General features: G+C 43.1%; 8 protein-coding genes and 1 long non-coding RNA gene across 24 annotated transcripts; 3 read left to right on the top strand and 6 right to left on the bottom strand.

Moving 5' to 3' along the window:
* Positions 1 to 10058: 10058 nt before the first annotated feature.
* LOC132082420 (steroid 21-hydroxylase-like) lies at positions 10059 to 16831 on the bottom strand. Its single transcript, XM_059486681.1, has 10 exons — positions 16633 to 16831; positions 16177 to 16266; positions 15501 to 15652; positions 14934 to 15029; positions 14554 to 14661; positions 13811 to 13897; positions 13267 to 13452; positions 12420 to 12580; positions 11311 to 11414; positions 10059 to 10717 (listed from the first exon to the last, which is right to left on the bottom strand). Exons 1-10 carry the CDS (start codon positions 16829 to 16831, stop codon positions 10470 to 10472), a joined length of 1431 nt encoding a protein of 476 aa, XP_059342664.1. The 3' UTR covers positions 10059 to 10469.
* A 43416-nt stretch (positions 16832 to 60247) lies between these two features.
* GARNL3 (GTPase activating Rap/RanGAP domain like 3) lies at positions 60248 to 93381 on the top strand. The gene is made up of 29 exons (XM_059486256.1): positions 60248 to 60430; positions 62602 to 62671; positions 63986 to 64060; positions 65349 to 65448; positions 65905 to 66023; positions 66648 to 66712; positions 67293 to 67356; positions 67628 to 67654; positions 68047 to 68122; positions 68719 to 68817; positions 69374 to 69477; positions 70632 to 70740; positions 72061 to 72106; positions 74510 to 74616; positions 75434 to 75555; positions 76233 to 76337; positions 77069 to 77143; positions 78057 to 78168; positions 78910 to 79008; positions 79920 to 80036; positions 80718 to 80890; positions 81200 to 81358; positions 83186 to 83252; positions 83887 to 83994; positions 84382 to 84500; positions 84725 to 84860; positions 85858 to 86067; positions 86373 to 86484; positions 87253 to 93381. Exons 1-29 carry the CDS (start codon positions 60375 to 60377, stop codon positions 87407 to 87409), a joined length of 2988 nt encoding a protein of 995 aa, XP_059342239.1. The 5' UTR covers positions 60248 to 60374; the 3' UTR covers positions 87410 to 93381.
* Positions 93382 to 94022: 641 nt separating this feature from the next.
* Positions 94023 to 94818, bottom strand: LOC132082226 (uncharacterized). Its single transcript, XR_009419778.1, has 2 exons — positions 94587 to 94818; positions 94023 to 94347 (listed from the first exon to the last, which is right to left on the bottom strand). It is a non-coding gene; the product is annotated as an uncharacterized LOC132082226 (long non-coding RNA).
* Positions 94819 to 94843: 25 nt separating this feature from the next.
* On the top strand, positions 94844 to 102911 carry FBXW2 (F-box and WD repeat domain containing 2). 6 transcript variants are annotated; one of them, XM_059486399.1, is made up of 7 exons: positions 94844 to 95106; positions 96685 to 97102; positions 98321 to 98515; positions 99310 to 99443; positions 100047 to 100133; positions 100755 to 100924; positions 102379 to 102911. In XM_059486399.1, the coding sequence occupies exons 2-7, from the start codon at positions 97000 to 97002 to the stop codon at positions 102665 to 102667; spliced, it is 978 nt and encodes a 325-aa protein (XP_059342382.1). In that variant the 5' UTR covers positions 94844 to 95106; positions 96685 to 96999; the 3' UTR covers positions 102668 to 102911. The 6 variants fall into 6 exon arrangements, with proteins under 6 accessions (XP_059342382.1, XP_059342378.1, XP_059342380.1 ...); XM_059486395.1 differs by having other exon boundaries at positions 94844 to 95178; positions 96593 to 97102; XM_059486397.1 differs by having other exon boundaries at positions 94862 to 95106; positions 96593 to 97102; positions 100755 to 100854.
* A 1751-nt stretch (positions 102912 to 104662) lies between these two features.
* Positions 104663 to 112358, bottom strand: LOC132082225 (uncharacterized). 4 transcript variants are annotated; one of them, XM_059486401.1, is made up of 3 exons: positions 112182 to 112358; positions 109784 to 109838; positions 104663 to 107176 (listed from the first exon to the last, which is right to left on the bottom strand). In XM_059486401.1, the coding sequence occupies exon 3, from the start codon at positions 107114 to 107116 to the stop codon at positions 105809 to 105811; it is 1308 nt and encodes a 435-aa protein (XP_059342384.1). In that variant the 5' UTR covers positions 107117 to 107176; positions 109784 to 109838; positions 112182 to 112358; the 3' UTR covers positions 104663 to 105808. The 4 variants fall into 4 exon arrangements, with proteins under 4 accessions (XP_059342384.1, XP_059342383.1, XP_059342385.1 ...); XM_059486400.1 differs by lacking the exon at positions 112182 to 112358 and adding an exon at positions 111863 to 111944; XM_059486402.1 differs by lacking the exon at positions 112182 to 112358 and having other exon boundaries at positions 109784 to 109993.
* Positions 112359 to 115525: 3167 nt separating this feature from the next.
* On the bottom strand, positions 115526 to 189388 carry RALGPS1 (Ral GEF with PH domain and SH3 binding motif 1). 2 transcript variants are annotated; one of them, XM_059486263.1, is made up of 22 exons: positions 189292 to 189388; positions 186890 to 187006; positions 184075 to 184262; positions 182183 to 182298; positions 181698 to 181805; positions 181273 to 181323; positions 178323 to 178406; positions 177743 to 177832; positions 176050 to 176142; positions 174041 to 174167; positions 144911 to 145048; positions 143200 to 143293; positions 135305 to 135372; positions 123764 to 123890; positions 123052 to 123203; positions 121824 to 121875; positions 121491 to 121571; positions 120478 to 120583; positions 119337 to 119429; positions 119057 to 119162; positions 117600 to 117691; positions 115526 to 117217 (listed from the first exon to the last, which is right to left on the bottom strand). In XM_059486263.1, the coding sequence occupies exons 4-22, from the start codon at positions 182237 to 182239 to the stop codon at positions 117188 to 117190; spliced, it is 1749 nt and encodes a 582-aa protein (XP_059342246.1). In that variant the 5' UTR covers positions 182240 to 182298; positions 184075 to 184262; positions 186890 to 187006; positions 189292 to 189388; the 3' UTR covers positions 115526 to 117187. The 2 variants fall into 2 exon arrangements, with proteins under 2 accessions (XP_059342246.1, XP_059342247.1); XM_059486264.1 differs by lacking the exons at positions 115526 to 117217; positions 117600 to 117691; positions 119057 to 119162; ... (4 more) ...; positions 123052 to 123203; positions 123764 to 123890 and adding an exon at positions 127129 to 127933.
* ANGPTL2 (angiopoietin like 2) lies at positions 154685 to 170331 on the top strand. 2 transcript variants are annotated; one of them, XM_059486266.1, is made up of 5 exons: positions 154685 to 154983; positions 163613 to 164448; positions 167539 to 167732; positions 167975 to 168245; positions 168766 to 170331. In XM_059486266.1, the coding sequence occupies exons 2-5, from the start codon at positions 163641 to 163643 to the stop codon at positions 168963 to 168965; spliced, it is 1473 nt and encodes a 490-aa protein (XP_059342249.1). In that variant the 5' UTR covers positions 154685 to 154983; positions 163613 to 163640; the 3' UTR covers positions 168966 to 170331. The 2 variants fall into 2 exon arrangements, with proteins under 2 accessions (XP_059342249.1, XP_059342248.1); XM_059486265.1 differs by having other exon boundaries at positions 154686 to 154983; positions 163592 to 164448.
* A 6619-nt stretch (positions 189389 to 196007) lies between the features above and the next one.
* Positions 196008 to 207313, bottom strand: ZBTB34 (zinc finger and BTB domain containing 34). 3 transcript variants are annotated; one of them, XM_059486220.1, is made up of 3 exons: positions 207228 to 207313; positions 199795 to 199908; positions 196008 to 199155 (listed from the first exon to the last, which is right to left on the bottom strand). In XM_059486220.1, the coding sequence occupies exons 2-3, from the start codon at positions 199833 to 199835 to the stop codon at positions 197634 to 197636; spliced, it is 1563 nt and encodes a 520-aa protein (XP_059342203.1). In that variant the 5' UTR covers positions 199836 to 199908; positions 207228 to 207313; the 3' UTR covers positions 196008 to 197633. The 3 variants fall into 3 exon arrangements, with proteins under 3 accessions (XP_059342203.1, XP_059342204.1, XP_059342206.1); XM_059486221.1 differs by lacking the exon at positions 207228 to 207313 and adding an exon at positions 200204 to 201303; XM_059486223.1 differs by lacking the exon at positions 199795 to 199908 and having other exon boundaries at positions 207228 to 207308.
* Positions 207314 to 207592: 279 nt separating this feature from the next.
* Positions 207593 to 218081, bottom strand: ZBTB43 (zinc finger and BTB domain containing 43). Of its 4 annotated transcripts, XR_009419772.1 has the most exons (4): positions 217607 to 217678; positions 214523 to 215752; positions 208510 to 208624; positions 207593 to 208022 (listed from the first exon to the last, which is right to left on the bottom strand). XR_009419772.1 is itself a non-coding variant. In XM_059486199.1 (2 exons), exon 2 carries the CDS (start codon positions 215727 to 215729, stop codon positions 214335 to 214337), a length of 1395 nt encoding a protein of 464 aa, XP_059342182.1. In that variant the 5' UTR covers positions 215730 to 215752; positions 217987 to 218081; the 3' UTR covers positions 212181 to 214334. The 4 variants fall into 4 exon arrangements, 3 of the variants coding, with proteins under 3 accessions (XP_059342182.1, XP_059342183.1, XP_059342181.1); XM_059486199.1 differs by lacking the exons at positions 207593 to 208022; positions 208510 to 208624; positions 217607 to 217678 and adding an exon at positions 217987 to 218081 and having other exon boundaries at positions 212181 to 215752; XM_059486200.1 differs by lacking the exons at positions 207593 to 208022; positions 208510 to 208624 and having other exon boundaries at positions 212181 to 215752; positions 217635 to 217824.
* Between the last annotated feature and the right edge of the window lie 70277 nt (positions 218082 to 288358).

The following is a 288358-nucleotide window of genomic DNA, read 5'->3' as shown; positions in this document are numbered from 1 at the left end:
GTCGCGCTTTACGGCCGGTCTTACGACAGTCGCGCTTTACGGCCGGTTTTACGACAGTCGCGCTTTACGGCACCTTTTACGACAGTCGCGCTTTACGGCACCTTTTACGACAGTCGCGCTTTACGGCACCTTTTACGACAGTCGCGCTTTACGGCACCTTTTACGACAGTCGCGCTTTACGGCCGGTTTTACGACAGTCGCGCTTTACGGCACCTTTTACGACAGTCGCGCTTTACGGCACCTTTTACGACAGTCGCGCTTTACGGCACCTTTTACGACAGTCGCGCTTTACGGCCGGTTTTACGACAGTCGCGCTTTACGGCCGGTTTTACGACAGTCGCGCTTTACGGCACATTTTACGACAGTCGCGCTTTACGGCACCTTTTACGACAGTCGCGCTTTACGGCCGGTTTTACGACAGTCGCGCTTTACGGCCGGTTTTACGACAGTCGCGCTTTACGGCACCTTTTACGACAGTCGCGCTTTACGGCACCTTTTACGACAGTCGCGCTTTACGGCACCTTTTACGACAGTCGCGCTTTACGGCACCTTTTACGACAGTCGCGCTTTACGGCCGGTTTTACGACAGTCGCGCTTTACGGCACCTTTTACGACAGTCGCGCTTTACGGCACCTTTTACGACAGTCGCGCTTTACGGCCGGTTTTACGACAGTCGCGCTTTACGGCCGGTTTTACGACAGTCGCGCTTTACGGCACCTTTTACGACAGTCGCGCTTTACGGCACCTTTTACGACAGTCGCGCTTTACGGCCGGTTTTACGACAGTCGCGCTTTACGGCACCTTTTACGACAGTCGCGCTTTACGGCCGGTTTTACGACAGTCGCGCTTTACGGCCGGTTTTACGACAGTCGCGCTTTACGGCACCTTTTACGACAGTCGCGCTTTACGGCCGGTTTTACGACAGTCGCGCTTTACGGCACCTTTTACGACAGTCGCGCTTTACGGCACCTTTTACGACAGTCGCGCTTTACGGCCGGTCTTACGACAGTCGCGCTTTACGGCACCTTTTACGACAGTCGCGCTTTACGGCACCTTTTACGACAGTCGCGCTTTACGGCACCTTTTACGACAGTCGCGCTTTACGGCACCTTTTACGACAGTCGCGCTTTACGGCACCTTTTACGACAGTCGCGCTTTACGGCACCTTTTACGACAGTCGCGCTTTACGGCCGGTTTTACGACAGTCGCGCTTTACGGCACCTTTTACGACAGTCGCGCTTTACGGCACCTTTTACGACAGTCGCGCTTTACGGCCGGTTTTACGACAGTCGCGCTTTACGGCACCTTTTACGACAGTCGCGCTTTACGGCCGGTTTTACGACAGTCGCGCTTTACGGCACCTTTTACGACAGTCGCGCTTTACGGCCGGTTTTACGACAGTCGAGCTTTACGGCACCTTTTACGACAGTCGCGCTTTACGGCCGGTTTTACGACAGTCGCGCTTTACGGCACCTTTTACGACAGTCGCGCTTTACGGCACCTTTTACGACAGTCGCGCTTTACGGCCGGTCTTACGACAGTCGCGCTTTACGGCACCTTTTACGACAGTCGCGCTTTACGGCACCTTTTACGACAGTCGCGCTTTACGGCCGGTTTTACGACAGTCGCGCTTTACGGCACCTTTTACGACAGTCGCGCTTTACGGCCGGTTTTACGACAGTCGCGCTTTACGGCACCTTTTACGACAGTCGCGCTTTACGGCCGGTTTTACGACAGTCGAGCTTTACGGCACCTTTTACGACAGTCGCGCTTTACGGCCGGTTTTACGACAGTCGCGCTTTACGGCACCTTTTACGACAGTCGCGCTTTACGGCACCTTTTACGACAGTCGCGCTTTACGGCCGGTTTTACGACAGTCGCGCTTTACGGCCGGTTTTACGACAGTCGCGCTTTACGGCCGGTTTTACGACAGTCGCGCTTTACGGCACCTTTTACGACAGTCGCGCTTTACGGCACCTTTTACGACAGTCGCGCTTTACGGCACCTTTTACGACAGTCGCGCTTTACGGCCGGTTTTACGACAGTCGCGCTTTACGGCACCTTTTACGACAGTCGCGCTTTACGGCACCTTTTACGACAGTCGCGCTTTACGGCCGGTTTTACGACAGTCGCGCTTTACGGCCGGTTTTACGACAGTCGCGCTTTACGGCACCTTTTACGACAGTCGCGCTTTACGGCACCTTTTACGACAGTCGCGCTTTACGGCCGGTTTTACGACAGTCGCGCTTTACGGCACCTTTTACGACAGTCGCGCTTTACGGCCGGTTTTACGACAGTCGCGCTTTACGGCCGGTTTTACGACAGTCGCGCTTTACGGCACCTTTTACGACAGTCGCGCTTTACGGCCGGTTTTACGACAGTCGCGCTTTACGGCACCTTTTACGACAGTCGCGCTTTACGGCACCTTTTACGACAGTCGCGCTTTACGGCCGGTCTTACGACAGTCGCGCTTTACGGCACCTTTTACGACAGTCGCGCTTTACGGCACCTTTTACGACAGTCGCGCTTTACGGCACCTTTTACGACAGTCGCGCTTTACGGCACCTTTTACGACAGTCGCGCTTTACGGCACCTTTTACGACAGTCGCGCTTTACGGCACCTTTTACGACAGTCGCGCTTTACGGCACCTTTTACGACAGTCGCGCTTTACTGCACCTTTTACGACAGTCGCGCTTTACGGCCGGTTTTACGACAGTCGCGCTTTACGGCACCTTTTACGACAGTCGCGCTTTACGGCACCTTTTACGACAGTCGCGCTTTACGGCCGGTTTTACGACAGTCGCGCTTTACGGCACCTTTTACGACAGTCGCGCTTTACGGCCGGTTTTACGACAGTCGCGCTTTACGGCACCTTTTACGACAGTCGCGCTTTACGGCACCTTTTACGACAGTCGCGCTTTACGGCCGGTTTTACGACAGTCGCGCTTTACGGCCGGTTTTACGACAGTCGCGCTTTACGGCACCTTTTACGACAGTCGCGCTTTACGGCCGGTTTTACGACAGTCGCGCTTTACGGCACCTTTTACGACAGTCGCGCTTTACGGCCGGTTTTACGACAGTCGCGCTTTACGGCACCTTTTACGACAGTCGCGCTTTACGGCCGGTTTTACGACAGTCGCGCTTTACGGCACCTTTTACGACAGTCGCGCTTTACGGCAACCTTTTACGACAGTCGCGCTTTACGGCACCTTTTACGACAGTCGCGCTTTACGGCCGGTTTTACGACAGTCGCGCTTTACGGCCGGTTTTACGACAGTCGCGCTTTACGGCACCTTTTACGACAGTCGCGCTTTACGGCCGGTTTTACGACAGTCGCGCTTTACGGCACCTTTTACGACAGTCGCGCTTTACGGCCGGTTTTACGACAGTCGCGCTTTACGGCACCTTTTACGACAGTCGCGCTTTACGGCCGGTTTTACGACAGTCGCGCTTTACGGCACCTTTTACGACAGTCGCGCTTTACGGCCGGTTTTACGACAGTCGCGCTTTACGGCCGGTTTTACGACAGTCGCGCTTTACGGCCGGTTTTACGACAGTCGCGCTTTACGGCACCTTTTACGACAGTCGCGCTTTACGGCACCTTTTACGACAGTCGCGCTTTACGGCCGGTTTTACGACAGTCGCGCTTTACGGCACCTTTTACGACAGTCGCGCTTTACGGCACCTTTTACGACAGTCGCGCTTTACGGCCGGTTTTACGACAGTCGCGCTTTACGGCACCTTTTACGACAGTCGCGCTTTACGGCGCCTTTTACGACAGTCGCGCTTTACGGCCGGTTTTACGACAGTCATGCTTTACGGCACCTTTTACGACAGTCGCGCTTTACGGCCGGTTTTACGACAGTCGCGCTTTACGGCACCTTTTACGACAGTCGCGCTTTACGGCGCCTTTTACGACAGTCGCGCTTTACGGCACCTTTTACGACAGTCGCGCTTTACGGCCGGTTTTACGACTGTCGCGCTTTACGGCCGGTTTTACGACAGTCGCGCTTTACGGCACCTTTTACGACAGTCGCGCTTTACGGCACCTTTTACGACAGTCGCGCTTTACGGCACCTTTTACGACAGTCGCGCTTTACGGCCGGTTTTACGACAGTCGCGCTTTACGGCACCTTTTACGACAGTCGCGCTTTACGGCACCTTTTACGACAGTCGCGCTTTACGGCACCTTTTACGACAGTCGCGCTTTACGACTGTCTTTACGACAGTCGCACTTTACGGCACCTTTTACGACAGTCGCGCTTTACGGCCGGTTTTACGTCAGTTTTTTCTTGCCCATCTTGGCGTTTTTTCTTGCCAGTCTTGGGGTGTTTGTTCCAGATTTCTTCTTGCCCATCTTGGGGTTTTTTTTTGTGTTTTTTTCTGGGTTTTTTCTTGCCCATCTTGCGGATTTTTTCTGAGGTTTTTTCTGGAGTATTCTTGCCTATCCTTAGGTTTTTTTCCGGGTTTTTTTTTTTTTTTTCCTTGGTTTTTTAAGGGTTTTTTCTGGTCCATCTTGGTTTTTTTTCCTGGGAGTTTTCTCACCCATCTTGGGGTTTTTTCCTTGGTTTTCTGTGGGTGTTTTCTGGGTTTTTTCTTGCCCTTCTTGGGGGTTTTTCTGTGATTTTTCTGGGTTTTTTGTGGATCTTCTCCTTGCCCATCTTGTGTTTTTTTTTGGGGGGGTTTTTTTCCTTGCCCATCTTGGGATTTTTTTCCCTTTTTTTTCCGTTTTTTTTTTCTGGTTTTTCCTGGGTTTTTTCTGGTCCATGTAGCATTGTTTTTCTGGGATTCTTCTTGCCCATCCTGGGGTTTTTTTCTTGGTTTTCTGTGGGTGTTTTCTGCATTTTTTTCTTGCCCATCTTGGGGGTTTTTTTCTCGGTATTCTCACCCATATTGGGTTTTTTTTATTGGTTTTTTGGTTCTTTTCTAGCCTATCTTGTGGTATTTTTCTGGGTTTTTACTTGGCCGGGACCAAAAAAAAAAATCAGCCAGGGTGGAAGGCAGCTGGGGATTTTTTATTCTAAATTTAACAAGGAGTTGCAAAACCTGGAAAGCAAAAGTCACACACACAAGGTTAAATCCAGTCAGCATGCGCTCACACACACAGAGACGAGCAGACAGACACAGCCACGTGCTCTCACACATACTCCTTCCACTTACATGCTCACTGTGGCCCTTACCTGAGATGCTGAAGAAGGTGCTTTGACACATCTTCTGGCTGCCGCTCCTTGAGGTAAATGGCAGATCCTGGGGAAAACAGCAGCCACGAGGACCTGTGAGTCAACAGGAAGGGTCAACAGGTGGCTGACAGCTAGGACTTGTCCCCACTCTGGACTGATAAATTTTCTACCCAAAATCCCACGAAAGACAGATGAACAGTAAAGTTGTTATAACTGTTCTACCTAACTGTGACTACGTGCCAGGGCAGGGCAGCTGCGATCATAAGTGGTACAGTGTAAGTACACACAATATAAGCTGATGCATACAGTGCAAGTCCACATAGAGTGTAAGTACACACAATATAAGGCGACATGCTTACATACATGCCAATTTTTAAATCTGTCCCAGGGATTCCCAACCTGCTACTCTCCCATCTCCAGGCTGTGGCCCCCGACTTATCTTTTGGATGATAGGTGATGGGAATCCATGTTGCACCTGCAATGAGTCTGCCTCGGAGGGCCCCATGATCACCTGTTAGCCTCTGGTCAGCTACAATAAAGAAAACCAAAACCAAAGTGTGAGTTCAGAGTTATGTGGGCCTAATCCCACCAAGGCAGCTACTTGCCCACTCCTGAGTGTGCCTGGCTCCTTCAGGCTCCAGCTTCATCCTGATTCCAAGGCTGTGGCCTTCATTAGGGGTGGCACCTGGGTTAGAGAAAGGCAAAGTTAAATGGCATTCCTGTGAGTGCAGTGGATCACCTTGTGTGCTTTAAGACATGTGAAAACCTCTGCTAGGCTTCTGAGAAGTCTCTTGGCGGGGGAGGGAGGGGGGGGGGGGGAATGTGTCCTCAAATCAACAGCCTTTCTCACCCTGCTGCCTTCAAATCTCCCCCCACCCACAATAACTCCTACCTGGATACCTGCTCACCCTCCCTCTCCTAGTCACAACCCTTAACTCGCCTGAAGCCTCAATCTCAAACATCATCTTTGACACTAGGCAGATCCCTCTTGTGACAACATGATGAATCTGCTGAACAAAGTGTTATACTTGACAGAACTGGGAGCCTCTGGAAGATCTACTCCTCCTAAAAAATAATAAAAAACAAAACAAGAACAACACCAGAACTTGCAAATGCACTTTACCACCCCTAAACACAAAACCCGAAATTGTTAACTTAAATACTCCCTGTATTCCATGCTGTTTTCTTCAGTCTCTTCCAAGCCTCTATTGCTTTAGATGCCCAGAAACACCTGCTGAAAACAAGCTGAGATAAGCTGAAAGAGCCTCCTCAATGAAATGAGAGGAGAGTTCTTACCCCAGCACATCCCAGAGAGGGAATGAAGCTCCTCAGCCAAGGCTGGGGTTAATATACCCCTGATTGTGCTCGCCTCTCGTTCCCATGGCACCCAGGAAAAGGGAGGGGGCGAATCCCACCAAGCCCTCAGAGCAGCTGCAGCTGTTTGGCTTCTCTGGCTCAGATTCAAGGGCAGTAAAGGGCTTGTTATAGAAGAAAACTCTACAGAAAAATAACAGCGCTTTCTTTTTTGCAACAACTACTTGGAGCAGAAGAACAGAAAACTGGTAAAACATAAAACTTTGTGTTAAGGTTACACATCTAGCTAAATTGGGTAATTTGCTGTTAACTTATGTAATTATTCCTTGGTGATTACTAAGTAGTACATCAGTAGTACATGCTGCCTAGCCTGCTCGGGTGCTGCCCCTTGGCAAGAGGGTTCTTCCCTTGGCATTTTCTCAAAGTGATGCTCTACGCCCAGGTTGGCCTAGCAGCTCCCTAGTCCCTGCTGGATGCTTCAACCATAGCTCCCAGAGGGATGCTTGGGATACCCCCATTAGCCCCTGTGGACTAGCAGCTCCCTGTGCAGGTGTGCCTGGGTAACCCTCTGAAAGCAGCTGGTCGCGTGGGGGGCTGCTAGACCTTGGAGTGGGGGAGGAGGTGAAAAAAGGTCATGTGGGGTGTTCCCTTCCCTACACAGCTCTTCGTCTGCCCCTTAAACTATGGGGTGCCAGACTTGCCTTTCCTTCTACCCCAAAACTGTCGCCTTCAGATGCAAGGCGAGGTGACCTGGTTCTGAGGAAACGGCACGGCGACCCACTGCCCAGGGTCACTCGGGCCAAGAACACACGCAGACACCAGTGTGGTGGACGGTTCAAGACCTTTATTGTCCCGCCTCATCGGGTTTTATACTGGGAAAGTTTTTTCCCTACGTCAGGGGGTCTTACTTTACTGTAATTGGTTAGTAAGGAGCAGAAAGTTACTAATGTTAGGGGGGACAACATTCTTGGGTGATCCTTTATCACTAGGAGTTAGGGGGAGAGGAGCTCTGCTGCTTTCCGTAACATCGCGAGATTTTCCGACCTCCCGACCCTATCCACTACATCTCCCCCCCCTTTTTTACAAATGAACGAAGTAGTCATACTCATAGGTACTGAGATGAGGCATGAGGTTGTCTCTGGTCACAGCATTTGCTGTCGGCCTATGAACAGGATGTTGGCCCGTTCTAGGCGGGTCTGAACGAATGAGACTAGTTTGTTCAGCAGGCATGGTCCGAAGGTGATAGCTAAAAGTAGCATTGCCAATGGACCAATTAGGGTAGAAATTAGGGTGGTCAGCCATGGCGATCGATTGAACCAGGACTCGAACCAACCCTGTTGGGCTTCCCTGTATCTCTGTCTCTGAGCCAGTCTGTTTCGGAGCTCTGCCATGGAGTCTCTCACGACTCCCATGTGGTCTGCATAGAAACAACACTCCTCTTTCAAGGCGGCACACAGGCCCCCTTGCTGCATGAACAGGAGGTCCAGACCTCGCCTGTTTTGTAGGACCACTTCTGAGAGTGAGGAGACCGAGTTCTCTAGATAGGAGATGGATTTCTCGATCCTCTGCAGGTCCTCGTCAATCGTTGCCTGCAGCTGGGACAGTCCTTGGTGCTGGGTCACCAAGGCTGAGACTCCCGTGGCCGTTCCTGCTGTTCCTAGGCCCAGCAGCATTGCGATAGTTATAACTGTTACTATTTCTCTTTTGTGGAGCTGGTTGGGTTCTTCAAAAAGGTGATACACTTCTTCATCTGCGTGGTACAGGACCCTAGGAACAATCAGAACTTGGACACAAAAGTCGTTAGAGTCATCGAATTTGGCAAGGAACACACAGGGACTCACTCCGGACAAAACTCATTAAAATTCTAAAAAATCTACCCCAAAAAATACCTTAAAATTCCCTCAAAAGCCCTAAAGATACCCTAACTCATAAAAAGTCCTAAAATTACCCTCAATAGTCCTAAAAAAAAATCCCTAAAAATCCTTCATCTCCTGTCAAATGAGACATGAGGTTAGGAATTAACTTGGGTTAGAAATCAACTTCAGATTTAAGTGGAATATGCTGTTTTGAATTGTTTAAGTTGTTTAGTCTGTTAAATTTGCTGTGTTCAAAAAAGCCTGTAGCTCTCAAAATTGTCTCAAACAAGGTGAAAGGAATGTGAGCTTCCAAGCTAGAGGAAGGTAAGAGGGGCCCCTTGGACCTTGAAATAAGAAGCAAGCCAAAACTGAGGCTGCAGGACACAACTGACAAACAGCGAGCTCTCTGCTCAAGGACTGACATTAACTAATTGTAATGCGATGAATATGCATGAACCTATTGCAAAACTTAATGCATATGCAATAGGCTGGGGGAAAAAGGGGAGTTTGGACTCTCTGATTGCGCGCATGTTCTTTAAGGAGTTATCCTGCATGCGTCCGACGCTGAATAAAGATACATACCCACTTCACGACTTTTACTAGTTGTGGAGTTTTTTCCGCAAATCATGCGGACCCTGTGGGAAACCTGAGTTATGTCACCGGGGCGGGGGGAGCGCAGGGGCTGTGGGGATGATGGAGCGGGAGCTGCGGGCGGCACCCGTGGGGCGGGGGGCCCCGGGACCGGTGCGGCACCCTGCAGACTCTTCCCTTGAGGGTCCAATGTTTATTTTGAACATTTACCCTGCAGCTGGATAGCTCAGGTAACAACCCCTCCGTTGCCTTGTACTGCCTTATCTGGCCTACCTCTCCATTTCCTTCCATTATCTTGGCTTCCACTGCCTCCCCTTGCCTTGCCTGGACCCCTTGTCTGCCCCTCCCTTTCCTCGTGTTGCCTTTACCAACCCTCCCTTCTGTCGTCTTGCCTTCTCCTCTGTTGTTTTGCCTTGTTTAACCCTCCCTTGCATAGCGTTTCGTACCCTTCCTTTTTTTGCCTTACCTAACCCACGCTTGCCTTGCCTTGTATTGGTGCCCTCTTGAATTGCCTCTTCCTCCTTTGCCTTTCCTCACCGACCAACCTTTCCGTTCCCTTGCCTTGCCTACCCCTCCTTTGCCGTTGCCCCCATTTCGACACATGACTCGAGGGGTGCGGACGGTCTCGTTCCCTCCCTGCCCCTCCTCGCTGTTCTCTCCCTCGGGTTTTTGCGTCGGGGGAGTGCTCCTGAGTGCCCCCGCTATGTTCGGAGCGGGCACTCCACCCTGCAGCGCCCGCTCCTCCAGGCCCTCGCTCTGGGGACGGCGCTCTACTCCCCTCCCGCCCCCAACAGCTCTAAGCCAATCGGTTGCCAGGCACACCAGGCCTCGGCCAATCAGAGCACTTCATGCTTTGAGTCGCCTGTTGCCAGTCAGATCAGCAGAACGCAGCGCCCCGCACAAACCCGCCGTATCTCGCAGGGCTGCGAGCCCAACCCGGACCGCAGCCTCTCCGGGGAGGGCTTTGCGGAGCGGGGAAGTGCAAATCAGCCAGACCGCTATCTTCTGATGCTGTCCGAGGGCTGTGGCGGGTGCCGAGAGTGGCCGGTCAGGGTGGGCGCAAGGCTGGGCTTCAGGCGTTCCGGACGTTTAGGGGGTCCCAGGAAGAGCCGGGACTTGTGGGTTCAAAAGCACAAATTTTATTAGGAGGAGATAAATGGGGCCCTCCCACACTGCATTGACTCAGGCATCCGGGAGAGACCCAGCTATCTGGTTTTGAATGGGGGCACGCAGGGGTCAGGTGTCAGGTGAGTTGGGATGGAGTCACGCAGGGTTCAAGCAGAGTCAGATGGGGTTAGGTAGGGTCACAGCTGGGGTCATAGCCGGTGTCAAGGTGAGGCATAGGGTTGGCAGGGGTGAGGCCGATGTCAGGTGGGGTCAGTCAGGGGGTCACGGTCAGCCAGGTTCAGGCAGTGTCACACAGGCTCAGGTGAAGTCAGGTGTATTCAAGAAGGGTCAAAAAAACCTCAGGTGAGTCACAGTGTGTTCAGAAAAGTAATAAAGTGGTCAAGTGGAGTCAGGCCAGGGTCAGGGTAAGCCCGGGGGCTGGCAGGGCACCATACGCAGGCGAAAGGAGGGGCAGCGCAGCACCGTGCCCGGTGAGCCCCTCAGCCCCGGCAGTCCCTCCGGGCCCGGCTCCAGACGGAATTCCCGCAGGATCAGCCCCAGGAACACGAAGAGCTCGGCCCGCGCCAGCCCCTCCCCCGGGCACGATCGCGCCCCGCAGCCGAACGGCAGCAGCGACCGCGAGGGGGCGCCCGGCGCCAGGAACCGCTCTGGGGGGCGGCGGCTCAGCTCCGAGGGGTGCGGGGGGACCCGCAGGATCGGGGGGTTCCGGGGGGGGACCCACAGGCTTGGGGGGAGCGGGCGCCATGGGGGGACCCAGGACTTAGGGGCGGACCTCCACAAGTTTGGAGGGTGCCTGGGGGTTCCCCAGGTTGGACTTCGGGGTTCAGAAGGGAAACATGGGGGTTTGGGGTGACCCAGGGGCTCAGAGGGAGTCTAAGATTCGGGGGAGACCCCAGGATGACAGAGGGGATTCACATGTTTGGGGAGGGTTCAGACACCTGAGGGGGGTCTCAGGGGTTTCGGCAGGGGGGTAGAGGGGAGGAACAGGTTTTGAGGGGGGTACACAGATATATGGGAGAACTAATGGGGATGGTGGGGGGTAACCACAGGTTTGGGGGAGGGGGTGTGGGGTTGGGGTGGTTCAGGCATCGGGGGGGGGGGGGGGGACACTCATGACACAAAGGTGTTCCCAGGATACCCAGGAATCAGGGAAAACACCATGGCTGGGGGAACCCAGTTTGATGTTTGAGGAAACCCAGGAGTTCAGGGGGGCACTCAGAGTGCAGGCATACCCACATACCGGGCAGGAAGACCTCAGGGTGCTGCCAGATGTCAGGGTCCTGTTGGGCTGCCAGCAGGTTGGGGATCAGGACAGTGCCGGCTGCCACGGGGAGCCCCCCAAGACTGGAAGGGGACAAGGTGCATGGAGACAGACTGCGGTCTGCTGGGGGCTACTGAAAGTTACATGGGCCATACTGAGACCTACTGAGGCTCTCTGGGGGCTCACTGGGTATGACTGGATGTCTGTTTGGGTCTACAGGGTCTATACTGAGATCTGGTAGGTGCTGCTGGGAGTTACTGGGTGTCTGTTGGAGTCTACTGGGGCTCTCTGGGGTCTCCTGGGATCTATTAGGTGCCTACTGGAATTTACTGATGCTATACTGGAATCTACTGGAGCCATACTGACACCTACTAGAATTTATTTGGGGTCTACTGGCACACTGGGTGGGATCTGCTAGCGCCATACTGGGATCTGGTGGAGTCCTACTGGAGCTCTCTGGTATCTACTGGCTATCTGTCGAGGTCTACTGGGGCCATACTGGGGTCTACTGGGCTCACTGGGAACTGCTGGACCCATCGTGAGCTTTTCTGGGGGCTACTGGATGTCTACTGGGGTTTCGTGGGGCTACCTTGGACTTACTGGGATATATTGGGAACTCCTGCTGGGATCTTCTGGGCTCTGCTGGGGCCTACTGAGGCTATTCTGGAATCTTCTAGGATCTACTGAGTGTCTGTTAGGGTCTACTGGGGTCATACCAGAACCTGCTGGGGCAAGTGGAATGTACTGGGGTTATACTGGGGCCTACTGGGACCTAATGAGTCTTACTGGGATTTATTGGGCCCTGTTGAAGCCTACTGGGTCCTACAAGGACTTACCAGACTGTACTGGTCTATTGGAGTCTACTGTGGGCCTACCTCTACTGGGCCCTACTGGTAAATATTCTGCATATTCGGGTCTTACCCGGGCCATGCTGGGACCTGATGGGTCTTAGTGGGACTTGCTGGGGTCTAATGGGCTCTGCTGGGTTCTCCCGGACCCTACTGATGATACCAGGCGGACCCTTCCTGTTCTGTGGTGGTTGCCCCTCACCCAGGCTGGCCGGTGGCGGCTCCTCCCTGCCCTGGTACCTGGTGTGGCGCAGGGCGCAGTGGGGCAGCGCCAGGGGCGCAGGGGGTCGCAGCCGCAGGGTCTCGCTGACGGTGGCCTGAAGAAGGGGCAGGCGCCCCATGTCCCCTGGCCCGGGTGGTCCCTGTGCCCCCTGCAGCTCCGCCCGCAGCCGCACCTGCAGCTGCACAGGTGTGCCATGTCTGCCATGGGGCACCAGGGGAGGGGGTGCATCCCAGGGGGCACACAGTGGCAATGGGATGACAGGGCGACTCCCCAGAACCCCAGACCCCCCCAAACTCACCAACCTGCCCCTGGGACCCCAAACCATCCTCAAGCCTGGCCCTCTCCCTTGGCAACCCCCTTGAACTCCCAGATCCTCCCCAGACCTGTCCTGAGACCCAACCCCCACCCCAGACTTGCTCCTCCCTCCTCCTTGGGGACACCCCTGAGCCCCCAGATCTCTCTCTTAGGACCCTCTATCCCTGGACCCTGAGCCACCTCTCCATGGAAACCCCAAACCAAGGAGCCACATAGAGACACAGACACAGCTCTGAAATGTCTGACAGATCCATGGGGCACCTCAGGGTGGTGCAAGGGCACAGTGTCAGCCATGGGGAGGAGGACGTGGGGGACATGTAGGACACAGGTGGGGATATGGGACCCCCAAGTACCCACATGGAGCCCTGGCACTGTACAGGGGACAGGGGGTGCTCCACATCATCTGGGGGCAGAGCAGCAGGAAACCCACGGAGAAGGGAACATGAGGGACATATGGAACACAGGATGTAGGGGGGGACACAGGACCCCTGGGGACACAGAGGACCCCCCCAGGGCTGCATGGAAGACATGGAGGGACATGTGTTTCACCTCGGGGCGGTGCAGCAGGAAGGCCACAGCCCAGCCCAGCGCCGCCGCAGTGGTCTCGGTTCCCCCAATGAACAGGTCCACCAGCGCCATGTGCAGCCGGGGGGGGCTCAGGGGGCCCTCCCGTGCCCCAGGATTACGCCCCAGCAGTGCCCCCAGAACTGAGTCCGGGGGAGGGGAGGGGCACGCCTGGCAAAGGGGTGACACGTGTTGGGGGTTTCTCCTGATCCCCAGCTGCCCCCAAACACGGGAGTCTCTTCCAAACCCCCAAGTCCACCTAAACCCCTGGCCCTCCCCAAGGCCTTACAAGCCTCCCAGACCCCCGGCTCCTCCCATCCCCTTGGGTCCCCCCAAACCTCTGTTTCCCCAAAAATATGTGGGTGCCCCCAAGCCCCTGGGTAGCCCCCAAACTCCTGGTTTCCACCCAGAACCTGAGTCCTTCCAGACCCCCATGTAGTTTCCAAAGCCCTGGGTTTCCCCTGAGGCTCTGTTCCAACTGCACCGCTCCTGACCTCGGGCTGCCTCCCAGCTCCCCGGGCCTCCCCACCTGATGCCGCTGGATCTGGGTCTCCACAAACATGTCACGGTGCTGGACAAGCTGCAGCAGCTTCCGCAGTCCCGGGTTGGGCAGGGCCTGCACACAGGGACTCCATGGGGACCCCCACCGCCAAGAAACCTTTGACCTCAGAGAGACACCCGCTCCCCCAGAGATGCTGCCTGAGTCTCCTGAGCCCCAGAGATACCCTATGGCCGCTCCCCTGGGCCATACAGACCCCTCCAATGTCCTACAGGCATCCTCAGCACCACAGAGACACTTTACCCCACCTCAGCCCTATACAGCCCCCACAACTGCCCCTCCCAGGCCCAGAGATCCCCAACACCATATAGACCCTGTAACACTCACCCTAGCCCCACACAAACACTATAACCCCTGCCCAGCCCCATTAGAGTTATAGGGTCCCTTCCCAGTACCACAGACACCACCCAAGCTCTCTATGGACCCTATAAGCTCTCTGTCAGCCCTCCATACCCTTCTCCAGTCCCACACAGATGCTATAACCTCACTCCCAACCCCATATAATCCCACCAGCCCCATATCTCTCCCATGGGCCATATAATCCCCCTGAGACTCACAGCCCTTCCCAGGCCCCCAAGGGCCCATAGTCCCCCTGTAGATCTCCACAATTCCCTTATTGCCCCCATAGGGCTCTATAGCTCTGGGCTCCATAGACCCTCATGCAGCAAAAAGGCCACAGCCCCACAGCCACCCCCAGGAGCTGCCAGGCTCACCCGCAGCAGGGGCAGCAGGTCCAGCACCCGAACACTGCTGTGCCCCCAGACCTGCAGCAGCTCCCCCAGGCAGCGTGAGAAGGCCCGGAGCTCCCCTGGAGGGGGCACCTGGAGGAGAACACACCTGTGTACTGCCCAGTACTCAATTGTCTCTGGATCCCCCAGAACACCCCGAACATCATTTCAGACATTCGGGTCCCCTCAAATTCCTATGTGCCCCCAAACCCCTGCCACCCACACACAAATTGGTCAGTCCCCCCAAACAGCTGGATGTTCCCTCCACAGACTCCTGGGTCCCCCCCAAACCCTGGGCCCCCATAAAAACTGGGGTCCTCCTCCAAACCCCTGTCTCCATCCTGGGCCCCCTGCCAGATCCTCACCAGCTCCCCAAAGAGGAGGCGTGCGATGGTGCTGCAGGTGTGGAAGGTGAACACCTCAAAGGGGTCCAGGGGGGCCTCCCCATACGAACGCAGCTCCTGGGGGAAAGAGAAGGTTAGAGAGAGCCCCAGAGCAAATAAAGGGGGACTCCAAGGCTGGTTTAGGGGGTCGCACAAGAGAAGTGCAGAGCTCTGAGGGAGTTATGGGGACTCACAGGGATAATGCCCTTTTGGGGTGCAGAGGGTGAGGTTTGGGTGGGTAAGTTTTGGGGGACAGTGATGCGGGTGCAGGGTTTGGGGATCAGGTTTGGGATGCAGAGATTGGGGGATGAGTGCAGGGGGTAGGGTTTGGGGGGCAGTTTCCAGATGCAGGGGACATGGTTAAGGTGCATGGGTGGGGTTTGGGTGAAGGGAGTGAGGCTCAAGGTATCAGTTTTGGGGTGCATTGGCCAGGGTTTTGCTGGTCAATATTGTGTGGGGATCTGTTTTGCAATGCTGGGAGGATCAGTTTTGGGGGTGTCGGGGTTGCAGAAGGATCATTTTGGGCAGGAGTCGGTTTCAGGGTCTCACCTCACACAACTCCTGGCCCTGCAGCCAAAGGAGGGGCCCGAGACACCCCCCAGCCCGTGCCAGTGCCCCCCGAACTGCTCCCCGCTGCCGCCGCCAGCCAGGGCAGGGGTCTCCCAGTGCCAGGTCCCGGCCCCCCCGTGACACCAGCGACCCTGGGGTTGGGCAGGAGCAGTAAGGGACCCCCAGAAACCCCCCAGCCCCTATAGGGACCCACCTCCAATACACCAGGGGTGTGCTACAGGGCCCCACTACCTCATAAAGCCTCCTTCAACCCCATAGCCGCTTCCTCCATGGGACCCTCCTAATGCCACCCTGGAGGCTGAAGGGTGTGTCTGGTGGGGCAGAGACCTCTAGAAACTGCCCTAGCCCCTACAGACAACCCACCCCTCCAGAACTGCCCCCCCCCCCCCAGTACCCATGTCCCCAACTCCATTGGGACCCCCTCCCAATCCCGTAACAACCCCTTCAATCTCATAGGAACGCCCTCAAAACCCATAAGGACTTGCCATCCCACAGGGCCCCCCCAAACCCTTAGAGACCCTCCCCGAGCCCCACAGAGAACCCCAGAAACCACACAGTGACTCCCTTCAAATCCCCCGAAGGGCTTCACTACACACAGGATACTCCCCAAACCCCACAGGAACCCCTCCAACCGCCCCCCACCCCGCCGCCATACCCAGATAGCTGTGGGGGCGCCCCAGCCAGTCCCCCCAGTGCCGGACCAGCGCCTCGCGGATGGTCGCCACCGAGCTCGGCACCAGCACCTCTGCAGGGAAGAGGAGGGGCTGGGGGTACTCCAAAACTGGGGGAGATCCCAAACCAAGTGGGGAGTCCTGGCGTGGGATTTTGGGGAGAGCATCGGGGGATTAGGGCCCCAAGAAAGGTTTGGGGGGGTTTGAGGAGAGGTCCCCAGCGCAGGGGGAAAGGGCAGAGTTGGGGGCTCGGAGAGTCCCTGGGGAGCAGGGAGGGGAGTTTGGGGGGCTGTGGGGTCCCGGGCGGTTGGGTTGGTGTCGGGTTCGGGGGTCCCGGGCGGCTGGGGTGGGGTCGGGTTCGGGGGTCCCGGGCAGCTCGGTCAGGGTCGGGTTCGGGGGTTCCGGGCAAGTTCGGCTGGGGTCGGGGATCCCGCACTCACCGCGGCCCGCCGCGCGCAGGCGCAGCACGGGCCCGTGCCGCCGCGTCAGGCGGCTCAGGTGCAGCGCCCCCTGTGGGTGCAGCAGGTGCAGCACGCCCCAGCGCGGGCCGCGCCCATCGCCACGCCGCGACAGTCGCGACAGCAGCGACAGCGACAGCAGCAGCGACAGCAGGCCCAGCAGCAGCGCCGCAGCCGCCATGGCCCGCGGGGTGGGGGGGCGGACCGGAGAGCCCTTATATTGGGGAACCCCACAACCACGCCCCATGCAGCCCCACCCCCTAAGTCCTGCCCCTCTCAGGTGGCGCACACGCACCCTACTACGACAACCCGCCACCGCCAGCATAAAAGTGGACCCTGGGCCCAGCCCCATAAAGAGCGCCCCTTAAAACCCCACCCCTCGAGGCTCGGGCCTCACACGGGAGGCTTAAAGCCCCGTCTCACGTCAAGCCCTGCCCCGCACCGGCCGCTCTGCCTTTGTAAAGGGGAGCCCTACGCCCCTGCCCTGGAGGCAGCCCCCCATCCTCTATAAAACAGACCCGAAGTCCCTGCCCCGGGATCCCTGACTCCTGATGCATTGATTCCTCCATAAAGCAAACCTCTAATCCCTAACCCCTCAAAATGACCCCACCACTATAAAAGTGCCCCCTCAAGCCCTGCCCCTCCAAACACCACCTTATTAAGGGGACATTTTAAGCTTCACCCTCCTCCTCACCTCCTCAAATATCCCCTATCCCAATTCCCACAGCCCTCGTGGAGGTGCTCCCACCCCCCCCCCTTAAGTCCCTGCACCCAGAGCCTCCTTCACAGGTCCCTGCCCCCAATTTCCCTCACTCTAGCAGCAGCATTTGAGGATCAGAGACATTTATTGGGGTCCAGCAGAAGTGAGGGAGGTCTCCAATAGAGTGTGAGTCCTAGGGATGTCCCCTTGGGGGATGATGTCCCTCCAGTTCCCGGGTCCTGGAATGATTACAGGTGGGGACTCACAATAATCTGAGAAGTGCTGAAGTCAGGAAGGGGACCCCCACCCGGGGATGTGTTGCCCGGGGAGTTTGTGGGGTGCTATGGTGGGGGCCCTCAGGAGGGGTATTGAGAAGGGAGTTCCAGGTGGGGGATGTCTCAATGTGGGGATCTCTCAGGGACCCCCCAATAGGATTAGGGATGTGAAAGTGTCAGGAGGGGGGCTCCTGTGGGTGGGTGCCAGGGATTGGGCCATGGTGTAGGGATCCCGGGGGTGCCCCCCATCAGACGCTCCCCCTCTGGGGCCCTTGCAGGTGTTGGGCCAGCTGCAGGTCCTTGGGGAGCAAGAGGATGCAGTGGGCAGTGAGAACAGTTATGAATCCTCCATCACCTGCACTGAAGCCCCTCAGCATCCCCTGACCCCTTGGCAGCATCTCCCAGGGGCAGAAACCCCCTAAACACACTCTCAGGGCACAGGGTCCTTTCAAATCCAGCCACTGGCAGCTCAAACACCCTGTACCCCTCAAAGTGGGTAGTGGGCCCCAGTATCAAGTGACCCTCTCCCCATACCCTGACAGACCTCCCCCTGGTGGAAGGGGCCCCCACATAGCACTTCCCACAGCCCTCCATCCATGGAGGCCACAGACCCCCCACCACTACAAACCTGTCAGCCCCATGGGCTCTCCCTGAGCCCCAACAATGTCCCCTTAGCACCCACAGATATCCTCCTAGACCTCCCTAAGCCCCCAGAGCCACCCCCAGGATCTGCCACAGCCCCTCTGGACACCCCCACCCCCTGAGTACCCATAGCTCCCTTCCAACTGCCCACAGAACCCTCCCAGCCCCCCCCCCCCACCCCAAACCCCCACAGGAGGGTTCCCCTTGGACCATCTTTGGTCCCCCTGCAGCACCAGCTGACACAGGGGGACACGGGGAATGTTGGGGGACATAGGAGGACATGGGGGACGTGGTGACACGAGGGGGATATGGGGGACATGGGGACATCGGGGTCATGGAAGGCACAGGAGTCGGAATGATGTGGGTGGGTGTAGGGGACATGGAGGGGGGCTGTGGGAGACATCAGGACATGGGAAGACAGGATGGGGACATCCTGATCTGGGGCCATATCACCCTGGGGAGACCTTGGGGACACCCCAGGAAGGGGGACAAGGGGGTGACATCCTGGGGAGATCCTGAGCGTGGGGACTTGGAGGGCACCCCCCTGGCGACATCCACTGTGGGGAAAGGGGACACAAAGCCTAGGGGCATGGAGACAGTGCTCTAGGGACCCCCAAATGGGACAGGGCGCCAGTGCCACCACAGGGGAAGGGGCACAGGGGACATGCATCCCCTGGGGGATGGGTGGACGCAAGGACATCAGGAGGCACACAAGGACACTGCAGGAGGACAAGGCCATGTGCTGGGGGGAAGGCAAGGACATGGTGGGGCTGGAACAGTGTGGAGGGGGGGCTTTGTGTAGGGGTGGTCCCAGGGGCCTCCAGGGAGTCTTTAGGGGGGCCCAGGGTGGATTTGGGTGGTCCCAGGGGATTCTCAGCAGATGTTTGCACATCGCAGGGTGGATTTGGGGGATCCAGAAGGTGGTGAGGGACCCCAGGGGAGATCCTGGGGTGGATTTGGGGGCATCTAATGGGGGTTGGAGGGTCCTGGGAGGGGGTGAGGTCCCCAGGCACTCTGGGGTGTATGAGGGTGGGTTTAGGGGGTCTGGAGGGGGTTTGAGGGTTCCAGAGAGTGTTTGTGGGGATTCTGAAGGTGGAATTTGGTGTTCCAGGGTAGACTGGTGGAAGGGCAGTCTGGAGGGTCCCAGTTGGTGTTTGGGGGATTCCTGGGAGGGAGGGAGAGGTTTTCAGGTTACATTTGGGGGCTGCCAGAGGGTCCCAGGGAGTAGAGAGTGTCTGGGGGGGGGGGGGGGGGAGGGGGTGTCTCGTGGTGAATTTGAGGGATCAGGATGTTCTTGAGTGGATTTGGAGTGTCCCAGGGGTTGTTTGTGAGGATCCCAGGGTTGATTTGTGGGGTGCAGGGTGGATTTTGGGTGTCTAGGGCAGGGTGGATTTTGGGTGTCCCATTCTGCGATTAGTCCTCAGATCCACAGTGAGTATCCCTTGTAGCAGTGACTCTTTCTGCAGCACTGCAGCCCCCACCCCGGCCCCAGTGATTTCAGCTCCAGTCCCACAAGCTTTATTTTACTGCCAGCTCTCTTCTTCCAGCTCCAGCTCTGTGTTTTTCCAGCTTCAAATGCCAGCATCTGGCTCTTGGCTCCAGCTTGGAAACAATTCAGCTCCCGCACGAGCCTCCGAAAGCCCACCCCACCATCCATATGCTAGCGCTGCAGTGATTTTAGCCCCCACCGAGCAGTCCCCAGGCACTTTGCCACCCCCCGCGTAAGTTCTCCTGGATGCCCACAGCCCCGTTCACAGGTCTAGTGCCTTTGCCATTTTCATTCACGTTGCCAGCCCCGCAGTCCACTTCCCAGCCCCACAGTGCGCCCCAAGAGGTGCCATCACAGGCGCAGGCAATATTCTGCCATCGACGGGGTTTCAGGCGCAAGCTTGCAGCCCCCTTTCGCCACCCCGCACATCCCGTTCTACTATTAGTGGCAATACCCAGCCCCTGCCTCCATGTCACAGGCCTACAGTGATCTCGGCGCAGGAACACTACAGTGTCAGGTACCAGCCCTAAGGTTACTGTGATGTGTTAAGCCACAATTCCAGTCGCACAATGACAAGACCAGGCCCAGTGACCTCAGCTCCTTTAGCTCTTTCCCCACAAGCTTTATTTTACTGCCAGCTCTCTTCTTCCAGCTCCAGCTCTGTGTTTTTCCAGCTTCAAATGCCAGCATCTGGCTCTTGGCTCCAGCTTGGAAACAATTCAGCTCCCGCATGAGCCTCCGAAAGCCCACCCCACCATCCATATGCTAGCGCTGCAGTGATTTTAGCCCCCACCGAGCAGTCCCCAGGCACTTTGCCACCCCCCGCGTAAGTTCTCCTGGATGCCCACAGCCCCGTTCACAGGTCTAGTGCCTTTGCCATTTTCATTCACGTTGCCAGCCCCGCAGTCCACTTCCCAGCCCCACAGTGCGCCCCAAGAGGTGCCATCACAGGCGCAGGCAATATTCTGCCATCGACGGGGTTTCAGGCGCAAGCTTGCAGCCCCCTTTCGCCACCCCGCACATCCCGTTCTACTATTAGTGGCAATACCCAGCCCCTGCATCCATGTCACAGGCCTACAGTGATCTCGGCGCAGGAACACTACAGTGTCAGGTACCAGCCCTAAGGTTACTGTGATGTGTTAAGCCACAATTCCAGTCGCACAATGACAAGACCAGGCCCAGTGACCTCAGCTCCTTTAGCTCTTTCCCCACAAGCTTTATTTTACTGCCAGCTCTCTTCTTCCAGCTCCAGCTCTGTGTTTTTCCAGCTTCAAATGCCAGCATCTGGCTCTTGGCTCCAGCTTGGAAACAATTCAGCTCCCGCACGAGCCTCCGAAAGCCCACCCCACCATCCATATGCTAGCGCTGCAGTGATTTTAGCCCCCACCGAGCAGTCCCCAGGCACTTTGCCACCCCCCGCATAAGTTCTCCTGGATGCCCACAGCCCCGTTCACAGGTCTAGTGCCTTTGCCATTTTCATTCACGTTGCCAGCCCCGCAGTCCACTTCCCAGCCCCACAGTACGCCCCAAGAGGTGCCATCACAGGCGCAGGCAATATTCTGCCATCGACGGGGTTTCAGGCGCAAGCTTGCAGCCCCCTTTCGCCACCCCGCACATCCCATTCTACTATTAGTGGCAATACCCAGCCCCTGCCTCCATGTCACAGGCCTACAGTGATCTCGGCGCAGGAACACTACAGTGTCAGGTACCAGCCCTAAGGTTACTGTGATGTGTTAAGCCGCAATTCCAGTCGCACAATGACAAGACCAGGCCCAGTGACCTCAGCTCCTTTAGCTCTTTCCCCACAAGCTTTATTTTACTGCCAGCTCTCTTCTTCCAGCTGTGTCCCATTCTGTGATTAGTCCTCAGATCCACAGTGAGTATCCCTTGTAGCAGTGACTCTTTCTGCAGCACTGCAGCCCCCACCCCGGCCCCAGTGATTTCAGCTCCAGTCCCACAAGCTTTATTTTACTGCCAGCTCTCTTCTTCCAGCTCCAGCTCTGTGTTTTTCCAGCTTCAAATGCCAGCATCTGGCTCTTGGCTCCAGCTTGGAAACAATTCAGCTCCCGCACGAGCCTCCGAAAGCCCACCCCACCATCCATATGCTAGCGCTGCAGTGATTTTAGCCCCCACCGAGCAGTCCCCAGGCACTTTGCCACCCCCCGCATAAGTTCTCCTGGATGCCCACAGCCCCGTTCACAGGTCTAGTGCCTTTGCCATTTTCATTCACGTTGCCAGCCCCGCAGTCCACTTCCCAGCCCCACAGTACGCCCCAAGAGGTGCCATCACAGGCGCAGGCAATATTCTGCCATCGACGGGGTTTCAGGCGCAAGCTTGCAGCCCCCTTTCGCCACCCCGCACATCCCATTCTACTATTAGTGGCAATACCCAGCCCCTGCCTCCATGTCACAGGCCTACAGTGATCTCGGCGCAGGAACACTACAGTGTCAGGTACCAGCCCTAAGGTTACTGTGATGTGTTAAGCCACAATTCCAGTCGCACAATGACAAGACCAGGCCCAGTGACCTCAGCTCCTTTAGCTCTTTCCCCACAAGCTTTATTTTACTGCCAGCTCTCTTCTTCCAGCTCCAGCTCTGTGTTTTTCCAGCTTCAAATGCCAGCATCTGGCTCTTGGCTCCAGCTTGGAAACAATTCAGCTCCCGCACGAGCCTCCGAAAGCCCACCCCACCATCCATATGCTAGCGCTGCAGTGATTTTAGCCCCCACCGAGCAGTCCCCAGGCACTTTGCCACCCCCCGCATAAGTTCTCCTGGATGCCCACAGCCCCGTTCACAGGTCTAGTGCCTTTGCCATTTTCATTCACGTTGCCAGCCCCGCAGTCCACTTCCCAGCCCCACAGTACGCCCCAAGAGGTGCCATCACAGGCGCAGGCAATATTCTGCCATCGACGGGGTTTCAGGCGCAAGCTTGCAGCCCCCTTTCGCCACCCCGCACATCCCATTCTACTATTAGTGGCAATACCCAGCCCCTGCCTCCATGTCACAGGCCTACAGTGATCTCGGCGCAGGAACACTACAGTGTCAGGTACCAGCCCTAAGGTTACTGTGATGTGTTAAGCCGCAATTCCAGTCGCACAATGACAAGACCAGGCCCAGTGACCTCAGCTCCTTTAGCTCTTTCCCCACAAGCTTTATTTTACTGCCAGCTCTCTTCTTCCAGCTGTGTCCCATTCTGTGATTAGTCCTCAGATCCACAGTGAGTATCCCTTGTAGCAGTGACTCTTTCTGCAGCACTGCAGCCCCCACCCCGGCCCCAGTGATTTCAGCTCCAGTCCCACAAGCTTTATTTTACTGCCAGCTCTCTTCTTCCAGCTCCAGCTCTGTGTTTTTCCAGCTTCAAATGCCAGCATCTGGCTCTTGGCTCCAGCTTGGAAACAATTCAGCTCCCGCACGAGCCTCCGAAAGCCCACCCCACCATCCATATGCTAGCGCTGCAGTGATTTTAGCCCCCACCGAGCAGTCCCCAGGCACTTTGCCACCCCCCGCGTAAGTTCTCCTGGATGCCCACAGCCCCGTTCACAGGTCTAGTGCCTTTGCCATTTTCATTCACGTTGCCAGCCCCGCAGTCCACTTCCCAGCCCCACAGTGCGCCCCAAGAGGTGCCATCACAGGCGCAGGCAATATTCTGCCATCGACGGGGTTTCAGGCGCAAGCTTGCAGCCCCCTTTCGCCACCCCGCACATCCCGTTCTACTATTAGTGGCAATACCCAGCCCCTGCATCCATGTCACAGGCCTACAGTGATCTCGGCGCAGGAACACTACAGTGTCAGGTACCAGCCCTAAGGTTACTGTGATGTGTTAAGCCGCAATTCCAGTCGCACAATGACAAGACCAGGCCCAGTGACCTCAGCTCCTTTAGCTCTTTCCCCACAAGCTTTATTTTACTGCCAGCTCTCTTCTTCCAGCTGTGTCCCATTCTGTGATTAGTCCTCAGATCCACAGTGAGTATCCCTTGTAGCAGTGACTCTTTCTGCAGCACTGCAGCCCCCACCCCGGCCCCAGTGATTTCAGCTCCAGTCCCACAAGCTTTATTTTACTGCCAGCTCTCTTCTTCCAGCTCCAGCTCTGTGTTTTTCCAGCTTCAAATGCCAGCATCTGGCTCTTGGCTCCAGCTTGGAAACAATTCAGCTCCCGCATGAGCCTCCGAAAGCCCACCCCACCATCCATATGCTAGCGCTGCAGTGATTTTAGCCCCCACCGAGCAGTCCCCAGGCACTTTGCCACCCCCCGCGTAAGTTCTCCTGGATGCCCACAGCCCCGTTCACAGGTCTAGTGCCTTTGCCATTTTCATTCACGTTGCCAGCCCCGCAGTCCACTTCCCAGCCCCACAGTGCGCCCCAAGAGGTGCCATCACAGGCGCAGGCAATATTCTGCCATCGACGGGGTTTCAGGCGCAAGCTTGCAGCCCCCTTTCGCCACCCCGCACATCCCGTTCTACTATTAGTGGCAATACCCAGCCCCTGCATCCATGTCACAGGCCTACAGTGATCTCGGCGCAGGAACACTACAGTGTCAGGTACCAGCCCTAAGGTTACTGTGATGTGTTAAGCCACAATTCCAGTCGCACAATGACAAGACCAGGCCCAGTGACCTCAGCTCCTTTAGCTCTTTCCCCACAAGCTTTATTTTACTGCCAGCTCTCTTCTTCCAGCTCCAGCTCTGTGTTTTTCCAGCTTCAAATGCCAGCATCTGGCTCTTGGCTCCAGCTTGGAAACAATTCAGCTCCCGCACGAGCCTCCGAAAGCCCACCCCACCATCCATATGCTAGCGCTGCAGTGATTTTAGCCCCCACCGAGCAGTCCCCAGGCACTTTGCCACCCCCCGCATAAGTTCTCCTGGATGCCCACAGCCCCGTTCACAGGTCTAGTGCCTTTGCCATTTTCATTCACGTTGCCAGCCCCGCAGTCCACTTCCCAGCCCCACAGTACGCCCCAAGAGGTGCCATCACAGGCGCAGGCAATATTCTGCCATCGACGGGGTTTCAGGCGCAAGCTTGCAGCCCCCTTTCGCCACCCCGCACATCCCATTCTACTATTAGTGGCAATACCCAGCCCCTGCCTCCATGTCACAGGCCTACAGTGATCTCGGCGCAGGAACACTACAGTGTCAGGTACCAGCCCTAAGGTTACTGTGATGTGTTAAGCCGCAATTCCAGTCGCACAATGACAAGACCAGGCCCAGTGACCTCAGCTCCTTTAGCTCTTTCCCCACAAGCTTTATTTTACTGCCAGCTCTCTTCTTCCAGCTGTGTCCCATTCTGTGATTAGTCCTCAGATCCACAGTGAGTATCCCTTGTAGCAGTGACTCTTTCTGCAGCACTGCAGCCCCCACCCCGGCCCCAGTGATTTCAGCTCCAGTCCCACAAGCTTTATTTTACTGCCAGCTCTCTTCTTCCAGCTCCAGCTCTGTGTTTTTCCAGCTTCAAATGCCAGCATCTGGCTCTTGGCTCCAGCTTGGAAACAATTCAGCTCCCGCACGAGCCTCCGAAAGCCCACCCCACCATCCATATGCTAGCGCTGCAGTGATTTTAGCCCCCACCGAGCAGTCCCCAGGCACTTTGCCACCCCCCGCATAAGTTCTCCTGGATGCCCACAGCCCCGTTCACAGGTCTAGTGCCTTTGCCATTTTCATTCACGTTGCCAGCCCCGCAGTCCACTTCCCAGCCCCACAGTACGCCCCAAGAGGTGCCATCACAGGCGCAGGCAATATTCTGCCATCGACGGGGTTTCAGGCGCAAGCTTGCAGCCCCCTTTCGCCACCCCGCACATCCCATTCTACTATTAGTGGCAATACCCAGCCCCTGCCTCCATGTCACAGGCCTACAGTGATCTCGGCGCAGGAACACTACAGTGTCAGGTACCAGCCCTAAGGTTACTGTGATGTGTTAAGCCACAATTCCAGTCGCACAATGACAAGACCAGGCCCAGTGACCTCAGCTCCTTTAGCTCTTTCCCCACAAGCTTTATTTTACTGCCAGCTCTCTTCTTCCAGCTCCAGCTCTGTGTTTTTCCAGCTTCAAATGCCAGCATCTGGCTCTTGGCTCCAGCTTGGAAACAATTCAGCTCCCGCACGAGCCTCCGAAAGCCCACCCCACCATCCATATGCTAGCGCTGCAGTGATTTTAGCCCCCACCGAGCAGTCCCCAGGCACTTTGCCACCCCCCGCATAAGTTCTCCTGGATGCCCACAGCCCCGTTCACAGGTCTAGTGCCTTTGCCATTTTCATTCACGTTGCCAGCCCCGCAGTCCACTTCCCAGCCCCACAGTACGCCCCAAGAGGTGCCATCACAGGCGCAGGCAATATTCTGCCATCGACGGGGTTTCAGGCGCAAGCTTGCAGCCCCCTTTCGCCACCCCGCACATCCCATTCTACTATTAGTGGCAATACCCAGCCCCTGCCTCCATGTCACAGGCCTACAGTGATCTCGGCGCAGGAACACTACAGTGTCAGGTACCAGCCCTAAGGTTACTGTGATGTGTTAAGCCGCAATTCCAGTCGCACAATGACAAGACCAGGCCCAGTGACCTCAGCTCCTTTAGCTCTTTCCCCACAAGCTTTATTTTACTGCCAGCTCTCTTCTTCCAGCTGTGTCCCATTCTGTGATTAGTCCTCAGATCCACAGTGAGTATCCCTTGTAGCAGTGACTCTTTCTGCAGCACTGCAGCCCCCACCCCGGCCCCAGTGATTTCAGCTCCAGTCCCACAAGCTTTATTTTACTGCCAGCTCTCTTCTTCCAGCTCCAGCTCTGTGTTTTTCCAGCTTCAAATGCCAGCATCTGGCTCTTGGCTCCAGCTTGGAAACAATTCAGCTCCCGCACGAGCCTCCGAAAGCCCACCCCACCATCCATATGCTAGCGCTGCAGTGATTTTAGCCCCCACCGAGCAGTCCCCAGGCACTTTGCCACCCCCCGCGTAAGTTCTCCTGGATGCCCACAGCCCCGTTCACAGGTCTAGTGCCTTTGCCATTTTCATTCACGTTGCCAGCCCCGCAGTCCACTTCCCAGCCCCACAGTGCGCCCCAAGAGGTGCCATCACAGGCGCAGGCAATATTCTGCCATCGACGGGGTTTCAGGCGCAAGCTTGCAGCCCCCTTTCGCCACCCCGCACATCCCGTTCTACTATTAGTGGCAATACCCAGCCCCTGCATCCATGTCACAGGCCTACAGTGATCTCGGCGCAGGAACACTACAGTGTCAGGTACCAGCCCTAAGGTTACTGTGATGTGTTAAGCCGCAATTCCAGTCGCACAATGACAAGACCAGGCCCAGTGACCTCAGCTCCTTTAGCTCTTTCCCCACAAGCTTTATTTTACTGCCAGCTCTCTTCTTCCAGCTGTGTCCCATTCTGTGATTAGTCCTCAGATCCACAGTGAGTATCCCTTGTAGCAGTGACTCTTTCTGCAGCACTGCAGCCCCCACCCCGGCCCCAGTGATTTCAGCTCCAGTCCCACAAGCTTTATTTTACTGCCAGCTCTCTTCTTCCAGCTCCAGCTCTGTGTTTTTCCAGCTTCAAATGCCAGCATCTGGCTCTTGGCTCCAGCTTGGAAACAATTCAGCTCCCGCATGAGCCTCCGAAAGCCCACCCCACCATCCATATGCTAGCGCTGCAGTGATTTTAGCCCCCACCGAGCAGTCCCCAGGCACTTTGCCACCCCCCGCGTAAGTTCTCCTGGATGCCCACAGCCCCGTTCACAGGTCTAGTGCCTTTGCCATTTTCATTCACGTTGCCAGCCCCGCAGTCCACTTCCCAGCCCCACAGTGCGCCCCAAGAGGTGCCATCACAGGCGCAGGCAATATTCTGCCATCGACGGGGTTTCAGGCGCAAGCTTGCAGCCCCCTTTCGCCACCCCGCACATCCCGTTCTACTATTAGTGGCAATACCCAGCCCCTGCATCCATGTCACAGGCCTACAGTGATCTCGGCGCAGGAACACTACAGTGTCAGGTACCAGCCCTAAGGTTACTGTGATGTGTTAAGCCGCAATTCCAGTCGCACAATGACAAGACCAGGCCCAGTGACCTCAGCTCCTTTAGCTCTTTCCCCACAAGCTTTATTTTACTGCCAGCTCTCTTCTTCCAGCTGTGTCCCATTCTGTGATTAGTCCTCAGATCCACAGTGAGTATCCCTTGTAGCAGTGACTCTTTCTGCAGCACTGCAGCCCCCACCCCGGCCCCAGTGATTTCAGCTCCAGTCCCACAAGCTTTATTTTACTGCCAGCTCTCTTCTTCCAGCTCCAGCTCTGTGTTTTTCCAGCTTCAAATGCCAGCATCTGGCTCTTGGCTCCAGCTTGGAAACAATTCAGCTCCCGCATGAGCCTCCGAAAGCCCACCCCACCATCCATATGCTAGCGCTGCAGTGATTTTAGCCCCCACCGAGCAGTCCCCAGGCACTTTGCCACCCCCCGCGTAAGTTCTCCTGGATGCCCACAGCCCCGTTCACAGGTCTAGTGCCTTTGCCATTTTCATTCACGTTGCCAGCCCCGCAGTCCACTTCCCAGCCCCACAGTGCGCCCCAAGAGGTGCCATCACAGGCGCAGGCAATATTCTGCCATCGACGGGGTTTCAGGCGCAAGCTTGCAGCCCCCTTTCGCCACCCCGCACATCCCATTCTACTATTAGTGGCAATACCCAGCCCCTGCATCCATGTCACAGGCCTACAGTGATCTCGGCGCAGGAACACTACAGTGTCAGGTACCAGCCCTAAGGTTACTGTGATGTGTTAAGCCACAATTCCAGTCGCACAATGACAAGACCAGGCCCAGTGACCTCAGCTCCTTTAGCTCTTTCCCCACAAGCTTTATTTTACTGCCAGCTCTCTTCTTCCAGCTGTGTCCCATTCTGCGATTAGTCCTCAGATCCACAGTGAGTATCCCTTGTAGCAGTGACTCTTTCTGCAGCACTGCAGCCCCCACCCCGGCCCCAGTGATTTCAGCTCCAGTCCCACAAGCTTTATTTTACTGCCAGCTCTCTTCTTCCAGCTCCAGCTCTGTGTTTTTCCAGCTTCAAATGCCAGCATCTGGCTCTTGGCTCCAGCTTGGAAACAATTCAGCTCCCGCACGAGCCTCCGAAAGCCCACCCCACCATCCATATGCTAGCGCTGCAGTGATTTTAGCCCCCACCGAGCAGTCCCCAGGCACTTTGCCACCCCCCGCATAAGTTCTCCTGGATGCCCACAGCCCCGTTCACAGGTCTAGTGCCTTTGCCATTTTCATTCACGTTGCCAGCCCCGCAGTCCACTTCCCAGCCCCACAGTACGCCCCAAGAGGTGCCATCACAGGCGCAGGCAATATTCTGCCATCGACGGGGTTTCAGGCGCAAGCTTGCAGCCCCCTTTCGCCACCCCGCACATCCCGTTCTACTATTAGTGGCAATACCCAGCCCCTGCCTCCATGTCACAGGCCTACAGTGATCTCGGCGCAGGAACACTACAGTGTCAGGTACCAGCCCTAAGGTTACTGTGATGTGTTAAGCCGCAATTCCAGTCGCACAATGACAAGACCAGGCCCAGTGACCTCAGCTCCTTTAGCTCTTTCCCCACAAGCTTTATTTTACTGCCAGCTCTCTTCTTCCAGCTCCAGCTCTGTGTTTTTCCAGCTTCAAATGCCAGCATCTGGCTCTTGGCTCCAGCTTGGAAACAATTCAGCTCCCGCACGAGCCTCCGAAAGCCCACCCCACCATCCATATGCTAGCGCTGCAGTGATTTTAGCCCCCACCGAGCAGTCCCCAGGCACTTTGCCACCCCCCGCATAAGTTCTCCTGGATGCCCACAGCCCCGTTCACAGGTCTAGTGCCTTTGCCATTTTCATTCACGTTGCCAGCCCCGCAGTCCACTTCCCAGCCCCACAGTACGCCCCAAGAGGTGCCATCACAGGCGCAGGCAATATTCTGCCATCGACGGGGTTTCAGGCGCAAGCTTGCAGCCCCCTTTCGCCACCCCGCACATCCCATTCTACTATTAGTGGCAATACCCAGCCCCTGCCTCCATGTCACAGGCCTACAGTGATCTCGGCGCAGGAACACTACAGTGTCAGGTACCAGCCCTAAGGTTACTGTGATGTGTTAAGCCGCAATTCCAGTCGCACAATGACAAGACCAGGCCCAGTGACCTCAGCTCCTTTAGCTCTTTCCCCACAAGCTTTATTTTACTGCCAGCTCTCTTCTTCCAGCTGTGTCCCATTCTGTGATTAGTCCTCAGATCCACAGTGAGTATCCCTTGTAGCAGTGACTCTTTCTGCAGCACTGCAGCCCCCACCCCGGCCCCAGTGATTTCAGCTCCAGTCCCACAAGCTTTATTTTACTGCCAGCTCTCTTCTTCCAGCTCCAGCTCTGTGTTTTTCCAGCTTCAAATGCCAGCATCTGGCTCTTGGCTCCAGCTTGGAAACAATTCAGCTCCCGCACGAGCCTCCGAAAGCCCACCCCACCATCCATATGCTAGCGCTGCAGTGATTTTAGCCCCCACCGAGCAGTCCCCAGGCACTTTGCCACCCCCCGCGTAAGTTCTCCTGGATGCCCACAGCCCCGTTCACAGGTCTAGTGCCTTTGCCATTTTCATTCACGTTGCCAGCCCCGCAGTCCACTTCCCAGCCCCACAGTGCGCCCCAAGAGGTGCCATCACAGGCGCAGGCAATATTCTGCCATCGACGGGGTTTCAGGCGCAAGCTTGCAGCCCCCTTTCGCCACCCCGCACATCCCGTTCTACTATTAGTGGCAATACCCAGCCCCTGCATCCATGTCACAGGCCTACAGTGATCTCGGCGCAGGAACACTACAGTGTCAGGTACCAGCCCTAAGGTTACTGTGATGTGTTAAGCCGCAATTCCAGTCGCACAATGACAAGACCAGGCCCAGTGACCTCAGCTCCTTTAGCTCTTTCCCCACAAGCTTTATTTTACTGCCAGCTCTCTTCTTCCAGCTGTGTCCCATTCTGTGATTAGTCCTCAGATCCACAGTGAGTATCCCTTGTAGCAGTGACTCTTTCTGCAGCACTGCAGCCCCCACCCCGGCCCCAGTGATTTCAGCTCCAGTCCCACAAGCTTTATTTTACTGCCAGCTCTCTTCTTCCAGCTCCAGCTCTGTGTTTTTCCAGCTTCAAATGCCAGCATCTGGCTCTTGGCTCCAGCTTGGAAACAATTCAGCTCCCGCATGAGCCTCCGAAAGCCCACCCCACCATCCATATGCTAGCGCTGCAGTGATTTTAGCCCCCACCGAGCAGTCCCCAGGCACTTTGCCACCCCCCGCGTAAGTTCTCCTGGATGCCCACAGCCCCGTTCACAGGTCTAGTGCCTTTGCCATTTTCATTCACGTTGCCAGCCCCGCAGTCCACTTCCCAGCCCCACAGTGCGCCCCAAGAGGTGCCATCACAGGCGCAGGCAATATTCTGCCATCGACGGGGTTTCAGGCGCAAGCTTGCAGCCCCCTTTCGCCACCCCGCACATCCCGTTCTACTATTAGTGGCAATACCCAGCCCCTGCATCCATGTCACAGGCCTACAGTGATCTCGGCGCAGGAACACTACAGTGTCAGGTACCAGCCCTAAGGTTACTGTGATGTGTTAAGCCGCAATTCCAGTCGCACAATGACAAGACCAGGCCCAGTGACCTCAGCTCCTTTAGCTCTTTCCCCACAAGCTTTATTTTACTGCCAGCTCTCTTCTTCCAGCTGTGTCCCATTCTGTGATTAGTCCTCAGATCCACAGTGAGTATCCCTTGTAGCAGTGACTCTTTCTGCAGCACTGCAGCCCCCACCCCGGCCCCAGTGATTTCAGCTCCAGTCCCACAAGCTTTATTTTACTGCCAGCTCTCTTCTTCCAGCTCCAGCTCTGTGTTTTTCCAGCTTCAAATGCCAGCATCTGGCTCTTGGCTCCAGCTTGGAAACAATTCAGCTCCCGCATGAGCCTCCGAAAGCCCACCCCACCATCCATATGCTAGCGCTGCAGTGATTTTAGCCCCCACCGAGCAGTCCCCAGGCACTTTGCCACCCCCCGCGTAAGTTCTCCTGGATGCCCACAGCCCCGTTCACAGGTCTAGTGCCTTTGCCATTTTCATTCACGTTGCCAGCCCCGCAGTCCACTTCCCAGCCCCACAGTGCGCCCCAAGAGGTGCCATCACAGGCGCAGGCAATATTCTGCCATCGACGGGGTTTCAGGCGCAAGCTTGCAGCCCCCTTTCGCCACCCCGCACATCCCATTCTACTATTAGTGGCAATACCCAGCCCCTGCATCCATGTCACAGGCCTACAGTGATCTCGGCGCAGGAACACTACAGTGTCAGGTACCAGCCCTAAGGTTACTGTGATGTGTTAAGCCACAATTCCAGTCGCACAATGACAAGACCAGGCCCAGTGACCTCAGCTCCTTTAGCTCTTTCCCCACAAGCTTTATTTTACTGCCAGCTCTCTTCTTCCAGCTCCAGCTCTGTGTTTTTCCAGCTTCAAATGCCAGCATCTGGCTCTTGGCTCCAGCTTGGAAACAATTCAGCTCCCGCACGAGCCTCCGAAAGCCCACCCCACCATCCATATGCTAGCGCTGCAGTGATTTTAGCCCCCACCGAGCAGTCCCCAGGCACTTTGCCACCCCCCGCATAAGTTCTCCTGGATGCCCACAGCCCCGTTCACAGGTCTAGTGCCTTTGCCATTTTCATTCACGTTGCCAGCCCCGCAGTCCACTTCCCAGCCCCACAGTACGCCCCAAGAGGTGCCATCACAGGCGCAGGCAATATTCTGCCATCGACGGGGTTTCAGGCGCAAGCTTGCAGCCCCCTTTCGCCACCCCGCACATCCCATTCTACTATTAGTGGCAATACCCAGCCCCTGCCTCCATGTCACAGGCCTACAGTGATCTCGGCGCAGGAACACTACAGTGTCAGGTACCAGCCCTAAGGTTACTGTGATGTGTTAAGCCGCAATTCCAGTCGCACAATGACAAGACCAGGCCCAGTGACCTCAGCTCCTTTAGCTCTTTCCCCACAAGCTTTATTTTACTGCCAGCTCTCTTCTTCCAGCTGTGTCCCATTCTGTGATTAGTCCTCAGATCCACAGTGAGTATCCCTTGTAGCAGTGACTCTTTCTGCAGCACTGCAGCCCCCACCCCGGCCCCAGTGATTTCAGCTCCAGTCCCACAAGCTTTATTTTACTGCCAGCTCTCTTCTTCCAGCTCCAGCTCTGTGTTTTTCCAGCTTCAAATGCCAGCATCTGGCTCTTGGCTCCAGCTTGGAAACAATTCAGCTCCCGCACGAGCCTCCGAAAGCCCACCCCACCATCCATATGCTAGCGCTGCAGTGATTTTAGCCCCCACCGAGCAGTCCCCAGGCACTTTGCCACCCCCCGCGTAAGTTCTCCTGGATGCCCACAGCCCCGTTCACAGGTCTAGTGCCTTTGCCATTTTCATTCACGTTGCCAGCCCCGCAGTCCACTTCCCAGCCCCACAGTGCGCCCCAAGAGGTGCCATCACAGGCGCAGGCAATATTCTGCCATCGACGGGGTTTCAGGCGCAAGCTTGCAGCCCCCTTTCGCCACCCCGCACATCCCGTTCTACTATTAGTGGCAATACCCAGCCCCTGCATCCATGTCACAGGCCTACAGTGATCTCGGCGCAGGAACACTACAGTGTCAGGTACCAGCCCTAAGGTTACTGTGATGTGTTAAGCCGCAATTCCAGTCGCACAATGACAAGACCAGGCCCAGTGACCTCAGCTCCTTTAGCTCTTTCCCCACAAGCTTTATTTTACTGCCAGCTCTCTTCTTCCAGCTGTGTCCCATTCTGTGATTAGTCCTCAGATCCACAGTGAGTATCCCTTGTAGCAGTGACTCTTTCTGCAGCACTGCAGCCCCCACCCCGGCCCCAGTGATTTCAGCTCCAGTCCCACAAGCTTTATTTTACTGCCAGCTCTCTTCTTCCAGCTCCAGCTCTGTGTTTTTCCAGCTTCAAATGCCAGCATCTGGCTCTTGGCTCCAGCTTGGAAACAATTCAGCTCCCGCATGAGCCTCCGAAAGCCCACCCCACCATCCATATGCTAGCGCTGCAGTGATTTTAGCCCCCACCGAGCAGTCCCCAGGCACTTTGCCACCCCCCGCGTAAGTTCTCCTGGATGCCCACAGCCCCGTTCACAGGTCTAGTGCCTTTGCCATTTTCATTCACGTTGCCAGCCCCGCAGTCCACTTCCCAGCCCCACAGTGCGCCCCAAGAGGTGCCATCACAGGCGCAGGCAATATTCTGCCATCGACGGGGTTTCAGGCGCAAGCTTGCAGCCCCCTTTCGCCACCCCGCACATCCCGTTCTACTATTAGTGGCAATACCCAGCCCCTGCATCCATGTCACAGGCCTACAGTGATCTCGGCGCAGGAACACTACAGTGTCAGGTACCAGCCCTAAGGTTACTGTGATGTGTTAAGCCACAATTCCAGTCGCACAATGACAAGACCAGGCCCAGTGACCTCAGCTCCTTTAGCTCTTTCCCCACAAGCTTTATTTTACTGCCAGCTCTCTTCTTCCAGCTCCAGCTCTGTGTTTTTCCAGCTTCAAATGCCAGCATCTGGCTCTTGGCTCCAGCTTGGAAACAATTCAGCTCCCGCACGAGCCTCCGAAAGCCCACCCCACCATCCATATGCTAGCGCTGCAGTGATTTTAGCCCCCACCGAGCAGTCCCCAGGCACTTTGCCACCCCCCGCATAAGTTCTCCTGGATGCCCACAGCCCCGTTCACAGGTCTAGTGCCTTTGCCATTTTCATTCACGTTGCCAGCCCCGCAGTCCACTTCCCAGCCCCACAGTACGCCCCAAGAGGTGCCATCACAGGCGCAGGCAATATTCTGCCATCGACGGGGTTTCAGGCGCAAGCTTGCAGCCCCCTTTCGCCACCCCGCACATCCCATTCTACTATTAGTGGCAATACCCAGCCCCTGCCTCCATGTCACAGGCCTACAGTGATCTCGGCGCAGGAACACTACAGTGTCAGGTACCAGCCCTAAGGTTACTGTGATGTGTTAAGCCGCAATTCCAGTCGCACAATGACAAGACCAGGCCCAGTGACCTCAGCTCCTTTAGCTCTTTCCCCACAAGCTTTATTTTACTGCCAGCTCTCTTCTTCCAGCTGTGTCCCATTCTGTGATTAGTCCTCAGATCCACAGTGAGTATCCCTTGTAGCAGTGACTCTTTCTGCAGCACTGCAGCCCCCACCCCGGCCCCAGTGATTTCAGCTCCAGTCCCACAAGCTTTATTTTACTGCCAGCTCTCTTCTTCCAGCTCCAGCTCTGTGTTTTTCCAGCTTCAAATGCCAGCATCTGGCTCTTGGCTCCAGCTTGGAAACAATTCAGCTCCCGCACGAGCCTCCGAAAGCCCACCCCACCATCCATATGCTAGCGCTGCAGTGATTTTAGCCCCCACCGAGCAGTCCCCAGGCACTTTGCCACCCCCCGCATAAGTTCTCCTGGATGCCCACAGCCCCGTTCACAGGTCTAGTGCCTTTGCCATTTTCATTCACGTTGCCAGCCCCGCAGTCCACTTCCCAGCCCCACAGTACGCCCCAAGAGGTGCCATCACAGGCGCAGGCAATATTCTGCCATCGACGGGGTTTCAGGCGCAAGCTTGCAGCCCCCTTTCGCCACCCCGCACATCCCATTCTACTATTAGTGGCAATACCCAGCCCCTGCCTCCATGTCACAGGCCTACAGTGATCTCGGCGCAGGAACACTACAGTGTCAGGTACCAGCCCTAAGGTTACTGTGATGTGTTAAGCCACAATTCCAGTCGCACAATGACAAGACCAGGCCCAGTGACCTCAGCTCCTTTAGCTCTTTCCCCACAAGCTTTATTTTACTGCCAGCTCTCTTCTTCCAGCTCCAGCTCTGTGTTTTTCCAGCTTCAAATGCCAGCATCTGGCTCTTGGCTCCAGCTTGGAAACAATTCAGCTCCCGCACGAGCCTCCGAAAGCCCACCCCACCATCCATATGCTAGCGCTGCAGTGATTTTAGCCCCCACCGAGCAGTCCCCAGGCACTTTGCCACCCCCCGCATAAGTTCTCCTGGATGCCCACAGCCCCGTTCACAGGTCTAGTGCCTTTGCCATTTTCATTCACGTTGCCAGCCCCGCAGTCCACTTCCCAGCCCCACAGTACGCCCCAAGAGGTGCCATCACAGGCGCAGGCAATATTCTGCCATCGACGGGGTTTCAGGCGCAAGCTTGCAGCCCCCTTTCGCCACCCCGCACATCCCATTCTACTATTAGTGGCAATACCCAGCCCCTGCCTCCATGTCACAGGCCTACAGTGATCTCGGCGCAGGAACACTACAGTGTCAGGTACCAGCCCTAAGGTTACTGTGATGTGTTAAGCCGCAATTCCAGTCGCACAATGACAAGACCAGGCCCAGTGACCTCAGCTCCTTTAGCTCTTTCCCCACAAGCTTTATTTTACTGCCAGCTCTCTTCTTCCAGCTGTGTCCCATTCTGTGATTAGTCCTCAGATCCACAGTGAGTATCCCTTGTAGCAGTGACTCTTTCTGCAGCACTGCAGCCCCCACCCCGGCCCCAGTGATTTCAGCTCCAGTCCCACAAGCTTTATTTTACTGCCAGCTCTCTTCTTCCAGCTCCAGCTCTGTGTTTTTCCAGCTTCAAATGCCAGCATCTGGCTCTTGGCTCCAGCTTGGAAACAATTCAGCTCCCGCACGAGCCTCCGAAAGCCCACCCCACCATCCATATGCTAGCGCTGCAGTGATTTTAGCCCCCACCGAGCAGTCCCCAGGCACTTTGCCACCCCCCGCGTAAGTTCTCCTGGATGCCCACAGCCCCGTTCACAGGTCTAGTGCCTTTGCCATTTTCATTCACGTTGCCAGCCCCGCAGTCCACTTCCCAGCCCCACAGTGCGCCCCAAGAGGTGCCATCACAGGCGCAGGCAATATTCTGCCATCGACGGGGTTTCAGGCGCAAGCTTGCAGCCCCCTTTCGCCACCCCGCACATCCCGTTCTACTATTAGTGGCAATACCCAGCCCCTGCATCCATGTCACAGGCCTACAGTGATCTCGGCGCAGGAACACTACAGTGTCAGGTACCAGCCCTAAGGTTACTGTGATGTGTTAAGCCGCAATTCCAGTCGCACAATGACAAGACCAGGCCCAGTGACCTCAGCTCCTTTAGCTCTTTCCCCACAAGCTTTATTTTACTGCCAGCTCTCTTCTTCCAGCTGTGTCCCATTCTGTGATTAGTCCTCAGATCCACAGTGAGTATCCCTTGTAGCAGTGACTCTTTCTGCAGCACTGCAGCCCCCACCCCGGCCCCAGTGATTTCAGCTCCAGTCCCACAAGCTTTATTTTACTGCCAGCTCTCTTCTTCCAGCTCCAGCTCTGTGTTTTTCCAGCTTCAAATGCCAGCATCTGGCTCTTGGCTCCAGCTTGGAAACAATTCAGCTCCCGCATGAGCCTCCGAAAGCCCACCCCACCATCCATATGCTAGCGCTGCAGTGATTTTAGCCCCCACCGAGCAGTCCCCAGGCACTTTGCCACCCCCCGCGTAAGTTCTCCTGGATGCCCACAGCCCCGTTCACAGGTCTAGTGCCTTTGCCATTTTCATTCACGTTGCCAGCCCCGCAGTCCACTTCCCAGCCCCACAGTGCGCCCCAAGAGGTGCCATCACAGGCGCAGGCAATATTCTGCCATCGACGGGGTTTCAGGCGCAAGCTTGCAGCCCCCTTTCGCCACCCCGCACATCCCGTTCTACTATTAGTGGCAATACCCAGCCCCTGCATCCATGTCACAGGCCTACAGTGATCTCGGCGCAGGAACACTACAGTGTCAGGTACCAGCCCTAAGGTTACTGTGATGTGTTAAGCCGCAATTCCAGTCGCACAATGACAAGACCAGGCCCAGTGACCTCAGCTCCTTTAGCTCTTTCCCCACAAGCTTTATTTTACTGCCAGCTCTCTTCTTCCAGCTGTGTCCCATTCTGTGATTAGTCCTCAGATCCACAGTGAGTATCCCTTGTAGCAGTGACTCTTTCTGCAGCACTGCAGCCCCCACCCCGGCCCCAGTGATTTCAGCTCCAGTCCCACAAGCTTTATTTTACTGCCAGCTCTCTTCTTCCAGCTCCAGCTCTGTGTTTTTCCAGCTTCAAATGCCAGCATCTGGCTCTTGGCTCCAGCTTGGAAACAATTCAGCTCCCGCATGAGCCTCCGAAAGCCCACCCCACCATCCATATGCTAGCGCTGCAGTGATTTTAGCCCCCACCGAGCAGTCCCCAGGCACTTTGCCACCCCCCGCGTAAGTTCTCCTGGATGCCCACAGCCCCGTTCACAGGTCTAGTGCCTTTGCCATTTTCATTCACGTTGCCAGCCCCGCAGTCCACTTCCCAGCCCCACAGTGCGCCCCAAGAGGTGCCATCACAGGCGCAGGCAATATTCTGCCATCGACGGGGTTTCAGGCGCAAGCTTGCAGCCCCCTTTCGCCACCCCGCACATCCCATTCTACTATTAGTGGCAATACCCAGCCCCTGCATCCATGTCACAGGCCTACAGTGATCTCGGCGCAGGAACACTACAGTGTCAGGTACCAGCCCTAAGGTTACTGTGATGTGTTAAGCCACAATTCCAGTCGCACAATGACAAGACCAGGCCCAGTGACCTCAGCTCCTTTAGCTCTTTCCCCACAAGCTTTATTTTACTGCCAGCTCTCTTCTTCCAGCTGTGTCCCATTCTGCGATTAGTCCTCAGATCCACAGTGAGTATCCCTTGTAGCAGTGACTCTTTCTGCAGCACTGCAGCCCCCACCCCGGCCCCAGTGATTTCAGCTCCAGTCCCACAAGCTTTATTTTACTGCCAGCTCTCTTCTTCCAGCTCCAGCTCTGTGTTTTTCCAGCTTCAAATGCCAGCATCTGGCTCTTGGCTCCAGCTTGGAAACAATTCAGCTCCCGCACGAGCCTCCGAAAGCCCACCCCACCATCCATATGCTAGCGCTGCAGTGATTTTAGCCCCCACCGAGCAGTCCCCAGGCACTTTGCCACCCCCCGCATAAGTTCTCCTGGATGCCCACAGCCCCGTTCACAGGTCTAGTGCCTTTGCCATTTTCATTCACGTTGCCAGCCCCGCAGTCCACTTCCCAGCCCCACAGTACGCCCCAAGAGGTGCCATCACAGGCGCAGGCAATATTCTGCCATCGACGGGGTTTCAGGCGCAAGCTTGCAGCCCCCTTTCGCCACCCCGCACATCCCGTTCTACTATTAGTGGCAATACCCAGCCCCTGCCTCCATGTCACAGGCCTACAGTGATCTCGGCGCAGGAACACTACAGTGTCAGGTACCAGCCCTAAGGTTACTGTGATGTGTTAAGCCGCAATTCCAGTCGCACAATGACAAGACCAGGCCCAGTGACCTCAGCTCCTTTAGCTCTTTCCCCACAAGCTTTATTTTACTGCCAGCTCTCTTCTTCCAGCTCCAGCTCTGTGTTTTTCCAGCTTCAAATGCCAGCATCTGGCTCTTGGCTCCAGCTTGGAAACAATTCAGCTCCCGCACGAGCCTCCGAAAGCCCACCCCACCATCCATATGCTAGCGCTGCAGTGATTTTAGCCCCCACCGAGCAGTCCCCAGGCACTTTGCCACCCCCCGCATAAGTTCTCCTGGATGCCCACAGCCCCGTTCACAGGTCTAGTGCCTTTGCCATTTTCATTCACGTTGCCAGCCCCGCAGTCCACTTCCCAGCCCCACAGTACGCCCCAAGAGGTGCCATCACAGGCGCAGGCAATATTCTGCCATCGACGGGGTTTCAGGCGCAAGCTTGCAGCCCCCTTTCGCCACCCCGCACATCCCGTTCTACTATTAGTGGCAATACCCAGCCCCTGCATCCATGTCACAGGCCTACAGTGATCTCGGCGCAGGAACACTACAGTGTCAGGTACCAGCCCTAAGGTTACTGTGATGTGTTAAGCCACAATTCCAGTCGCACAATGACAAGACCAGGCCCAGTGACCTCAGCTCCTTTAGCTCTTTCCCCACAAGCTTTATTTTACTGCCAGCTCTCTTCTTCCAGCTGTGTCCCATTCTGTGATTAGTCCTCAGATCCACAGTGAGTATCCCTTGTAGCAGTGACTCTTTCTGCAGCACTGCAGCCCCCACCCCGGCCCCAGTGATTTCAGCTCCAGTCCCACAAGCTTTATTTTACTGCCAGCTCTCTTCTTCCAGCTCCAGCTCTGTGTTTTTCCAGCTTCAAATGCCAGCATCTGGCTCTTGGCTCCAGCTTGGAAACAATTCAGCTCCCGCACGAGCCTCCGAAAGCCCACCCCACCATCCATATGCTAGCGCTGCAGTGATTTTAGCCCCCACCGAGCAGTCCCCAGGCACTTTGCCACCCCCCGCGTAAGTTCTCCTGGATGCCCACAGCCCCGTTCACAGGTCTAGTGCCTTTGCCATTTTCATTCACGTTGCCAGCCCCGCAGTCCACTTCCCAGCCCCACAGTGCGCCCCAAGAGGTGCCATCACAGGCGCAGGCAATATTCTGCCATCGACGGGGTTTCAGGCGCAAGCTTGCAGCCCCCTTTCGCCACCCCGCACATCCCGTTCTACTATTAGTGGCAATACCCAGCCCCTGCATCCATGTCACAGGCCTACAGTGATCTCGGCGCAGGAACACTACAGTGTCAGGTACCAGCCCTAAGGTTACTGTGATGTGTTAAGCCGCAATTCCAGTCGCACAATGACAAGACCAGGCCCAGTGACCTCAGCTCCTTTAGCTCTTTCCCCACAAGCTTTATTTTACTGCCAGCTCTCTTCTTCCAGCTGTGTCCCATTCTGTGATTAGTCCTCAGATCCACAGTGAGTATCCCTTGTAGCAGTGACTCTTTCTGCAGCACTGCAGCCCCCACCCCGGCCCCAGTGATTTCAGCTCCAGTCCCACAAGCTTTATTTTACTGCCAGCTCTCTTCTTCCAGCTCCAGCTCTGTGTTTTTCCAGCTTCAAATGCCAGCATCTGGCTCTTGGCTCCAGCTTGGAAACAATTCAGCTCCCGCATGAGCCTCCGAAAGCCCACCCCACCATCCATATGCTAGCGCTGCAGTGATTTTAGCCCCCACCGAGCAGTCCCCAGGCACTTTGCCACCCCCCGCGTAAGTTCTCCTGGATGCCCACAGCCCCGTTCACAGGTCTAGTGCCTTTGCCATTTTCATTCACGTTGCCAGCCCCGCAGTCCACTTCCCAGCCCCACAGTGCGCCCCAAGAGGTGCCATCACAGGCGCAGGCAATATTCTGCCATCGACGGGGTTTCAGGCGCAAGCTTGCAGCCCCCTTTCGCCACCCCGCACATCCCGTTCTACTATTAGTGGCAATACCCAGCCCCTGCATCCATGTCACAGGCCTACAGTGATCTCGGCGCAGGAACACTACAGTGTCAGGTACCAGCCCTAAGGTTACTGTGATGTGTTAAGCCGCAATTCCAGTCGCACAATGACAAGACCAGGCCCAGTGACCTCAGCTCCTTTAGCTCTTTCCCCACAAGCTTTATTTTACTGCCAGCTCTCTTCTTCCAGCTGTGTCCCATTCTGTGATTAGTCCTCAGATCCACAGTGAGTATCCCTTGTAGCAGTGACTCTTTCTGCAGCACTGCAGCCCCCACCCCGGCCCCAGTGATTTCAGCTCCAGTCCCACAAGCTTTATTTTACTGCCAGCTCTCTTCTTCCAGCTCCAGCTCTGTGTTTTTCCAGCTTCAAATGCCAGCATCTGGCTCTTGGCTCCAGCTTGGAAACAATTCAGCTCCCGCATGAGCCTCCGAAAGCCCACCCCACCATCCATATGCTAGCGCTGCAGTGATTTTAGCCCCCACCGAGCAGTCCCCAGGCACTTTGCCACCCCCCGCGTAAGTTCTCCTGGATGCCCACAGCCCCGTTCACAGGTCTAGTGCCTTTGCCATTTTCATTCACGTTGCCAGCCCCGCAGTCCACTTCCCAGCCCCACAGTGCGCCCCAAGAGGTGCCATCACAGGCGCAGGCAATATTCTGCCATCGACGGGGTTTCAGGCGCAAGCTTGCAGCCCCCTTTCGCCAACCCCGCACATCCCATTCTACTATTAGTGGCAATACCCAGCCCCTGCATCCATGTCACAGGCCTACAGTGATCTCGGCGCAGGAACACTACAGTGTCAGGTACCAGCCCTAAGGTTACTGTGATGTGTTAAGCCACAATTCCAGTCGCACAATGACAAGACCAGGCCCAGTGACCTCAGCTCCTTTAGCTCTTTCCCCACAAGCTTTATTTTACTGCCAGCTCTCTTCTTCCAGCTGTGTCCCATTCTGCGATTAGTCCTCAGATCCACAGTGAGTATCCCTTGTAGCAGTGACTCTTTCTGCAGCACTGCAGCCCCCACCCCGGCCCCAGTGATTTCAGCTCCAGTCCCACAAGCTTTATTTTACTGCCAGCTCTCTTCTTCCAGCTCCAGCTCTGTGTTTTTCCAGCTTCAAATGCCAGCATCTGGCTCTTGGCTCCAGCTTGGAAACAATTCAGCTCCCGCACGAGCCTCCGAAAGCCCACCCCACCATCCATATGCTAGCGCTGCAGTGATTTTAGCCCCCACCGAGCAGTCCCCAGGCACTTTGCCACCCCCCGCGTAAGTTCTCCTGGATGCCCACAGCCCCGTTCACAGGTCTAGTGCCTTTGCCATTTTCATTCACGTTGCCAGCCCCGCAGTCCACTTCCCAGCCCCACAGTGCGCCCCAAGAGGTGCCATCACAGGCGCAGGCAATATTCTGCCATCGACGGGGTTTCAGGCGCAAGCTTGCAGCCCCCTTTCGCCACCCCGCACATCCCGTTCTACTATTAGTGGCAATACCCAGCCCCTGCATCCATGTCACAGGCCTACAGTGATCTCGGCGCAGGAACACTACAGTGTCAGGTACCAGCCCTAAGGTTACTGTGATGTGTTAAGCCACAATTCCAGTCGCACAATGACAAGACCAGGCCCAGTGACCTCAGCTCCTTTAGCTCTTTCCCCACAAGCTTTATTTTACTGCCAGCTCTCTTCTTCCAGCTGTGTCCCATTCTGCGATTAGTCCTCAGATCCACAGTGAGTATCCCTTGTAGCAGTGACTCTTTCTGCAGCACTGCAGCCCCCACCCCGGCCCCAGTGATTTCAGCTCCAGTCCCACAAGCTTTATTTTACTGCCAGCTCTCTTCTTCCAGCTCCAGCTCTGTGTTTTTCCAGCTTCAAATGCCAGCATCTGGCTCTTGGCTCCAGCTTGGAAACAATTCAGCTCCCGCATGAGCCTCCGAAAGCCCACCCCACCATCCATATGCTAGCGCTGCAGTGATTTTAGCCCCCACCGAGCAGTCCCCAGGCACTTTGCCACCCCCCGCGTAAGTTCTCCTGGATGCCCACAGCCCCGTTCACAGGTCTAGTGCCTTTGCCATTTTCATTCACGTTGCCAGCCCCGCAGTCCACTTCCCAGCCCCACAGTGCGCCCCAAGAGGTGCCATCACAGGCGCAGGCAATATTCTGCCATCGACGGGGTTTCAGGCGCAAGCTTGCAGCCCCCTTTCGCCACCCCGCACATCCCGTTCTACTATTAGTGGCAATACCCAGCCCCTGCATCCATGTCACAGGCCTACAGTGATCTCGGCGCAGGAACACTACAGTGTCAGGTACCAGCCCTAAGGTTACTGTGATGTGTTAAGCCACAATTCCAGTCGCACAATGACAAGACCAGGCCCAGTGACCTCAGCTCCTTTAGCTCTTTCCCCACAAGCTTTATTTTACTGCCAGCTCTCTTCTTCCAGCTCCAGCTCTGTGTTTTTCCAGCTTCAAATGCCAGCATCTGGCTCTTGGCTCCAGCTTGGAAACAATTCAGCTCCCGCACGAGCCTCCGAAAGCCCACCCCACCATCCATATGCTAGCGCTGCAGTGATTTTAGCCCCCACCGAGCAGTCCCCAGGCACTTTGCCACCCCCCGCATAAGTTCTCCTGGATGCCCACAGCCCCGTTCACAGGTCTAGTGCCTTTGCCATTTTCATTCACGTTGCCAGCCCCGCAGTCCACTTCCCAGCCCCACAGTACGCCCCAAGAGGTGCCATCACAGGCGCAGGCAATATTCTGCCATCGACGGGGTTTCAGGCGCAAGCTTGCAGCCCCCTTTCGCCACCCCGCACATCCCATTCTACTATTAGTGGCAATACCCAGCCCCTGCCTCCATGTCACAGGCCTACAGTGATCTCGGCGCAGGAACACTACAGTGTCAGGTACCAGCCCTAAGGTTACTGTGATGTGTTAAGCCGCAATTCCAGTCGCACAATGACAAGACCAGGCCCAGTGACCTCAGCTCCTTTAGCTCTTTCCCCACAAGCTTTATTTTACTGCCAGCTCTCTTCTTCCAGCTGTGTCCCATTCTGTGATTAGTCCTCAGATCCACAGTGAGTATCCCTTGTAGCAGTGACTCTTTCTGCAGCACTGCAGCCCCCACCCCGGCCCCAGTGATTTCAGCTCCAGTCCCACAAGCTTTATTTTACTGCCAGCTCTCTTCTTCCAGCTCCAGCTCTGTGTTTTTCCAGCTTCAAATGCCAGCATCTGGCTCTTGGCTCCAGCTTGGAAACAATTCAGCTCCCGCACGAGCCTCCGAAAGCCCACCCCACCATCCATATGCTAGCGCTGCAGTGATTTTAGCCCCCACCGAGCAGTCCCCAGGCACTTTGCCACCCCCCGCGTAAGTTCTCCTGGATGCCCACAGCCCCGTTCACAGGTCTAGTGCCTTTGCCATTTTCATTCACGTTGCCAGCCCCGCAGTCCACTTCCCAGCCCCACAGTGCGCCCCAAGAGGTGCCATCACAGGCGCAGGCAATATTCTGCCATCGACGGGGTTTCAGGCGCAAGCTTGCAGCCCCCTTTCACCACCCCGCACATCCCGTTCTACTATTAGTGGCAATACCCAGCCCCTGCATCCATGTCACAGGCCTACAGTGATCTCGGCGCAGGAACACTACAGTGTCAGGTACCAGCCCTAAGGTTACTGTGATGTGTTAAGCCGCAATTCCAGTCGCACAATGACAAGACCAGGCCCAGTGACCTCAGCTCCTTTAGCTCTTTCCCCACAAGCTTTATTTTACTGCCAGCTCTCTTCTTCCAGCTGTGTCCCATTCTGTGATTAGCCCTCAGATCCACAGTGAGTATCCCTTGTAGCAGTGACTCTTTCTGCAGCACTGCAGCCCCCACCCCGGCCCCAGTGATTTCAGCTCCAGTCCCACAAGCTTTATTTTACTGCCAGCTCTCTTCTTCCAGCTCCAGCTCTGTGTTTTTCCAGCTTCAAATGCCAGCATCTGGCTCTTGGCTCCAGCTTGGAAACAATTCAGCTCCCGCATGAGCCTCCGAAAGCCCACCCCACCATCCATATGCTAGCGCTGCAGTGATTTTAGCCCCCACCGAGCAGTCCCCAGGCACTTTGCCACCCCCCGCGTAAGTTCTCCTGGATGCCCACAGCCCCGTTCACAGGTCTAGTGCCTTTGCCATTTTCATTCACGTTGCCAGCCCCGCAGTCCACTTCCCAGCCCCACAGTGCGCCCCAAGAGGTGCCATCACAGGCGCAGGCAATATTCTGCCATCGACGGGGTTTCAGGCGCAAGCTTGCAGCCCCCTTTCGCCACCCCGCACATCCCGTTCTACTATTAGTGGCAATACCCAGCCCCTGCATCCATGTCACAGGCCTACAGTGATCTCGGCGCAGGAACACTACAGTGTCAGGTACCAGCCCTAAGGTTACTGTGATGTGTTAAGCCGCAATTCCAGTCGCACAATGACAAGACCAGGCCCAGTGACCTCAGCTCCTTTAGCTCTTTCCCCACAAGCTTTATTTTACTGCCAGCTCTCTTCTTCCAGCTGTGTCCCATTCTGTGATTAGTCCTCAGATCCACAGTGAGTATCCCTTGTAGCAGTGACTCTTTCTGCAGCACTGCAGCCCCCACCCCGGCCCCAGTGATTTCAGCTCCAGTCCCACAAGCTTTATTTTACTGCCAGCTCTCTTCTTCCAGCTCCAGCTCTGTGTTTTTCCAGCTTCAAATGCCAGCATCTGGCTCTTGGCTCCAGCTTGGAAACAATTCAGCTCCCGCATGAGCCTCCGAAAGCCCACCCCACCATCCATATGCTAGCGCTGCAGTGATTTTAGCCCCCACCGAGCAGTCCCCAGGCACTTTGCCACCCCCCGCATAAGTTCTCCTGGATGCCCACAGCCCCGTTCACAGGTCTAGTGCCTTTGCCATTTTCATTCACGTTGCCAGCCCCGCAGTCCACTTCCCAGCCCCACAGTACGCCCCAAGAGGTGCCATCACAGGCGCAGGCAATATTCTGCCATCGACGGGGTTTCAGGCGCAAGCTTGCAGCCCCCTTTCGCCACCCCGCACATCCCGTTCTACTATTAGTGGCAATACCCAGCCCCTGCCTCCATGTCACAGGCCTACAGTGATCTCGGCGCAGGAACACTACAGTGTCAGGTACCAGCCCTAAGGTTACTGTGATGTGTTAAGCCGCAATTCCAGTCGCACAATGACAAGACCAGGCCCAGTGACCTCAGCTCCTTTAGCTCTTTCCCCACAAGCTTTATTTTACTGCCAGCTCTCTTCTTCCAGCTCCAGCTCTGTGTTTTTCCAGCTTCAAATGCCAGCATCTGGCTCTTGGCTCCAGCTTGGAAACAATTCAGCTCCCGCACGAGCCTCCGAAAGCCCACCCCACCATCCATATGCTAGCGCTGCAGTGATTTTAGCCCCCACCGAGCAGTCCCCAGGCACTTTGCCACCCCCCGCATAAGTTCTCCTGGATGCCCACAGCCCCGTTCACAGGTCTAGTGCCTTTGCCATTTTCATTCACGTTGCCAGCCCCGCAGTCCACTTCCCAGCCCCACAGTACGCCCCAAGAGGTGCCATCACAGGCGCAGGCAATATTCTGCCATCGACGGGGTTTCAGGCGCAAGCTTGCAGCCCCCTTTCGCCACCCCGCACATCCCGTTCTACTATTAGTGGCAATACCCAGCCCCTGCATCCATGTCACAGGCCTACAGTGATCTCGGCGCAGGAACACTACAGTGTCAGGTACCAGCCCTAAGGTTACTGTGATGTGTTAAGCCACAATTCCAGTCGCACAATGACAAGACCAGGCCCAGTGACCTCAGCTCCTTTAGCTCTTTCCCCACAAGCTTTATTTTACTGCCAGCTCTCTTCTTCCAGCTGTGTCCCATTCTGTGATTAGTCCTCAGATCCACAGTGAGTATCCCTTGTAGCAGTGACTCTTTCTGCAGCACTGCAGCCCCCACCCCGGCCCCAGTGATTTCAGCTCCAGTCCCACAAGCTTTATTTTACTGCCAGCTCTCTTCTTCCAGCTCCAGCTCTGTGTTTTTCCAGCTTCAAATGCCAGCATCTGGCTCTTGGCTCCAGCTTGGAAACAATTCAGCTCCCGCACGAGCCTCCGAAAGCCCACCCCACCATCCATATGCTAGCGCTGCAGTGATTTTAGCCCCCACCGAGCAGTCCCCAGGCACTTTGCCACCCCCCGCGTAAGTTCTCCTGGATGCCCACAGCCCCGTTCACAGGTCTAGTGCCTTTGCCATTTTCATTCACGTTGCCAGCCCCGCAGTCCACTTCCCAGCCCCACAGTGCGCCCCAAGAGGTGCCATCACAGGCGCAGGCAATATTCTGCCATCGACGGGGTTTCAGGCGCAAGCTTGCAGCCCCCTTTCGCCACCCCGCACATCCCGTTCTACTATTAGTGGCAATACCCAGCCCCTGCATCCATGTCACAGGCCTACAGTGATCTCGGCGCAGGAACACTACAGTGTCAGGTACCAGCCCTAAGGTTACTGTGATGTGTTAAGCCGCAATTCCAGTCGCACAATGACAAGACCAGGCCCAGTGACCTCAGCTCCTTTAGCTCTTTCCCCACAAGCTTTATTTTACTGCCAGCTCTCTTCTTCCAGCTGTGTCCCATTCTGTGATTAGTCCTCAGATCCACAGTGAGTATCCCTTGTAGCAGTGACTCTTTCTGCAGCACTGCAGCCCCCACCCCGGCCCCAGTGATTTCAGCTCCAGTCCCACAAGCTTTATTTTACTGCCAGCTCTCTTCTTCCAGCTCCAGCTCTGTGTTTTTCCAGCTTCAAATGCCAGCATCTGGCTCTTGGCTCCAGCTTGGAAACAATTCAGCTCCCGCATGAGCCTCCGAAAGCCCACCCCACCATCCATATGCTAGCGCTGCAGTGATTTTAGCCCCCACCGAGCAGTCCCCAGGCACTTTGCCACCCCCCGCGTAAGTTCTCCTGGATGCCCACAGCCCCGTTCACAGGTCTAGTGCCTTTGCCATTTTCATTCACGTTGCCAGCCCCGCAGTCCACTTCCCAGCCCCACAGTGCGCCCCAAGAGGTGCCATCACAGGCGCAGGCAATATTCTGCCATCGACGGGGTTTCAGGCGCAAGCTTGCAGCCCCCTTTCGCCACCCCGCACATCCCGTTCTACTATTAGTGGCAATACCCAGCCCCTGCATCCATGTCACAGGCCTACAGTGATCTCGGCGCAGGAACACTACAGTGTCAGGTACCAGCCCTAAGGTTACTGTGATGTGTTAAGCCGCAATTCCAGTCGCACAATGACAAGACCAGGCCCAGTGACCTCAGCTCCTTTAGCTCTTTCCCCACAAGCTTTATTTTACTGCCAGCTCTCTTCTTCCAGCTGTGTCCCATTCTGTGATTAGTCCTCAGATCCACAGTGAGTATCCCTTGTAGCAGTGACTCTTTCTGCAGCACTGCAGCCCCCACCCCGGCCCCAGTGATTTCAGCTCCAGTCCCACAAGCTTTATTTTACTGCCAGCTCTCTTCTTCCAGCTCCAGCTCTGTGTTTTTCCAGCTTCAAATGCCAGCATCTGGCTCTTGGCTCCAGCTTGGAAACAATTCAGCTCCCGCATGAGCCTCCGAAAGCCCACCCCACCATCCATATGCTAGCGCTGCAGTGATTTTAGCCCCCACCGAGCAGTCCCCAGGCACTTTGCCACCCCCCGCGTAAGTTCTCCTGGATGCCCACAGCCCCGTTCACAGGTCTAGTGCCTTTGCCATTTTCATTCACGTTGCCAGCCCCGCAGTCCACTTCCCAGCCCCACAGTGCGCCCCAAGAGGTGCCATCACAGGCGCAGGCAATATTCTGCCATCGACGGGGTTTCAGGCGCAAGCTTGCAGCCCCCTTTCGCCAACCCCGCACATCCCATTCTACTATTAGTGGCAATACCCAGCCCCTGCATCCATGTCACAGGCCTACAGTGATCTCGGCGCAGGAACACTACAGTGTCAGGTACCAGCCCTAAGGTTACTGTGATGTGTTAAGCCACAATTCCAGTCGCACAATGACAAGACCAGGCCCAGTGACCTCAGCTCCTTTAGCTCTTTCCCCACAAGCTTTATTTTACTGCCAGCTCTCTTCTTCCAGCTGTGTCCCATTCTGCGATTAGTCCTCAGATCCACAGTGAGTATCCCTTGTAGCAGTGACTCTTTCTGCAGCACTGCAGCCCCCACCCCGGCCCCAGTGATTTCAGCTCCAGTCCCACAAGCTTTATTTTACTGCCAGCTCTCTTCTTCCAGCTCCAGCTCTGTGTTTTTCCAGCTTCAAATGCCAGCATCTGGCTCTTGGCTCCAGCTTGGAAACAATTCAGCTCCCGCACGAGCCTCCGAAAGCCCACCCCACCATCCATATGCTAGCGCTGCAGTGATTTTAGCCCCCACCGAGCAGTCCCCAGGCACTTTGCCACCCCCCGCGTAAGTTCTCCTGGATGCCCACAGCCCCGTTCACAGGTCTAGTGCCTTTGCCATTTTCATTCACGTTGCCAGCCCCGCAGTCCACTTCCCAGCCCCACAGTGCGCCCCAAGAGGTGCCATCACAGGCGCAGGCAATATTCTGCCATCGACGGGGTTTCAGGCGCAAGCTTGCAGCCCCCTTTCGCCACCCCGCACATCCCGTTCTACTATTAGTGGCAATACCCAGCCCCTGCATCCATGTCACAGGCCTACAGTGATCTCGGCGCAGGAACACTACAGTGTCAGGTACCAGCCCTAAGGTTACTGTGATGTGTTAAGCCACAATTCCAGTCGCACAATGACAAGACCAGGCCCAGTGACCTCAGCTCCTTTAGCTCTTTCCCCACAAGCTTTATTTTACTGCCAGCTCTCTTCTTCCAGCTGTGTCCCATTCTGCGATTAGTCCTCAGATCCACAGTGAGTATCCCTTGTAGCAGTGACTCTTTCTGCAGCACTGCAGCCCCCACCCCGGCCCCAGTGATTTCAGCTCCAGTCCCACAAGCTTTATTTTACTGCCAGCTCTCTTCTTCCAGCTCCAGCTCTGTGTTTTTCCAGCTTCAAATGCCAGCATCTGGCTCTTGGCTCCAGCTTGGAAACAATTCAGCTCCCGCATGAGCCTCCGAAAGCCCACCCCACCATCCATATGCTAGCGCTGCAGTGATTTTAGCCCCCACCGAGCAGTCCCCAGGCACTTTGCCACCCCCCGCGTAAGTTCTCCTGGATGCCCACAGCCCCGTTCACAGGTCTAGTGCCTTTGCCATTTTCATTCACGTTGCCAGCCCCGCAGTCCACTTCCCAGCCCCACAGTGCGCCCCAAGAGGTGCCATCACAGGCGCAGGCAATATTCTGCCATCGACGGGGTTTCAGGCGCAAGCTTGCAGCCCCCTTTCGCCACCCCGCACATCCCGTTCTACTATTAGTGGCAATACCCAGCCCCTGCATCCATGTCACAGGCCTACAGTGATCTCGGCGCAGGAACACTACAGTGTCAGGTACCAGCCCTAAGGTTACTGTGATGTGTTAAGCCACAATTCCAGTCGCACAATGACAAGACCAGGCCCAGTGACCTCAGCTCCTTTAGCTCTTTCCCCACAAGCTTTATTTTACTGCCAGCTCTCTTCTTCCAGCTCCAGCTCTGTGTTTTTCCAGCTTCAAATGCCAGCATCTGGCTCTTGGCTCCAGCTTGGAAACAATTCAGCTCCCGCACGAGCCTCCGAAAGCCCACCCCACCATCCATATGCTAGCGCTGCAGTGATTTTAGCCCCCACCGAGCAGTCCCCAGGCACTTTGCCACCCCCCGCATAAGTTCTCCTGGATGCCCACAGCCCCGTTCACAGGTCTAGTGCCTTTGCCATTTTCATTCACGTTGCCAGCCCCGCAGTCCACTTCCCAGCCCCACAGTACGCCCCAAGAGGTGCCATCACAGGCGCAGGCAATATTCTGCCATCGACGGGGTTTCAGGCGCAAGCTTGCAGCCCCCTTTCGCCACCCCGCACATCCCATTCTACTATTAGTGGCAATACCCAGCCCCTGCCTCCATGTCACAGGCCTACAGTGATCTCGGCGCAGGAACACTACAGTGTCAGGTACCAGCCCTAAGGTTACTGTGATGTGTTAAGCCGCAATTCCAGTCGCACAATGACAAGACCAGGCCCAGTGACCTCAGCTCCTTTAGCTCTTTCCCCACAAGCTTTATTTTACTGCCAGCTCTCTTCTTCCAGCTGTGTCCCATTCTGTGATTAGTCCTCAGATCCACAGTGAGTATCCCTTGTAGCAGTGACTCTTTCTGCAGCACTGCAGCCCCCACCCCGGCCCCAGTGATTTCAGCTCCAGTCCCACAAGCTTTATTTTACTGCCAGCTCTCTTCTTCCAGCTCCAGCTCTGTGTTTTTCCAGCTTCAAATGCCAGCATCTGGCTCTTGGCTCCAGCTTGGAAACAATTCAGCTCCCGCACGAGCCTCCGAAAGCCCACCCCACCATCCATATGCTAGCGCTGCAGTGATTTTAGCCCCCACCGAGCAGTCCCCAGGCACTTTGCCACCCCCCGCGTAAGTTCTCCTGGATGCCCACAGCCCCGTTCACAGGTCTAGTGCCTTTGCCATTTTCATTCACGTTGCCAGCCCCGCAGTCCACTTCCCAGCCCCACAGTGCGCCCCAAGAGGTGCCATCACAGGCGCAGGCAATATTCTGCCATCGACGGGGTTTCAGGCGCAAGCTTGCAGCCCCCTTTCACCACCCCGCACATCCCGTTCTACTATTAGTGGCAATACCCAGCCCCTGCATCCATGTCACAGGCCTACAGTGATCTCGGCGCAGGAACACTACAGTGTCAGGTACCAGCCCTAAGGTTACTGTGATGTGTTAAGCCGCAATTCCAGTCGCACAATGACAAGACCAGGCCCAGTGACCTCAGCTCCTTTAGCTCTTTCCCCACAAGCTTTATTTTACTGCCAGCTCTCTTCTTCCAGCTGTGTCCCATTCTGTGATTAGCCCTCAGATCCACAGTGAGTATCCCTTGTAGCAGTGACTCTTTCTGCAGCACTGCAGCCCCCACCCCGGCCCCAGTGATTTCAGCTCCAGTCCCACAAGCTTTATTTTACTGCCAGCTCTCTTCTTCCAGCTCCAGCTCTGTGTTTTTCCAGCTTCAAATGCCAGCATCTGGCTCTTGGCTCCAGCTTGGAAACAATTCAGCTCCCGCATGAGCCTCCGAAAGCCCACCCCACCATCCATATGCTAGCGCTGCAGTGATTTTAGCCCCCACCGAGCAGTCCCCAGGCACTTTGCCACCCCCCGCGTAAGTTCTCCTGGATGCCCACAGCCCCGTTCACAGGTCTAGTGCCTTTGCCATTTTCATTCACGTTGCCAGCCCCGCAGTCCACTTCCCAGCCCCACAGTGCGCCCCAAGAGGTGCCATCACAGGCGCAGGCAATATTCTGCCATCGACGGGGTTTCAGGCGCAAGCTTGCAGCCCCCTTTCGCCACCCCGCACATCCCGTTCTACTATTAGTGGCAATACCCAGCCCCTGCATCCATGTCACAGGCCTACAGTGATCTCGGCGCAGGAACACTACAGTGTCAGGTACCAGCCCTAAGGTTACTGTGATGTGTTAAGCCGCAATTCCAGTCGCACAATGACAAGACCAGGCCCAGTGACCTCAGCTCCTTTAGCTCTTTCCCCACAAGCTTTATTTTACTGCCAGCTCTCTTCTTCCAGCTGTGTCCCATTCTGTGATTAGTCCTCAGATCCACAGTGAGTATCCCTTGTAGCAGTGACTCTTTCTGCAGCACTGCAGCCCCCACCCCGGCCCCAGTGATTTCAGCTCCAGTCCCACAAGCTTTATTTTACTGCCAGCTCTCTTCTTCCAGCTCCAGCTCTGTGTTTTTCCAGCTTCAAATGCCAGCATCTGGCTCTTGGCTCCAGCTTGGAAACAATTCAGCTCCCGCATGAGCCTCCGAAAGCCCACCCCACCATCCATATGCTAGCGCTGCAGTGATTTTAGCCCCCACCGAGCAGTCCCCAGGCACTTTGCCACCCCCCGCGTAAGTTCTCCTGGATGCCCACAGCCCCGTTCACAGGTCTAGTGCCTTTGCCATTTTCATTCACGTTGCCAGCCCCGCAGTCCACTTCCCAGCCCCACAGTGCGCCCCAAGAGGTGCCATCACAGGCGCAGGCAATATTCTGCCATCGACGGGGTTTCAGGCGCAAGCTTGCAGCCCCCTTTCGCCACCCCGCACATCCCATTCTACTATTAGTGGCAATACCCAGCCCCTGCATCCATGTCACAGGCCTACAGTGATCTCGGCGCAGGAACACTACAGTGTCAGGTACCAGCCCTAAGGTTACTGTGATGTGTTAAGCCACAATTCCAGTCGCACAATGACAAGACCAGGCCCAGTGACCTCAGCTCCTTTAGCTCTTTCCCCACAAGCTTTATTTTACTGCCAGCTCTCTTCTTCCAGCTGTGTCCCATTCTGCGATTAGTCCTCAGATCCACAGTGAGTATCCCTTGTAGCAGTGACTCTTTCTGCAGCACTGCAGCCCCCACCCCGGCCCCAGTGATTTCAGCTCCAGTCCCACAAGCTTTATTTTACTGCCAGCTCTCTTCTTCCAGCTCCAGCTCTGTGTTTTTCCAGCTTCAAATGCCAGCATCTGGCTCTTGGCTCCAGCTTGGAAACAATTCAGCTCCCGCACGAGCCTCCGAAAGCCCACCCCACCATCCATATGCTAGCGCTGCAGTGATTTTAGCCCCCACCGAGCAGTCCCCAGGCACTTTGCCACCCCCCGCGTAAGTTCTCCTGGATGCCCACAGCCCCGTTCACAGGTCTAGTGCCTTTGCCATTTTCATTCACGTTGCCAGCCCCGCAGTCCACTTCCCAGCCCCACAGTGCGCCCCAAGAGGTGCCATCACAGGCGCAGGCAATATTCTGCCATCGACGGGGTTTCAGGCGCAAGCTTGCAGCCCCCTTTCGCCACCCCGCACATCCCGTTCTACTATTAGTGGCAATACCCAGCCCCTGCATCCATGTCACAGGCCTACAGTGATCTCGGCGCAGGAACACTACAGTGTCAGGTACCAGCCCTAAGGTTACTGTGATGTGTTAAGCCACAATTCCAGTCGCACAATGACAAGACCAGGCCCAGTGACCTCAGCTCCTTTAGCTCTTTCCCCACAAGCTTTATTTTACTGCCAGCTCTCTTCTTCCAGCTGTGTCCCATTCTGCGATTAGTCCTCAGATCCACAGTGAGTATCCCTTGTAGCAGTGACTCTTTCTGCAGCACTGCAGCCCCCACCCCGGCCCCAGTGATTTCAGCTCCAGTCCCACAAGCTTTATTTTACTGCCAGCTCTCTTCTTCCAGCTCCAGCTCTGTGTTTTTCCAGCTTCAAATGCCAGCATCTGGCTCTTGGCTCCAGCTTGGAAACAATTCAGCTCCCGCATGAGCCTCCGAAAGCCCACCCCACCATCCATATGCTAGCGCTGCAGTGATTTTAGCCCCCACCGAGCAGTCCCCAGGCACTTTGCCACCCCCCGCGTAAGTTCTCCTGGATGCCCACAGCCCCGTTCACAGGTCTAGTGCCTTTGCCATTTTCATTCACGTTGCCAGCCCCGCAGTCCACTTCCCAGCCCCACAGTGCGCCCCAAGAGGTGCCATCACAGGCGCAGGCAATATTCTGCCATCGACGGGGTTTCAGGCGCAAGCTTGCAGCCCCCTTTCGCCACCCCGCACATCCCGTTCTACTATTAGTGGCAATACCCAGCCCCTGCATCCATGTCACAGGCCTACAGTGATCTCGGCGCAGGAACACTACAGTGTCAGGTACCAGCCCTAAGGTTACTGTGATGTGTTAAGCCACAATTCCAGTCGCACAATGACAAGACCAGGCCCAGTGACCTCAGCTCCTTTAGCTCTTTCCCCACAAGCTTTATTTTACTGCCAGCTCTCTTCTTCCAGCTGTGTCCCATTCTGTGATTAGTCCTCAGATCCACAGTGAGTATCCCTTGTAGCAGTGACTCTTTCTGCAGCACTGCAGTCCCCACCCCGGCCCCAGTGATTTCAGCTCCAGTCCCACAAGCTTTATTTAACTGCCAGCTCTTCTTTTGCACTTTCTGCTCTAAATCTTCACAGTAGTGCCACACAATACTACTTGTGCTTCTCAGGACAGGATGTTTCTTTTAGCTGTAGTTCTTGAGCTCTGATCACAGCCCTTACAGCAATTTCAATTCCAACCATGCAGTTCACCTCCCCGCTCCACAATCCCTATCCCAGCCCCACGGGGGTTTTACACCAAACCCTACCATATTTCTGTCTCCTCCACGTCTGCTGCCTCAGCTCCAGCTCCTCAGCTTCCTACTGGCTGCAGCTAAAAGCTGCTCATGCTTCTCACTGCACCTTGGGGCTGTTGATAAGGCCACAAATCAGTTACTGCCATCATTACAATTTCAGTATCTCTAGAAGCTGTCCCATCCACCCACCCAGCCCTAAGTGGCAACCCTAAGTGGCATCCCAACTCTGGGGACACTGGAGGCCTGAAGCTCAACATCCACCCTCCTCCTCACCCTGGCTCTCAGTCCAGCACCTGCACAAAGGCCCCCTCACCTCCCCTCAGGCAGCTCCAGGGGCTGGGAATAGCCACTGGACTCCTGCCCCCCCATCCCAAAAGGCACTCTTGGGCTGGTTCTTGGGCCCTAGAACCCTCTGAGCCCCCACACCCTGAGCCCCTCATTGGTACCACAGGGCAGGGGCTGGGATCCCCCAGGCATAACCTGCAGGCCCTGTGCTGCATCTCCATGCCTTCCTCCCATGGCATTTATCTAGCCTCAGCATTTCCACCACTCCACATTGTTTTGGGCCTGGCTCATGCCAAAATCATTATTCCTCACCCTGGGGTTTTATATCCCCACTGCTCTCACAACTGGTGTTTCAGCCCCAGTCCCACAACCCTTACCAAATTAACATGAGATATCTAGTAAAGAAAACAAACCAAAAAGATGTATTAAAACAGGCAATAATAAAATAACACAAGTAAGAAAAAAATCATTACAAGTAAAAACAAAATAAAGTAATAAAAATACAAAAAGCAAGCTTTATTCCTCGTATTCTGAACATTTCTTTAAATCCAGAAACCGCGAAACGGCTACTTCCCAGCCCCCAGTGACAGCAGGCAGTGCCCCCCCCCCCCCCCCCCCACCGCGCCACTCCAGGCCCCACACCAGCCGCCGGCTACCCGAGCCACGCAGGGCGCGGCAGAAAGAACTGGACACGGCCGGCCCCAGATACGGCCGCAGGCGTCGCGTCCGTGCTCACCAGCGCTCCCCCGATCAGCCGCCGCGGGGGTCCCGTCCTGGCGCAGCGCCGCTCCTCGGATCGCGCATCCGCAGCTCCCGTCGCTCCCAGCTTCACCGCCGAACTGATGCCATTGCCGCCCCAACGCCCGCTATTTATGCCCCACGGGCGGACAGCCAGCCAATCACAACCCGAGGCAGCGCCTGCCGGCTCCACCAATCCCAGCCCGCAAATTCCCGCCGCGCTCGGCTCCGTGACTCCCCGCGGTCCCCTCAAGCGCTGCTCCCGCCGCCGCCATTGCTGTGGCCGCGTCCGCCCGCTGCCCGCCGCCTGCCCGCTTCCCTGGACCAGAACCTGATCCCGACCAGGACCTGAACTGGAAGCTCCCGGCCGCCCTTCCCGTCCGCAACAGCGCCTGCCGAGGCAGCGGCAGCGGGGACGCTGCTCCGCCGGCTCCCAAAGCGGCGGTGGCGGGAGCGGCGCCTCAGACGTACGGGCGAGCGGGGCCACTCTGAGGCGGCGAGCCGCGACTGAGCGGGCTGAGATTGGCGGGACCGCTTCCGGTTTGAAAGGGCGGCTGTGATTGGACAGGGCGGACGGAGAAAGGCGGGCCGTGATTGGCAGGCTTAGGAGCCGTCAGGCTGAGGCCCGTGGGAGCGTGGGGCGGAGCTCGGGCTGCCCGAAGGGCGGGCGGCGGCGGCGGCGGCGGCGGCGGCGGCGGCGGCGGCGGCGGCGGCGGCGGCGGCGGCGGCGGCGGCGGCGGCGGCGGCGGCGGCGGCGGCGGCGGCGGCGGCGGCGGCGGCGGCGGCGGCGGCGGCGGCGGCGGCGGCCGCGCTCGCCAAAACCCCGTCCCCTTCTCCGGCCTTCTCTCGTGCCCAGGTCCCGGCGAAAAGACCCCCGCAGAGCCCCTACCGGAGCGCCCCATCGGCACTCGGGGCAGGAGGCGGAGAGGAGTGTAGCCCGGGAGGGGTTCCGGGTCGTCTTTGCGGCAGCAGGGCGGACTAGGGAGCGGCGGCGATTTGGTGAGGAGAGGGCTCGGGAGCGGGGACGGCGTGCAGCGCCCGCTGCGGACTCTGGGTGCCTCTTCTACCGCAGTGCTTCCGCTTCTGCGGGGACTTGGCCTGCCCCGACTGGCCGAGATCAGCACCCTGACCAAAGTTAAGTGCCCGCGTCCCCCTGCCCGCCCTCCGCCTGCTGCGGGCCCGCTGCTCACCCTCGTCGTCGGATGTTATAGATGATAAAACAATATTGGCTTTCACATTCATAGATTAGCTTTTTGCATTACAAGTATTTTGATATGGTAAAACTTATACTTACTTTTAACTGCTTTGTATAGTGTAATATGCCAGTTTATGTATGCACTGTATATTTCATATGAATAGTAGCCTGATAAATATATCGTAGGCTTTAGCAAAATGTTGAAATAGAAACTAAAGTACTTCTATGTAACTAACTCAGAAAATGGTGTAAAGCAATTATTCTGTTTCTTATAACTGCAGACTGCCCCTACCAAGTGATAATAGTGACAAAAAGAGCTTAAGCATCCAGGAAGCATTTATCGACTCTTATCGGTATTATCAGGTAGTGTGAAGCAACAGGATAAAACTACAGGAAGAAATAAAATGTGTAGACCTCATTTACAGAACGTTCTGCAGACAAGTCAGAGTTCCTGGAACATCAAAAAGTCAGAGGAATGTTTGAATAATGTGTAAGTTAATGAATATGCATGTAACCTCAGCAATGTAACAGTATATAGTGAACATGATTTTAAGCTACCTCTGTGCTCTTTGGCTGTGTGCTAAAAGCATCCCAGTGCTGGATTATTTTGTCCTTTTATCCTTTAATAAACTTTTAAAAATTTTAAAGAATGAACTCTGTTTATCACATCAGTGAAGCTTAAGCTGATCTGCATCCAGGTGTTTTGGGACCTGCTGGGGCAGGCCATCGAGGTAAGTGGGGGGCTACTGCAGTGGAGGCCAAGTATTTCAACACAATAGCATAATCAGCAACGTTAATTTTGTGTTCTTCATGCAAGCCTCAGCCTTAAGAACTCTACCAGCCTCTAATAGGATTAATAATACGCATAGTAAGTGTTACTAGTATTAATATTTAGGTAAGAATTGTTAGTGTTTACACTGGTAGTAAGTATGTTAGCTGGTATTTACTGTGAAGCTCTGCTCTCCCACAGTATGACAAGGTCCTGAAGCTGTCCTCAGGTGCACAGTTAGGTGAGCACTGCTGTCCTTACCACGATCCCCCGATGGAGCCATGCTCCAGAGACGGGCAGCAATGAATCTGCAGATGCCTTCCCAAGGTGACAGAGCTCGCCCTCCTTCCCATCTGCAGTCAGGGGATGTGAAGGCAACCATTGCTGTCCTCGGCTTCATCATCTCCAGTGTAGCCAAGCACAGTATAGACAATGAGTCTCTGTCAAGTGAGCTGCAGCAGCTGGGACTGCCCAAAGGCAGGGGAAGCCCTCAGGGTGGCACCATCAGCCAGACCTGCTGGGATGTTGCTTACAGTTCCCAGCCCTGCCTTCTTCACACCGAGATGGAGGGCAGGCTGCCTGCTGTGCTGTCCTCCATCACCTCCCTTCTGTACCATCAGTTCCTGGGGGCTCCTCAGGTGCTTTGGTGAGGTTTGGCAGCTGCAGGTCTGGTGTGAGCAGAGGGATTCTTCTCTTGTCTCCCCTTATAAGCAAAGCATGCCAGCCAGCTGTGCTGTTTTACATGTCACTGACCCACAAAATTGCAGGAGACTGAGGACTCGTAACAGGTGCAGGACAGGTTCAAAAGGAACTTGGGACAAAACCTCTATCTTTGTCAGTCCAAAGGGACAGCAGAGCTCACATCTGCTCACAATAATCCTCTGGAGAGCGGAGCAATGTTTGTATGGAAAGATGACTGGGGGTAAAATCAGTGGAAACCGAGTTACATTTGTGTCCTAACAGGAGCTATAATGGGACAGAAATTTTAGGGTAAAATACAGGTGCTGTTCTCAGGATGGAGCTGGGTTGGCATGCTCCACGATGATTCCCCATACAACCATAAGGACCTGCTAAGGGGGGTGGAGTGGAATGGGGCACCACAACCAGGCTCTGCCAAAATCTTTGCAGGGGCAGCAACTCCATGGTACTTTGAAGCTTATTAACTGCATAGCAAGGGCTATTTGGCATATGTAGGAACACTTTCCAACCTAGCATCTGAAGACCAATTTAGAGGAGGCGCCTCTAAGTCGAAAGCCAGCCAGACCTTATGTTCTTAGCACCATTCATTTAGAAGAAATCCTGTGACATTTGCAAATTTAAGAGGTGACACCCCCATTCAGACCATGGCTCCTGGGTGCGAACAATAGCTCTTCAACAGCAAGGAAATCTGCATGCCCTAGTGTCTCAAGGTCACTTCACCTGAGAGTCCAGAGACCCAAATTCAGCCAGAGTCCTAGTTCCCAGAAAACTTCTGCTATAAGAAATCCTTCAAAGTGTGCAGTTCTAGGAGTGGAAATCCTACAGGAAACACGAGGCTTCAGGCTCCAAATGGGATCTCTTTTCCACACAGTGGAAAACTCAGCAAGCCCTTCTGGCAAGACCAGTTCACAGGAGGCCCACAATTCTCAAGGGCCAGGCCTGAGAGATCCGACTCCATGGAAGCTTTAATCTGAGAAAAATCCTGTGATGTTGGTACTTTTAAAAGGCAGAATGGCACATTTAGACCCTGGCTGATGCTTTGGAGAGGGGCGATGCTGCCTAAGGTCCTTCCCCACCCAGGAGCGAAGGACCCGTTTGATTCCCCTGGCGGGACTGCAGCTGTCGGTGGCGGGGGACGGACGGGTGGCTGTCAGCCCGAGACTACAACTCCCGGCAGGCCCTGCTGACGGCGCAGCGTCTGACGCAACGGCCGACGCGGCACATGAGTGGTTAGCGGGCCGAGGTGGACGCGCGGGGCCGTGCGCTGGGAGAGCGGGATGTGCGCGGGCGGCTCCCGGCGCCTCTCCCGCGCGGGACGGAGCCGCGGCAGCGACGCTGGAGGGGCGAAGCCTCCGTCTGGCCGCCCGCATGGAGCTGAGCAGCGCGGAAGGGGCGTCCACCCGGTTCCTCGGCCTCACTCAGCGGTACCGGGGGCGGGGACCCAGCTCGGGCGGGGCGGGAGCGCTGCTGCCCGCCGATGGCGGAGGGCGAGGCGGTGCTTTGCTGCCGCGGGCCGGGAGCTGCAGGAGCCGCCGCGGGCGAGCCGGGCCGGGCGCTCCCGCGGTCCCGGTGGGGCGGCTGCCCTCGGGCTGGCGGAGGCGCAGCAGCCCCCGAGCTGCAGCCGTCTCCCTCGGGCTGCTGCCGGTGCTGCGGGCGGAGGCGGACGAGCAGCTGCGGAGTCGGCTTCGCAGCGTGTTCAGCATTGTGAGCAGATAGCGCTGCGATATCGCTGGAATTACACGGCTGCTGACTGCGTTAGTGCTTGTGACTCTTTCTTAAATGAAAACAGATGGACCGGTAATGACTAATAAACACATAAATGACAAGGAGAATGGCAAGCCCGAGAAGCATGCAGGCTGTATCCTTCTGATCGCACAGGTGCGATCTGCAAACTCACCCCCTTCTGCCCCTACCCTCGCGACCCCCACGTAAAACGCTTTCCAGTGTCGAGCTTCTGAAAGACAAAACTTGTGATTTGGCACTAGGATCCAGAAAACGTTTATGTTTAGATTAGCAAATGTGTTTAATTTTGCTGCATTGATCAACTTTCAGGACTGTTTTGTAGGAGCTTCTCTTAAACGGGAAGAAGCTAGTCCTCTCTCCTCTTCATTGTTGCTGTTCATTTATACAACTGCACCTATGTTTCCAGAAAAATGGGAAAGGGAGGTGGAATATACCGTGTAGATGCTGTGAAAATGCATGTAAGCTGGTTAGTTACATTCATATGAATGAAGGTGCATCTGTATTTAAATATTTTGCAATGTAAGTGAATTTTAAATTATTAAGCCCACATCATGCGAAGCACTGATGAACTAACCTGCTCGGTGCTGGCAGTTCATCTTAATAAGATGAAAACTACTCTAAAAGTGTCATAACTGGAGCAGCCCTTTTTCTTATATAGATCAGGATTGAGGAAGGATGTAATTCAATGAAGAAAATTAATATGAACAGTGATTTTTTGATTTTAATCACAGTGTATTTTTTAAATTAGCAGATGTGATATGTTAGAGTCGAGTACAGATCTTGGTGGTAACCGAGAATGGAGAGCCAGAGAGGTATGCAGGCACAAGGATTCCTTAGGGAGTGTATGCGCTTAGGCAAATTGCATGATAATGTGAATTTTACCTGTACCTAAGTTGAAGCCTGATTTTTATGAGGTTGTGTCTGTAGCATTTATGTTGATGTGAGAGTCTGCTTTAATTACAAGATATGAAGCAGGTGAGGTGTGATATAAAGTAGTTAGGTTGAGAAGAGGCAGAGATTTGCTCTTGGGTATATTTCTGATTTTTAAAAGGACTGCTAATGTGTTTGAAGTTTAGGTGGTTAGAATTGGGACACAAATGACAATATTGATATTTAAGCAGTCTTGTTTTAATAATTAGTGCAGATATACTCGTGTTTTATGAATTATTGAGAGTGCTGTCAGAAAAATGCTTTTGATATGAGAGGGTGTGGTTTGTGGCAAGGCAGTCTGTCTTCAAATTAGTGGAATGTAGTTTGTGAAGAGGTGGTGAGTAATGCGATACCGTGGTACGAGGTTGGTACTGCGGGTGGATTTTGCACTTGGCGTTCCAGGATTACTTTGGTTTGCTATCTTTGTCAAGATGGTGGAGGGAAACCTTTGAAATGCTGTTGTTTCCTCATGCTGCTTTCAAGTTAAAGTGCTGGTTTCTTTTCTCATTGTGTGTGGGCTGAAAAAAGACTGAAAAAATCAGTAGCAACCTACTAAATGTGGTCTTACTGAGTTGTACAGTGCAGTTGTCCTCTTTGAGGCTTTAAGTTTACTTTTTGAACGTGGTTATGAGCCACCACCTGCTTTGGAACTCTGATTGCGTCATGCCTTAGTATTTAATTTAATCCTCGCTTTTGCTTCCAGTCAGCACATGGGTATTTGCTTTGGGTGTAATGTGAAAGCCAGACTGCGATGGCTGCTAGAGATTGTGCACGCTGTAAGAAGTGTTCCCTGCAGCAATGATTTTATGTTCTGTGAATCCTGTTCAGCAGAAATTATAATTTTTTTAATGGCAGGGTGTAGCATTGCGGGAAATGTAAGACTAGTTGACTTGTGTACACTGATGAAGCGTTTCTATTCCAGCTCCGTCTCTGAAGATCTGGGTTGCAGACGCGGAGAGTTTAGCAGAAAGCATTACGGATCTGTGGAGCTTGTAAGTACACATAGCCTGTCCTTCAGTTTATCAGCTTATAATGCAGAGCTCTAATCCTTTTCTTTTCCAAGTAAAAGAGTTGGATCTAGTTTGGAAAATGTGCATTCTCAGCTAGACTTGAAAGTTATAAGCTAATATAAAGTGGCTTCTGAGTAGATATATATCAGACCTGTGATGGGACATCTTTTTACTACCTTATTAATTAATTTTGCATTGTAACAGGAAAGGAAGCTTTATATAAATACTGTTACCTCCAGATGGAAATTGAACCTTTTTTCCTCTTAGAAACTGAAGATGGCAAAATATTAGGGTAGTATTTAATGAAGTACTAGCAATTACGTAAGCTCTAAAGTGTGTACATGCTTATGTGTGTACATACGCGTGGACGTAATTTTATACGTACATGAGTCATAGTAGGGGGAGAGGGCTGAAAACTAAATGACCTAGTCAGAATTAGGATTTTGAAAACGGTTCCCTAGAATCTGTCAGTTATTCTGCATTTTCTTGAAATTTAGAGATTAGGTTGGCACTGCGTTTTTCTCATATATCAATTTCTTATGCATTGTGAAAATATGTCAGCGGTGTCATTCTGATTACAAGGTCATAATGAAATGACATGAATTTACTGTAGGATAACGGAAGCGGGGAGGAGTTAAGAAAATTATCTCCAGCTCTGTTACTATGGGATGAAATCACAAGTTTTCTACAAGTGATAGTTGTAATTTTAAAGTTAGTATATTTAGTAATGTGTGTGTAAATTGGGTGTAAAATGGTGGCCTAGTTGCTGGAAGTTGTATTGTGGGAACACCATGTTCCTTTCTCTTCTTTCCTTATGTTCTACATAAAAGATGTGTGTTTTAATCCAAAAATACAAGTAATTGGTTTTCTGGTAAGAGGCTCTTTCATTCCTGGTACTTAAAGTCTTTTGCTGGAAAATAAAAAGTTATTTACAATTATTAATTCACAGTAAATTCACATGAATGGTCTTGTTTCTTGGTTGTTTTTCTTAAAAATTCTGCTAGCATTTTATGAAAGTGTATCATTTTTGGAGTACAGATGTTTAAAGGTTCTTGTTGCCCTTTCAAATTTCTAAATGTTTCAAACTTAACTTTTCTTGCTTCATGAAGCATCTGATTTGTCTCGGAGTTCTTACCGGGTCATTGAAAGTCTTTAGTCAAATTGGTAATAGCTAGACTGATCCCTTCTCTGTGGGGAGTCCTGATTGCTGGAACAAAAAGAAATGGTAGTAAGTTTTGATGGCTGCTGGTATGGCTATTTTTTGAAATAGAACCTCTGTGTTAAACTCTCTTATAGCTTATATCTAGTGATGCTGATGGAGCCATTCAAAGAGCTGGACGGTTCCGTGTGGAAAATGGCTCCTCTGGTGAGGTAAGTGCCCAAAAATACTCATAGAATGCTGAAGAAAATGATTCAGCTTCAGTTATTTTTCACTTACAGAAGATGCATTTGCAGTCATTTTCTAAGGAAGAGGACTTTGAAAAACTCTCGCATTTCGTTTTGGTAACATTTTTGTTTACTTGATCGTGTTAGGAGAAAAATATCTCTGATTGATGCTTCCCAGTCTCTAGTTCATCTCTATATGTATCCTGTCCTGTTGCTACTATGATGTTCAAGCTGACCTCTGTGCTTTAAAGTTTGCTCCTTGGCTTGATGAGGTTTAGCTTCATTTTTTTGACCCTTAGCTGTCTTTTGCCAGCTGTGCTTATCTTTAAATAAGAGAGAAAGAGTTTGAGTGGAGCCTTGGAGAGTAATTCCCTTCATCTTTCTTGCTGCTAAACTTGCAGTGTGTCCTGCAGCTACTCCAGTGACAGTTAAGTTTCCACTTACCTTCATGTTTTATCTTCCTTTGAAAAACTTTCATCAAATCCCATCTTAATACTGGAAGAAAGAAGACCAATATTCTAGAGATACTTGTAAGGCTTTGGTAAAGTGTGTATTGAACTAATAGTAACAGCGAATTGTTACTGATCATATGCTTCTATCCAGCACTGGCTGCAGAGTTGAAAGCAAACTAACTACTCTGCATTGGTTCTTTGGAGAGTTGTGTTTGGTCCTCTGTCTTTTTAGCTCAGTTTCATGCAGTTCAAAAGCTGATTAGCTCATATCATGGAAAGATTCGTAGAGTGGGTAGTGGACGGCCGCATGGTCAATGAATGCGGAGAATGGCTTTTTCTTCACATGTTAAGTCATAGTGGGAAAGTCCTTGAGGGACGCTTGGGAATTTACCTTACTTTATGAGAAACAGCACTGAAGAACTTCCAAATAATGCTTTGGTCAAGCAAGGAGACTTCTTTGGGGATTAATTTGGGAAGAACTGAGAAAATGAAAGCTGAAGGCATTAATTTATTTAAGTTTTAAAAATGTTTGTCTTCAAATTCCACATTGAAAGACCTTCTTTTCACTGACATTCTGACATTACCCCTAAGAGTGGTACAGTAGGACAAGACTTACCTACTTACAGAGAAATTAGAAAAAAGGGTAAATGAGAGGTAGAAATTTTTATTTCAGCTACACACCAACTGACTTCGTAAAAATCCTTGCTTTTTAAGTAGCAGTGTACAGCTAAAATTTCACTTTTTATTTGCTTTTGCCTATATTTTGTCCTCTTTTTTTTTTACTTGGTATTGCATGTAACAGTCTCCCAATTTGATTTCAGAATATGGACTATGCTCCGGGTACGTGGCATAGAACGGATGTGCATTTGGAAAACCCAGAGTATCATACAAGATGGTACTTGAAGTATTTTTTAGGGAAAGGTAAATATTTTTTTGCAGATGGATTGGAATTTGGACCAATGAAAATGTAATTTGCAAAAATGCTGTTGCTGTTTCTGTAGTTTTGAACTGTTACTATTTCAATATGAAAAAAGGTATGGTGTTCATTTAGTATTAAAATATTTTCTGTCCTGTACCTGAAACAAGTCCTTGCTTCATGTGTCTTTAACCTGAAAACAGAGGATGGGTATCTGTAAGGAGTGAAACCCTTGCTACGAAAAAGGGATGTTTTGAAATTCTTCATGGCTTTGAAAACTGTACCAGTCTCTTTGGGTGGTTTTTTTACATGGCTGTATATAAGTATGTAGTTATTTATGCAGACAGTTATATACTTTTATGTATGAATGCATATGTTTACAGGTGTCTCTCTGATTCTGCACGAGGGAATGGGTATGTCTTCCTTATGACTGATGGTGCTGCTTGTTTTTCTTCCAACAGTTCATCAGAATTATGTAGGTACAGATTCAGAGAAGAACCCTTTCTTTCTGTCTGTTGTACTGTCTGAGCAAAATAATCAGCGCATTCCTCAATACCATTCAATACTTTGGAGAAAAACAGTAAGAAACAAATACTTAACTGCCATTCTGACTTTTGTTTGTTTTGGATATGTTTATCATATGCTTTTCCTGCTTTCTTCAGAATTCCAGTATTTATTACATATTTTTATTTTGTATAACAAGAACATATCATTCTACCATAGTAGATAACACTAAACATTATACTAAATTTTTTGACAGAAATCTGTACTGTTAGTTATTTTCTAATTCTTCCAACAGCTGTTGTTTTAAGAAATGATGCCTAAATTGTTCTTGGTTACATCCTATGATCAGTTTTAGGCACTGACTTTATACTGCTTTTAGGATTTTCTTGTACAATGGTAAGAAAATAGGCAGGTCTGATACTGGTTTCACTATTTTTCTACTTCACGTTCCATGAGATTCTTTTATCCAAGCAATTGTTTTAAAATTCTACTGTAGGCATTTATGGTTCACTTTTTTTTTTTCCTTTGCAGCACCCGTGAATTTTATTTTTCTTTAAATCAGCAGTAAATATAGCTGAGTAAAATTACCTTGGTTTTCTTCCTTCTTTCTTGACTTAATTGTTTTTATTAATAATCCTATTTGAATATGCAGAAAAAGTGGGTATGTCCTGTAATATATCCTAGCTTTTCTTGTTTACAGGGTACTCAGAAAATATGTCTCCCTTACAGTCCCACAAAAACATTATCAGTGAAATCTATATTAAGGTATGTATTTACAAATAAGTGATCAGTTTAGATATTTGCCTGTATACCTTTTCCTGTAATTCAGAGCTTGCGTTCTGTGGTTTTTATGATAAATCTATAAAACATTTAAAAATGGTTTTGCAAGTCTTAATCATTGAAGGCAGGAATAAGTGGTTTTAAAGCCTGTTCTTGACCAGACAAAGGGAAAAAGTGTGAATTTGTTGCTGAACTTGTCATTTTTCATTTGACTTGCCTTGAATTATTTAAGAAGGGAGAGGACTAGAAAAATGCTCACCGTGATTCTGTGTAGAGCCGAAGTGAAGGGTGATGGAACAGAGCTCTGTGCTTTAGAAGGAAATAAATTTAAACCTCATCTCCTCACAGAATCTTACTAATTTCTGTCTTTGAAATAAAAAATAAGTTTAGAAAGTCTTGGAAGTTAGTATTTTGGGAAAGAAATGGCAGTTACACAGAACATTCCAATGAACAGAGGCTCTCCGAAAGATTCATTTTGTAAAAGCTGTCACTGCAATCAGTTGGTGGCTCAGCCTTGAAATGTGCACTTGCCCTTCTATAAAGCACTATTTTGTTTGCCTTTCAGTGCTATGAGTCTTGATAAATTTGAGAAGAGCCCAAGAGAAATTTTTCATCCTGAGATACAAAAGGTAGGAAGTGACTTTTTTTTGTTTGGTTCTTTTTCTTTGTTATTTTCTGGAAATCTAATTAATTAAGTATAGGTACTACTGGTTTGTTTCTTCCAGTAGCAGCTGCTGCTGCTGCTGATGATGATAATAGTAATAATGTTGTAATACTACTTAAACTGTCTTTATCCATTGAACTGGCCATTTCAAATCAAAATTTCTAAACACAAATCAAACCATCATCCTTGTAGAATCTTTAATAAGAGTGGGCTAAAGATACTGTTTTTGTTTACAGGATTTATTGGTTCTTGAAGAGCAAGAGGTAGGTATAAGCCTAACTACTTCTAGCTCACAGACCCATCCAGTGAATACAGCTTTGTATTTTGATGGGCTTATGATGACTTTGAAATCAATTGCTCATTACAGTAAAAAAAAAATTAATGTTTTTTTGAACATGACAGCAAAAATAACTTTAAGCATGAACTTAATAATAATAGATCACCAATTTAAGTTAATAATTTTATGCTATACTATCGAAGTTTAAAGGTAAATTATTATGTATTAAGAGATGTTACAAAGTGTATGTTCTAATTTGTAGGATGTATACAAAGATACATACATACGTGAAAACATACATGAAAGTCCTTAGAGGAAATAAATTTTTATGTCTTCTGTTTGACTGTTCATCATATAATATTTGGTTTTATTTCCCAGGGATCAGTGAATTTTAAATTTGGAGTCCTTTATGCTAAGGATGGTCAGCTTACAGATGATGAAATGTTCAGTAATGGTGAGTTTTTCACCTTCTCCTTAATTGTTTTGTTCATCTGAATAAAAAAAAAAAAAAAGGCAAGATAGTGCCTACAGCGGGAAGCAGGGTGGGAGGCAATGGTTATATGAACAGTCTTTCAGTTTGGTTTCATGTGTTGGGTGAAAAATTGTTGCATAGGGCCTTCTATGTCTGTAAGAAGTTGTAGTAGGAGGCCTATTGTTACAGCTTGAAAGAGAGTGAAATCTCTCTTCTAGAAATAGACTATGTGACGTGAACATTTAGAAAAAAGAGATATTTGAAGCAAGCAACTCATTACCTCACGGCTTGTAGTTCTTTCACTCTTTTACAGCATGATCGCATTCTCCTATGCGCTTGAACAGCATTGGTGCTAGCAAAAGAGGTCACTGTTTAATGTTACGTGATGATGCCTATTCTGCATGGTCGGGGTGCTGTTTCTGGAAAGGCAGTAGGCTTGGAGGACATGAAAGGAAACTAACTCAGCTGAAACTTGTGTCCTGGAAGCAGGACCCATTTCCTCATTTTGGTCATTTTTGAGATATGTTCTATTACTGTGGGTGCGCTTTTTTGGTAACATTTCTCCTTCCCACATGTAGAAACTGGAAGTGAAAGCTTTCAACGATTTTTGCATCTCTTGGGTGACACAATTACTTTGAAAGGCTGGTCAGGCTACAGAGGAGGACTGGACACTAAAAGTAAGAACTCATCTGAAGCAGTGAAAGGAGGGTGGAGCTGCAGTCTAAATGTTTCTTCTTATTGTGCGTAGTGCATATTGTATATATCGTGGTTATGAAAAAATCCCAAAACGGGCTTCCTCGTATGTGTCTTAAATGCTCTGCTTCACCTGAAGTAGAACTCGTTCACCAGCAACAAGTCAGGTTAGCTTAAGTCACTGGTATGGAATGCAGTTATGACAGGTATTATCAAGGTGAACAGTTTCATTTTAAGTTGGAATGAGATGCACAATAACCTGACATGTTACTTGCATCATGGTAGAAGGACATTGTGGCTTGAAGACCTGTGTAATTTCAGGAGGGGAGGTGAAATGTGTAATAGGTTTTAAGTGTGAATATGCAGATAAGTTGCAAACTTGGTTTGGAGTCACATGAAACGTGGTGTGGGCATTTTCTAAAGTGGATCAGACAGAAAAGGCTAACTGTGGAAGATTGGGTAGAAAGACTTGAAATATCTTTTGATTTTCAGAGAACTTGGAGGAGATACTCCTCCTGAAAATGTTGCCTTCCCTTGCAGATGATACAACAGGAACCTCTTCCATCTATACAGTTTTTCAAGGGCATGAAATTATGTTCCATGTTTCAACCATGCTACCATATTCTAGAGAGAACAAGCAGCAGGTACACGGTTCTCTCTTTATTTCCCTATTTATTTGTTAAATCACAAACTCCAAAACTTGGTAAGAAATAAAGGACTTCTTGTCCATTTAATGTTTGAGAGATGTAAGCCTTGAGACTTCTGCACTTTTTTTCCTCAATATCCTACCTGATCCTGAAAATTTCATTCTGTTTATTAGAAATAATGCATGCTATCATCTCCATTAAGGTACAAAAGATACTTGTGAAGAAGATCTAAATTGCTTCACTGAGAAGTGATTAAGTGTGGTGTTCAGATGACTTGAAGAGCTTCACTGCTGTAATTATTACCTCAAAGACTTTAGGAAAACTGGAACTTAGCCTTGTGTGTGAATTGTAGGAATATTCACATGTGTAATGCATAACTCCTGCCTGAGTAGCAATTAGTGTCGCTTGAAAGAAATTCCCCTTGTGAGCATGTTAAGGTTGGTAACCTAAGAAGTGCTGTCACACCGCTGTGGATTAACTAGGTGGGTTCTTGTTCAAATGTGCTGTCATTCATTGGTCAGCCCTTTCTTTGTACTTATGATGAAAAAAATACTTTATGGGCACATGTGTTTACTATACATCATACATCCATAATGATTTACCTAAATTACTTACAAATTACTTGATTTATTATTTATTATGCATTCTTACATTTATTCTTATTATGCATTCTGACATATGGCAGTTTTCTCATGCTTTTTGCTTGGACTGATGACAAGATCACAGAAGAAAATGGATCAGAATATTTTTTTCAAAAGAATACTTCAGCACCAGAGTTTTTTGTCCTTTTATTTCAAGCGAAAGATTTGCTTTTTTTGGAATGCTAGCGTTTCCATGCCCAATTCATTAATATTAATTACGGAAACTACGAGTGCTTATCTAAACATATGCAATATCTATTCTTCTAGAAGCTGCCTTGTTGTGTGCACCATGTCATTGCTAGGTTTACTTGCTAATAGTTAAGTAATGGTTTTATACTGTTCTCAGTCGTATTGACTGTAATTTTTCTGTTTGCAGTTCAGGTATATTGTTCTATTGTTCTGTCGCAGAATTGCTAAGATACTTACGTATGTCTCGTAAGTCACTGTCTATCTCTTTTTTTCTGCCTCTTCTTTCTTTTCTTCCTTTTTTGTTTTCCTTTTTTTTTCCAGGTAGAAAGGAAGCGACATATTGGAAATGACATTGTCACTATCATATTTCAGGAAGGTGAAGAGTCTTCTCCAGCATTCAAGCCATCCATGATTCGCTCTCATTTTACACGTATCTTTTTCCTGACATTTTCTAATAATTATTCTTTTTTTTAAGATCAGTATTACTTTTAATTCTGCCCTGAATTCCCCCCTCTATGCTGTTTATGGAAGTGAAAATTATTTTACAAAGACAGTTGCATTCTTGCCTTCTTGACCTTCAGCTTCTTAACTAGGAGTTTCCAAGTCTGCAGCATCCAACAGTGTTTGTTAAATCGCTTAGAGGATAAGGTGAAAGCAAGAATGTGAGTTTTAAATACTTTTATTGAAAGCATTTATTTGTATCCTTTCACAAATCTAATTTTATACCTTTTCAGAAAATACAAATTCATAAATTAATTTCTCTTGGCTTTGTAAATTATTTTGGCATTAAATCTTGGCATTTTACTCAATATTGCCTCTCAATGTTTAGATGCTGTTTATTTTAAATTTGTATTTTTGATCAGTATTTGTCAAAATTTTCAGTCTATTTACCATATATTCTCCAGTTTTTTAACAGCTTATGTTTTCCAGATTTCTGGTTGAAAACATTTTGAAGACTATATGATTGCAGAAACCAGTGGCCAATATCTTGCAATTAACATGGGGTCACAATAGTAGTAATCTGTAGACCCTAATCTGGCATGTGTTAGACTAGATGGAATGGAATGAGGAAAAATTAATTAAAAGAAGAAAACTAATTTCTGTCTATACTCTGTTGCTGAGTTTTAAAGCTTTAGACTTCCACACCTAGTTCTCAGGCAGATTAAATGTTCCTAGAACCGACTTGCTAGGGGTGAAAGAAAATGAACAAAGTTTGAAAAAATAATAAAAATCTTTACATATCAAAGGAACCTAAATACTAAGAAGAATTGTTTACCACATCAATGTAACTCTGCAATAGAGCATCAGCCTTAGTATAGCTTGCACTTTAAATCGTTCTCTCGTTTTTCCTATAATTCTGTTGGCTAAATTGTTTCATTGGAATATTGTCTTCAGTGGAAGCTTTGGTATAAGCAAAGGTCAGTATCAGTACTGCTTTATCACCTAAAAGTATTTTTAATCACAAATATATCAAATGCAAGTAAGACAAACTTCTATAGTATGTCTTATGCTGTGTCTGTGTTAGTAGCTTGGTTTTTAAAACTGTTGATCAAGCAATAACATTTTGATATAGGACCCCTTTTATAAACAGTGAAATCTATATTGTCTAGAGTTGTTTATATATTTACATTGACTTGATTAATATATTGTACCTTTATTAAATCTGCAATGTACTGTGCAAAAAGAAAAGTTTATTAAAATACATGTGAGCTTTATTAGAACTGGTTTAGCTTCCTTAACTGTATGGCAGATATTTTTGCTTTAGTGAGATATAATAAGCAGAATGATAGTTACAGGTAGGTGCTGATTGTAATAAATAATTTCACAATGAATAACTGATGGTTTAGAGAAAATGGGAAAACATTTTGGCAATGGGAGAATTTTCTGGCATACAGACAGATCCGCCTGTCTGTATGCCAGGAAGCCAAATGTGCTTTAGAAACTGAAGAGCAATGTGGACCTGCATGTAGATGTCACTAAACTGGCTATAAGTAGCAGGTTTCTTAAAATCAGAAACATTAAATTCTGCAACAGGCATAAGCTAAGGAAACCCAAAACTGGTTTTTTGATGAAATATAAAAAATGATGAAAGATACGCTTGGAACTTTCATACCTGGTGAGATCAATGACATAGTAAACTATGTGGATGGTGACAGTTATTTAATGCATGTGATGCTGTGAGAGCCATGGACTACAAGTCCTTACAAGTCGCAGTTTGGCTGCAGCTGAGCAAACTAGTTCATTTTGGGTGATTTTAATAGAGTACTCGTATAGTTGAACGTCATGTACTTAAAACCTGCCAGAATTTTACATACCGCTGTGTTTCTTCAGCATTTCATTAAATCTAACTCCAGACAAGAATGATACTTCAGTTTGTGTGTGGGAGTTTTTTTCCCCTGCCTCTTATTTACAGCTGAGGTTTCTTTGGGGTCATGTCTGTAATGCAGTTAAGCAAAGGAATAGTTTTATTTTGCTACATGATCTTGTCAGCTTCCTCTTGCAAATTTGTTTAAATTGATATTCAAAACTTGTTCATGATTCCAATGTGAAAATGCAGTCACTTCTTTCTTTTTCTTCTTGCTTTGAGACAGAAACCTGGGCATACATTCCTCATTACCCTTTAAGAAGTCATTGTTGTCCTGATTGTAAACTGATAGTCTGTAGATGGGTTAGCCATGGTAAAATGCTTTTTATATTACTGTTTATGTGGGGAAGGAAATGAGTTGCAGTACATAAGATAAATTTCTCTCTTGCATTAAGTATCTGGCAGCTTTTAGTAGATCAGTCCATCTTAATTGCTTCATTCTGCCAGTCTTGACACATCTTGTCGTAGTACATGTCGCATAGTATTTTTTTCCTGTATGACAACCTTAAAACATTACATTTCAGCTTGCCCCCATTATGTTTCCTTCTCTCATTTGATTATAGGCCTGAATAGAACTCGTTCTTTCTCTTACTTTTGTGTGTGTGTGAAGACAGTCTTCCAAGTGGTCAAAATTTCACTAAAAAACGGATAGGCGATGCTCTAGGCTTTTGAGGCAAATTTTCCTTGTTTCAAATGCATTACCACTCTGAGGTCTGATGCTGAATTTCTGCTTAGAATGCCTTTATATTTTATGTCACTCAAGAAGTCTATTTTTTTAGTCAGTTCTGTTTTGGCTTTCCCTGTTACAATTCATTCTGATGTAGTTAAGGAACATTTCACACCTTTTGTAGTTATAAATGATTGCTTTTTTACCTGGACGTAATTAAATAGACATAGGGCATCTATGAAACTGTGTCTCAAATATGTGTAACAAATTTACAAATAACAAAAGATGATCAATATTCATGCAAATGTAGTACTGCCTTTCATACTGTATGCAGTTCCTAAGATTTCAGGAAAAAAGACTGTATGAAGGCATTGTGATCCATTAGACTCAATATCAGTCAGTCACTGCTGGCTTTTGGAGAAAGTAAATTCTGTCTGGTTTCTAAAATAGCAGATACAGGTTGACTCTATAATTTTGTGACTGAACTTGCTGTGACCCGTGTCATCTGCGCATGCCACTTGGAAGACTTGTTGGCAAACTATCACTTGAAATAGCCAAGAATTATTACTTATCTTAAAGAAGCTATGCCCTGGTCAACAAATAGGCATGGGTTTGTACCTGCCATTCAATATTGCTATGCTGGATTCCTTATGGATCAAAACAACTTGGCAGGTCCAGCTGTCATGGAAGTTATTCTGACTCTGTCTTCGTCAGTGTAAATGAATTTGCTGTTCCCAAGCTACAGATTCCTATGTTGTAAGCCATTGTTACTTTGGAAGCATAAAATATTTAATGTGTGTGGTGAATGGGTAGGGAAAGTAGAAATCTGTAAGGAGAACGTATTTTGTACGTGAAGACCTGTTCTTTTACAGTGTTTTTGAATAGGACTGTATTTTGCTAGTGCCACTAAAACTATTGCTGCGTGAGTAGAACTGCGAGGTTCTGTTCTAATTCTATGTCCCTTCTATGTTCTAAGAAACAGAACTTTGCTCTGCTGAGTAATTCCAAGTGAACCTTTTTTGGTTATGCCCTTTGAAATTCTTATGTAAGACACCCAGATAAGAGTTTCCTTTTTTTTTTTTTTCCCTTTGGTTATGAATAGTGTCTATAAAAAAGGTAGAGTTTGATGTGACTTTCCATATAGATAAAGATTTGTACTTTTAATAGGCTGAAAATATTTTCAGAAGAAAGCGTTCCTCTCTTTGGGCCTCCTCTTCCATCCCCACCTGTGTTTACAAATCACCAGGAATTCAGGGATTTTGTGTTGGTGAAATGTAAGTCAGTTTTTCTTTTGCTAGAAACACTCTTTAAATAATTGTGCAAACAAATTAAAATTCATGGTGCTTAAAATGTATATGCATTTTCTTGTGTATTCTGTGGATCTGTATCCAAATATTTTTTTTCATATCTGTAGCATAGTTGGGATGTCAGTTCCATCAAACTGTTACAGTTAGATAAAAAAAAAATTCTCAGGCTACTAGACAGAGGCTAACTTTCACATTTGCAGAACATGCAGCCATATTTAGCTTTGCATTTTTGTAAAGGGCTTGGGAGATTTGAAAGGATTTATAATACTGTTCATTATTTAGTAATAGAAGGTGTTAATTTAGTAGCTCCGAAAACCTGAAAATAGCATCTCCTCTGAATGTATTCTTAAAGGTGCTGAAGGATGCCTGTGCAGCACTTTTTAATTCTGTAATCATTCAGTTCCAAATTTCATTGACCTGTATTGGCCCTTCTAAATCAGCAAGAAAGGATTTTTTCAAAATTGACCATGTTGATTACAATTAAACCTGACAGGAGCTTGATGGCTCATTTTGTGTATTTAAATTATTTAGTACTTAAGTTGATCGGTAGCTTGTCTTCATTTTTTTTTATTAGTTAGGTATTTATTCTGATGCCTTGTGGAATTCTTCTATTACCAGTTTTTCTCCTTTAACTGAAGGGAGAGTTATTCTTTAAAAAGGCAAAAAGAAGGCAATTTTAAATTCATAGGGACACAGTAGGTGTTTTGATACAGAGGCAAAGTAGAGTTGGTGGATATTGTTGAAGTTCATTTACATAATGTCTCTTTTTTCCATAATCATTTAGTAATAAATGGTGAAAAAGCCACCTTGGAAACGCCAACATTTTCTCAGAAACGTCAGCGCACTCTAGACATGCTGATCCGCTCTTTATACCAAGACATGATGCCTGACCTACACAAGGGAAATGTAAGTCAGTAGTTTCTGCATCCCTCACATGTGCTACTAGTCCTGTTCTAACTAGTAGCTTGAATGTTCTGTCACTTTAAAAGACTGTAGTCCTAATGAGCACTGAATTGCATATGACTAAGCTAAATACTGATTGTTGTATAACTTACTTTACAGTTATATGAAAGCTGACAGACAGTCCTTTCTTGACATGACTCCTCACCAGGTGTTAGGGGAAGCATAAAAATGTCCTACTTGGTGTAAGCTTACCTGCAGCGAGGGAATAGGGAATTTAGATACTATAAATACAAGGCATTAGTCTCATCACCATAAAAATCTGCATTTGTTCTGTTATGTGTAAATTTAGATGATTCTTAACCCTGGGTATCTATGAGGTAACTTTATTTTGGATAATGAAGACTTAAGGTGATTCTTAACTAACTAAAAATAAGTTCTGTACTTCTAAAACTAATAAGGTGCTATTTTTTGACCAGTGTTTATTTCTTTTATCTATATAGATCTGCTTAAACTTTTCTTTTTCATATATTCATGTCACATATTCATGTGGTGTGATTGTACAGAACATGACAGTGATAAACTATGACAAGCTGTAAGGTAAAACACTGAAGGATTGGAAGAGTTGCAGTTTCTCTTCCCCGAGAAGCTGTGCAGTTAGAAAGAAACATTTTCTATTTTAGAATATGCTTAATAGAAGATCCTTCAGTGATGTGTTACCAGAGTCCCCAAAATCAACACGGAAAAAAGAGGAAGCTCGACAAGCAGAGTTTGTTCGGCTTGGTCAGGTAGGATCACTGTAGAAGGTATGCAGCTATGTTTACAAAGACTGTGTCACTCCTTTTGTTAAACTTTGATTACCTTGCAGTTATGTCGGGATTTAATGCAGTTTTCTGTGACCAGAAATAATTTTATAGTATTGCATTATTATAAGTTACATTAAAATAAAACATGAATAGAAGTATTTATCTGTAACGCCTGAGGTATACATGTAGAAATATTTATATCGTACATGAGTTAAATGAAGGTTGTAAAAATCGTACCTCAGGGGGATGCCTGGCAGTATATGTAGACACACATTTATATAGTTAGCCTTAGTGTTAGGAAGTTTTGCAAATCAAAGGTGAGTTTGTATAATTGACAAGAGGATCCTCTGTCTGGCTACTTATAATAAAGTAAACTGTGTAGATGGTTAGATTCTGTAGTTTGAGGTGGAGGTTTTTCTCTCATACTACGTTTGACTCTTCTTTTCTGGGTTGCCATTTAGAAAGCAAGTAAACAAAAACAAACAAAAAAGCCCTAACCAAGAAACAGCCAAGGTATGTTTTGGCTAAGATACTTAATAACCATTTGACATTGTTGAAGATGCGGAATTCTGCTTCTTTTTTTATTACTTAAAATCGCATAGGAATTCCAAACTGGAATTACTTTCTAGTCCTAAATTGTCCTTTTAATATAGTCTTTACTTTGGGTATTGCTGACAAAAACTCAGTTTAAATAAAACATCTGTTTGTATTAGGCATTGAAATTGAAAACCACTGTGAAAGGGGATACCACAGCTAACTTGGCAACCACAAGCTTTTGTAAAAAGGAGGTGAGTGAAACTGTCAGAGAAGTTATGGAACATTAAACGTTATGTAGTATGGTATATATTTATTTACTTCTGTAATTAGATGCTGCAGCAGAAAAGAGGAAAGGTACAGCGTCAAACTGATTCTGCAGTCACTATTAGATTAATAAAGAATGAGCCTGGGGGCAGAAGCACTTCCCAAAAGTTAAAGCAAGTGTGGACATTTTTACACCTGAGAAAATTCCATGAAGGCGATATCTTCCATATGCAATCATCTTTTATTTTAATTTCAGCACTTTTGAAACAAGATTCAGTTGTGTTTTCATTTTCTTTTATTTCGTTTGGATTTGGTTTGAAGTCATTAGGGAGTGAAATATGCCAGCTGCCCTCTTCTGCATGTGTTTTATATACAGAAGCTTCAGAAGTGTTTCTAGAATTTCAGAGATTCAACTAATATATAAATTGGGAGAGGAGGGGCAGGCTCTGGGAGGTAAGTACAGAGAACACGGGATGGAAGAACAATTTGGCAGAAAGGCGGAAACTGTACCATGTGCTAGTCGCTAAACATCACAAACTGAACCATAAATTATAAGCAAACTGCGTATGTGTAGTGGTACATACATTTTAAATATATAGGTTTGGGATTTTTAAATGAAAAAAATTATTGCGTGATGGTTGTGCTGAGTTGCAGCTGCATGTGTTTTAATTCTAGCGTTTCAGGGATATGTCTTACTAGTCTCCAAACCAGAATTGATGCAGGAAGTCCTCTGCCAGAAATTATTTCAGTTTTGATATTTCTAATTCCAGCAATATACTGTTTGGAAATGTATCCTGCCAAAAGCATTTACATGTTATTGCCATTGTCCATCACATTCTGTGTCTGCATGATCTGTATTTTTTAGTGTACTTAATATGTATCCCTTATGTTACTTCATAGCCTTGGGAATCTCAGTCTTTCTGCAGTAATTTTCCTCATGAGGTTGTCTGTGCAGATTCTTGGGGCCAGTCCTTGCTGGTTTCTACAGATGCTGGCATCTTGTTAATAGATGGTTAGTAAATGATCTAGTGTTTTTGTGTCAATTTTTATGTATCTGACCATTTTCTTGAAAATATGTGTTCATAAACTCGGTTCAGGTGTTAGTAAGTCTTTATGTAGGGGGATCGTTACTATTCCAAGTAAATCTATTACATTTATGTAACCCAGTTGCAAAAATTCATTCTGCAGTAGAATCAAGCCATATTGGCGAGCTAGTGTTAATGCAGATTTCTGAATGCGTTCTTATTTCAGATGTTGTTTTCTTGACCATCTGAAAAGCTGTAGGAGGTTGCATCCAGGTTCAAGAGGTGTCTAAATGGCTTGTCTGGTTTTCTTAGCCCTTGATAATAGTGAGCATGAAGCCAAGGGCTTATGTGACAATGATACTTCTTCCCTTAGCATTGATATTGCTACTCTGATCCCTTGTAATCCTCTGTGTGCTACATAAGGCCAGCGGGACTGAGGGAATGAAGTTAGTCCTTGATCATAATTCTCAAACTTGCCAAAGGAATGTCACTTTTAGATTTCAGTCGCTTTATCTGATTCACGACAATAATAAAACTCTCCTGTGAGGAAGTATTGGCTATGATGCTGTGGCACATGTACGCGCTTTGTGCCGTTCTTTTTGGGTTTTTTTCTCTTCATTTTTGTAAGGAAAAAAACCCAAGACTTCGATTAGAAGAAAGAAATGGTTCAAAACCAGCATCTAGTAAGTTTTAGTAGGGTTTTCAATACATATGTTTTTCTCTTTTAGATGGTCAACCGTCAGTGCAAGTATTTGATAAAACTCTCCAAATAAAGCAGATGAATGTGTTGGAAACTCTGGATCTTTTGATTGCCCGAACAGACAAAGGTAGGAGAGGTCCCTGTTCTTACATTCTTGCCTGACTCCGGGTATTGCCAGATATGTATGTCTCATTCAGAAGGCTTAAGTGTGCACTTTTTTAGTGAGGTGGTTTTTATCCAATAAAAGAGTAGTCTGTGATTGAGTTTCATAAAGGGAACATAGACAAAGCAAGATCAGGATCTTTATGTGTAACTCAGGAAAGCATTACAGATATGGTTGGTTTATTATTTTTTACCCTGTTATGTCTGTTTCCTCAGTATTTGCTGAAGCTCTGCTTGCCCAAGCTTTGGGTAAAACATGGTTCCTTCTGTCTCACTGGGAGTTGCCCAATTTGGTTGCATCTGGTGAAATTCACCCTGAGATCTTACAGAACTAGCTCAAACTACGTGAGAGCCATTTGCAGTTCTCTCCACACACCTGGAGAATGGGTGACATTTCTGAGGATCTGGCAAGTGTAGTTATATCAAAAATCAGTTTGTGAAATTTCTGGAGAAAACCCTTCTGTATCCTGAAGGGTTCAAACTCTGTTGAGGATCCAGTTATCAGTTGCTCACCTACATGGTTCCAGCTGTTAAAGTTAACCCTTTTACTCTTGTCCTGTAGTTTATATCTGTTGTATTTTAGTTATTTTGCAAGATTTTATGAATTTGCAAAATATTGTGCATTTCACTCTTTGGAACATCTCGGATCGTTCTTTGGTGCAGCACCACCCCATGGGACACTTGGCTGCCGTCCTGAAGGGGTTGATTACTACAATTGTAAATCCTAGAGAGTTTGTAAGTCTTCTGTCCCCAGAGAGGTATCATGCTTTGTTTACTTTTGTTCTGTTTGTTAGGCGCTGCTTCTCATTGGAAGTATTAATTTCAAACTACCATGTTCTTTTTTAAACTGTTTTCCTGGTTCTCTCCATACGGCAGGGAAAGACTCTCGTATCCTTGTCTTCAGACTCAGTGCTGTCCAAAAAGATATAGAGACTAAAAAAATCATAAGAAGCAAATATGACTGCAGGGAAAACAAGCTGGAGAGAACAAAAGGTGATGTTGTTATCCTTACCCTGTATTAGAAACATCCACTGTGCTTTGATGCTGGCAGCTGCCCAGGGCTTGTTAGCTCTTTGTAGGCAGGTGTAGGTGTTCACTTGTAGGTTTTTTCTCTGGACAAGTCAATTCAAACTTTGCTAAGCTTATATTTGAAAATAACTCTAGTACAGTCCAGCATGGCATTTTTGAATGTTGTAAAAAAGCCATGTTACATGGAAATTGCTAATGATGAAAAGCTTTAAGGGAAAATAAGATTTCAGGGTTGGGAGATATGAGAAGAATTTTGTGAGGATGTTATACTGAAATAAAGCACACTTGAAGCTGGACTGGCACGCTGGCAGATACCCTATTAAACAGTAGTGCTTAGATTAGTCTGGGTGTTGCCCATTATTTTTGTGGAAATCAATGGTTCCTGGTCTTCAGAAGTATGCTGCTTTGAAAAGCTGGAAGGTGCAGCATACTGACAATCCCCGTGCTTCGGATTAAAAGTGGATTTCAGAAGGGCGATAGGCTTTTGTCTTTTCCTAGAAGTCAATGTAATCCTATTGAGGAGTTTTTAATTCTGTGTTGCCAAGTCATCCATCAGAGCCCTGTTGTACTAGTCATCATACAAATACAAACCAAAAAATCAGACCCTGTCACAACCACTTAGAGTCTAGACCATTATTTCCTCAGGCTGCCATTTGTATGCCATTAATACTCACCACGGAAGCGAACTGAGGATTGTTGCAGCTATTCGGAACAAACTACTTCTCGTCACAAAGAAATATAATTCGGACAACACTTCAATCAGCACCTCTCTGCTATCGTCTCCTGAATCTCCAGTAGAGCAGTTCCAGTACATCCGGGTATGTGTAATCTAGTTACTAGTTATCTTAACACACTGAGCAGCACTCAGCTAGTATAGGGGGTTCAGGGAAGGCAGAGTGTGCATTATCATCTTCCTGAACCCACAGACTAATAAAAGTAAGAAGCCATATGGTGGAAATCAGTCATATATATGCTAAATAAAACTTGCAGATTTTTTCAAGAATTATTTCTGCTTGTTCTATGTTATGCTTCTGTGCTTAGAAAACATCCCTTTAAAATCATGGAGTACCTGCAGCACCCACACTAGGAATTTGAAAAAGAGTGTAATTCTATTGTTTACATTATAGGAAATATGCCTTTCTGACCCTCCAGTGGTTATGACGCTGGTGGATGGACCTACTGGAGACAGTGACAATATGATCTGTGTAGCATATCGGCATCAGTTTGATTTAATCAATGAGAGTACGGGGGAATCCTATAGATTGCATCATGTTGAAACAAACAGGGTAAGTTTTCATCAGTTGAAACCGTTTTTGCAGACCCTGACTGAGCATAATTTGTTGCAGACTCAGTGCATGCTGTGCTGATCTCCTAGGAGGGTAAGGAGCTCATGTGTGCTACTTTTTGCTTTAGGACACTCTGAGGTATTTATTCCTTTTGGGATACATCATGATAATTCCCAAGAGAGGTAGTTATAAGATATGACATTGGGAAAAAGCCTGTATTGTTGGAATGTTGTTGTCAAAAGTTAATTTCTCCTTCTTAGCCAGTAGTTAGCTTTTTGCTTTATTTTTGTGGTATCAGTATTTTATTGTTTAAAAAATTGCTTCAAAATAACTTCAGTGGTTGACCACCAGTATCTTGTTCAGATTTGCCTATTTGCATGTAGCTAAAATGTTTACATATTGTTTATCATTCTATTTAAGAAACTGCTGCCCAGTCCACTAATAACTGAATATCTATCTGTCTGGGACATAGGGAGAGGATTCAGGTAATGTCTTTGTTTTCAGAAAAAAGTTCCCGTATAGTTTCTAAATAGAGATGTGGACATGTAGCTTTAGACCCAATTAAAAAAAAAAAAAATATTTTGCACAGGTAATCTGTTGTTGTTAATGAGATAAGGGGCTACTTTTTTCATTTGATGCTTCTTGATAAGTTGTTTTCTTTTTAAATCGTCTCTATTTTTATTGGGATCTGGTGATGAAGAGGTGCCCCTGGCATGGCTGATCAAGTATAAAAAACTTCTCCACAGCACTGGGAATCAATCTTAATCTGGATGAGAAGGAACAAGAAGTAAAGAATGGGGGTGGAGAAGTACATCACCATCCACCGCTCCCATTTCTTTTCTGCACCGGAATCCTTATTTCCTTTAGGAAGACAAAGCAGACAATTAATATGAGCTGAGCTAGTGATTTTTATGATGTTGAAATGGGTTGCCTGCTTATTTCTCTGGACAACAGAGCAGCAGTGGCTTCCAGTCACTACAAAAGACGGGTCAAAATGCATTTGGAATGCACGCGTAAACTTTCAGGTTTTCTTAACAGTTCTTGACCTGCACAGTAATCCTAAATGAAGGATAGTCAAAGAACTGCTGTTCATGGAATCCGGTCTCTCAGCCATCTCCCTGTCCAAGCAGTATATATGGTTTGGGAAGCATTTGTCGTAATGTAACCTGATGTGTTTCACTAATAAGATCTCATTTCCTGAACAGATATCCCACTTTTTGTGGCTGTTTTCGTTTGTTTTTAATCTAAATGTAAAAGACAAAACCAAAGTTTAATTAAGAGAATTTATGTAGCCTAATCTATGTAAAAATACTATGGTTTAAGCAACGTTGCTTTTCAGTTTGTAAATTCAGACTGTTCAGTAATCCTTAGGTACATCCCTGTTGACCTCTGTAAAATGTTAGTGGTTTTGAATTGTATCTGATCTTTTTGCTAGTCATGATGTGCATTTTTGATCACTTTTTGAAAAGAATTGTTATCTTTAACGTACCACGTTGATTCACAGCTTTTTGAAATCATCCTATTTCCTAAAATTTATATTGCTAAACAAGTTATGTTTTTATTGCTTTACAGTGTGGTATGGTTATGAATGTTCGGTACTATGCAGAATCAAATACAAAGGAAACTAATTTTCATCTTGAGAACATCCAGAAAATTACATCACAAAGGAAGCTATTTTTATAAATTTATTTGTTTATTTCTCTTTTTCCCCTTTTACCTGTAGTTGTGCACTTCCCCAACTGATTGTATTGCTTGTTAGTCACAACCCAGTTGTAATATCCACAGTATCCTCTGCCTGTTTGTTAATCTTTTCCGTTATCCTTGCAGGTTAACTTTGTTGCAGCTATTGATGTATATGAAGATGGTGAAGCTGGTCTACTGTTGTGCTATAACTGTAAGTGTTTAGGGAAGGCCAAAAATAGTAATCGCTCAATCTACATATGTAGATTTTCTTTCATTGGAGTCTAGGTCTGTATCTGAAAATAAATTTTAGTGTTTCATAGAAAATTTGTCAAAATACATTCTTTGGAACTTAAACACATATTGGAGAAATTACAAATGCAAGTATTTTAGTCATACTAGCTGTTTTATACATGTGCAAGTTATATGATTAATGAAATCTTGGTGTCTGTAATAACCCATGTGCATAACAGTCTTCAAAGAATGTAAATTACGTGAACATATGGCTACTTGAAGGGCAGAGAGATACAATTCTGCGGATGCTGCTTTCTGAAGCTTTCTTGCCTGTTTCTATGTCTTTAGACAAATTAGGGACCTGGTAACTGTTGAAACAGTAATACTTTGTGAAGTACGACAACTTATTAAAACATAGGTCTTTTATTTTGGTCTTTCCAGTGTGTTCACAGAGAAAGCAACTTTTGCTTAGCTGTTTGGCTAGAGAGGGATTTTTACATGAATGTTTGATTGTGTGAATAATGTCCACCCTTCTGCAAAATCTCCCTATAAAATGGGTGGTGGTTGCTTAGAGTGTAAAGTGATGGATGCTCCTTTTTTCTGTTTTGCTGCAGATGTTTGTCAGTACAGAAAGGTATATCCTTTCAGTGGACATTCTCCACTTGTCCAGCCATCAGCTTATGACTTCCACTTCAGCTGGAATCAAGTTCCTTATGCTGTTGGTAAGAAAATTTCTCTTTTTAGTAGATGAATTTTTGCTTCTATTTTTGCCAGCACTTGGCTCTGGTGGAATTCCAGTATTCTGGGAATAAGCATGTTACATTCATGATGCCACTTGACTTAAGTTTCTGATAATTTTGAAAAGTAGAGCCTTGGTACCAAGTTCATCCTTTGTTGAACTTTTTCCCCTTTCTTTTTTGTGTTTCACATTTTCCATTCCCTCTATATTCTGCCAGGCATGAAGAGTGAAATTTTTTTCAGTATGTTAGACAACACTTTTCATAAGAAAGGAACTTGCCATAGGAGGTCAAGAACAGTTTTTGTAGGGCATCCAAGAAACTTTTGCTTTAACCATTTTTCCTTGCCAAATAACTTCTATTTCATTGCAGTCTGTGCTTTCCCTTATGTTCTTGCCTTCACTACTGATTCCATTGAGATCCGATTAGTGGTGAATGGGAACTTAGTCCACACAGCAGTTGTGCCTGAGCTTCAGCTTGTAGCATCAAGGGTAAGACAAAAAAATATTGTTTGACTATTTCTGTGATGTCTTAGGATCTAATTTACATAAAAAGTTGCTGCCGCTAAAAACGTTACAAACAAAACCGAAATACATGCTTACTTTATCTGCAATAATTGTTCATCTGTCTGCTCCTAGTTTATCAAGGACAAAGAGAATCAGAAGATGATTAAGAAAATCTCACTGTTCTAATGATGGGTTATTTGTCATTTCAGTCGGATATTTATTTTAAAGCTACTGCTGCAGTGAGTGGATCATGTGACAGCAGCTCTAAGGAAATAAGTTCAAAGAGTTCTCCTCAAACACCAACAGCTTACGAAAAGCCAGAATTACCTCTTCCTTCTCTAGAAGGTAATGTGATCTCTGATCATTCCAACAGTTATCAAATCTTGGTGCGGCTGGTCTTAAGTAAAGATGGTCAAAAAATGTGAGTTCCTACCTGAAAGTGTGGAGGAGAAGATATTTTCTATTTTCCACACATATAAAGCACTTGGCTGAGCTTTTGCACTGTAGTATCCTTTCTGAATACATGGTAGCACTGTTCTGAAGAAATAAATTCTGTAGGAAGGGAAGAATTAAATCTCAGTATCTTGGTCATAATGCAAAAAGGGGCATAAAATTGTGAGAAAGCTTGACATTTCACATACGCTATTCCTTTCGTTAAAGAAAAGCAGAATAACCACTCAATGGCTGAAACTCTTTTGCAAAAAAGTAAGAAGTCTTGAAAAGGTTTGCACAGACAATTTAGTGTAACACGATGTATGAGCCATCAGTCTATAGTGTAACAATAAAGGAGAAACAAGGGAGTATCAGCTAAATAATGTAAGATGTGTGTACACTTTTCTCCCTTAAATCTGCTGCTTTACTGTTAGCAGATAGGAAAAGAATGTAATCACAATTTTTTTATTTGATGATAAGTTTGGGACTTTTGTTTTTCTTCTAGGAGTTAAGAAAACATGGTGTTTTGTGTTACTTAAGAGGAGGAGTCATAATTTAAATTGCTTGGGATCCAGGCTCCAATGTGTTTGCAGTGCACACGGGAAATACTGCACAGAGTGCAGTGTAATAGTCGGAGTACCAGCCACAGGTCATATAAATTGACTTCCTGGTTCCGCTCCTGAGTCATCGTGTTGCCAAGAGTCAATCTTCTTCTCTCTAAGTCAAATTGCTTGTATTTCTTCCTTCTCCTAGCTTATTTGTATTGAAAGATCTCTAGAGCAAGAAGATTTTTGTCACTTCAGTGCTCAGCTCAACAAGTATAGCTTGTCTTTATAACTTTTCATTTGGAATTTTTAAGAACTGATTCTGTTGTGCAAGTGTAATGCTCTTTTTTCTTTCTGTGTTTCAGGTGAAGTTCCATGCAAAAACCTGTACAAAATACCTCTGAGCAATCTGGTTGGGCGAAGCATTGAACGACCTCTGAAGTCACCTTTGGCTCCCAAGGTCATCACTACTACACCATCGAGTGGCATTACCTCTCTTCCAGTTTTGCACTCACTACCGTTATCTCGTATGGAAATTAAAGAAATTGCAACCAGAACACGTAAAGAATTGCTGGGTAAACTCTCCTCATTCCTCAGTGTTACATATCAGTTGCCAAACATATACTTTCTAATCTTTGCACCATCACAGGTAGGTTTGTAACATGCAAGTAGTATTCATAAATTACTAAAATACAAAAAGGAAACAGTGAGGAAGCACTATTTGCAAATAGTATAGCCATTGTCTGATCGTGTATAAGATGACCATATTTTAAGTTAGGTAGAAATTGTTAGTAATGGAAACCAGCAACAGATACCTTAACCTTTTCATGAGTACTTTGTTTTATGTTGAAAGTATTAAGTCTTTTATTCCTTTATTGAGGTCTCTTGGATGAGCCTATACCCAAGACAGAAAGTGCACAGAAGCTGAAAAAGGTTTCTCGAAGACAGTCAGACCCTAAGCAGGGAGCTGTAAGATCAACTAGTAGTGACAGGTAAAAATACTTTAGAAAAGAGCCTAAGTTAGGCTATAAATATTTTCAGTTGATTGCTCATGCTTATCTCAGTTAGCATGAGGCTGACTGAAACCTTTGTATATCCATGTGCATTTCATGCTAATGTGTTTGTTGGAGTATCTGAATACCATAAGTACTGAAGCAGTTACACTTTTTGCTAAAGACATGTTAATGATAATAATAATGATAATAATGCAAGACAAGACTAAATGGCATTTTTTGGGACCTGCTGCAGCTGAACCTGTTATAAAAATTTGGACTACTGCAGCTGCACTGTGCAGACTCTTGTTTTCTTTGTATGCTCTTGTGTTGCTATTTTCAGAATACATTTTGTGAAAAAGTACTGCAGCATTTTTGTCTGTTTGGCACTCTCCCAAATTTGCTCTGAACCAGGACACCCCCAATGCCATTCTCTTGTTTTCATTGTTTCCATAACCTATGTTTGCCTAGAGTACTGGCAGAATACAGAATACTGGCAAGATACAGGAGACTGACGGTAACAAAACAAAAAATCTCTCGCAGTGTAAAATTATGTTTGATATATTTCCCTACTTGGAAATTATTTGGGTGAGGGGCTTCATTAATAGTGCCTTTTGATCATTTTTAGTAGAGTAAAACAGGAGAAAACTTAGTTGTAATGGTCTGTGTCCATCTTCAGGATAACTCAATTGGATCTAGAAGTAGCCATTGTTCCTTCCTGCCCTGACCTCTGTATTTTTTTAGTAACTTTTGTATTCCTCTTTGCAGGATAATCTCAAGCTCATTTGAAGGCTATTCTGAAAGACGTCATCTTTCCACTAGTTCAGATCCTGATACTTCAGCAAACAGGGAGGAGAACTCACCATCTAGCTATCCATTTCAGCTGATTTCTTTATATGATGAAGACATCATTGACTTAAAATGAAGACACTTTTAATACCTTTCTTCCTTACTTCACATTTTCTTACAGCTCTGTAAGCTCTATGGCAATGTCACAAACACTGCTTCTGGTAGTAAAATGTGGCTGGAAGTACTGGTGATAAATCCTTATGGAATCCATGTTCTGGTTAGCACAGCCTGATTTGGCAATGCTTTTATCTTTGACATAGGTATGTTCTCTCAGTTAATGAAGCATTACTTTTCATGGCATTCTAACAGTAGGTAATCAGTGGGAGATTTAGGCTGAAACTAAGTAAACAAAAAGAATTACTTGTTCTAAGCTTCTTATAATTTGACTTACCTAAATGACATGCAGCAAAGTTAATTGCTGCTATTACTATCATGAGTTGTTTTACAACAGTGTATGTCATGTTGGAAGAGGAATTTTATAACACAGATCACTACTTCTGGTTTTTCAGTCTTTGAAAAACATAACAACAACAACAAAAAAAGGCTTGCAGGCAAGGTCATTTCAAACACTGGAGTCAGTCCCTAAATTGATGCATCTGTGGTATGTTCACTGAAGAATCAGGTGAGATATGAAGATGGTGTTTCCTTGGCTCATTGTTTAGAGAAACTTGAAAACTCTTTTGGCATAAAAATCCCTGAGCAGAGAACCTTTCTATAAGACACAAACTTGCAGAATATTTCTCGAAAATTTGAAACAAAAAAAAAAAACCCTAAAAAACTCACGAACAAACAAAAAATGCGGAAACAAAAACTTAGGTCCATCTACTGGAAAACTCTTATTGTAGTGCATCTGCAGCTTTTTCCATTACAGGCAGAAGAGCCAACCCAAATTGTCTGACTACAAAAAGATTCTTATGCAGACATCATCATTAGCTGTTGTCTGTGCTTGCACCAACAGTATAAGTAATTATTTCAGATAGTTGTAATTTTCTAACTGGATGCAGACTGGAATTTCAGTGCTAATAAGGTAGTCTTCTGTGATGAAACAGTGATCTTGTCTCTTACTGTATTAAAGGGGTTTATATTTCAAGTTTGATTTTTAATTTTTTTTAAACCCTTTCCTCTAGAACACCTTTGCAAGGATTTTGTTTGGTTTGGGGTTTTTTTTCGTGAAAGCTTTTCTATAGATGATGTTTTTAGCTTTATTAGCAAGTGTTTCTTGTTCTGAATATAGAAATACTTCTGTATCCTTGGTTTTTATTTCATAATATCACCCGTATGTCATGATTTCAATTTTGTTCAAGCATGATCATCTGGAGATGTGTGCCTTTTGCTGGCATCTGTCTGAATGTAAAACTGGTGATTGCCAAGTGATTTTTTTCTCAGTTAATTATATATTATGATTGAATTGCTTCACATAAGAAAATATGCAAGGTCTTACTTGGAAGTGTAATTTCTTACTCTCAACTGGGGTGGCTAATCAACAGAAGAAGCAATATTTCCAATAACAATGATTAGTCTTGGAGATGAAGGCTGTTATTACTTTTAGTGGGTATTGCACTCATAGATATGTGGGGTGAACCTCAACAAGCATCTAAAAGGAAGTACCAGACTGAAGTATTTGCAAAAACTTGTAATTATTCTTTTAGAATGTTGTTTCCAGAGATTGTGTTACTTTACCCTATCCTTATTTATCTGGACAGTTAAGGTTTAAAGAAAATCTGAAAGTACCATGCGGTACTTTGTTGTAAACACTTTTGAATCCACTTTTGGGGTCACTGCTGGCACTTACATATTTTTAAAAAGGAGAAGAACCAACTTTTTCCAAGAACAGCTCTCTCAATGTAGTATTTGATTTCTGGTTTGTGGATATTTTTGAAGACTGTACCAGTGTGTTTCAAAACTGGGGCTTTAGTTAAAATTTTAACTGGAAACTTTGCTTTACCCTGTTAGGATACTGGATTTTAAATATACTCCAGATGTTCACCTGTGCCATCACAGCATGATTTAAAATGATTAACCATTGTTTGATAGCAGTTGAAGCAATATATGGAGATTTTTAAACTTGTTTTGAAGAACCTGAGCAAACACATCCTTAGGTATAGCCTTAGAGATGGAGCACTAGGGAGAATAAGAAGAATGAGAAGATCATGACAGAAAGCTTGACTACTGGCTATGATGGCAGTCAGAATGCATATAGATACAGCATTTGCTGATTACAGAAGAAAGGGCTATAAAGCAAGAGTTATTTTCTTGAACCAGAAGTGCAGTAGCGGCTGTAAAGTATTACCGCTAATTAAGAGAGTGGGTGGTGGGTGGGTGGGAATGTGTGTGTGTGAGAGAGAGAAAAAAAGACCCTTTGAAGGTTTGCCTGTAATTATAGTATTGATGACATCTAGCAAATGAACTGTAAGGAGTACAGACACTAGATTACTGAAGACAAAACTAGATCATACTGGCTTCATGGTACACACCTGGAACAGGATATTGGTATCATTTGAAGAGGGAAGCTCAGCAGCAACTGCATTCCTGCTCACCTCCTACCTGTTTTTATGCTGTAGCTTGACTTAATGGGCCTGGTACAAGCTGCTAAGCAAGTCACACTAGGAACTACCAGACCTTAACAGATCATTGCTCGTGTAGGACAGGAAGGTGCTGAATCCTGGGGAAAAAAAATAATGTCTTCATTCTTAATGTATCCAGTAAGTGCCTTGTTAAGTTTTTGCTTTTGTACTTAGAGTGTCATAGAGGGAAAACATATAATTAAAGAAGTAGAGAGTGAAACAACATTTTGTTTGGGTTAGATGACACCTGGAGTTGGTAGCTGAGGCTTTAGAGCCATGTATCTGTAGTTTACTACCTACTTATTGTAGGAGAGCAGCCCAGAACATAGGTAGGAGGCAGAGAACATAGAAATAATATTCCAATTTTATTTGACACAAGGCACAGGAACCAAATTCTGTGAAGGTCTTTATCACAGTTACTGTATCAAAAAACCCAATAACCGACACAATCGTGAAATTGCTGGTGTACACAACCTTGTACAAGGATGCGACTTCTTTGACGTTTTTAGTAGTCTGAACAGACCACTATGATTTCTGTGTCTCTTCATGTGAGGAGAACTAGCTTCTAGCCATTGTTTCTCTCAAAACATCATCCTTACTATGTAGGCTGCTAATGAAAATCTAGAGGCAGTTGGTGGGATTGATACCAAAGCTCTTGTGCATCATTTATAAAGGGCAAAGTTCTTACACACTTGCAGAACCTCTCCTTCTTAAGACTAGCGTAAGATGACAAGGCTTGTTGAAAGGCTGCTGGGATGGCTATAGTGTCATTCACTCCAGTGTTGGAGCCATGTTGTTTGCCCTCTGTTTTTCCAGCCTGTGCATGCATATACTCTCTAAAACTTAAAAAGTAGTCTTGGGCACAAATTGTAGCCATGTCCACTGTAAACATAATCCTTTCTCCTTTCACATTGGGTGTTAAAGCTGCCTGTAGGCTGCATTCTTGATGCTGGCTGACCATCTTATGGTTAGGAGAAAAGATAATCTTTGACTCTACTATGTAAGATGGGTATTGTTCTGATAGGAAAACTGAAAAATGTTGCTAAAGATGGATGGGAGGAAGGAATTGTTTCCATGAAGGAAGAATTGTTACCAGATTGAACACTTGCTATCAGGTTAAGTTTAGGCCCTTTCTGAACCCTTGGCTAAGTTTCTGCAAGAAATACTTTCTATCCCAATGTGCTGGATTTGTAGGCAGCAGCAGGGCTCTAAACTCCTGGCTAAATGGTGTTGGTCACCGCTTCATCCCTGTGCCTTAGTCTGACTAAATTATAGGAATGTCATTTACATTGGTGCAAGCATTAGATTGTACAGGTAGTTAATTTAGAATGTACTTGTGTGTTCTCACCAGCATGGTTAATGATGCATGGAGTCACAAAATAGTTGAGGGTAGAAAGGACCACTGTGTTATCATCTAGTCCAGTACATACACCTGTGCACCACCATTCAAAAATCTGTTCAAAATGGATATGCAAAATTTTGGGCTACTTGTCATCTTTGTCCTGCATTTCAATTGCAGCATGCATATAGACCATCACCGTAACTTTGAAGTGTTACTAGGACTTAAGAACCCCCAGACACATGAGCTAAGTTAATTCACACATACACACACACACAATATGGAGCCCTTAAGGCTTTGATGAGCCTTATTCTAAAGCCAGATTGGGCTTTAGAAACCAGTACAGAGTCATTTTTGTCCAGTTCCTTATTCTAGTGGCAATGCAGTACACATAAATATTTTATAAGTGTTTGAAAGTAACGAAACACTTCCTTCTAATACGAAACAAAAACCCACGTGAAATTTGAAAGGGCTATGGCTATTCATGGTAGCAAGAGAACTGCTCTCTAGGTTCAGTGAATGCATGCATGCATTCGGTTTCCTGGTTTGCAAAGTAAGGCCTGTTCTAGTTATAGTCCTTTACTAGTTTGGGGGTGCTGCGGGGATTCTTCTTTGTTTTGGTTTGTGTGGTTTCTGAAGGCTAGTGGTGTGGGCTGTTTTTTGTTGCTTTGTTGGATGCGATTTTTTTTTCAGGTTTTGGAGGGAGGGTTTGGTTTGCTGGGTTGAGGGGTTTTATTTGTTTGTTTGGTTTTGGTTTGTTTTTTGTTTGTTTGTTTGTTTTTGTTGTTGTTGCTGTTTTGTTTGTTTAGGGTTTTTTTTGTTGGTTTGCCATTGTTTTTCAATGCATAACATACATGCAAGTATGCACCTGGAATGAACAGCAGGTTTGTTCTCTGCTTTCATGTGATTATTTCTATAAATGTGCATGTATTCGTATTTGATAGATTCAGATTGAATTTTTTTGTACTTGACAGTCAACTGAATAAATACTTAAACAGTACTTAAGAGGGCAGGGAATGGGTAGCGTTATTGCCTAACGAGTTACATATGGTTAAGGTTGCTACTCCTGACATATATTTTCTGCTGTTCTAAGTATATTTGACCAGTAACGTCTAGCTTGAACATGTTTTTCCAAAGGTGTGGGTCTATAACACTCCTTGCAGATGCAGTGGCTTTTCCAGAGCTGCTGGCTTAGTCTGCATTTGAAATATATAACCCTTTTCATTTGGATTTGGTTTTCAATATATATACATATATAGTTATATGTATTTGTAAATTTTCAGGGATAAAAAATCCTGAGTTATATATATAGGAAATTAAAGTAACGGGGTCATAAAAGGCAGGGGAAGAGAAAATCCCATCAGCAAGTGATAAGGTATTTCAGAATAATTTACGTTGCCATCTGTGTGTGAAAATGGGTATCACGCTATTTTAATTCTTAAAAATTCGATGTCATGGTTCATATGCACAGTGCTTGCTTATTCTGTTAAAGCACTGTTTTCTCTGATAGGCTCAATCTGTTTTTGTGAAGGACTAAATTATACCCTGGAAACCTAATATTAACAATATGGGAAGGCTCAAGAGATTGTGCAGCAAACATCTGTACTTGCATGCAGGTTACAAAGTATTTTTACTCTTATTACTTGAGCACAGCAACTTCACCAGCCTGTGTACTGTTTAGCTGCTTCACTTTGTTGCTGACCTGTAACTGACTGACTCCTCTTTGCTACTGGAAATTGTGGTACTAGCATCTGACTTGAAGAGAAAATGGAGATATTTTTCTGCATATTTACCTGGTTGAATGGAAAATGCTATGTAAGGATTTATGCAGAGCGTTATCAATCCAGAATGTCAGTTTAATTGTCTTTGAATGGTAGCAGACTGCTTTGTAATTTAATAATGGCATACTGTTAAGACTGTTGCTACATTTGTGATCAAAGACTCTTTACCATTGGTCTTAAATGCTGATGTATTACCATTTTTTTAATGTCATATGATAGCATGTATGGTTTGTATTTTAGATACGACATCCAAATAGAGACAGTCCTATCACATCTGAAAGTGTTTTAAGTACTATTTATCACTTTTGTGATGAAGAAACATTATTTATTTCTTCATCTGTAATAAACAATAAATTTGACCCCACCTGTTTCTTTCACCTGTTTCACACACGCAGGACTAATGACTTTCAAATTTGCTAAGTAAAAAGACAAGAATTGAAAAAGGATGTAACACACAGCACTGCTTTTCCCATTTGAGTTTTCTGAAGTGCTGTATCATACCTATGAGATTGCTGTTTGTGTCTTAAGCTTTACCCGTCTTTGATAAAAGCCATAATCTAGGTTTGGTTTATGTTTCCAGCCATCTTTTAGACTTTTGGAGACCTGCTTCAGTTGGGGATCTTTACTCTGTAAACTAACACTGCAAACTAGTTTTTCTCCCTTTCTGGCTAAGTGTGTAGTCTTACTGTCTCCAAGACCTTGCAATTCCTTTTGAAAAATCATCTTTCCCAAAGTAGCAAAGACATTCTCTTAAGAGCTACAACCCTTTAAATTTAAATGCATTTTTAAATTCATTCCTAGCCACCTTGACAACAATAAGAAAAAAGCCTTAAGTCCACGAAAGCCAAGAATTCATCTTCATTTGGGATTAGGACTTAATTCTGTGGTCAGAATTAACAGAAATAACAGCCACACAAACATCAAGTACTGCAGTCTGAAACTAACATTAGCCAGGCTATGTTGTGCACTCTTCACTGTAACATGCAGCCTAAGGAAAAGGTAGAGTTAAGGAAGGAAATTTCATTTATTTATAAAATTAGATTTTATTTTACATCTTAGAAAAAAAAAGATATTGGCCCCAATGCACTTAATATTCTCACATGGCCATTACAGTGAGTACACCAGGTTAAAAGAACACAGGAACTGAAGAAATAAGTGTAATTCGCTTACTATAAAATGCTTACTATACAATCCCGAAATTCTCTGGGTTCCTCAGAAGGCCATAACCCCGCTGGTTAACACACAAGCAGCACTAGATACGCCTCTTGCTTTAAGTAGGAAGATTTCACATATCAGCAACCATGGAGCTGGACCCAGGCAAAGGCAAAACCTGCAATTAAAAAGTGAAGAAAATAAATGCAGGTTAAGTAGGAAAAAGTAAATTATGTCCAAATTAATCAAGTAAGGGGGATGCAGTTTTCACGTTAGATTTGTGCATGGTTCCACCGACACCGTACCTCTACCACAAGGAGAGAGAATACGTGACTGTAAGTCAGTATGATAAACACTAGTGTATTTTTCATCATAATAATTACAGGAATATTCTTAACAAACAGAACTTGGCAAAACCTCGGGTACGAGTCGGAAGCGGCGGAACCCAGCAGGCAGCCAAATTCCTCAGCAGCCGTGTCTCGCCTGTGGGGAAGCGTCGACGCGTCCGTCCCCGGTCGCCTGTCGCCGGGGCGCCGCTACGAGCGCGCCGGACAGCAGAAGCGGGCCGGGTGGAAGCGGCTGGGCGCGGCGGCGGGGAACGATGACGTTGGGATGCGCCGGAAGCCGCCTGTTCGTGAGAGCGACGGGTCAGGGAGCGCCTTCTCTCCGGTGCCGGCGGTTCGCCCAGCGCGGGCTTGGCCCAGCCTCCCCTCCCTTCAGCGTCGGGCGGTCGTGAGGCCCTGGTCTCCTCTTGGGGGTGACCCTTCTGCCGTGGGTGCCTGCAGATTGTGGCGTGGGCTGCGGAAGTGCTGAGAGCCGGTCCTGCCGTAGGAGCGATGGCCGCAGGGAAGCACCCGGCCGTGCTGGACTCCGGGAGTCCGCGCAAGCCGTGGCGACTGCCCGCCGACGGACACCCCGCACCGGGCTGCTACCTGAGGTGAGCGACGCGGAGCTATCGGCAGCAGCGGCGCTGAGTCTGCAGTCCTCGCCGTGCTTTTTGCATGTGGAGGTATATTGGGAGCGGTCGGGGGGAGCGGATAGGGCTGGCTGCGTAACACCTGGAAAAGAGGCTCGAGCACTGGTTTCAGCGGCCTCACAGCAGCCCTTAATTTCAGTAATATCTTCATGTATTGAATACAACGAACGCCTTGGGGCTCACGGAGTTTTTATTCGTAGCCGGCCTATTAGAATTTTTTACTTTAACACATGCCTGTTTCAACAGCAACTGTATTCACTGCCATGTGTGTTGAGGAGAGCTGGTAAGTGCTGTCTGCAGTAAAAGTTACTGTAATGAACTTGTGATTTAATAAGAGCAGCTGGTTCTGTGGATTTGACATCCAGAACCTTCTTGTATGTTTTACCAACACTTGCATGCCATGTGCAGCCTTTTATAGAGATGACTGTAATTTTCTGTACTCCTATGCCCTGTTAAGAGGTGTGCTCTAAGATCTAATTCTATGATGGTAAAATGTGTGTATAGAAATAAACATGCTATTGAGTCCCACTCAGATACCTCAGTTCTTTCAGTTTGGGAGTGCTGTGAAATTCAGACAGTTATCTAATGAATTAGACCTTCCAGAGAAAATAAATGTATGTTATTTTTTAACTGCTTATCTGATGTTTATCTTCTTAATCAATGGTCCCAGGTCGCTGAAGGAACTTGAGATGTCACAGGATAGTATAAGTGCATTCAGGGGGTGGTATTCAATTTCACAGTTAAGTCCCAGTGGAAATAAACTGAGGAAATAGGAAAAAAAAATACAACAACAGGATTTTTAAAATGCATTTAGGTCAAAGTGGTGCAGACACATCAAAACTGATGCTAAACCAGCACAAGTTCAGGCCTTTACGTGGGCCACATAGAAAAATTAGAAAGACTAACGTATCCCTCAGCACAATTTGTCAGACATCTTTGTATACTTTTTTGAAAACTTAACTAGTTATCTACTTTGTATTTAAAATAGTTCAGAAGGAAGGTATGAGTACATTATGTTAGTAACTAGTTTATCACTCTGCTTATGTGTTTTGTTTTTTTTTCCTTTTATAGAATAATCCATGAGTAAAAGTAAACTCTAAGACAGTGTTTATTTGCTGCAATAGGTGTAAAACCTAAACTAACCCCTACGTTATTGGACTCAGAGTTTGAAAGTGTTAATCTAAACCAAGAAATATGTTAACATTCATAATGAATGCTGACATTCACTAGCTAGATACAGTTTACTTGTAAGTCTGCTGTGGGACAAATGATAGTTCAGGGTGCATGCAAATGCTTAGTCCTAACCTAAAGAATATTTTAAAATGCATTTGGTCTCTTCTATCTGTGTGTTAACATGCCATTTGGAATACTTATGTACCAGTAATAAAGATGTGATTCATGCCTTATTTTCTGAACGGAACTAATACAGTATTTTGATGTATCACAGGTAAATTTTTCCATAACCTTATGGAGAAAAAGGACTTTGAAGCATGGCTTGATAACATTTCTATTGCATTTCTTTCTCTGACGGACTTGCAGAAAAATGAAACTCTGGATCACCTGATTAGCTTGAGTGGAGCAGTCCAGCTCAGGCACCTCTCCAATAATCTAGAGATTCTACTCAAGAGGGACTTCCTCAAACTTCTTCCATTGGAACTTAGTTTTTATCTGTTAAAATGGCTTGATCCGCAGACCTTACTCACATGTTGCCTCGTCTCTAAGCAGTGGAACAAGGTTATAAGTGCCTGTACAGAGGTGTGGCAGACTGCCTGTAAGAATTTGGGTTGGCAGATAGATGACTCTGTTCAGGATCCTCTACATTGGAAGAAGATTTACCTAAAAGCTATTTTAAGGATGAAGCAACTGAAGGACCACGAAGCCTTTGAGACATCCTCTTTAATTGGACACAGTGCCAGAGTATATGCACTTTACTATAAAGATGGACTTCTGTGTACAGGTAGGAAGGACAGACAACTTGGGAGTCTTAAAATTCTTTGTTTTCTCTTCCCCCTCATAAGATTAATGACAAACAATTTGCTTTTCTTTTACCAGACAAATTATTGTCATAGTGTGAATACAGATGATAATTCAAAATTACTTATTTTTTCAATTTTTTAAACACCTGGTGTACTAATAAACTCATTAGTCACTTTACTAAGAGCACAAGGAGACCAATGTCTTTGTTTGATAAAGAAATAGTAACAGTAGGTATCATTGTCCCTGCCAACGGCACCATGGTTGGAACTAAATGATTTTTAAGGGCCCTTCCAATCCAGATTGCTCTATGATTTTGATCATGCTGTTACAATGAGTAAGCCCATTTGGAAAGTACAGATATGTTAGCTATCCTCTTAGAGATAACTTTCAATTAAAAGGACTTTAGGCTGTGAGAGAACTTCAGTCTCTCAGAGCGTGGAAGAAAAATCCTATCTTCTTTGAAACAAGGTTGTAAGCACTTTCAGTTCCTACCATAAGTCTTTATGAAGTGCTGTAAAACTAGATTTAACCTTGCTACTAGTCTGACTTGCACATAATTTCAGCTTCCTCCCTGAAGAGTAGAGACTGCAGTATTTCAGTTTGAACTTAAGTTACAGACAGAACATATATGAAGCCTTAGTATGAAAAAATAATAACCGTTACAATGAATTGCTGTCAGAGCATATTCCAAGGATTTTCCAGTAATTTGGAATGATAATGTTACACACTAAGTTGGGAATACTTCCTTCAGTCAGTCATTTGTTGGTACAGTAGGATGCTAACTAGAAGCCAACGACTAGATTCTAGCCAGTCTTTCACTTATCTACTCAGTAGTGAATGTTACACACAGAAAATAGCATTGTCAAAACTTTCTGACAACTTTTGTACTGAAACCTCCAGGAAAAGCAGATGTAAGGAGTCCAGAGCTTTATTTTGCTCTCCAAAGCTAGCAGTTGAAAAAAGAGGAGCTTCAGGTAGAGAAAAGAAAGTGGCAGGATATGAGGCCTGGTATTCATCTATATTTCAAAGTTTGCTGGAACCCTTTCCTTCCTGAAAGAAACTGAGGCTTGCAGTACAGTCAAAACCTGAGTGATGTGTCACATGAAATTTCCGTTCATCTGTTTCAGTAGACACTATCAGTCAGACGTAGTGCCAGAATCTACCAATCTTGCATTTATCCTGTTGTTTTATATTCTAGGATCAGATGACTTGTCTGCAAAACTGTGGGATGTAAGCACAGGTCAGTGCATATATGGTATCCAGACACACACTTGTGCTGCAGTGAAGTTTGATGAACAAAAGCTTGTAACAGGATCTTTCGATAACACAGTAGCCTGTTGGGAATGGAGCTCTGGGGCAAAGACACAGCATTTCAGAGGACATACTGGTGCAGGTATGTTGAAATTTTAAAATTGTAATTTCACCAGTGAAGCAATGTACATCATCATCATCAAACAAAATATTATTAAATTTAGCTTTTGCACACTAGCTTCATTGGTTTGTTCAGCCTCTGTTCTCTGTCATCTGAGTCCCCTCAGTTTCCCTCAACAGGGAAAGTGACCAGAACAGATAGACACTTGTCCCTGAATATGCCAAAGCTTACCCATGTAGCATTTTCCAATTGCATGGAAGTAACAGTAAATGCCACGGTTATTCAGTAGCTTCAAGTCTCAAAGAGGTGCAGATCTTAGGTAGCAGGGCATACATGGCCATGGCCATTTTTTCTATTCCCATATTAGACATGAGCTTAAAGCAAAGAGCAAAATGGGAGCTGGGAATAGATATTTGCATTGCCCTCATAATTCAGTTCTTTGTCGTGTACTTAGAAATACTCTCAGCTCAGCTGTAGTTTTTTTCCTTGTATTTATAAAATATACTAATCCTGTGGAATTATCTTACTAAAACTCTGGAAATATGAACTAGCTTAAGTTACACTTTGCCACAATCCAGCCACAAAGGAACCACTGATATACATGCTCTTAATTTGGCCAAAAAACCCCAGTAAATTTGCAATGTAAACTTAGGCATCCAGAGCAACAATTCATTTATACAGTTCAAGAACAATTAAGGATGTGGTAGCATATGAATTTAGAAGCTGCTAAATTCATACAGATGCTACTAGTGTCTCACAGAAAAATGCATGCATAGAGACTGGTATTCCTTATTTAGTTCCCTCTTTGCTTGAAGTTTTTAGTGTGGATTACAATGATGAACTTGATATTCTGGTCAGTGGCTCTGCAGACTTCACTGTGAAAGTGTGGGCCTTATCAACAGGAACGTGCCTGAATACCCTTACTGGACACACAGAATGGGTCACTAAGGTGGGAATATTGATATATAATTAATCTCACACATTTATTTGCACTAAATTTGTAACACGTTCTAAATTTTTATATCCTAATCCTGCAGGTAGGTTTAGAATCTGAAGAACATCTGGAAATACTACAAAATAACATTTCAAGAGAAAAAATATTTAAGATGTAATTAAACCTTTCAGACCATTGAAGATATTTCAATTCTAAAGTAGCTGGGCTAATACTAGGAAACAGTGTTTTGATTCAAAGACTGGATAAAAACTGGTTCTGAAAAAAGATAGCTTTAAAAGTTATGTAAAAATATAATGATCTTGATAACAAAAATCTGACCATGAAACAATATTTTTCCTCTGGTTATTTCAGAACTTGAAAGATGAGGGGTGTACAGATGAAGTATGTATGTTTGCTTATTAGTACAGTAAATTGTCACTAGTAGGAACAAAAGAGTGTAAACTGTAGTTTTCCTTCAGTTGCTAAAAAGTATTTAAGTATTTGTACTGCCTATATTCATGGGTACACTATGCAGGTGGTCAGTGAAATGAAAAAAGCAAATGAAAATTTATTTATTTAACAGCATCAATATAAATCATTACCATCCTTCAATTACAGGTCGTTTTGCAGAAATGCAAAGTCAAATCTCTTATGCATAGTCCTGGGGATTATATTCTCCTAAGTGCAGATAAGTATGAAATCAAGGTATGTACCATATATCATGCATATATTTTTTCGGTACATTGGGAAGCAAAAAGCTTGAGTAGTTTGCTGAAGTTTACAAACAATAGGATTTGTTTACAAACAATAGGATTTAGTTTTTCCCCACGTTTCCTGCTTTAGAGGCTGCGTGCAGAACATGAAACTCTTTGGAAGCTAATTTTTCAATGCTTGCCTTAGCATTTAGTTTTAAATGATAGCTCTACAACAGTGGTAATGCAAAGAAATTGGTGCTTCCAAGTTGTGACAGTGAAACAGATAAATGCAAATACTGTTACTGTTGGGGACTTTGGGGTTGGAGAGTGCTGTAAGTTTGTGTCTATAGAAGTGTTTCGTCGCAGTTGGACGGTTGATTGTTTTTTCCTCCCATTCTTTAAAGTACCTATTTTCACTGGGAATTTCTTAGGCTAGAAACAACATGTGCTGCACTGTAAGACAAGTCACTTGAAAAAATTGATGTTTCTACCTGAAAAAGATAAATATTTCTGGAAAAAACTCACGCACACGTTTACCTGATGCTTAAAAAGAGACTGTGAGGCTTGCTCTATTTATGTAACAGTTTATAATGTGTTTTTCTTACGGTCTTTAACTGTTTTCTAATTGTAGATTTGGCCTATTGGAAGGGAAATAAACTGCAAATGCTTAAGAACATTGACTGTTTCTGAAGACCGCAGCATCTCCCTACAGCCTAGGCTGCACTTTGATGGTAAATACATAGTGTGCAGTTCAGCACTAGGATTATACCAGTGGGACTTTGCCAGCTATGATATTCTCAGGTAAACCATTCAGTTTAGGATTCAGTCTTCATTAAATAAATAAAAAGTAGTTAACCAGTTTTACTAGCTTACCTTAAATGTGGACCAAAAGAATCTTGAATAAAATCCTGTAAACATCTTGCTTTACACATATCGAGCAGTTTAATTCTAATTTTGTCATCTGATAATATGAATCGTTTCATTGCTGTTTTTGTTTCTGGCCACATGCTAATTCTCTTCCATATTTTCATTCTGTAAGCTGAAGTGGTTCAGTATAGACTTAAACCAGACTGCAGTGCTGTAGTTGTGAATGTGGAAATGTAGTGATGCAAAGCTAATGTTACCATGGAGACTGCTATACAGAGAACCAAGCAGGAATTTCTGGGGGTCCTTTGCTGGGACAAGAAATTAAAAAGTCTCTTTTTCCTTATAGCACCACTGATCTGTCACTCCTTTAATGTTGTGGAATGACAGTGAAATCTATCAGACTGCAGTGAGGGACTGAACATGATGGCATTCCATTTCCACATAAAGAATCAAGCTGTATGAGTTGGAAATGGTGGCATCAAAGATAGTAATTTACTAAAGAAAAAAAAGCATTTTAGAACTGCTAGCAGACTCCTTAATACAAATGCCCTGAATAATTGTGGATATTTGAAAGATCTCCAGAAGTGCTTCTTATGAGTAAGAATAACTGAGCAATTTCACCTCTTAGTTTACTCTCCCATCTTTCAAAACAGAAAGATGGACTCTTACTGCTGAGAGCAGATTTTCATCCCCACATATTTTTGTGCCTCAGTTCTTTGCTTTATGTAATGCTATGATCAAACATGCAGGCAGTTGTGGAAGACTCAACTCTTCAGTTTCTGTTCCATGTTTTATTTATTAAGGGAAGCCACCATCAAGGTGTTGGGGAACTAAAAAATACTTTTATTTCTTCCCATGGTTAATTTAACATAAAACATCAGTAAAACAGCATTCTAAGGACTAGTCTTGGATGATTTATCAAACCTGGTTATCAAAAGAAGGCATGTCTCTGTTTTACTTCTGCCTTTTAGAGTGATGATCAAAAGAATAATAACAGCTTTTACCTCTTAGTGTAAAGATATTGAGGCTTGAAATCCATATGGAAATTTACTGTAAAACACAAGTACATTTGCTCTTTCATTTGTATGTAGAAATGGCTCTTTTTTTTTCCTTGTGCTCTGCAGAATAATCCCTTTCAAACCTTAGCCTTCACTTATGTTCAGATGGGTCTGTCCTGAGTATATAAAGTCAGAAGTGAAACCACAGGCCTGACTGTAGCTAAAGTGTTCAGTTGCTTAATTTGAAAGATTTGCATCTAATTCTTTCTAAATTACTTCAGAATGATGACTTTAGACACATTTTCTGTACACATACAGGATTCGCTTTAGTAATTCAAGCTCATGACAACATTGTGAGGGAGATTCTAACACTGTTTTCTTGTCTTCTAGGGTTATCAAACCTCCAGACTTCTCAAATGTATCGTTGCTGGGCTTTGGAGAGATATTTGCTCTACTGTTTGACAACAGATACCTGTACATAATGGACTTGAGGACAGAAAAACTGATAAGCCGCTGGCCTTTACCAGAATATAGAAAGTCAAAGAGAGGTTCAAGTTTCTTGGCTGGTGAAATGTCTTGGTTAAATGGACTAAATGGCCAAAATGATACAGGCTTGGTTTTTGCCACCAGTATGCCAGACCATAGTATCCATTTGGTGTTATGGAAAGAACATGGCTGAAAAGCTCATACATACAGAATCTTCAGGAATTTATGGCCTATCAGCAGTGTGTCCATAAAATGAGACTTTGCATGAACCAAAGTTGCACATCCAATGGTATCATCATGCAATGCACAATCATTTATTTTTATTTGGGCATTTGGGAATGGGTTGTTTTGGAAATAATGCAATGCAGCATGCTAACAGTATCCACCACAAAATTTTGTCTATATTCATGTTTAAATATACCTGTTTGGACTCTGAAGTATAGTTTGTAATGTTTAAACCGTTCAAATCTGCTACCAAGTCTGAAATCAAGTTGTGCTTGACCTGACTTCTGATCTTTTTTTTTTTTTTTTTATTGAAATGGAAGCTGAAGCTACTGTTTTAGAACCATAGACTTTTGTACATCTAATAGCAAATACTGGTTGCAGTGCATGGCAGCTTAGCAAAAATGAGAAAACAGCAAACCCTCTCTCTCTCCAGAATCTTTCTCTTCAAAATGTTTTTCCATATGACAGCTTTAAATATTGAGCCTTTGAACCAGAAGAATCAAACTAGTCCTTTAACAAGTATTTGTCCACATATTTTTGTGCTATTTGACATGTACTTTAAAGCTGCATCTACATCACATGCTTTAGAAATGCTTCAGGTTGATCTACCTTCCTTCCTGCCTTCCCTCCCTCCCTCCTGCCTTAATGTCATTTTTTTTTCACACAACTTGAAAACGTGAGTTTTCATGAAGCTTTTGTCCCTTCAGAGGACAAAACTGTCTAGCATTACTAGTGTGATTTTTTCTTCCCACTATTCAAGGAGACCTGATTTCATACTTAATACTAAATGAAGGCCACGCTTCCCAAAGGTATGTGGTATGAGTTACAACAATGAAGGGGAGTTTTCATATGCAAGAATCAGTATTTGAGGATGCCATAGGAGTAGCTTAAAGTCACAGTGGAGCAGTCTCTAAAATACAAAGCCAGACTCTTAAGCATTCAGTTTTTTCACCTTTAGTCACATCAATTTACTTTGAAAAATGTTGTCTGTACCTGAAGGATTTTATCAACCAGAAGCCAAATTCACAACTCTCAATTCAAACTGCACTGTGTGGGGCATAAATTATGAGCTCACAAAGGTGAGCTTTTGTTGTCTCACTCCTAAATGAAGAAAGCTTCCATGAAGAAGAATGTTTTCAATAACTTAACTTCAGTAACTTGTCTTGAAACCAGTTCTCAGCATTCCTAATGTGGGAGTAACATAACAGTATCATTATGATGTGTGCTTCTAAAGGAACCACCTATACAGCACTGTATTAAGTTTGAAAGATTAAACAGAGGCGTGCCAGAAATGTCCTTGTTTCCAAATCAGCAAATCAGGAAATCTTTGTTAACTACTTCTTTTAGTGACCTTGACTATATAGAGTCCACAGAGAGGTGGAGCACAAGATGGCTGAGAAACAGACCCAGGCTGAGCCCTCCAGACGGGAAGGTGTGGTGGGCATGGGATGCGGAGGCACTGCTACTGTCTCCAGCTAACTAGTGAGCTATAAAGAAAAAAGTGTCAGACTCATTTTGGCATCTTGCAGCAAGACAATAGTTAAAGGTTCGTGTGACGAGAGAAATTCTCCACAGTGAGTTTAGTTTAAGACTGAAACAGGTTGCCCAGCCTTCCTAGACAAAGCCCTGAGCACACCATGCTGTAAGCAGGGAGCTGGACTTTCAGATGCCCTTTCTAAATGGCAAGTCTGAAATTCTTAATGGACCTGTTGCCATACAAGATTGTATGACTGACAGGAGCAGGCATTCCAGATCCTAATACAGCTGCAAGTTTGTTGATACAGACTGGGAGATGCTGCAATCACTGTGAATCAAAGCAGAAGTTCCCTTTGGACATTGCTAATGATACTATTCCACTAATGACAGAGCTCTTTAAGAGCACAGGTATGTACCACTACCAAATAGATAAAGGAATGAAAGCATGACACTAATGCAGAAATTTTAAAAATTGTACTTGCTCTCACACACACTTCTGTCTGTCAGACACCAGTGTCAGGCTATCGCTGCCTTCAGATGTGCCTTCAGTAGGAAGGCTGTAGTATAATGTGACAACATATGCAATGCATGTAGTTCTGGGGTTTTATCAAACAGAAACTGAAACTGTGAAACTGAAACTGTGAAACAAAAATGAGCAAATGGTTTTTCTGTTTGCTTTGGTTTCCATCTGGCCCTTCAGCAAGTCACTACTTAGCACTATTTCCAGATAGAGTTAAGAAAAAATGCAGCTTCTGTACCCTTACACCTACCAAGGAAGCAATGTAATTCAACTTATCCATCACATAAAGGACTAAAATCCAACTTGTGTCTAAATTTCACAAAATATTTTCCTACGAGGCTTCAAGGTGCCAGAAAAAACCCAACAAAATATTACATTTCATAAAAGTTGTTTGGCCATCTATTTTTTCCTCCTTGAAATAGGTTCTTTTTGGTTCACAAAAGTATCTTTTTCGTTAAGATGAATCTCTCTCCCTTGCCTCTATTAAAGCTTTCTGACACAACTCAGCATTTAGCACTTTAGTAATTCAGGAATAGGTGCAATGACTCTTCTCAAACTTACATGTCTCCAAAGCCCAGTTGAACAAGACATTTTTTATCAGCAAAACTCCAGTGGCTGTGTTTAGTGTTACAATCCATCACATCTTTAACATACACTATTTCCAAGAACATAAGGGGTAATTTTTTTACAACTGAAAGGAAGATTGTACTCAATTACTTGTCTACCTTTAATTCAAATTGATCCATACAAATTTAGTACCCAGTGACATACAAACTGCAATAATTAAGCAATGCTACCTTTATACTAATGATTGTATTTGAACTTTTTGTACATAGGTTGAAAACTATTTTGCATTATTTGAATCAGTTGACAAATACTGATTTTTATTATTAACTGAAAACAAATTATACATTTCCCAGAAGAGATGCTACAATCTGCATTGACCCTTGGTATCATCATTAAGTGATTCATGGCTTTGCTATATATTCCCTAAATCATTGCAGAAAAATGTAGACTCCATGTGAAAATCAATGTAACGTGATTTTTAAATTATATCCTCTGTCTTCCCACAATACAGGTAGCCCTCCACTTTCACTCCTTATAACTGAGGTTTCAATTTTGAGTTTGCAGCATGGTTTGAGATAGAACCTTGTTAACATTCATGATTAATGATGAGTTATATCTCCACAGTGTTGTATCCCTGATGAGAGATTCTCTGGGAAGGTTTCCCTGAAGGCCCTTCCGACAGTGATAAATGAGGGCAACATCCATGGGAACATACACACTCTTCCCATAAGCACGTAGGACAGAATGGACTGAAGTCTGGATCACCTTTCGTGGATCAACTATCATTTTCCTGGGATTCATTACATTTTTCCTGTCAGGCTCTCTGTATACATGCTGTAATATGTTAACTCCTGGCACAGTATTCCAAGATGAAATGTTGAACGTGTGAGAAGATACGGCTTCTGGGAAGATATGGTTCTCAAAGAGAAAAACACTAGCCCCTGGGTTTTCTTCCTGAAGACTGTTCATCATTGTTTTCCAGTCTGGGTGTTTAAGGGGAAGAATTATTTCATCAGCATCATTAAGGACCACAAACTTGCTCCTTTCCATGTTACGGTATATACAGTCATTTAGAGCTGTGATTTGTCCATAGTAGCCAATGTGTGTCCCGTCTTGCATGAAGCGCCATGAAGAAGAAACCCTGAGGTGTGAGTTTATTGGCCAGGGAATTACCTCAACAATTCCTTCTTCTACATAAAACTTCAAGACTTTCTCCATCAGATGGCTGCAGTTGTTCTTATAGATCACCACTTTCTCTACTCCAAGAATCTTATACATTTCCATACTCTGTATAAACTGCAAGACATTGTTGTAGTTACCAAACATGGCAGAAATGCACACGGTGAAGTCAACAGAAGAGGTCTCAGGCTTGCGATTTTTAATTTCAAACCTTGGCAGCTGGTCAATATTTCCATATGGAGACTGATGAATTGATACATGTGTTGGATCACAATTTTTAGGTTCCAAACAAACTATATCTGTTGCACCATAAGGGAATCCAAATCTATCTGAGTGAACATCAATTTTTGCTTTTGATACATATATCTGTCCATTGTCCTGACAGCAGAACCAGCAGTACAGTTGTTTTACATCTTCATGGTGAACTATCCCAATCAGACGAGTGACTTTGCTTTCTCTGTCATCAAAGTATGGGGATATAATAAAAGTTTTGTTACCTTCTAATGCTGTTATTGTGCTAATGGCAATTTCCCCTCTACATCTTCTACCTTCTTGAATTACTTTTGGCTGATGAGAAAGTCTCTGTAACTTCAGATAAGAAACTGCAAGCATTGAAGTTACAGTCATAATGCACACAGCAGCAGCAAAGTAAGATTTTTTCCCAGCACACATCATTTTGAACGGATCTAAATGTCCATGCAAATTTCGTTATCCTTGTAATTTATGCTGCCTTATCTGCAGAAAAGAAAAGGCAGTATGAGATAATACTCACAATCATTGCTCAAGAATTTCACAAACAAGATGAGGGTAAGTCTCTATCATGGTGCACTGACTTACTCAGAGACCCAGCTACTGTGCTTTTATGAAAATCTAGTTACAGAACATGCATTTAATGGTATGTATGATATGTGACACTCTGAATGCCTCTATTTGTCAGATGTGTGGAGAAGTTTATCTGCATGGAGGGTTCTGTAGAAGAATATAACAGGTCTATATACAGCAATACAAGGAGAATTTTTTTTTCAAGAATCCAGAATTTAGAATATCCAATTTAATAACTAGGCAGTAATTCTTAAAGCAAAGCAAAACTTTTTTTTCCACTGAGGCAGTGTGTATGTAAATTATGTTTTAAAAAACCAAACTCAACCAGACTTCTCACAGACAAGCTAGAGGCAGATAAATTAAATGTATATAGAATTAATCAAGTTCATAATAAATATGCTAATTGGGGATTACACATGATGGTCCAGATATAATCCCTAATGTATGAATTCCCTAACTTGCAGATCACTACAGAAGAAACCATACACACAGAGGAAAGTCAATTCATACAATGCAGCAAAGGCAGGTGAAATCAATGCAGGTATAAAACTCAGTTTGCCACTCTACCCCACGTAACCCTGTATGAGGCAGGAGTTGCAGGAAAGGTCATCTCATATTAATGCTTACTAGAGATCTGGGCCTCTTTACAATGGATCAATGCTGTCTTAGCTCCTGGCATGATTTGGGGGTTCGGGCTTAAAACTCTTGCTGCTGCAGGTACAGGTAGGCAGTCCTGAGTGACTGGATGACCAAAGTCTTTAGCAGCATTTGTGCTAGCAAGTGTTAATGCCTGAATGGGAGTTTATGGCACTCTCAAGCACTAATTTCTGCAAGTGGAGCCTAGATGAAAGTGTTTTCTACAAATTCACCTTTAGGTATTCAAATATGATCCATAAATAGAAAAGTGACAGCAAGTCTCCTCAAAGGCCTGCTTGTACCACAGAGATTCTTGGGGAAAAAAAGTGTCCCAGATTAATTAAATTCATGTCAGATTAGAAAACTGCATTGGTAGAAGAGAGTTTCCCCAACTGCCAGCAGGAAGTGTGGAGTAAAATGACAGGATAGAATGAACTGATGCTATTGCAAAAGATGACAAAAATGTTTCTAGCAGGCAAAAAATAATTGCCTGTGCCCTCAAAATAATGTACTGTGTTTTAACAACTGCTATTTCATGAAAAAGTGAATTAGGGAGACCCACAGTCACAACATACCCCTGAAAATGTCCCATATGCCAAGGCTGATGTGATTTACAGCAGACTTTGCTAGCTACCAAGAAATCTCTCTTCTGCAGAGATACCAAGTGTTTCTCTGCAGAAGAGAATAGTTATAGGGGCACCAAAAATCTCACTGCATCACTAGGCACAAAGCAGAAAAGAAGCAGCAGAAAGCACTGACTCTTCTATCTCTGAAATGAAGATAGTATCCCCATAAGTCCTTAAAATGGGAGCAGAACAGCAAATACATAGTAAGAATCTGCCATTGCTGTATGACTTCTAGCTGGAGATTTGTGACTGAAAACAAGTCAAACTTTTAAAGTCTTTTTATGATACACTCTAAAGTACAGGTTTCCCCCAAGCCTTCTTATTCCAAGGATGTTATATATTAGCATTCTTACAAAGAGAAGGTCACATTTAACATTTTCCCCCTTGTTTTTATCTATTAAAATATTGATCTATCTTATATAATAAATATTTTTTAATTAAAGAAATATCAAAACACATCAACAGTAAATAACAAAATAAATTTATTACCTGTACCTGTTTTTTCTTCTCCTTTTTCTAGCAATAAATAACTAACAAGAAAAAAAATGTCTTTTCAATTGCATTTTGAACAGCGAACAGCGGAAAGGAAAAAGTACCTTTTAAAGTAGATAGCAGAGTGAGGTTCTGTTCAGTCCTCCATTCATTTTTTGATAAAATAATCTACTAATTGTTTATTTTAAACAGATAAATACTTTTAAGGTAAATGGTAATAATTGTTCAATACAGAACAATACTGTGAGGAGAAACACTGGTACAATACCTAAGATACTTCCTGGCACATTTTATTTCCCATAGCCGTTGCTCTTCTAATGTCAGTAACAGCAGCCACACCTACCAGAAAAACAAGTTTTCCTTCTCTTGAGCAAAGAAACACAGTTGTGTTGCAAGAACTTAATTTAAATTACAAGTGAGTACGGAGTTGCTGAAGGAAATCAAACATTTTGCATGTATTTTTTAAGGCTACTTAAGTTTTCTTCTGAAAATTAATCTTGCATGCTGATATAAACCCAGTTCACACACATACTTAAGAAGAAGAAAAGAACTAGAAAAATACACTATATATACTTGCATTTCTTGGACAAACATTTTTTTCATGACATGCTATAAGGCCTAGTTAGAACACGTAGATACAAATTCTGGTTAGGAACTGTGAGAGAGTGCTGAAACAACAGCGAGTTCTAGAAGCTAAGAAAAAGAGCAAAATCAAGAGGTCAAAGACACATCAGAACACTGAATCTTAAAGAAAAGAAATACGTACAATTTGAGGAGTGAAATTCATGGTTTCCGCAACATAACTCATTAATTTTGCTCTCCTGAAATAAACAGCACAAATACGTAGTCATAAAATACGTCAGTATAATTAAGAACACTACATTTATACTTTCTCACTATAAAAAGGGTGAAATGGCAAATTTTAACTTTAAAGGTATGCTTTCAGCATATTTAAATGCTCTTCTTTTATAGTAACAATTCATTTTGATTTTGCATTTTTTAATTCCAATTAATATGCAAGTAAGCATGTCACAAATTATGCAGATTTGCTTTAATACTAAATTTAGCTAATGGTATCAATGGCTACTTTGCTGTATTCCACTTAACTGTAAACAGACTTTCTTACTCTCCACCATCCTGACAGATTGTAGTAATATCACCTCCTCATCTTCATTTTCATTAGCTTTTCATTCAACAAAAGAGTTGAATGAAAGGTAAAACCATATCATAAGAAACAGTTTTCCTTCACCCAGTGTTTCTCTGCAGCTGGCCCAGTTTCCATTACTCTCTAGTACAAGAGACGGGAAATGCCTGTACCTTTACCATTTGCATGTGGCAAGTTAACATGCCCTCATCATTGTTGGAAATTTTCTTTCTTAATGTGTGCTAGGATTTCATTTTTTGGAGATGCAACATATTGCATCAATACATCTTAGCTTGTCATCAGCCTACAATTGACATATCTGCCCAGTCAGTCAGGCAAGTGCAGTTACACAATGTTTTCTTCTGCAGCAAGGTCATAATAAAGAGCTCTTGTCACGGTTAGAATCATGGAATGGCTTGGGTTGGACAGGACTTTAAAATATCTAGTCCCAATCCCCTTGCTGTAGGTGAGACATCTTTCACTAGATTCAGCTGCTCAAATTAATCATGTCTCTCCTTATTTCAGTGGTCACAGTCTTGCTAAAATTTACTCTAAAACCTTGCACAGGATCAAGAGTACACTTACAAACTTTCATATAATTAAATAATCTTTTTTTCCCCCGTCCTGAAGGAATCACTCATGCTTTAGCCACACTGTACCACTATGCTCACAAACACATTTATTAATCTCCCATTACAGGTTCTTTCAATATCTTGTCTTTTTAGAATTTTGAAATTACATTTTTTTTGTATTGCCTTCAAATTGGATGTTGTGTTTACCTTTGCTGTCCAACTTGTACTTATTTTGTGCCATTAGAACTGACAAACCCCACACTTCCGCGTATGCACTCAGAAACTTCTCCATTATAATCTGCTGTACATCCCTAAGCCAAACTCCTCCTATTGTAAACAGTTAAACTTTGTGTCCTTTGAAAATCAAACAGATTGGGCAAAACAAAAACTGCATGACATTTAAAAGACTGTTATTTCAAATTTTTTCTTTCACACTGTTTTTAGCTGGGACTGAGATAATTTTCTTCCTAGTAGCTAGCAGAGTGCTGTGTTTTGTTACCAAAGAAAGTGCCTCAAACACACTGATGTTTAGCTATCACTGAACAGTACTCACACAGAGTCTGTTTCTGTTTCTGTTTCTCCTTTGGCTTCTATCCCAGGAGGTGGATGGCACAAAAAGTTTGCATGGAACACAGCTGGGACTTCTGAACCAAACCAACCAAAGGCCTATTCCACACCATATGATGCTATGCTCAACCATCTAAGCTGTGTGAAGAAGTAGAAAGGAGGAAACACGCAACATGACAGCACATGGTTTCCCAAGTCAGCGCTAAACCTGACCACGTCCTGCTTTCCTGGAAATGGCTAGAAACGTGCCTGCTAAGGGGACATAATGGATAGAGCATTCCGTTTTGCATTCTGCTTTGCTTTACCTTTTAAACTGTCTTTATTTCTGGGAAAACCCATAGGATTTGCCACGTTCACCCTTCTGATTCTACCCCCATCCCAGTGCAAGAAGAAGGGTGAGGCTTGAGCTGCCTACTCCAATTAACTCACAACATACACTGGAACTATGCTTTGGAGGAGTTTTGCATTCTTCAAATCTAAAGTTAATCTCCGCCCTTAGTACGAATTCAGACAGAAACTCAGAAAACCTGGTTTGGACAATTAATAGGTACCTTTAACTTACCTTTAAGCGGTTAACCCCACTAGTGAAAAATAATGCTACAGCTGATCACCATCCTACTATTTCTTGAGTGGAAATAAAATCCCGAATCTGTCGCGCCTCTCCCGCGAGCGCTGCCAGTCACAGGACCCCGAGCAGTGCCGCTGCCTGAGCTCCACTACGGGGCGGGCAGGTTGAGCGCGCCCGGCTTCCCGGCCCGCGGGACCCGCCCTTTCTCGCGCTGGGTGCGCAGCGCCCCGCCGCCGCCGGAGTCCCGTGCGAGCAGCGCCGCGCAAGCCGCGCGGAGCTGGGTCGGCGCTACTGGAACCCTCGCGTCTCGTACCTGGCTCCCTCTGCGGTACCGACAGAAGCAACCGCAACACGCTTCTACGGCCCGGGGCTGGCGGGAGCGCTCCGTCCCCTCACCTCCCGCCCGGGAAGGCGGCGGCCGCGGCGGCGGCTATGGCCGTGGACACCCCGCGACCCCCGCCCCGGCCGTACTTCAGGTCGAGCCCCCGCCCGGCGTGGTCCAGGTGGGGCCGCTCGCGCTTGGGGCGGCTGCTCGTCGTTTCGAACCGTGGTGGTGCCTCTGCGCGGCTTGCTGTGCACGGCATCGGCACCGACGGTCGGCGAGCGGCCCCACCGGAGCGCGGCTACAAAAGTCTCGTTCGGCGAGCGACGGGGAATTGGCCTCGGCCGGGGGGACCCCCGGGGCGGGCCGCGGCCTTGCCCGCCACGCCTCTGGCCTGTCCCGCCATTTTCCCAGGTTCCCCGAGGCATCGGTGACGGAGGCCGCATGTAAGACCGCGAATGGGGCAACCCTAACGCGCGTCAGCGCCAGGGCCGCCGGTCCGTGCCCGCGGCGCATTTTGGGGAGCAGAACCTGCACATCCCGCCGCAGATCCGGACGCCAACGGCCCCGGAGCGCTGATTACGCAGGTGCACATGCTGTGCGCCGGGGGGACCGCTCCTGGAAATGAACGGCATAGACGGCACAAGTGCAAAAGAAGGACATCAGGAGGTCTCCGGATTCGACCCCGATGCCTAACTGTCAAATTAACTTGTGTAAAATGGAGAAACACAAACTGGCCATTATATTTTCAAAATGCAAGTCAATTTCAAAAAAGTACAGGGAAATTGATAATTACACAATGATAAAAACTCAAAAAAAATGGAGTCCTGTCTACTTTTAGAGATAGACATGATAGCTGAATCATTTCTACAATAAAATACAAGGTTGGCATTCGTAGGAATTCTCTGGTGGGATTTTCTTTTCTACTGCCAAAGGCCGTAAGTTATGGACCTTTGTTCCAGTTATAGAGATCTTCCACAGAGAGTGTCTTTATTTCTGGGGAGAACACAGAATAAAATGCTTATTACAGTGAAATGCTTTAAAATGTAATTCTTACATTTAAAATTGCAGAGCCAAAGCTGTGTATCTCCAAAGGGATGTATCCTTGTTAAGAGGTATGTCACACCAGTTTCCTGCAAAGACATGCAAACAGTGCTATTAGGCGCTTCCCAACCATGTGCAAATACCTGTAGAAAACAGTAGACTGAGGCCTCAACCACCCTGTGTGGACCAAATATTTTTTTCCCATTTGAAAGTGTCTTTCCTAGATACACTGATCCAGTTCACAAATCAAATGCATTACCCTCACTGCAAAAAAATTCTTCCCTATATCTAGTCTGAATCAACCTTCTTTTAGTTTTAAACTATAATCCGTTCTCCAATCACTACAGGCCTCACTTAAAAAAATCTGTCCCCATCTTTCTTCTAAGTCCCCTTCAAGTACTGAGAGGTGGCAATAACATCTCCTTGGCACATCTTCTCTGGGCTAAACAATTCCATCTGTCTCAGCCTTTCCTCTTAGCTGAGGTGCTCCAGCCCTCAGATTATTCTTGTGGCTCTTCTCTGGACCCACTGCAACAGGTTCACATCTTTCCTATACCACGAACTTGAGAGCTGGATGAAGCACTCCACGTGGGGTCTCACAAGAGCTGAGTGGAGGGGCAGAATCACCTGTCCCCTGCTGCCCACACTGCTTTTGATGCAGCCCAGGACATGGCTGGCTTCTGAGCCGCCAGCACGCATGGCCAGAACATGTCCAGCCTCTCATACACCAGCACCCCCAAGTCATTCTCAGCAGAGTTACTCTTGATCTTTTCATTAGAATTATGTCAGCCCGAGCCTCTCATCAAGCTTGTCCAGGCCCCAGTCTTCAGGTGTGGCCACTGCATCACTCTGGTGTCATCTGCAAACCTGCTGAGTTAAATTTGAAGCGCAAAGAAATTTAAATTTGTCTCTACTTCTTTGGACTTCCAAAATCTCACTTGAAAAAGCTACAAATTTGGAGGCTTTTTCAATTTTATCCTAGAAATGTTGATTCTGTTGTATTTATACTACTAAATGGCTAGACTCTCTGCTCTATAAAGTCTGTTCAATTATATTACCATTCGTTCACAAATAAAACATGCATGCTGCCTTTGAGCTAAAACATTCCTTCTGTACCTCCCCTTTTTCAGAATATTTTATTGTCAACAGCATACATACCCCGCACATTTTTAAACTTACAACCAAATGCTATTACTGTTGTAGTAAACAAACGTTTTTTACATTAAAGTATTTAATTAGCAAAACAGTCATTATTATCAATGTAACAAACTGAAAAATGCAGCAACTCGATACAAGACTGAGGTAACAAAATACTTCGCCAAAAACCTAGATTCCAACACCAGAGTTCTTACAGGTGAGACAGTTCACAAGAATTTTAGAAAGAATCCTTTACACAAATGGCATGCAGTGGACTGCTGGAAAATACAGCCAAAAATAGTGCAACAGCTTCCACACAAAACAAACCAAAATGTTGAAATTGATTCACATTATAGTGTGACAAGTCAATCTCACTTTGAAAACTAGTTTCTTTGCCTCATTTTAGTGCTATTTGGAAAAATATGCATTTTGGCACTAAATTACATTAAAATTAATTAAATAAATAAATAAATAATTAATTAAATAATAAAAAGAAAAATCAATTCAATAAATTAATACATTAAATAAACGAATAATATTACCTATAGTTATTTTATCTTCACAATTCTGAAAATGGCAATTTTGTTATAATGTTTACTTTTACATAACTATCATAGTTGTTGTTCTCTTTGATGGAGGAGAACTTGTATGGTTTGTGATTTTTTTTGGTGGAAATGCAGTAACAATCAGTGGTGATAGGCAACCTTTTGTTTTTCACTAGCAGCTTTTAATTAACCATAGCAGTACCTGGTAATAGCAAATGGTACCAAATGGCATCATAACACCTCTAATCAGCAGCTAGGAACTGTTTATTACTTAAAGGCCAATTCAAAATTGGTGTAAGATGTTTTACTAGTATTCTTTCACTGCCATCAATCTGAATTTCTCAATACTCTGCAGCAATTTCACAATTGTGCTATGCGGAAAAGATCGTAAATCTCATATTGATGACTAATCACAAAAATCCACATGTGTAGAGTAATTCAGACTATATCATAGCCTAACAGTCTGAAGTAATTTACTGTTGACAGGATGTTACCACATTCAAAAGCTTCTATACCATCTCTAATGGCGTTCGATGCTCTGCTCTTGCAGATAACCATGTATTTCCTAGTTCAAAGTTGTCTTAAGTTAGCAAAGAAAGAGAAAAACAATACAAATATATTTTTATTACCACTCTTTTCATAGAGTTCCTCAGTTATCAAATAAATTTTGTCAACTTTACATATACTTTCCCATGTCCCAGGATCTAAATGCAGTTGTTATCAGGAACTGTTTTTCTTGAAAACCTGGTATATATTAGGCTTTCAGGATTGTAACATGAACTCTTAAAAGAACAATAAATTTACTTTTGACCTTCATTTAAAAAACAGTTGGCTTTTTCTCCTTGTTGTTAGAGAAGTTTCAAAATTAAAATGTAGAAAATCATGAAGTCCACAGAATACATACTGCTAATGCCAGGGAGCTTGTTCTAGTAGAGGTTCTGTTCACTTAAACTTTCTTTCATGGTGTTCCTGGTTTGTAAGTTAGAGGCTGACTTGCAAATTTCTCCTCTACGCAATCTTAGGAAAGTCAGAAGAGGTTTTCTGGTGATTGATGAAGTCGAAATAATGATGCTATATAGCAAAAGAGTTTGAAAAAGTGATGAATTAAACATATGGACAGAAAACGATTCTGACTGCAGGAGTGCCAGGGTACAGCAGGAATACAACACAGAGAGCGTTCCTTCGGAGGAGAAGCTCCAGTTACACTTCTTTTGTTGTTCATTTATTCTCTGGGTATTGATGTGGAGAATTCTTTGTACTTGCTCCACTGCTGGACAGTCTTTCACTGCCACCATGATTTTATAATAGCAGTACCATCTACCAGTACTAATGTCCTGAAGTCACAACACATACTGGAATTGAATGGAGCCAAGTCGTCCACAGAAGGACAGAACAGAAACAATGATATGGGGTCATTCTGAGGAGCCAGGACCACATGATATAAAACACCTGATTACCTGCTTCCCTATGCTAAGGGATTTGAAATGAACAATGTTCAGACTGAACCAAAACACCAAATTTATGAGAATCTATGCCATTGGTAAAAGAATGAAAGACAAACTTCAGCACAACATAAATTTAAACAGCCTTAAATCTACTACCAGTGTATTCCTGAGCAAAATAACTGAATGAAAAAGAAATCCAGCTGTCCTATGCCAAAATACATTTTTCCCAAATAGCTCAAATATGAACAGCATATTGTCCAGAGATTTGATAGAAAATTTGAGGCAGCCACATTGCCAAGCAACTCAGTGCACTTAGATTATAAAAATGTTGTTCCACAATTTTCTATTCTAATTGACACTTTGGAGCAAGTTAACACTGTCAATCATTCTGTGCATTAGAAAGAACTGAAACCCAACATGGGCCAAATATTCTTCAGTCACACAAAGCAGCTTAACAATAAAAAGAACCATTTGAAAAAGAACAGGCAGAAGATATAATGCTCAGTTTGCGGCCAAATATCAGTTCATGCAGTCTCTGACCACAAATAGTTGAGGGCTCTAGAATCCTGCAGGAGTGAGGATTAATCTTCTGTCCGTCTAACTTGTCTGCTTTCACTCAGTGCATGAGACTTTATCTGGTCCTAGGGATAACATTCACTTTCTGCTTTTAAAAGCTGTGTCAGAATCACTTTCAAGTTACATGGGAAAGTGCTGAAATATCTGTGGCTGGCTCATGTCAGGAAAACCATTCTCCTCTTCCTCCTTAGAGAACAATAACCTGTTTCTTCAGTTTGGCACTTGAAGTCACAGCAGGTAGGAGAGGAAATTATTCGAATGACATTAGATTAGCAGGTACCTAGAAGAGATTGTAAATTGAATGATTACATTTGGGAAAGATCTCTAAGATCATTGAGTCCATCCTAGTACGGTTGCTTTCATTTTCCATGAGACAGTCCCTTCTAAAGAAGAGATGAGGTTATCTTGCTTGAAGCAACTGAGAGTAGAGGTTATATGCTCCTAAGGTGACCAAACCAATAGCTAGACCTGCACAAAACCTGATTTGATGGGAATTCTCTAATTTTACATAATCTTTCTTTCTCCCACTGAAAAAAATTGATCAGCGTACAGAATGAGGAATTATGTCCGTCCCCACAGGAAGGTGTGTGCACACAGATTGAATGAGCTTTTCTAGTAAGGATTTTCTGGAAAATAGAAAAAAGTGGGTAGAAATACCTTACCTGAGGCTTGTTGCTTTTGCACGCGTCATCCAGATGTTTATGCCATAGTATTGCATGAAACCTTGAACCAGTCTGAAACTTGTAAACATTGCCTACAAAAATAAGAAAATTAAAGACTCAGAATTTACAGACAGACATATAGTTTCAAAGGACTCCGATTTCTGTGCAGAAGCCAAAGTCCTGAATTAAACTCTTAAATTAATTTGCACCTCAAATGCTCAAACGTGATGCTGCTAATATAAGAGAGCCCATGTTACCCAGCAATTCTTGGGTGAAGCAAGTATGAGAACATATGTGGTCTCATAGGCAGAAAGGCTGAATTACAGCCACAGAAAAGACCATGTAGGTCGGTGTGCGGCAAGAAAACAAAGAACGCTTAGTAATAAGAGAACAAAGCCCGCTTGGTTAAGAAGAACAAGAACTATTCAGTCAAGGCAGGAGAGATGTAACAAAGTTTCTAAAATGTAACAGGGAGCAGAACCTCAGTAGTTATCAGAAAAAAATTGTTATACAAGCACTTGATTTAAAGGAAAAAGGCTGACGTGTATACTAGGAATGCAATCCCTTATATTATTGGTTAACAGACGCGTCAACAGTTACCGTATTGGCTATCCAGAAATATGATATTCTAATCTGATACTGAAAATATTATAAAGCTATATACACTTTTAATAAGTGTTTCTGGTTATACCACAACTGGGGACTGTGCATCATTCACACACCGCAGGTCAGATCTAATTTAATCCTGGCTTTCTTCTCATCAAGGCTTCTGTAAACTTAGTTTTCTTCAGTGTCCTACTGCAAATTGTTTCCTGCAATCAAATATTTTGTGCATTTTAGTTAACTCCCAGATGATGCACTTCATAGAGTAGATGGGACTCCATATCCAGCACCAAAGCTGAAAACGTGGAAACTGAAGAAAGCCTCAAGAACCTATAAGCAGCCACTCAAAGTGCAAAATAACTCCAGGAGTTTTCTTATTTTATGAAGTTTAATGAAGGAAAATGAGTTATGGCACTGCAAAATAAAATATTAAAAAGTAATAATTACTTAGCAGACTTATTTTGGTAAATGGTTTGATATTTTAACTGACCTCAGTGTAAGTCAAGATTTGATATTGACTGATTTTAAGGAAGCTATTCAGAGACTTGTAGATCAATGTATGGAGATACACGGACGGGCTGCAATCTCATATTAGCTGAGGAATTTCTGTGAAATTTACAGTAACTGTCAAAAGAAATGAATCTCTGCAGGCAGCACAGGAGAACCACAGCATATTGTAGAAGTACGTTCCATTTAATTTGTACCTTCCCAGGAAAATTCTGTATTGAAGGTCTCCCTCTTCAGTCTTATGAGTGCCACTGCAAGTTCTGTAATCTACAAGCTCATTAATATATATTAATCTACTTCCTGTCACAGAAATGTAATGCAGACATTGTCCATCTTGCAATATCTACCTTTGTCAGGGTTATTTAGCTGGAAAATATCAGGATGCTCCGGGTCATCAGGCAATGCCACCATCCAGCCTGCAATGGAGACTTTTTTCCCAGGTGTAGATTTATACTGGAAAAGAGAGACAAATCGGTCATAGCTGAGACTGCAGCAGAGATTAACTTTTGACTGTAGAAGTTGTGCAGAAATATGGCTTAGCCTGGAACAGAAAGTACACTTTGGATGCCATTCTAGATCTACTGATGAGTATTCAATTTTTGGTTTTAGAATAAATTTAAAGCTTACATGTTTTCTTTCAGTGCCTCTTAAAGCTTTTGCTCCAAAGTACAGAAGAGTTGATCCTGAAAGCATGACCCAGTATCTAGTCCATGAGGAGAGCTGAATGAAAAAGGAAAAAAATTAGGTAAAACTCTGCATATCTCTGACATTTCAAAAATTTATTCACAGGCAAGTCCAAGTGCTACCAAAGTTAATTCTAGAAGCAGGGAATGGAGATAAAGAGTGTCTCCTGGTGTAAATCACCTCAGCTACCTAAAGCTTAATGGCTGGCTGTGAATACAAGCCTTCTTTGTTGGGTATCTCATGAAAATATCAGTAATGATTGTTTAGAGAAGAATAGTGTGCAGCCTTCTGCTGCACAGATCTTGAACTTTTGATTAAAAAAAATTATTGAGTTGACTCTGCAATTCAGTTCTTCAAATCTTTTCGCTCTGAACTGCACTGGGTTGCATGTGAAATACATCAATCAACCCTACAGAAGGCAAATACATTATCAAATGCATAGGACTAGAACCATGTGAAACCCTTGAATTCAGGTTAACTATGAATTACCATGACTTTGGTGCTATGGGGGCTGCCCTGCAGCCTTTCCATCTTAATGCTGTATCTCAAAAGCACCAAAATATATTGTAGAAATATATTCAATTGAATTTGTACCGTCCCTTCCGTACTGAAGATCTCCCTCTTCAGTCTTTTATGAGTGCCACTGCAAGTTCTGTAATCTACAAGCTCATTAATATATATTAATCTACTTCCTGTCACAGAAATGTAATGCAGACATTGTCCATCTTGCAATATCTACCTTTGTCAGGGTTATTTAGCTGGAAAATATCAGGATGCTCCGGGTCACCTGGCAGTGCCACAAGATTTATTTCTGTCCTCACCACACTACTTGCTAGTTACACAATTACTTCACTCCTGCTCTGCTGTCACAGCTAGAAACGTGACTTGCAAACTGATGTATATCAAATGACACACAAAGGTTACAACCTTGTTACAACCTGGTTATAACTTTGATCAGAAAATTACAATTGATAAAACCATTATTTGGTGTGGTATCAAGCTGCAGGTTTAATATAATTCTGAAAATTAAACCAGCCACTAATGAATTAGGACCATAGGAATAATTATAATTAGAATTACTTACAGTAGGTTTCTTGCCTTCTTTGAGCAGTGTTTTTCTTCTTAAAGGCCCTTCCATGGTAATGACTCCTGTGGGACCACCTGCTGTGCAGCTGCATGCACCTGTTGGGCTGGAGAGACAAAGCATTCCTCAATGTGTTTCAGCAGAATAAAGATGATAAGTAAGCAATATAATTTAGTAAGGCAGCTGTAATTTATACATTATATCGATAACTTACTTCTACAATGGCTAAAGCAAACTAATTTAAACAAAATAAAATCTGACTGGATTTAAAATGCAACTAAATCACAGTATTTACAGAATACTGATTCTGGGCCCTATTTTCTTAATTGTTCGAACATATGTCTTCATTTGCCAGCATCACAGAATTTACCAAGTTCAGGTCAGGTATACATGCAAGGAATGATTTTTACCCCTCAAACTATATAAAATTTTCAGTGTCACCTCTCTTAGATCTGTAAATGGACTGCCTGCTTCTAGTAGGTCCACTTCTTATGTGACTAGCAACATTGTGAGCACCTGCTAGATATGGCTTGTGGATGTTCCCTCTCTTACTTGAGGTCCAAGGTCATACCCTTTTACTGACCAAAATCAACAGACCACACAGACACAGACAGATACTATGGGTAGCTGTCTGGTAAATCAGGAAATAGATTGTTGGAAAGGGTCAGGAAGGTATCCTTCTAACATCATCACTTGTAATGGGAGTCAAAGATGGCCTTGATGACAAACCTGCTTCCACAGAGGTTTCATAAAACTCTAAGTAAAGCCTAGTTTTCTGCAAAATGGAAGCCAGACAACGTTAGTTAAATGAACAGCTAAACTGCATTTCATCTGAAAGAGCCATAACCCTGCTTTGCCATTAACAGGAGTTCTTATAAGCAGGAGGGGGAGACTTCGTAAATTGTCATGGTCATATAAGGATATTTGGACCCAAAATACATTACTAGGAAAGCGTAAAGACCCAAATTGAAGTTTAGCACCATACAATTAAAGAGGCAGACCCTGAACTGTACCTGTAGACACAGCTTCGACTCCGAGGAGAATTCCTGAGTGGTACCCTCCAGTTAGGACCCAGCGTGGCATATAAACGACCCCTGTTTGTGAATGCAAATATCTGATGAGGGGTGTTCTTTAGGTTTTGGTAAATATGACAGAGATAGCTCCTAATCTTTTCAGGTCCAATACCTTTACAGTGCTTTATTTCAAAATGTTTGCCTTTTCCTAACTAATCAATAATTTGATAAAAATAACTATTGATTTAGGGCTTACCTATGTTAGGGATCATTTGTGAATTTCTTAGCTAAGTCTGTAGAGTGCTCAGTGAGTGTACATGAAGACTCACTCACCTTTCAAGCCCTGATGGCAGCTCCTCACTAAATTCTGAGCTTTCACTGCTATCTAGAAAGAGAGTAGTACAGAGAAGGAGTAAGAAAACCACCCATGGGAAAACACAAAGCCAATGTATGTGGATCACCAGAATACTCTTTTGTATAGTACTGTGGACACTGCTTACTCAAATCATGTTTTGAAGAAGTGTTTAGAGTTCGTGGTAAAATCTTTAGTTGGAAGAGGCTTACATGAGCCTCTCCATTTATAGTATCTCACTCTTAACTCGTGTTATTGCTGTGTTTTAATACCATTACTTTTATTTTCATCATGCCTCTACTTCAGAACCTGAGAACTTCAGGTACATAAAATCCATCTCCTTTGTAAGACAATATTTCTAGCACAATATCCATAAGTCAATTGAAGTTATTAGATATGGTATCACGTTTTATTTTCAAGAAGCAAACACACCTCTAATAGAGGATATGTCAGCTGTTTGCTGCTGCTAGGAATTATTAAAATATATACATATATGATGGTATTCATAACTAAAGTTCCTATCTCTCCTTCGAGCCCATCACCCATTTGTCCCTCCTTTACTGGCACAGCTATTTAGCTCACAGTTTTAATTTGCCCAGGACTGATCTTCTAATGCTCAGTTTAACACACTGAGCTGTTCCTGTATTTTCAGAAGTGAAAAGATCATCTCAGTGTCCAGCTCTTGGTCAAGTAAGTGCTATCTTTCACAGTCAATTTCTTATTCTAGAAATTGCCTGAGTCTCTTGTAAGGTAGCCTTCTCTTGCTTAGAACACAGCTTCTTGATCACTTTTTTGATATTATAAGAATTTCTTTATTAATGATAATACTATAATGTGTTCATTTTATGTTTCTTTATAAGTCTTAGACAGTAGTACCAAACAAATCCCCCATCTTCTAAAACATATAGTTAAAATTAAAGCTTTATTTTGTGTAAAGGTAGCTTTTAAAATACATATCCACTTTCCCCTGGTAAAAGCTGATAAACACTTTGTGTCACACACCGAGCATCTACTAAACCAATCTTCTTTCATGCCGCTTTTACCAAAAGCATCAGTGGGTAATCAAGGAAAGCTGATGTTACATTGACCAGGTAGCAGTTCTGATCTACTTCCATCCATGAAAACAATCAGTCTTTGCAAGGGAACTAATGATCTCCCTAATTCTCCGCTTTCGGGTATGGGAGCAGGGGTGTCACTCGCCAGACATACCTGCAGAGAGGCCGTTGGCAAGGCGCGCGCTGGGCGCGTGGCCGCGCGCTGGGCTGTGACACTCCAGGACACTGTCGTCCAGCAGGTGCCGCGGCCGCTCCGTCGGGAAGGTGGCGCTTTTGCTCTCCACGACGCTCAACTGACACATCATACTGGAACATGGAAGAAGAGAAAAACGTGAAACCCCTCTTATGTCATCTAACAGCAACCCTTGGCTCACATTATTTCCACTAAGCCTCTGCCTCATCAGCAGGTTATTAAGGAGCAGGCAATTATACGCTACCATGTACTGTGCATATGCTCCTTTACTATCAAAATGCATTTCAGATTTTACTTCTCTTTGTCAGTAATAATTATTAAATTTCTGTAGCTGGGAAGTTGTAAATGTTTTGACTTCTCCGTACAAAACGTGAACATCCTTGGTGGCAGCAAAAGCAGAAACCTAGAAAAAGGAGACACACCAGGAATCCACAGACCAAAGTGGATAACCAGCTTTCAAGTCTTGCCAGTACCTGGCGCTAGCAGAGAACAGAGTCAGCAAAAATGACAAAAGTGACAAGAGAAAACCTGGGGAATACGTACTAGAGCCTGAAACACTTTTGCAATACAAGAAATGGAAAGGACAAATACTAGCATGTTCTCTGCTACTATCTTAAATTTTTGTGACACATGCATGTAACTGCCTGAGCATGAGACAGCTGGGAATACACACTTGTTTCCTAGGCTGTGACTCTTCCGGTGCCTTGGTACAGGAGGTGTAGGTAGACTTGCTGCAACTGAGGCATCAGGACATGTGGGTCTCCTGCTGAATTTCATAATTGCTGACATGTCAGATGGACCTAAAAGACAGAGATTATTTAACACTGGACTGATGCAAATCCCAAAAATTTCAATGGCATGTTTAGGAACTGATTAAAATTAATATTTACAGATAACCAAATGGCACCATTTCTGAAGCACTGTTTCTTGCCCATTAGGGTTACACCATCCATTTTTGTTATAAATTCATCTCCATAATCTTGAAGTCCCTGGAGTAATTTTAAAAATAGTTTTGCTCATACTTTTAACAATGAACTACAAAAACTCTCGGCATCCTTACAACAGCTGGATGTGCCAAAGTGTAATATGCAGAGCCATAAAGTTGGTTTGTACTTCAGGTGTGAACAGGAACATTCACATGTGTTTTGAATTCTGTTCACAACTTCATGTTGTGAATAAACTGTAAACAATGTGCTCATACTGACTCACAGCTTGAGCATGTAAGAAAAACCAAGGGCTCTTCATATACCTAATGGATGGACAGATGCATTACTTCTCAAAGATCTATGAGCTCTAGAGATGTCTCACTGTGATCATTCTTCCTCTCAATTTACAGATTTTATGAGGCCTCACAGAAAACACAGTTTTGTTCCAGCTCCTTGATGCTGTTCACAAAAGGCAGGGAGTGACCTTTGCAATACAGTGGAAAACACGGACTATCATCATCCTCAGTAAATGCCAGGCTCTTCTTGGCTTCACAGCAAACAGCTGAGATTTCGCTTTTAAACACTTAGTTATGGCATTGGTGCTTGTGATGAAAGTGGGAACAGTGGTCATCAAAGTCGCCACCTGCCCCATGTGTTTCTCCTTGGGACAGTCCAGGTACTAGTAGAACAGACTTTCCTCTATAGTACAAAAATCCCTTCTTGGAGGTTCCAGCAACCTGGGCTTAGTCAGCTTCTGGACTCTTACCAAAACCACTCATTAAGAGATTGACACAAGAAGAAACTTTGTGATGTGAAAAGCCATGTACAATCATCATCAGAATATTTACAAAAGTGTCTGGCATCAAATAAGTAATAAACTAAAACAGAAAAAAAACCCAAAACACCTCAAAACCAATCCAAACGACCAACATTCCACAGCACAGTTTGACAACAGGATGAAAACGAACTTTTAACAGAAATGGTTCTGAGAGACAAAACTTCCCAGGGAAGTGGACATGGCACCAAAACTGTCAGAGTACAAGGTGAGTCTGGTTATATCACAACACTCTTAGTGATATAATTTAGTTTTACGGAGCCCTGCAAGGAGCAGGAAGTTGGACTCCATGATCCTTAGAGGTCTCTCCTTACTTGAGACATTCTGTTTCTATTTATTATACAGGCTGCTCTCTCTACCCTGAAGCACCCTGAAGGAAGGTATCATCTTCTGTCTTGAACTGAGGATTCATGAGACACAAGAACAGGAGAACCAGTAATGAGTTTGTCCCAGTAAGAGGCAAAAAAAACCCCCAAATAAATGCAAGATGCTTTCCTGCCCATACTCACTCTGCAATATAGACTTATGTCAAGTTGTAGGAAACAAAGAAATTAATTCAAAATTATTTGTCTTTTTATTTCACCATAGCCCAGACTCTGGAATTTCACTGCTAACTGGATTGTAACTAGGAAAAATTGCAAATGGTTTTCCCTAGCAGTAAGGGGAAAGATTTAATCAACAATATTCTGCATATTTGAGCAAACAGTTCATTATGCTGCTTAATTAATAATGAAGGGAGCCCCAAGACAAGCAAAAAAGACACAACTTCTTTTAGCAATACAGAGAGGATGGACAAGTTTGTTAGAGGAACCTTCAGTAGTATTCTTCATCAGACCATCAATTTAGTAGGACAACAAAGATAAAGCAGTTTTTAGGCATGTTTTCTGCCTCATTCATATATATCATCAGGACAGCATTTTTGCCTGCCCATCTTTGCTACCATCACACAACTGTAAATTTGTGAAACACAACAGTCACAGCATCAATCACTGGCATATGCAGCTTCAGAGAAGGTCTTATACCTAATGGCTATGTGCAGTTTTAAAAAATGACTTTCAGTCATTTTAACAATGAAGTACAAAAATCCATCCAGAGATTCACCTAAAGACGCACATCTGGGATGTTGGAGAAGGCACAGTACAATGTTCTTGCTGCACATACAACTAAAATTTTGATGCATTTGGGCTGTAACACAACACTGGAAGCTTCTTCCCTAAAACCAAAGCAGTTCATCTTCCATTTCTGCCATGGAGGTGAAGCACAAATTAGGACAAGAAGAAGTATGATTATGAATGCAATTATGTGTTTCCTAGTTTAATGTAAAAACTCTATGGATTCATAATTCACCATTAGGTCTGAAAAATCTTATCTGCTGCATTAGTAGCAAGAATATACACTTCACTGAAGTCTTTTACCATGGATTTTCATTACAAATTAAAATTTATGCAGAGACAAAACAAATGCCTTCAGAAGTTTCAGAAATTATTACAAGTTCTTTAGTTTGAAAACCTCCAGTTCTTCTGATGGACTAGGTTCCCAAAAAAGGAGTTTGCTCTACATGCTTTCTTTGTAGTGCCTTTCCATCAGATACTTTTCAACTTGTGAACAGGAAAATACTTAGGACTATTGAGGTATTTATTACCTGCTAAGAAGCCTAAAATATATTGGAACGGAAACCCAGGATAAAGACAGTGGCAGCTAAAAGAGAATTTCCCTGAAAATTATGAGCATTTATCAGCAAGAGTTTAATCTGAAACTCAGCATAAACTTCAGCGTTAATATGTCCACTCTGAGGCTTGTCCCTTAATTTGGTTGCAGGATTTGTTCATTTTTATATTGCTTCCCGCTGTGTCATTCAGGTGTTTCTGATGCCACTTCTCAATCTTGATTTACATTAAGTTTTTTTCAAGTCAATGACATTAAGTTCTTTTAAGTTCACTGAATGCTACTGAAGTATTATTTTTAACAAGTTACTGAAACCACAGCCTGTGAAATAGTAGCAATCTTAAAACCTAGCCCTAGAGGATTATCAGTACAGTGCAGCCCTTCTTCACACAGACATTGCGCCACATGTAGAAATAACTGTTAAATTTTGTAACACATAATAATTCAAAGTTTAAGTTTCTCACAGTGGAGAATCAGAGATCTGAAAGCAGTTTGATTAATTTTGTTCCAAACATTGATATGCAACAAAACAAAAGCATGAGACTCCTTCAAAATTACTTTATCAGAAAGAACAGCACAATAAGAAGTCCAATGCTGACACAATCACGTTATTAAAAAATCAAAGCTGGCTGGATTTGACTCCAGGTAGGTTCAAATGTTACTATCAAAACCTACAAAGAGTAAGAGATATTATCTAGCAAGAAATAATAGTTTGAGACTTTTCACTCTACACTCCCTTTTTTTCTCCCTCTCTTTAGGGAGCATGGACTGAAATTTACTCTAATACCATTGCAACATGAAACTATCTAAAGATTGATCATTGTAAAGATGATAATTGCTTGATTTAAGTAAGAGCTTTTATTACCTGGACAGCTTTTAACAGAAAAAGTTTGATAAACTGCCATACTCCCCCTGAAACAAATTACGTAGCATGTCTAAAAGGACCGCACATCTCAGATTATAATATAATACTAGGGAATATTATGAATAATATAAAAATTATATTAGGGACTACAATTTCAGTTCACAAAAAATATTGCCAGGCTTAAGGTGTGACATGTCAAGGGTGACAGAGTTTGCAGAAATAGGTGTAAGAGTCTTAAAACTTAAGACAACAGTCCAGCTTGGCTTCCATGCTATTACATATGGCAATCACAATTGCTTGCATCAGTCCTGTCAAAGAAGGAAATGGACCCAGATTGACAAACCACTGGAACACACTGCCTAGAGAGAGCTTGTGGAGCTTCCTTCATTGGAGGCATTCCAGAGCCATCTGACACAGTCCTGTGCCATGTGCTGTAGGATGACCCTACTTGAACAGGGAGCTTGGACTAGATGACCCACTGTGGTCTCTTCCAGCTATGCTGTGATTCTGTGACTTATTCAAATGCCCAGTCAGGTGTCTTCAGTGAAGTTCCTGATGGCAGAAAACAGAATGCTTTGTGGGACCAGATGAAAACAGAAATATCATCTGTGCTGGTATTATTATGGCTGGACTGACCATTTTCAATGTAGTTCTGCATCCTCCTTTTCTCCAAGGCAAGAGAAGGAAATCCATACAGTTTAGCTCTGTTAGCCCTGTGCTAAGGTAATAAGAATCTGAATTGAAACATCTTTACATAGTCTTTATATCTGCTCTGCTGCCAAATGTCTATGAAGAAGAATGATGAAGTTTATAGAGTTCTCTTCAGCTGGCTACACTTAGTTCAGCAAGAAATCTGGGGTGTAGTGAGTGTCAGCATGAGTTATGGGGCATAGAGCAGATGACCTCATTTCTGTAAAGGAGTAAGAGACAAAGAGAGCTCATGTCACGAAGGATGCCAAAGAGGGTAAGCAGTGAGATACTGATGACAACTGCACAGACCAAGGGACGTCTATGGACATACCAGACTGCTGAGCAATTAGCTGGGGAAGTTATGCCTGATACTGCTGATAACAAAATTCCAATACTTAAATTCATTTCGGATTGAGTTATTTTGCCCCTTTTTTCCAATAAGTGAAGTCATCTGCTACTGCTAACTCTTGTCTTTACTCTTCTGGCTGCACTCCTAGTGCATACTGTTACCATGATTGCTACTCTGTTATTTTGCCTTTCATGGAGACAAAGCACTCTTAGCAGGATTTTCCAGTCAGCTGGCATGAACAAGGGTTAGTTTGGTTTTCATTATTTCTCAGCATCATTTTCAAGATTATGCTGACATGCACAGGAATGATGTATAAAAATATTAAAATGTTATTAAAAATGTGTTTGCATTAGGGAACGTGAGACAACTTCATCAGAGCAAGTCAAATGCTGTTCAGAGATCTGTGGCAAGAACATTTGGAAAAGTTTACACATATCCCAAAGGATCTCACTGTTTTTTCCTTTGCATAATTTTTCCATGAATAATCCTTCAAATGTTATAAATGAATGTTACTTTTGCAATCCTTCAGTAAAACATGTGAACATTTACAGTCTCCAGAGCTTTTAAAAAAAGCAGTAGGGTAAGGGAGTTACAGTTCACAATTTTTCTCCACTAAAAAGCTATCAATAAACAAGTACTAGATATGCAAACTAAAATCTGAAAATGAGTTGCATATTATATGATGAAGAATTGAGTTACTTTTCAGGAAAGTAGAACAGTCTCAACTATTCACTATTTTTTGCTGAGCAGTTAAGAAGTAAAACTTACTAGCTCTGATTCTAAGAAATAAAGGCATTCGAATCTACAGACTCTCTAGTTAAATATTCACTGTAAATTTTTACTGCTGTTTCCATTTTAATCAGTATGTGATAATTAAAACTTGCAAAGAGAAATATCTACTTACAAAATACACAATCAATAACTTTAGATTAATTTTGTGCACAGAATCAAGAATGACAGAAAAAAAAATACACCTAGAATGATGGCTATTGTAAAAGAGCAGTTTTAATTTTCAGAGTATTGCTTTACAATTCAACAAAAGACTACTAATGCATAAAACATGTAATGTTGTTATGGCTGCTTCTCAGACAAGAACAAACTAAAAACAAGAATCTGAGTTCTTGACTGAACTTCCCCGTGCTCCTCCAAGCTCCCCAAAAGCTGTCACACACACACACTCACACACACACGTACTTCTGACTGCACAGTAAGCACACTTGAGTGTATTTCCTTCAAATGCTTCCTGTATAGAAGTGGTATTTTCAATTTTAAGTGACACTTTTATGGAATCACTAATTGTCAGCATTTGTGTTACATATTCTGTACCAGTGGAATGTGCAAACCCCAGACTTACACTTCAGTAAAAACACTGAAGTTTTTGCAGTTGGATCTACAAGGCAGTATATGGGCTTGGGTGACATCAAGATTGGCAATGAAAACATAGCCATTGTGAGAGCATAGCTGCAGGGAAACTAAAGTTTGGGTTCAACCAAATACATTAACCAGTCAATCAAAAAAAAAAACCCAAAAAACCAACTTTTTACAGAAACTATTTCAGGTGACTGCTGTGAATAAAGAGTCAAAACCAAAAGACCAAAACCAACTAAACCTCCAAAAAACAAGGCAGAAAAGCCCTTTGTCCTCTGGCTGGTCTATATTTGTAACATTCCTCAGGATAATAGCTTGGTAGTTAAAATAAGCATCAATGAACTAGGACATTAGACTTGTTTAGTAAGGAGGCACAGAAAGTAATAGAAAGCGAGGAAGTTAAAAACCGAGCCCAATCATTCCCTCAATGGAAAATTCATATTTGTTTTGACAGAATGTTCTTCTACAATTTTTGTGAAGCTTTGGTATGTTAAGAAAAAACCCACAGTACACTAATTCCAGCTGGATTTAGTAGTTGATAACATGTGAATCCACTGATTTGTCTGGTATTGATTTGTTTCAAAAATACTCCAGTGACTTGTAAAAGTTTCTCATGAAAGTATCACAGAGGAAGAGAATGTAAACCAAAGAGTAAAGTTTTCTACACAGTCCATAAATTTATGTGAAGAAAACTTAGTTCTTCTATTTCTACCCTAAGTTCTGTGTAAGAAAAGCAGACATGGTGCACATGAAGCAAATGACCAAGAACTTGCACAAGGATTAGACAATTCTCATTTCCACAGAATGACTCGCTGCTAAAGCACTTAACACAAACTATTTATTAGTTGCCAAAGCAACCAGTAAAACAAATGGCAAAACTAAATGTCAAACTCAGTGTTTACATGGAAAATGATGGTGTGGGGGTTTTTTATTATAAAATGCTGTAACTGCTGTAGAGATATCACTAATGTAGTATAGTTAGTTCAGAGGGCTACAAATGTGCAAACATCCCCAGTCTTTCTTCCTTCTGTTTCTAGATTTTCAACTCCTATATATCACATACTCTACATCCAATAATTGGCCCCTTCTAATTAATTAAAATATATACTCTAAAAGTTTGTTATGAGCTAGCTCTCAAAGCTGAATGAACTTGGCAATATGGACTGAATTTTACCCGAGTAACAAAGAAGAGATTATACCTGTTTCAGATTAATTATTCCACATTCCTTGTATGATGGTAACAGAAAACCTCTGGTCTAATTATTTTCCCCTCAAGAATTACACCAAGACCTACTTGGGGGGAAAAAACAAAAAGGAAAAAAAAAAAGGGGGGGGTAAGGGTCCATCCCTGACTACTGCATAACAAATGATAATAAATGCCCCAAAATAAGGGCTACCCACAGCAGAGGCCTGGCTGTTGCTAAAATTTAATGCCAGGTGTTAATTTTAATGAAGGGGTTCATTAAAAATCACAGAATTGTTATGACCAGTCTTTGAGTCACTTAGTATTAGATGAAATTTTCTGGATATGGTAATTATTTTACCATTATTTGAACTTTTTATATTGTTTTTCAAGACAGAGTAAATATGCTCTATTTCAGAGAATGAGTGAACCACTTTGTATGTTCTGCTTAGCACTGCACCCTGAACTTTTCCAAATAACATGATGAGAAAGAGTATGCATAACAGAACATTTCTCTACTGAGCTACATTTGGTGTGCAAATTCTGAGGAACTTCAGTTGCTTAGAAGGCTTACATTTACCATATATTGCATTAAATCTTTTCCTTTGTTCTGGGAAATTCTATTGAGTTATACCTTCCAAAACAACCTAACAGCCATACCATAAATGACAAGCACCTTTCAGTTAACACTGCAGGAACAGAGATGTCTTTTACAGCTAATTCAACTAGAAACTGTGAACAGTTAGCATACTATAAGCTCTCCAGCTACATTCTCTCTCTCTCTCTCTCAAACCACAGCAAGGCAGAATGAACATACTTAAGCTGCTGCCAAGGAAGTTGTGTGAATCACACGGTTCCCGAAAGCATTCAACTTAACTGCTTAAAGCTCTTTCTTAAATGATACTTGTGAGGGACTAGAATCTGCAGCATTATTGAAGACATTAAATCTTCCGGTGAAAGCATTATTCACAATTATATATGCATTTGGTAATTAAATGAGGCCCTTTTAGCCACTAATATACAAAACATAGCTTGTTGTGAGACAGTCACTTTAATCAGATGCCTGCCTCCTGTTTGAATTTACTGGAAAACTAGTTGGCAAAAGAAGTGGAAAATGGACACATGGTTTTTCCAGCACTTTCTAAATAGAAATGCTGCAGGACTTAACTGAAAAAAAGAAACCCACAATGTCTCTGGCTACAGTAAACTGTTAATATTTTTTTGAAAGAGAGAAAACTGGGTGGAAGATAAATTTGGAGTGCTGGCAAGTAAAATCAATTTCCATAATCAACACATGCAATTATATTTTAGAACACAAAGATGACACTATTCTCTGCACTTAATCCCATCATAGGTTTTGGAATTATTACCAATGATATTGAACTTTTTTTCTGTCTCTGGAAATACATGCTGATCTCCAAGGAGGCAGCATGTCACAGGCAAAACTCAACTAGACCTATTGCTATTAGTAATGCATTAACCTTTGTACTATCAAGGCAACTGAACTGATTACTGGCCTTATGGGCTAAGAACCTTCAACTTTAAATCACTGTTATCAAACTCCCAGGCCTTAAACCATTAACTGAAACATTAAACTACTGCCCAAAGTATTTTGAGATCATCTATTATCATTGTAGCCTGCCACCTGCAAAGGACTTACTTATGGCATACAATGTCCAAAGTGAAATTAATTTCAAGGTATAATTTGAATCCAAATAAAATTGACAGCAATACCTGTAAATGTGCTATTTTTAATTCTCCATGTTCAAATATTGCATTACTAATATTTGAGTATTTTTGTTCAGAATTACTGAAAACTAACATATGGCAATACTCCTATTTATTAATGTTGTGAAATAAACAATAAATGCCTTCATGATTAGTCAGATTTCAATTTTAATTCATGCTAACTTACTTAATAAACCTTCTCCTTTCAGTAAAATATATTTTCAGTAAAATGTACTCGATTCCATTTAGTAGCATTTTTCCAGTCACACAGGTGCAGCTCACTGAAAAATTCCTGTGGGTATTACAAAATGCCGATGGCATTCATTGTCTAAGTGGCACTAAGTGAGAACTCTCTAGCTGAGCAAGAAATAAATACAGTAGTCCACAAAAGGGTCAAGCTTTCGAAGGAAATACTAACAGAAGAATGGAGCAATAGGAATGACTCAGCACTTGGTTTCTAGTCATCACATTAATTCTCACTCTGAGTAAAACAACCTTAGAAGCACTTAAGGGCACTGCAGATTCAGAAGGGAAAATTCACCCTCTCCTAATACTACCAGATACTATAGGATCCCATATTCAATGAAGTAGGTACTGCTGAACATTGTCCCAATCAATTTTTGTGGACTCCAGCTGAGCTCACTGCAGTATCATGCTGTATTCCTTACCTAGATCAGACAAGTTCAAAATTCTTGTTTCCAGCTTTGGAACTGTATTTTTAATTGCCTTCCATTAGAGTTCTAATAAGGTCTCAGCCCTTGATTAAGACTTACAGAGTACCGGTGATGATCACATGCCATGCTGCTAGGACTGAAATTATATTCCATAATCATACAAATGAAGTGTTAACATCAAAGTTCAAGAGTTGAGCATGCAGACATGAGTACTACAAAGTAAAAGTCAGAGAACAAAAAGAGTTTATTTGTCTGCTTTATAAATGTAAGAAAGATGTAATAAAATGAGAGGCAATGACTTTGTTTCAAGTCTCCAGTATGAAAAATCAAATCCTTACAAAAGCAAAAGAAAATGTGGCATGATGTGGTGGGTTGACTTTCATGGGCTGTCAGTACTGCCCAGCCTTCACAGGACAAGGTGAAAAAAATAAGATACGAAACCTTTGTAGGCTGAGATAAAGGCAAATTAATTTTTAAAAGCACTGTGCGCAGAAGAAAAAGAAATCACAAGAAAAATTTACCATCTACTTCCCATCAGAGGGCAATAAGAAGCCACGGCCTAACCCAAGCATTGTAGCACGTGCTTAGGAAGTTAAACACCTTAATAATAAATACCTCACTCCTCCCTTTCTCTTAGCTTTTATTGATGAGTGTGTCATATGGTACAGAATATCTCTTTTGGCAGCTTTAATCAGCTGTCCTGGCTATGTACCCTCCCAACCTCTTGCCCATCCCCAGCCCACTGGCCTTTTTGGCAGGGTGTTGGGTTTGGAGAGATAGCCTTGATGCAGTGGGCACTGCTTAGCAGAAGCCTGGTAACTTATCAACACCTTTCCAGACACAGATACCGAGAACAACACTGTGATGGCTCCTGTGGGGAAGTTAACTTCCAAATGCATTTCTGTGTGAAGAAAGTGTTCATTACGAACTACTTTTGAACTCATCTAATAAAAACCCAAAATATCCTGTGAACTATTCCTTTATGCAGCAATTAAAAATACTGAGCATTAAGCAGGGAAAGGAAAAGCACCTTCCTAAAGAAACTGAAGACCAGGCCAAATGTTTATCTAACTCTGGGAATAGCAATCACAATACTAGGACCAAAAAGAGGTTCCCTATAAACAACTGGTCATTTGACAGCAGCCAACATGAAGAGCTGGGAGGCAGAGGAAAAACACATGGGCCTTTTCCTTATTTTATATTTAGCGTTTTCCTTTTTCTTTCTCTCATTTACTTTGCCTTTCATTGGTGAGAAGAAAAGACATTTTGAATGCCAATTAAATAAATGCATGTCAGCTGTGGTCTGGACTCCTTGGGGTTTTTACATTCACACATAGTTTTTTACATAATGAAACAGAAAATTGGCTATTCAGGTTCAAGAGATTAAAACAGAACAGCTTTTGAGTTACTAGCTCATATAGCAGGAAGTACATTTCACATAGCCTGATGTTAGTTTAGTCTGGTCATAGCAATAAACAGCAGATTAGCTTTTGTCAACTTATGGATAGTACTCCAGTTTTCCAGATGTTTCTAGAAGCTATTGTTGCTACAAATATTTTGTCTTCCTGCTGTCCACAATGAAATTGTCTCAAATGTATGTGATCACAGAGAAACCTGAAGAAAGAATTTCCTGTGTTATTCACTGCACTATTTTTTTTTTTTTTATTGCAAGAGGGCTCTTTTTTCTTCACTTATTAAATAATGATGAAAACACAAGCATTTGTAAAAAAATCCCATATTCTGACACCTGTTCCAGAACTAGCAAACACTCTGTGACATCCCTTAAACTGGAACTGCTTTCATACAAGTCAGCAATCTTTCTTGTTGATTCATGCTACTGATGAACCTTTGGGTTTTCCTATATACTTCAGTAGAAGATTTCTGTAATTAAAATTATTTCCTTACTCAAATTTTCAAATGATGTTTTATACCTGCAAGATCTTCTTTGGAGGAAACCAGTCGAGGAGAGCTGTTACCTGGCTCAATTCTTAAAGATAATCTGGAAAAACAAGTTTTTAGAGAAATTAACAAAAAAAAAAATTCTCAATAAAAGTTGAAAGAAATTGAAAACGTAATTATTTTGGCAGTGCTAACTAGCATTTTACTGTCTTGGAAGTGTAGTTATTTATTCTGTGATGCAACCAAACAATTTTTTTTAAAAGTAAATCGCTACCTGTAAGAACCAAGAAAGAAACTCTGAGGAAAGTCTGTAAAAGCAGAAGGAGAAATCATTATTTAATCCTCCCTCTCAGTTCAAAAACATAAGTTCATCCAGTCTTTCGCCTTGGGAAAAAAAAACTCAAAAAGTTAGTAATTTGTATACAAACCTAACATTTTATTCCCTCTAAACACGAAAGCAAATTTCCTGTTACCATGTCAAAATGTGCACACAGAAATATCTATTTTGTTACTGTGAATTACAGAAAAGAAGCTTAATAGAGCAAAGTGACCAACACCTTATAGTAAAAGAAAGTGATTAGAAGAAAGTATTATATGCCACGCTGCCTCACTCCATGTGTTTTATTATGTACTCACTCTTGTGCTCTCAGCATTCCAACCAATCTCAATCTCCCAATGCACATCACCTCTGCCATTTCTCAAGTTTAGGCAGTCTTAACTAGACATTCATGGGTCCTTTGCTCTGTACCAGTCTGACAAAAAGGTATGAAGGACTACAATGTTAAGTAAACTTTAATGGACTAGGCATAAATCCAAAGAAAATAACTGCTATCATTGCCCAGCAGTGAACACACACGAAAGCTGGAAAGCTTCAGCACCTTGCTGTGCACCCCAAGGAAAGGCTTTCTGACTTCATTAAAAACATGCAAAGGGGTGGAGGAAGAAACCTATGACAGCATTTCAAAATATCATGTATGGCTCAGCCACTTTCCTTACTACTCTTTATTGGGAATACCTTTCAGTTCCTTCTCTACAATATTCCAACACTGTCAACTATGTTTTAGTGTGAAGTCAGGTAACAAAGCTACAGTCCTTTTCATGTTTTTGAATTTCTATTCTTCTAACAGTACTAGATTCTTTTAACTACCCAAAGTAATGTATTTCAAGTAGGTAATGAATCATTCCTTTCCAGACTACTTTTCTTTCTGTCCACTTGATTTCTGTGACTAGGAATCAGTAACATAACTCTCCTAGAAAGTTACAATAATACAAGTCAGTGCAAGATTCAAATGTTGATCACATGGGAATTTCTTTCAGTATGGAAAAAAGACAAAAGAACTTAATGAAGTCCTTAATGAAGATTTAAGGCAAGTGCATTCTTACACCTTCTTTAGTGACAAAAGTGAGATCAACTTCCATGCAACTACTTGCACTATATTATTTCTCTCTCTTTCTGCCTAAAATTATTCTTGTGAGGAAGAAAAGAGGAACATAACAGCAGGAAGAAAAACCTGACACCTTTATGTTTTTAACAAGGTTTTAGGAAGAGCTATGCTATGATTACACCATTTAGAAAGCATGTGTGTTTTGTGCTGCACTTCTGTGTTGGAATTCACCAACAGAGCAACAAATGAGTCTCCAGTGCTATCAAATAAGATTACATCTCTCTCCGCTGGTCATCTCCCCAGAATATGGGAAGCTAGATAATGTTGGTTATCTGTTTGGTTATGTTAAACGGCACTCTGAATCTTAGCCCTTTCTAAGTCTCTGACAGTTTGGACGTTGACTTCCATGATGCCAGAATTCTGCAATGTTTCCAGAAAAACTAGAATGCAATTTATCTGTTTTCAACTTATGAAAATACAGATGTATTAAAAGAAGAACACATAAATGCAAGCCTAAATGTATTTTGGTAAATATAAAATACTCATGCTGACATGTTATATTTAAAATAAACTGTTGAGAAACAGATGTCATTCCTGAGTCACCTTCTCCTCTATTCCCCCTCTCCTCCACAAGGCTGGAAGCAATCAAAAACATTCTTTATTTCCAAGAAGAGATACTGACAGTCAGTACAGTTTCAATCAGTCCTGGCTTGTTTGCCACCACCTAAATTCAATTTTGCAATTCCTCTGACACTCCATTTTCCATGGAGCAGCACAAGTTCCACACATGCACACACATGCTCAGTGTATCCCAAAGAGGACCCTGGAGCCAGAATCTGGTGTGGCCCCTGAGAGGCTTAGTGTGATACTTTCAATAGATCAGTGCATACTTTGAGACCTGATGTGCTTACCACCAACATGCATCATCCATATCCACAAACACCTAACGACACTCTCACAGCTGACTGTTCAATGTCAATCACTAGCATTACTTTAAATAAAAAACTACCTTGGTTCCAGCATGCCTAATAAACCACTCATAAGGCATAAAGACACTCTGTTTTGTGTTGGCCCTTGTGTAACATCAGAAATTCATCTCAGAAGTCACTATTCTGTGATATTCATCCAATATCACAATAGTATTAAGATTTTTTTTGTTTGTTTCAGGAATCCTTTTCAAAAAACAAATCTTTGTTTTACCATGGTAAGGAAGCCTAGTTTTAGTGCATGGTCTAAATGCTGACATACAAAATTTCAACATTCCAAAATTATACTGCAAGAGTTCAGCTAAGAGACACATCAGGATAAATCCTAGATATCAGCCTTAGAAACTGCCCACAAAAACTGAAACTTCAAAACTGAGGAGTTAGTATTAATAATCTAAGGTCAAACAAAAATTGAAAGTAAAATCTCTAGGAAAAAAATCAGCATAGAGATTTGCTGAATTAACAAATACCAATCTACCATCGGAAATTAAGACAAAGCTTCTACACGAACAAGTGCAGAAGAGTATGTGAAGGCTTTGTTCTTGGATTGTAGAAAGATGACTGAACAATTTTTGGTTTTTTTAAGCCTGATACTCAAAATATTTTCTGGAACATGTTAGGGCAGGTATGCTCTGGAAAGTAAGATGGATGGACCTCTATTTCAACCTAGTTTTAAATAACACTCTGCTACTGGGCCATACAGCTCATTTTAGAGTAACCTTCCTAGCAAGCAGGAAAAGAGGAACCTAACATAATGCAGAAAATAAATTAGAGAGTCAGTCTTGAACATAGTTCTTTCTCATGGAAGTATGCTCTCCAGTACAGGATGAAACTATTGCTAGGACAGTACAGCCACTGTTACTCAATTCTTCTTGTATCAAGCAAGTAAATTAAGACAAAGAATAGTCTTTCACAGAAGTTTAGCTGCTCCATGAGGAGGCTGAACAAAACTTACTAATCTTTGTTGAAACAAGGATGATATTAGTTGCATCAAAGCACTCCAGTCTTCAAAGCTGTCCCTTAGGGCACTTCTGACCATTATTTGCATACCAAACAAGACGGGTCTGGCATATCTGAACACTCTGGGCTGCCTGTCTAGCATTTAAACAGTAGGTCCTATGACAGTAGGTCAAGCAACAGTAGGTTCCTGGGACCTTCTCCTGGAAGGATACTGTCCCCCAGTATCCCCCAATATTCTCCTGCTGCTGGAGAGGCTGCAGCCCAAGGCTAGGACAGGTGCACTCTTCACTGGGATGTGAAGTTGGATGACTTGGACCCAGAGAGTGGTAGGGAATGGTGCCACATCCAGTTGGGGCCAGTCCCTAATGGGGGTTCCCCACGGCTCAGTCTTGCGCACAGTCCTATTTAATATCATTGTTGATGATCTGGACAAGAAGATCGAGTGCACTCTTGGTAAGATCAGTAAGCTGGGTGGGAGTGTTGATGTGCTGGAGGGTAGGAATGCTCTGCAGAAGGATCTGGACAGGCTGGATTCATGGGCCGAGATCAGTGATGTGAGGTTCAACAAGACAAAGCCCTGGTTCCTGCAATTCAGTTACAACAACCCCATGCATTGCTACAGGATGGGAAAGAGTGGCTGGAGAGTGGTCCAGGAGAAAGGCACCTAGGGGTGCTGGTCAACAACAGCTGAGCATAAGCTTGCGTATGCCCAGGTGGGCAAGAAGGCCAGTGGCATCCTGGCCTGTATCAAAAGTACTGCGGCCAGCAGGACTAGGGAAGTGATTCTCCCTCTGTACTGGCGAGGCCAAAACTTGAATCCAGAATTCAGCTCCGGGAGCCTTACCACAGGAAAGACATTGAGGTACTGGAGCATGATCACAGAAGGGCAACAAAGTTGGGAAAGGACCCAAAAGATAAGGCAATTCTCTGCAATTCTCTGACTGGAGGGTATAGCCAGCTGGGGAGCAACCAGCAACAGGCCTAGGGGGAACAATCACAACCTGTGCCAGGGGAGGTTCAGGTTGGACATCAGGGAGAATTTTGTCACACAGGGGGTTGTCAGGCATTGGGAAAGGGCTGACCAGGGAGGTAGTGAAATCATCATCCCTGGAGCTGTTCAAGAAACAACTGGATGTGGCACTCAGTTTACCTAGTCTAGTTGACAAGGTGGTGATCGGTCAAAGGTTGAACTTGATGATCTTGGAGGTCTTTTCCAACCTTAGTGATTCCATGCTTCTATGATTCTATTTTTGCATCCTGTGGAAGAGGCAGTCAAGCCACAATTACAGCTACTGAACCATATGGCCACTGGATCACTATGAATCTTAGACTAACAATGAAGGTTTTCTTCCACCCCGCCTTTCACCACAACTCTTGGTGGAAAAGATCCAGGGAATACAGCTGCCTGGGAGGCTTATTGAAGATGAACTGCAACGAAGGTTCACTGCTTCAAGTACTAATTTAAGTACTACTACTCACTTTAAGTACTAAGCATAATACCTGCTCCCATAGGACTGGAACTAACACGGTACAGCTAGGACTTCTATAGCACCAGCATTGCTAGGAGTCAGTATAGCCTTTTAATTGCCAATCAATTTCTCTTGAATGTTTTCCCACAGCATCTTGCCTTATCTGAACCTAAATTTGAACTGATTTTTCTGTAAGTCATCTTATTACTCTATTGCCTAATATGCTCTGAAGAACCAAGTTATAGGCATAGGTAGCAGCCTGATGATCCTGTCCTGTCCCGACAGATAATACTGAAACACAAATAACAGTCTTCAAACTGGTTTCACTCAAGAAACAACTGTGAGAATACAAGGCCTGACCTAACAATGCCAAAAGGTCAGAAAAAAAAATTGATAGGAATGGCTGCAAGGTATGTCTGGTTAGGAGAGGATAAGGTATTGCGCCACAATACTACATACTGCTAAAACTGAGCAGCTTCTGCAGAAAACAGTATATGGGCTGACCAAGAAAGATCTGTTATTTTTAGGATATGACATCATTGTCAGGGGTTTTCTGGAGCATTCCTGCTTGCTGACAAGCACAAACCTAAAGGAAGCAATTGGACTGGCACAAAAAAAATTGTAGAGAAAAGCTTTGTTTATATAAAGTGGCTGCCATATTTTCCTTGCCAGTGTAATTGAGGTTTTCATTTGGCAAAACACATGTTGAGATTCTGCCAATATGTTTTAGGACAACTATCTAAGTGTCTCTTCCTGACAGCCTGGTACTGAGATAGTTCTGTTCTTCATGCCAAAGGTGACACACATTTTTCTGCAGAGAGCCCTAATGCTGTCCCTGGCTCAAAAAGAGCAGTCACTGCAAATAAAAAGACAGAAGAGGTTCTTACCCACTCTAAAAGCTTAGTACTCTCTGCATTTTTAAAGCTTACAGTTTCTTCTGGCATGGGACCAGAAAATGCTATGAAACTAAAGGGAAACTGACTGAGAGGAAAATGTGAAATCAAATACTTAAAACAAAAGCCAAAAACTTCTTACCTAGTGTAAAATGGAAGAGGAATGAGAGTTTTCTTTAAGGGTAGATGTGATGTGTTTTGATGAATTAAATTAATTTTATTAATTAGTTATATTTAATTAGTTATATTAATTAAATAGTTTTATTCTGATGAAACAAACATGGTAGAGAAAGATCAAGGTTTTCCAATGTATATAAGCTGTAGCAACTTTCCTGTGGTAAGAATCAAATCTTTCCCTCTTTTTAATACCTTTTGTGACTTTACTCCAGTTTTTCCTTGCCACAGTGAAGCCTGGAAAGAAAACCACTAAACTTGATTGTATTAATCTCACAAATAACTAAATTTTAAAAATTAAGGATTACATGATCTTTAAGATATATCAAATGCCTTCAAGCATTATGAGCAAGCTTGCTACTAAAGTTACATTAATATTCAGATTTAAAATAGAATTACTTCTAGTTTTTACAAATATTATATTATGGTGTCATATGTTTATGGAAAACACTTGTTTAATTCATTTTTTTGGAAATAGTACAGTTTATGAAAGATATTGTATACATGGGGTTAACACTGATGCATCATCAGGAAACTCCATCTAAAAATCAAATTTAACAATATGAACAGTTTCTTTAATCCAATCCAGGGGTTGTAAAGCCTCTACTAACTACAGTTCTTCACCTTTGCCAATGACTGCTTAGTTTAATTTTTCTCTGTCTTCACAACTTGAATGAAGCACAGAAGCTTGTGCAAAATTAGTAAAGAAAGACCATTTGTTAAATTTCAACACTGAGGTTTAAATCTCAGACTACCCTTAATAAAAGTCTTGGACCTCTTGACCTTTTCAAAGACTCTGTGCACTGCTCATGGTCAGTGTGCATCTCTTGCACAATGTGTCTGTGAGTGAAACATATACAATGTCATGGGACTGAGTAAAGGAATTTACACATTCCTTTGCACTATCATTTACTTAAACCCTCAAGCATGCAAGCATGGATGGCCAGAACTGCATACAATGCTCCATGTAAGCTCTCACCAGCTTCTTCTGAAGCAGTATAAACAACTCTATTTTTTCATAGAAACACTATATTTGATAGGCAGTAGGGATGAATTAGTCAAGTGCTGTATCTCACTTGTGACAGCTATCTACTGATCAACACCTATAAACTAGTGTGAGAATAATTATATAACATTCCAGGGTTTTTGGCACTATTATTTTAGCCATCAGATTGTTTCTTGGTGGTATCTAAACCACGTTCTATTTCAATTAACCCTTCCATCACTGTCTTATTAGCATATGGTCTAAGTACACATAAATTCTGAGACAAAATTCTTAACTGAAGTATTTAACAAAACTGGTAACAAGACCGGTTTTAAAGAAGTTCATTACCACCCTACTCTCCGAAACATGCTAAAATATTTTATACTAGCATTGTATGACTGAACATATGTTTGCTTTGAATACTTCAAATTCTGCTTAAATAGTTACTTTATTTGTCAACAGCTAATTGTATAGCATTGCATCTAGCTTGGTTGAGCTATTTAAAACCTCAGTTCCTTAGCCTATGACAACTTTCTAGTTCTCTCAGAATTACTGGCCAGGGATTATCACTTTTAACTAGAGCATGTTCACATATTGACCAATGAGCCTCTGGCATCTGCTTCAAACCTCTGTGCGGGTTAACTCTTCTCTGTGTCCTTTGTAAACATTGTTTTAATATGCTTAAACCCCCAAAACTTAGTATTAACTTACTAAAAACAGTAACTTGACATTGGTAGATGTCCTCAATGTATTATTCATAATACTATAGAGTCAATGCTGGACATCTTGGAGATAACTTTAGTATTACTGAACAAAATTCCCAGAACACAATCATCAATTAATAGAATAAAGACTAGATTTTCATCTACTCTAAACTGTTACTTTGCACTAGTACATTTCACTTTGTAAATTTGCTTATAGTCATAAAGCAAGACAGTAATTCTGGATTTTACTTAGCAGAAACACCTTAAAACATCTTCAGCCAAGGGCTTTTTGCTCAGTTCTTACTAAAACTAATGACTAAGTAATCTTTCTGTTACATTTCTCAATGCCTGAAGAAAAGAACAGTACTTACTTGTAATTGTCATCTTCTACAAATTTCTGAAGTTCCTCAATGTAACGGACAGACTTCAAATACTTTTGCACATGGGGAAGTGTTGTGAGATAATCTGTGGGATGTTCAAACAAACAAAAACCATTAACATTTATGTCATTCAGAATTATAATTTTTTCAGGTGATTTCTTTTTCTGGATCTTATGATACCTTCATGGAAACAGAAATTGAACCTCCCTAAAAAGTAAATTGGGCAGAACTAATTCTTTGACCCTAAAAAGGTGTTTAACACTTGACTGAGCAAAAGTGATGCTCTCAGTTGTTAAAGAAAATACAGATGCATTTCATCATCATGAAAGCTGGTGGATTTCATTAGATGCTATCTTGCTGGTGGAAAAAAATTTTCTGCTGCAAAACTGCTTGAATTTTTTATTCATTGTTCTGGGGAAAATCAAAGCCTTTAGCCATAGGTATTAGTGGTTCTCATATGTCCGTGAACTGAGGAGAATGAAAGACAGTTCAGAATGACAGAAAAACCGCTTGACACATGGTGCATGGACAGGAACATGCCTTGTAGTACATAACTAAAGTTTTGTGGTCTTGTAAAGGTAACTGTTTTAAAGGCATCCATTATGCCAGAATATTGTTTCAAGGCCGTATTTTACTTTTAATCTTAATTTTAACAAAGGACTCAAAGGTAATGCAAGGCACTGCAGCAAGCTACCAAAATTGTAAAAAGGAAAGGGTCAATGAAATAAGGAGGTTTCTTTGTCATCCAAAATTTTCAGAGACAATATGAAACTCACAATAAGAAAATGGTACCTGAATGATCTAGCTGTTCAGAATCATACGTAATTATGCCTAGTTCTTACCTTTAAATACTTTGAAATACCGAAGTTGACAAAAAAGGGCTGGATACTTAAGCATACACAGTTAACATCTCACCTTGTTTTTTCACAATCTAACAATCCTTGTTCTTTAAGCTCTCCAAAACTTCAGCTTTTAAATTTTCTGAATTTTATTGTTTAGCTGCACTCAAGGCTTTTCAGCTTGTTTCAAGTTTAACCAATGAAAAGTCGTGCTAAGTCACCAAGAGTACACTGAGTATTCACTAAGACACCAAAACCAGCACATTTATTGATATACAGCTTCACTAGCAGGCTAGAACTGCAGAAATTATTTTTAGAGTAAAATTCTGCTAACAAAAAGAAACAACCCCTCCTTTTCCTGACTTCATCCAGTAGCAACACACTCGCAAAAGCTTAGCACATTGAACAACCAAGTGTAGACTGAAATATTTGTATTTCATTTTGTAACTATATTACCAGGATGCTAACAACAAAATGATAACCAAATGAACACATTCCACACTCTAGACATCGTATCTACTGCAAAATAAAGGGAAGATATTAAGATAATCTCTCTGATTGCCCCTGGTGGAAACAGTATATAAGCCAAAGGCAATAGCTGCACTTGAAAGTATGTCATTTGTACCCCACATGTAACAGTAAACTCTACACAACCTCTGTTATAGCTCTTACAATTTTGAATACATGCTTATCTGCCCAATTTGCTGGTAAGACTGAAGCTACACAGAAGTGGAAGCTACATCACTTACTAGTGTTCAACTCTACCAACATTAGCCTCTTGCGTTCCCTCAGAATCTGCTTCCACAATTTCACACTAAAGAAATTTTAGTTAAGGCTTGATAGACATAACAACATTTACCAACCATAGTTGCAGGATACTTGCAGATCAGCTATTATTCGGAGAATATTGTTCATTTGATTGGATCTTTGTTCATTCTCCATTATGCTGTCTGAAGCAGGATATGCAGAATCTATGTAGATTAAATCCAAGAGATAAATTCCTGAAACAAACAAATCAATCAACCAATTGATCTAGTGTTTCAAACAGAAACAGTTGCATAATTTTTAATGAACATAGCTGTTTACGCCCCTGTGCTCTGGGCCCATTAAACAAAGGAGATCTTGGGATTTGCATTTTGAAAATTTCCAAAATTACTGCTTGAGTTCCATGACACCCCTTAAAAAGAAAAGTTTTTCTGCACTTAGGCTACTGCCTACTATGAGCAATTTGCAGGACCATAAAAAGGACACTAAGAAAAGAATGAGAGGTGCCCCAGGCAGTGGTGCTGACAGTGGGGGGACACAGTGCTGCTGGCTCCCATGACCAGAGACCACTGCAATACCTCCTTTGTCTGCCACCAGTGGGGAAGAGCTCCATTAACTTTTCTGCCCTGAGACTTCGGAATACTTTATGGAAATCCTTGGCAAGTCTTTTTCTCACTCAAGCTGAGCTCGCCACACATCTGTTTCCTCAGATCTCTACCACCTTGACCGGTACGTTGCTCATTGGATCACACTGTGTTAGGTCCAGCATTAGCCAGGTTGCAATATCTAATTTCTTTAGGTTTTTACCTTATTCATTCATGCATTCTGAAAAAGCCTTACACTGCTTAGGGAGGAATGAATGAAGAAATCACATGACCTGTTATTGAAAACTGAAGAGACAGACAGAGAGGCGACAACAAGCCAGAACAAATTCAGTTTGTTATGAACTGTTTAATGCTTTGCCTGGAAAGCATAAGGCCATAACTGTCTCTCAAGTGCGCAGCAATCTGTGAATTTGGACTATGAAAGAACCATATATGCCCATTAGACCCACTGACATGATAAATAGGAGAGTGCTCCAGAGACCAAAGGTAATTTAGTAATCCCACCAAAACCAAAAGGGACATTTAGACCTTGTAAATGAGTGGAAGAGAGCTGGATTAACAACTGAACAACATACAAACCATGGGAATTTCCAGTCATGCTGGAGTTTAAACAAAGAAAAAGATGCTTAGAAATCAGGTCAAGTTTTATAGTCTACTTTAACTTTCTGCAATGACACAGATAATTTTCATCCCATATTAAAAATCCTCTCTTGAAGAAATATATCTCGTTTTTTATATATTTATTTATGTAGCTATATAATTATTTTGTATGTTTTATATATAATCATATTTATATATTTTTATATATCTCATAAATATAAGTACAGTTTATAAACCAGAGGTTCATATGACTCTGACCACCTTAACAGTTTTATCTTAACAGTAACCTGCAGTATTTATTGCTTTCTCCCAAAAAGTATCTTCTAAAAACCGTTCTCAACTTATCTTCATTTCTCTCTCTACACATTTCTACCTCTAGAAAGACAGAATGATGTATAATCAAAAGTTATTAATGCTGTGAATTATTGTTTTATTTGCTTCCTTTTCTTAAAACAAAACAAAACAAAAACCCCTCTGTTTTTGTAATTTATATTAGCAGTTGGTAGTTTTAGACCTACTGATAAAGTATGCCAATGTCATTCTACTTCTCAGCTACAGTAATTCTTCAAGCCAAAGGATGAGTTTAAAGAAAGAGGGAGTAATTGGGGTTTGCTTTCCTAGATTATAAAAATACATACAAAAAGCAGAGAGGCAAAAAGGAAAAAAGGATGACTTTATGTGATTAGAAGACAATTTTGTACAAGTTTGTCAAGGGCAGCAATACCTACTCTTTGTTTGTCCTTTTCCACTCTTGTGAAGATAAGCTATTAATCATACCAGTTTATTTTATCTCATACTAAATTTCACTTATCATACCAGAGAAATATAAAGAGCACTTTTGTCCTGCTTTGTTTCCATGTCAGTCTTACTTAGCTTTAAAAGAGGGAAAACCAAACCCAATTGTTATTTTCACCTTTTCTGAACTTTATCTGAACAAGGGTTTCAACCACACTGGGAACTGCTTTGGCCATCATCCCACACACTCGAGAGACCTTAACACCTCCACAAGGCCAGCACAAACCAGGCACCTTATACCTCAGAATGAGGGAAGAACTCCAATTTCCCTAATATTAGAGTGGCTCTGTAGCAGTTTAGCATTGAGCAAATCCTGAGTCCCCAAGGTTTTGCAATGACCTAGAGGTCATACCTAGACTGAGGTTCCATACAGCAGCTCTTCACTGTCCTCTCCTGTCAAGTGGCACATCAAAATGTAGTTAGAGTTATGACTGTAAAGTTTCTATTTGCTCATAGCCTCTCCACTGCAACATGCCTTATGGCAGCCTGGGTCAAGGCCACTTTCCAGCTATTTTGAGGAAGTCTGTAGCCTCTCATTGATATTAAAGATATAAACACATTTCCACTCTGCAGTAGTAGTTGTAAGCATTTTTCTCAAGACAAAGAATTTATTTTCCAGGACAACATACAGATGAGGACCAACAAGGTATACAAGCACCAAAAAGGATGAAAGGTGCTAGCCTAGGCCCTGCAAATTCCAAATAAAAGTGTAAGGAAATGGGCTTTTGGTAGGTAGTGGGGTGCAGGAAGAAAAAACCCAAACTGACAGATGTCAAAAAAATTAAACTGATTGTAATATGCTAGAATATAAAAGAACACATTTTTTGTAATTACACACCAAGCCACCCCTTTCCCATATTGCTCCTCTCCCTCTCTTCCTTTAAAGCAAGAAGGATAATCAAGTTTTATGAATTTTTTTTAATCTTGGCAATGATATTTTAAACTCTTCTATATATCTGATGCAATCGTGGGCATAGATAAGAATCAGTTCATTTTGCACAGAGGAATGACAAAATTATTCCCTTCAGCAAAAGACTTCAAGACCCGCTTCTCAAAGGAAAGCCTCAGGGCTGCCCCATGCCAAAGCAAACACACAGCACTAACTTTTCAAACTTTGGCTCACATTTGTGCTACTGTGCACTGAAAAAAGCTAGGATGTGAGGCCACCAGGATATTTTCCACAGGGTGAGCTCATGGGCAGCTTCTTCCACAGGCAAGTATCATTTTCCAGTGATACTCACTTTTCTCCATTATCACCAGAACTAATTTTGCAGCTGGATATTGTATGCAGACAACAGTGTTCATTAGTTTATGGTCCCATGGAAGTAACAACACATGCTAAGGAAAGCAAAGCCAAATAATCCAGGACTACATTTATGAATGAAAATCACTTTGTGTAACGGGGACAAATTATTTTTAAGCTGGTAAAAGAAAACCAAACCTGAGATACCAAGCTTTCAAACTTCTACTAGAGAGTTCAAACAAAGAAGTAATATTAGTAACAGTTTAAAGACAGGAAAACATTAATATGGCAAAAAAGTGAACTTCAAATGTAGCAGTCAATGCCACATTTTGAGTCCTCCACCCACCAGACAACAATTTCCAAGGCTAGATTTTATTGAAAAAATATTTATGGAGAACTGCAGTGTTCAGCAGGATGCAAACCTAAGTCTGTATATTTGTGTCTTGATTTACAGTTAAGCTTCTCCTATTATTTTCTTTATTCAATACTCAAAGCTTCTGAGAAAGTAGCACTGGGACAGATAATAAATAAGCATACTTTGGAGTTGATGGGTACTAATAAAAAGGTCTTCAGAAAAATACTCCCAAGCCCTCAAAAAACGAATGGTTATTCAGCTTCACTCAGTTCTGAAGAACCTGAACTGGAACATGTAAGCTTTAAAATGTTCATGAACAACTACAGTACGCAATTTGTCCCTCATTAAGAAAGACGGACATAACATGCTATGAAAGACAAAACACTTTCAGTCAAGTAAATAACGTACAAATTTATACTAATGAGAAAAGCTGGGCAGGTATTACTTTAAATAGCAGTAACAGAAACAAAGAGGAATCTGGTTTTTTTTGGCTTTTTCCTCCAAGTTAGAAAGCCTGGGTTCAAGCTTTCTGCTATGTCACAGATTTCTTTTACCTGAGCAGCAACATTTATTCCTAACAATTCAGAATTTGGGGGGTTTATGACAATTTGCAGGCATGAGGTGTAATCCAAAACTTGCAGCACCTAAAATTGTTTCACAAATATACACTGTTGCAAAACCAATCATAAAAGACATCTGCGCAAATAAAGACTGAAAACTTGCATCATTATCAACTGCGTCTTTTTTACTTTTTAATTTTTTAAACTTTTTTTATAATGACTATAAAACTATACTGAAAATAGTACGGCTAACAAACAAAAAATTAGGTGGTTAAACCACCCCACTACTGCATATTTGATATATACATTCATGCATAGTGGTCTGTTAAGGGTCTGTGCAATTCTGCAAATGCATGTAAGCTAGGAAACAGTTGATGTATGATATTTTTGTCAGTCAGACATTCCCTACTTTGCAACAAAAAATAATTAGCTGATAGAGAAGTATTTCACACAAGCCTGGGGACTTCAATTTATTATTCTTAGGTAACATTTTGATCATGTACTATAATAAATATCACAGTTATTTGGTAAATTGTACTGTTACTGTGAACAAACACATGGTGTAAAAGGAGGTAAAAAAACCCTTAAATGTTTTAAAGAACAGTTTAGTTCCCTATTTACAATCATGTACACTTCTAAATATTCACAGCCCCTGAATGCACATATGCTGCTGTGTAACACAGATGTCTGGGCATAGAGCATTCCTTCAGCACAGGAAGCAGAGTCTGCAAGACATGCACTAACTGGCACACATAAAGTAAGAGAATCTGTGGAAAGTAATTATTTTCCATTTTTGCTCCTCACAAATTGAATAATGACACTGGTTTGACAGGAGGACCAGAAGAGACAAGGATATATTTCCAATTTGTAGTCAAGAATATTTATGAAAGCATTTTCCTACATACAGTAGTGTGGTTGTATCACACTAAACAAAGCAGAGGACAGAGGGACAGTAACTTATCAATTAACTATGTGGTAGAAAGTCCAAACTACTACAGTCAGCAGTTTGTAAAACCAAAGACACCATTGTTAGGAGATTAGCTCATAGGCAAAAAAGCCAACTGTTTTGTGGTATTGCTGGTTTCAAGAAGACTGGATATTTTCCAAGGATTAAGGACTGGAAAATTTTTCTACAAAACCAAATGTATATACTGGTTAACCTTGGCAGGATTGGAATACTCTAAAAAAAACTGAAGACAAACCTTTCCTAAGGCAACATCATATAATTTGTAACATACAGAAATGTATTCATCATAAAATGTCTGAAGAGAGACTTCACACATTTATGACATGGTCCCATGGATAGCCGTCAAGGTGATTACAGGTTTGGAAAACTTCCCATATGAAAAAAGGCTAAAGGAATTGAATTTGTTCAGCTTAGAGAAGAGGCAGGAAGGGAACCTAACTGCTCTTCCAGTACACAAGAGCAGTCACGGGGAAGATGGAAATACTCTCTCCAGAGTGATAGCAACAGGTCAAGAAGTGATGGGGGAGCATTCTATCTGCATATAAGCAAATTTCTTCTCTGTGAATACACTTAAATATTGAAATAGGTTTCCCAGAGGAGGACAGCAATTTCCCTTGCTGGAAATACTCAAGATATGGCTTGACTGGACACTGGGTAACCTAATTTATGGCCCTGCTTTCCACAGAAGGTAGATAAAATAATCTCCAGGGATCTCTTCAAGCCACAACTCTACTGTTCTATGACAAGCTTGAAAAATGTGCTGGCCTATACCTGCATATCTATTATTGAAGGGGAATTTGGAGAACAGCAGTTTTATGGACTAATTTGCTGCAGCAGGAAGGCTCTGCACATACAAGCAGACAATGGACCCTAATTTTAACTGTGAATAAAGTGAGTACTTCAAGCAATCTCTTTTATCATGTGATATAAGCAAAATTTACCTTATAAAAGTATAGAGCTAGAGAGGGCACCTTATTTTGGTTCATTATGTCTCAGCAACAACAACTAACAAAATTAAAATTTGATGTTGATTCCATAGTCTTTCCTGAGTAATCTCACCCTATTCAACCCCGGGAATTAATCATCCCACATTTGTCACCACAGCAATGAAGCCTAATATAGAAAATCAGATCAATAAGTGCAGCAAAACCCAAGGAACTTTCAAACTAAAATACCAGTTTGTGAAAGAAAATGTTACCAGGAACTCAACTGGAATTACATTCAAGAAGCTGTACCGTGAATCATCTCTGACTGGTGCAGATCATTTTGTTATCCACTGAAACAGGCTAAATAATTCTGAAACTGTCTAGACCTTTCTACCAAAGCTTTCCCCCTAAACAAATAAGATTTTCTCCAGAATACTGTCAATTTTTTTTTTTTTCATTTTCCCCCAAAGCCCAGCTATTTCCTAATACATTTCCATGAATTAGGAAAAATACATTACGGAAGATTAAATGCTTTAAGAGTGATGCATTTTAACCTTTTTAAACGCATGCTATCCAATGTCAGAAAGCAGAAAATACTTCAAAAAAGACTATAGGAAAAAGGCAAAGGTACAATAGCTGTTTTCCAGATGTTGCTTCCTGTCAGCAGCAAGTGGTGGTTAGAGACTTCCTGAGACAGATCTTACATAAACACTTTCAGGTTTAAGTCTGGGTGGTAATTTTTCTTTACAATGTTTTTTCACTGGATCCATCAATTTTTTCTTTTCCCTGCTATTCCTACAAAAGCATTTTTCCTTTTTTAACTTTTGAGATTGAAAGATCTTGTGGCAAATGAATCTGGCAACTTAACTGCACCCTGTCTGGAAAAACAATTTGTTTAATTTCTCAAAGTTTATCTTTTTAAGATTGGCACATTCTTATCTCTTTCTGCTTACCTTGAATTTCTGATCACTCAGATGACTCAAAGTTAATTTCTATGGCCAGATGTTTCATAGTATTTTCAATCATTCTCAAAGCCAAGTCTTTCAAACCACTCCTTGCCAACTGCATTACCCTGCTGAAGACAACTGTCAGACTTCACAGCCAGAAATAACTGGATGTTAGTACCTTTCTGCTAGTAGGGTGTTTTATTCTGTAACCACAGACTTTAATACAAGCTGATTGCTGAGATTCTGAGGATGAAGGAGAAATCAACTATGAAATCTTTTGCAAAACACATCATTCAGCGTAAAGCTTCTTAAAAAAAACCAGTGAACTGCACTTCACAGCATTACAAATCCAAGGAAAAGGTATGCCCATTTGGTCCAAGCAGAATGCCCACACAAAGGCAAATCCTGTTTTTTCTCTTCAGTCCTTCCCAAGGAGCAAACACCTGTTGTTATACAAACAATTCAGCTATGCTACAAACACCTGGCACATCCAAATAAAAGCTCCCCGTCATCTATCAAGTCGGCACAACTTCTCTTTTTCCCTGTAGACAAAACTGCAACAGGTTGAAGAAATAAGCTTTGTCATATGCTATTTAGAACAAGCCATACACAAAAGCTTACAGGTTATTTAGACAGCTTTTAAGAGACTAAAAAGCACTCAGTACTTAATCAGGCTGATCTGTGTAAAAATATGCTTCTTGTTCAGCAAAGAGGACAGTCACAGAAACAGAGTTTGGCTAATTTTGATTTTTCAAATATTTTATTTATAACATAATTACCTGTAAGAGAACGCTTAATGACTAAAAATCCACCACAAGAAAAGTCTCTAGGCTCCTTCACTGAGTAAAAATTTTAGGCATTTAACTGCATTTATTTAAGTGCCCTAAAATCAATGGACCTAAACTATACGTTAAAGAGCTTAAAAGTGGTTATGGATACTTTATAAATATGAGCCTAAATCAACAACCTCATCCTCAGGAAATAGTTTTTTTCAAGAACCTTGGTGCTGTGGGGCATAACTTCAAGTTAGAAACCTGCATTTTCCTATAAAAGCAAAGAATCTAAAACTGTCCATTTTAAAATGAAAACTAAATACTCCACCCAAGTAGTAATCTAGCTAGAGAATCACCTATCTAGCTCTACAAGCAACTTAGGAACTGGAGAAACTGATCAGGAAACGACGACAGGAAACAACCACTCTAATATCCTGACAAACACTCATGGCAACCCACTCCCTTTGCTCTTCCTGCTGCCACTTCCCTCCCTTGAGCAGCGCTCTCCTAGGCTGAAAAAGCACCTTGGGAAGGAAGGAGTGTGAATCATACTCACGTTGAAAGAAAGTTTAATGGGGATATTGCTAAATCGGTCAAAAATTAACAGAATTATCACTTTCTGATTCTATTAAGCCAGCTTTTTCAGTATAAAACTGGAATAAAATCGGAAAAGCTTTGGACTGCTTTAATCCCAAGCATCCAGACTATGCTCCTAACTAGCACTGAAATGGCACTCCAGTCAGTGATCCTCCCTCTTTAGAATAGAAAGGAATAAGCTTCTGAGTTAAAATAGAAAATAATTAACATAACAATAGTAAGTTGAAGGAATCACAGGCCATACAGGGAAGGTACAAAAAACTTAGAAAGCCTAAGGCATATTGAATTGATAGTGTAATATAGTTAGACGTGAGGGTTTTTCTGACATTCACTTTTATGATGGAAATAATCTGTCATTATAGAAACAACTACTTGTTCATGTTTTAACTTGAACAGAACTGGTTTTAATACAGTGTCTTTAAACCTCTCTATTTGTCCTCTGGTTAACTCAAGTGCCCTCATATTGGTTTCCTCCAATTCTAAAAAACCCAAATATCTTCAAAACTGACCGACACATTGCAAACAAGCCCATTATTACAATGCACCCCATTAGTACAATACAGCTTTCTTATGATGCCAATGATATACAGTGACTGAAACAACCATTTGGTTTCCTAAACTGTAATAAAAAAGCCATTTTTATGTTGTAAAGTTTCACTTTTAATTTGCTAATTTCTTTGCAGGATTCCCAACAAGTTATAAAGGCAGATTTTAAATTCATTCATTCATTTGACAAACCTTTTTTTAAACCCACAGCTAATAGCTAATAACCAAAAACATTCTACACGCAGAGTTTTATAATAGCAAATTTTTAGAGGTTTTAGGAAAATTGCAGGAATTCCTATCACTCAAATGAGAAACAGGCTTTAGATTACCAGGACAAGTGTGAAGAAGCATTTAAAATGCACGGAGGTTCAGCCAAATAACGAATTCGTAATCTGCATTAGAATATTTTAAAAGAGCTTGCTTGAATTTGGACAAATTTATTGTCCACTATTTCTTTGGAGCTGTTGCCTGACAAAGATGACCTAGGAAGTACTAAGAAAGGAGCCCCTCAGCGGTACACAGAGCTAGTCTGCTGGCTCCGCTGGCGCCCGCCGAGCGCCTGGGATGAACGTCCATCCCCGCATCCCTGAGCACGCCGTGACGAGATCCGAAGGCAGGAAGTGCCCCCCCGGCCCCCGACATTTTGGGGCTGAGTCCCGTGCAATTACCCACCCTCACTGCCCTTGATCTAACAAAGCGGACGGGCGTTGCTCGCGGTCTCCCCAGTTTCCCCTTAACCCCGGCATGTGCCTTGTTTCGCGGCTGAAACTCGGCTTCCCCCGAGGCCGGTCCCGCAGCCCGGGCGGGCTCGGCCGGGGTGGCCGAGGCACGAAGCTCCTCCCGGCAGCCCCACTGCCCGGGGGCGGAGGCAGCTGGCCCGTCCAACCAGCGCCCGGCAGCTCGCCGCTGCTTTGCCTTCTCTTCCCCTTTCCCGGCCAGGATAAGCCTGCCACAAAGAGGAGGGGTTCAAATGAGGCAGCTCCGGGCTGCCTGAAGGGACGGCCGGGAGCGCCGAGCGCCCCGCGGGAACGTGCCGCTTCGGACGCGGGACGCAGCCCAGAACCGTCTTGAGCAAGAAAAACGCAGAAGAGGAAAAGAACTGCAGAAGAGGAAAAGAATCCCCAGTACGTCCCGTCTGGTCCCAGCACGGCGCACGCGGACTGCGGGTCGCCGAGGCGATGTCACCGCGGTCGGGCCGCGGCGGCAGCTGCTGACGGGAGCGGCCGAGGAGCGCGGCGAGGAAGCCGAGCAGCCGCGGTAAGGACGGGCACTGCCGGGGGCTGCCGGGCGGGTGCGGCGGGTTCCGTACGCGCGGCTCACAGCTCCCGCTGCACGGAGGGAGCCAATGCAAGCTTATCAGAGTAGGACTGCTCCCTAAGGTAAAGCAGCAAGCCTGCTTATTCACTTCAAAAGAACAAAAAAATACCCCCGACCCTAAACAAAAATCCGTCACATATTAAAATAAAAGTTGTAAATATAGCTGAGACATTATGTGTCAGGCAGTGAAAGCCTTGGTATTATTTTCAAGAGTACGACTTTTTTTTTTAATCGTATTTTTGCGCCTTTCTTTGATCTTCACACTTCCTTAAACTTGCCATCCAAACTTGCCAATTTTTCTAGGACATACTATTTTCTAAAGGACTATCTGTCTTAAAGATTTTGAAACCTCCATTCAATGGAGGTCTTTTTTACACTCATGTCCGATTAGGGAGATACAAAACTTTCTGATACTTAAACAGTCTATAAAGGAAATATTTGAAGTATTTCACAAAAACTTAATTTTACAAAGAAACTAGCATTTATGAGTACATTCATGTAGGCATCAAAGTATTACATGGTCTAACTGCTATTTTTCATGGGTAAAATGAGCCACATTTATTAAAATATGAATCCCTTTAAAGGCTGTTACGGACAATGTGCATGCACACATATGAGCACACTCAGTATGAGCACTTTCTGGTAGTGATTGGATTAAGTGAAAATAAGGTGAGGCCACTGTTAAGGGAAGCAACAACAAAAGCAGTGCTTTCTTTCAGTAATTACATTCCACATCTATGACAGAACTTTAGTAAAGCACAAAGAACAATCCACAAACAACTAAAATTCTTGGTAATCAAGAATATTTGTACTTCTTGTAACTAAAGTTTTTGCCAAAACTTGAAGAAAGTTACACGGCAACAATAGATGCATAAACTTCTGCAGTTTCTTTCAGCAACCTATCGGTTGCAACCTATTTCAAAACAAAAGTTTTCCAAGACCTCATGAAGACACTTTCGTTCTGATGTGCTGCTTAATCATCCAATCCCCTCATTAGAAAAAGTATTACCTTTTAAGAAAACTGAAGTGGTGCTTGAACTAAAATTTCAGTTTTAAGAGGGCAGAAAATCTGACAAGAGAATGTCTTCTAACTCGAGTGTCTTAAAGGAATTAATTAGTTAATGCCAGTGTGGCACTTTTTACACTGGAAGGAACTAGTGGCAAAACTGCAAAAGTGATTCCCCCCCCCAAGGTGGAGTTAAATTTTTCAATTCAGTTCTGTATCATGTTTTCATAAACTAGCACTGCATGCTACTATGTGTCAGCCCTTTCCTATGTATTTACTTTAAAACTTAGAGCCCAGCTTTAAAGGTTTTTTCCAATACATGGAAAAATGTGGTCTACATATTACTGTGCTGTGTTTTCACTGTGAATTGCTGTTTCCTTTAACAAAACAAAAAACAAACAAACAAAAAAAATCACTAGATTTTTCACAGCAATACTTTTCATCGAAAAGCTAAGACGTGAGCTTATTCTAAAAGAAACCCTGCAGCAGTGGACGTCCCTCCTCTTAGAAAAGAGCAAATTTCACACTAAGTTTTAAGATTACCTTTGAGAGGTAAAAATTGACAGGATAATTTAACATAATTCCATGGAATAAAACGTGTAAAGGAGTGAAAAACAGAGCATGACCTCTAAGACAAGGGACAGGGAGTAGGAAAGAAAGCAGATTCAAAAAATTCATACTTGTCTGTCTTATCACAATGGTGTTGTGAAATCCAGATCATATTACTGGCTTGGTGCCTGGAACATGCCAGCTAACTGTAAGTCCACAAACACTGGCTATCAAAGGATTCTATAGAAGCAAAAACCCAAGATTTGTTTTAAAAAAACGCAAAACCAAACCTTCTGATCTTTTCATAGCAGGATTTTACATTTTCAACACCCTTGCTTCATTTGCTTTTATAATGCAATAAAAATGTAAAACTGCACTAATATAAAAATATCTTTCATTATCAAAGACAAAAGTATTAAACAGTAAAGATGTGTTGCTAGCTATTCATGTTTCTTCTTTAGAATGCACAGCTATCAAATTATGTATGAATTCACAATAAAATACAGCAGTTTATCTTCAAGAGAATAAATGCTGTCTTAGTTAACACTATGCCTTTTGTGAACATGCCTCCTTTATATGCCTCAGTGCCTGAGGATTCTGCACAGAAGATGGCATATCAGAGGTACAGAGGAAAAGACAGCCCATCAAAAGGACTCCTGGCCTTGTTTATTAGATATGACCAGCACAAAAACCAGTGATTAACAGTGGTTTAGCATAGCTGAATGAACTCATTTGTATGTGTGGTATCGTTTTTTTCTTCATAGTCAAAGCAACCATTTCAGAAAATATGAGTGTCATGCAAAAGTGTGTGTGTGTTATCCTTTTTATGTATGTGTTTTTCACCTATCTGGGTATTCTGAAAGGCTTTGATGTGTGAGACTAATTACAGTGCATTCAGTTCTGGCATGCTGGACCTACATGAACTCTTAAACAATCCAACCTGTAGACTGTAAGCCCTTCCTCAGTCAGAGCAATTTGTAGAGATGGAAATAAATGGTGAGTGTTGGACCTTGCCTATCCACTCTTTAATTAAATGGAAGTCACATATTACAAAAAAAAAAACCCAACTCACACCACAAAAATAAAACCCTACACAGAAAATGGAGTGAAATATTAAAAGAAATTAACCCCACGATCCTGAAATTAACTTCTAAGGTATGTAATACTCTGGGAGCCTTTTTAGGGAGGCTGAGTGACAATGATTATTGTAAAAACAACAGTTGTTATCCCTAAGATGCAATGACTTAAATGGAGAATCTTGCTTTAGTTTAGTTTCTGAGCATTCCACGTAAGAGTAAGTAATGTAGAAAAGCTACTGCATCACCTTGTTTACAATAATTATGATAGCCCAGTAAACTATTAATGCATCCTTAGTTCCTCAGCTGCAGCATACAAGGCACTAAAAATCTTTCTAACTTGTTAAAGTTTGCTGCTGTGTTCTTCATATACCAGGTTCTCACTATCACTTCTACAAAAGAAACAGGTAGTGTTTTTTATCTTTGCAGCAAACCCAACTATACTGCAATCCAAATAGCTACTCAAGTCCCCAGAAATGCTCTTGTTGTAACATCTGAGTTTTAGTGCAGAAAATTGCCTTCTCTGTAAAGCAGTGTCCAAGGGTAGCGAGAGTGCCATGGATCACATGTTTGAAAGCTGCCTGTCCATGGATCAGTGCATCACAATGTCACATCTATGTTTCTCTGGCTTTGTTGCAGTTTACTATACATAGAAATACAAGAGCAGCAGCAAGAAGCAATTCTGTTACTTTTACCTACTGGGATCTGTTATGTTCCTTATCTGTAGAAATAAGCCATAATGATGCAGTTTAAGATACAAAACTTCTATTCTGGTATGACATCCAGGTAATTATTTTTCATATTTGTCTTAGTTAAGGTGTTCCACGCATGATTCACACAGATCATTATTTTGCTTTGTACTTTTCCAAAATGCTATAGTACAGGTAATGTCTTAAGAATCAAAACCTTTCCTCCTTAAACTGACTTGTAATGTTAAGCAACACATAATAAAGTTCAGTGCTCAGCCACCATCCAGTAGTCTTCCTGCTCTTACTTTTTGCAGGACATTGAAAAGCAAAGATATAAAAAGGACATAGTATAAACTCCTAGACACAAAATGCCAATCTCTTAATGGCTGAAAGACTCAACATTGCAAAACCACTTGAGATCGAGATGAGAATGTTGACACTATACACTCAGGCTTTCATATACACATTTCTTTCCAGAGTAATATGGCAAGTGTTTCTTTTATGAACAAATTTCATTCAACAAAAACCAGCCATAGCATTGAAAAGCTACTGGCAGCATTTTCAGATAAGCTTAATGATTCTATGATTATTTTAAGTAATATTTTTCATCTCATGGAGACAGATCTTCACTTGTACACAGAATCCCACAGGCAAAATATTTCATAAAACCTGAGACAGTTAGCCTGTCTCTTTAGTAAGAATGAGATCCTCCTAGGCATGGCATCAAAACCAACAAATAATGAAAAAAGGTATACAGGTTGGATTATCCAATATTATGCACATTGTAAGTAGCTGAAACCCAAAAAGACCATTGTGCTGACATTGATACCTTTACTGCTCCCTCTTAAGGCAAGCTAATTAAAAATAGAAATTAATATTTACAAAATGGTAATTTTTTCATGTAGAAGTATTTTTACCTTTATAATTTTAGGATCACAATAGCAATTAAACAATACGTTATGAACATTTCTACAATTTAATATTGCAAAATACTGAAATCCTGTTGAAGTACATAAATTTCACGATATTTGTAAAAATTAAAAGGCAACACATTTTGGCTAATGAAAAGCTGCATATAAACAAGACAGAATACAGGACAGAAAAATGTTTCAAAGCAAAGCCAAATTAAGATTTTATTATCATTTTCTCTCTAAAGAACAGAAAAAGCAATCAAGTGCTGAAACATCCAATATCCCTTTCAGAAAATTTATTTCCTCTTTTGTCACCAGATCATGGAAATATCCTTACTTGGATAAACAATGAATAAGCAAACCACCTACTTCCAATTACATACATATATAGGCAAACAGCTGGTATACAAGCCAAAATTTTAACTAAAGCACTTGTGCTGGCTAGGAGTATAAAGCTGCTACAATTATATGCCACACAACAATGCTGCCAAACATTTTCATACAAATGCAGTTATACTGGTAAAAGACAAACAGGAGAAAAAAAAATTATTTTGCCTCAATAAAAAGTGAAATATACTGCCAAGTAGGGTAGATATACAAAACTGAGGTACATCTGCACTAGGGCAAGTTTGCCCCAACTCAGTTGCTATGAAAAATGCTTTTATGAGTATGCATCTTGAACAGAATCTAGAAATAAAATAATGAAATTACTTCAACTTGATGGTTAACCAAAATAATTACTTTTTAAATGTGCTTCATTCACCTGTATGCTTGTGTGTTAAAGTTTGGTCAGTATGCCTGAGGATAAGAGACAAACAATGCTGTATCTCCAGTAATAATGAAAATTTCCCTCAAACCTGCAAGCGTGCTTTTAGATTGAAAAGTCTACAGCTGCCCAAGTGGAATTTTGCGCTGGGAACAAATATGGCCCTAGTGATATAGTTTCCACTCAGTCCCCCTGCAGAAGAGCTACTGGCAGAGGGCAAGGGGAAAGGAGCCAGAGAAACAGGAAGAGCTGCGTGATCAGCAAGCAATGGCAGCAGTCAAGTACAAGGAGTGTCAGCAATTACAGGGCACAGGAGAAAACTGGAAGTTAATGTCCTAGATGTCAGATATGATCTTCCTCTCACCTGGGAAGGAATTGTAATGTCCTAAGAATCTGATGTTCTGCTACTCAAAGAGGAAGGTATTAAAAAAAGCCTTAAATCCTTCCTTAAAATGGTTTCTCTGGCTTCCCTCCCTACTTTCTCTATTCCAGAAAGCTTTTTTGTCCATGAAAGATTAATCATTGAGAATTGCTCAAATGACCATGTTGTGAACTTCATTTTAATCCAACTGCAGAAAGGAAGGAATGCCATTTATTCATGTAGTTGTTCCCAATATGCAACAAATAGCCCTGATACTAAACACATTTTTTTTAACCAAACAAGTACAAACAGTGAGAGACTTACAAAGTTATCATATACAGACTGCAGGAAGGAGGACAGCAGATAACAGTATGATTCTTGTTTCTGTTTGTACTGGGGCATTCTCTAACCAATGTCACTTTCCTTCCACTGATTTTTCTTATAAGAAGAACATCTTAGAAAAGGTGACATGCAGGAAAGATCATGACAGAGAAACATTTCAGGACAGTCTAATTATGCTGATGTCATTCACTGGTGGCCTGCCATCTGCAACCACTGGTCAAACCCTAGAATAGGCTTCCTAGAGAGGGGTCACTCACATGGTCAGGCAGTGGGACTAGATGATCGTTGAGATGCTATGTTATAATGAGGCTGATGAACTCTGGCCCATTACTTTCTTACACAGTTCTTTAAAAAATCAGGAGAAAAATCTGTTACATGTCGCTCTTTCTTCAGCTATGGGCACCCCAAAGCCATACTCAAAGCAGAGAGATGCTCATATGAGATGCTGTAACAGACAGAAGTGAACTCTGAGGAAAAAAGAGCTTCTTTTCAGTAGTCACAATAAGTACAGGTTGGGGGGGGGGGGGGGGGGAAGGATATTAGAACTCCAACATCAAAATAAAACTATTTTACACCTACACGCAAGAAACATTTGCGAAACCAGTCATCTGTGCAGGAACAGGAGGCCTGGAAAACTTCCAGGTTTTCCAAGTGTGACCTGCTGTGCAAATGCTGATTATGCAAGTTAAAGTTGTCTGGGGTGAATTTATGTTCCCTATTTTCCAAGACTCCAAATAGCATTGCTTTACTTGCAGAAACCATGTCAAACTCCAGATTTTTATCTGACATGTTTTCAAGATTTTTGAAAAGTCCTGTACAGCACAACTCCTTTCTACTTGCAAAATTAAAATTAGTTTATTCCAAAAAAGAAACTGAGGCAAAAGTATATAACAAAAATTTTTAAGAAGGATTAAGTTCTAGTCACTTTGAATCTTTTGCAGAAACATCTATTGTTTATTTCATAAAAACAGAAAAACACAAATGACAACCATATCTTTTCTCAGTAAGAATAATAAAGGATGCATATCCAGCACTAGCTTGACATTAAAAAAAAAAAAACAAAAAAAAACCTCTTAAAAGTCTGCAGCTGCCTAGAGTCATAAAACAGTTTAGATTGGATGGGACCTTATCTTCGTCTTACAGAGCAAGTCCAGTTTCAGCATTTGATCAGCCTGCTCATAGCCTTACCTAAATCAAAACTTCATATATTTTTAGGAATGGAGATTCTACCACCTGTTTGGGTGACTGCTTCAGTCCTCAGTCACCCTCACAGTGAAGTTCAAATAAAACCCATTTTTTTCCTGAGGTAATTTGTATCCGCCATATACTTTCACTGCACTTCCAAAAGGAATTTATCTTCTTTACAAACACCATTTAAGTAGCTGAACATGTGTCTTTCTTTACCTTCTCACCTGGAGGCTACACAAACCTCTCTCTTTCTGCTGCTGTTCATTCATCATGTCTGCCAGCCTCCAGCTAGCCATGCTGGGTGTACTCAGCTGGACTCACTCCAGTTGCTCACAGCTGTTACTATCACCATTTCATGCAATTTAAAAAAACTAATGTACCAGAGATGAGCAAACAGTAAGGTGATAGATACTTAAATATTCAATGATTATTCCATGAGAAATATTTTAGAAGCAAAGAAATAACGCTACAGCAACACTACACCTTGGTTTAAAAGTATCTGACTTTATGCACTGAAAAAACTCCAACACTGCATTTTTCATTCGTTTTATTTAAGAAAACTAGGTTGCATATACACATGAGCATTAAAAATCAACAATGAAAAGGTTTTAGAAGTACATGACATCAAAGTGCTGATAAAGTAGCTGATAAGAGAGTAGTTTGTGACGGTATTTCTGGCAGCAGTGACAATGCTAAGCCCATATTTCCAAGTCTACTGTTGCCCACAAAGTTCTGGTATTGATTTATTTTTTGAGAGATTGTGAGGGCCTCAGCTGTCCACCTTGAATATGAATCTGCATGGAGAATTAAGTTAGGGCAATTTCACCGAAGGGCAACTGTTGCAGTATGCCAGTAGACACTACCAGCTGATTTAAATCACCATGCAGTGCCACTGTCCACCATGCACGTATGCAGCTACTTTTCTCCTTTCAAGAAGGGACTCTGAAGTGAGATGACTAGGCTGAGTTTAGAGACCGTCTCCAGTGAGAGTCACAGTAAATGTTTCAGTTATAAATTCTACTAGTCTAGAAAAATAACAGATTTTACTGCCTATTATATCTGAGTAGTAGAGTTTTTAACTTACAGTTATTAAGGACCAATGTAAAATAAGTTTTTCCTTTTCTTTAAAGCAATGGAGATTCAATACTGCTGAATAAAGTAAAATTGTTACATGCCACCTAAGCTGTATGTCTTGCAATGTATATACAGTTCTAAAATACTGCAAATTAACAGTTTGATATTTTTAGAACTTTTAGCAGCGTTAATACATATATTAACTTACATTATGTTTACATTTAAAGGTTGTATTTATAACTGTAAAAAATTGAAAGTGTAATTAATATTTAAATGAAAACGCCAATCCTGGAAACTTTTGTGGTATTTGCCTGGAAGTAAGGAATCTTAAAATCCTTGTATTTATTGCTTACTTTCTTATGGTTCTTGGCAGGCTTTAGATGAACTAGCAACTAGTAACTACAGTTCTGACCACAGAAAGATACAACTACTCCTCATGATGTCCCCTTTAATCAACACAAGTTGATGCTGGACCTCGTTTGTACAAACAGTTACTATGTACTATTTTGTAAGTTTTAGAAGAGATGATAATTTGTAAATTCACACTTATTTCCTACTCATTACTGTTAAATTTATTTTAAAACAGATTTTACTAAATTCTTTGCAGAAGAATATTTGACCGGAACTAGAGGATCATGATGACAACAAGATTCATCTGTTTAATACTAGTAACTGTTGTGGGAGTTACTACAAATGAAACACAGGAATTTGAAGGCAATGACAAGGAAAAAGCTCAAGAATTCATTTATATGAATAGATATAAGCGTTCCAGTGACACACAGGATAAATGCACTTACACCTTTATTGTACCTCAGCAGAGAGTGACAGGTGCCATTTGTGTTAATTCTAAGGAGCCTGAAGTTCTGCTTGAAAACAGGGTAAATAAACAAGAACTACAGTTACTTAACAATGAACTTCTTAAACAAAAGAGACAAATAGAAACTCTTCAGCAACTGGTAGAGGTGGATGGTGGAATTGTTAATGAAGTTAAACTGTTAAGAAAAGAGAGCAGAAATATGAATTCTCGTGTCACACAACTCTACATGCAGCTATTACATGAAATTATCCGAAAACGTGACAACGCCTTAGAACTTTCTCAACTTGAAAATAAGATTTTGAACCAAACTGCAGACATGTTGCAGCTTGCAAACAAATACAAAGACTTAGAGCACAAGTATCAACATTTGATGTCAATCGCCAACAATCAGACAATAATAATTGCCCAGCTGGAAGAACATTGTCAAAGAATGCCCTCCATAAAGCCACTGCCACAAACTCCACAACCACCAATTAAAGTGTACCAGCCTCCTACTTACAATCGCATTAATAACCAGATATCTACTAATGAGATTCAAAGTGATCAGAACTTAAAGGTTCTGCCACCTACCTTACCAACCATGCCTGCAGTTACTAGTATTCCAACTTCAACTGATAAACCATCTGGTAAGTAATATTATTGATACATTTACATTATTTTATGCTAATATGCAGTGGGCAACATTTTTATTGTAGTCAGTATTTATTTAGTTAGTGAATTTTACATACATGCTGTAGTAGAAACACAGAAAGAAAGCAAAAAAAAAAAACTATGAATGTCGAAGACACTCTAAGCCCCACATATTTTTCTCATGTTACTTTGCTAAGACAAACCCATCATTTATATTACATGTATAAGATAAAGGACTTTCAGAAAAATCTTACAGTTCAAGTAATCTAAATCTTATTTACTTTGCTCAAGACTGAGCTGCTACAATTCATGACATCTGAAGGAGTTTGACACTGTGTAAACATATGAAATTATTACAAGTTTTTGATATAGCATCTGATAATGTGCTTGTGTAATTAAAAAAGGAGTAAGTATCTCCTTACTTTATATGGAAGACTTGTGCTGTAGACAGAAGCAGAAGGAAGTAAGTGGTGGAATAATAACAGGATATTATACAGCCCTTATTAAGAGTCTTAGGAGTTCTGCCACAAGCATGATTTGATGATGTGAAATCACATTAGAGATCAACTGATCTACGTGATAACAAAATAACTGGCAAAGAACTCACTTTCACCTATGGTCCGCCATTTGAAACAAAAAACCCAAACACACACCTATTCAGGTATGTGTTCAGTGCTCTTCCCTGTGTGGACAACACGACCTTCTTCAGAAAAAAGATGAGAGTCATAGAGATTTCTGAACTCAGAGCTAACTGAAATAGAGCAATGAAGGGGAACTGCACTCAATATATTTCATGGCTATTTGCAAAATATTCCAATGGACATCAACAAACTTTTAGGACTACCCAATAATGCAACTGCCACATGTTCAAAACCAAACAACCCCTGTATTGTTTCTCCATAGAAATACTCACAATGAAAGAAACTTGAACAAGTAAGCACTGAGTCTCTTGAGTCTATAAGTCTCTACATCATTTTGCTAAAGCAGTATTTTCACAGAATTGCCAAAGATAGTGCAGCAAAGCCTGCACCTGATCACAGCCAACCAGTGCAATGAAAACAGGAGTGAAATACAAGAAAAATAGTAAATATCTTCTATTAATCTGTTGAAAGTCTCCCTTTCTCAAAAAGTAGTAGACCAGTATTCTCTCTATCACACACTTATTACAGTCTTACTAGTCTCAGCAGCTTCACAATTAACTTTGTTCACACTTTTTTCTGGTTGTGGTTTTTTTGTTGGTTTTTTTTGGTAGATGCCTCATTCCTGAAAGTGTCAAAGACCAGGCTGGATGGGGCTTGGAGCAGCCTGGTCTAGTGGAAGATGTCCATGCCTGTGGAAAGGAGGTGGAATGAAACAAACTTTAAGATCCCTTCCAGCCCAAGCCTTTCTGTGATTCTACAACTCCCTAAAGACAATTTTATCAAAACTACCTCCCTTGAAAGTCAGGGTGCTCTCACTTTTTCATGGGAAAATACCCTAGCTAAAATTTTTACTACCTGACAAAAAAGTACTTGTCACTAAAAAGTAGTAGCAAATTCTACTTTGATGTACTTCTAATAGTTCATCTTAAATCACTTTCAGAAAAAAGATTCACGTGGAGTAGAGCACTGCTGCTGTGTGCCATAAAAGAAAGTGTAAATACTACATTGCGTACTGCTATATATTTTTTTACAAAGACAAGGTCAAAGCTGTTTGACTATTTAGAAGTTCTTCAATAATTACTTACTTTTTGTTTTTAGTCAGTGCCACTACACATTGTGATAAAATAATGAGTACTAATAATTTAAATTCCTCTGGTTTAACTTTTTTTTCCCCACCTCTCATAAAGAGCCATGCAATGGGTGTGACAAGAGCATGGCATCTATATCTAACTGACAGAAATCTAAACAGCCCCAAAAGAAGTGGAGAAGGGTCTTATAAGCACAGCTCCAGGTACAGTCTCTGATTATGACTGAGGCAACAAGAACACAACATCCACAGAACAAAGACTTGGAACTCCTCTTTGTACACTGACTTACTGATTAAAATAGTTAAAAATACCAAAACCTCAGTGCTTTAATCTCCAAAACACCGAGATTATTTCTATAAAACTAATTTATTTCTAAAGCATTTGTTGAGTACCATTAGTAGTGTTGGACAATGAATATGAAAAACGGTAGGACTGAAATAATTTAAAACAGAAATTACTCTTGATAGTATTGTATGCTTCAGTAAGGCTCTTAGTCAGACAATCTGACAAGCCTTACTCCTTCAGTGGGCAGGGAGTATCAATCCAGGGGCTCTAATCTCTAATCTTGATGATTCTTGTTGACTTCACTCTTCTGCTAAGGAATCAAGGCAGGTGATATTTCTGAATATCTCAGAATCATTAACACAATCTATTATACCACTGGAGAAAATTTATTGAAACAAACAGGAATATAAGATACTTTCAAAAAGTATAAGCTCTTTATAGACTCTCTTGAACTGAAAACAAGACTATGTTAACTGCAATTTCTGTGAATTCAAAGTATATTGAGTCCTGTCATTTATATAAAGTTTCTCTCACAAGCACCCTATGTTAAAAAGAAAAAAAAAATCTTAATTTCTATGTTACCTTTTAATTTATTAAGGTGGCAGCAGTAAGACCTACAGCCTGAATTTATGTTGCTGCTTCCACAGTTAATGCCTGTGCCAGTGACATTTTTGGGGATCAAAAAAGCTGAATTTCTCAAAGACAGAATCAAGGTCAAACTTACTGTTTTGTTTTCTAAAGGAAATTCTTACTTATCTATGCAGTCATTCTTATTTAGTTTCTTTGAATATATAATTGATGGTAAAAGTACCAGTGCAGCTGCCTTAAAAGTATTTCTTTTTCAAAATCTACCTTTACCAGTAACTCATTATGAAACGTTCCAGAAATAACGTTACAATAAATGGACTGGTTTGAAAACACTTGGTGGATACTCGTCCTTTAATAAGAGGAAAAACAAATATGCTATTCAGTGAAACCAAACTAGTACAAAAAGCTACCAACTCAAATACTGCCCTGCTTTAAAGAAATGCTCAGTGGCAGCTTGATGCAGAGCCTTTCTGTTTTGACACAGGGCCCTGGAGAGACTGTCTACAAGCATTAGAAGACGGCCATGACACAAGCTCCATCTATCTTGTAAAACCAGAAAACACAAACCAGCTTATGCAGGTCTGGTGTGACCAACGGCATGACCCCGGTGGCTGGACTGTCATTCAGAGACGGCTGGACGGCTCTGTCAACTTTTTCAGGAACTGGGAAACATACAAGGTTAGGACAAGAGAGCCAATTAATATTTTCCACCCTCTAGAACTTACTGATAAAGTTAATTTAAACGGGTGGTTTTAGAGTCTGGCCAAGAGCCTACTTGAAAAAGAACTTGTCTGTTTACCCTTCCAGAAGAGGAAGTCTCTATAAAATAAGTTAGTGCAGTTTTCTACTTAGGAATACTCTCAGATTTACCACTAACACAGATGCAGGATATTAACCTGCTTCTCTTGCTTCCTTTACAGCAAGGATTTGGTAATATAGATGGAGAATATTGGCTTGGATTAGAAAACATTTATTGGTTAACAAATCAAGGCAACTACAAACTGCTCATAACAATGGAAGACTGGTCAGGTCGAAAAGTATTTGCTGAGTACGCCAGCTTCAGACTGGAGCCAGAGAGTGAGTACTACAAGCTGAGACTGGGACGCTACAACGGCAATGCGGGAGATTCTTTCACTTGGCACAACGGCAAACAGTTCACCACGCTAGACCGGGACCACGACGTATATACAGGTAGGAGGTCCCTCTCAGCTGCCTTGCCATCTTTGCGCTTACATCCCTGTCCCCTGCCACCCCCTTTTATCTCTTTTGAAAAAGGAAAAATACTTACGGTCATACATACAGAAAAACAAAAAAAAATTTGCACTTACAAAGGGATTTGTCAATTAGTACCTTATGAAATACAAACTGATGTGTCAACCCTTGTATATACTAACAGCAAAATTAAAAGTTTTTACACTAGACAATGGTCTGTAAAATACACTATGAATGGTTAGTTGACACAGTAACACCCGCTGATTTTTCAGGCAAGAGAAAGTAACAAAAAAGGTTCTATCTGTAGAACCTAACTACTTAGCTGGTTCATGAAGAAGCCCAAGTTCACTTTGTACCACAGGATACCTACATGTTAAACATACTAAAAAAAGCCCAGATCAGCCAGCCAACCATCCAGACAGTGAAGTCTGGTACTTTGCTTGCTTGCTTTAAGAGTTTTCATTTACTTCTCAGCCTGAACTGGAGCTTTCTTTTGCAGGTAACTGTGCTCATTACCAGAAGGGAGGATGGTGGTACAATGCATGTGCTCACTCAAATCTCAATGGAGTCTGGTATCGTGGAGGACACTACCGCAGTCGATACCAGGATGGTGTTTACTGGGCTGAATTCCGGGGAGGATCATATTCACTAAAGAAAGTTGTTATGATGATAAGACCTAACCCTAACACATTTCACTGAAATAACTCTTGGTTTGCTTTGTTGTTCTAAAAATCACATAAAGCTATGATTTTATTACCTGAAATTATCTTTTCAGAAATGAGGAATGTAAGATACTGTACATTTATTGATAAGGTATGAGGGCTTGTATATTATATTTTCAAGAATCATCCCCAGAAAAAGAGCTGAAGAAAAGGAACTGTAATAACATTCAGAACACCTCTTGGTCCTATTGGAACTTGCAGTTTAGATGAAAACTGCAGATAAACTTCCTGGTTTTTATTCCCTGTAAATTAAGTTTGGATGATAAAAATATTGCCACCGCATTTAAGTATTTTTGTATGTTATGTATAAATATTCTCAAATACAGGAAATACTACAAACTGTACAGTAAGAGTTTTATTATTATTATTGTTATTATAAGCAATCATTTGACACAGGAATCATATCCTTTGAACTAGGTAGCTGGTATATGTACATTAGTGTAATGATTATGTAATCTTTGTTAACTACCATGAATAAAGTTAGAACTATATAATTCTGTTTTGAGAGCAGATACTCAAACCACTATTGTCCTGATAAATCTGGCCTTTTCCCTTCCCTATGTACATTTAAATAATCTGCTCCTATAAAAGTTCACCATTAATTCAAATATTTTAGATTAAAAACATTAATTATTTCTTACCAAAATGAAGTAGCTACTTGCATATGGAAATTAATCCAGATTTATAATAGGTATTCTGTGCTCTATAGCCAACAAGTTATACTACACAACTGTTACAGTATTTTGTACCCGACTTCAGTGATTACCTGCTGTGTAGCCTCTATATTCAGAAATGGCTGGATATAAATTAAAGGGTCTATCCAACTTTGCAGGCAAATGATGGATACCAATTTATAAGCTATTTAATAACCTTAGCCTTTAGATAAAAAATTATATAGAGAATTTATCCATAGCAAAAAAAGTTATTTTAAACATATTTCACAATTATTACTGTCAAATTATTAAACAGATTTACTCATATTTAGAGGTCAGTCATACTTATGAAATACAGACTGGAATAATTCTAATATTCTTCTGAGATACGTTTCTGTAACACATTGTCAACACACCCATTACAAACAAACAAACTACTACAAAAAATACAAGTTAAAGAATGCATAAAAGAGGCAGAGTGAAAGCCTCTAGAAGGTCAACCTGTATGACACTGAGTGTTTGTGTGTGTTTGCATACTTTTCCCTTATTACCTCATCACATCTTTACCACAGTATGATGTGTGATGTAGCATGTGCTGTATATAACTCAAAGTAGGGTTTTTAATATATTAGATTACCCCTGTAATATTGTAACCCTTAATAAAGTACCAAATGTTATGTTGAGATTTCATCTTGTTGTAGTTCAGATTACTACACAATAGTCAGCCTCTGATTCAAACAAACTCTGATATGCAACCACTGTTGATGTGTGTTAAGTGTTGAAATATTGTAACATAAAAAAGCAAAACAATTTTCACCTGAAAAAAATACAGAATTTCCACACAGCCCAAGGAGGAGCAACTTTTTGAGGGTTATATGAAACATTCACATTTTCCAAAAAGTATTCAAGCTTTATCTTCCATGGGGTTATCTACTCAATTCTGGAAAAGATTTGTATTTTAGATTAGAAATATTAAATGCACCTACTGGCCCTTCATAAAGCCTGGCTGCAATACTCTTACAATTACTAGCATTAAGGCTACTTCATGCTTGGTTTGAGGAAAGAACACAGAGAAGTTCAGGTATCCACTGTGCAGATCTCAAGATGAGGCATCCACTAGAAAAGCTATTACCGTTGCTCTTCTGTAGCTGGAGATATGGCTGGAAATGCATCTTCATAGTATACACTCAAAATAGGCTTTAAACCCGCATTCAAGCTGACAGTCTTTTGTTAAAATAATAATATTTCTTAACCTTTTACCTAAAAGGTGAGTCATTTACCTAGATACTCGTCCATGTAATTAAAAAAGATAATGCACAGAAGTCAGTCCATGATTACCTAGAGATACCATATGTGAGAAAAGAACTTATAAATTTTTTACATAAAATTAGTATATTTGCATAAAATCATTTTAAACACAGAGCCTGGCACATCAAAAGTAATTAAACATTAGGGATTTGGAACTTATACTGTGAAGTTATTGGCAAGTACATTGGCAGAACCACAGATTTCACTATGCTTATTTAAAAAAAAAAAACAAAAAACACACACAACAGGTGCACTAGGTCCACCTACTGTAGAAGCTTACATTACTACAAACTGTGAAAGGCCTTAGTTTTTCCCATTTCCCTAATTATTTCCAAAGCTTTCAATTACATTACTTCATTGCTCCCCAAATGTACATCTTTGGCAACCCTGCAGTCTAAAAATTCCATACCATACACTTCATTAGAAAATGATACCATTCCTATCATTAGCAAAAGCACATTAGGTGGCTTTATGCAAGAGAGAATTGCAGCCCTATAGAGAAGATCACTAGCAACTGCAATTCTCCTGTAAATCTCCATTTCAAGCTGTGCCATAGGAAACTGAAATTGCTCTTCTGAATTTTTGAAATATCTCTACCTTTTTCAGAAGTGTAAAGAAGATGCTGTCAAACTAATACATTATCTATCTATCAGGAATGAAACAATGGGGCTCCACCTATAGCATTTAGACAAAAGGCTGTCACAAGATTGATGTAACCTGAGAAGACAACTAGTTATTCTTTTGTATACACATTTCCAAAAAAGTCTTTCCTGAAACTGTTCAATTGTCATTCAAAGTTATCATAATTACCCCCACTGTTACATTCCAAGTGGAAAAGAAGCAAACAGTGCAACAAATCTATAGATTATAAGATCATACCCAACTTTGTTTGTTCTGTGACATACAGAGACAATCTAAAAGATCACCAGCAGTGAAGACAAGAAAACACTATAACAAGCAATTACAGCCATGAATTTTCAAAACAATGAGAGTGCTATTTTTTCCTAAATCACACTGTGGCTAAACACTTCCAACAGTTCACATCATAGCCTTGCCAATCTCATGATTTGTTTTTTTCTTTCTTTCTCTCTCCCTTTTAAAAATTGAAAGACCTGTCTGAAAACAAAACAACTGTTGGATGTTTAACAGGTACTTTTAAACACAGTAAATACTAGTCTCTCATATTATAGCCTGAGGTTGGAAACGTAACAGTAGTTGTCTCCTGTATTCATCTGGTTACACAAAATGTCCAACTGCACCTCTCAGAATGCAGGGAAAGCCTTACTTTACAAGAAGAGCAATACTGCCTAGTCTTTGCCATCAGCAGGAAGAGGGTCTCATGTATGAAACAAGATACAACATATGCAGGAGAATTCAAAGTCTCGAGGAGACTGGCTAAAGACCAGCAGGAATTTCAGATTCAAATTGGATTAGGAAGGAAACATGCAGATTTTTTCCTTTCATTACCCAAGTCTTTTATTAGGCTTGTAATACACATGTTCATTTCAGAAATATTTTACATCTTGTATAAAAGTGGCTTGGAGTGATTTTGTAATAACTGGGTAGTATTAAAACAATTCTTACACAAGACTGTGAGCTAATTCTATAAACCAGAGTAACTGGAAAACTTCAGTGGCAATTTTAATTTCCCAGTACGTCCTCTAGCTCATATCAAACAATCTCAGGCTTCCACAGATGAAATAAGAACCCTTCTCTCACAACCAAGTATATTTCTTGCAGTGAGAGAAGAGGCTCTACAGCATCAAAGAGGATTCCCAAGAACTCTGCAAATCCTCACTCCTGGTCATTCTCAATTCAGTTGTTTTATATTCAGTAGTTACTCCTAAAGTCATCTATTGGTCTACTTGTTCATTTACGCAAAATAAAGAAGCTGTTCTGTAAGTAATGCTGTCTTTCCTTGCGAAGACATTTATTCACTGAAAAGAGTCTCAACTGAATATTCTCTTTTGATAAGCTAAATATTCATTCAAATCTGAAATTATTTACAAAGCAGTTTCAGCAACTGATACCAAGCTTTCAATACAGTTTTAAAAGTACGGCCATTAGGAGTGGTGGTCAGTTTTATTAAATAAAAGCTTCCTGAATTAACTGTATAAAACATAACCTGCATTTCTATCTTAAATTTTGCAGGCAGTACACTTCATGTGCACCCTCTTCCCCTAAAAAAAGGATACAGGACTGAAACGCTGCCCAGGCAAGTTGTCAAGGATGCCAAGTGGCATCTGTACAAGACATGATCAAGAAATCCAAGTACTCTTCCTTTTGGAAGAGAGGTAATTGAAGATTTACTGTGAAGGCAACAGATAATGACTGAAGTCCATAATGTCAGGAGTAGTCTCAAGCTGTGTAAGGAACAAGGTAGGGTTTATCTAGCGAAGGTAAAAGTTATCATGTTCAATTCAAGCAAAAGAATGTGGTACTGGACAGAGTTGAAGAAATCCTGCCAGCTGGGTGTTGCACATGCAAGTTTATGTGTGCTTAAAGCAAGAGTACAAATGTTGACAGAAGATAAATCTACTGAGGCATTAGGGGTTAGCAATACAGATAGCAATTCTGGCACAGGAAGGCTAAGCAGAATTTTTGATCTCTTGTTACCCAGGGTCATCAATTTAAAAACATTTATTCTTTTTAGCTGCAGTTTAGCATCTGACTAAATCACTAATAAAGCCAGAAAATAGCTCATTATATTGTACTACTTTCATTAACAATAACCTTTGTGCAGAAATATTTCTAGGTGAAACACCAACCAAAAAACCAATTCATCAAATGGCTACTCTGTGCACGTCACAGAAGAAAAGGAGACAATATCAAGGCTGGACAGCATTTTAATTGCAGGTCTCCCTTTTAATACATTTTCACATCGAATTACATGTATATTTATTCAGCACCTGTTTACAAAAGTATGTAAACATATGTATAGCCCAAAAATCTCAACCTGATCTAATTTTCCCAAATATGAAATGTATTGAACCATTCTTCTACATACAGGGTTCTTCAGGTGCACAACATGGTACATTAGCACTCATCTGTCAATGAACTACAGATAAATAAGGTAATTGTTCACACTCACCTAAATATGGAATTGTAGGAACCATTTTTAAGCTTCTGATGTACTCTCGTGTCCTTTTATAATTATCTTCCTTAGACAGTAAATAGTCTAACTTCTCAAAGGTGGTCTTGTCTTTCCGATTCAAAAGCTACAGAGAAAATGGAGATCATAAAATTTTCAAAGACAAATCCACACAAAACTAACAGTCAGTAACTTGTTGAATTGCCCAGAGTAAAGGAGAACACAGTCTAGTTAAGATTAAATTTATCATCATCATCCAAAGCAGCACAATGTTTGAAAACATGCTACCTGTTTTAAAAAAAGGCCATTTAGTGTAGGTCTTAAGCTATGAAAAAACATGACCACTATTTCTGACTAATTTGTCAGTGATTCTCATATCGCTAAGTAAGTTTTGAATAACCTCAGCAATATTACATTTTTAGAGGAAAAAGTATGTTATAATACAGTCACCAACATTCTCATAACTTAGCAGAGATGCTAAAAATCCTCTAAACTTAAGAGTACAAAGAGCAATGGAAAATCCTCTAAATAAATGCAAACTGTGCCATTTCAACAGTACCTTAATAAAAGTATGACAAAACTTTTCAGAAAAAAAGTATATGGAAAATAAATTATTGTGCTATTAAATCCATCTTTTCAATTTATAAGACTTATTGCAGAAATCTAGAAAAAACATTTAAGAATGCAAAAATCCTAGTCACAGGGTGCTGAAAAGCAAACAAAATACTCAACTGTAGCTATAAGAACACATTTTCTGTTTCAGCTGTTTTAAGAAACCCCAGCAATATTTTTAAAATGGTCTTAAAAGCCAGTTGAGTTAGGAGTGAGTGGAGAATTATGGCACTGTACACCAGCTTCTTGCATGTGTCCTTTCTGACAACAGACAGCTGCTCCATAGCACATTCTTTCATACACCTTTTCCTCTGGAAAATTCCAGTTCTTGTACTGCCTAGCTTTTAAGTCTAATTAATAAAAAAAATAACATAGAAAGGATAGAAATGAATATATCAAAATAATTTTGCTGGTTTTTTTTAGCAGCACTGAGAATTGCTTGAGGCCCTGCCACTGCAATGTATTGTATTTCTGAACTACTCTGCCTACAAAGAGCCTGGCACCTCTTTAGGTCTAAGTCAAATTAGTCACATACTTCATTTCACACATGAGCAATTCTCCCTATTTATTTCCAGCTTCCCTATTTATTTCCAATTCTCCCCATTTATTTTGAGTTTCATCGAGCTGCTCAAAACATCAGGCATTTACATTTTTATTAGATTATAACCTCATGCTGAGCAATTAAATCATAAAATAGTTGCAAGCATTTCAAAAGCTTGATAAATCTATCCAAGACGTAAGGTCTGAACTATAAGACTTATAAAGGTCTGAACAGTCAATGTGATCGATCCATCATGTGTGGAATGGATGAGAATTACCCAAACCTTTGTATAGTTAAACATTACATGGAGTAGAAGTAACCTATAGTTGTGTATTCCTCTTTAAAGAAATTTTTAAGTTTACTCTAAGTTTGGCTAAGAAATTCTACCTTCCAGAGATGGAATTTCTGAAAATAGCATTATCAATGCTTTTAATTTCTAACATAAATAAAAACTGAAATGCATCACACAATAATCACAACATCAATGCTTGTATATTTGTAACACGCCTTTTTCCTTTCTTTTAGGTAATGTATTAAATGATATGCTATGTTTTATAAGGGGACACTGATACACGTTCTGTACAAGGGTGTTCTAACATTACTTATCAACAGAAGTTTTCTTGAGCATACAACCAGCGGCTTCTAGAACACACAGGGAAACAGGAAATTTACAGGAAAATAGATGCAGCCAAAACTCTATTTTTCACAAAACACGTAACAGACCCCTGCTTCTGCTACAGTACCACAAAAACAAGAACATAAAAGCATATTCCTCTAGATTTTACAATATGACAAATTCCAAAGAACCTCAGAATTCAAACAGGACAGAAGGGACAAGGGTCAAGGCAACACTTACAGCCCAAGTTTTGGTCAGCCTGAAGATAGGTGCACTCTGCAGTGCTGACACCACAGACATAAGAGAATGAAGATTGTTCAGTTCTAGAAGCTTCTGAAAAAAGGGAATAATAGCTTTTAGCATATTGGAAATGGAAGCAGGATTAATTAATATAAAAGTTGCATTAATAAACCATTATTTTTCCATTAATAAAATACAAGTTATCTATGACTGCAGACAAAATATTATCCCAATGCTGTCATGTGCAAGATTCTTAAGACCACTTTAAGAGTTGCTAATTTTACAAGTATACCCATCAATATAATAGGCATTTCTGTTTCGAGAATACAAACAGCACTTGATTTCAGTTTGCTATTTTCTAAGGCTATTCCTTCAGGAACAGAAAAAAGGAAAAAAGTATTTGATGCATTGCTCTTGAAAAAAGTAACAATTTTAGAAATCAAATATTTAATCAAGCAAAAACATTACATGAAGATGCTGACAATGAAGATGCTGACAATGCTCTCAGAATTAACACAACTTTTACCTTTGTAATCTGTTGCATAGGAAAAATTTACCTCACTTCAATCTATTTTGAATTTACTCTGTGTTTTGACAATTACTCAAAACACACTGATCTCAGGCAGACAATACTTTGGAATAAAACTGTCAAGGTGGTAATGCTTGCTACAACAAGCATAAAAATGTAAAATACAAAAATGAGAACTGTGTCATGTAGCTTCTTTGTGAAGCTTAATAAGAGGCTGGATTCATCCCTGACTGATCCATTTACTCACTGCTCAGAAGCATTTAAGGAAGATCTGGACTTCATGGAGGGAAAAGCAAGAAAAGTAAAAAAGCAAGAGAAGGAAAGAGGGCAGTGTTCCCCCTTGTGCAGGCTAAAAAAACCCCCAAACAACAAAACTCTTATTTCTAAGAACAACCGAGGACCTCCAAGTCGAACATTCTCCTATTACTTGGACTATTTTTTTGTTCCAGTAAGTTACTCAGAAAACTGCTAAGTACATTGATTGGAAATATGCACAATAGAAAATTTGTTTTCTACTACATGGAAAATATTATTTTAATTACCTACACACATATGCAATTTCACACATACAAAATTCACACTTGGGACTTTGGTCCAAGTGCTGTGTCACTCAGGGTCACATAGAACAGAATGACTGCAGGTCGTGAAAGTGATAAATATTTTAAAATTTGTTTGTTTTAAAGTTAAGTGTAAAACGCAGTGCTCAAACTCAATAAAATAACAGAGCTTTAACAGCAGTGCTTTATACCAGCAACTACATATTGCAAGCAGGAATACAAGTCTCACAATAGCTATTTTAGAAGCAAGGAATTTCTTTTCATAAAAGTTAAGTTTTAAAATGGTGCGTGACAAAAACCAGAAACATTTACAACCACATTTGATGTTGTCAACATACAATTAGCCACCAACAACTCAAATCACTTTTAAACTTGGTAGGTAGAGGTACAAGATGAGTCACACCGAACTGGGTAGGTTCATCTAACCAAATAGAAAAGAACAGTTCTTGTTCCTTTCCTTTATCTTAATCATGTAGTACAACATAACACATGTGCTAAAAGAAGAATTGTTACCCTCTGCAATCCAACAAGGGCTCACAGGAGTAGTGCAGAAACAAACACGAAGGAATTAAGGTTTTGAATGATAGTGTAAGAAATCTGCACTTACTTTAGCTATTTTCACAAAGTGGCTCAGTATTTCGGCCCTTATTTTTAAGGTCTGTGCTGTTAATATTTCTCGTACAACCCAAAAACTGACCTATAAGGTAAACACATACAACTTTAATTTATTACCAAAAAAATGGACTTTATTAGCCTATTAGATGAAATATTTGCAAACTCTCACAATGCTCCAGGAAGAAAACAGGGTAAGGAAAGAAAAGATTTCTGATCCCATGAATTCTCATCTGTATCACTGCAATTGCCCTGAAGCATTACCAGCGTAGGTAGAGAAGTGAGACAACACCAAGATAACTGAATGCGCAAGTGAGACCCAGAAAAAAAGAAAAAAATATTGCTAATGTTGCACCACAGCAAAACAAATCAGGAACTAATAATTAGGAACAAGTGGTCTAGAGGAACAACATGAAAATGTGGACAAAGCAATTGAAAACAGGAGTTGTAATTTAAAAATCTTAATCCTCGTTTGGAAAAACAGGTTTTAATTCACATGAGTAGTTCCGTTTAACTTTATACTCAAAGACAACTGTTAAACAGTACCTGTTCATCACAGTAATCAAATTATATACCTGGTTAAATCTCCTAGTAAAGGCAACAATATTTGGAGCAAGGGTGTGTTTTTCTTTCTTATTCCATCCACAGCTGGCTAGTTCCTAGGAAACACATTTAAAAATTGCCTTAAAAACAGAAATGAGTTCTCCTTAACACTAATTCTAAATCACTCTTCTGTTTTTTAGAACCACAAGTCTCAATTTCAATCAAAATGTTGTTCAACTTTCCAAATGTACATTACTAATTTTAGACACCTTCATATGAAAAGGCAGAGTCAGCCAAAGAGAATTCTGCCTCTGAAAAGCACTTTGTAATGCTGATAAATGGAACACACTCTAGAGATCTGTACATGCTTGTGTGAGCAGCAGGAAAAGCATTTCCAGCTCCAAACACATTTTGAATCCCCATCTCCAGCACTTAAAACTTCTGCAGATAAAAATGCCAATTTGCATCTGTCAGGACACAGATTCTCCACATGAAAAGTCCATGTCTGGTCATATGATACTAAAAATCATATATTTATGTGGAAAAAAACCTCAGATATTCTACAAGGGACAGCAAAACTTACCTTTGTTAGAAAAGTGGAAGAGATCAGTAACCTAAGGATATTAAGCGAGTGCAAGAGGGAAAATCCTGTGTATGGCAAAATCATTTGACTAGATTTAAATTCAGACTGAATAGGAAGGTTGATAAAAGAGAGTGATTCAAAATGCCCCTGTGTGTTTGAGAATTACACTTTGTCTTCTTTTTTTTTTGTATGGAGGGATGCTGGCGGTTTTCTCAGTGAGCACAGTCAGAGGAAACATTCACATCAAGTGTGCAAAACCGTGAAATTTGTGGTGGAGATTGCAATTTCAGGACTTGGAAAAAAATCTAAATGAAGTCACATAGAAATCTAAAATGTAAGCATAATTATTTCTGCTGGAGAACAAAGAATTGTTAACTAGACATCCTTTTTCTAAACTCTGCAAAGTAAAATGCAGATGTGTTTCTTAGTAATAGCTGTTGAAGAGCAGGAAAAAGCCTCAGGAAATACCACACTTAAAGGATGTTTGTATGTTTGAGATAAGACTTTTCAACCAAAACTCTAAAATTGTAGGTATTTCCATCCATGCATAAGGCCATGTTAAAATAATAAAATCTTAAATTTCAACGAGAAAATGTTAACTTTCTTAGTCTAATAACTTACCTAATAGCAAGGGAGAGTTTCATGACAAATACACAGACTATTTCTTGATTTAAAACATAGTCCTACAGTTGGCAGAATTCAGGATAGAAACAGCTGTTTCTTTTTGGCAAACAAACTATATTGATGATTCCAATAAAATGAAAATCAGAAAGCATAATTAACAACTAATAGTTCATGGTAACTGCTACATATTCAAAGATCTATATTCTAGCAGAAGCTAGAAATACAATAGTTTTCCTTCTGATCACTCTTCAGTGAGTTACACCTACTTGCCAGAGTAGCACTTTAGGGAATTTCATTTCCAAAAGGCAAAATGAAGCAATTACAAAGGAAAAGAAGAAAGGCAAATCAATTGTTTTGGGATATTTTTTGCTATAAAATTCTATGGCACATGTTTCATAGCAACTAAAGTAAATTCAAAATTTGCTTTAACAATGAACATCTATAGTTATGTATTTTGTTTTTCAGTTTGTTCATCTCCTCAGAGTATGACACTACCTCTGCTTTTGGCAAAGGTAGTTAGAATAAAAAAAAAAACCTGTTTTGTCCTGATATTTGTAGAAACAAAACTTCCTCGTAGAAAAGTATCTATGTATCAATTTGTACATATTGAAAATTTTTTGCTAGCAGATTTTTCTATGGGCATTGTTAATTTCTTATTGCATTATTTGTTTGCCATTTTCTTCCCCACAGGAAAGAAAATTCTCCCCAACAGCCTGGAGCATGCATGTAATTGCAGAAGCATGAAAGCGTTTTCAGCTACAAAACTCTCTTGGTGTTCTTGGGGAAAAAAAAGGAATTATCTGACAGGAAGGACAGACAACAGATAGACAAATTTTTTATTTCCTTCCTATATTTTCTCAAAATAGAAGTCTGCTAATCTCTCTGAACTACTGTAATAAATGATGACTTGTTTTGTTAGTGACCTGATTAGGTGGCTGGACCTTCCACTAAAAACCTTGTAAACTTGACTGCCCCCACTGATGTTTTCAGAAATTCAGTTCTGCTGACATTATGGGGGCGCACAGGCTGCCCTTCATAAAACCATGATATTCCAACCTTAGAACAAGAAGACAACAAGCCACAATGGACACATGGTCTTATAGTCAAAACATCTGAAGCAGGAGTCACGTGATTCTCGTACCTTTTGCAGTAAATAAATTTATCATATTTTACGCAAATTTGTCATATTCTGACACCTACTTTTATTCTTCATTTCTCAAGTTCTTACTACTGATTTTCAAACGTCTTGGTTAACTTTGACTGCTTTTCCTCAACAGGCCTCAGGTTCCCTTATGCGTCTTTCTAAAAAGGTTAAAATCTTAAAAGAGTAACTTTTAAGGGTTTGGGCTAATTTAATCCCAGCATTTATTATTCTGAATCTTAAAATTAAAAAGCTTATAAAGCAGTTGATGCAATCTAAAATTGAGATTATGGTAGGGGCAGGAATCAAAAGTCTGAAATCAGATATGAATTGAAAAACAGCAGCAGAAGGGAGAATAGAGAATTTTTACACTTGATAAACTTATCCTGAAGAAACACTCCACTCAAAGCAAGACAAGAAGACTTCCAGAAAAGCATAGTTATCCCCTTTGGCAACAGATGACAAACCAAAGTAACTCATGCTGGATTAAAGATTCACAGTACTAACAGGGAATATACCTAGAAAAACATTAGTGCAGCACAAGAAAGTGAGCATTTTTGAACAAAAAAAGCATTCTTTGAATCATCACATTTTCTCAGGCACTGATTTCCAAAGATGGTTCAAGAAAACCTACCTCAGGCTGTATAGCTTTAAATACTGGCATATCCATCAATGTTATCTGGCTCTGAAATGAAGACAGAATTTTACATCGTGTAATATGAAGAGCTAACAATGACGTATTTCTATCTGCCCTTCAGTAACTACAATCCATACACATGCTTCTTATTAACCAGAACTAGCCTGTGCTAGGGTCCCTTAAAGACTTAAAAAAATGCAAAGTAAAACAAATATGCTGTGTCAGGTCAGTACTACATGATTAAATCCCAAGACAGGATTATTTTATTGACGTTGATAAAGTCAGAAATTTGTTTTCAAAAACACTGGAGGTTTATTTAAAAGCTGGGGTTTTTTAAGAAAAAATATTTAATATATTTTTTATGTACTCTGTAACCCTGAGTATTATATAAGCTTAAATGCAAAAATAACATTTATACTTACAGCAAACTCCTCAGGAGTTACTTTCAACACATCAAATACAACTGCATCGTAGCTTTTATTGGCATAATCTGAACTTCGCCCTTCCAGGGAATCTGAGCTGCTACTACCCTAAAAAGAAAAAATAGTAGATTTATCTGCAGAATGATTAAATTAATCTCAAAATTACCGACTCCATTTTGATGGTAAATTACATTGCTCTGAACTCACCAACAATACATGGCTGCTCTAAGTTACAGAGTAACAGGTCAAAAGCGCCATTTAAAACTAAACAAAATGAATAATCATTAACAACAACAATAAAAAAAAACATGGCTGTGAACACCAAAAACCATTAAGTGCTCTATAATTACTCTCTTGCCATGTTGGTTCTTTTTCTTACAAATGCTGTAGTATATGACTAGTAGTGGAAAGGGCTTCTGTGAAAGCTGAAACAAGCCAAAATTTCTATTTTGATACAGGAGCTAATAAAACCCAACAAACTGTACCTCTGGAGTGGCAGAGGTGACCATCACACTGGCCATGAAATCATTCCTTTTATACATGCTCTCCACACGGTGCAGGAAGTTTCAGCTCAGCCAGCACTGGTTGAAAACAGAAACTCCTGCAAAGCAAATTATTTGTGGAATAAATCAAATTTATTAAAAAACCCAAAATGCACACAGAAAATAACCCAGCAATACAAGATATTTAATTTTCCTACTCAGAGCAAAGGACTTAGGAAACAAGATTTATCTTAGGAGATAGATGCTCTTTTCTTTTCCAGGTACCACCAGCGAGGGAGTACAATTGAATATTGCTAAAGCGATGCCAAGTCCTTACCCTCACCTCCACTCAACTCCAGAAATGCAGGGGGGAAAAAACTGTATTATTTGTCATTCATGTTGACTTAAGTTTTATATAAAAGTCCCTCCCAGGCAGGACAAAGTCTCAGAAACTGCAGGCTACCACAAACTGCTTACAGAACTAGCAAGTCAGCTCAAGCTCTGATTCTCTTTAACTGAGCAAACAGCATGGTTGTGCCATCATTCCCCACAGCACACATGGATGAGCCCATGGCAGGCACTGCCACTGATTCCTGAAAATGGACTCTTTCATCAACAGCTGTAGTTGCTCATATGTGCAGCAAGGAAAACTGCCACATTTCCCTCTGCGTCCTCACATTCCCTCCCACAACACTGATGACACCAACAGAAAAATCCTCAGAAAATAAAACAGCTAAGAATAAAAATATCCTCTTATTTTACTCTCTTTCGAAAGATGAAGTCTTCACTTCTCATTCCTACAACAACAAACAATTCTCCCCAGGATCTTGCATGAAACAAGTCACTAATTTTGCTTCACATAATGCCAAGATCTTCTCTGCTAAACAAGGCAAAAGTCAATTTCCTTTATATTTTCTCCTGATAAGTTTAACTCATTTTGAGCACTAACAGGCTGCTAAGTATTTCTAGGTCTGGAGTTGCTCTTCTTAACAGTCCTTACAATCCTGAAGTGGAAAGCAATTCTGTAGATGTAATTTCTTTAACATGTGGCATTTACGTTAAGGCCACAAAAATATTCTTCTGGCCTCCATCCCTGCCTTTCTGAATGCGTTCTCCAGGGCATGAGGAATCAATTACAATGTGAAAGGGGAAAGAAAAATCCCATATGTGAACTTTTATCATGCCCAAGTTCAGTTTTACACAAGTTTCAATGTTCATTATATCAAACTGAGACAAAAATGGTTTAATACCTAAACCCAAAAGCACTAACATACTTTTGCCTTTCAACATTCAGCACATATACAAATCTTGCAAGGCTAGAAACTTTCATTCTAGACATGATCAAAACAGATTCCCCTCGCCTTACCCCCTCCCCCCAAAATGTTCCAAATATAACACAAGCATTTAAAATGCACTGCTTTTTCATATGTCCAAAGACTTCTTCAAGATTCAAGTCTATGAAAAAATGCCTCTCTACACTTGTTTTGCTACCTTTATGAAAGTCATAGGAAGCAATTATCCTTTTTAGTCAAGTCCACTTGATCATTGGAAGTGTTTCCCCACCTGCAGAATGCATAACTTTGCACACAAAGTAACACAGGAGCTAATACTATGCCCATGGTATGAAGAGGCTGTCAAACAACATAAAGATGTTAAAAATAATATTCCCCTGTACTTGCCATATTTCACCCCAACTAGATTAAAAAGAAATTTCTCAAATCCCAGAAATTATCAGAGGCCCAAAATGTTGGCAATAAAATGTAAGAAGCCACTTAAATGACATACAACTTCTTTTCACAGCTTTTGATTCATACAATTTCTTTCAACTTGCTCAGGTTAATCACTAAAATGATGCATTACACAAACAGTGCTAAAAATCAAAACTAAGGAAACACCTTATCTGTTTGCACGGAAGGTTCACAGGCACATTGCAGTAGATCTCCTTCATAGGCTGTCCGAAGCAAAGTGGATAAATCAGGATGCAACAGACACCAGAGTTTGTCTGTTCTTCTTTGCCAATTTGACAAACCCATTTAGATACGGAGCACTCTCTGAAGCAAAACTGAAGAAAGTGCAAAAACAACTGGAAAAAACCCCAAAAATACCACCATCAAAACCAAGCACAGAAGCAAACCTTAGAACCATTATTTTACCATCATTTGTCAAATCTTGTTATCTATGCTACAGAAGCAACATTCTTCGAAAGCAAAATGCAAATTTTATATCGCTGTTAGTAACATGCATGTAATGCAGTCAAAGTGCCCATAAGTTCAGTCGCAGTACTAGTTACCAACCTCACAAGAAAGTCACTGAGACACTTAAGCACAGAAAACCACTTCTGGCCAACAAAGTCCACTAATTTGTGGACTTTGTTCACAACAAAGTCCACTAAAGTGCTCTAATTTCTGAATGCTAGCAGAGCAATCTGAGGAAGTCACTGACTGTTCACATTGCTTTCAGCAAATACAAAGATCACCATGTCAGCAACCACTGATGACCACTGTTCTTATTGATTTTTTTCACTGAAGGGAAAAATACTGAGCTACATATGCTTTTACTACCCCTAATTCAGCCATTCCAGACTCCACAAGTCAACTGGCTTAGTTGATTTCAATAACCGTTTACTTACTACTTTCATTAGTTGATTATGGTCTTCCTAATAACACTGAATCGAGAATTGAGAGCTGCAACATGCTTTTAAGAAAATATACTTCAGCATTCTAACAAAAGATAAATATTCTTTCTTAAGCTTAAATTAGCTGGACAACTGGTTCAGTGAGAGCGATCAAAGTGCACTAGCGCCCTACCTGGGCACGGATAAACATGGTTAGAACCAACGAAGTAACCATAATGCTTTATATGAAAAATATCCTAATTTCAAAAGGTCCTTTTGAAGTAATTAAACAATAAATCTTGGTGGACATTTGGACAACATGAGAAATTCTAGTGTATTTGAAAGCCTGGATTTAAATAATTGCCTACTAACAGTTTATTAAGAACAAAGCAATTAGGCTACAGAATATTAGTCATAGAAATGTGATAGCTTTTTAAAGATCTTCCAAAGCAAACACTTGTGTATTTTCAGTATCCATTTCACCAGGAAGACCCTAATATATTTCACTGTGCTTTAGGCAACAGTACCACCTATAGATAAAATACACTATGAACAATTTAGCAGTTTCATGCACACCTTTTTCTGAGAAACTTCTTACTGTATTTAATGATGACTAATGAAAATGTAACAGAAATAAAATGGGGCTGTGGATTAATTCAGCTGACCATAAACTGAGATCACTCAAGTAAATAACTATTCCTCAATAACATGCATCATCCCTGAGTAAACAGGCTGAAAAAACCTGAATCTTGCATCATTTCCCAATAGCTGCCAATGGATCAATTCTAATTCTGGAAAAAGTATATTCAAAGTTGATTTCCCTTTCTAAAATTCTCTCAACTCTCCTACTTCCACCCCTCCAGCGCACGTACTCAAACGAGTTTGACTGTGAGCAGAGAAGCAGCTGCTGTGATGAGTTTAAGAAACAACTTCAGAATCCAAGTCCTGAACTCTTGGGTTTTCTTAATACACAACTGATCTGAATTATATCTAACAGTACATTAAAAACAACACCTAATGCGCAAGTCATGCACTTATGGCATGCTTTATTTGATTTGTCACATGTTACACTAGACAGCCATTGGTCCCGTTGTTGTCACTAAGCTGCCCTCCAACAATCAAAATTCCAGCTTTTCAAATTAACTGTCATAGGGCAACCTGGATACAAAGACATATGTGGCAGTCACTACACCAAAAAGGTAAGCTAACATTCTACAAGTGGAATAAAAATAAGGTTGTCTTATTTTTCAAAATTATAAGGAATGCAATGTCTCAGTTTTCCAGTTTAAAAGCTGTGTGCAAAATTTCATAGCAAAAGGCTGTCAAAAGTTATTTGAAATATCTCACACAATCCTCAGTTGCTAAAACCATGAAAGAGTAGGAAGCTGACAATGCTGGCTTGAATGTCCAATGCTATTCTGATTATGCCCCACATCTTTACTATATTCACTGATTACTGAGCTCATTCTAATGAACATTTATTACATTTACAAATTTACTTTTAAGTGTTTTCTTCTCTCCATTCTTCTATCTGCACAGTTACTTACTGCATCAGGAAGTAAAGTAATAGTATGATCAAAATTACTTGTATAAGCCAAAAAAGTACAATAAAGTGAATTCGATTAAGTAAAGATAGTAGACAGATCTCCATCTGGTTACCTAGACAAATTAAGACAAGAAATACAGTATGGGTTTCTAATTATTAGAAACCATTTGGAGAACTTTGGAGAACTGGAATTTAACTGTGTCTGGAAATCTTTACATCAAGGTTCTATATCAAGACAGAAATGCAGTAACCTCTCCAGCAGAAGTTCTCCTTCAAAAGTCATTACCCTTCAAGCAAGTCTGCAAACTTGAATATCTTAGAAGACCAAGATATATGTTTAGGGAAGTTTTACTTTAAGGGAATTTTCATGAAAGGAAAAAATCTTCAGTTGCAGGAAAAGAAACATATATCTGCAAATTATAGTAAAATACTACTACAACTCAAGTTCTCTAAACAGAAGAGAACTGACAGATGCTTCTGTAATCTCTGGTTATCAAATATAGGTGAAAATATGAAATACCTGTAACTTTAAATACAATTGCATACTTACAGTGGAATAAGGCAGCTGTGCTCTCAACCCATCTTGCTGCACATCTCCATTAGTTCGTTGCTGGGTCTAGCTCTGGTTTTTCAGCAGTTTTATCTCTTGTTTAAAAGCATAACATTCCTGTAAATGCCAGGAAACAGGATTACGGTTTCATTTATTTTACAACTCAATTATTCTCAAACTGTGCACTCCTCACCTGAAACATGTGCTCTAGTATTTTTATTCTTACATCTCCCTCACAACTTCCATTGTTAGTTCCCCATTCTAGTTTCACTGCTACTTGACAAATTCCCAAACTTAAAAGAACTACATATACATCACAGAGAGAAGAGCAATGTATTATAAGTTTCATAGCTAAATATACTCCAAATATGTGCTTGTAACTCCCCCTCACTCTGTCAATCAACAAAAGGTCCAAGCCAACACACATTATTTATTGGTTTCACTCACTTCTTTCAAGGTGCTTTATGAATTGTAAATGCTACTCATCCTCACACCATTTTCCTCAAGGCTTAACTAAACAAAGCAAAACACAAATCCAAATACAGTAATTCTTTTATCTCTGTATCAGCAAATAAAGCCATAGCTCTTCCAACAAACATGATCAGCTACAAACCTGAGAAAAATACTGCTTAGGTAACTCATTTTGGGGATATTTACTTTAGGCATAGCCCTTCCCTTTTCTCCTCTTTTGCCTTATACCAACTTTTATAAAACCTAATGTTTAATAAAATTACACATCAAATGAGAAGAAAATAATCTCAAAGACAGCTTCTTTTATATAGACTGACATGAAAATCTCATTAAAGCCCATGTTGCTTTGATAAAGGTAAAAATAACGGCAGGTCAATTGGTGCTACTGTGCCTCTACTACAGTTTTTATTTTTGTTCTATCACTAGAGAACCTCTCCCTTAAAAAAGTCTCTCTTCTTGACTATAACTATACACAATTCCTACTGGCATCAAAGCAAACTATCTTTTGCTAGAAAAGCAGTATTCTTTTGACACACCCAAAACTCATCCAGTAGGCACTCCTTGCATGAGCAAATGATCCTAGTTCAGAGAATAATCAAAATGACAAGTTAAAAATGGGTTAGCAACCATTTAAGTATTTCAGTGAAATTACAGACATGACGCCTGTTGTCTGCCCTCCATCACGTGGCATTTTAATAAAGGGCAAACCTTGTAATTCCTATGCGCATGAACTTCTAGATGTCTTCACTAAAATAAGGCAAATAAACAGAAAAACGAATTAAATAACTTGGTTTGAAAGTGTTTTGGACTCATTTTTCTTCAAACTGGTGCTACATCATGCAGAATAGGCAACGTACAGAAAACGAACAAACAAGTGTGTGTAGGTCTGCCCTTTACAACAGCTTCCTGTCCTTCTGAGACATGAAGCATATCTACCAGGCATGGCATGAATATTCAACAAGTGAAAAAATATCTGACTATCAAAGCTATACATAAAAGACAAATTGCAACATTCATAGATAAGGTTTCTGAGGCAAGAAATATTCTTTTGTATTTCAGAGACACCAACGCATTTCAATTTTTTCAATAATTAGTATGACAAGAATACATATGCTCCATTTAGTTGAGTTCAGAACAACAAACCACAGACAAAAGGCATGATGTACTTCTACAACCAAAAATTTCAACATCCATTCCTCCATCCACTACATGCCAAAGCCCCAGGCTGACATAAGCCTGCAGAAGCTAGACCAAAAACCATCTGAAGTGAATTGAAAACAGATCGCAGTAAAGGCTCTTAACAAGATCCGCACGGTTTCATCCACATGATATGCCAATAGTTTTCAAATTTATTCCTAAAGACACAGGAGGACGTAGCCAACCCTCGGTGGTTTCCACCTGTTCCCCCCAGACCCCACATCCGCGCCAAGGCTGCTCCCGCCGTCCGCCCGGATTCGCGCCGCGCAGCACCGGCTGCACGTGCCCGCCCCGCCTCACGGCACCGGGCCGGCCCCGGAGCCCCGCCGGCGGGCAGGGCCGTGGGGACATCGCCGGGCGGGGAGGGGCCCGGGGCCCTTTCCGAGCGAGGCCGCGGGGCCGGTCGGGCGCTCGCAGAACGGGGAAGCGCCGCCCGGCCCCGCCGGCGCCCACCCCGCCTCCCGCGCACCTGCCGCGCCCCGCGCGGGAGGCGCCCGGACCCGCCAAGGTGGGCGACGATGCGGCAGCGCCCCGCGCCGCCCCCGGGGAGCCGGGAGCCGCCGGCCTCCCGCTAGCGGCGCCTCTGGAGGGTGAGCGCCCGTCTGGGCCTGTCGCCGCAGAGCTCCGCCCGCAACACACGCCCGGAGCGGGGCCGGCAGAAGGCAGAGGGACGAGGGGCTGTGCGGCCTGTCCCACCTTTTCTGCCGAGCACACGGAGCTTGTCCGCAACTCACCTGTTCGGGACTTGATGCCTCCAGCAACGCCCACGAGCTCTCTCGGTGAGAGGGAGGCACCCTCAGCGCCGCCGGGGACGAGGCCCGGCCCGGCTGGGGACCGCGGGGCGGGGCGGGGGCGCGCGGACTGACGCGCGCGACAGCCAACCGGCTCCCCGCGCGGGAGCGCGCACCAATGGGCCCGGGCGGGGCGGGAGCGCGCGAGCGCAGGTGCTGCGGCGCCGTCCTTGGCCGCGCCCGCCCCGCCCGCGCCCCCTGGCGGTCTCAGCGCGGCTGCGCAGGCGGCTCCGTGAGAGCGGCGGGAGCCGGGGGTGCGGGCAGGGGGCGAGCCCGGGGCTCCGGGCAGGGGAGAACCAGGGGGTTGCGGGCAGGGGAGAACCCGGGGGTGCGGGCAGGGGGCGAGCCCGGGGGTGCGGGCAGGGGGCGAGCCCGGGGCTCCGGGCAGGGGAGAACCCGGGGGTGCGGGCAGGGGGCGAGCCCGGGGCTCCGGGCAGGGGAGAACCCGGGGGTGCGGGCAGGGGGCGAGCCCGAGGCTCCGGGCAGGGGGCGAGCCCAGGGGTGCGGGCAGGGGAGAACCCGGGGGTGCGGGCAGGGGGCGAGCCCAGGGGTGCGGGCAGGGGAGAACCCGGGGGTGCGGGCAGGGGGCGAGCCCGGGGGTGCGGGCAGGGGGCGAGCCCGGGGCTCCGGGCAGGGGAGAACCCGGGGGTGCGGGCAGGGCTTCCGAACAGCCCGAGCGTCCCTCCCGGTCGCGGCCCGGCCCCGAGCAGCGGGTCGGGTCGCTCCCGGAGAAGAGTCAGCGAAGTGCCGGTCGTTCGCGTCCCCTCGCCGCAGCAGCATGGGCTGTGCCTCTCCCTTCCCGGTGCATCGACGAACCTCTCGGAACCTCCAAACTAAATCCGGGGTCAGGTTCAGGTCCGGGTGATGATGCTGCGGGTCACACAGTGACCTTGTGTGTTCTTCCAAGGCAATAAAATAGAGCTTTGTGGGCTTCTTGGTAACTGAAAGTGGTACTTGAAGCAAAGAGGCAAAAAGATGGTGCACCTTTCTCTGATTTACAGCTTCCATAAAAGCAATGCTCAGGCTCAGTGTGTGTAGGCATAGCTACAGGAAAACATTGGCTCTGTGGACTGGCAGGTACATGCAGGATTCCACTCAGCCCATCGGACTGGCCTGCAGGTTTGCATGTTAGAGAACAAAAGCCTAGGGAGGGTATGCAGAAGAAGCTTTGAGATACTGCATGATGCCCCAAATACATTTATAAGGTGTCTTCCCAATTTTACTGGTTACCAAAGGTTTTCATTACCTATCAAACTCAGAGCAGTTTAAACATCTTCATATATCACAACTAAATGTCTATGAGAGTGCTTTTCAGAGCAGAAAAATTCAATTTGAGAATAAATTGTAAAAATAACTTTAAACATAGATTTGAGATATTATGAGTCCTGATGCTCACAACACCAATAACTATATCAAAGCCAAAGGCACTACACAGAAGGTATTCTCTCTACACTTCCCTGCCCCTCAGAAAGGCTAAAGAAAATTAATTTCATATGAATCTCCAAACATTTAATTCTTATTTGAGTCTATCCTATTGGTGTACTGCCAAGCAACACACTTTCCTCTAATATGTATAGAATCAGTTCCCACTAGAGCAAAAGTACAGAACTGTCTGGCAAAATATTTTCTTCTCTGTCCTGTATCACTGTGCCAGAACATTAAAACAGCAATCCATGTGCTACAGACTTTGGAAAATATACATTAGTTACTAGTATTTTTACAGGAATTTGGAAAAAAACTATCTGAAAACCAGTTAACTTCTTATCCAAATGATTATGAGATTCTGACAGTCACCAAACTGACGCTTAAAGTACTGTAAAATGGTGGTGTCCGCTGCCCAGGTAGGTCTCATGTAGCACAGCAGGACAGCCTCTGAAATCCTGGGTATAAACACTGCTCTGCTAACAACGGAATCACCCAGCACCCGCTCCTCTTGAGGGGTCATAATGAGGACTGGAAACTTCTTTTTTTGTTCCTATTTTAGGCTTCTGCTATGTACAGTGCCTTAAATGACCCCTACATAATATAATTTTAAAAATAAGCCAGCACCCTCTGGTGGAAAAGAATGCATAGACAAGGAATGTTACTTTAGACAATGGCATCAGCCATATAATTTCCCTAAATTTTAATGAAATGTTTCTGTCTATAATTCAACTGACTTTTGACATAATATTCAATTTAAATTTTTCCTAAACCCATGCACAATACAAATGTACTATGCTATTTCATATAGCTCATGAAATGTAACATCCACGGGATTTGGATTCATTTTCTCTGCATGATTATTGCTGGAAGAGTATAAATTCCATATGCCATATTCATTGGCTATTCTACCTTTCCCTCAACCTGTTTTCAAGAAGTCTGCATTATGAAAAGTTAAGCAATGAGGCCTGCGTCTGCATGTACACAAAGATCAGGTGAACAGAACTGGTTCTTTTTAACCTAAACCAAGTTTTTCCTGTAGCCATCTTAACAAAACTTTTTCACAAAATCTTTGCCTTCTGTTTTCTGCTTTGCTGAATGTGGTATTTTGTAGCACTTTTTAAACAAGTATCCAATCTCTGGGTCTGTTTTTCCCTTGATGCTGAATTCAGATGTGCCAGCTATGTTGAGAGAAATTCAGGTATTTCAGAACACTCACAGAATCAGAATGATTTTGGGAAGGGATTTAAAAGCTCATCTCATTCCACGTCCCTGCCATGGGCAGAGACACCTTCCACTGGACCAGGTTGCTCCAAGCCCAGCCCAGCCTGGCCTTGGTCACTGGAGGGATGGGGCAGCCGCAGCTGCTCTGGGCACCCAGTGCCAGGGCCTCGCCACCCTCCCAGGGAACAACGCCTTCCCAATGTCCCACCTAACCCTGCCCTCTGGCACTGGGAGGCATTCCAGGCCCCTGGTAAAAGTCCCTCTCCAGCTCTCCTGGAGCCCCTTTAGATGCTGGAAGGGGCTCTGAGGTCTCCCCAGACCCTTCTCTTCCCCAGATGAGCACCCCCAGCTCTCCCAGCCTGGCTCCATAGCAGAGATGCTCCGGACACCTGATCATCTCAGTGGCCAGGATACCGACAGTATGTTTATCCCACTCCTAATAGTCAGGTCGTGTTTACCCCATTCTGCATTACTTGAAATTTCAGACCGTTATAAGAAGGGGATTTGAAGGGAGGTTTTGCTGGAATAGGTACTCTGACACCAGCAGGGAGTCAGGGACTAACCCACGCAGCTCCAGTCCCACCAAATCCCACTGCCAGTCAAGATAACCATGGCCTACAGCTGCACTGTAGGGGGGATGCTCCTGTTAAATTCAACGTCGAGGGTGAGAAGGAGCGTACCTACACTTGCTGGGAGCAGCATCACCCCTACTGATGTCAGCAGCAGAACATAAAACGCAAATGCTGCTGAAGGAACGAAGCAGGGTGTCCTCCTCAACACACCAGCCTTGGAATGGCAAGGATGGACTGCCACCACCTGGCTGGATTTTTTGTTTTGCTCTGAAAGTTGGATGAGGTTGTGGAGTACACAGCTCAAATGATCATCTGTTCAGAATGAAGCAATTAATGCTGGCAAAACAGAGAAACTTCAGACAGAGTAGTTGTTTCTAATGACTTGATTTCTAGTTGGTAGATCAGTATTAAAATGCTTCTTGTAACAGTTCAGTAATAGCATCCAAAATGCAAACTCCTCAGTAATTAAATACCTAAATTTAGACACTGACACCACAGATTTGCTCTAGAAGCATTTTAATTTACAAACAGCAATTCCAATTGACTTTATACCATAAAAAAGGCAATTTACAAGCAAGAAACAAATTCATCAGAACAAAATAAAGCAGCACAGAAATATTCATGTCACAAATCTAAAAACAAAGTGAATACAAGAGTAAAATATCATCTGAATAAATATTTTAAAGTTCATGCTGTAAAATAATCCTTAATGGCAAGTTGCTAATTCTTACAGCATCAGCTTAGCTAGCTTCATTTACTTCACGTGGCGATGAAGTGCGGAGGTGTGAGGTTCCCGGTTTATATTGCAAGATAATGACACCAAGTCAAGTCATTCAAACTGTTCAATTACTTATCTTGAAAAATAACCATACAAATAAAATTTATTTTAAAATACAAATTTTCAGTCAGAAACAAACACTGTTAAAATCGTGCAAGAGCTCTACCTCTAACCAGATCTACAACCAGAAGTTCTCAGGCTGAGTTCAAAGGCTGAATCCCTGGCCTGTGGGAATGGGATTCAGCAGTTCTGTATCTGCCATAGCAGGAGTGAGCTACAGGAGCAGGAAGCAAACCTGCTCAGTCAGTGATACGTGGCTTCACATCCCCTGAAGAAATACAGGAACACATGTCCCAGGCTTACTTATTTGTTTTGTTTTTTTTTTTTTTTTTAATGTAAACTTGCATAACTTAAGTTAATGCTGCCACAGGGATGTGCAAGTAGTATTAAATCTACAATATTAAATACAAGTATTCTGGCACTTGATAAAACATATGTAAAATGCACACAGATTATAAAGTTTGAACATTTTGAATGACTTTACTAAACTTCCAATTTGATCACTGAGTATTATGAAATTTACAATTCATGAAATAAAGAGATTCATATAAAGAATTTACATAATTCCCCAAATATTTCAAATATAAAATTTAATAAATAACCCTGACCAGTCAAAAAGCACCATTCAAGGGTAAAATTCCCTTGGAAAATAGATTAGGTGTTGCATATTTGAGTCCCTTTCAATGGTTTCATGTAAAACCTGTTTAGAAAAATGACAATAAAAGAATCACAGTAAACTAATACAAAAATTAAAATAATATATATATATATCTAAAGGTAAAGCTTATTCAATATTTTCCCAGCCCTTGATTTTATTCCTGTTGTTCTTCCCATAATTCAGCCTAAACATTACGAGGCCTCATTGTTTTGTCTAAAGTAAACCAAAGGCTTCAGCACAAAACATGTATTTATGCTGGAGCAGACTGCATTAAAACTCTAAATTTAGGCCTACAGTCTACCCTGCTGACAGTGAACTGACAGTATCCTTTATGCTACAGAAAGATTTCACACTCAAAAAGCAGAGCCAATCTCGAGGCCTTCGTGACCTAACTGAACTTGTAATACACTTGTAAGTATTTACAAAGCTATTTTCTAAACGTATTTACAAGTTTAAAAGAAGTAATATGGGAGATAACTGATAAAGAAAACAACAATAATAGTTTTAAACCAGAAACATTAGCAAAGGTATAAAATCCTTTATTTTCACAGTTTGTCAGAATAGGTTAAGCATCTAGAGGAAAGGACACTGTCACTGTTTTCACATTTGTCTAGAATTTAAAAGGTAGATTAAGAAGAGACTCAATTATGAACCAGCCTGTATAATTTCATTACTTATTTTCTTCACGTATTCTATTGACTTCTGCATTTATTGTAAATGAAATGTGTAACAGCCCTGTGCTAAGAACTGCACAGACACGAGACACTGTACAGCATTTCCACCCTCTGCCCGGCGGTCCCGCCTCGTGTCTGTGCCAGGGCTGATCCTGGCACCCCGCTATGTGACAAGGCACAGTGGCAGTGCTGCGGCCAGGGGTGACGGCGGAGCTGGACTATGGCTTGGAGGCAAGAACGCTGCCCGCGCGGGGAGGGACTGCACGCTGCTGAACCACGGCTTGTAGAAAAATGGATCGCTTCCTGCCCCTTAACAGTCTGTTACAATGTTTTGAACCTGAACCTGTACAATCAACATGATGTTGTATTCTTGTTTGCTTTTGTCTGAGACAATTTTGGATAAGTCACTCTTTGGTAAACTCAAACCATTTTCATACATTTACAAATACGAAGAACTAGATTTAAATAATGTTAAGATTGTGACACAGAAATTCAAGAAATATAAATTTGTACCCATATCCTGCTATCCTCAAGTCATCCTTCCAGGGAAAAATTCACACCAAAGGCACCACAGCACAGGTTCAAGATAAAGGGTTAAGAATAACTGTACATTTCTTGGATTTTGCATGTCTCAAACTTAATTTACCAAAACACACTTTTTGCATTTAATTACTTAAAACAAACACTCAAGGAAAAAAACTGTATCAGAAACACCATGTTTTTAGGTGAGTAAACATACAGACTACCTGCCTTTAGACACAGACTATCCCTTCCCTCACTGGAAACAAAATTTCTGTTGTTGCTTCAAGGAGAGAAACATCTCCCCACCCCCTGCCTCTTTATTTAGGCAGCTTTAGGACAAAGAGGCAAATGATGCACTTAACTTGACTGAAACTGCTCCAATTGAGCAGTTGGAGGTTGTACTGTAAATCCATGTTTGAGAGATTAATTCTTATTGCAGAGTGTCACAATATGAAGAACTAGTGTATTTAATAAAGCCGCTGCACAAATACGTTCCAGCTTCACAGAGGCCAAAAAGTTTTACAAGATAGCAAACCTACCTTTTTCTTTCCAATAATTTAGAAATGCACTTTTATTCTCTAATTTTTGTAAGTTAAACAGCACGTTCACAAACAGATTTTCAGTATCAGCTAAACAAACATAGGACCCAATAATATAAAACCTGTATTCTAAAGAACGATGTGATTAGTTTAATAATTAATTCTGTTCATCAGGTAGAATGTTAAACAGTAGTGTTTGCCAGCCCATGCTTTTGAGGTCTTTTAAGCCATTGGTTTTTTGTGGTATGGGATTGGGTTTTTTATTTCTTTTTCTTTTTTTTTTTTTTTTTCCTTTTTTTTCCTTTTTTTTTCTGTTTGGTTGGGATCTTGGGGAAGTTGGTTTGTGTAGGGGGGCTTTTGTTTGTCTGTTTTTGGGGATTTTTTTCCCTTGATCATTATGTTTCACATGTTATATATTATACTGACCTAAATAATGAAGTTAGCACCATATTAAAAACACGTATTTGGTGAAACAAAAAAGATTTAGAGTATTTTTAAAGTTGTTGGTAGCTTCTTTATAGAGAAAAAACCACTGTAAAAACAGAGAAGCCATAGCAACTCTGTAATACTCACACATGAAATAACATATTGCTCAAAATTCCCATAAAGTATTTGTTTTTCTATACAAAAAAGTACAAATTCCAAGTGCTGGCATATCACTCGGAAATTTAAGTAGGAAGCCAACGTGCACCTGAAAGCAGCTCTCTGTGAAGAGACCTATTAAAATACTGCTCGGAAATACTGTGATTTAAACTACATCTCTCTCATGTTTTAACCAACCATGAAGAGTGATGAAGTTAAGTTTAATTACCTGGTACGGTTCTACAGTACAAAATGAAGGTAGATTCTGAGGCCAGTAAAAACACATTTTAGACCACAATGCTACTTTTAGGTTTGCTAATATTTTTTTTTTATATATAGATATATATATATATGTGTATATCTATATATATAGATATATCTATCTCTATATATATAAAAAGGTCAGCACCACAGGTTGTCCAGCTTGCATTCTAGACAACTAACAAAACCTTTCAACAATTTAACCATAGTTAATAGATTTATGGCATTTGGTTTACATATGTTATAAAGCAAAGCTATTAAAACAAAGTAATTCACTTTGCTCACTTTTGCACACAAAGTAATAGTTTAATAAAATGAAAACCAAACAACATTTGTTTGAAATCAAAACCATCCTCCCAAAGTCCGAAGTTCTAACCCTAAGCAGAGAGGAGTCCTAACGGTTGATAAAGTGGCATATGGTATTAGCTTTGACACAGAAAAGGGAAAGTGAAAGCATTTTATATATATAAAGCAAATTTATATATATAAACAGTCTCACTAACAAAGCCAGTTAGTAAGAGTGAACAGATTTCATTGTGACAGGAGAGGAATCAAAGCTGTAATATTCTCTCTCCCAACTGCTGTGTAACTCATTACCAGCAACAGGATTTAAGAAATAAAGGAAATTACAGCTTCTTTGAACATTCAGCAGAGCTGCCAATCTTATTCTAATATCTTTCTCCACTGGCATTTGCATCTCACCAGATCAATCAGCAGGGATACTTCACCAGACTCTTCCTAGCCTTTCCCCAGTACACTGTCTTTATATTCTGAGTGTCTTCAAATACAAAAAAGCCAAACCCCAAACAATTCAGCCTCCTTCAAAAACAAAGAATACTTCTGAAGTCTTCTCCAGAAACCATTTCTAACTGATTTCCAGAAGGTCAGGAAAATGAAAAGGCTGTTACACTTGTACTGAAGATTACTAAAAGAATAAAATACTTTAAAAATACATTAGTAATGTGCTTGTCTGTTTCACTTAGATGTAAGATTTTAATCAGATGTGTTAGACATTGCATGAATTTCCATACTAGAATCCATGGCTTCAGAAGCTGAAGCATCGTTATCTACTTTCTGTTCCCCAAACACTTCTGTTCTGTCTGGAGACTCAACCCTGTTTCTCACTTCTGTAACCCCCGGGTGATTTTTTCGCAAGTGCTGGTTTAGTGTACCCTGGAAAGGAAAACATTTTCCACAAATCTCACAGCGAAAGGGTTTGTCATCTGTGTGACCACGAATATGATACTCAAGTTGGTCCTTACGGGTATATTTCTTTCCACAAAACTTGCACACAAAAGGAGTTATTCCCATGTGCAATCGCATGTGTCGATCAAGGCTCCCTTTCTGGTTGAAAGACTTGCCACAGTAAATACAAATTAGCCTCTCATTGTATGGATACCAATGACCTCTTGCATTTCTTTCCCGTGGACTATTTTCATATCCTGGATTACTCACCATGGATTCACTGTCAGCCCCTTGCACCAAGCCCTGGACATCACTATGCAAGTGACCTGTAGGTACTCGTTTTTGGCGTGCACGACCCCCTCTGAAACAGCTCAGCATTGACCTTGAAGGACTTGTATTGCTCATGCTTCCAAAGGTTTCTGACACACCTGTCACCTGTGATGAGGCATGAGTAAATGAATAAACATGTTGTAAGACAGACCCATAGGAACCAACGTTTACTGCAACCACCTGCTCTCCATCCACCATTTCAGTGTGATATCCATCATCACCAAGGGAAGAGCTATCAGAGCAGCTTGGTCTGTCAGACTTTTCCATTTTAACTTTCACCTCTGCAATCTGACTTTCCCTTACTATCAGGTCTCCTTGGTCATGATCACCTTCAATCTGAATCTCATATTCAGAGATACTCCCGCTGCTGCCTCGGTCTGAATGCCCTTCTTCTTGCAGACGACTACGAAGAGTTTTGCCTGGAGTAGTTTCCATCCGAAGGTCGCTGCCTGCTGTTGACTGTCGCACCTGAGAGCAATAGGGAGGAGATATCTCAATAGGGTTGGCAAAGTAGCTGCTGTCTTTAACGCCATTACGATTCTCTGAATTTTCTTCGGCACCAACAGTAACAGAATCAACATCACCAACACTGATCTTTGAATGAATACTCTCCAGTATCTGTGTGCACTTGTCAATGACACACTGCATCTGTAGGAAGCTAGCTGCAGTCAGAAAACTGACAACGTCCTTCAGTTGCAAGGACATCCTTCCAGTGTAACAAAAAGAAAGCAACTGTTCAAAAACATTGGGGTTTTTAATAACTGATATGGATAGGCCACTCATGGTGCTTAATGCTGAATGGTCGCGGAAATACGGAGAACTGGCAGCTAAGACAGCTTTATGGGCTCGGAACGGCTGACCCTGGATGTGCACGATTATGTCACAGAGTTTCCCTTGCAAGCGGAGTTCATTTAACTGGCTCAGAACAGTGTTGCTGTACTCCGGCACATCAAACTGAATGAAACTGCTGCTGTCCATTTCTACAGATGTAAAGAGTAATCTGAAAGAAAAATTAAAATATTTAAAACAGAGAATGAATACGGAGTTCTCCATTTCAAAAATAAATGCTTGCAAATGTTTAAGTCACATCACCCCATTGATCTGTTAAAGGTGCATTACAACAAAACATTTAGCATAAATACTCCATACAATAAAAAAGTACAGTCTTAATTTGAATGATTTGAAAGAAAAATGTTTGAGCCACCCATGGTTTTCAAATTTTTTAAAAAACAATTTCTCTTGTAATTTTAGTTTAGTTTTGTTTTTTTTAAACAAACCATGGTGTGAACTTTGAAGCTCATCTAACACAGCAGTGATTTCCAAGCTAGAATAATTTGACATTCAAATTTTAACCTAACTTAAAAGCCATGGGTACTTAAACAGCAGGAAAATGACATTCAAAGAGGCCTTAAAGAGATGTATAGAGCTCCAAACAAAAGCTAAAGAAAAGGACTTTTCACAGATTACTATTGTAAAAAGCATATACACACACACTATCAGCCTGAGAATGTTGATCTGCAACATTACCCTACATTTCCAAGACTGGACACTAATCAAGCGCCCCAGAACCCTCAGACTTTTATTGCTATTCTAGTTCCTATTAATGCAGAAGTCTAAAGACATAATATTGCCACCATACCTGCTTTTCCAATTGAACAAACAGATCTCAACATCATCCATTGACTTCAGATGCAGGAAGCATATCCAATGTATCACAATATACTAGTGGATTTTTTTTCTATTATGTTACATGCTGTAATGGGACACAGGAACAATTTAAAACAAATTATGAAAATTCAGGTTTCTAAAGAGAAAATTGACAAGAAGAAATAAGATTAAAAGCCTAAAAGGAAGCACTGGAGCTCTAGCAGCTGACCCTCACTTAAAACTAACATTCACAACCTTCAAACATAGAACTTCTTTTCAGCAGACACAAGAAAGCCAGCTTCCTGTCTTGACATTATGTTTGACTTAGAAAACTGGCAAAAACTCTCACAGAACATTCAATATCAAGTTATCAGACTTGCTAAATATGTTCTCTAACTTACCAGTGTCATTACCCATTAAAATGGGTAAATGGGACTTCGTTTGAGTTTTTTTTGGCTGAGATGTATAAGTGAGAAAAAAGACATTTTCTAGGCTCTTACATCTGAGGTGGGAAATAAGACTGCAAGATGGCTACCAGAAGTGATATGACTGCAGCAATCTCTTCAGAGATGGCTTTGGCAGGACAGTTCTTTTATTCAGCAAGTAAAGCTACAAAACAAATCAGAGTTATGAGCTGATATAAGTAACAAATCAAACAGCGAACACATAACCTATCCCAGCTGTGGGGTAGTTACATGGCAAGATTAACTTTGCTTTTCTGAGCATCCCTGTTTGCTGTACAGAGAATAACTATCCCAGTCCCATGCAGAAGACAGGAGTTTCAGCAGTTGGATACATGTTTGTGTTACAAGTGTTTTAAGGTCACTTAAGGAATCACCAGGGAGGAGGGAATGCACCATCACAATCTGTCACCTTCACTTGTGCCTGACAGGGCAGCGCAAGCTTCTTAGAAACCCAACATAGGGAACCTTTAATTTGTGGGGCTTATTAGCTATGCACAGATGCAATATCAGCCATTCCTTATTAAGCTCTGCTAAATTGAGGAAGAGTTTGTGTTGAGTAGAAGTGACATGAATAGACAAGTTACCTGAGTCAGGAACTGTGTAAAAACCAAAAGACCAGCCTCCAGCAGCAATAATTTGGCATTCTAGTCTAGGATGTACAGAAAGTATTTGTGACAGTGGAGTTCCTCCTTGTCCTATACTTCCCTAAGGGCTCTCACCCAGCAAAATGGAGAATAACTTACTCCTGGAGAAAATACTAAAATATAAATTGTCACCACTAGCACTGGTTCAGACAGAATAAATGAATTAAGGATAGGCACCTGAGAAGAAAGAAGATGGACATTTTATGGCTTATGATAGAGGGGAAAAAAATTATGTTCTTTTCATCATAGAATCTCTAGATGAATTCAGGGTCCCTGGGATGCAGCCATGCATTAAAAATGGACTGCAAACACATACCAGAGAAAGCATGAGAACCAGAAAGACACCAAGGAGACAGGAATCCACTGTGATCCTTGCCTATCATGACTGTTAGAACACCCTACTATCTCTCATATGCATATATGTATCTGTAAGTAACTCTATATCCCTGTTCTCAGAGTTGTTTCATCTTTCTTCTGGGAAACAAAGAAGCTTATTTTCCTTAAGATGCTAGGAGTAAACAGCACATTCTGGCCACAAGTGGGGAGGATGATGGAGTCAAAGGTCTGTAAGTCTGTTCATCAGTGTAGCAGAAAAGCAGTAAAAGCCCTGCAAGAGGGATCAAGGGAACATACAGTGTTGCTTTGAGAGCAAGCAAACAGGTCAAGTACACACTGTCTAAAAGGCAGTGCACAACAAGATTCTATACCCAGCTGCTCTTAAAAAACAAAGAGAGCAAGCTATAGCATACTCTTTTGAGTACTTTTCTACCTTAGTTCCTTCCTTTGCAGGTACATGCTTCCTGTAACCTTGAAATCATCTGTGGAAAACTGGGGTTAAATGACAAGAATTTTGAAATACAGCAGCAGTCGACAGAAGGGAACCCTTCTTCCAATTTCAGCCACAACCTTAAATCTCCAGCTAGAGGAGAAGTGACCAGTTCCCAATGGACACCCCATTCTGGAGCAGGCCTCCCTCCCCCTAGCAGGGACAGCATTGAGGCTGCAGTAATTTTGGCAGGGTTAGTACCAGAGCATGCCAACTTCCTCACATCAATTTAGGAAAGCAAGACCTGGGGGGGAAACCTAGGCATTACACACATCAGAGAAGCAGGCATCATTTGCCATGTTTTATTGGTGAATAAGAGCCAGAAGAAAAATTATCTTATTTATTCACAAAAGTCCCTAATGTCACTATCTAGAAAATAAAAGTAATCCATAGATTATATTCCCATACACAAGAAGGTTTTATTTTATTTGTATATAGGATCAACTTAGCAGCTCCATGATAAAATTCTAGTAACATTAACCAAAATAATGTTCAGCAGGGTACTGTACCATAACAATACTCAATTATTCATCAGTGCTGGCAGAGCAGTAGCACTTTCAAGACAACAGTATTTATGGCTGAAACATTTCTGAGAGAATCTGGGAAGATCACTACAGTTTGAAAAGGCTAATAAGAACCCCCCCCAGCTTTTTAACAGCTTCCTTCAAGTTGAAACATCTCCCTAACCTCTTCTCTTTTGGCGTCAGGCATATAGCATTAAACCGAAGCAAGAAGGTACTTTAAAATACAAAAGAACTTTGGACACAGCCACTGTATGCTCTAAAGAAAAAAGAAATATGTCTGCAGTTAAGCAGACAGTCATAATGAAACTTATACACATAACATTCCTTACAGAATTAGCACAGGTGAAGAAGAAAAAGAAATCATGCTCAGTCAGAAGTCCCATTCGGTACCTTCCACAGTATTTCAGCACATGCAGAGGGAACCTGTGTTATTTAGGCTCAGTACAGTCATATACACAATAGCTCAGAATTATGACAGTTTTATTTGCAATATATAAACTTGAGCATTTTGGGGGGTAGTGAGAACTCAGACAACTTGAGCTGGATTCAATTATCCTTTTGGATCCCTTCCAAATGAGAATATTCTGTGATTTTGTAAAGTCACAGCAGTGTCAGGTACACTCATTGTTAAAAATAATGCATTTTATCTTGCTTTAGCTTTCATCCCTGCCTGGGAGTTAGTGTAAAGTTAGGGCATAGCCCTGCAAAATTTGAGTCTGGCACCTGTCTACAATTAGGTCCTCTCTTAACCTTTCCTCAAAAGTAGGTCAAAGTGTTTAAAGTTTTTATAGCTATTATGTATCCAAGAAACTGGCTAAAGGCACAGGCCAAAACTGCACAGCGGGTTCACTAAGTCCTACAAGGGCTCTGTGTTGAGTCTCATGTCTATTTTGTAGCAGATGATGCAGTCACACTCAAAAGAATCATATAAATTCTCTTTGCATCTGCACTACATTTATTTATCAGGGTTTTATACAGCAAATATAGCCCATAAAATGGCTTTAGTAGTAGTGGATTGCTGCCCTATGTTTTTAAAGAAAAGTGTTCATTGAAGTACCTCTGAACATCAGAAGGATAACATTTCTTATTACATTTCAAAAGAAATTTCCTTTAAAAATTATGTTCTATGAAAACGCTTATTTAATTTAAAAAACAAGAATAGATGTTGACAAACCACATTAGGTATTTAATTTTACTGACATCATACAGTAGCAGTGGAGAAGCATCATATAACTATAACACGAAGCTGTGTGTCTGCCAATATAGTATTAATTTCTGCTTCTAAGTCTGCACCTGTTTAATTTCCTTCACTCACTGAAGTATGATTCACTGTTCCCACAGGCAGGTGAATGACACAAATTATACTCATTTTAACTCACACTAACATGAAAAAAGATCCCGTGCATTTTCTTAAATTAGCTCAGCAACAAGGAATCCTTGAGAAAAAAACCCACATTACAAACCATTACTGTTGTACATCTGAGAACAGAAATGCATAGAAAAGCCAGGAGGGTCATAATGAAAGTTAAGACAAAACCAAACCAAAGTACTCTATGACACCAAAAATGCCTCTACCCAGCAACAAGCAGCAGGACAAGAGGAAACAGCCTCAACCTGCAGCAAGGGAGATTCAGCTTGGAAACTGGGAAGAATTTCTTCACTGAAAGGGTTGTTAAGCATTGGAACAGGCTGCCCAGGGAGGTGGTGGAGTCACCATCCCTAGAGGTGTTAAAGAAATGACTGGATGTGGCACTCAGTGCTCTGGTCTGATTAACAATGTGGTGATCAGTTAAAGATTGGACTCGATGATCTTGGAGGTCTTTTCAGCTTCAATGATTCTGTGATACTCCCTCCATACACTATGCTCAGAACACAGAGAAAGGGCAAGAAAATAAGCAGGTATTTGTATAAATCAATGCACTCCTCCCTTGCATTTTGTAGGACATAGTATTTGCACCATCTGTGTGAGAACTCAGGACATCACTGCAAATATAATTCAAGAGACTTTTAACCTAGGAATGTTACCTTATCAGCTATGATCATGGAAGTTTTTGGGCAAAAGTCTTCATCACTCTTACTCTTTTCAGTGATGCATTTGCATCACTCTTCAGATTTACAACAGCCACACTAATTAACACTAGCTGTATCAAAGGAAAATGGCCATCAAGTATGTCACAGGCTAGGGAGGGTCTCCAAGGCACTCTTAAAATAATCTTTGAAAATAGGGGAGTGACTGATTATAGAACATTCTACCAGTTTATACTTCTAATAACAGTGAAATACTAATTATCCCTTAAAAGTCAACATATAGTGCTCTTGGATGGCCTTAAATAACATGCCACACAGCATTGCTGTACTGAAACTCCATCCCCAAAGCAGGGTAAGCTACCCCACTGATAAAAAACAGTTTAATTTTGCAGCCAATAAAAAACTCCAAAACTAAAGGAGGGTAAGAAACCTACATAATCTCCCAACAAGTGAAGTACAACAAATTTCTAATAATACAAGCAGCACTATTCAAATATGTAGAATTGGTTTTTGCATTAATTCATCACTTCCTCCAAAATGGCCATTGGAACCAACGAAGTTAGAGGAAGTTTGGCCAAATTATTTGTAGGAAAGCATACACAAAAGGTGTATGAGGCATATTATTAATTGGAAAACAGCCTTGAAAGTCAGTCTGCTTCATGTCTGGTTTGGACTACAATACAAAATCTGTTAGGTGACAACTACACAACAATTTAAAACTTTATTACTTTACCTCCTAAAAATGCAGGAAATGCCCACTTCCTCAGAAACACAAGCCAGTTAATACAGGCTGAACTGTAGTTACTAGAAAACTTAGTTCTTACATTCTTGTATCCGTAGATAACTGAACATCCAGTGAAAATCATTATTCCTTCTCTGCAGCCAGACAGGCCACGTTCTACCAAAGTACTGAATACCTGCAGTGAAACCACAAGCAAAGCTCCTGCCTGGCAGGTGAGGTCTCTGGCAGTGCTGTGGGACACAACCTCACTAACTCCCTGGGGAGCAAAGCAGTAACCCCTGACACTCAGTTCAGTAAGGCTTTATTAATTCAAACATTTGTCTAACAAAAATTTAAAAGTATTTATTTTTACCTCACCAAGATTCACAACATGTGTACAGAAAATCACTTCAAAGAGTGGATGATTTTAGCATCAAAATAAAATCAATTTATTCAGATGTATGTACATACATGGACATGTATACATACACACATGCCAGCACCAGCAACGCTGCAAACTCATTCTCAGTGGTCAGCATGGAACAGCAGAGATATTGTTGGAACTGCATATTTAGGATTTTATAGAAAAAAAGGACCCTTTTATTTGAGCAAATATCCACAGAAAGCAGATAAGAAGTCCAAGTGACACTTTCATCCCTCATTCTCTTAACTGTCTTCCTCAAACTGCTTGCCTGTGTGGAAGTGATTGAAAAGGAAAAAATGAAACACCTATCAATGCATAAAACCAGTTTCACCTAAGAATTAGAAACCTCAATAGAAATAATCTCTAAATCTTGACTCTAGAAATCAAATTGCCACAAAAGTAATTGCAGGCACACATCTATTTCTGAATGCAAAAAAAAAGTTACCAGGAGGCAAACTGGAGTTAAGCCAAGATCAAAAGGTGCCTTCTAAATAAAACTATTCTATGTGTCTATGATTCCAGTATGAACAAATATATTCTGCCAGATAAAACAAAGGGGCATGTTGATGATACATACACTTCAAATCAAAAAGATCTTACAAGTAATGATCAAAAGCTTTTATTTTGTGCACAAATTTCACAATATCCCCATTATGTAATGCTAAATAGCCACATTTTCCAAATACCTGACAACTTTGAGATGCCACTTCCGTTATAAAAGAACTCCAGCCTGTATTTTGAGAGTGAGGATATATACACAGCTGGAACTTTCACAGAGTGGGAAGAGAACTCTTGAACCTCCTGATATTACAATTTTATTTACTATCAAGATAATACTTCATCACTATTGTGCATTTTAATCTGTCCACTTTCTTCTTTGTTTTTGGTGGGGTTTTGTTATTTGTTTTTCAACAGTAGCCATTCTTCATCAAATTGTTGACTTTTTGGCTCCGATGTTTCTTTTAAGTAATGAAGTGACTATGTTCTCTAGCTATCAGCAACATTTTTTGCAGTAGATTTACAAGCCGCAAAGAACACATTTTCGTGGTATTTTCCCAGCACACTACTCGGGACAGGTGGAACTGTTTGGAGCTGTCCCTGGACCGGCAATGAAACACAAGCACATTCTGATCCAGACGTTGAGTATTCTGCAACACGTAACAACTGCAGTGCAGCTAATCCTATCGCACTTTGTTTTCCCTTGGAAACCAGGCTCACTCACGTTAATGTTTCTGAGACTGTTCAGGTTTGTTTCAAATTAACTCTCAACTCTGATTTACTCTAAGCCAATTCCAACTCTACGCGCTGTGCACGCCTGCCGGGATTTGGAAAGACCTTTGCATTACGGAGACTGGGGTTTCACTAGAACTTCCACCTTCTCTGATGGAACGTTAGCAGCTGAAAGGTCCCCCCAGCTCCTGGCAATGAACACCTCCCCGAAAGGGGCCAGGTTCGTTCCTCTCCAGTCCGCCGTGCCGGGGATTTTACGCCCCGCTCGGGTTAGCAGCAGACCCCGACACAGGCGCGTCCGCCCTCCCTCCCCGCACGCCAAAGCTGCACCAGAACCACCGACTCGGGTTACGCGACAGCTCCTGCCGAGGCACGGCCGGGCGAAGGCCGCCTCGACGAAGCCGCTGCCGCCGCTCCAGGCAGCCGAACCGAGCCACGGCCCGCCGGGCCGCGGTCGCCGCCCCCGCGGGGCCCGTCAGGCGCCGGGACCCCTCCTGAGCACGGCCCGTCCCATGGGGAGCGCCGCGCCGCCCCGGGGCCGAGCGCCCCTCGCGCGCCGCTCACCTGGGGCTGTCCGGGGCTCTCACATGGCGGATCCCGGCCGGCCCGGCCCGCTCCCAGCGCCGCTTCCCGCCCGCTCCCACAGCCACTCGCACCCGGAACTGATTCCGCTGGCGGCCGTTCCGCTTCCTGGCGACGCCCCGGCAGCGGGCGGCGCCCCCGGGCCGCTCGGCAACCCGCCCCGCTCTCGGCGCGGAGCCCGGGCGCTCCCCCCGGCCGCAGTAGGGCGGAGCTGCCCTCGCAGCGCGACTCCTCACGAAGGCAGAAGGCTTTGAGCATTGGCTGAAGCCGGGGCGTACGTGGGCAGAGCTCTTCCGAGAACTCTCACCGTATGCAGCTCCAGAAGAGAACCCAGAGCCATACTCCGATGGGCAGTCGCAGAAACAGCGAGGGAGCTTTTGGGGGAGGACATCCCCCACTCCAGCTGTGAACTGACACCTTTATTGAGCAAAGAATTAAGACATTCACCTGTGCTATACTGGCCTTGTCACTCACAGAAATCACTTCAGCAAGCATGTGCTAACTTTTTTTTGTGTTATCCTGCATTTGCTTGTAGGTCAGGTAGCGCAACGATTCAGTTTATGAACCAGACAGTTCATGTACGGGTTATCATGTACTACTTGAAAACAGTCAGTGACTGGTGCCAATAGGTCCTGCTGCGATATCCACCCGGTCTAACCAGACACCACATTCTGTCTTCTGGAGGTATGTCTTCCTCTCCCTTTAAGACACAGAACAGAATCTTCATACATTAGGCATTGAATGCTGATCAAATAAAGCAGTGGTCTGGGAAGCATCCTGGCCAGGACACAAATAACAAGAGTTAAATAACACAAACACAAACTCTATTTGTTCACTCAGAGAAAAAACACTCAAACAACTAATTCTGAACAGGCAAAAAGCATTTGGCTCATTATTCCGTGTTCAGTAAATGTAACCAAAATAGAAAATTAATTTTCTTGTACTATATTCCATTTGAATTTGCTGAAGACTGAATGTCTTACATAAATATTGACTTCTCTGGGTATTAACTGAACATGCTTTCACTGAGAGTGAGCTCAGTTTTTGCTTACGTAGTAAGCAGTGGTTGGGACAGTTCTGCAAGGACTGAGCAGATGGAGGCTGGACAAAATCAAGTGCTCAGTATAAGTACCTAAATTTAGTAAAGGAGAGAAAGAAACCTCACAGGACAGTAAGGGAAACTTTATCTTTAGTACTTTTCACAGCATGAAATTTCCTTCATACTCAGGCAAGGAAAAAAAAAATCTATGTTATCTGTACCTACTTCAACTGTACCAAGAGGCCTTTTGGACATGTGATTGCTGCTACTATGAAGTGAGTGTTCTGGAATTTTCCTATCAGCATGTACATTCTCTATTGTAACTTCAGAGATCACCATTCTGCAAAAAAACAGTTACAGCAAAACCTGTTTCACAAATTTGAACTAGCATGGAAGCCAATTACCTAAAGCAGCAAACAAATGGGTCTAATTCCACAAATTCATCAAACTTACTGTGTCATAAAAATCAGGTTTTAGTTTAATGTTTTCTTAGACTAGGCTGACATGTTATCATTATTTCAAGAAGACACATTACTAGATACACTTTTTAATATATTTAATAAAGTTATATATCAACAACTTTTGGAATTTGTACTTTTGAGCACTTATTTTGGCAAAGTGAAATATTAAATACTAATACTAGACATGCATTCCTTTCATTCAAGCTTAAGAAAACATTTACAAAGTTGACAGATAACATTTATTAAAACGTTATAGAAAAAAAGGGGCATGGGACTCTTCTATAAGAAGAAAATATTGAACAGTAAAATTAAATTAAAACCATGCTGTACAATTAGGACAGCAATATTTATAGACAAAACTATCCAACCTCTGCAATACAGGCATAACATCTCACAAAATATCAAGATATGCAAAGTTACTATTATAAATGACTTGTTTAGAATAAAAACTTATAGCTCATTAAGGAAGATTCACTTGACTTGCATAAACAGTTACATTTCTGAAAGAAATATGGAATCCCATGAATAAAAAAAAGGAGCAGCAATCGACAGACACAGGCTTCAAGCAAAAATCAGAACTTGCAATTTAAACACATTAAAAATACACCATCTTCTTTTCCAGCATCTTCCCCTAGGCCACTGATAGTTTACAGCTAATAGCTAAATAAGCCAAGCTACCCAATGAAGCATTTAAAAGACAAAAAAAACCCAGCTTTCCTTTGTTGCTTTGAGAAAGGTCCTAATTCTGTTATAGCAAAACACGCAATGTACTGCTGTGCACTCTCATAATTCAGAGACAGTCATCTTGCTGGCACCCAGGCAAAAGTATTGAGATTACAAACCCTGATATGCCTCCATTCTTTCACGATCAATTATACTGGAACACTCGACACATCAGCCTTTGATCATCTGCCTTGCTTATGACACAGGACAGTTTCTCAAGCTTAGACACACCTCAGATGAAAAAAGCTGACCAAAAACTGTACTGACAATATCTCCTAGGGTCTATCTCCTCACCCATAAAACTAACAAGGAAAGTTTAAAAAATGAAACAACAAAAAAGCACTCTGCAAACCAACACTGGTGTGTGAAATAGGAACTTTCTCTCTCAAAAGGGTCTGGTATACACCTAAGCAGATTGTAACCCTGCCAACAGTTGAATTTTTCAGAATGGCAGTTACACAGATTCCATGGTAATTAACATCATAGTTACAAAATGGAATGAAAAGGAGCTTAGCTGTAGTATCATTAAGTCTTCTTACCACTACCAGGACAATGGCTTTGAAGCAGCAGGAAAGTCTGAAAGCCATCTGGGTATACAAAATTTCTAGTTTTCAGAAGACACTGACTTTACTACAGCCAACAGCCACATCATCAAAGGTAATGAAGCATATGGGAAGATTAATGAAATTCATCATATACATACGCATTCATATTATATATATACATATATATATATATATATATATATATATATGGATTGCTTCCCTCCTCCCCACAAATAAGAAATAATTTTCCATACCTTGAACAAGACCACTCCATTAGCAAAGATCAGAAGCTTGACAGAAGCTGTATCTGTATATCTTGGCTTGCTATGTTCAACTGCACTGGCCACCAGCGGCAGGGACTGCAGGGGTGACACATGGCTAGCGTTTGCAGGCTGCCCTGCACTAGTCAAAAAAAGTTCATCGTGCACAAAAAATGGATGAAGCCAAAATCTCAACCAGACGTGCACATAATGATTCTGCTTAAATATATTTAAGGAAGAGTGGCAGCTGCTAGCAAGAGGTGCAGGGAGACACATGGAGAAGATACTCCTGGGTACAGGTGGAGAAACTGAAGAGCTGCTCTTGGGAAAACACCTGAAGAAGTCACTGAGAACATGTATAGACACACTCACAGAAGGGCACACTCCCTGCCTGAGGAGATTCACTTCTAAGATGACTTTGGCCTACAGCTGAGCCCTGCCAGAGCAGGTACACCTCTGAAATAACTGAGTTCCACAGAAGAACCAAGCTGGAACAGACACATCCCTCAAGGGACTGTGGCCCAGTGTCACCATGCATAGTGACACTGACCAGGCCAAAGCACCAGAGGAACCCCACTAAGAAATGCAAAACATCAGACAAGGAAGTGTGCATAGGACCCCAACCTCCTCTGTGACCTGCCACCTTACTAAAGGAAATGGCAGGAACTGAATACAACTCTTGGTGAAAGCAAGGGAAACTGAGAATACAAAGGCAGGGAGAAGAGGTGTTAGACTTAAGCGGAGCCTGAGAAAGATGGTTTAAGTGACTTTTTATCTCTCCCCCCTCCCCCCGCCGAGTACCTGAATTGGTGATTAGAAGTTGGACAAAGGGCAATAAACTGAGTTCAAGAAAAACACCCCAAGACAACTGTTTCACCTGTGACATGCAAAAGTAAGGATTTTAGACATGTGTCTCAAGCTGTCTTTGAATCATCAATCCTCTCAACCTGATCTCAGGACAGTCAGATCACTATTTTCCTGCAATCAACTGGTTTCATGTAAATTAACAGCAGAAAGCCAAGTGCTACAAAAATCAGTGGAGCAACATTTGCTGGACTTTCAAGACAATGCCATAATATGGGGTAAAACAGCAAGAGGCAAATACTAAAAAGTTACTATTCATGCTAAGTCATTAAAAAAGGACATGGTTCTATAATATGATCTACTGAACCTGTTATAAAATCTTTAAAGTGTCTCTCGCAGTACATTTAATTTTAAAGCTTTATTTCAAAGTAATCTAACTGCAAATAGAAGTAACATTAAACCTTGAAATATCCCATATAAAAGTCATTCCAAGCTGGTAAAAGAAACAGTTTTGCTGGCAGCTCTGTAGTATGGTCTGCGTTCAACATTTTTGTTTTTTTTTTGACCACAGTTTTCAGACTGGTTTTTCTGTCCAGCCTTTTTTGTGGTTAAATGGGAAGAGGCACCCTTAACCTTTTATGCAAAACTAAAGTGACAATTGGAAAGGGGCTGAGAACCAATGTAATATACAAGATCATTCTTGAAATGAGTACGAGAATAAACACGCTGGACATGTTCAAGGCCAGGTTGGATGGGGCTCTGAGCAACCTGGCCTAGCTGAAGGTGTCCATGCCTATGGCAGGAGGGTTGGAAGCAGGTGACCTTCAAAGTCTCCTTCCAACCCAAACCATTCTATGAAACTAATGCCTTCCTTCAAATGTGATGATGGTACTTGCAGAAATGACACCATGTATGTGGTAAGGCCTTGGAGAATGGAAAAATAGGGCCACCGAGTGCGAGAACCCTTTCCTCTACCCTCATGTAAACAGGCAAGCATTATAGTATTCTTTAGTATTAAAAAGGACAGTGTTAACAGTGTGTAAACAAACCATAGAGGGAATATAATTTCTAAGTTTAAAAAAAATACTTATTAAGTATTATGGTTTGGTTTTTTAGTTGTTTTTGTTTTTGGGGGGTTTTTTGTTAGTTTTTTTGGGGGGGTTTTGTGGTTTTCTTTTTTTTTTTTTTTTTTTTTTTTTTGGTTTTGTTTTGTTTAAATACAAAGTGCTATACATTAAGCAGGTTACAGTGTTAGTGAGCAAAATCCCTGTTTCAGTACCTTGATCACAAAGGTTAAACATGGCCACCATGGTATTTGTAGAGTTCAATTAAGTGCTAAGAACAGGAACTCTGTGGTGCTGATTATTAATGCCCATTGCCAGCAATGGGTTCATTGTACTTGGGAACATCTGTTTTAACAAAATTCCATATGAAAAAATATTTGAATCACTAGAAGATTAATAATTAAGAGCCTCTTAAAAAGAAGTTTTTAAGTAGAATGCCAGTAAAGAAATTACAGTAATTACAGCTCACTGAGTAGAAAACCCTCAGCTTGCAGCAGACATCCAGGATACAGTTCAGTTGTATCTTAAGACAATTTGTAACTGGGAGTTCAAAAAAGAATCTGAACTGTAATAATCTTGGTGTGGTTTTGCTTCACCATACAGGGTCATCTGTTCAGTACATTATCCTGCACACAGCAGTGCTTAATACAGAAATTGGGGTCAGACAGGCTTAGGTTTTTAATGCTGGTTAACTTTTTCCCCATGTGGACAGCACTGTACTTGGTTATCACCTCTTCCTATTGTATTCTATGTATGTTCTTTCCTTGTCATATTTCAGTAAGCTACAAAGAAGCTTTTGCTTACCAAGAAGCAATTGCTTTTGCATTGGACTGCATTAAGCTTTCAACCCCAAAATCCTGTTGTCACCTTTTCAACTGATGCCTTTACTCAATCTGCAGAGCTGGCAGCATCCCTTAGAACTATACACATTCCTCCACCTATCTCCATGAATGAGAGCCCCACACACAGATCCTCATCTTAACATAGAACAAGTGTCACTCCCAGCAAAAATACCAGCTTCAGACATAAGCATGGTACCATGTTCTGCAGTACCATTAGAAGATCCAAATCACATACTTCCTACTTTTTTCCACAAGCAACTCTGAGGAAGCAAACAACTCTGCTTGTGATCATCAGTCACAGTAGTTCAGTACCAAGAATCAGTATTATATACTATTCAAATAGTAAAGAATTAAAAGTATAAATACCTATCAATAACTATGTAATTTTCCTAAAGCAAGTTTCTAAAACTAGATAAAAGTTCTCACAGAAGTTTTTGTACCAATAACAAGTCAGTTTATGAATCCAGAGTTTGGTACTTGCTACCGTAGTAAGCCACAAATTTTGAACAGAAATTTACACTTTAAATATTTGATTATTTTGACTAAGTTCCAAATGTTACATTTTACTTTAGTTGGTGTCTTAGTTTTTAGTAAGACATACTTATTACACACACTTCTAGAAGCTCTCATAACACAGTAATTAAAATCTAATGAAGTCAAGTACAGCATTAGACCCTAGAAGAGCAAATAGAAAGTATACTTCAGTATACATTAAGTTTATGTAGTGAAAACTCTAAGTGCATTACAGACTCTAAACAGAAATCAGCACAAAATTAGACACTTATTTTACTGAAGATGAATTTAAAAAAAAAGATGTATAACTGAAATCTAAACCACCTTTACCACGCCTTTCATAAAGCAATACAAAAAAGGCTACTGAAGGATGCACACTACCCAATGATGCTTCAGCTTGAGGTGGAATTCTCTTCATTTTTTCTTCATTTAAATGTGAATCGTGTTAGCCAGTTTGGTCCTCTTAGTTTTCTTTTCCTTTAAGGAGTACTACCTGAATTTCTCGTTCATCTAAGTATTTCCACGATTTTTGTCAATTTAGAGCTGAGTTTTACTGTGAATTTAGAGGTCTTGTAAATACAAGATGGCTTCTAAATACTGCTGTGATTACAATCCATCTCAGACCTCATTTTGCAGGCACATTTCAGATTAACCACATACACTTCCCACAATAAACACCTGAAGTAATACTGCAGGAAGCAAAATACATTTCATCTGTTTATACCAGCATACTTATTAAAACTTTTGTTTTGAGAACATACAATAGCAAGTACCAGACATTATTTGCATAATTAGTTTATTTTTCTTACTCTACTAAACAAACGTAAGCACTAATGTCTTAGTTCATCTCAGTAGTACTCTGCTCAGCTTTAGAAGCCTGATAGGACTTGGTACAAGAGGTCACATGGCGATGAAAACTGTCCCGCCACATAAATCTTTTCCCACAGATGTTACACTCATACGGTTTTATGCCTGTATGAATTTTCATATGGCCTACAAGATGGTGTTTCATTTTGAATTTCTTACCACAGACACCACAGCCATAAGGTCGAAGACCAAGGTGCATACTCATATGCCGATCTCTCTGACTTTTGTGTGTAAAGCTTTTTCCACACTGACAAGGATAGAGCTTATCAGCGTGGGAGAATCCAGTGAGAGACGTTTCTTCTTTAATCCCAGCAGCCATATCAATGCTTTCACCATAGCCTGCTGCCATCATAAGATCCTGTCTGTGAGCACTTAAATTTCCATCTGCCCTTTCACCGGAAAATTCTTCCATAGATGAGCCATAGAAGTCAACTTGTTCATCATAATTACTTTCATCTGCCTGTTCATCAAATTCTGCTTCCATCTTTTTGTCAGCTATGTGAAAATCTTCAACACCTGAAGACTGGATTGAGTGATCTGCCTGGATGGTATTCATGGATTCAGAAACTTGGTGTTCATCATAAGGGTTATCAACGCCTTCACAGTCTTGTTCAAACCTTTCTGGTTTCACATGGATCCACCGCTTGTGAGACATGATACTGGGTTTGCTATACATTGGTCTGCTATACTGGTACTCTGCACTATCACTAGTTCCCTCTTCCCCATCCTGACTGGTCATTCCAGTGCTAAGTCTGTCATGTTCTGTTGAAGAATTACTGGGAAGGTACTCATGTTCTGTCAGCTGACATGACAGTTCATCTTTAGAGCTCTCTTCTTCGTTTTCACCGTCTCTTAGTTCCTGCACTTTGTGGAATTCTGTCTGTCCTCCAGAGCCAAGTTCAAAGGTTTCAACGAGGCCATTGTAGCTACTACTGCTTGGGGACTGATGGTCACTGCCATGATTCATCTTCTGACACAGAACTGTTGGGTTTCCCTCAAGCACTTCTGTGCACTTATCCACTACGTGCCACATCTGAAGGAAACTTGCTGCTGTCAGATAACTAACAATTTCTGGTGCAGGCATTACCAGCCGGCCTGTATAGGTAGACAGAAGAATGTTTTCAAATACTCTGGGATTCATCACATCAGGCAGGACTATTCGCCTGCTGTTTTTCAGGAGAACCTGATCACAGAAATAAGGTGAACTAGCTGCAAGAACAGCTTTATGGGCTCTGAAGAGATGGCCCTGAACCACAATGGACACATCACATAATTGTCCTTGCTGGCGCTGTTGGTTTAACTTCTGCAAAATGGTGCTAGAAAAATCTGGAAATTCCACTCGAAAGGAGCTTGACCCAGACTCCATTTCATTACAAATTTAGTGTTGTGCTGTAAGAAGAAAATATAAAATAAAAATAAGAAATAAAATTAGAAATTCTCCTTGGTCAAGTATTGACCTTTCCATTTTCTTCTACATTTTTATTCTTTTTTCTTAACAGACTCACATGGAACTCAACCTTTCGCCACTGTTTTATTCCCTCAAGTCATCTCACTTCTCTCTTCTGAAAGCTGTACTAAGGCCATAAATTGCTATACTAGAATATTTTGCTCTGTTTCTCCTCTTCAAGAGGACTCACCAACTACAGCAAGAGCTACAAAGAGCAAACTATCCAGTTGGGATAGACTAAGCATTTCAAACACGAGTTTAGGCTAATGAAACCGTTATTTCATGAAATTATACAGCAGAGTTCTAACTCCAGGATGTCTCACAGTTTGTACCAGCATATGAAAGATCTTATATTTCAAATGCCAACAAAATCATCTCATTTGTCACCCAACAAACACTGATTTTACTCATGAAATATTTCACTTAAGATTAATTTTTCAAAAGCAACCATATCAACTCACAGGATGACACTGGAAGCACAGGCAGAACCTCACCAAGAGTAAGGTTTATGACCCTTCTCACATATTTCCCCATTGTTTCACTAACTGAAAGGTGGAACAGCAACAGCTTGTACAGTTTTTAATTCCAAGCTTATTGAGATATTTGGGTTAGGGGTAGGATTATAATGTTCCTTTTAGAGAAATCATACAGAATTTAAAAGGTCGATCAAGAAATTGATACCTTTGCCACACAGAACTTTTCCTGCTTGTTCCTTGTGTATTTGTAACAACATAATAATTACATGACAGAATCTCAGCTAAGAGCTCCCAGATTTTCACGTGTGTATTCTCACATAATCCAGATGTCTTACAAAAAGATTAACAGCCCTTTTAGCAGTAATGCAACTTTTTCAAATGCATACTTGAAATTTTAAATTGAATTTGAGATAAATTTGCACGTTATTGTAATTTGAAATGGCAGAAGTTTAAATGCCACTATGAAAAACCAACATTAACTGCTTGAGTAAGTTAAACTTGTGCAATTTTTCTATTTGATAATGTGTAAGTTGAGTGCTGTGGGATTTCTGAAGAGCCATGGAGCAGCAAGTGGTTTCAGTGGTCAAGGTCCATGAAGTTGCCACCCACATAATTGCAGAAGACCACCTTAAAATTTGCTGTCTTCAGTACTCCTCAAGTTCTTTTCCTCAAACCGCCAACCCTCTTCAGAACTGAATCAGCTACCAATACTTTTCCAGTGAGCAACAGAATACTGCACCTGCCAGTTCAATTGTTAATTTTTCTTACCACTTTGTTTTAAAACAATTTGACATAATTATTTAAGTATTTCAAGTTATCTTATACCTTGTGTATATTACATCAATTTTTTGAAACAATCAGATTTTCTTAGACAGATGCAGTTCCTTACCCCCCTTCAGAATATTCTCAGATTTAAGATTCTATTTTTCAATATCTGCCTATAAAAAAATAAGCCTTCAGAAAATGTTCAACTTAAGTTTAAAAACAGATGCCTGCAGAATTCATATACCACTACTGATAATCTAAACTGCCATCATTCAGCAGGGAGTCAGCATGTGACCACAAAAACATTTCCAGATGACAGCAGACTTTTTTGTATTTTAAGTTGTCATGCAGACAAAATGTAAGCGAAATATTTTCAATTAGAAAAGCCATACAAGTCAAGCAAACTGGTTTTCAAAAGGAGTTTCACTCCCTCCTTCTACAATCTGTTTCGTTTTGCAGTTTTACTCCAAACTCATACAGAAAAAAAGTCTTCCTACTTCAATTAATAACAATTTAAAAAACAATCTCCATGTTGGAGCATTGAGTAGAACATACAAGTCACATTTAATTTGCTTTAGGATACCATTAGTCCTAACAAGTGCCAGCAGGGAGCTCCTTGCCGTCTCCACGCGCAGGCCCGCAGACCTCGATCTCTCACGCTCGCAGCGCCCCGCGACGCTGCCGCGGCCGCGCCCGCGGGACCACACAGGCCGCAGCGCCTCCCGCGGCCCGCGGACCCGCCGGTAGGCTCCGGCAGGAGCGGATCCCGGTCCCGGTCGCAGCGAGAACACCGACCCGGCCCGAGAGAGCGCGGGACCTGCGGCCGCGGGGCGCGGGAAGGCCTCGCGCGCCGCCCGCCCCGCCCCAGCGCGGGCCCGCGGACCGGGGCCAGCGGCAGCAGGGCCGCCCGGGGTCCACGAGCAGCAGCGTCTCACCTGCGGGTCGCGGCGTCTCTCTCATAGCGGGGCGCCGTCGGTGCGGCCCCGGCCCGGCCCTACCCGCGCCCACCCCAGCCCGCACCGGAAGCAGCTGCCCCCCTTCCTGCAGGCACTTCCGCGTCCCGGTCACGTGACGCTCGCCCAGCCCTTCCGCTCCCCACCCGCAGGGGCTCTTACCCGGGGCGGTGGCGGCGCCCCCTGCTGGCTCCATTTGGGAGCGGATGGATTTGACCGGAGCGCTCAGTAGGAACGGTTCGCCCCCCAAAACCCCCTGGGCCGAGATGTGCTGTCCCGTCCTGTCCTGTCTTGTCCCTTTGTGCCGCAGCTGCTCCCCAGGCGAATACTCTCAGCGCTGCTGTGAGCACTGCCAGGAGGGGACCACAGACAGTACAAGTGAAGCCCGCCGTCCTCGCCGGGCGCTGGCGCGGCCCGCGTGTTCCGCACAGATCCCTGGTGTGCTGGGGCGCGGGATTTGTCCCACCGCCAAGCCGTTCCAACGGGCACGCAGCCAACACACCCGCGTCGGAACCCTTGCACCGCTCGGGCTCGATCCTGCCCCGCTGCGGCCGGCAGAGGGCGCCGCTCCCCAGAGAGGCCGGCCCTGCCTGCCGGGCCCGAAATCCGCCCCTTTCTGCGGGAAAATGTTCCAAATAAACTGATAAAAAATTAGTATTAATTAGGCTTCATCTTTAATATTTTATTAAAAAACGGACGACAATATCTCAGTTTTTAAATGCATCACAAAGACTTCAGCTGGATCGTCCTTCCCGGTTGGTTGGCAGCCGTCCATGCAGCCCGGGCTGGCTCCGTGTGCGCCGGCTCCGCGCACACCTGGGCAGAGCCCTGAGCACACCTGGGCAGAGCCCCGCGCACACCTGGGCAGAGCCCTGCGCACACCTGGGCAGCGGCCCCGAGTACACCTGGGCAGAGCCCCGCGCACACCTGGGCAGAGCCCCGATTACATCAGGGCAGCGGCCCCGAGCACACCTGGGCAGCGGCCCCGAGCACACCTGGGCAGAGCCCCGAGCACACCTGGGCAGAGCCCCGAGCACACCTGGGCAGCGGCAGCAGCCTCGGCAAAGCTCTCAGAACCGGAGCAAGAGGTTCTGTGGGGCAGAGCTGTCCCAGCTCTCAGCTCGTGCCCGTGAAAATCTCACTTGAGTGAAAGCCATAGAGGTTTCCTGTGGCTGAACTGGAGCAAGAGAACGTGCTAAAACCCTGGGGTAGGAAGGAGAGCAAGCTGTTTCATGGGAGCTTAAGGAGTTCTCCTAGACAGAAGCCATCCCCACTTTAGCAAGTACTATATCTGAACAGAATTTGGTGTATTTTCAACTCTAGTAGTGTGCATTCACATATTAAGTACATATCCTTCCTACATTAATAGGACTGGAATTCTAATAAAAATTGTAATACAGAAATTAGAAAAGAGGGAAGATGTTTAACATAACACAATTATGTAGTTTTCTCTTACAGGCATTATGAGAGTACATGACCAAATAAACCACTACATAAGAATGATAAGCAGTAGGGCAAGGAAGTTTTGAGAGATGAAATAGCACACAGCAAGCCAAAGCATTAAACATGAGTGTGGCATGAAAAACACTTTGGATTTCCTTCATGTGATCAGTTCTGAAGTCTTCAAGTGGCAACACTGACTGCAGGAGCAGGGCTGCAGGGTCAAGGCTAGTTTGTTAAATCAAAATTTATGTTTTACAAAGGAAGCAAATGGAAACAGCATTAACTGATGTTTGTATGCTTTACTTTCTCCTGAGGTTATGGAAGTTTGGGTCAAATTCATGAATGATCATTCAGCTAAACTTAGAGACTATATTTTTTCTTCCTTGAATGCTTTTCTTATTATAACATGTTCTTTAACTCCTCTGTATTCCCTGCTGTGATTAATTTAAATAATTTATTTTTAAGGCAGTGGGTTTTATACCTTTTCTGTTATAGCAAGAAATACAGTGTTCTAATAAGTGAACTGAAAGGGAATTTTTTTCTTGAGATTTGATAGGCTGACACAGGTGTCTCTCCAAAGCATACTTGTTTGGATTTTGAGATGGAGATAGTCTGCATCACCTTGTCTTTGTTAACAAAAGGTCTCTATAATTCTTGCATGATAAAATTCTACAATTTTGAGGATAACAGCTCTTTAGCTTCACTCTGATGGTGAAAAAAATGTCTTTAGGTCTGTCCTATAATGTTCATGTATTCTGAAAGTTTGTATTCTTGGTACGTGTCGTAAGATGACACTGGTTATACTTTGCCGTACGAGTCAGATTTTAACTACAAAACTACTCAGAAGGGCAAACCAGTACTTGTGGATTCTGTGTAGTTATACAGAAAAGTTTCCTTCTCCAGAAGACTTGAGCCTCAATGCCACAGACCCTGCTCAGATGAACCTTTTGCTGATTTTCAGTGCTGGAGAACTTGTCTCAGAGACAAATAGGAAGGGTATTTTTTCTTTAGTGGGCTTCTTCGGAGTTTTAAAATTTCTTTATCTAAGTGGGAAGAAAAAATTGATACAGCTGTAATTATGTAGGATGGGTCATTTGCATGTTGTTAGTTTTGGTTTTATATTTGTATAAAATTTTATATTTCAACAGACAGACACTGTCTCTAAATGCATCGTAGCACTACTGCTCAGAAATAGAACAATCTATTGATTTCCCCATTATATTATTGAAGAATTAAAAAACCAGTGAGCATTAATGGAAGCCTAGGAAATAATGATGTGTGTATCAAATATTTATTGTTGGCTCATAAAAAAGGCAATGCCACAATGATAAGACAGATGCACTTTAAAATGTAAGAAAAAGAATTGTAAAATTTTATAGCACTCATCAAGAACAGGAAGGTATTCAGTTCCACAACACCTTTAAATTTTAAACAGACACACATTGCAAAGTCCCTTGAGCAAAGCTTAAATAATACATTATAAAAATATAAATTTCATTCTGCTTCTCCCCAAAAAGGGATGGCTGTGTGCTGAGAAGACCATCCTGTGTTGAAAATAGACCCCAACATTGATGCGTGCAGAAAACAAACCAACCAAACAAACCTCCATTTATGATCCAGCTATAGGCTTGTTTTTATTGTACTTATAAAATATACATAGCCTTTTATTGAATTGCCTGCTGTCGAAATCTGCAAGAATTTTATTGCTTTTTACTGTCCTGGAGAGGAATAAAGCAGCAGCCTCTGTGTAATTTCATAAGAAGCAAGGACACTAAATCTAATTTTGCTGGATATTGGCTCGATCATAAAAAAAACAAGCAATGATCAAAATTTAGAATTTTGGAATACGGAGTATCTGTATATTTCTCCTCATTTTTATTTTTAAAAAAATCTATTATGTTTATATCTGAACATAGACCACATTACAGTGCACTGTGTGCACTATTGTAAGCTTTGCATTTATATATCTCTCATGATAGGTGCATGAGTCTGTTCCAGTATTAAATCAGAGTCTGCGCACTTTTAAGCAGTATCTCCTTTCTTCCACTTTGAAATGGAGTCGAGTAGACTCTGAAATACAATGAGAATAAGGTAGATTTGGCTATTGAATAAAATGCTTTCTTTGCCTTTTATCGCCTTTCCTCTGAACTTACTGAGGGATCAAAGCATGACATGCCCAGACTATCTCCAGAGAAGCCACTGTCCTTGAACCTGAAAATTGGGATGTAATTTTCAAGTAAAATGTGTAGCTTAGGAACTTCTCAACAAGATTCACAGTATGCTTCTGTGGGCTGTGTTTCCAGTCTTGGGATCCACTGTGTCTTTCCTAAATTTCCCAGGTATCTGAGAGAATATTGGATCAATATATTCCTAGTTTTTTGTCACATCTTTTCAGGGGTGAAATGAAACTCTTGAAAAATTATTTGACCTCCTATTTGCCAAACACTGATGTTGAGCAACAAGGTCAGTTTAACAGTTCAAGAAAAAAGTAGGAAGAAAAAGTACTTTTCTATTATAAGTTTAGTAGTTTTACATGAGGCAAGGACATGCAGGATCTGATACTACCAGGCATGGTCCATCTGCTCTTATTCTGGAGGGTCCCAAAGCACTTCACAGTTAAAAGTTCTGATGCAGCTTTGACCCAACTCTTTGAAACTTTGATCACTGGGAACTGAAGATGTTCAGAATCAAACTGTTAATAACATTCCAGGACAGACAGTCAAGAAGAAATAATAATCTTACTGAAAGTTTTGAATGCAAGGGGATATGAAAGGAGAAAATTTAAAGAAGTAGTATTGCACACAGATGGCTGCGAAAAAAAAAATCATCTTCTCATCACAGGATATATGAGTAAGGGACTCTTTCTATTGCTACCAGAAGACTTCAGCATCTCAGTCACAATAAAGTAGGGAACAGCCTGGAAGCAGGATTTTCTTTTACCAGAACATGAAAAGCCGCTCAGTCATAATAAGACCTGCCTGTAAGTCTTAAACTTGTTCCTATCTTGAGTGTTGAAAATCTTTATTGATCTTTTAATCCAAATTTTGATTGTAAAGGCAATTGAACTTTAAATTAATTATGTTTTCATGTAAAAATAGTTAATTTCATCCCAGGGAGAAACCTGCAGAAAGCTCCCAGGGGAAACAGTCGGGCTTCATTTGAGCAAACAGAATAAACACTCCTTAGGATGAATTTGAGTATCATCACAAAATTCTGTAAAAAGAAGTTAGTGCCTGTATGGGAAAATTAATTGAGAAAAATCTATAAAGTAGAAATACATTTCAGCTCAGCTTTAATAGAGCAGCTAGGGGGAAGATGCATCTCTGATGCTGAGGTGGGTGCTTTGGCCAGTGCAAGGCTGCCCTGCCCATCGCTGGTGATGGACAGAGCCTCTTTAAGGCAGGTAGCAGAGCCAGCACTGAGCAGGCCTGTGGGACAGGCACGTGGAAGTGCTGAGCATGTGGGCTGTCCTATCCCACCCTGTTTGAGGCACTGCATGTAAAGGGCAGATGTAGCTGGAAGCACTACTTCAAAATTCACTACTAAATTGTGGTGGTTGTTATAGAGGTTTTCTGAGAGGTAAAAAGAAAATTCGGTGTCATGTGTCTCAAAAAAAGTGCCTTTTTCCCACATATTTCTTTACACAATGTGTTTGCATTCCATCTGAATTTCTTTTGCTCCTCTTTTTTTTTTGTTTTAACTGCACAGGCACTTATGAGGAGATATCTCTCTGGAAGCACCTTGGACAAAAAAAAGGTAAAAAATTATTTGGCGTCATAGGCTAGATCCTGGTATTTTCAAGCAGCTTGATGCCAATGACTGCAAGTAGACACCTATTTTGGAATAAACTGAAACCAGACTCCTGCAGGAATCATTTGTTATCAGAAGCTGGCGCTTTAAAGCTCTTAGATACTGGATACCTGCAAAAATTCAATTCATTCTTTCTTGTGAAGCAATCTGATTTGAAGTGTTTTACTGTCAAAAATCTGTCACAAGGCCAGGAACAAGACATAGGGCTCTGTGTATGTACTGGTCCTGTCTATTATTTCAGCAACCTCAATGAAAAAGGAACTCAAATGGAGCTTGAATGTGTGGTTACTGAGGAAAAGAAGCCATGTTAAACTTTCCTCACATGTACAGGTATGAGAGTTATCCAAAAATGAAGGGCTACAACTTTGATCATGTCACTGGTATAAGGTCAAAAAGGGTCAGAAAGGGTCAGCCCTGCAAAAACTGACTCTGTGAATGGATCCTCTTAAACATCTGCTCTATTCCTAAAAGCATATCTCTGGAGAACTGCTCACACTGGGGGTATGCTGTGACCTGCTCATGCAGGGCCGGTTCTGTATGGCTGTGTGAATGAACTAATGGCAGGGCAAGGAGCCAGCTGGACACCCTAGCAAAGGGCGTGTGGGTCCAAAACCTGCAGCAACCCCAGGCCTGGTGCTGGGGAAAGCAGATCATCCCCCAAGGCTAAATACTTTCAGAGGCCAAAGTGAGTGTTGCCAGCCAGTTTGACACTGAAATTGCATATTTTTAGTTTTTTGTTTTTTTTTTTTTTTTTTTTTTTTTCTGGAATGTGAACTACTGCCTTTAAAATCAGTCTGTTTGGGGATTGGTGGTGGTGTCAGTCTTGCTTTTGTGAGGCCACAACTCTACTGCACATAAAGAGTTTTTGTTGACATGTGGCCGAGTCTCAGGCAGGACAGCACACAGCCAGGACATTCTGATGTGACTCAGCTGATTAACTCCATAGATCACCCTTGCTGTGATGGAATCAATGGTTGTGGTTAAAGGTCTCTTAAAAGGTTTTTCCAGTAATGAGTTTGTAATAAAGCTCCCACCAAATAGTTTAGTGCCATGTGATTTCTCCTTTATTGATTTCAATAAAAAGGCTAATTTGGAGATATGCTGGATTGTCATTTCTGGGTGGAGGATGATTAATATAACCAATGGCATTGCTATGGCACAATGGAGACATCGACCCTGACACACAGAGAGCAGAGAGAATTTAGCAGGCAAAGAAAGTTGTTCCAAGTGCATATCCTGGTCTTGACAAGATGTGGCAGCTACCCAGCTGCATGCTGGTGGAAGTGCATGTAAAAAGCACAGCCAGATTGGCCAGGTTCTCGCTTGTTCTAGCGAACCAGACCCTGTGTCCAGGCCTCGTTGGCGTCCGGCCAGCCCATGGCCATGGCGTGGCTGCCGGCCCACTGAGGCTCTCAAGGCCATCCTGGACAGAGCCAGCCTGGCCCACCAGGGTCTCAGCCCAGGGTGGAGCAGAGTGAAGGCCAGTGCCCCATGGTGGGAGCCAGCTCTGCCAAAAGGGGGACCACAGGTGCTGTGGACGTGGTGCTGGCCTGCCCCAGGCCCTGGCTGTGACCAGGCTGAACCTCCAGAACCACAGTGACATTCGGACCAAAGCTGCTTCCCTCTGTGCTCCCAGACCATGTTAGCGTTTGCAGGGTCAAGCAATCTCTGTGCAAGGAGCTGCCTAATCCTCTGAGCCAGGAGATCATGGAGGGCCCCTGAGCACAGCCAGGGAGGTTCCTTCACCTCTGCATGCTGCTAGAATTCACAGAGATTATTTCTTCTGGGCTAGTGTTTCCTTGGGTTTAGATCCTGATCTGTTCACTGCATTCTCTCATAAGTGTTGGGATTATAAATTCTAATGCTTTTCAGAGTGCCAGGACTATGCTCAGAAGAAGGCTGCTGTCAGGGAAAGTGATGCAAGATTTGCCACAATAGTTTAAGAACTTGCCTAGAAAAAAAACCCACTTCAGTGTCAGACTCTGAAGTACATGGCTCTGAGCCATTTGAGAGTGTGCCCATAGCTTTTTAAAGAATTCTGGCTTTGGAAATATTAGCTTAAGTAGTTCTGAGCATTTCTTCAGGAAAGTATTATATTGGCTTTAGCTACTGTAAGTCCAGAATTAGTAACAAAACTCTGGTTAAATACTTGATGAAAAAAACATTCTCAAAAAACTGGATCTATTTAAAAGCAGTATCTCCTTTGGTTATATTAAAAGTTCCCTTATTTCAAAAGAAAAGGATTAAACAGATTTTTAAAAACCCACCAAAGTAAACATAGTTTGACAATGAAGAAAGCTGCTTAGCTGTGATCTCTTCTAAATACTAACCTCCATTCAATGCAATAGTGGGAGCCTGCAGCTGCCTGCTGAGGACTGTGTGGTTTACATCTTCTCTAAATGTCTTGATGGAAGGTGAGTTAGTCCCAGTACCAGCTGCTCGAGCACCAGTTCCTTACAGCCCCAGACCTAGCACAATGCAGGCAGTGGAAGGACTCACACTCATTTCCAGAGTGATGGAGCTAAGCCTGTGGTAACAAGGGCCTGTTCTCCTTTCCTTTCCAGACTTAAAGCAGAGAACGCAAGTGAGGGAGAGGTCAGTGAAACATCATATCCACTCTCTGCCCTGTCTTGCTAGTCCTCTCATCAACTTTGGATCTTCATCTTTCTTCTCCCATACCTCCCAGTCCCTCCTCTTTTAGGGAAGCGCTGGTAACTCCTGAGACTATGTGGTACTAAAAGTAACTTGGTAGTCTTATTTCCAAGCAAGAGTGTATCCAGTTGCTCTAGTCTGTAGTTTCTGCCTGTGTTTTAGCTTGCTGTGACCATAAAATGATGTTATGATGTATTTTCTGCATGTTTAGCTTTTGCGTGTTGTTTACTCAAGGAAAAGTTAACTGCTTGGAAGCCGGTATGCGTATGATGTGTGCATGTGCAAATCTGTGCACGCACGAGGCTGCACCACGCGAGTGTAAAGACGAATAGCATGTGGAGACCTGCTTTCTCATTTTGCCTCCTTTTACTTTCACATGAGTGGACACGTCACCCAAGTGCGCATCTCTAGCTTCCATGATCTGATAGGGGAGTTCTTCAGTTTTCATCTCTGCTTATAAGTTAAATTGGTCAAATCACTGTGGTTTAAGATAGAAAAACACAACAGAAGCTGCTCAGCTGAATGATTTTTAGCACAATATGAAGAAAAAAAATAGGTTCTGGCTTCTCTTTCAAATAAGTGCTGTGCTCTGCAGAGCAAAGATCAAGCCAAAGTTCACCTTATCAGCTGCTGTACCTCACCTGGGGCTCTGTTATTGATAGGTCTGTCATCCTCCCTAATATTGGAGGGGTAATAGCAGCCGATGATTAGGCCACTCTCAAGCTATTAACTACATTTCTTATCCCTTTTATAAGAGCTTCTTAGTCAGCTGGGAAACAAAGGCTGCCTTCAATGAACAAGAGCCCAAATTGTGGGTCTGCATCCTGCAACCTGAAAGACACAACTGTTGCACTTAGAGGAGCCTCTGACGACAGCGAGGGGGTGGATGTCAAAGGTTACCCTGTGGTGTTATCTGAAATGAGCAGGCTCTGGCTGCCTCTTGTGCTGACAGAAGCTTGCAGAGAAATTACAGAAAATTGCCTGTTTTGTCAACATTTTCTCGTGAGGTTTAGAAAAAAAAAAACTACTCTAGTTTCAGCAAGTCAAAGGGGCTCAGTGAGCCTAGAAGTGACTGACAAACACTCTATTATTCATCTATGTAAAAAAGTGATATTTTATATCATTTCTTTGAGTGATTGTTAAGTGACTGGATAGTGACACTGACATGCAAGCTAATCCCAGTAATATTTCCAGTTATTGTTTGAAGGCAGACTTACATATTTGTCAGCACTGACAGTAGGTATATTCAAAAAGAAGTGGTGATGAAGAACCAGCGCCTAGTACAATCCCCAAGCACTGGGAGGACGTGTACCCTCAGATCTCAGTGCAGAATGCACAGGCAATGGACAGGACTGTGGTAGAAAAGGCAGTCATATAGTCCCTTTAACAAGCCTTCAACCTAGGATAAAACTACAGAGATAGGACTCTATGGTCCTATCTAATAGTGCAATAGGACTTCTGCCACAGTGTAGCTAGAAAAATGTTTTACTGTCTGGCTCTTGTTTTAGCCATACAGCAGAACTTTTTTTCTGTAGAGACTGTTACTGAATTGGAAATGTTTTTATGGGAATGAATCATCCAGTAAGCTTGAAAAATTGTCCTTATTAAATCTTGCTTAAGGATGGTGGATGGAGACAGTGAAAGGATCGGATCTGTAACTCTCCTTGCTTTCTCACAGAACATGGAGTCTGGTCACTGTTGCCTGTTGTGAGGTGACTGCCCTGTGCAATTTCCCTTTGGAGGCTCATTGCTGGTTTCACAGGGAAGAAAGGCATGTTTAGCAGAATACAATTCTAGCTAGCCTGCCTTATCATAAGCCTGAAGAGTGGTCATGTTACAGTTTATTGCTGATCCCTAGCATTCTACTGAAATGGCCCTGTTGTGTCCTCCAGCATTTGTTCAACACTCAGGGTAGCTGTTGTCACAGGTACATGCTAGCTGTCACATTGCAGTCATCACCAGCTGGTACCCCAGCCCTGTGCTGTGACAGTGGCTTGGAACTGTGATGTTTCCCTCAGCTGTTTGCACTGGGCAGAGCAGATGCTAGAGGTGACTTTATGAGGCTGGTAAAGGCTATTTACATCTTAGATGAACTGATGGCTCTTAGCTACAATTCATAAAACCGTTAATGACTTATTGCTGTGCTCCTGCTGGTCAGTGGGTGTTGCCAGATTGCCAGAGAAAACACGACAGAGCAACTGATCTAAAAAGACAATTTGGAACAAACACAGGTGAATATACTATGAGACATTATCTAGGATCAAGTATGAATTTTAAAATAAACGTAGCTTAGTAGTATATCTGGGATCAAGTATGACTTTTACAGTAAGTGTAGCTTTGAAGTACTCTACTGACATGTTTTGAGAAAAGATTACTTTGGTGATAAGGTGCCTTTGGCATTGGTGCTGCTGGTGACAGAAGCTTACAGTGAAGGAAAGAGATGTAAAAGCACAGCAAAGTCTAGTGGTGTTCAAACTGGGATTGCATTCTTGGAATGCTCACCAGGAGTTGCTGGCATTCACATGTGGAGTCACTGCAAAGTAAAATCTATGGAAGTGCAGACACTGTGAATGTAGAATGTTTGAGTGCCCTCTGTCTTAGAGAGGAGTGAAAACATATTTTAGCAAGGAGAAAAAACGGTTTGGGAGAGCAAATTCTGCAGACAAACTGCAACCTTTAGTCAAAGAAAAGTAGTTCATAAAAATTGGACAAACTTACTACAAATTGTTAGAATTATATTACTGAAATTTAAGCTCTAGGGCTGCTCTCATTCTTAAAATGATGCAATGAAAATATCAGTGAGTCCATAGGCAGGCAACAAAAAGTGTTCAATTTTACTGTAAGTTGGTTTTGTTGAGAGAAGAGATGAATAAGAGAGAATGTAATAATGAGAAATAAAAAAAGTCCACAGAAAATCACACTCACATTTATCCTTGCTCAAAATGCAAGAACAAATGCAGCAGAGGACAGGAAAGGCTCTTCTGTCTAGTCTTCAGAACTCTTTGTAGCCTTACTATATACCACACCAATGTCCCAATTGTACAAAGGTGTGACAAATTTTGTGCAACAAGAAACACCAAACTCTTATCTTATGAAACCATAGAAGCCCGGGATTCAGCATGCTACTTGTTAGCAATATTCTGTGATATGTTGATATAATTATCTTTTCTCCCTTAGCTTATACTTTCCAATTGGAATATTCATAACTGTAAACGAATCTGTATTCTACCTTCTTCTTTGTGAATTAAATCGGGGAGTGCTGCCTTAGAACTTTTCATGCACAAGAAGAATTGATATGTAGAAATAGTGTAAACATGACTGTTGACACTGTTCATTCGCAATGGTATTTTATTCTTTAATGCTACTTTGGAGAGCCTAGTAGTATTTCCACCAGCCATAAATTTGAATCTCTTGAAAACTTGGTGTCCCTTCTTTTACTTCTCAGCAGTGACAGTTCTGATCTACCTGCTACAGTGCACTGGGGTGTTTCTTGCAAGTAATTTTTTTAAATAGACCCTTTAATATGCTCTAAAAATGCCTTTCCAACCTGAGTTTTCTCTCAGTGTTATTAATTTTTTTATTACAGATCTTGTTATTTTCAAGGTTCCCAAAGGACCTATTTACAGCAGACATTTATGGAAAAGAAGCATGGTTAAACTGGTGAAAATAACTGCAGAAGTCATAAGTAAGTAATATAAGCTGTAGCAAGGACAGCGTGTGTTGCTTTAACTTCCAAAATAGCAACAGTTCAGACATTTAATTGCATTTTTATGACTTTTTTTTTTTTCATAGATGTCTGTTGTAAAATAAGTTGCCAGCAATATGTAACTACTAATAACTTTAAGTTTCCTAAGCTGGCATTAGATTTCTTATCCTATTGGAGTGGAAGGTCACTTAATATACTCTTCCTCCTTATGAGGAAAAATATGTGGATGGTGGATATATATCTGCATTTTTACACTTGCATAACTTGAAATCTTTTCTTCAGTAAGAAAGATACAGGACAATTAATTATTTATGTCCTCTCATAGTCTTAGGTGTGTAAAGGGAGCTTTTATACCCAAGGGATGTTTTGAGAAGCTAGCTTAGCTTAATTTTGCAATAACTGACTCCTAGGGTCATAGCTCTATCCTACTGTGCCTACCAGCTCTTATTGTGTAGGGACACAGGCTGTTGCAGAGCTCAGCTTGGGCCTTAATATTGAACTAAACAAATATTAATACCAATAGTAACTCATGAGGGTGGGAAAACGTAGCATACAAAGACACAATCCTGCTCTATCTATAGTTCATGTCTGTGCTGTTCATGGTTAGTGTCCTTTGGGAATGAGCATATCTATCCATACCTGCAGAAGCTGGTCACGTTTTCCTTGCATGCCATGTACTCCCAAAACAACTAATTGCAATTTCTGTAGTAATTGAAGGTGTGGGGGGGCTAGATGATTTTTAAGACTTTGCATAGAGGATGAATGTTCTGTGCTTTGTGGCATGGCACAAAGGTGTATTGAATGCTTTTGAGGTAGTACTCAGGGCCTGTCCTGGACAGAGGCAGAGTAATTTGTCTCTCATGCAAATTATGCATTTCTCATGCATAATTTCTTCCTGGAGTATCTCTTATGTGAATTAGTCAGCTAGCTCTAGCTTTGCTTAGGCTGCTTTAAGGATGGAATTAACTGCAACTAGGAAGGAACTTAAGTATTGTAACTGAAGTTTGGGTTATGCAGACACCAGGGTCTACATTAAATAAGGAGCAAGTTAGATTGGTAGGTTAGCCACAGGGAGGACTAAATCACATGTCAAGAACGAATATGACCATTTATGTAACTTCTTTCCTTCTCTGCTTCATATCTTTAATCTTGATGCCAAAAAAGAGATACACAAATTCTCTAAATTCATAACAAGGCATTATTCGCATCATGCTCTCTCTCTTGACCTCTTCTTCCTCCATCTACTGACTTCTTTCTAAATCCCTGACAGTATGCTGAGGAGTCACTGTATTTATTAGGATCCAGTAATGCATTACATACAATGCATTCTTCCAAGTGATGCACTTCTAATTATTCCCTTGGGGATTATTCAAGCAAAACTGATGTTGGGAATATACATTGTGACTGTTCAGGTTAATGGCCCAGCGATTCATTAGACATTCTTAGGAAGTAATTGATTGTATTAACTGTTCACTGAGTAGTGGGAACCCCAGCTGCTGCACTGCCCTCCCAGCACTGGCCCGGAGCTTCTGCCATGGCAGCATCAGTGGGGCGAACTGCTGCCAGCTGTTGTGTTATGGCTGTTGGATCTCCGTGTTTTACTTTGCCCAAAGCTGGGATCTGCTGCCATTGTCACTCTGACTCTAAAGGCTTCAGGAGAGCTGTGATAACATCTCAGAGTGGGGCTGGTGCTGAGTCAGGGAGAGTGATGTTGAGCTGGCAGTGAGGAAGGTTACCTGCTCTTTGGCACTGGCCAACATTAGGTTACTCAGTAGTCTCATTCAGTGCAGTTGAAAACAGGGCATTTTGCAAACCTCTATTACAGTCAAAACAGCAAATGCCTTGGTGAAAGTCATATTGCTCAGAGAGAATGCAGCTGTGATTTGAAGACTCTCACAAGACTAAATAGCCTGCAATAGTGAGAAATAAAGCTGAACTACAGGGCATAATATGACCAGCTCTTACATCATGTACTCTATTTTTCATCTGGTAGCGTTCCCCTTGCCTTTGCTCCAATGACCTAAGGAAGACAAATAGTTAACAATGCAGCTCCTATTACACCTGAGATTTAAAGCAGCCTGTTAGCCTGTGCAAGCTATTTGTGTCCCTGTCCTTTTTTGCATCCACTCTGCTCTGCAGCCTAAGGCAAGACACCTGTCCTCTGGGTTTGGCTTTGGGTTTAACACTGGTAAAGGCAATGGACCAGAAACCTCAAACCTGTGGCTGCCTGCTGACTCTTTGGGTCTAAGGTTCTAGTTTTTTCTGATCAGAGATTTATAGCTATCTTCTTCTTCTCTGACAGCACAAAAGCTGACATTTACACTGAGTGGTACCAGACTCTCATTCCCTTCTGGGGTGACTCATCCCAGCATCTTTGTGGGCTGCTGGGTTCTCCTTGTCCTGTGTAGATCTGAGATCTCATTCTCACAGGTCGGAGACATTTTCTAGAGTAGAACTGACACTGAAATATGTGCCAGACACTGTATGGAAAGATCTGCTTTAGATCTGCAGGAATTGCTGCATACCGGTGACAGAAGGAAGGCTTCCTTGTGGAATTAGCTCACCATAGAATGCTTATCCCAGAATGAAAGTTAAAATTAAAATGCCCCTACACAGGGAGCAAAACCTGCTTCTTTGTTCTGTGTTGCTCTGAGCTTGCAGAGGACATTGCTTGGGCAGGAGCAGCTGTGCTTACAAGTAACCTTTCCAAGATGGAATCATACGAGATGTAAATCATCTGAGATGTAAATGTCACCTGCCACCGAAAAGAGACTGTCACAGAGGGGCACAGAGATAATACTGAAGACCAGTATAGTCAGCACCAGGCTCTATTTGCAGGGGGGGAAAGTGTGCCAACAAAACTAATATGTATTGAAATAAAAGCGATGCAAGACATTGGTGCAAAACTCTATGACAATGATGCATCCCACTATGGCAATCATTACTATGACCCTTATAGTGTCTGACTTTGAAAAACATAGAATCTGTTTCAGGCATTCTTATTTCTGATCATTTAAGAGGTCAGATCAGAGAAATTTGGCAACTTGTAATTAAGGTAACAAATTGTAGAAGACTTTGTGATAAGGAGTTTAAAGTGTCACAGAGAGTAAACTTTTGTAATTATAGTTTGTTTAAATACTCCCTTAGAGATTTCATCTCTGTAATTTACTCTTGCTCAGAATGTTATCTTTGTGAGGAGTCATGGTGATTGATTACTTGGTGAGTATCTGAGCAGTCAAATGGGGAGGAGTTGTGTAACTTCTTATAGAGAACCCCTAAATCTTGCAAATTCCTGACAGGACAGTTCTCCAGATATTCTGCACTTGGTCCAACCTTTATCTGGAAAATATATATATATATTTATATATATATATGTGTGTGTGTGTGTGTGTGTGTGTTATATCTACTTATGAAACCTGCACACCTTACAGAGAGCATTGCCTAAGTATTTAAACACTCCTTTGCTACACACATATGGAAAGCAATCTATTAAAAAATACAAAAGTAAATGCAAATCCGGACAGCTGCTCTTGTCTTAGAGTCCCTGTAGGGAGCTGTTTGGGTATGGAGGAGCTGAACTCTTCATTGCTGCTGGGTATGAACACATACGTCTGTGTATATGTGTCAGTCTGTGGCATATGTGGAGTGATACAGTCTTTCAGATGATTAAGGTAAGACTGGCTTCAGAGAGACATTGCGTAATAACCTCAATTAGTCTGAATTTGGAAAATAGAATATATGTTTGCCATATGAAAATGCAACATCACTGCCAAGAAACAAACACACAGAGAGCATACCTTTGTTTTCAATGACCGAAGAAAATTATTTGGTACTTTGGAATCAATAAATTTGGCTTAAGGATGGAGCTCAAGGCAATCTGTGCTAATCACTGTTTTTAAAAGCATATAAAATTCAACTAAAATCTTCAAAAAGAGATATCTTAGACACCATATCAGTGTCAGGGAGAGTAAAACCTTCTTTGAACATCTTGCCAGCTGCTAGTCACTTACTGAAGTTTTATAACATTAGCTTAGTAGTGGCAGCCTTCCTTATCTGTCACATCTTGTTTTATTTGCATCAGAGGCTATAATTATATTCATACAAACTTTACGTCATTTTAAAAGCTGGAAGCAGCCCCTGATTTATGCTCCCTACAAGGCAATATTTTCTCTTCTGGATGTAATATGTCACAGAGAAGAGTGAAATTGCAACGGCTGCCGTCCCTGTGGCCGCCAAGCCCGCCGCCAGGACCCTGCAGCTGCAGGGAGCAGCGGGCACAGCCAGGGCACAGCCGGGCTCGCACGCAGGGCAGGGCCAGAGCCCCAGACTGGCCCCAGTGAGGGCTTACATTTTAAAGCAAGAAGTACAGAGAGGACATGGGGGCACTGCAAACTCCTCTGTCCATACCCTGTCCCCTTTTGGCTCAAGAATGATGTCCTTGCTTGAGCTTCGTCTTCACACGTAAAATATCTAAAATAAATTTTGGACAATAAAACTTTTCTGAAAGAGCAAACATACACCACCAGTGCTACCATTTCAAAGAAATTGGTGTGAAAAATTTTGCCACTAAACTACTGAGTTTTCTTGCAGTCTCCCCAGCTCCACTTCTAAAGAAAGAAATTTCTAAAGAAATTCAGCTACATGCCCTGTCAAAATGCCAATAGCTGAGTAGAAAGATAGGGCTTTTGGCTAAAAGGCTAAAATGCAGATTTATGGCCTGTGATGAATCTCCCTAGGGCCATTTCCCAAATTATCATGCAGAAGACTGACACTGTCCCCTTACCATACATATGTTTTGTCAACTTTCTTCAAGTTGGCTTCTTATTATCTCTTAAAACTAATTAAAAAAGAATTTTCTGAAAACCCTTGGTAATGTCAGTTAATATGAAGCCAGCTTTCAATTGTTTAGCAAGGGTTTGTCTGGGGTTGACTGGTAAGTAAATAGAAAAAATAAGAAGTCTTTAGAAAAATTTGAGCCAAATACGGAATTATTTCTTATGAACAAATACTGCATGGGCTTAGGTTTCTAAATGAATTGAATTTACACATTTCTGGAGAAACAACTGGGAAAGGAAAACCTGACCTCAGAACCATTCCAATCAGTGAGAGCACGTGGAAATGCCAAGCTTTGTGATGTTGTCCATGTTTTTATTTTACATCATTAACACAGGATCAGCGTGAGCTCATGTCTCTGCTGAAGTCGCTGTTGGTTCAGTGCACGGCCACGTGAGAGGGATGGCCGGAAAAGCCACATTAGGTCTGCCTGAGAGGCCTCTCCTGAGGCCGTGACAAGGACCTTCGCAGAGAGCAGCGCTGTGTGGGCATCAGTCCCTTGGTGTTTCCAAACCACCGCTGGATCTGAATTTTCCAACATCTGCCCAGCCAAAAAAGTTTCCCTCTGAAAAATCCATTCTTGCCTACATCATGTCATTTTCCCAGCAGCTTCTGAGACCCTCCACAGATGTGTTGAGATTTCTGAGGAAACGTGGGTCACAGAAGGCTGCAGGAGGAGTGAGCCTCTGGAGCCAGTGCCCAGCAAGTGGAGCTGAGGAATTTACAGCCCTCCTAGTGCTCACAGTTTATTTCTCCCCACAGGCATGTGAGCCTTCCCTCTGTGTTGTGTCAGCAGAGATCTCGAACGCGAGCGCAGGGCGCGTTCCCGTGCCTTGCTCGCTGCTGTTTTTCCAGGTTTCCCGTCTCTGAGCTTTCCCTCCTGTCAGGGTGTGCGGATGCCGTGGGCTGCAGCGGGGCAGGGATGTCCCGGCGGAGCCCTGGCCCGGAGGGACGGACAAACCAACACCCGCCCCGGCCGCCACTGACCCCGCGACAGGGGGATGATGGCCCCCAGACCCTGCAGGACAATCTGCAACCTCTGCATTGCTCGTAAACAAACGCATCTAAACCACCACACTTTACATCCACTTAAAATTCTGAATACCTTTTCATTTATCTAAAGCTTGCTGAGGTGAGTTCCTATAAGGGAAGACTTATTTCATTTCCATGAAATGTTTATATTTTCTGGGAAGTTTCTCTCTCACCTCTTTAAATTTTACTGCAGTTGGCGTGCAGCCTGTAGTAGGGTCCTCCCAAGGAAGCTGGTGAGGCAGAAAGGTTCAAGAGGGACTATAAATTTCCAACTTTCTGCGTTAGAATAATTTAAGTGCACTGAGTTCTTAACCTTAGAGGATCAATAGTGAGGGTTTTTTTCCTTGTAGTGCTGTAAAATTCAAGGTAAAAAAAAAAAAAAAAAACAAACCCAAAACCCAAAAATATACAAAAAAACCCCCCAAATCAAAACCAATTCCCCCAAACCCAGCTTTAAAATAAATAAAGGATGTATATGAACAGGGGATTGATCCTGAACTGTTTCTGGAGTTTCAAATTCCATTGTCTGAAGGATGTCTGCTTTGGCTGTTCAGGAAAATAACCATCTCAAGAAAGTTTTTTACAAAAAGATATAAATACCCATAGCCTAGTACTCATCCTTGCAAAATGGATGTAGTTCTCTTTCTGCAACTAATTTCTTTGTTCTAAGTCCAGAAGGGACTTGGCCATTTCAGCACTGATTTTTGGAGTGAATTAGGGCTGGCTGATCTGATATGTGCCCATGGATGAGTCTGCAGCGGTACAGACCTCTTCTCTGAATTACATCCTGCTGTAATTCCATTTTCTGACCAGCTTGCTGAGGTTCTGGCTTAATATCAAGCATATATATGCCATTTTTAAGTTTTATATCCTCTCATATGGCATTTGTATTAAAGGCATTGACCAACCTGTTACCTTCTCAGAATATTAATGCATGGCCACAGTGAAATATCTTGCAGTATATTCAGGCATCCATGTTTGATTTGGGAAAAGCCCCAATACCTTCAAATGAGGTTCACAAACTTTTACCAAAAAACACACAACAAATTCCAGTGCAATACAAAAATCTCAGCTGTTTTTTCTCTAGCAGGAATGTAAGGTAAATGTAACTCAAAAGAAATATGAATATGCCATATCTAGCAGAATAGATACCACATTTAGCAGAATATATGAGATCATCAATGTAATGTGGGAAACATAGGACCCTGAGGTCAGCATTTGACAAGTAGTGCGGGAGAAACTGTTTTATAAAAAACAAATTCCCATTTAGCCTCTAACCCTTCACACAGTCTCTAACAATAATTTTCAGTCTGAAATCTCTGTCCTCAGTGGGAGGATGATGCTGAGTCCCCCTTCTACAGAGGCAGACTGACAGGGGACGAAAAGGGTCAGTACAGGCCACATTCAAGATGTTTAAAACACTTGTTCCTAACAGCCTGGCCCAAAATAAAAATGGGAGACCTAAACAATCAGAGCAAACTGGGGTCTCTGGGTCTGTTTCGGAGCTCTCCAAGAGCAGCCCTACAGAGAAAATTCCTAGATTAATCTTCTGGATGCCCTTCCTTGATCCAGGATTAAGAGATGAAGTTCATTTTGACATCTTACAGAGAAACTCCATCTGTAGATGCCAAGAACTGCTCAGAAGAAATAAAAAACACCTTGTGTGACAGTGGCAAGGCTTTCTACAATGAAAGTATCATCTTTGCAAACCAGATGTGTAGCACAGAAGCACCCCATGCGCACGGTCCTGGGCATTGCACACAGCCTGCAGATGCACCTGCCTGTCTGCGGCGGCTCCTGGCAGCCCTCGGTGCCACACCCTGTGCCCACCTGCGGGGCAGGAGTGCAGGTGTGCAGTGATGACAGCAGGTGACAGCGCTGCCACTGCTGCCCGATCTGCAGGCTCAGTGCCTCCAGAGACACCATCCTGGTCAGGCACCTTTTTCTGCAGCGACCCTAGCAAAGCTAGGGTTTAGGAAACATAACTGAATGCAACTGAATCTATGTAAAAGTTTGAGAAGAAATTGTACTAACACCTCTCTCTTCTAAGGACTTGGGATACATGCTAGAAGGGGCAGGGTTTCTCCTGATAGAAACATTTAAATTGCGAGCATTCAGCCGGCGATTGAAAACGGACTAAAGAAGGCAGTGTCTTAGATTTAGCTACTATCTAGTAATCCTATTCTGTATGTTTCCTGTCGGCTTTTTTCTGGCGTAGTTTGTAACTCCCAAAATCATCTCTGGGCAGTGGCACAAATTGTGAATTTATACTCAGAAATCCTACCTTGACCCATCAGTGGACCTTCTGAGAAGTCAAAAAATAGCAGAGGTTGAGCAAAGCTCATGGTGCTTTTAGTGATATCAGCTTCAGGTGGGACTGGTCTTATCAGTCATCAGCCAACTGGAACCCACAGGGACCACTTACCAGCAGAAAGGTCCACCCTTGGCTCTCCAGTGTGCATGCAGTCACTGTCTGCATTTTATCCAGAAAAAAATACCCAAACATATCCTAGATGAGCATCTTCAAGCCAGCCACAGCCTTTCCAACAGGTGACAGCACTGCAGGGCAGAGGTTTACGAAGCTGCACTATGGCAGGAGCCGAGGCAGAGTCCCATGCTAACATACTCTGTCCTCCCATAGGAAAACAAGATAACAAGGGAAACGTGGTATTGATTTACCTAGTGAAAGTGACAGCTCCCAACATGTGGAACCCATCCCTGCTTGTCACTCAGCCATGCTTGGTCTTTTTGGACAAGGCTACTTGAATCTATGAAGTTATTAAGGAGGAACAGCCTATCAGAGCAGCCTCAGAGCAGGCGGGTACCACAGCAGTTCCAAGAGCCTGGGAACTACCAAACAGCATTCATAAATCTGCACATCCAGCTGTAGGAATGTATACAGATACCTGATTCTAAAGAGACACATTTCTCTTCCTGGACTTAAATGACTCATGAGCCTAGTTCAATTAATAATTAACTCAAGCAACTTTTAATTAATATTTTTTTAATCCAGCAAAGCTAAGGAGTGATACACTTATGAGTTACACTGTTGAGAATAACACACAGAAGGAAAAAGCTAGAAAATGGTATCCACCTTTAGTCACTGGTTTTTGCTTTATAAATGTCACAGTAGCCAGGTGTATCTAGTAAATAATTAAGTCTGATAGTGGCCAGCTGGTAAGAAGCTCCTCCCAGGGCCTGGGGACTTCTATTAATTAAGGTCTGAGCAAAGCAGAATGGATATTTGCCCTTTGTTGATATCAAAAAGTGCTGAGAGCTTGAACTGTGTCTGAGAGTAATGTTAAATGAGGTTGTCTGTTTTGGAAGATCAATCATGGTCCTGCTCATCCTTCTTCTCTCTTCATCCTGATTGTCTTCATCAAGCTGGTAAGGAGCAATACCTGTCTCTGACCTTCTTAAAAGTAAAGGAGTCTTGCTATTCCTAGACTTAATGTTTTTAGTACTTAGATGAACAGTAGCTTTAAAGTTCTTGCACACAACTTATTCTAATAAGAAAAAATTCCTTTGTCATGGCAAATAACATGAGCTCTAGTACAAGCTGCAGAGCACTCTGCAGTTCTCCCTGCCATGTGATCCAGCATCACAGAAAATGAGCACTGGCAACAATAAATAATGACAGAATCAAAAACCATGGAACCCCTTTTCCTGTAACAATATATATCTTTCAGTGAAACACTCTGATCTCACAGCAGTAATGCACCATTATGCCCCTGAGGCCACTCCTCTGATTCCACATTTTATAGACCAGCTCTTTATTCCCAAATCCAGCAGATGCATGGCTTATAGCTGGTCCCAGCATGGAATGCATCACAAGCAGCTTGTCTATTATAAGTGACCTGCTAAAGAGAAGAAATAGTGTTTGTATCCTCTGCAGCATTTTTAAAGCTGAAAAAGGATATGTAAAAGATTTCTTTTTTTCTGGATCCTGTGTATTGCTCAATATTAAGTATTTGGAATACAAAAAACCCCGAAGACCAATCATTCATACATTTTTCTTTTGGAAACAGAGGATGAGTAGTGGAAATTCTTGGGGAAAACTCTGCTTGAACAGTAAGACAACTAGAAATTATCTACAAGTGCTCTCTGGGATTTTGACTGAATAATCCTTCTCATATGGACTTTTAAAGGCTTTACTAATAGTGTTATTTTTTAAAATAATATTTTTAAACTGTTGTGGAAAGTTTTATAGGGTTTTTAAACTTATTTTGAAGATTTCTGTTCAAAGGATCCTTATGCTTTTCCTTTAATGTTGTATTTGTTATTATAGCACAGTGTATAATAAGAAGTCACAGAAGTCTTCTTATGCCCTTAAAAATGGTGTATTGTATAGCTGTCCTTCCAGACCACAGACTCCTCTATCTAGCACCTGCTTTTGGGGTGCAGAGGTGGGCTGTGTGCCAGGTTTGAAGTGGTACACAGCCTATTATTCTGGTAAACATCTATCCAAATTCCTGAGATAACGCCAGACAAATCTATGTGTGTGTCTGTTCACCTGTGCTCATACACACACACGTATGTGCATCAAATCAATGGAAAAATATATTTTGGGGACACAGTGCACAGGACCCTTGGAAGCACAGGCATCCTGGAGCAGCGATGAGCAGAGGCTCCAGCTTCCACTGCCTGACAGCTGGGGCTGTTCCTGTCCTGACTGACGAGTGCCTGTCTCCTGTGATTGCGGTTTGGGCTGTGCTTCTGGTTGTGACCGTAAGCGACAAGGCCCGGCTCCTCGGTGCCAGGTCATGATTCTTTTTGGCTGGTATTGCTGGACTGGCCATTGTCAGGAGCATAAAGAGGAATTGCTTCAGGATCTGTTTATTTCCAATATTTTTCATGTTGTTCCAATGCCAGAATTCTGCAAATAAGTCATCGCAATATAGGTTGCTCTAGTTGCCTTCTGCAGATTTTCTCCCTCACGCCCTTGTCCATTCCATTCCCAGAGCTTATTTACGGGTCAGCTTTCTCTGTGGTTTTGGACAAGTGCTTCAAACAGACATTCTAGAGCAGCTCACAGCAGACACTGACCTGTGAAGGGGATGCAGAATGAAAGAGGTCAGTATATGCATATGCCCTGGTTAAACACCACCTGCACACTGTGTCAGGTCTCAGTTGTGGCATTGTATGGGGAATCAAATTGTCACTGTAGACTGACTATTCTGTAACCAGACACCAAAGCATACGGCACAAAGCAGAGAAAATATTTTCTTTCTCCCTTGTTTTCTTTCTACTAGCTTCAGCAGTTCTCCCTACCCTGCCCGCAAAAACCAGCTTTGTGGGTGAAGGCACACCAGGCCTGTGCTTTACCTCTACAACTCCAGCATGGAAATAAAATGAAAGGAAAAACAACTGGGAGCTGTGAATTAAGGAAAATATTACACTGTTGTATATTGGCTGAACGAACATGCACACCCTGAAAAGTATAGAGAACTGATAGTTTAGATTCCTCCATGGGAAAGGTTGGAGTGGTGTTCTGCAGCAAAGAAGTGCTGACGATACAGGGCATATTTAAAGAATGGGCTTGTACTTTCTCAAGCTAAGATCTTCAACTCGTAATGAGGAAATCTTCATTTCCTCATTACAAGCCAATCCAAAAACCTCTGTGTTACCTGATCACCCAACTTGCTCAGCATACCGCTTGTGTCAGAGGTTGAAATTGCCTCTTTACCAACGGTTTATTTTTCAGAATGTGTACTGCCATTTACAAAGCAAAAAAGATAACATACTGGGGAAAGGTGAAGGCAGTGAAAGAATTAGCTCCCATGTTATGGAAAAATCTAATCTTACCTGAAACCATTTGGGCATCCAAACACAACATGACTGCAGCAGGAAAAGAGAGGGAGTGGTCATTTCTTCCCTGGAATGGAATGAAATGTCTCAAACTAATATTTGGCCAAGAAGCTTTATTATTGTTGCTTTGATTTCAGAATTATAAGGAAAAAGCCCTGAGTACTGATGGGGAGAACTTGCGCTCTTCCTTCATGCTTAAAATTTTAAAATAATCCCTTGAAAGATGAACACAATTGAAATCATAGTTGAATGTGTTGATTCTTTTCCCTGCAAAGTCTACAGAGAGCCCTAAAAAAAAAGGTAAAAATCATCGGTGTGGCCTTGAAACCTTATATAATGTTTCAGTGTTGGGCCAATAAAAAATATCCTAACTGTTATTTTGTCTGAGCTCAAGTCCTGAAGGAAATGTCAGACCGAGTAGGAAAAAAGTTCTACAGTTACAGGTCTTATAATTCTCAGAGCTTTCCCCCAAATACCCCCTATTTCCAAGCCCTGTCTCCAAACACTCCAGCTATGGAAGTGATAACCTGAAGACTTGGCAGTGTACATGACATTTTACTAAGGGAGCTAATACAAATATTATCTCAAGTGAAATGAGGGTTTAATTCTATTATCTGTGGCTTTTCTTTCCCGGGGGTCAAAAGTACAGAAAGTGGTCATGTTGTCTTTATAGTCCAAGAAACAAAAGACCTGTTTTTAAACTAAATAATTAGTCATCCAGAACTAATGTCCCACAGCACTAAGCACTAAGGGGGCTTTGGAGTGATCTGAACCAGCATGCAGCTCTCCAGACACATCATTTCAGAGGTGCTAGAATGGAGCACAGCAGAGGATTCTCTTGGGTGGCTGACACCACGGCCAGGGAATGAGGAACAGGGATGCTGCAGGTACTGTACAGCAACCCTGCAATTGCCTATTTCTCCAAGAGTCCTGCTTCTTGTTTTACACTGAGAATTCCATTTGCTGTTGCTTTGTCTTTGTGCAGGTTGCAGGTGCATGGCTATGCATGACAAAGCCTTGTGACAGCCAGCAGTGCCCTGCAGAGAGCAGAAGACAGATCAAGGAGGGTGCTGGTAAAGTTAAAATGTGAATAGTGTGGTATGGCATCCTACAAGGCATGTTAAATTCTGCAGCTGTGATCAGAGCTACTCAGAAGGAGGAATCAGCATCAGCACAGATCTGCTCTCTGGTTTTGACTAATCACTCACTTCTAGCAGCTCTTGTGCAAAACTAAAGGGGTCTAGCTTCAGTTTTCTGCCTTTTAAACTGTTTGTGTCCCAGATTTGGGAATTCTGAAATTTGCAAGGGACTGAAAAGCACCAAAGCAATTTTTTTTAGCAATGGAACTAAAATCTGAGTAACTCCAATGTCTGAATCTAGTCTCCTCTGCTTCTACTGAGAGTATAGGCTCCAAGGAGCTCACAGTCTAGACAAAAGACTCATGGAAAAGGCCCAAAGTGCTGGAGCAATGTTTGCTATACATGCTGGGTGAGCTACTCCTGCAGAGTTGTCTCTGTAGGTGATGAGTACTGTAAGGAAAAACAAAACAAGCTCCCTCTGACCAGGATTTTGGCAGTGGATCAGGTCAGAGGTTGTGCAATGAACTTGTGGAAGTGGCTTGACCTGAAAGAGTGCATTGGGCAGGATACCTGTGCCAGTGATGCACACATCCATGAGCTCTGCCTTCTCTGGCAAGTGGCGCTGCAAATAAAGCTGGGTGAGCCTGACTCCTAACAGAATGGAAACCCTCAAGTGCTCATAGTAGTCATGACATTGGCTCAGGGGCTTACAGAATTAATAAGTTGCTACAATTCATGTTCTAAGCCAAATCCTTTTGCTGGTCATTAATTTACAACCAGTGCCCACAGCACTGATTATAGTTCCCTAGAAGAAATCTTCAAATCCAGCCAAAGATTTTTTAATGCTTCCCTCTCAGATGCCCATTGCAAGGCTGAAAGCTGGATCTTCTTGTTCACTGCAGGTTCTCAAAAAGGAGGTTAGTTAATTTCAAAATGCTTTTTCTTTTCTCTTACAAATCCTTTTTTTCTCCTAGAATTCACTATGATTACGTATGGTTGGCCAACAAATTTTGTAGGTACTTCATTTTACTGGTTTTGACTGGGATAACCTTACTTTTCTTCCAAGTATCTGGTATGGTGCAGTGATCTGAGTGTGTGGCCAAAGCAGTGTGCAGTTACTGGTGAGCACGGTTCGTTCCAACCCAGCCACAAGGGGCTGGGGTCCCCAGAGGTGGGGAGGGGACACAGCCAGGACAGCTGGCCCCAGCTGGCCAGTGATGGGTGTCCCTCATCGTGGCACATCATGCACAGCAACAGAAGCTTGGGGGAGAGAGAGGAAGGAGAGGACGTGGGGCTGGTGGTGCTTGTCCTCCCGAGTCGCCGTCGCACGTGCCGGAGCCCTCCCGTCCTGGCCTTGGCTGAACACGGCCTCCCCGCAGGAGTCCTGAATTAATTTCTTGTTTTGCTTTGTTTGCACTCAAAGCTTTTGCTTTACTGTTAAAGTGTCTCCATCTCAACTCACAAGTCTTACTTTTGCCCTCTCAATTCTCTTATGTTCCCCATCCCACAGGGGGAGAGGTGTGAGTGAATGTCTGTGTGGGCTGAGCTGCTGCCAGGGGGAACCTACAACATGACACAGCAGCTGAGACTTCCAGCTCACCCTAGGGATCCTCCCAGGTAAAAAATTCAGCACTTTCTCAGGATTCAAGAGATACTCTCCACTTTCTCTGCTCCCTGAGTTATCTCAGACTGTTCTCTCATGGCTTTTTTTTTCCTCAGAGTGCGTTGTGATAACTGAATAAATGCAAAAATGGTTGTTTTAATCAAGAAGGAACTGAAAAATATGTTTTGTTGACAGCATGTGCTAGAGTAATAAGATCCAATGCTGCTGCTGTAGTAATTACAAGTGAAATAGTCCTTCACTCTAAAAGATACTCTGCAGGCTCTGTTTGTTCAGATGGCATAGTGTCCTTTTGGTCTAAAGCAATTACTTACATTTTCTACATAACAGCTTCCCAAAGATGCCTTTGAAAATTTCTAAAGACAACATGTATTTAATACTTTAATATAAGCAGGTTTGATTCAATACAGATTGTTCAGAAGCACCAAATATCTGTGGATGTATCTTAGGTTGTATCTAAATCTGTACTTCCGTGCATAGTTTTGTGTCTGAAAGCAATCCCAAGCCACATGGTCTGTGAAACAGCACAGGGAGCTTAGTAGAAATATAAACCATGTGAACTGTGATGCCACTAAATCACAGATCTTCCTTTTGTCTGTTTTGATAGCCCTTGATCCTCCAAGGACGTGGAAGTATTTTGCAGTCCAGCAACTGAAAAATAAGGCCACTTTGGATTCTGGAAAGAAAAACATTCTATTTAAATCCATCCCTCTTTAATTTTGTTTTCAGACACTGTCTGTCAGTCTAGCCTTTGAAATTAGCACAAATACCCATGAGAAATTTAATCCTGCTCAAGGCTCTGAATTAAATACATTGCAGCCGATAAATAGTTGCCCTTTGACTTCTAAATGATGTTTAATCTTTGAAGCAGGTACAGTAACCTTGGATAATCTGCTCATCAGTTTTCTAGGTTAAATAAATGAATATATTAGTTTCCTCTAGATTTCAATGTTTTATAATAGCAATGGGAACATAAAATCAGCGCCACAAAAAAGAACCCATAACTGTCTGCTATGCTTTGTGGAGTCTATTAACAAGCCTCAGAAGTAAGGATCACTATTGCCCACCAATTGTCTTTGTGCTGCCCAGGGAGACAGCCAGTGTTTCTGGGGTGGGGAACTCTACTCGAGGCGTGTTAGGTCGCCTTACCCAGGTGCAAGTGCCCAGCAGAGCTGTTGGCTCTGGGAGTGAAGGCACCTGTGCTTTGTTCTGGGCCACTGGGGACACTGAGGCACCCTCATTCTGCTTTGGGTGGAAATTATGTCACTAAGCTTTTCTTTTCATGGTTTGCCCGTTCCTTGTCTGTGCGTCAATATCCCTGGCCTTGCAGTTACTTGTTGGAGACAAATTTACTTGGAATAAAGCACAGAAAAAGAACATGAAAAGGTTAAAGGACCAATATAAGGAAGATTAGTTAAAAGATACTGTTACATATTATTAGGTATGCTGGGGAAAATCTTCATAGGAAGTCAAAATAAGGTTAGTATATTTAGATGTAAATACTTTTAAAATTCAGATTCAGTTCTCTTAAGTAGCAGACATAACCCATTTTATGGTCCATAGAAGTCAGGCAGTTCATGATTTTAAGATTCTCCTTTTTTTTCAAAGCAAATTGGGAAATAAAAATGAAGCTTATGTAGAACAAAGTGTCACAAATGAACCTGGCCACAGCAGTCTCAAAGTCTGGGAGCCTCTGTGTTCATGAGATGGTGTCCTACCATCTGTATTATCTTTGGGTAGGACACTGTTACACATTTTCCTCAATGTGAGTGAATATACTCAGCTTGGTTTCCTTATTATGCAAATCATCAAAATTATTGGAGCATATACAATTACCTGCCTCAAATTCATACTCATGCGGGACTGACAGGCAATGAAGAAACTGTAAAATTCATTGTTTAATGGAAGTTATTGATTATTTGCAGAGATGATTTATGGAATTACAAGGGTCTGACATTAACTGACCACCAAATTACCCTTTGAATTATTCAGTGCTTTACAGATTATTTACTGACCTGCTGTGACCTAACCTGAGCTGATTCCTGCAGCAGTGCAGAGCATTGCCTGCTGCTGCTGCGGTGCATGTAGGACACATGCAGATTTTACATCCTGTTGGCAGTGAAAACAATTAATTATGTCCAAACTGAATTTGTGATATAAAGCTATAAAAAAAGCACTACAGTGAAGGTCATATCAGTCAAGACTCTTCATATCCTTTTACAAAAAGAGAGGAAGTTGCCCACACCGTCACTTTGTTAAGGCTAAAATCAGGTTAGGTCCCTGTTTGCCAAATCTGACAAAGCCAGGCAATTTTCAAAAGGTACAAGAGATACACTGTACTTTCATCAGCTTGGATGGTAATCATCTTCATCTGGCTACTAAGGCGGTTTTGTGGCTAAGCAAGCAGCTCGGACACGCTTAGTGGCAGTATCTCTGGCACTAGCTCCGTACTCCAGAAGCCTTTGCTTGCTGGAATAATTGTGGCATTTTTTTACTTTTGGTTGACAAGCAGATCTCTGAAAACAAAGAAGGAAGGCACAGAAACTTCCCACCTTTTTATGTAATACTCAGAAGTTAAATAGTATTTGTCATATTTATAAGAAAAGTAAAATGAAAAGTTTTGTTATGAATTTCAGGCTATGTTAAAATGAAAGTGCTTCCTTAGCATATCATGCTAAATAAGTGAGATTGATGGGGGGATTGCTTTTTAGAAAGCCACTGAAATTTTTAGAAAATGACCAAACTTTCAGAGAGACTCATGCAGGAGTTAGTGATCCTGATAGTAGCTGTCCACAACTCAAGTTAATTGGAGAATGATGACTATGCAAAGATGATAAGCTGAAGCATGTCTAGGCACGTGGATGGCAAAAGAAGATTGTGTAAGAAGCATTTTGGTACAGGTGAAGAATTCCCCCCAGCTTAACAGGTGACATTTACACAAATTCAAAATTTGCCTGGAGTTAGACTTGCCCTATTAGCATAAGGAGAAGGGGTATTAATTTTTAAAAGTTTTTATGGCTTATTGTGAGAAATTATTCAGAAAGCATGTTCCTTCCCAAATCCCAAAGTGTGTCCCAAAGTCTTTCATGGTGCCCTCTTTGTCATGTAATTTTACTGATGTAATTGTTAGGTTAGTTGCATAAGTTTCCCCGTAGTTCCTAAAAGGCACTTTAAATTGGGACAAACTTTCCTGTATAGGTGTGTATAGCAAGCTGGCAAACCCGCAAGAATTGAATTGTGCCTTGCCAATGGCCATTGAAAATGAGTAATCTCTGAATTTCCCATGAGCATGCTGTAAACCAGCGGTTTATCTAAAGCTGAAGGGAAGAGCGCATGCCGCTGAAGGGTGTTTCAGGTGCCCAACCACAAAAGCAAAAGGGCTGAAAGCGTTCAGGATGGAGAGCTATCGGACCTCGGGGATGCTGCTCTGGAGCTGCTGTGCCAGCCCAGCCCTCGGAGCCAGAGCTGTCCCTGCTTTGTGCCAGGCCTCGCCATCAGGGAGGCTTTATTTTCTTTCTGAAGATGAGCTGTGCGTGCAGGCTGGGAGCTGCGGGTGTGCGCGTACGTGGGACCTAAGGGGCCCTGATCAGTCCTGCTGGTTTTCAGGACTGGTGGTTGGTAACCCGGCCGCACAGCTGGATTTCCTCTCTGCTAGCTGTAGTTTCAGTGGGGAGGCCTTGCCAGCTGCAGGGAAGCCAAGCCGGGATCCAATGGCCGTTAGGTGGTGCCCCTGTCTTGAGTAAAAAATAAACGCACAAAAGACTGTCCTGTCCTCATTTTAGTTATGCAAATAGGAACAGCTCTAAGAAGGAAACTGTAGCGGAAGATTAAGTTCTAATGTGGGAATACATTAAGTGTATATATGTGTGTATACACACACACAGATACACACAAAGGCTCTTTGAATCTCAAGAGATTTTGGCAACTGAAACACTTGGTAGAGGAGAGCAGTTTCTTCCAGTTCGGTTGGGTCTGTTATCTACCTTCACTGCAGCCTTTGTCCCGTGGGTGCCATCTCACCCCTAACCATTCTCACTGCAGTTTGTGCCAGTTGTGGGGGCCCAGAGGTACCTCTGATACGCAGAGAGACACTTTACACACCACAGCATGCTTCTTTCTGCATCACTGCCTAAACTTATGTATTTCTCTCTGCATTATTTTGGGTTTTGTCATTTTTTTCTGACCTGTTTTAAATTCTGAAGTGCCTTGCCTTGTAACCTGCTGATAGAAATGCAACACTATAAAATTACTTATTTGCCTGCATTTTTTATTGATTACTTTTAATTATCTTGTTGTCTGCCCCTTGCCCAGTGGTGAAAGGACATGGCTATTATTCAGTAGAGCGAATCCAGCCCATTACATAATCTGTCTTGCTGTATTTGCTGTAAGTGACTCACAGAATTCAATGTGATGTCTTTTTGCGTGCCATGTAGAGTCACCTGTCACTGTTTGCTGTGTCCTGAGCTATGGCACAAGGCAAGGGAGCCACGTCCTGAACCTTTCCTAGTGACCAACAGCGAAGGAGGTTCGGAGCTGCTGACTACCTGCCTGAGTGCTCATTTATTCCTGGCTCCACAACAGCATGTGAACATCTTGTTCCACTGAAAGAATTTTGCCTGCAAACAGGAAGATTTTAGGAAAACAAATGTTCCCTGACTTGGATATTTTCATTTCAGCTATTTCCTAGATAAGCTCCACAGTATAGTTTAGAAGAACAGCAGGTGAGGTGGGGGTCCTGCTTAGGTTGATTGTGGTTGCCTTGCTTTAGAACATATTTCACTTTTTTAAAAAAACAAACATCTGTATTTCCTGTCCATGGGTCCAGGACATTCTGACCAGCTGAACAAAACCAGCTGGTAAGAGCAAAGACCTGGGGAGGTACCTAGAGCTGCTGGGTTCTAGCAATTGGGGGAAAATCAACCGCCTCATTTCTCCACACCTGCTTTTCCATTAGCATAATTGAGAAAAATGAACTGAACCAACAACCTTAAGGCTGACTAATAACTACAGCTTCTCTGGTGATGAAAAGCATTCCATATCCTATTATTAGCAGATCAATGCAAATAATTTGCAGACATTCCACAAAAGCTACCCATTGCAGCAATTTCATTATAGTGTTTAAAGTAAAATTTAAACAACTCCATTTTCATTATTTAAATTTTATGGCTTTGATTTCATTTCTTGAAACATTCAAAATTGCTATTATTTTTATAAGTTGCTTACTTACAATTACAGAAACCAGAACCTTGTCCTAACCCCCTTGTTTCTTACCTTACATCACTCTCTCTACCCCTAAGATTGCTCCTGTAAAATGTGCATCAGCAGTGTGAGTCTCAGCTTGGGACGAGCTGAAGCAGCAGCTGCTGCTGCCACTGCCATGCACGCCCCCTCTCAGCGAATTACCCGCCGTGCTGGCTCCCCTCTTCTGAGACTGGTCAGTCTTAATGGTGAGCTGCTTGGGAGGAGAGAGTTCCTGTAGTTCTTCTGGCTTTGCTGTCATGGAAAATTACCTTCCCTTCTGCACATCTGCTGAGCATAAAGCTGCAGTATTCAGCTGGAGCAAAGGAACAAAACAGCTGTAATTTCTTTTTGAAATACAGATCAAATCACCTGCAAACTCCAATGAGCTGGCATTGGACCTGGGTGCTTTCTCCCCTGAGCAGGTTATTGGAGAAGGTATCTGGCTGGATGGGCAGCTCCCGTGCTTGACCTCACACCTCCTCAGTCAGCAGACGCAGGAGCTTTGCCTGGGCTCTGTCAGGGGGCTGCACAGGGGCTGCTCCTGTTTTTGCACAAGTGATGCTGCAGATGCTCTGTGTCAGGGTAGCCCAGAGACTGAGAAGGGTTTGCCTGGGGCTGGTCAGCCACGTGCCCAGCAGGCTTAGCACTGCACTCGACTACGGCACTATGTGAGGTCCTCGTGCTGCAAGAGAGCCATTTTATCTCCCTCCAGCTCTGGAAAAGGTGATGCCTACAGGGCACAGGTGAGGAGAAGTGGGAGGAAGGATTCTCTCTGCGATGCCATCATTGTACTCATCCCTCCAAGATTTGCAAGATCTAGCCACCCCCTCAGCATTTTGCGCACAGTTTATGCCAGCCATTCTCCTGACCTCCACCCTGACTGGGGAGGGGGATGAAGATTGAGTGCAGAATGGTCACCATATGTTTTGTTTATTCTTTATTATTTATTTATTTATTTATGCCGCGTTTAATTTTTTGAAATAAACCTGTTCATTTTGGGGGTGATTTTCCTGCCCTTTTTTAGTTTCTTAAAATTAATGTAACTAACATGGAAAGTATCTTGTATTAGGAAATTTGCAGAGGCAGATGAAAGCATGTCTCTGGCACTAGTTACCTGCACTGGACCTGACCCTGACCTGTGGATTGACTTTGTGTCTTGGCCCGGGACCTCCCTCACTGCCACAGACTTGCTGGATGACCCGGGCTCTTTGCTGATGTTGGCTGCCCTCCCTGGGCTTGTCCTGCTGTGCCCACCTTGTCCAGACACTCCAGGACAGGCTATAGCTAAAGAGGCCCCTTTACTGCCAGTCATGCTGTCACTTTGTCCCCACCCCTTGCAAGCAGTTGGCCTTTGCTACTTCTCGCGACCTGCCACATTTCTAACTTAAATCACATTTTCTCAAAAATACATTCACTACTGATGCTGTATGACTTCTAAGTCTACAGGGATATTTTAATAAGCCACTATGAACTTACAAAAACTAAATGTCATGTTCCTGTGTGCCACTTGTTCCATCTATTTCAGGATTTCCTGGAATTCCTAATACACTTTTTCTTGCAGGAAGTTCACTGTGAATCCACCCTGATGCTAGGTGAGACAAGAAGTGTTCTGGGGACATTAGGGCTCTGAATTTGCTGTCAGTATTACTCTCAGCTGTTCAGCTTCAGATCTAACTGGAGCCAGAGTTCCTCACTGTGGATGGGGAGAAATTCAACTCAACAGATATTTTCCTTGCCTAGAATACCAGGTTTCTACTAACTGAGGGCACAGGGGACAACTGAAAGGAAAATTGAAAATAAGCATGGTGTAATTAACAGCCAGTTTGTGTTCTCTTAAGTTCATTGTTTTCCTATGCTAAAACCAATTCTAATCTAAGTTCTGAATTTGTAAGCCGAAGTTGCTCTTGGCTTCTGTTAAGATGAGCATTTGTTTCTCGTGTCCCTCTTGACCTTGTTTTCAAACTTCCTTTCTCATTAATATTTTTTTGACCTGAATGAAAAGCTGTCCATGTACAGATTGTCTTTCCATCTTAATTTCATCTGGCATTGCAGGCTTCTTGTGGAGCTATTCTTATAGGAGCCAATGTGCACCACAGGCTCCTACCAGCTGTGTGCTCTGGGCAGCAGGGAGAGGGAAGCACTGCAGAAGGCTGATACACTGCCCACAGATTCACCTGTGAGTTAGTTTAACACCTGTGTGTCAGTGTAACTCTGTCCTACCTAGACTTGGTGTCTGGCGCTTCCTGTGGAGCAGCACTCAGGTATTAGGTTATTAAAATTTAACATGAAGCTGTCAGACCAAGTGCATCTACTGGTGTGTGGAATCTGCTTCTAAAGCCACATCGGCAATCAGTTTGCACCTGTAAATCAGCCAAGCCAGGTGTTTCCTCAGTGTTTTCAACTTTTTCACAATTCAAAAAGCCTCCATAAGCTGCTGTCTTTGACTTCTGAACAACTGCATCCTGGTGGGTTGGAGGTGGACCCCAGCCCAGGACACGGCCCAGGGGATCTCAGCAGCATCACTGAAGGGCTCTGTCCCTGGTGGCAGACAAGTCCCATGTCTGTGGCCACTCAACCCTCTGGCTGGGATTCTGCCTTCTCAGCCAGGCAGCAGAGAAGACAATTTGCATAAAGCCTTGACTTTCTGTAGGCTGACTGCACTGCAGGTGATGAAACAGGAAAAGTCCACCTCTTGTGGACATTTTTAACGTTCAGACAAAATATATCGAAATGTAAAATGCATTCAAATTAGAGACTAGGTGTAACAGCGTTAGTGGCTTACCGCAGCTGGAATTCAGTGCTGAGCTAGGAACCCAGTGCAGACCAGCTTTAATTTGGATCAGATGGCATGCCAGAACGTGTGCTCTGAATCTGGAAGGATTTCTGTGGGTATGGCAGGGGGTAGCCAGCACCACAACAGCGGCACAGATCTGAGCAGTCAGCCCAGCTCTGCTCCACGAAACCAAGCATTGAACAGACACCCCATCCCAGTAAAGGAGAGATTGATCTCAGCAGGACAGCCCAGTCAAATAATTGTGTCAATAAGAAGGGAGAGTAAAATATCTTCTCACTTTTCTGAAAACCCCTGGGTTCTCCCAAAGCAGGACCAGCACAGGGTAGTGGGGCTGTGCAGGAAACAAGGACTTGAGCAGCTCCTGGGGAAGGGCCTGCACTCTCCAGCCTCAGAAAGGTGCAGGGAGGCACGTGCTGCCCCTCGGTGTAGAGAGCGACTACTCATAAAAAGCATTGAGTGAAAAATTATTTTGAACCCCCTAACAGTGCTTTGACCCAATTACTGAGCTTGGTTGGACAATATGGCTTTATTGCTCTCTGTAGATTTTCTCAAGAGGCTGAGAACTACCCTGATACCGTGGCAGTAAAAAGACTCATCTGACTAAATTTCATATAGTGCTCCACAAACTGGCCAAGTGCAGAAATATCAAGCCAAGAGCTACAAGTATGTGTGAAATGGGAAAACTCTGCCTACTGTTGCTACCCACAATGCAATAAAGCTCTCCCACTAACAGAGCATAAGACTCTCATGCTTTATTAGCTAATTACAGACAGGAGATTCATTCAGTGCTATTGATAACAGAGTGCTGCCTCCACTTGATACTTGTCAAGAAAATATTGAATCTGTCTTGGAAAGGAATTTCACCACCTCTGCTTGGAATGGGAGAGTTGTGAAGTATCCCAATAGTAAATCAACATCAGAACCTGAACTAAACATTTTCATTTACCTTTTGCATCCTATGCTTGGTGTCTTTAGCTAGTCATAAGGACTCTAGAGAATAATGTCCAGCAAATATTCTCATTTTCTGCCTGTGAAATACCAGAAATACGTTGTGATTTTATTTAATAACTCAAATACTTTTTCATCTTTTGGACTAATGATTATAAGGAAAGTATTGATAAAACAGTAAGCAAACAGTATGTCTGTCAGTCTAGTATGTGGCTACATGTTGGAGAAGAAAGAATAAAAATCACTGAGCTTTCAGCAGAATGGCTTTCTTTGACTTTAACATCTCCTTTCCTTGGTTTGGGATTCCTGCTAGTACAACCAGAGCTGATGCTTGTGGTAGACTCACTGACACTGCCTTCTTGGTCTCAAGCATCCCCTGTATCACCTTTATTCTGCTGAATAATAGAGCCCATTGTCTGCAGTTTCCCTTAAGACATTTCAAGGAGTTCTTAGTGTCAGCTGTAATTCTTTCAGTAACTCAATCCAGGATGGGTTCTCACTGTTTTGTAATGCTCTTGAACTCTGTTGCTCCTTGGAAGCAGTTGATAAATTAATGTAAACAATGCCATTGGGATAATAGATGATACCTCTTTTTTATTTTTTATCTGTAAACAAAATGAGACCCATTTCCACTGGGAATGCAACTAGCCTGGTAATGGGATCCCAGGCTGTGCCAGCTTCAAAGTCCACATATCTTTATCAAAAGAGGAAATTGTCCTGAATATTAACATAATCTGGGTCTCACACTTGGAAAGAACAGCAGACGGGATAAAACATGGAAATAAAAATATGAGACAAGATGTCTTCTTTTCTTGAGAGCCCAAGTGTTACCAATAGATGGTTGCAAGAAAATAAAGCATGTGCAAAGATACCAGCACTTCTGTGTCAGCTGCTGAGCATTACTCCTCCTCCTCACCTATTGCTGACAGATTAAAATAGCTTGGATCAGCAGCTGTAGAAGAACTCTCTTGGCAGCTCCTGCTCCAGAGATGAGTTGCTTTTTCCTTGCGAGCCTTTGTCAGGCTGGGAAAGAAAGGGATGTATCTGAGGCGAGATTGGAGAGGTGTAGACCACTGGAAAATGGCACGAGCCTGGTGCTGCTCTGGGTTGTCACTGAGCTCTAGCTGTTCAGGAGAGGCTGGGATTGACAGGTAAGCATGGGAAGGAGATACAGTCCTGCCCTTACCTCATCTTCCCAATATTTAGCCTCTTTCCAAACTTTGGGTGACATATGCCCCTTAACAGCAGATATGTAGCTATAGACAACCTGCAGTTGCCTGGGTCACTGTGTTACGTAGCACAGCAATAATTCAATGCCAAGGTGGAGGTAGCAGTCCTTTGGATATATCTACATTCCCAGATATTTCTATATTCCTTCAGGATATGTCTGTGCTGCTGCTGAAATCATACCTGTAGTCATAGCTCTGCCTGAAGACAACATATACTCCCTATGGAAAAGATACATCTTCCTTTAACCTGAGCAAAACTATATTAATGCTATTTGCTTAGTGAATTACTCTGGAGCAGCACAGTTTTGTGTAAGAGCAACTATTTGGGCTGGTAGGCATAAAACATGGGTGAGAGGGTACTGGCTTCCACCAGCATGTCTTAAAGTGCTTTGCAATACTGAGAACAAGACGAGGTACATTTCTCCAGTCTTGTACCATCTGAATAATACATACGAATGTTTTTTTTTAAATTTTTTTAGAGTGGAATATGTGTGCTTTTGCAGAGTCTGACACCCAGGATGCTTTGGTATGTGTGGGCATTCTTTCTGTCGTCCTGACAAGAGTCTCACCAATTTGGCTCAGAATAATCCCTCTCTTCACTCTCACTGCAAAAGAAAAGGAGGGGGGCTATACCTGTCACACAAATGTTTATCTAAAATATCTTCTTTCTCTTTTAAGTTTATTCTGCAGCTCAACAATGGGACACCTGGAACTACCATCTGAAATGGATAGGCAGGTTCTTCAAAATAATTCTTCTGTTTTTAGGGTACAGAAATCTGTTCCATGGCAAGGAGGGGAGAATTTGGAGGGATATAGCTGTCAGGATGTTTTTATAGGATGTTTTATCTTTGGCAAAAGTACTTATATTGTGGTGAATAATGCCATGAAACCTCGCCCCTGCATCCCGTTTCTCAAATGCTGGAGAACCTGATATCTCAGCATGCTCAGTATGGTTTGTACACACCTACTGAAAGCAGATTAGGAAGATTTTTTTATATCTTCCTGAAATATTGCTCTCTCTTTCAGTAAGTTTTTACATGTGTCTTGGATGGAATTTTTAGAGGTTTTCAAGGTTCTTGAGACTGTTAATAATGCTGCTTAGGGCCTCAGGGAATGAACAAGATGGTCTAACAGGTTGTTTCCATCTCTTATTTCTGTGTCTCTTTGATTTAAGGATTTTCTGCATTTATTGGCTGTTGCTTCTCTTGGCCACTTTATACACTGTGTAGTGATTTTAACAATCATAGGGAATGGCAGAGGCTACTTGAAACCCCCCCGTTGCCATAGAAACACAATAGCATCTAGCTGGCTCTGCCCTCGCTCTCCCATACCAGCCCCCATGGGAAGCAGAAATTCAGGCCTTAAAATTGAATCAATTTGATGTTAAGTTTTAGAAGCGATTTTCTTTTTGTTGCTTGGTCTCCTGACGGATGTTTTCATGCAGATTTAATTATTTACACTACTTATATTTTATTTAAATTACAGCAACTAATTATTAGCACCAGTAGCACTGTAGATTCCAGAGCCATCATAACTCCTATTGTTTGGGTGCTCTAAAGACTCACAGCGTTTGTGTTTCAGTCAGCTACTGATGCAGCCACAGGGGAAAACTTCCAGCATAACATGAGAGGTGTAAACACAGAGAGGCTGGGAGAGATGTCCGGGGGTGTGTGGGGCTGGCGTGTCCCGTGCTGGGCTGTGTCCCCAGCCAGGCCCTGCTGCTCCTCTCGCTCTGGATGGTGTTCTCTGCCTGCAGCCGCGGGCCCTTCCCGCTCCCCTGCAAACCCTGCTGAGTGCGTGCTGCTGCGGCCTCATATTTGGAGGCATCTCGCTCAAAACTGATTTTCCTCTTTTACTGATGGTTTTCAGATTTCTGTACCTTTTATGGGAAAGTGCTGGCTATCCCACGGGCTGCAGCTTGACACGGGCCCCGTATAAGTCCCCTGACACAATTCCATGATCACTTTAGCCTTTAGAATTCTGTTGCCTTCTCCTCTTACTCCTATATAAGCACGACAATATCTTCAGGTCTCAAGATAGGAAAGCCCCTTTGTAGCACAAGTTCTGGGGTGGGCTGTTCCCGTGCTGCTTTCCTCAAGTAGGATGACTATCTTTGGGTGCATAGAGAACAATAATTTCAGGTAATCTTTAATAATTTGCAGCTTCCGGGAGTCCCTGTGAACCAGAACTTTTTGCTGTGTTCAGTCAATGTGAGTTGTGAGCTTGGGCTGGTTTACTGTCATTGCACATCCTAATGAGCACGTACTCTGGCACCAAAGGGTAAGGCTGGAGCTGGGATACTTGAAACAGGGTGGAGAGAAACCATACAACTACTGTTTTAAATTGTGATAGCAAAGGTTTTTGCTGAGTGAGCCCTGCATCATGAAGACTGAGCAGAGTCAGGCCCATGGCAGATAGTGTGCTAGAAAAGGCAAGTTCCTGGAATCACCTGCTTCTCCCATTTGCTTTTCTCCAGTGACTGATGTAACAGAAATTTACATGTTTTTCTTTTGTAAAACAGCAAAAACCTTGATGTCCTTGGTGTTGTTAAACTGAGTTTGCCCCTGTAAAATCCTATGCCATTTTGGGGCTTGCAGTTCATTTTCCCACTTGATATTTTTATATTTCTTGGAGAGCTCCCGTAACTTTACTCTTCCCTTGCCTCTCCTGGCTGATGCGTTTCTGATCTGTACCAGCCCATAGGAAAGCCTAGAGAGGAGAAATAGTTTCTGCTCTCTTTCCATAAACTGGTAAACCTCTTCCTAAGCCTTCACAACCCTTTGGAAGCACACAAAGTACATTTCATAATTTCCAGGTACAGTGCATGAAAATTTTGCTAAGTAAACACTATAAAGTAGGTTTTGAGAAAATATTAGTCACCATTATGCAATTCCAAAACCAAAACCACAAAGAGAGTGCCAGTATATTTTGTTTTATTGGTTGTGACTGCCAATACTATGCACACAAAGGAAACCTTTGAAAACCAACCAGCCTATGTTTGTATGCATATTACTCTTACAAGGTAATTTGTCTAGTAATCTCAGTGTTAATATTTTTCATCTGGTACACACTGCTGATACACCAGACAATTTTCTGTAACACATCTGAAAATTCCCACGTAGAGTGATTTTTCTATTTTGCTTGTCTTATTTGTAATTTTCTAAAAATAAATTTACCTGCTTTTCTTTTCTGCCTTGCTAGTAAATGTAGCGAAGATAATATTTTCATACAGTTTCTTTTAACTTCAAAGTTTTCAAAGTAAATAGAAGCAATGTGCACTCTATTAGAAAAAAAATGCACAAAGTACCTAAATCCTAATTTTTCAGGCCTGCCAGAGCTGCATCTGTTTAAACATGTTACTTATATGCATGTGTACAGTACAGGAAGCTGGACTGCTTTCCAGAATTGCCTGGAGTTGTATCTTTTTTTATTCTTCTCTTTCTCAAAACAATTTTAAATCTACAAAAAAGGTCAGGGGAGGTCATGATTCCTGACCCAAGGCTGAACCGCGCCTGCCTGTACGGCCTGTTTGATGATCCCACCAGGGTCACTGAACTGGGGGTTATTGCTGGCTCCCTGCGTCTATGAGGCGCAGCCTATCCCAAACAATTTTTAAATTACCACTGGCATGAGCCTGTCAGGAAGGATGGTAGCTGGGAATGTCTAGACGCTGCCGCCAAGACGAGCTCCCCCATCGGGGAGCCACTGTGTGCCGAGGGGGTCAGCAAGAGGGGCCCGGAGCTGCCCCGGAGCCCCGGGCTGAAAGACAAAACTCCATCACGTGCCCTGCAATTTGCTCCAGGGGCTTAGCCAAAGAATTTCAGATAAGGAAATCTATAGGCATTGCAACTGGGAGAATTTTTAACTGCTTTATTGCTTTCCATAGATTCTAAAGCCAGTTGTCTGCTTTTATGAGCTCTTTAAATCACACATCAGTTTCTCTTGGCTTCAGTCACACTAAAGTGCCTCTGAATTTATACTGGTTCTTTTTGACTTCATTCTTCAGAAATTAGCATTGAGCTATGACTTTAAGGTTGTATCAATGAATTCTCATCCTTCTGAAAAGCTGCAGCACCTTCCAGTGCTGGCCAACGGTCCTTTACGGCGCGTAAGGCACAGACAAGGCCATGAGGGTCTTTAAATTGTGTCTTTTTCTGATTCATCACTCTGCTTAAGCAAAACTGCGAGGGAAAAGAGAGATTCAATACACCTACTCTTTCCAGCTCCATTCATTGCATTTTTTAGGAAATTTCATTTAAAATGTGCTGGCAAATTATTTAATGATTATATATATCAAAATTTATTAGTATCATCATTCACTCATTAATAAACACTCTGTTATTTACAATAACAACACAGTTATTTTGAACTTTGTAGTTCAGGATATTTTTAATGGAGAAGTGCCCCGATCAGTTAGGTTAGATTGGTGGTGGGCACAGCAGAGCTGGAGGCCAGCCGCACGCTGGGCACCATGTGGGCACCACGGCTGCTGCCCCTGAGCAGGGCCAGGGAGCCAGGGGTGCCTGGGGTGTGGGAGGGGGCACCCCCTGCTTTGCATCCTGACGGCTGAACATTAAAGCACCTCACCAAATCCCACGTATTTATCTAAAAGCAGCTGAATGGTGATTATTTCCCTAAGAAATAATGTCGTGCTTTTCCTTACATCCCTTGTTAAGGTTCACCATTCTCCAAAGGGGCAGCTTTCCTGCTTTTCCCCTTGGCCACACTATCATGCTCTTTCACAGTATTTTTGGGCTAATCTGAATGTCAGTGGGAAAAGCTTTGCATAAGCCCAGGGTTCTGTTTGTGCAGTGAATGCTGTGCTGTGTCACACAGCAGAGCTCCATCTCCCCAGGCCGTGGGTGAGCACAGGGCAGGGACAGCACAGGCTGGCACAGAGCAGGGACACTGCCTTGGTCCCTCGGTGTGCACACCCGACCTGTCAGAGAGTGCACTGAGTGAAACATCACTGCTTGCTCTCTCACTGAGCAGAAAACGGGCTCATACAGTTCCCTGTCATGCTGATACTCCAAAGCCAAATGTGCAGCATAAATTAATTTATATTTCAGTTGTTAGCTCGTGTGCAATTTAATAACAAAACAAAAAAAACCCAAAGAGATGACGCTATGCTTGCTATACATAAACTCTTCTAAATGGCAGTGGCATTTGGGAAATGACAGTCCTTACCTTGCTCCCAGAAATCTTTCAGTGAAGCTGTTATCACACTGTGTCTCAGCCTCAGACTGAGGGTTGCAGATGGACTTAGGGAAAGAAAGGAGAGATTCCTTTGCTGATGCACTGCAGCCCGTTAGCCCGTCCAGAGTGGCACTGGGGCACACTGCGGGGAGGCAGAGCACAGGTGCCAAGCTTGTCATAGCCCTCTGAGGTCACAGGCAAACCTCTGCTTTTGAGGCTGATCTCTACAGGCAGGGCTGAGATGCAGCTGGGCTGGGAGTGCTGCCGGAGCTCTCTGGCTCTTCCTGCTGCTGCCTGTGCTTGGGGCAGCACCAGCCCAAGGCACCCAGCCTACCCAGCCTGCTGATGGCCTGGCAGAGTTGCCACACTAAGTTTGAGGACAATTTTTACCTCTTCCTTTTGCTAAATTACATTGGAAAATTAATGCACAAAAAGTAATGCACTTCACATTCCCCACATAAGAGGAGCTCCTTCTAAGGACACTTTTCCCCCCCCCATGTTTCTCCATAAGCTGATTCCATTTTTTTTTTTTACTGCCTGCTAGTTGACTAGGAAAAGGATGCCTTTGTGCCTTCAAATGGGAGTTAACCAAGAACAGTTGAGGCAAGTTATTTTATATTATCTGCCTTGAGGAGCTGGCCTTCATCTGCTGAGATCTTCAACCCAAGTATGACTACAGGTCAGTGCACTTTGCATTACTTTTTCTTAAATCCTGTAGTAATTGTGTAAACCAACAATTTTTCTAAAGTTGGATCTGCCTGTTAATAACCCATTTTAAACTAAGCTCACAAGCTCAAATACAGTTTTGTGGAGCAACAGATCCTGTTTCTGAGGATGCAAGAAAAATCAGTGTCTTCTCCTTAAGGCAAATGTTTGCAAAGAAATTTATTGCTCATCTATAACCTGCCTATTACTGCTTCAATCTGTTAAGCTTGGGGTGTAAGTGCAAATGGGAACTCTTGCATGGCTGCCTTCCCTGCCCATGCTGGCAGCCCCTCTCTGGTGCTCTCACCTGTGCTGGCCCAGGTGCGTGGGCAGCTCGCCCTGCTCGCCCAGCGCCTTCCCTGAGCTGCAGGGCAAACAAGGGCACACTGCGGCTGGACAAACTGCCCCAAAGGCTCTAGAGACTGAGGGTGAGCCACTGAGCAGGGCAAGGGCAGGATTTAACCTGGCTGAGGTAGAGGAAAATTCAGTGAGCAAAGAATGAAGTGGGACAAGAACCCAGCCAAGAACAAGGACTCAGCTGTGAGTGATATGAGTTTTGTAATCTGGGGCAGAACTAGTTTTGCTGAACGTGATAGCTGCACATGGCATAAAAATGCATTTCTACAGAAGACATCAACATTTGTGAGCAGAAAAGAGGGTTTCTGATTTAAGGCATGTGATAGAGTTTAGATGCCTGTTTTTTAAGAATCTTTCTATGAATACTCCAACTTGAAAAATGCTGTTGAATGTTAAAATGCAGAAGCTGAATGTCTAATTCCAAAGAGAAAATTTAGAATGAGAAAAAAGGAACCCTATTAGTCACCACGAAACACAAAAGGAAAACACACACAAATAGAGTGCTGTCCAGAAATCAGTCAGTGAAATATCCCAGTATCACTGTATCATTGTGGGTCTCCTTCCCCCTTGCACTATCTACTAACTGATACACACCTTTCTAGCTCTTACATATTTAAAAATATGTTTTAAAGAAAAATTGGTAGCACTTACCAGCTAAAAAAAATGAAACAAATAGTCCAAACAATTTATCTCCCAGTGTACATAGGAGTTAAGAAGCCCAAGAAATAAAATTATTGCTGCTACCCTCATGATTTCATGTAATTGATGAGAAGAGGAGGAGGCACAGCCCCCCTCCAGGACCCCCCTGCAGCTGTTCTCTGGGCTGGGGAGGCAGCCAGGAACAGGAGCCACCGTGGTCCTGCTTGACCTGGCCATTTGTATTTACCTACGGCAAGCAGCTCAAAACTCCGGAGTAAGGCAAATTAGTTGTGCAGCTAATTTAAAATTCATGTTAGCTGTCTTCTTCATTTGCAAAGCAGCCTATCCCTGTGCAGTAGGTGATCTATAATGACACTTGTGAGGGCCCATCCCGGAGCCCTGCCCTGCCTGGGAAGCAGTGGCATTGCCTTTCTGCCTTTCCTGCTGGCTCTTGCAGTCTCTTTTGGTGTTTTTTATTTTTTATCTCCCTGGTTCTCCACACTCTTGTTTATACAGAGGCTTCCTGTGTCTGTGGATGCATGCATAACACACTTGATGGGATGTATGTGTGCATGTTCTCTCTCCTCAGAGGTCCTGTCTTGCCCTGATTTGTGTCATCTCCTGGGCAAATATTTCAGGGTTATGTACAGCTTAGAAATTCATTTTGGAAGCTTCAAAATTATTGTAGCAAGTAGGGAAAATATAGCAAGTAGAGAAAAAGAGAATTTCCCAATAGGTTTCTCAGTCACAGGAGCACCATAGTTTTAGTGATGAAATAATAGTCCAGAAGAAGCAGGAAGTTGCAGGTTTAGTCTTAACAGAATTTTTAAGATAAAAGGAAGTCCTTACAAGGAGCCTGCAGAATAAAATTAAAATATTCAATTGGGTAAGAACAATTTTCTTTTAAAATATAAATTTGAAAGGATTTTTACAATTATGTCTTATATTTTGTACATAAAGTCACTTGTGTGCCTAACTACAGGGCAAGCCTTTAAATAAAAAAAATATTGGTTTATGTAGTCTGAAAATGTTTACTGTAAAGGATTAAAAAATAAACACACTATGTTTGTGCCAAATTGTTCCAGTCTAAGCCAACTGATTGCACACTGCAGCATTTTATCTATTGTTGTCATGTTTTTCTTCTAATTTTCCAATGTGTTGATTACTCTAAGCTCACAGCAAACCCAAGCTGGATGTGAGCATGTTTATAACATCTCTCTCTACATGTGCTACAAAATAAATATTTTTTTGACTAGTCATATCAACTGCAAAGCATTTTCAGAGCAGTGATCTTTCAAAAATAAGGTATTTTCATGTAAGCAAGGCACTGTACCTTACAGCACTGACATAGTGTCATTTCACACATTTTTGTGCGAACTTCTGTATTCTGTTTTTGACCTTTTAAAGTATTGCAGTGTATAATTATAGTTATCTTTTATGAAAAAAAAACCCTTCAATTAACCAGTTTTCATTCTTGAAATCATTAGAGCAATTTCTGTTTTATCAGAAGATCATTAAGGACGGCCGACAGTTACAAATCTGCTGCAAATACTCTGTATTGAGCCTGATTTAAGGAACACAAGTTTATTAATCATATGTTTAACGAAAAGAGCCTCTTGGTTCTTCCTGTGCATGACTCTCAAATCTGTTGGTACTTAGGATGATGAGATGTGGTTCCAAGTATCATACCCATTTCAAAAGAATTTGTGATTACCGACCTCCATAGCAAGCTGCACTTGTTTTAAGTTTAAATTGTGTGACACACTTTAAAACAAGAAGGTGAAAAGAATCTTGTTAGATCACATGCGGACGAAATGCTTTGAAATTAGACAATTCCCCTAAATTCTGAGGGATGGCAAGCATCAGACTCTTGCCCTGTTAACTTCCTCCAGACTTTGATGACAGAGACTGATTTCAGCATCTAACAGGAAAGTAACTCAGTCAAAAAGTCCACAAAACTGGATGTGCAATTTTGACACTAAGTCGTTCAAAACCAAGAATTCTTTATATAACATGAGGGCAGTAAATCAAGGAATTTTGTCATAGTTCCTTGTCATGCTGATACTCCAAACAGGAGCACCCACACTGCCCGCTACAGAAAAAATGTTTTTTAAAAGACCTTTTAATTTTCCATCATCAGTAAGCTGTGATTATGGAGTTCTACCTGTAAAACTCATCCTAAATTACACTGCATTTATCAGACAACATTTTAATCTAATTTGTGTTTTCTTAATTATGATACAGTCCAAACACTTTGAGAAGATCCATGACATTTACAACAAGAAATGATGGAACAAAGTGGGATATTCTTCCCTTTAAAACAGTATTTTTCTCTTTTTACTTATCTGTTTAGGATACATCAAAATGTAATTTGAATTACAGCAGTTTCTGTGGATGATTACTTCCCATTAGCTAATAAAGAGTAAAACTGCAGCAAATAATATTTTTTAGACTTTTATCTATTATCAGTGCTGTAGTTTAGCAGATAAATTGGCATACTGATTGAAGAGTTTTCAGAGCATTCAGTTCCTAAATCTCAGCACACTAACACATCTAAATAGCATATTTAATTTAAAAAATAAAATTAATCTCATATATTAATTTTTTGGGGTGGTGAAGCAGCAATAATAATACAGGCACAGTTTCAGCCCTAAAGAGTATTATAGCTTTGTTTTTCATTAGGCTTTTGAATCCCAAACAAGCATCTATTTTATTTCAGTGTTCAATAAGAATTTAATATTTATTCTTATTGAATCAGATTCTTCAAAGTCTGTAATAAGCCAATTCTTTGTTGGTAATTTTAACATGAGTGAACCCAATTTTTCGGTGTGTAAAGGAGCTTAGGATGAGTAGTTTTGAAGTTAAATAGAAAACCCAGGGAGCAATATTTAGGAAGCAATGTGGCCAAATGCATGTAAAATGCAGAATATTTGTGACTTTGCTAACCAGCAAATCCTTTTCTACTCTCTGCTTAGCTACAGCAGCTGGTGATTTTTCAGTTTCCAGGTACGTATCAGCAGCATAGCCTTTCTTTTGTGACAAAGGAATATAAGTTGCCTTGGAGATTTTTAATTAACTCTTCTCCTGTAGCTCTGCCTGCTTATCATTTCAGCAGTTATTTAGGCTTCATATCAGATTTTGGATATTGTTCTTCAGAAATGTCTTCTTAATCTACACAAATTAGCATTTCAGCAAAACAATGTTTCCATAATGGACCATTCACTACACTTTTTTAAAATGTGTAGTTAGTATTTACACCCATTAATTCAGCCTTGAGAAACAGATGAATCCTAAAGAGAGGAACATGTGTGGAATCTGCAACTAAAAGAAACTACTCTGCACAAAAGAAGTGATGGTGATACCTTAATCAGACTTAGATACTCCTTAATTGCTTTTTATGATTTGTTCTTACCAATAAATAAAGGTGAATAGACTATTTTTGGATAAATTGGGATTCTTCTGACTAATTTGTTATTTAATGCACTTTTATTCATTTAACAAATAAATTTACCTAGCAAAATGTCCCTAGCTTTCTCACTGCCATTTTAAAATGGCTAGTTGTCTCACCCAAGCGGCTGAAGATATATATGTATATTTCTATGTGTGAAAATAAAAGAGAATAAAGTTGGAAGAGGCAGAAAGGTGCTTATGACAATCACATCCCCCGACATCACAATTTTTTTCTCTATACTGCTTTTTTAAAAACTCTGGAATTTACAGTCATCATTGTTGTTAATGCCATTCAGCTAGCAGCTCAGCTTTACATTTGTTTTTGTTTTTTTCAAACTAATTATAAATGTCATAAATGCTTCCAAGAATACAGAATCAGAAGCCTTTTCTACCCTGAAAATGGAGGTAGGAGTTTGAGCAAATATGATTTACAGACACGGGGTTAATGCTATAAGCTAGAGGGAGCTCCTCCACAACGAAATGCAGAGGTTCCGTTTCATTTATCAATGTGCTTCCCCGGCTTTGTCTGCTCGTGAACATAAAAGACACGGTTTTATTGCAGATATTATCTACACCATTCTATGATATGAATGTTATTGTCTAAACTGCTGCTGAGACATAAAACAGCTGAAACCCTCTACCAACACCATATTTATGCCAAACCTTTTGATAAATATACAGGTCTTTTTGTTCACCTTCACTGTCTTTGTCTCCATCTTACCACTCAGCCATTTTTAATGAAAACGCGTCTTCTATAAATCCTGAGCACAGAAATGCACCAAGAGCCAATCTTGTGTCCATAATTGTGCAAGATAATGTCCAGCAGTTGGAATTCTGGGCCAGCCCCAGGCCCGCGGTGCGCAGATAAAAATATCTCCCCAGTTATTTCACAGTGCTCTTTCCAAAGTAATCTGCACCACAGATTCATCCCAGTAACAACCTGCTTTATTCCACAACTAGGCCTAAAGAGATATCAGTGAAGGGAAGTTGGAGTGACCTGCTTGGAAAGGACGTAGTAATTATGACTGGAACATTAATAATCTTTAACAATTGCTTCTATGGAGCATCTAAGAGACACAGTGAACTATCCACAGTTCCAATAATTCTCTAGGAATCCTGTTACGCCTTCTGGAGCATTGTCTAAAGGACACTATTTGTCCACTATTAGTTTTAGATGCCTTTTCAGTGTAAGAATAATTTTTACTTAATTTGCATCCCTGCCTCGCCTTTGTGCATCGAAATTCTGGAGCCTACATTTGGGGTTCTTCTTTCTTACCTCTTGGTCCTCTCTTAGCAGATTATATTGCACTGGTCATAGAGATAATAAGAAAGCAACTAATATCTTCTTATTGATTTTTGTTAATAAAATGCCACTTCAAAGAGAAAGCAACAGCTGAAACCATGAAGGCTGAGTCATGACTGTGTAAATGAACTTTATTTTTGTCTATATTTGGTGTCTAATTCATGGTGAATCTTTTATTAAGTAAATATGTCCTCTTTCCTGTTTGTAGAATACCCACAAGCAAAATTATGACCTTATTCCACTTTCTAGAAACAATATTATTGTTTTCTTCTATCAACTTTAAAAACTTTCAAGCATAATTGACAACCCAAAAACTTTAAATGTAATTGATCAAGTCACCTTCAGCACAATTGGCTGCATCTGTAGGGCACGGTGTTCTCAGAGCAGAGAATGGGTACCAGCTTTCCAAGCAACCTTGCTGCTAATGTTCTCCCAGCATAAATTTAAAATGGGATTTCCAAATATGCTGCGAAGAATACTTCAACATTTGTTGTGTAACAGCATTGCTGAGCACGAAACCTCCTAGGCTGGACCTCACTTGTAGGAAAAGGCCAGAACAAGGCTTAGAACTGGGTCTGGGGTTGGTCATCCGAGTCTCAAGAGGGATTTGACCCTTTGTTTCCAGCCCGACTGAGAGCCTTGCATTCACACAGCTCAGGAGCTCCTCGAAGCTAGAAACAAAGCACCCACATCCTTAAACCACCTGCAGGGATTAATCTTACATATGATACATTTTGTACATTCAATGCTTCTTTTCTAACTTCTGAAGAGTTATTTTTTGAATGAGACAAACAGAATGTCTTTTTCTCCCATATTTATGGGAGACATGGACTTATTTCTGCTACTTTTATAAGTTATGGCACATTTACTAAGTTATTCATCTATTTGTGCAGTATTTTTAAGTCTCCATGCTTTAAAAGAGAAGTCTGAATGTTCTGCTCACAGATGGCCTGTCCAGGATGCTGAGAGGGGCAGTTTTGCTTCTGGTCCAGGGGAGGGAATAGAAGTTTTAGTGGATATGTTTGCAATTTAGGACTCATTTTTAGGGCTGTCTGCACACAGGACAGACCTCACCTCATGGGGCTTTAGGGAAAGGCTGCTGTCTGCTTCATCAGTCTCTGGAGTGGACCCTGGGTGAACGGCAGATCAGCCTCAGTAAGAGTGCCAGAAATGTTTATCACTGAGAACTCTACCTGCAGAACTGGCATTCACTTGCAGGTCAGGAAGTTTGTTTCCAGCAAAATGCCTGAATTTACTTCTTGAAGGATTTTAATTTCTGTAACACAAAACATAAAATACTTCATAATCTCAAAACTTAATAATCTCTAAATATCCTCAGACATCACAAAAGAAAAAGGATCTCTTTTGAAAAAGACCTTTTCTCTTTCCCTTTCTCAACCTGGAATAAACTTTTCAATGCAGATGTTCTAAGAAAAATATGCTTTGGTCAGAAGTGGTGAAACAAAACTGGTGCTTTCCTGACAAGTCTGGGCTGCCAGCAGAAATGTTTACCAACATCTGTCTTTAGACCATGCAATCATTCTGTATTTCCTTAAAAATAGAATAAAAAGGCAGAATGTGATTTCTCATTTCCGAGCCTCTGGTACCTCTAAAGCCTTTTATCCGAGAAGTTCTCTCTTGAAAAGTTTTTGGGGTTTTTTTTTGCTTAATTTGCTATTTTATATTAAATAATGCAATATTAACAAGTTCTTAGTAGTCTTACAAATATGCAAGCAGCAATTCTTGGACTTGCTCCAAAGCCCAGCTGCCAGCCATCACCCCTGTGTCACAGCAGCGAGGGGCTGGGGGAGTGACATGGTCAGAAAGGATTTCCAAATGGTAATTTTACAGGCAGCTGTTTGTCAATCCTCAGTTTGCTGAGAAGTCCTGCTCAATATCTTTTTGAAGAAGTTAAGCAGTGTTTGCTTCTTTGCCATATGGGATCGCCCTCAGACACGAGCAAGGGATGCAGCCCCAGCGCAGGTTCTGCTGCACTGCACTGCACAGGTTGCCATAGTGACAGACAGGACAGACTTCACTTCAGAAATGTTGCTTTATTGAGCTAAAGTGTATTTTGAAGCAGGATCACATTTCAAGTCACTCCCTCTGTTTCATATAGGAACAAGCAGAATTATTGGCTTCTAGAAATAAGAATTAGTTTGAACCTGCCCATTCCCCAGCAGACCCTCAGAGGTCCATCGTGATGTGCTGCAGGTGCTTTCCATTCCTTCTGTGAAAAAGAGGCCAGAACACCCCTCCTCTCTCTCTCACTGTATGCACAAACACACTTTGCCTCTCTGCTGCCTTCAGAACGGCCCCTGCTTCCAAACAGGCCCACAAATACCATGCCACTCTGATGTGCCATGCCTTTTATTAACAAAGAGTATCTTACTTTGGATTCCATAAATTTTGTTCACATAAATGCAGAAGAGACATCAGGTGAGATTTCTGAAGGATTCCTGATTGTGTTATGTCCTGACAAATGAACCAAATAAAGGGCATTGTGCAAGAACAGCACTGCCTGGCCAGCCTGGGCTGAGATGTGTCTCAGATCTGAGATGGCCTTCCCCACGGGAGCACCAAGCCCATGGAGATTCAAGGTGCAAAAATCATCAGCCGTCCTCCCCCAGCAGTGCCAGCTCCATCCCACAGCTGGGGCAGGCCCAGGGCTACCAGCATCCCACTTCACCATGGATTAAACCATCCTCACCATTTTCCATAACAAATAGGATGAGAGGTGCTGGTGAGGAGCGGAGCTTGGGCCCAGCTTCAAAACAGCTGAGTTGGTGGTTTGCAGGAGGAATGTTCAGCCCTGAGAGCCCTCCAGCCACAGGCTCTCCTTCCCACAAACAGGGGTCACTGGAACCTTTATAGGTGCACGGCTGGCACCAGGGCAGTGCCAACTGCATTCTTAACATAGGAGCAATGCAGGACACAAAGACACTGCTGCTTTTTGGAATGGAGTTTTGATCTATGCCTTGGATTTTATAGCTTGTTCTTTTACATCCTTTCCATTTCTGTAACTTATAGACAGGAATTATATATTTTCTGCAGTAGATAGCTACAAAAGACAGAGATTTGATTCAAATCCTGCGCTCTTGTGCATCTACTCATAGTTGTGCTCACACCATATACTAACAGTATAGTCACAAAGTAAAATGTTGATTTCAAACCTGTCCAGCACACTCCTTCCAAAACACACAGTCCGAGTCAGATTTCTTCATAAGAGAATAAGTAACCTACTGTTCCATCAGCTCCCTCCTTCCTGGCCCTTTGTTTTCTGGGCTGAGAACAATTAGGAAGATTAGACTTCTTATTTTACATCTTGCTCATTCTTTGTCTTTCTGCCTAAGCAGACATGACTGTATTTCCAATTATTTTGCACAGATTTCAACTACCAAGACAAGTAACAAGCACTGGCATTGGATGAATTCTTGTCTTGAATAATTTTATTTTATTGTCCATCTGTCAACAGCTGGACAAAGAAGTGGATTAAAGTCTAATGCTCCAGGTTTGTTATGATGCTAAAAACCAGCAGGAATAATTAATATGGGGAAAACATCCCTATTTTCTCATCTGGAAAAAACTGAATCTCTCTTCTATTGAAACTTCAAAAATAAGAGTTGACCCCTGGCACGGAGAACTGAAGACATCAGCTTCAGTTTGCCACAGGAATAGTGGTCACAATGGGATGTGCCTATAGGTGGAAAACTTGGGGTCCTGTGAAGGGGATCCATGATTTGAACCATTCTGCGAATGAGGAGGACGCAGAACCAACGGGCAGAGTCTGCCGCAGCTCACAGCAAAGCCTGTGGAGGAAAATCCGTGTCAGGAGTTACAGCATTGGCCTGCCACAGAGCGCCAAGGTTCGGCATCAGGAGAGGTGAGCCCAGCTGAGGCTCTAGCTACGAGCTGCATTCAAACTGCGCCCTGCCTTCTCTCAGGTGCAGGAAACGGGCCGAAAGGAGGCAAAATGTGACAGACTTTATGTCTGGCTCTTTTATACACCCTCATGCAAACACTGTCTTTTCTTTCCTTATATTGCTGCATGAAACCACACACTTGTGGTTTGCTTTGTAATTAGCTTTGGCGCTGAGAGAAGACAAGAGAACTTCTTGTTAGATGGATTAAAGGGATCTGTGCTCGACACCACTTGAGTGACAAGAACCACGTCAGACCAGTCTGCTGTCAAGTGAGTAACAGTGACAGCGCAGTCTGAGCGAGTGGCGAGAGGCAGGCACCAACTCGCCCTGCCGGAGAGCAGCCGCAGGTGACTGGGTCAGAACAGCCGGGACACAGACGGAAGCACAGCCACAGCGATCCCTCCTCGACTTAGCCCAGGCTCTCCTGCCGAGACTTGTGCCTTCCTACCAGGGGAACCAGAAAACGCCTTCAGGTCAAGGAGTGGGAAGGGGAGGAGCCTGGAACCCGCTCTGCGCAAGTATTTCCTAGGTTGCAGCCAGCATTTTTTAATGGTGTTTGCTTGCAATGTGCAGTAACAATGACTCTTGTTGAGTAAAAGAGGATGGAAAGTAAAACAGGACTCTCTGTGCCTGTGTCAGTGTGGCTGAAATCCAGCCTTCAAGTCAGGAGAGTGAGGGAGAGATTCCCGTTTTGTTCCAGTGCCCAGGAGCTCCGCTGGCATCAAACATCAGCGCAGTGGGCCCAGGGTGCTGTGCAGGGCTGGTGCTGCCCAGTCTCTCCCATGGCTGGACAGCTCAGTGCTGGTCTGCCGCTCATTGCATCAGGATCATTCTCAGCTTCACAGGCTCCAACATCATGCCAGAAATATCATAAATATTCAAGATTCAAACGCTTCAAGAGCTGTAGAAGTAAGCTAGTATGGAGTGAATACTCCAAATGTGAATTTGTAGAATAAGTCCATGCTGGAAAAAGAGCCGTTCCTCTCCTCTGAAACTCTGCCTTAGTTCTGACTTCTGAGATTCTGAAACCCACAAACAAATCAAATCTGCCTTTTCTGCCTCTAACCTGTATAAACACATAGTTTAATGCCAATTTTGCCAAGCATGACTATCAGTACCTTGAAATTTTATGACAGAAAACAGCCCATGAGACCATGAGCTTTGTTTAACTGTTTCCAAGGGATTGGAAAAGGGACATTGCAGGTCTCATCTAGCCACCTGAACTTGCTCGTGCAAGTGTCCTTTCCCGTGTGGGCGCTGTGCTTGGCCTTCACTGTGGCTCAGGAAGAGTGCTCAGCTCTGCAGGGCGGTCCCTTGCCCTGTCCTTGTGCACCCTGTCATTGCAGGCAGGTCCCTTTTCCTCTCTGTGCACCCTGTCAGTACAGGCAGGTCCCTTGCCCTGTCCTTGTGCACCCTGTCACTACAGGCAGGTCCCTTTTCCTCTCTGTGCACCCTGTCACTACAGGCAGGTCCCTTTTCCTCTCTGTGCACCCTGTCACTACAGGCAGGTCCCTTTTCCTCTCTGTGCACCCTGTCACTACAGGCATGTCCTTGCCCTCTCTGTGCACCCTGTCACTACAGGCAGGTCCCTTTTCCTCTCTGTGCACCCTGTCACTACAGGCATGTCCTTGCCCTCTCTGTGCACCCTGTCACTACAGGCAGGTCCCTTTTCCTCTCTGTGCACCCTGTCACTACAGGCAGGTCCCTTTTCCTCTCTGTGCACCCTGTCACTACAGGCAGGTCCCTTGCCCTGTCCTTGTGCACCCTGTCAGTGCAGGCAGGTCCCTTTCCCTCTCTGTGCACCCTGTCACTACAGGCAGGTCCCTTTTCCTCTCTGTGCACCCTGTCACTACAGGCATGTCCTTGCCCTCTCTGTGCACCCTGTCACTACAGGCAGGTCCCTTTTCCTCTCTGTGCACCCTGTCACTACAGGCAGGTCCTTGCCCTGTCCTTGTGCACCCTGTCACTACAGGCACAGGCTGTCATGGCAAACACACACCTGTAGCTGTCAGAGCATCAGCAGTGCTTCAGCTGTAGATGTGTTGGGACTGCTCTGACCATGTGGACCAGCATCACCTGATTGATACCTGATGTTCTGCAGATCTTTGTGATCTTTACCTATCGTGAATCGTCTTATATCAGGACTGCCAGCATATCAGGCAGATATAATAATGCTAGCATCAGTATAACTGCAGCTTAGAGGGCTTCATGTGTGGCTGAGAGATGTGTGGCCAGCCGTGGTGGAACTGCCATGAAATGTGTGAAGAGTAACAGGGCAGGAAGGACAAAGTGATCCAAATGCTTTAAAGAAGAATGAACAACTCTGTAATAATGATGCAGGAGATGAGGAAATAAATAATTTTGTGATGATCAGAAAAATAATGGCATGAAAATAATTAGTGAGGTGACACAAAACCGGTAATGAGCAGAGTGCAAGGCTCAGCATTGCAGCTATTGGATCAATGGCAAGTGTTGAATTTGAGAATTGTATGCAATGCTGTCAGGGCACATATAAACCATAAAATCTACTGATTTTAATCTAAGTGTCTGATTACAAAATGACAACTGTTTTAGTTTGTTGTTGTTTTTTGGGGTTTTTTTTGGTTTTATGCCTTAGTCTATGACTCCGAAATGTGGACAAGTTAGGACAAGAACATCAGAGGAAACAGAAATCATTAATCAACAATACCTCCAAGCTATTATGCTTATAATTGCCAAGACAAAGATTATGAGTAATGATTTTCTGCAATACATTTTCACAAATTGTTTGTAAAAAAGTGCTTAGAAAATATCAGCTTTTCTGGACAGCACCTTTTTTCCTGGCTAAAGGGATTTAATACCAAATTATATTTTAATGGAGAGATAAAAATACATAAAAAGGGCAGAAGATCTAGGAAGAGCTTTTCTGTCATCACTAGGAGCTCAACAGCAGCAAGAAGGCCTTATGGCACATTGAGAATTACTGTGATAATTTGGTTAGCAAGCAGAAAAGTGCTTCTGCAGAGACTTGCTGTCTTCTGAAGTAGCGTAAAAATAAAAACCAGACTTTTCTATCTGTCCTGCCTCTCACAGAAGCCTTGGAAAAACTGAAATTCATGATGGACAACAGTGACTAGAACTAGTTATTTTCCTCAAATTTCTGGTGCAATGAGTTGTCTCCAATTTAAGAACATCTCTCAGCTTTTCGGGCCAGGAACTTTAACTGACCGCACGCAGGCATCTGATATTTCCCTGTAGCCTAGGGTATCTGCAATATGATGGTTGAACATTCAATGCTTTGCATACATCCTGCTCTGTTACCTCTTTTTTATCGTCTGAAAATACAACTTCTTATTAAAAGTTTTCACACCAGGAATTTTTTCATTGCATTTGAGATGAACAAACACCTCAAGAGAAATAGTATCAGCAGGAAAGGTCACAGTGGTTGCTCTGTAAAACATTTTAAAAAGGTCTTAAAAACAATATTGGGGTAGGTCTGACAAAGTTTTCAAAAGTCAAATAACTGGGAAATTGTCAGTCCACTTCAATTAAATGATCTTACATTTGTACTGTCAGGTGCAATAACACTCAGTTATTAGTCTTTGTGAATTTTAAAGCCTGCATTTTAACTCCTAAAGCAAAGCACTAGGAAGGGAAGATGAGAGCAAGGAGCTGTGTGTGGGTGCAGCCTTTCCTCCTGAGTGCCCAGGGGCAGGGTTGGCAGCACCGACCCCTGGCTGCCCCCACACCAAGGGGCTGCCGTGGCTGGGGGCCCAGCAAGGGGATCCTGCTGCTCTCCTCAGCCTGCTGAGGCACACGTGGAGTGCTGTGCCCAGTTCTGGGCTCCTCAGCACAAGGGAAACAGGGAGCTCCCAGAGCAGAGACAGCGGAGGGCCACAGATTTGATTGAGGACACAAGTGTCTCTCTCATTGAGGAATGGCTGAGGGAGTTGGCCTGTTCAGCCTTGAGAAGAAATGACTGAGAGGGGAACTCATCAATGTCTGAAAGGAGGATGCCAAAAAGATGGATTCAGGCTCTTCTTGGTGGTGCTGAGCAGTGACAGGAGGCAATGGACAGAAACAGATGCACAGGAAGCTCCACCTGAACACGAGAAAGAACTTCTCTCCTACAGGGGTGACTGAACACTGGAACAGAGCTCAGAGGGGTTGTGGGGTCTCCTTCTCTGGAGATATTCCAGAAGCACCTGGACACGATCCTGTACCACGCGCTCCAGGATGGAGTGGCGGAGCAGGGAGGCTGCAGCAGGTGACCCGATGTGGTCCCGCGCAAGCCGGTCCCTGGTGCGCCCTGTGATGCTCAGGCAGTGCGCAGCGCCCAGGGCTGTGCCCGTGGGGAGCAGCTGGGGTCCCTCCCTGGGAAAGCCCCTTGCCAGCCACACCCAACGTCTCCTTTTCACACGTTCCCCTCTGGGAGATTCCACTTCCTCATTCTGTACTGCAGTCACAGACCCCATGTTCTTATCTTGACATTAAAGAAATAGATTTAATTGTCAGTCCTCTTAAACAAGCGTTTAATTCCATTCTGTGGGGACTAAAGACAGTCTTAAATAATTGAGCGGCCAAGAGATTGGTTATTTCTGTTTTCATTGCCCATATTGATTTAAGTGCAGTTAATCCTTTCAAATACCCATGTCACACTGGGCCTGATGGCTCTCTTTAGGGCAATATTGTTCCTCTGGCTAGATTATTTGACATCAAGCATTGTAATGTCACAATAAATCCTTCATGTAGGCTCCTCTTTTCAGAGAAGTAGCAGATGGGGACTTCAGCTCTTACATTAAGCTCTTGGTTTTACTAGTCAGAAGTTGGGCTTGTGAATAATTTTCATTAAATTTTCTTTTGTGCTTCATAAAAACTACCTCTTCAGCAGTGACATTAAATAATCAGAAGCCCAATTAAACAGGCATGTTGACATAAAACAAACCAAGGTGTTCCCCTCACTGCAAATTAAACATAGCTGTGTGTAAAATAATCTCATTTGGAGTATTCCCCAATACAGAACTTGTGGAATGGATTTTACAAACAAAAGTGGGGATGGCTGAAGCCAAGATCCAGCAGACATGTTTTACAAGTCTTTGCAGGGTTTCTTACTTCTGGTTAAGTCCTAAATTTGTCTGTCTACCTTGAGCTTCATCCAATTAGCTGAATGATTCTCCACTTGCTATTCATCAGTGCATCCAAGTGAACACAATAAATATCTATTCTCCTTACCTGTGGTCACACAGGTTGCTGGTGCACTCTGAAAGGTGTTCTTGGACTATCAACCTTCAGAATAAAAGTATTATCTGCTTCTGCAGCAGGAGCAATCTTCGTGGCATGTGAATTAAATGATGTTAAAATCTGTTCCTTGTGGACTCCCTGTCTGTCAGGGCTGCCCTTCCTCCTAAGCAGAAAGATGATGTCCAAGAACAAGAGGGTACTAGAAAACCAGGCAGAAAAGTGAGTTCTGCAAACCCAAAGAGGTGTGTGTTTTAGGCTCTGGTTTTCTGGACAAGGATACAGATACTCATTGTTCTTGTGGGTTGTTCCAAAGCAGCTTCACTTCCATTCACTGAGCAGATTCTATAAAGAGCTTATGGCTGTTACCTGTCTGCTTGGGGTATTTACAGCATAGCAGCACACTTGTTTTTGCTATTGATTGCCATTCTTCTGTTCTCTTGCCACAGACCTGCCCTAAACTCATTCTGGGTGGCCTCAACTGCTTTGGGATCAGCAGCAAGGCACAGATAAGTGTATGGATCACTTCTGCTGTCCATTTGGTCACTTTTTCCAGTTAATTTTAGGTACATGTTACTGTCAAATCCCATCCTGGTTGACTAAGAGTTTACATATTTGATGCATTTTTAAATGACATTTTAAAGAAGTTTTCTTAAGATCATAATGGAGACAGTCTGTCAAGAATGCAGCTCAGAGCAGCGTGAGAGCATTCCAACGGCATTACCGGCTCAAGAGCCACACACCCAACGTGGCTCTGCCTCGTTATGCCCAGAGGTGTAAGAATAGCTGTGAACAGCTAATAAGAATCAATGCTATTGGAGACATCTGGTTCAGTTTTCATTTTTCAGTGTTATTAGTGCTTATTGGTACAAGGCTCAGGAATGCAGCCAATCCCTTTGAAGTGGAGTGTATTGTAAGGCTGGAGGCATTGTGAGCCTTGATGATGACCCTGTGTGTAACCTTTCATTTAAACATCTGTAATGCACGGAATGAGAAAGGCCTCCTTAAAAAAGCCTGGTATACTGGAAATCTTGGTGCTGACATTTTAGTATTCATTTTGAATTTTATAATCTCCAACAAAAAACAAATTTTTTAGTCTTTCGAGATTCTTTAATTTTTTTAAAATCTTTTACTTTGGTCATGTGAAGATATCACTGTTCTTTTAGTTATTAATCGGTAATAAAGGTCCTTAATCTGTGCACAATACAAGCAACCAGGGAAGTTGCAGCTCTTTGACCTCAACCTAGAAAATAGCACAGAGACCAAGCAGAGCTGAAGTCAGCTGCCACCTGTGTCTTGTTGCCTTCAAAATCTCACCACATGCATCTACAGCAGCCTGGAACAGGAGCACAATTTGACTTGTGAAAACATTGATCTGCATAAACCCTGAAGTTTAGAGTGAGGTTTTCAGAGGCATTTTGTGGAGCACAGGGAGGTCAGCACAGCCTTGGGAAGCTCCTGTCACAGGTCAGGCTCAGAACAGCAGCATGGTGAGGTTGGAGGGTTCTGTGTGTGCCACGCTCTCTGGAGAGTTAAGAGACTGTCACAAATGCAGCAGTGACCTGGAGAAAGCTGGGAGATCGTTTGTCTGACAACCATCACTACTCTGAAGACAGTGCTAGTGTACTTTGATCTGTACACAGGAAAACTCTTTTGAGCTCCCTTGGACAGTCTGATTAAATCAACTCCTGCCACCTGTGAAAGGCACTTTTATCAAGACACAGAGAAGCTCCCCCAGCTGCTGAGTACTGAATGGTCGCTGGCTGCTGCTCGTTCATGGAGGACAGCACAAAGCTTTGCAAATCCTCTGCACAGATGTGGCAAATCTATCCCGTGTTTGCCTTTCCATGGATGATGCAAGTCCTCCCCCCCGGTTGCCTTGAGGGGAAGCAAGCTGCAGTGTCTGCCCTCTTTTTCCAGCTGGTGTATTGGTATGAAGCTGGGGCTCAAGCAGCAAGATGTAACTCCAGTACTTAGCATGTGTTAGTAAAAGACACCTGGTGCTCTCTGACTTCAGCATGGACAAGAAGAGGCAGATGAACAGAAGTGGAACCAACCATACAGCATGGAACAAAGCAGTACCGTGGGTGAGTGGTGGCAGTGGAACACCCCCCAGTGTTCTCTGCTTCTCATGAGCAGTGGGGAGTTTTCAGTTTGGATTTTTCAACTGTTAGTTTGAAGATTGAACTCATTAACTTGTGGGTTTTTTATCGAGTCATTTAATACCATTACTTACTTGTACTTAAATGGAAATAGTCACAAATATTAGCAAGAATCAAAATATTTTTAAAAATAGGCCAATAGAGAGATGAAAAAAATGGCAGAAGTTGATTGGCTTAAAAGGTAAGATGTTATAGCAGACTTATAAGTGGGAGAGGAGTTACTCAGGATCATAAATGGAATGATTCTATCATTCTATCATTCTATCAAGAATGAGTAATGGCAGTGAGATCTGCAGGGCTGTGAGAAAGTTTCATAAGCGAAGTGTCAAGTATATGACGAAGGACATTTAAATCTATTAGAACAAGGTAGAGCAGAAAATGTCTTCTGAATAAAGTACTTTAGTCCTTTGGGGTGAGATACAGGATGTTACAGAGCCAGCAAGCTCTATCTGTCTATTTGGAGTGGCCACCAACATTGCTGCTGGGACATAGCTTGGCATCGTGCGAAGAGGACAGAAAGTGTGGCAGTGATCATTCTGAATGGTGTGGACAAAACAGGATGTAGATTTAGTTACAGATGCACACCAGCACAGAAAGTATATCTTTTCTGCAGCAGAAATATACACTTGGTCAAAGATTGTCCCTTTCAATTCCTGCTTGCAGGAACCCTGAGTAGCAACTGAAGCAAGAAATCAAGTAAAGCTACCAAGAGAATTTTTGTTTCCCATGGAAAGAGTGATCAATGATGTTTTTAAAAAATTCTAGACACTTCAGAATTGTTGTTTCCCAGTACAGGTAGCAAGGATATGTTTTAAACCAGGAAAACTCCTTAACTGTTAATCTATGTAAGAATGAACTAATATGTTCTTCACCTGATGAGAAAGAAACAAGGTGGCACATTGGGGCAGTGTGCAAAAATGTAGAACAAAGAAAACTAGCCCACCATGACAGTGGAAATAAGAAAACTGCACATTCCTCTGCCTGGGGCTTCTTCTTCGCACCTCAGTATCCTTAATTATGTTCCAGGGTATTTTGGCATTCCTTCTATTTGCATTTAGATCTTTCATCAGGAAGTTAATGTTCTCAGAGCAAGTAAAAGCTCAAACCCCATAAATCCTAATGTTTAATACGTTAACGATATAGAGATAAGTATTTAATTTTGCTTTATGCATGACAGAGAAGCCAATGACAAATAGCACTGAGTAATATTTATGAGTTCCATGCCTGAAGGAATAATAAGCACCTTAAATTATTGTAAATTCCAACAAGGCACATACATTGAAGGCTTTATAAAACTTTATACTTTATGCATGTTAACTACCACATTGTTCTGCTTACCATAGTTCAGCTTTTGGTGTTTCCAGCTGCTGTTATTACAAAGCAGCATCTTCCCATGCTGAAACCATCTTTTCTAATGAATCTATCTAACTGTTCTTGATACTGTTCTGGCCTCCCAGTTCCAGCTGTGTCCTGAGAAGTGCCATGAAAAGGGCAATAACAAAATTTAATGCAGTGCTAAGCAAGTAGCATATACATATAAATGTCTATCATGGCTAGAAACAAAATAGGGTTCATCTTTCCTTCTTCTCTTTCATTATTTGAATAGTAACTTTACATGCCAGCTTTGCTGACCAGCATTTCCTGGGCTTACTGAAGGGAAACTGGAGAAAGGAACCTCACACACCCAGGGGCACAGCAGAAATTTCTACATTAATCTTACACCAGTTTGACAATGAAGAATGAAAAGCTATGGGAACAGAAGATGGACTTTAGCAAAGGAAACCTACAGGAAGCCACTTCATTTCTTGGATTTTCAAGTGCACCTTACAACTGGACTCGGAAGAAGTCACAAGTGTACATGGAGGTATCAATTCCTCTGGCTGAGTTTGGGTCTGATAATGGTGGCAAAATGAAGATGCCTTGGTAGGTAAGGAAATATTTACAGACATTTATGTGAGAGGATGGCAGCCTGGTGTAAAATGATGCAGTTGCCAATTCTCATCATCAACCCTAACTATATGCTGCAAGACTTCAAAGATAGCAGGCATGCGGGCAGATGCCCACAGCAGCTCAGCGCCAGAGGAGCGTGCTGAGAACAACCCACAGCAGTGGCTCCGTCAAGCTGACAATTTGCTCCACCTTCAGACGTGTAACTCATCAGGTGTGGGTCACTGGGGCTCTTGCAAGGGGCCCAGGCCGCTCAGATTCCCTGCCTTTGGGGAGAGTTGCTGAAGCACGTCCTTCTCCTTTGACCAGCCGTGGGTGGGAGCCTGTGGGCTGCGCTGGTCAGGGTCGAGAGACACCTTAGAGAATGCCAAGTCTCCTGTTGTTTTCTGAGGCTGAGCATGGGACTCCCTGGCAGGGTCTGGGAACCTAGGGGTTGATATCAGGGCAATAAATCCACATTTAGGGCCCTTCTCTACCACAGTGGAAGATCAGTTTCATGGCTTGGACAGTTTTTGCTAGCATTCATATAGGAAAAATGAATAACAAAACGTAAACCATTTGGTTTGCTGGAAGTGTTGCAACGAGATTTTTGAAAACGTATTTTAGAACTTTGCTTCACAAGGATATGGGGCACTCTTGACCTTCTGCACTGTTTTACCAGGATGTTGTGAGGACCCTACCCCCTTCCAGCCTCTGCTAGAATGACCGAGTCTCCTGAATGAGGAGGAGGAGCAGGCTGGTGACCGAGCAAGGCTCAAATCCTCTGAGTACTTCTCTACTCCTCAAATTAGCAAAGGCATTTCTCTGCAAGGAGAATTTTCCTGCACTTCCAGACAAGTATTGCAAGAGATTATTTAAAACATAGCTATCAGTGCCCTCTAGCACTAAGCCTGATTAAGTTTTTCTTGTGTCTTGGAGGACCACTTGCTTTCAGAATGTGCTTGCTTTCAGGAAGATGGCAAAGCACAGGCACTGCCAGGAGATCCATGTCAATGTGTGAGGTACCTCTGCAGTAAAAATGACAGCCAGAAATTGGTAGCCGGTGCTTATAATTTAGACCCCAGAAGCTAAGATTGACATTTGCTGGCAGCAGGTTTGTTGTGGTTAAATATCTTTTTTCTTTAGCCCATGAAAAATACTCACACAAGAATTACTTGATCCACAGCAGAAGAATAGGATTAGCATCAGGAAGAGGTGTCTGGTGGCAGCCTCAATAGTCCGAGCTTCCCTCCCTGAATGGGATTCATTCTTCCCCAGCCGAGCCGGTGGGAAGTCCTTGCTCCTACAGGAAAGTGCACGGAAGGCTGCTGCAGTGTTGTTTTTTGCTCTCATGTTATGCCCTTTTCCAGGGGTCAAGAGTTCTTCCATAACACTCACTCCAAGCTAGAGGTGTCAGCATAAGGAGCCTACCTGGCATGTCCTCTCAGAAAGGATTTTATACATGGGGTGATGGAGCCCTCATGAAATGCTTGTCAGCCCGGCACTGTTTGTTTATTCCAGGTTCACTGGAAGGAGACCTCACTTCACTCTTCAGCCTGGCCTGGCAGTGTTTTTCATACATTTTCTCCAGCACAGCCGTATCTCAGCGAGATCTCTCTGCCACGGCCTCCTCCAGGCTGACAGTCTGGCACAGGCACACAAAGCTGACTGAGCCATTCACAAAACCAAGGTGCCGCCCATTATTTGGGCATGCTGGAGTGGACAACTGCTGGGAGATCTCGAGTGCCAGACAATGAACGAATCCTCTGCGGTTAATTGTCATCCCTGCCAATGAGAGGAGCTTCGTCGCTCTCGCAATCGAGGACAAAAGTCTTTTCTTTGGCCCTTTATTGCCCGTCACAAAGCTGGTTGGTGCAGCTGGGATCAGGCCCACAGCTGATCCTTCTCTCCCCCGCCCTGGGCCATTCCTGCCAGCTCAGCTGGGGTCACCCGGACAATGGGGACACTGCGTCTGCTGTGTCACACCACGTTGGGTATAGAGCCCGGACAGCCCGAGAATACGTGTGTAGTCTCCCCCTTGATGCCTCTTTGTTTGCTTTGCTTTATTGTAAGGTAAAATGGAAGAAGGGAAAATGCTCCTGCCTAGAAATACAGATGCATTGTGACATAAAAGGGATGAGAAAGGCACATTTCAGCTGTGAGCCTCACATGCCACCTCAGCACAGGGGTGTGTAGCAGGAGGCTGTCACAGTAGTCGTGCTGCCTCACTGCAAGGGTTCTGCAGACGGGACCCTCTCCACAAAGCAAAGCCTGTTTCATGTGCAGGTAACAGGCTGCCTGCTGTAAGGTGTCAGGATAATTTGGCAGTTCCTCTGGCAGATCACTCTCCATGCAGGAGTGAACAGGCAAGTCTGACTAACCTGCAAGCAGACAAGCCATCAGAAAATAGTGATTAGAAAGTAGTGCTGCTCTCTGTTTTCCCGTGCTGGAACTTTACTTCCCCAATGTGTTTGATGTAGGTGCCCTAAAAGCATAGAATAATTTTTTCCACTCTCTGTTTTTGTGGTTACCTTTCTCCCAGCTTGGGAGCCAGCAAGCAGATCCCAGCATGTCCATTTGCTACTACCCACTTGTGCCTCAGCAAGACGTAGCACAACCTGCACAATCTATGCTTGTCTCATTAGGACCTAACCTGGTTACCTGTTTCCCAGAATTTACCTACTGGGCCTTACAGAAAATCACTGCCTTGTGTCCCCCTTTCCATAAAGCTACTGCTACCAAGAGTGCCACAGCGGCTGGCTGCTTTTCCCACAGTTTATCGTATGTGATGACTAAACTGCATTTATTCTGCATATCCATCCAAGCAACTGCCTGTGTTCACACCTGAACTAAACACCAGAGGAACAATGCCCAGTGGTGTGGGTTAAATAAAAGTATGCCCTTGCCAGATCACCGCCGAGGAGCTGGAGAGAGGTCACAACTGAGTGGTGTCCATGCCCTTGCCCCTGCTGTTATGACTGTTATTACACCTTTAGTGCAAAGAGCAGCAGAGGTTGATAGGCATCCTGAAAGAGATTATTTAACTTGTATTTACCTATCCATATGAACCAGGCTTGAGACAACACAGGCATCTAATATTAAAGAAATGAACGGCTCTTAGTTCATCTACTGTTATGGAATAATGTATTCCCTGATTTTTCAGGTGTCATTGGATTACTGATAGTTATTGTGCTCTATCTGCATATCAGTGCTTGTACTCTCTCTGCAAAAGACACTCACCTGGAAGCCTGTGGAAATCGAATACATATTCAGGACTCAAAACAATTCCTGCCTGATGTATTCAAACACAGCAGCAGAATTTCATCACCTACCTCACCACCAAATTCTTTTCAGATCTTATCTTTTCCAGTCATAAGCTAAAAAAGATGCATGATACAATATCCTAGCAGTGCTGCAGGGGATGTGACTCCACCAGTAATTTGTGAGATAGATGTTGGGAGTGCCCCTAACTAAAATTGTTTGAGGATAAAATTACTGAGCGCAGTGCTGAAATGGTGCATCACCCACTGGCCTGGTCCAGGATTTCCAGAGGGCTTCTAGGACATACCTGCCAAAATGCTACTAAATATCAATGGGAATTTTGTTTCTAATTCAGTTGTCTGAAACCAAACTAATCCTTCCCATAATGTTTCTTTCAGGTTTTGGATGGTGATTACATTAGAAATCCTATGGATTTTGATCATAACAGACTACGTTTGCCTTGATGTGGTAGAGCTTTGATAGCCGCATCAACATGAAATCAAAATAAAAGAAAAATTTAGAGATTTGTATCAGTTTACGATGGCAGCTATTCATAAAAATCTCTGATAAAACTGGTTCAAATGTGGTATTTATGTACAGTCTGAGAAGTGCAAGCTGGGGGACCAAGGTCCAGTGCAAAATCAGCGTGTTGTTAATGACAAAAAACTTAAACACTCCCACAGTAGGAATTATGACACCTGTGAACCCCTGTTCCAGATCAGCCTGGGAGTCTAGGAGTTGCCATGTCCTTCACTTGCCACCACAGGTGACAACATGAGTATTTTTAACAGAGACAAGAAGCATCAGTTGGTTTCTGACAGAGCATCACCAACATGACTTGTGAACTGGGACTTGTTGAGCTCTGGCTGCTGGTTCCTTAGAGAAGGACAAGATCTCTGGTACAGGTTTTCTTCCTGAGAGTGTGTGTAGGGACAAAGTGCTGAGAGACCCTGGCCCTGAGGAACATAGTCCTGCTCTCCATCAGCACCCATGGAACTGCCACAGGAGCACTGAAGGCATTTTGCATGACTCGAGGGCAGGATTTTCCCTTTGCTGGCCACAGTGTTTGTACAAGAAAGACCTGCATGACTGATTGGAAGAAAAGAATATTTGTACCTTATATATTGGAGAAATTGTTCAGGAACAGCTAATCCTTGTGAAAGTCCTGCTCTGAAATGCTGCCAAGAGCAGTGGCTGAGTTGGTATTTGCCATGTCAAAGCCAGTCTGTGAGGAGCGCCTCCTCGCCATGCAGCGCGTGGCTCTGGCAAATAGAATGGGGCATTTTTCTCCCAGCAGGACACAGGTTCTGTCCTTAGTGCTGCCTGGGCTCCAGGAGTGCCAGCTGTTCCTCCCCGTGGGCATCTCCTGGTACTGGCTGGCGGCAGAGGCCAGGCCATTGTGCTACAGGTGGAGCACGTGGGGCACCTTGTCCAGGCCAGGCCATTGTGCTACAGGTGGAGCACGTGGGGCACCTTGTCCAGGCCAGGCCATTGTGCTACAGGTGGAGCATGTGGGGCACCTTGTCCAGGCCAGGCCATTGTGCTACAGGTGGAGCATGTGGGGCACCTTGTCCAGGCATGCCTCACCTGGAGAGCCTCTTCACACTTCATGGACACAAGTGTGAAAATTCTGAGCAGCTGTTTTATCTCGCTGGTTTTTGTTGACAGTAGCATGTATCCTCGACTCACAATGCTCTGCACTCTGTGCCATTCAAAATCAGGTTCTCCTCGGCCTGCTGCTGTCACACAGGATATATCTGTGAAATCTGCCCACCTCAGGGATGGTGCTCACCATTTAACATAATCTTGTGCTTTCCTTCATGCTTCATTTTTCATGCTCTTAGCAGCTATAACAAGTCTGAAAGGTAAATGGTGGGAAGCCTGAAGTATGCAAGGAATGACTATTTGATTCTCATGCAACACTGGGAAAGAAAAGCCACAAACACCTTTGCATTTTCACACATAAGATCTTGTTCATGCCACACCCATTCTGGGATCAGAAACATAAAACATGCCAACCTATATTTATAGGAAAATCAGAACAGGTACCTGGAACATAATGAAGTTTTGCAAGAGCACTTTGGAGGAAAAAGAGGTCTTACTCAGATATTCTTAATTCTAATTCAGAAATATAAAATAATATTTGCATAGAAATGCCATGTCAAGTAAACTTTTTATTTACTTTTCAGTTGTATTGAAACAGTAATGTTACCGTTGTATTTTCATTTATAAAAGCTTTAATCACTTATATATGCATTTGGTTCAAAACCAATAATTTCAGACTTTTTTTTCCTAGTGGTCAAAAAGTTAGCTTTCCACTCCAGTCTGTTAGATTTTTCACTACAATAAAAAAGTCCTTTTTTCTCCAATTTTATCAATTTTGACAAAGCAAAATGATGAGGATTACTAAAATACTACCTTTGCTTTTACTAAACCTGCTTATTGCTTTATTCTGTAGAGGTTTGTTTTTCTTCTTGCGGTATAATTGTTACTTTTGGTACAGAAACAAAAATATTCCAGGCTTGCAGATACCACCTCCAGTTCTTCGAGACTCACTCTCCTCCGAGAGCTGATTGAGGCTTTGCTCCATTAGCAGTGTGGGCAGGAGCTGCACTGCCCTCCTTGCCCCCAGGCCTGGCTCCTTTGGGAGTGGGTGAGGAGAATAATGCTGGGACAAAGCAAGGACTAGCAAGGCTGGGTGGGTTTGTCACGGGGCAGGACAGCTCTGAGCTGTGAAGCCCTGGCCATCTGGAGCGAGGTTGTGGTGTCTTGGCTCTTCAGGGTACCCCTTCTAACAGCTGAGTGCTGCTACGTGTTTTTAGAAGATTAGAAAAGAAAGGTACAGTGTTCTTTATTAGAAGCTGAAAATTACTAAGTGCAGTAATAGATCTGGTGTGGAAGTTTGAATAACAGTTTGAACATGTGAATTAAGGTTCAGAAATTTACTGTGATGCCCTCAGGGGCATGTCTTTGCAGTACCTCTATGTAAAGATAAGCAAGGTACCATGAGAATCAATTCCTGCTTTTTGTAGCTACGGTAATTTGGGCTAATTAGGGCAGGCTGAGCACCACCCTGGTGCTGAACAGAGAGCTGTATATAAATTCAAAATAACTAAGCTGTCAACTTCAGTGAGTTCCTCATCCAAAAGACCTCACTTGCAATCACCTGTGGAGAAAAGCTACTTGCACAGACAGGCCATCCTGAGAGCATCCCAAGCCACGAAAAACTGTTTCAGTTCTGAAGAAGATGCAATGCTTAGAGCTCCCTGCCAAGGTTCCCTGGTGCTGTCTGCAGGGTGCCAGGCTGCCAAGCCTTTGGGAGACTCAGTGCCCGGGCACAGCTGTGTGCTTTGCCAGCTCCTGTGCTGGCAAAGGGGCAGAGAGAAACCGAGTGCACTTCCCATCTGCTCTGCCCAGCACCACGGCCGCTGCAGCCTGGCCACGCTCCCAGCAGTACCCACAAGGTGGGAGGCTGAGGTCTGCCAGTGGTGCCACCTTCCTCCTCCAGCCCAAGCTCAGAGTGCCCACGGCTGCCCAATCATCGCGGCACGGCCGTTTGCTGTGCCAGGCATCAGCTCCTGAACGCCTGCCTCTGCCCCAGCTCCCGCTCGGCTGGAACGATGAAACCTGCACAATATCAGTCTGACACAGCTCCTTACTCCTGGGGAGCATTCCTTTGCTGCATTGACAAAGCTGCCAGGTATGTGGAAGGGGAAGGGCTAGGCTCACATGTTCCAAAAGCAGTTAAGAAACCTGAAAACACAGCACAATCTGATGTAAACAAACAAGTTCTGCATATTCTCCCTTCCCAAATATTCAGAAGTCTTAAAAGAATTGGGTGTGTAATTGAAAGTAGCCGAAGGCAGCTCTATCCTGTGCTACCAGCGCTTACGCAGCCGATCACCCCAAGTTTCACTTGGCAGCTTGACAGAGTTACGTGTTTTCACATGGATGAACACTTCTCTGACAAAGTACTGCAGCTTGAACAACACTGAAAACCACATTGTCTTGTTACATGGACTCTGATTTCAACAGGCTGGAAGAGAAGTTTTCCTTTCTTTGCTCCAGCCTTGCCACTGAGTCCCTTGCCTGAAGAAGCAGCATTCCAGCACCAGGAATATATTTCCTTTGACCTCTCAAATCTCATTTGCATTTTCACTAAGAGATAGCATCCCTTGTGTTCTGCCCCATGTCCTCACTAAGCTCCTCTGGAGACACAGTTCCTAATGTCAAGGGATCCTGCTGTCTGGAAAAGATCTGCACCTGCTGCATTTTGGATTTTGGAAGACCATTGATCAGAAAATTTGGCACTTGCAAGGGATGCAATTGTTCTGAGAAATGAGAAGCATTTAGCTGCAAACCCAAGCAGGCCAGAGGAAGGAGCTACAGGAAACAGCGCTGGCTCCAGAATGCCAGGATGGCTTCCTCGCATGCCAGGACCTGCCCTTTTTTCTCTTATGGACCAGAGAGGAAAATCATTACAGGGAAAGAAAATTCAGTATGTAAACAAGTTGATGAACAAACCGTGAAATGTGGGGCAAGATGAGCCTCTTACAGTTCTGCACTAAAAAACAACTAAGCTTGTCCTTTCTACCATGGCAGCTCAATAGCACTCTTAAAAATATTGGATTTCCTGTCTTCTGAGAAGAAGTCCCAGTTTTGATGACTTTGTTCTATGCTAAAAATAACCTTTTTTTCGTATTGAAATATGACAAGATAAACAGAAGACTCCACAACATGGGCAGACACTACACGATACTAAAATCTGACATGTTTTTCTAGTATCACTGTTTTCATTCATGTATATGCTATTTCCTTCCTACATGCATAACTTAAAAATATGTGAAAGCCTTAGAGTGCTCCTGAGAGCTCCATCCTAGGGAAAAAGTTTGAGGTGCTGAGCTGAGCCAGCAAGAGCAATTCTCTTGACTAAATCAATAAGTAGCCATCGTAAAAAAAAAAAAGAAAAAAAAGAGAGTAGCAGTCCCTTCACATAGATTTTTGTTGATTCTAGGAGATAAAAGTTGCTTTTTTCACTCACCACTCTTGTGAGGGACATAAAAGTCCATCTACAATACAAATTGCGTTGTTTATCAAAAACACAACCAAGAGCATTTCTGGTTCCTTCTGCAGCAAGCTTTGATGCCAAAAAGCTTTTGACATCATCTCCATGCATTCCCAGCATGGAGACAAATTTATTTATTCATTAATTTAATATATTCAATAAGCCAACCAGCACACAGACTTATTCTTTACAAGTAATTAGAATGTATTACAAGCATACAAATGTGCCTAAGATTGAGAACTTGGGTTATAATCTAATGAAAATATTGTCACTGAATTAATTTCCTATGTGGTGCCAGACTCACAGAATAAAACCTATATTGAAAGTCTTCAGAGACCTACTGTCAACAGCCCAGCACTACCTCTATTTTAAGCAGGAGAAGATTAGATTTCAAAAGCCTGTTCTTTTTTATGCATGTTCTAGTTGTTTTAGAGGAATCTTCTGTATTTGAAAGTCCTCATGAAAGTTTCAGAAATAAAGTGAAGAAACTGGCATTTTTTGCTACAACTGTAATTAAAATTAGTACTTAATTATTCATAACTTATGTATTAATTGAAAACTAGTTATTTATCAGTTTTTTATGGCGCTGTTGATTGATTATTGGCCATTAAAAGCGCGTTATTCTCGCAGCGCGGAGCTGGGCTGTCCGCTTACCGGGCTGCGGCGGCGGCTCCTGGCGGCGGGAGCGGCGGCGGTCGGAGCTGCCGGCTGCGCGCACACCCGCGCGGGCGCTCGGTCCGTGCCGGCACCGTCCGTTCCACGCTCGCCTAAGATCTGAACGTGTCAGAGTTTTGCAAACCGGCTGTTAGTGCGGCAGCGAGGAGAGCGATCGTGTTAAGAAGGGAGCGTGATCTCAGTAACGCTCCGAGCCCTGCGCGGCAAGCCGGGACAGACGCGGGCGCTGCCGGAGCCGCTGCAAGGCAGGCAGGTGAACCAAACCGGGATATCGCTTCC

This window comes from Ammospiza nelsoni, chromosome 20 (assembly GCF_027579445.1).
Source record: "Ammospiza nelsoni isolate bAmmNel1 chromosome 20, bAmmNel1.pri, whole genome shotgun sequence".
NCBI classification, from domain to species: domain Eukaryota; kingdom Metazoa; phylum Chordata; class Aves; order Passeriformes; family Passerellidae; genus Ammospiza; species Ammospiza nelsoni.
Note: the sequence above shows the minus strand (reverse complement) of the source record. Positions and strands in the feature narration are given on the sequence as shown.

Bases quoted from the DNA above. Each gene is read 5' to 3' on its own strand.
- LOC132082420 (XM_059486681.1), bottom strand. From the start codon at position 16,831: ATGGCGGCTGCGGCGCTGCTGCTGGGCCTGCTGTCGCTGCTGCTGTCG. The intron at 12,581-13,266 runs GTGAAACACATG...ACACCTGTGCAG, and splicing joins TCCTGCTGCACCGCCCCGAG to CTGCAGGTGCGGCTGCGGGC. The intron at 10,718-11,310 runs GTATGTGGGTAT...GCCGCCCCCCAG, and splicing joins CCCTGAGGTCTTCCTGCCCG to AGCGGTTCCTGGCGCCGGGC.
- GARNL3 (XM_059486256.1), top strand. From the start codon at position 60,375: ATGGAGCTGAGCAGCGCGGAAGGGGCGTCCACCCGGTTCCTCGGCCTC. The intron at 77,144-78,056 runs GTGAGTGAAACT...GTTACTTCATAG, and splicing joins CAAGCTTTTGTAAAAAGGAG to CCTTGGGAATCTCAGTCTTT. The intron at 79,009-79,919 runs GTAGGAGAGGTC...TCCATACGGCAG, and splicing joins GATTGCCCGAACAGACAAAG to GGAAAGACTCTCGTATCCTT.
- FBXW2 (XM_059486395.1), top strand. From the start codon at position 96,613: ATGGAGAAAAAGGACTTTGAAGCATGGCTTGATAACATTTCTATTGCA. The intron at 98,516-99,309 runs GTATGTTGAAAT...CTTTGCTTGAAG, and splicing joins CAGAGGACATACTGGTGCAG to TTTTTAGTGTGGATTACAAT. The intron at 100,134-100,754 runs GTATGTACCATA...TTCTAATTGTAG, and splicing joins CAGATAAGTATGAAATCAAG to ATTTGGCCTATTGGAAGGGA.
- LOC132082225 (XM_059486401.1), bottom strand. From the start codon at position 107,116: ATGATGTGTGCTGGGAAAAAATCTTACTTTGCTGCTGCTGTGTGCATT.
- ANGPTL2 (XM_059486266.1), top strand. From the start codon at position 163,641: ATGATGACAACAAGATTCATCTGTTTAATACTAGTAACTGTTGTGGGA. The intron at 164,449-167,538 runs GTAAGTAATATT...GTTTTGACACAG, and splicing joins TTCAACTGATAAACCATCTG to GGCCCTGGAGAGACTGTCTA. The intron at 167,733-167,974 runs GTTAGGACAAGA...CTTCCTTTACAG, and splicing joins GGAACTGGGAAACATACAAG to CAAGGATTTGGTAATATAGA.
- RALGPS1 (XM_059486263.1), bottom strand. From the start codon at position 182,239: ATGTATAAAAGGAATGATTTCATGGCCAGTGTGATGGTCACCTCTGCC. The intron at 119,430-120,477 runs GTAAGTAATTCT...TTTTTCATTCAG, and splicing joins AAGAAGGCAAGAAACCTACT to CTCTCCTCATGGACTAGATA. The intron at 119,163-119,336 runs GTAAGCTTTAAA...TCTCTTTTCCAG, and splicing joins GAGGCACTGAAAGAAAACAT to TATAAATCTACACCTGGGAA.
- ZBTB34 (XM_059486220.1), bottom strand. From the start codon at position 199,835: ATGGATGATGTTGAGATCTGTTTGTTCAATTGGAAAAGCAG. The intron at 199,156-199,794 runs GTATGGTGGCAA...TTTTTCTTTCAG, and splicing joins TTGTTCAATTGGAAAAGCAG to ATTACTCTTTACATCTGTAG.
- ZBTB43 (XM_059486199.1), bottom strand. From the start codon at position 215,729: ATGGAGTCTGGGTCAAGCTCCTTTCGAGTGGAATTTCCAGATTTTTCT.